At 68.3% G+C, this 264,787-nt stretch overlaps 13 protein-coding genes and 1 long non-coding RNA gene across 37 annotated transcripts; 9 read left to right on the top strand and 5 right to left on the bottom strand.

Annotated features, from left to right (window-relative positions):
• Window positions 1-23,511: 23,511 nt before the first annotated feature.
• On the top strand, window positions 23,512-33,976 carry LOC142819149 (uncharacterized). 5 transcript variants are annotated; one of them, XM_089771852.1, is made up of 8 exons: window positions 23,512-23,667; window positions 25,295-25,470; window positions 26,282-26,365; window positions 30,982-31,070; window positions 31,744-31,929; window positions 32,304-32,441; window positions 32,513-32,710; window positions 33,042-33,253. In XM_089771852.1, exons 1-8 carry the CDS (start codon window positions 23,516-23,518, stop codon window positions 33,111-33,113), a joined length of 1,095 nt encoding a protein of 364 aa, XP_089627978.1. In that variant the 5' UTR covers window positions 23,512-23,515; the 3' UTR covers window positions 33,114-33,253. The 5 variants fall into 5 exon arrangements, with proteins under 5 accessions (XP_089627978.1, XP_089627976.1, XP_089627977.1 ...); XM_075904165.2 differs by having other exon boundaries at window positions 23,513-23,667; window positions 32,518-32,710; window positions 33,042-33,976; XM_089771850.1 differs by lacking the exon at window positions 30,982-31,070 and having other exon boundaries at window positions 33,042-33,976.
• Window positions 33,977-34,788: 812 nt separating this feature from the next.
• On the bottom strand, window positions 34,789-40,750 carry TMEM235 (transmembrane protein 235). The gene is made up of 4 exons (XM_075904170.2): window positions 40,172-40,750; window positions 37,680-37,760; window positions 37,304-37,441; window positions 34,789-35,485 (listed from the first exon to the last, which is right to left on the bottom strand). Exons 1-4 carry the CDS (start codon window positions 40,341-40,343, stop codon window positions 35,253-35,255), a joined length of 624 nt encoding a protein of 207 aa, XP_075760285.1. The 5' UTR covers window positions 40,344-40,750; the 3' UTR covers window positions 34,789-35,252.
• Window positions 40,751-46,484: 5,734 nt separating this feature from the next.
• AFMID (arylformamidase) lies at window positions 46,485-54,265 on the bottom strand. Of its 5 annotated transcripts, XM_075904158.2 has the most exons (11): window positions 54,140-54,265; window positions 52,081-52,171; window positions 51,516-51,620; window positions 51,374-51,422; window positions 51,103-51,188; window positions 50,953-51,025; window positions 48,508-48,605; window positions 47,959-48,037; window positions 47,540-47,672; window positions 47,135-47,239; window positions 46,498-46,890 (listed from the first exon to the last, which is right to left on the bottom strand). In XM_075904158.2, the coding sequence occupies exons 1-11, from the start codon at window positions 54,167-54,169 to the stop codon at window positions 46,861-46,863; spliced, it is 879 nt and encodes a 292-aa protein (XP_075760273.2). In that variant the 5' UTR covers window positions 54,170-54,265; the 3' UTR covers window positions 46,498-46,860. The 5 variants fall into 5 exon arrangements, with proteins under 5 accessions (XP_075760274.2, XP_075760276.2, XP_089627983.1 ...); XM_075904159.2 differs by lacking the exon at window positions 51,516-51,620 and having other exon boundaries at window positions 46,485-46,890; XM_075904161.2 differs by lacking the exon at window positions 47,540-47,672 and having other exon boundaries at window positions 46,487-46,890.
• A 3,237-nt stretch (window positions 54,266-57,502) lies between these two features.
• Window positions 57,503-62,768, top strand: TK1 (thymidine kinase 1). Its single transcript, XM_075904168.2, has 7 exons — window positions 57,503-57,657; window positions 58,953-58,984; window positions 59,343-59,456; window positions 60,161-60,254; window positions 60,798-60,887; window positions 60,966-61,085; window positions 61,172-62,768. Exons 1-7 carry the CDS (start codon window positions 57,598-57,600, stop codon window positions 61,355-61,357), a joined length of 696 nt encoding a protein of 231 aa, XP_075760283.1. The 5' UTR covers window positions 57,503-57,597; the 3' UTR covers window positions 61,358-62,768.
• Window positions 62,769-63,176: 408 nt separating this feature from the next.
• On the bottom strand, window positions 63,177-66,341 carry SYNGR2 (synaptogyrin 2). Its single transcript, XM_075904169.2, has 4 exons — window positions 66,184-66,341; window positions 65,340-65,577; window positions 64,705-64,844; window positions 63,177-64,529 (listed from the first exon to the last, which is right to left on the bottom strand). The coding sequence occupies exons 1-4, from the start codon at window positions 66,283-66,285 to the stop codon at window positions 64,332-64,334; spliced, it is 678 nt and encodes a 225-aa protein (XP_075760284.1). The 5' UTR covers window positions 66,286-66,341; the 3' UTR covers window positions 63,177-64,331.
• An 11,637-nt stretch (window positions 66,342-77,978) lies between these two features.
• Window positions 77,979-130,016, top strand: TMC6 (transmembrane channel like 6). 4 transcript variants are annotated; one of them, XM_075904172.2, is made up of 22 exons: window positions 77,979-78,240; window positions 86,929-87,064; window positions 95,150-95,290; window positions 95,781-95,887; window positions 96,711-96,809; window positions 103,609-103,767; window positions 109,161-109,266; window positions 109,428-109,527; window positions 111,153-111,395; window positions 111,648-111,838; window positions 111,971-112,115; window positions 113,055-113,198; window positions 113,278-113,453; window positions 114,410-114,485; window positions 117,528-117,625; window positions 117,716-117,808; window positions 120,731-120,806; window positions 121,088-121,221; window positions 122,350-122,511; window positions 123,500-123,578; window positions 125,249-125,327; window positions 129,609-130,016. In XM_075904172.2, exons 3-21 carry the CDS (start codon window positions 95,238-95,240, stop codon window positions 125,318-125,320), a joined length of 2,313 nt encoding a protein of 770 aa, XP_075760287.1. In that variant the 5' UTR covers window positions 77,979-78,240; window positions 86,929-87,064; window positions 95,150-95,237; the 3' UTR covers window positions 125,321-125,327; window positions 129,609-130,016. The 4 variants fall into 4 exon arrangements, with proteins under 4 accessions (XP_075760287.1, XP_075760288.1, XP_075760289.1 ...); XM_075904173.2 differs by having other exon boundaries at window positions 95,147-95,290; XM_075904174.2 differs by lacking the exon at window positions 86,929-87,064.
• Window positions 130,017-133,020: 3,004 nt separating this feature from the next.
• On the top strand, window positions 133,021-141,614 carry LOC142819181 (uncharacterized). The gene is made up of 5 exons (XM_089772032.1): window positions 133,021-133,053; window positions 135,874-135,955; window positions 138,722-138,778; window positions 140,330-140,706; window positions 140,961-141,614. The coding sequence occupies exons 1-5, from the start codon at window positions 133,021-133,023 to the stop codon at window positions 141,078-141,080; spliced, it is 669 nt and encodes a 222-aa protein (XP_089628158.1). The 3' UTR covers window positions 141,081-141,614.
• A 4,337-nt stretch (window positions 141,615-145,951) lies between these two features.
• ARL16 (ARF like GTPase 16) lies at window positions 145,952-160,206 on the bottom strand. Of its 8 annotated transcripts, XM_089771996.1 has the most exons (8): window positions 160,008-160,170; window positions 159,185-159,243; window positions 154,425-154,580; window positions 154,194-154,307; window positions 152,299-152,414; window positions 150,863-151,476; window positions 146,894-146,988; window positions 145,952-146,497 (listed from the first exon to the last, which is right to left on the bottom strand). In XM_089771996.1, exons 1-6 carry the CDS (start codon window positions 160,066-160,068, stop codon window positions 151,305-151,307), a joined length of 678 nt encoding a protein of 225 aa, XP_089628122.1. In that variant the 5' UTR covers window positions 160,069-160,170; the 3' UTR covers window positions 145,952-146,497; window positions 146,894-146,988; window positions 150,863-151,304. The 8 variants fall into 8 exon arrangements, with proteins under 8 accessions (XP_089628122.1, XP_089628127.1, XP_089628121.1 ...); XM_089772001.1 differs by lacking the exon at window positions 150,863-151,476 and having other exon boundaries at window positions 160,008-160,206; XM_089771995.1 differs by having other exon boundaries at window positions 145,952-146,988.
• HGS (hepatocyte growth factor-regulated tyrosine kinase substrate) lies at window positions 160,200-177,191 on the top strand. 3 transcript variants are annotated; one of them, XM_075904178.2, is made up of 21 exons: window positions 160,200-160,349; window positions 161,908-161,992; window positions 162,327-162,402; window positions 163,003-163,095; window positions 164,368-164,491; window positions 169,285-169,337; window positions 169,762-169,830; window positions 170,013-170,137; window positions 170,914-170,992; window positions 171,079-171,177; window positions 171,554-171,649; window positions 171,814-171,852; window positions 171,935-172,078; window positions 172,990-173,197; window positions 174,581-174,753; window positions 174,842-174,982; window positions 175,056-175,233; window positions 175,840-175,967; window positions 176,063-176,131; window positions 176,307-176,402; window positions 176,563-177,191. In XM_075904178.2, exons 1-21 carry the CDS (start codon window positions 160,313-160,315, stop codon window positions 176,662-176,664), a joined length of 2,214 nt encoding a protein of 737 aa, XP_075760293.2. In that variant the 5' UTR covers window positions 160,200-160,312; the 3' UTR covers window positions 176,665-177,191. The 3 variants fall into 3 exon arrangements, with proteins under 3 accessions (XP_075760293.2, XP_075760292.2, XP_075760294.2); XM_075904177.2 differs by having other exon boundaries at window positions 172,987-173,197; XM_075904179.2 differs by lacking the exon at window positions 171,079-171,177 and having other exon boundaries at window positions 172,987-173,197.
• A 1,661-nt stretch (window positions 177,192-178,852) lies between these two features.
• MRPL12 (mitochondrial ribosomal protein L12) lies at window positions 178,853-187,591 on the top strand. The gene is made up of 5 exons (XM_075904188.2): window positions 178,853-179,122; window positions 179,611-179,797; window positions 180,272-180,352; window positions 180,722-180,859; window positions 187,264-187,591. Exons 1-5 carry the CDS (start codon window positions 179,022-179,024, stop codon window positions 187,378-187,380), a joined length of 624 nt encoding a protein of 207 aa, XP_075760303.2. The 5' UTR covers window positions 178,853-179,021; the 3' UTR covers window positions 187,381-187,591.
• Window positions 187,592-189,429: 1,838 nt separating this feature from the next.
• On the top strand, window positions 189,430-203,417 carry SLC25A10 (solute carrier family 25 member 10). 2 transcript variants are annotated; one of them, XM_075904190.2, is made up of 11 exons: window positions 189,430-189,599; window positions 193,031-193,150; window positions 195,057-195,171; window positions 195,249-195,297; window positions 196,457-196,498; window positions 199,872-199,915; window positions 200,573-200,643; window positions 200,741-200,833; window positions 201,321-201,398; window positions 201,549-201,605; window positions 202,432-202,647. In XM_075904190.2, the coding sequence occupies exons 1-11, from the start codon at window positions 189,510-189,512 to the stop codon at window positions 202,531-202,533; spliced, it is 861 nt and encodes a 286-aa protein (XP_075760305.1). In that variant the 5' UTR covers window positions 189,430-189,509; the 3' UTR covers window positions 202,534-202,647. The 2 variants fall into 2 exon arrangements, with proteins under 2 accessions (XP_075760305.1, XP_089627991.1); XM_089771865.1 differs by lacking the exons at window positions 189,430-189,599; window positions 193,031-193,150; window positions 195,057-195,171; ... (1 more) ...; window positions 196,457-196,498; window positions 199,872-199,915 and adding exons at window positions 199,927-200,225; window positions 200,266-200,387 and having other exon boundaries at window positions 202,432-203,417.
• Window positions 203,418-213,649: 10,232 nt separating this feature from the next.
• On the top strand, window positions 213,650-239,096 carry GCGR (glucagon receptor). 2 transcript variants are annotated; one of them, XM_075904192.2, is made up of 14 exons: window positions 213,650-213,802; window positions 227,955-228,095; window positions 228,204-228,300; window positions 229,487-229,594; window positions 231,140-231,261; window positions 231,364-231,470; window positions 232,243-232,396; window positions 232,464-232,623; window positions 234,388-234,448; window positions 235,069-235,138; window positions 235,701-235,789; window positions 237,308-237,446; window positions 237,529-237,570; window positions 237,652-239,096. In XM_075904192.2, the coding sequence occupies exons 2-14, from the start codon at window positions 228,042-228,044 to the stop codon at window positions 237,919-237,921; spliced, it is 1,473 nt and encodes a 490-aa protein (XP_075760307.2). In that variant the 5' UTR covers window positions 213,650-213,802; window positions 227,955-228,041; the 3' UTR covers window positions 237,922-239,096. The 2 variants fall into 2 exon arrangements, with proteins under 2 accessions (XP_075760307.2, XP_075760306.2); XM_075904191.2 differs by having other exon boundaries at window positions 237,646-239,096.
• Window positions 239,097-241,644: 2,548 nt separating this feature from the next.
• On the top strand, window positions 241,645-250,447 carry LOC142819154 (uncharacterized). The gene is made up of 3 exons (XR_012896936.2): window positions 241,645-246,382; window positions 247,294-247,471; window positions 247,674-250,447. It is a non-coding gene; the product is annotated as an uncharacterized LOC142819154 (long non-coding RNA).
• A 2,919-nt stretch (window positions 250,448-253,366) lies between these two features.
• MCRIP1 (MAPK regulated corepressor interacting protein 1) lies at window positions 253,367-260,146 on the bottom strand. Of its 2 annotated transcripts, XM_075904194.2 has the most exons (6): window positions 260,012-260,128; window positions 257,240-257,403; window positions 256,701-256,781; window positions 256,081-256,199; window positions 255,288-255,386; window positions 253,367-254,938 (listed from the first exon to the last, which is right to left on the bottom strand). In XM_075904194.2, exons 3-6 carry the CDS (start codon window positions 256,706-256,708, stop codon window positions 254,874-254,876), a joined length of 291 nt encoding a protein of 96 aa, XP_075760309.1. In that variant the 5' UTR covers window positions 256,709-256,781; window positions 257,240-257,403; window positions 260,012-260,128; the 3' UTR covers window positions 253,367-254,873. The 2 variants fall into 2 exon arrangements, with proteins under 2 accessions (XP_075760309.1, XP_075760308.1); XM_075904193.2 differs by lacking the exon at window positions 257,240-257,403 and having other exon boundaries at window positions 260,012-260,146.
• Between the last annotated feature and the right edge of the window lie 4,641 nt (window positions 260,147-264,787).

The raw sequence follows: 264,787 nt of genomic DNA, 5'->3' as shown, positions 1-264,787 counted from the left end.
AGTGGTCAGTCCTGCCCCACTGGCCTGTCCCCGGGCTCGGAGCAGTGGGGAGCGGAGTGGTCAGTCCTGCCCCACTGGCCTGTCCCCGGGCTCGGAGCAGTGGGGAGCGGAGTGGTCAGTCCTGCCCCACTGGCCTGTCCCCGGGGCTCGGAGCAGTGGGGAGCGGAGTGGTCAGTCCTGCCCCACTGGCCTGTCCCCGGGCTCGGAGCAGTGGGGAGCAGAGTGGTCAGTCCTGCCCCACTGGCCTGTCCCCGGGCTCGGAGCAGTGGGGAGAGGAGTGGTCAGTCCTGCCCCACTGGCCTGTCCCCGGGCTCGGAGCAGTGGGGAGCGGAGTGGTCAGTCCTGCCCCACTGGCCTGTCCCCGGGCTCGGAGCAGTGGGGAGCGGAGTGGTCAGTCCTGCCCCACTGGCCTGTCCCCGGGCTCGGAGCAGTGGGGAGCGGAGTGGTCAGTCCTGCCCCACTGGCCTGTCCCCGGGCTCGGAGCAGTGGGGAGAGGAGTGGTCAGTCCTGCCCCACTGGCCTGTCCCCGGGCTCGGAGCAGTGGGGAGCGGAGTGGTCAGTCCTGCCCCACTGGCCTGTCCCCGGCTCGGAGCAGTGGGGAGCGGAGTGGTCAGTCCTGCCCCACTGGCCTGTCCCCGGGCTCGGAGCAGTGGGGAGCGGAGTGGTCAGTCCTGCCCCACTGGCCTGTCCCGGGGCTCGGAGCAGTGGGGAGCGGAGTGGTCAGTCCTGCCCCACTGGCCTGTCCCCGGGCTCGGAGCAGTGGGGAGAGGAGTGGTCAGTCCTGCCCCACTGACCTGTCCCCGGGCTCGGAGCAGTGGGGAGAGGAGTGGTCAGTCCTGCCCCACTGGCCTGTCCCCGGGCTCGGAGCAGTGGGGAGCGGAGTGGTCAGTCCTGCCCCACTGGCCGCTCCCCGGCTCGGAGCAGTGGGGAGCGGAGTGGTCAGTCCTGCCCCACTGGCCTGTCCCCGGGCTCGGAGCAGTGGGGAGCGGAGTGGTCAGTCCTGCCCCACTGGCCTGTCCCCGGGCTCGGAGCAGTGGGGAGCGGAGTGGTCAGTCCTGCCCCACTGGCCTGTCCCCGGGCTCAGAGCAGTGGGGAGCGGAGTGGTCAGTCCTGCCCCACTGGCCTGTCCCCGGGCTCGGAGCAGTGGGGAGCGGAGTGGTCAGTCCTGCCCCACTGGCCTGTCCCCGGGCTCGGAGCAGTGGGGAGCGGAGTGGTCAGTCCTGCCCCACTGGCCGCTCCCCGGGGCGAGCACAGACGGCTCCGATTCCCCCGGGCTGGGCGGCGCCGCTGTAGCCCCAGGCGGCAGGAGCAGCTCGGGCCAGGCCAGGGAGCGGGGCCCCCAGGGCGGGATGCCCCGCACCAGGCCGGCTGCAGCGCTCCCCGGCCAGCCCGGCGCCGAGGGGTTAAGCGCAGGAGCCGCCCCCCCACGCGAGGCAGCGGGGCCGGGCCTGTCGGGAAGCCCGGATTTCTGCAGTGGTTTTACTGGAAAAGTTGTGTTGCAGGAGGTGGGGGGGTTGCCGTGGCAACGCCAGCAGCAGCGAGGTGGCCTCCTTACGGCCCCACGCGCCTGGCCCCCCAGCTGGCGGGACACGGTGCAGTGCGCGAGCCTGGGGCACTCCCCAGCCCCTTAGCCGGGCTCCCTGCACCCCGAAGCAGCCCTCCCCCAGCCAGCGCAGCCTGCGTCCCGCCAGCTCCGGGGCCCCCCACGTCCCGCCTCCCGATAAACGCACCCCCGCCCGTCCCTGTCTCTGCAGGCCCACCCAGCTCCACGTCCTGCCCCTGGCTCCCTCCGGCCCAGCCCCATCGCTCCGGCGAGCCCGAGCCCCCCGAAGAGCAGCGAGCTGGCGCCCACTGCCCCCTGGCATTAGCTTGGGCAATGGGGGGGCCTCCCCACGCTGAAGACTGGGCCACTGGGGGACTCAGCAGAGCCTGTAGCAGAGCCGCCAGGACGGAGGGTCCCTTCCGGGCAAATTTGGGGCTCTTCCTAGACTGGCTGCACACAGCCTGTCCTGTGCCAGTCCCACCTGCCCCTCCCCCGGCATTATCCCAGGGGCGCCAGTTCAGATTTTGGTGGGGGGCACCGTGTGCATGCCGTGATGTGGGGGGTGACAGCATGGGGGGGTGGACTGAGGACAGAGGCGGCAGCAGTGTTACTGAGCATGCTCAGTACAAGCCAAGCACCAAGTGGGGAGAGGAGAACCAACTCCACCCACCCCCGCCCCCGCCCCCGCCCATGCATTATCCCTATCCGGGGCGAGCACGGCCCTAGAAAACTCTGTTGTTTCGGCAGACAACTCAGCAGTGAGCTGGCAGGAGCACTGCATCTAATTCCTATAGAAAGAAAGAATTAAATCAATAGTAGCCACACGCAGCTCTAACACGAACGCGCTCTGACGTCCCGTGGCTAGTCCCTTAAGGGGCACTGGCTCGCCGGCACATCGTGATGTCTGTTCTCACTTTGTTACTAACCCTGTGGAGAGAGACCCCGGCAGGACCCCTGGGCGCTCTCAGCTCTGGAAGGGGAGTGGGGTCTAGTGGGTACTGCAGGGGGCAGACACATTTCAGCTCTATGTAAGATCAGAACGGCCACACTGGGTGAGACCAAAGGTCCTTCTGGCCCAGTGCCCTGCCGTCCAGCAGTGGCCAGCGCCAGCGTCAGAAGGAACAAAGCGAACAGGCAATTGTCACGATCCAATCCCTGTCCGGCATTCCCAGCTTCCGGCAAACAGAGGTAGGGGCCCATCGCTGCCCGGCCTGGCTAGTGGACCCGTCCTCCTTGAGCCTATTTTGCTCTTACTGGGACCCTGTTACTGTTTGGGCCTTTCCACCAGCCCTTGGCAAAAAGTTCCACAGGCTGCCCGTGAAAAATAATTGATTTTGTTTGTTTTAAACCTGCTGCCTAGACATTTAATTGGGTCAGATTCTTGTGCTGTTAGAGAAGGAATGAACACACTGCCTGGTTCTATTTTCCCACACCGCTCATGACTTTCTATGCCTCTCACATATCCCCCCACCCTTTAGCCATTTATTTTCCAAGCTGAAAAGTCCCCATCTTGTTAATGTCTCCTCGGCTGGAAGCTGTTCCTCACCCCTCCTCGTTTCTGTGGCCCTGTTGGTACCTTTCCCAAAGACAATACAACCCTTTTTAGGTGGGGTGACCAGAGCTGCACACACTGTTCAAGATGGGCGCACACACCCCCTGACTTTATGTACAGGCATGTGACAGGGTATTTGCCCTGCACTGGCCCTCTAAGGGCAAAACCCCCAGCCCTGAGTGAGGGCTGAGAGCGAAGCTCTGCTAAGGAGGGCCCAGCTGGGGGCTGGATAAAGAAGGGCTCCTGGAGGGAGGGGGAATTGCCTGCTGCCCTGGACAGAGAGCAGTCGGGACCTGAGGGCCAGGGAGGCAGGAGACTTCCTGGAGGTAGAGCAGGGCTGAAAGGCAGGCAGGGCTGGGGAGGTTCTGGCCAACCAAGCTCCCTGGCTGCACAGCCTGAAGCTACTGGGGCTGCAAGGGGGCAGCCGTGGTGGGCGGGGGCAGCAGGCCCACCCCCTTTGCCAGTGATGAGTGGCCATTACAGATGGCAGTCTGCCCCGGAGGCAGGGGCGAGATGGAGACTGGCAGTGGGTCACTAGGCATAGTGGGGCCAGGGGAACTGGGTGCCCCTTGGGAGGGGAGGATCCTGGAGTGCAAGCAGGATAAACACCCCCCCTCAGAAGGGGGGCTCAGACACTGGAGTGGGCACTGCCGGGGGCCATGTCTGGAAGAGGATGCCATGGCCAAGCAGAAACACGGGGAGGCGCCACCTAGGGAGGCATCCAGCAAGCCAAACGAGCTAATCCCCAGGACTGCCGGCTGGAGGCACCAAGGCAGTGGGTATTTTATCTTATTGGCTGTTCCTTTCCCAATGATTCCCAATACTCTGTGGCTACGTCTAGACTGGCATGATTTTCCGGAAATGCTTTTAACGGACTAAAGCACTTTTTGCAGAAAAGCGTCCGTGCCAATCTAGACGCGCTTTTGCGCAAAAAAGCCCCGATCGCCATTTTCACGATCGGGGCTTTTTTGTGCAAAACAATCTGAGCTGTCTACACTGGCCCTTTTGCGCAAAAAGGGACTTTTGCCCCAATGGGAGCAGCATAGCATTTCTGCAAAAGCACTGATTTCTTACAGTAGGAAGTCAGTGCTTTTGCAGAAATTCAAGCGGCCAGTGTAGACAGCTGGCAAGTTTTTCCAGAAAAGCGGCTGATTTTGCGGAAAAACTTGCCAGCTGTCTACCCTGGCTGCTTGAATTTGCGCAAGAACACTGACGAGCTAATGTAAGATTGTCAGTGTTCTTGCGCAAATACTGTGCTGCTTCCGTTTGGGCAAAAGCCCTCTTGCGCAAACGCTTTTGCGCAAAAGTGTCCGTGCCAATCTAGACGTAGCCCGTTTGTTTCATAACCTCCCTAGCTACCTCTTGCCATGGGTCACCCAGCCTGCTCCAGCCTTTCCCACCCCCAGAGTGCTCTCTCCGGCCAGCCTGGCGCTAGCTCTGCCTCCCTCTGCGAGATTCGGCATGGAAAAGCAACGCTTTGTAGAGCTACCCCCAGAGCGGAAGGATGAATTAGGCAGCACAATTCGTAAATGCCCTTTATTGAGGGCTTTACTTTAACCTCAGTTATTCTCCTATTAGAAGATGTCTGACAATGAAAACCATAATACCAATCCAAGCCTCGGTTTAGAAAACCATCCGAGAAAGAGACATTGTTATTATCAACTGCCTCCCCAGAGCTTAGCCAGCAAACCGATCATTTGCAAACGTCCGGATCGACCCCGCAGACCGAAGTAGAAATACAATCACTGCATCTCCATTCTGGGCCCAATCTGTGCACTTGGCAAGTCTAAATCAGGCAAACGAGTTGAGCCATCCCACTGGCGTGGCAATTGCAGTCGGCGCTTTGCTTGAAACCAACACAACTGAAGACACAGTAGATGAGCTACAGATCAACAGAGCCCAGGATCTTACAGATGATCTCAAAGCCAAAACAGCGCCAAGACTCTGTGGCTCAAGTGGAAAGAACCAAACCCAACGGCCCTGTAGATGAGCAGGTCAAAGTTGTCGTCCTGCTGATCTGAGTTCAAAGTTGTGTCTGACACAAGGCTCTTTCGCGATTCCGTTCTGTCACCTGAGCGATGGACGGCGCGTGCTTAGCCAGCCCGGCCCTGCCAGCCCACTGGGAGCGATGTGCCAAACAGTCTACAGACTTAAAAACACATTGCATGACTGCAGGTCAAGTGGCTGGCTCCTCCGATTGTGCCTCCTGCCACATCTGTTGGTTGGTCAGGGACACAGAAACCTGGAAAATCAAGCTGGGTAACAGGTTTCAATGGCTGGAAGAACACGTTCAAGTCGACATCGGCTCCTAGAAGGAGCAAACAGCATCTGTGTTGCCATGTGGCAGTTCTGCAGGGCAGGGCGATGTAGTTCCTAGCGTCGATGCCCGGTTTGATAAGCGAGCGCCAGGCAACATTAGGAACTGGCAAGAGGTACAAATATTGCATGACAGTCACAATGGAAACTAGTTTAGGTCTCCCCTTTCATGCCGGCATGGAGCGCTGGGGAGCAACAACTGTGTATTTACTTCAGCTTCTGTAAGCTACTTGCCACGAATCATCCATTTGGGCCCAGTCAAGCTGAGGCAGTTGACAAGCTGCTTGCAGGCCAAACCCAGCCCACCAGATGCTTTCGAGTGGACCCCGAGACGTGCTGATGTAATTATCATCATGAGGGTTTATTATTAATTATGGCATCTGGAGTCTGGACCTTGCCCAGGAGAACTGGAAGCTGACGACAAATACCTCTCTACCCCTGGATGTGAGTGACAAGATCCGACTCTGAACGTACATGTTGCTTAGCACCAGGAGACGCGCTGTATAGCTGCAAAGCAGCTGGTTTTATTGTCTGTGCAGATGCTGCTGTGGAGAATCGCCATGGGCGGGTGGAGCAAAGGGCCGTTGCGCTTTGATTTCCTGTTTGGTTTCAAACACTGGTTCCCCTGGCCCAGGCAAGTCCAATACGTAACGTTAGAGGAGGCTAAGGAGGAAGTTCTCAAACGCGGGAAAATGCTCCTGGCTGGTGAGATTCGAGCGCCCGAGCCGTGTTACGGACACAGGAGGGAGCAGGTTGGCGCGTGGAGCCAGGTGCTGCGGGGGATGTATTTACAGCCAGGGAAGCGTGTTAAGTCGGAGAGGCGGCTGGGAATCCGGCTCCAAGCATCCCCCAGCCTAACAGCAGTGCCATGCGGGCGCTCCAGGCGCCAGGGTTGGTTCCCCAGAGTCTCTCTGTGATGAGTTTGGCCCCTCCCTGAGGCCAGGCTGGGGGCGACTCTCCCTGGGGCTGGGGAATGCGAGAGCCTGGGGGGCTGGGATTCTTCCCCCCTGGCTTTGTGTGATGTAGTGGGGGGTAACTTGCTGGGGCTGTGAGCGACCCCCACTGGCTGCAGCGCAGCCCAGCAGGGCAGGGGATGAGTCATTATGCAAAGGGGGCTAAGAACCTGTCTGACCAGCTACCCCCCAGGGAGAGAAACAAAGGAAGGGGGATGCCGCCCCTGGCTGGGGGGCAGGGCTGGAGGAGAGTTGGTTAGTCTCTGTCTGGTATCATGGAGGAAGCAGCCTAGGCAACAGGCTGGGGTTTAGGAGCCCAGACCCCCCCCCCATCTCAAGGGGGGCTGAGGCATCCTAGGCCTGCCCTGTAACCAGATTCCATCTGTGCTGTGCTGTATCCTGGAGAGGCAATAAACTCCCTCTGTTCTACCGGCTGGGGGAGTCTGTTCGTGCCATTACGGGGGTGCAGGAGGCGGGGGACCCCAACGCACCGCCACACTTTGGCTTGGAGGCCATTCCTGTTTAGGGATGTAAACTCGCATTTCATGGGCTAACCGGTTAAACATATGTTCAAGCGTACGGTACCGCCCAGCCCCGCCCTGCCCCGCCCCCCAGCTGCTCAGAACGCCCTTCTGTCTGCGCGGGGACATCCCCTCCCGAGGTCTCTGTGTGTGGCGAGACAACGGCCCGATCTCCTGCGCTAGGAACTTGGCCCTGCCCGGGCTCTGCCCCACGCCCCAGCAAACCCACAGAGCCCGCGGGCTGCCCGGCACTCGCCCCTAGCCACGCAGCCGGCCTATGCAGCCAGCCACGCCAAGAACGGCCCGGGGCCAGGACGCTGTGAGCCCCCACCTCCCCCAGGCACAGTCCCAGGGAGGAGGAGAAGGGCCCTCCACTGACACCCACAGCCCAGCCCCACCCGGGAAGCGTCTCTGCCCTGGGAGGAGGCAGGAGGCGGTGGCTGAGCAGCTCCATGGAGTCACCGGGTCAGGCCGCCCGCTCTGCTGAGAGGAGGGACGCCCATGTCCGCCCAGAGAGCCCCGCCCTTTGGGAAAAGCTGATCTGCGGCCATCAGCCCCCCGAGGCCCTGGCCCCTGCAGCAGTGACACTGGCCTGGTGGCAGCAGAGCGGGCGGGCTGCCAGACCCCAGCACAGCCCTCAGCCCCCCCCGGGAGGCACTCGCCCTGCAGCTGCCCTGAGAGGGCAGAACAGCCAGACGGGGTCAGACCAAAGTCCATGCAGCCCGGCGTCCTGTCTGCCCACAGTGGCCAAGGCCAGGTGCCCCAGAGGGAGTGAGCACAACAAGGAATCGCCGAGCCATCTCCCCTGCCACCCATTCCCAGCCTGACAGAGGCTAGGGCCACTCTCCCTACCTCTCCTGGCCAATAGCCATTGATGGACCTAACCTCCATTAATGTATCTAAGCAGGTTCAAGAAAGAACTAAAGTCCTGATCTTCACCACATCCTGGGGCGAGGAGTTCCACAGGCCAACAGCACGCTGAGTGAAGAAAAACTTCCTTTGGTTTGTTTTAAGCCTGCTTCCTATTAATGTCATGGGGGTGACCCCTAGTTCTTATGTGATGGGAACAAGTCAGTCACTTTTCCTTATTCTCTTTTCCCACGCCAGTCATGATTCTATAGACCTCTGTCCTCTCCCAAGTCTCCTCTCCTCTAAGCTGAAAAGTCCCGGTCTTTTCACCTCTCCTCACTGGGACCCGTTCCAAATCCCGCAGCGTTTGTTGCCCTTCTCTGAACCGTTGCCAATGCCAATGTATCTGTTTGCAGAGGAGGCGGCCCCAGCTGCAGGCAGGATGCGAGCTGCGGGTGTGCCCTGGATTAGAGAACGGCAACAGAGAAACGATACGGGGCGTCCCCAGGCACACTGGCCCAGGTGTGCAGGGCCCTGACTGAGCAGGGGTGGGGGATCTGGGCAGCTGGCAGAGCAGCCCTACCCCCACCTGGAGCCCAGCAAAGCCACCACAGGCTCGGAGCTTGGGGACCCTCTGCTGTTACCTCCAGGCAGGGCCGGGGTCTCCAAGGCTGGGCCCTCCTCCCCCAGCCAGCTTCCCTCCGGGCAGGGACTGCAGCGCCTTAGCAACTCCCCTGCCCCCAGCCGGCCCGCCTGCCCGGCGTGCTCCCTCCGTGCCACAGGCCAGCCCTGCGCCGGGGCAGCTCGTGGCTCTGGCTGCCAGGCCTCCCCCTGCCCTGGCGCTGGGCCTGCCGCAGCAAATGGGGGGGGGGGCTTCCCTCCCATGGGCCGACGGCCTGGCGTCCTGCCCTGGTTTGCGTCCCGGAGGAGAACCGCCAGGGCTTAGCGCCACCCTGCCCCGGGGCTGCTTGGACTGGCTCTGCAGAGCCAAGTGGCCCCTGGCACCAGCCAGGCCTGTGGGACTAGGCGAGCCTGCCATGGCGAGCGAGTCCTGGCCAAAGGCCGTTGCCGGAGCCCTGTCCCCTGCTGCTCCCGCCCTGCCCCCAGCCCAGCCACCCCTCTGCCTTTCCTGGATAAGCCCCTCACCTGCCGCTGCCTGACCGGCCTGGTGCTTCCTGGCAGAGGAAGCTGCCGGGAAGGCGGAGGGAGGGATGGGGAAGTGGGGCGAGGAGAGGGGAGCCCGCAGGCAGAGCTGAACACGTTCCCAAGTCCAGGACCAGTAGCGGGAAGCGGCTGCTCTCAGTGCCGGTAAATGAGATCGCAGAGATTAGAGGCCTTTCTGCCTAATCGCGGGCGGCTGGGACTCGAGGACAAGTTACTGGAACAAAGAGGAAACAGAGGCAGTAAATAAAGAGAAACTGTTAACATATGGCCCCTGGGTGTGAAAAATGTCCATGGGCGAGGAGGGGGGTTTATGGCTCAGGCGCTCACTTTACAGGGCCGCGTGGCCCAGGCTGCAGCTGGGTGAAGGGTGGAGGGGAAGGGCGGGCGCGGTGACAGGCAGGTGTGTGTAGCTGCCCATGGGGGCAGGGGTATGGCTGTGCAGGGGGGCTGGAACAATTTGCACAGGGGGTGCTGAGAGCCATTGAACTGATGATGGAAACCGCTTCAAGCAGGGGTGCAGCCCCCTCCCGCTCCTACCCCCTCGTGCAATGTCTGTACCAGGGCCGGGGGCTCCTGCGCAGGGATCCCCTTGGCGGGAGGAAGGGGGGCCCTGGGGGCCATGCGCCAGGCTCACCCCCCCCCCACACACACACACGCTGCTCCCAGGCATGGACCAGAGCACCAACGGGGGTGGGGGGTGCAGCCCTGCTCGGGCCCTTGGCCCTGCACAGAGTTCGGCAGCACCAGGCTGGGCTCTGAGCCACGGCAGGGACCTCTCTCCAGCACGGACCAGACCCCGCCCCTGTGACCCAGCAGAGAGACCCAGGCCCGTTCTGCTCCCCGCCACTCCTCGACAGTCACAGAGCCCCCCCCGCACAAGCCCCGTTTGGTCTGTGTCCTCCCAGCTGGGCCCTTCACCCCGGAGGGACCAAGGGGGAGGCCCCAGGCTGCATGGCACAGCAGAAGTCCCAGCCTGCCTCCCTGACCCAGCCAGCTGCAGGAATTAGCTGGGATCTTCCCGAGAAAGGGCTCCCCCCAGCCTGGATCTGCAAAGCACGTGCGTGCGCCTCCGCTGCCTACTGCCACCCGCCTCTCAGCACAGCAGCCCCACGAGCTGGGCATGTCCAGGAGCAGGGCAGAAAGGTGGCGCCAGACACGGCCTTGCTGAGCCAGGCAGATGGCACATGATGGCGCTGTCAGGGGCCCGGGGGCCCTGCAGCGCTGAGGAGCAAAGGGGAGGAGATTTTACAGCCAGCCCAGAAAGCGAGTTTACCCACCCAGGCGCCCGTGTAGCGAGGCCGGGACTCCTGCACGCAGGGCTGGGCCAGGGTTCCCGGCAACAAAGGTCGCTGCTTCGGTTTCCTGTTACTGCCATGACGGGAATCGTTAGAATTGAATAAACACACCTGTGTGTGCACAGACACAGCCCTGCACCCGGCCCCCGGCACCAAGCACACCTGTGTGTGCACAGACACAGCCCTGCACCCGGTCCCCGGCACCAAGCACACCTGTGCGTGCACAGACACAGCCCTGCTCCCGGTCCCCCGGCACCAAGCACACCTGTGTGTGCACAGACACAGCCCTGCACCCGGTCCCCGGCACCAAGCACACCTGTGTGCGCACAGACACAGCCCTGCACCCGGCCCCCGGCGCCAAGCACACCTGTGCGCGCACAGACACAGCCCTGCACCCGGTCCCCCGGCACCAAGCACACCTGTGCGTGCACAGACACAGCCCTGCACCCGGTCCCCCGGCACCAAGCACACCTGTGTGTGCACAGACACAGCCCTGCACCCGGTCCCCCGGCACCAAGCACACCTGTGTGTGCACAGACACAGCCCTGCACCCGGTCCCCCGGCACCAAGCACACCTGTGTGTGCACAGACACAGCCCTGCACCCGGTCCCCCGGCGCCAAGCACACCTGTGCGTGCACAGACACAGCCCTGCACCCGGTCCCCCGGCGCCAAGCACACCTGTGCGTGCACAGACACAGCCCTGCACCCGGCCCCCGGCGCCAAGCACACCTGTGCGTGCACAGACACAGCCCTGCACCCGGTCCCCCGGCGCCAAGCACACCTGTGCGCGCACAGACACAGCCCTGCACCCGATCCCCCGGCACCAAGCACACCTGTGTGTGCACAGACACAGCCCTGCACCCGGTCCCCCGGCACCAAGCACACCTGTGTGTGCACAGACACAGCCCTGCACCCGGCCCCCGGCGCCAAGCACACCTGTGCGTGCACAGACACAGCCCTGCACCCGGCCCCCGGCGCCAAGCACACCTGTGTGTGCACAGACACAGCCCTGCACCCGGCCCCCGGCGCCAAGCACACCTGTGTGTGCACAGACACAGCCCTGCACCCGGCCCCCGGCGCCAAGCACACCTGTGTGTGCACAGACACAGCCCTGCACCCGGTCCCCCGGCGCCAAGCACACCTGTGTGTGCACAGACACAGCCCTGCACCCGGCCCCCGGCGCCAAGCACACCTGTGTGTGCACAGACACAGCCCTGCACCCGGTCCCCCGGCGCCAAGCACACCTGTGCGTGCACAGACACAGCCCTGCACCAGGTCTCCCGGCACCAAGCACACCTGTGTGTGCACAGACACAGCCCTGCACCCGGTCCCCCGGCACCAAGCACACCTGTGTGTGCACAGACACAGCCCTGCACCCGGTCTCCCGGCACCAAGCACACCTGTGTGTGCACAGACACAGCACTGCACCCGGCCCCCCAGCACCAAGCACACCTGTGTGCGCACAGACACAGCCCTGCACCCGGTCCCCCGGCACCAAGCACACCTGTGTGTGCACAGACACAGCCCTGCACCCGGCCCCCGGCACCAAGCACACCTGTGTGCGCACAGACACAGCCCTGCACCCGGTCCCCCAGCACCAAGCACACCTGTGTGTGCACAGACACAGCCCTGCACCCGGTCCCCCGGCACCAAGCACACCTGTGCGTGCACAGACACAGCCCTGCACCCGGTCCCCCAGCACCAAGCACACCTGTGCGTGCACAGACACAGCCCTGCACCCGGTCCCCCAGCACCAAGCACACCTGTGTGCGCACAGACACAGCCCTGCACCCGGTCCCCGGTGCCAAGCACACCTGTGTGTGCACAGAAAGCCCTGCACCCGGTCCCCCGGCCCCAAGCACACCTGTGTGTGCACAGACACAGCCCTGCACCCGGTCCCCCGGCACCAAGCACACCTGTGTGTGCACAGACACAGCCCTGCACCCGGTCCCCCGGCGCCAAGCACACCTGTGTGTGCACAGACACAGCCCTGCACCCGGTCCCCGGCGCCAAGCACACCTGTGCGTGCACAGACACAGCCCTGCACCCGGTCCCCCGGCACCAAGCACACCTGTGCGTGCACAGACACAGCCCTGCACCCGGCCCCCGGCGCCAAGCACACCCGTGTGCGCACAGACACAGCCCTGCACCCGGTCCCCCGGCGCCAAGCACACCTGTGCGTGCACAGACACAGCCCTGCACCCGGTCCCCCGGCACCAAGCACACCTGTGCGCGCACAGACACAGCCCTGCACCCGGTCCCCCGGCCCCAAGCACACCTGTGTGTGCACAGACACAGCCCTGCACCCGGTCCCCTGGCGCCAAGCACACCTGTGTGTGCCCAGACACAGCCCTGCACCCGGTCCCCCGGCACCAAGCACACCTGTGTGTGCACAGACACAGCCCTGCACCCGGTCCCCCGGCACCAAGCACACCTGTGTGTGCACAGACACAGCCCTGCACCCGGTCCCCCGGCACCAAGCACACCTGTGTGTGCACAGACACAGCCCTGCACCCGGTCCCCCGGCGCCAAGCACACCTGTGTGTGCACAGACACAGCCCTGCACCCGGTCTCCCGGCACCAAGCACACCTGTGTGTGCACAGACACAGCCCTGCACCCGGTCCCCCGGCACCAAGCACACCTGTGTGCGCACAGACACAGCCCTGCACCCGGTCCCCCGGCGCCAAGCACACCTGTGTGTGCACAGACACAGCCCTGCACCCGGTCCCCCGGCGCCAAGCACACCTGTGTGTGCACAGACACAGCGCTGCACCCGGTCCCCCGGCACCAAGCACACCTGTGCGTGCACAGACACAGCCCTGCACCCGGTCCCCCGGCACCAAGCACACCTGTGTGCGCACAGACACAGCCCTGCACCCGGTCCCCCGGCACCAAGCACACCTGTGTGTGCACAGACACAGCCCTGCACCCGGTCCCCCGGCGCCAAGCACACCTGTGCGTGCACAGACACAGCCCTGCACCCGGCCCCCGGCGCCAAGCACACCTGTGTGTGCACAGACACAGCCCTGCAGCCGGTCCCCCGGCGCCAGGCACACCTGTGTGTGCACAGACACAGCCCTGCACCCGGTCCCCCGGCACCAAGCACACCTGTGCGCGCACAGACACAGCCCTGCACCCGGCCCCCGGCGCCAAGCACACCTGTGCGTGCACAGACACAGCCCTGCACCCGGTCCCCCGGCACCAAGCACACCTGTGTGTGCACAGACACAGCCCTGCACCCGGTCCCCCGGCCCCAAGCACACCTGTGTGCGCACAGACACAGCCCTGCACCCGGTCCCCCGGCGCCAAGCACACCTGTGCGTGCACAGACACAGCCCTGCACCCGGTCCCCCGGCACCAAGCACACCTGTGTGTGCACAGACACAGCCCTGCACCCGGTCCCCCGGCACCAAGCACACCTGTGTGTGCACAGACACAGCCCTGCACCCGGTCCCCCGGCGCCAAGCACACCTGTGCGTGCACAGACACAGCCCTGCACCCGGTCCCCCGGCACCAAGCACACCTGTGCGTGCACAGACACAGCCCTGCACCCGGTCCCCCGGCGCCAAGCACACCTGTGTGCGCACAGACACAGCCCTGCACCCGGTCCCCCGGCGCCAAGCACACCTGTGTGTGCACAGACACAGCCCTGCACCCGGTCCCCCGGTGCCAAGCACACCTGTGTGTGCACAGACACAGCCCTGCACCCGGTCCCCCGGCACCAAGCACACCTGTGTGTGCACAGACACAGCCCTGCACCCGGTCCCCCGGCACCAAGCACACCTGTGTGCGCACAGACACAGCCCTGCACCCGGTCCCCCGGCACCAAGCACACCTGTGTGTGCACAGACACAGCCCTGCACCCGGTCCCCCGGCGCCAAGCACACCTGTGTGTGCACAGACACAGCCCTGCACCCGATCCCCCGGCACCAAGCACACCTGTGTGTGCACAGACACAGCCCTGCACCCGGTCCCCCGGCGCCAAGCACACCTGTGTGCGCACAGACACAGCCCTGCACCCGGTCCCCCGGCGCCAAGCACACCTGTGTGCGCACAGACACAGCCCTGCACCCGGTCCCCCGGCGCCAAGCACACCTGTGTGCGCACAGACACAGCCCTGCACCCGGTCCCCCGGCCCCAAGCACACCTGTGTGCGCACAGACACAGCCCTGCACCCGGTCCCCCGGCACCAAGCACACCTGTGTGTGCACAGACACAGCCCTGCACCCGGTCCCCCGGCACCAAGCACACCTGTGTGTGCACAGACACAGCCCTGCACCCGGTCCCCCGGCACCAAGCACACCTGTGTGTGCACAGACACAGCCCTGCACCCGGTCCCCCGGCGCCAGGCACACCTGTGTGTGCACAGACACAGCCCTGCACCCGGTCCCCCGGCCCCAAGCACACCTGTGTGTGCACAGACACAGCCCTGCACCCGGTCCCCCGGCACCAAGCACACCTGTGCGTGCACAGACACAGCCCTGCACCCGGTCCCCCGGCCCCAAGCACACCTGTGTGTGCACAGACACAGCCCTGCACCCGGTCCCCCGGCACCAAGCACACCTGTGCGTGCACAGACACAGCCCTGCACCCGGCCCCCGGCGCCAAGCACACCTGTGCGTGCACAGACACAGCCCTGCACCCGGTCCCCCGGCACCAAGCACACCTGTGCGTGCACAGACACAGCCCTGCACCCGGTCCCCCGGCGCCAAGCACACCTGTGTGTGCAGACACAGCCCTGCACCCGGTCCCCCGGCGCCAAGCACACCTGTGTGTGCACAGACACAGCCCTGCACCCGGTCCCCCGGCGCCAAGCACACCTGTGTGTGCACAGACACAGCCCTGCACCCGGTCCCCCGGCACCAAGCACACCTGTGTGTGCACAGACACAGCCCTGCACCCGGTCCCCCGGCGCCAAGCACACCTGTGCGTGCACAGACACAGCCCTGCACCCGGTCCTCCGGCGCCAAGCACACCTGTGTGTGCACAGACACAGCCCTGCACCCGGTCCCCCGGCGCCAAGCACACCTGTGTGTGCACAGACACAGCCCTGCACCCGGCCCCCGGCGCCAAGCACACCTGTGTGTGCACAGACACAGCCCTGCACCCGGTCCCCCGGCGCCAAGCACACCTGTGTGTGCACAGACACAGCCCTGCACCCGGTCCCCCGGCACCAAGCACACCTGTGTGCGCACAGACACAGCCCTGCACCCGGTCCCCCGGCCCCAAGCACACCTGTGTGCGCACAGACACAGCCCTGCACCCGGTCCCCCGGCGCCAAGCACACCTGTGTGCGCACAGACACAGCCCTGCACCCGGTCCCCCGGCGCCAAGCACACCTGTGTGCGCACAGACACAGCCCTGCACCCGGTCCCCCGGCACCAAGCACACCTGTGCGTGCACAGACACAGCCCTGCACCCGGTCCCCCGGCACCAAGCACACCTGTGTGTGCACAGACACAGCCCTGCACCCGGTCCCCCGGCACCAAGCACACCTGTGTGCGCACAGACACAGCCCTGCACCCGGTCCCCCGGCCCCAAGCACACCTGTGTGCGCACAGACACAGCCCTGCACCCGGTCCCCCGGCCCCAAGCACACCTGTGTGTGCACAGACACAGCCCTGCACCCGGTCCCCCGGCACCAGGCACACCTGTGTGTGCACAGACACAGCCCTGCACCCGGTCCCCCGGCACCAGGCACACCTGTGTGTGCACAGACACAGCCCTGCACCCGGCCCCCGGCGCCAAGCACACCTGTGCGTGCACAGACACAGCCCTGAACCCGGTCCTCCGGCGCCAAGCACACCTGTGCGTGCACAGACACAGCCCTGAACCCGGTCCTCCGGCGCCAAGCACACCTGTGCGTGCACAGACACAGCCCTGCACCCGGTCCCCCGGCGCCAAGCACACCTGTGCGTGCACAGACACAGCCCTGCACCCGGTCCCCCGGCGCCAAGCACACCTGTGCGTGCACAGACACAGCCCTGCACCCGGCCCCCGGCGCCAAGCACACCTGTGCGTGCACAGACACAGCCCTGCACCCGGTCCCCCGGCGCCAAGCACACCTGTGCGTGCACAGACACAGCCCTGCACCCGGTCCCCCGGCGCCAAGCACACCTGTGTGTGCACAGACACAGCCCTGCACCCGGTCCCCCGGCACCAAGCACACCTGTGCGTGCACAGACACAGCCCTGCACCCGGTCCCCCGGCACCAAGCACACCTGTGCGTGCACAGACACAGCCCTGCACCCGGTCCCCCGGCGCCAAGCACACCTGTGCGTGCACAGACACAGCCCTGCACCCGGTCCCCCGGCACCAAGCACACCTGTGTGTGCACAGACACAGCCCTGCACCCGGCCCCCGGCGCCAAGCACACCTGTGTGTGCACAGACACAGCCCTGCACCCGGTCCCCCGGCACCAAGCACACCTGTGTGTGCACAGACACAGCCCTGCACCCGGTCCCCCGGCACCAAGCACACCTGTGCGTGCACAGACACAGCCCTGCACCCGGTCCCCCGGCCCCAAGCACACCTGTGCGTGCACAGACACAGCCCTGCACCCGGTCCCCCGGCACCAAGCACACCTGTGCGTGCACAGACACAGCCCTGCACCCGGTCCCCCGGCACCAAGCACACCTGTGCGTGCACAGACACAGCCCTGCACCCGGTCCCCGGCGCCAAGCACACCTGTGCGTGCACAGACACAGCCCTGCACCCGGTCCCCCGGCACCAAGCACACCTGTGCGTGCACAGACACAGCCCTGCACCCGGTCCCCCGGCACCAAGCACACCTGTGCGTGCACAGACACAGCCCTGCACCCGGTCCCCCGGCACCAAGCACACCTGTGTGTGCACAGACACAGCCCTGCACCCGGTCCCCCGGCACCAAGCACACCTGTGCGTGCACAGACACAGCCCTGCACCCGGTCCCCCGGCACCAAGCACACCTGTGCGTGCACAGACACAGCCCTGCACCCGGTCCCCCGGCGCCAAGCACACCTGTGCGCGCACAGACACAGCCCTGCACCCGGCCCCCGGCGCCAAGCACACCTGTGCGTGCACAGACACAGCCCTGCACCCGGTCCCCCGGCGCCAAGCACACCTGTGCGTGCACAGACACAGCCCTGCACCCGGTCCCCCGGCGCCAAGCACACCTGTGTGTGCACAGACACAGCCCTGCACCCGGTCCCCCGGCACCAAGCACACCTGTGTGTGCACAGACACAGCCCTGCACCCGGTCCCCCGGCACCAAGCACACCTGTGTGTGCACAGACACAGCCCTGCACCCGGTCCCCCGGCGCCAGGCACACCTGTGCGTGCACAGACACAGCCCTGCACCCGGTCCCCCGGCGCCAAGCACACCTGTGCGCGCACAGACACAGCCCTGCACCCGGCCCCCGGCGCCAAGCACACCTGTGCGTGCACAGACACAGCCCTGCACCCGGTCCCCCGGCGCCAAGCACACCTGTGCGTGCACAGACACAGCCCTGCACCCGGTCCCCCGGCGCCAAGCACACCTGTGTGTGCACAGACACAGCCCTGCACCCGGTCCCCCGGCGCCAAGCACACCTGTGTGTGCACAGACACAGCCCTGCACCCGGTCCCCCGGCGCCAAGCACACCTGTGTGTGCACAGACACAGCCCTGCACCCGGTCCCCCGGCGCCAAGCACACCTGTGTGTGCACAGACACAGCCCTGCACCCGGTCCCCCGGTGCCAAGCACACCTGTGTGTGCACAGACACAGCCCTGCACCCGGTCCCCCGGCGCCAAGCACACCTGTGTGTGCACAGACACAGCCCTGCACCCGGTCCCCCGGCGCCAAGCACACCTGTGTGCGCACAGACACAGCCCTGCACCCGGTCCCCCGGCCCCAAGCACACCTGTGCGTGCACAGACACAGCCCTGCACCCGGTCCCCCGGCCCCAAGCACACCTGTGCGTGCACAGACACAGCCCTGCACCCGGTCCCCCGGCACCAAGCACACCTGTGCGTGCACAGACACAGCCCTGCACCCGGTCCCCCGGCACCAAGCACACCTGTGCGTGCACAGACACAGCCCTGAACCCGGTCCTCCGGCGCCAAGCACACCTGTGCGTGCACAGACACAGCCCTGAACCCGGTCCCCCGGCGCCAGGCACACCTGTGTGTGCACAGACACAGCCCTGCACCCGGTCCCCCGGCGCCAAGCACACCTGTGTGCGCACAGACACAGCCCTGCACCCGGTCCCCCGGCGCCAAGCACACCTGTGTGTGCACAGACACAGCCCTGCACCCGGTCCCCCGGCGCCAAGCACACCTGTGTGCGCACAGACACAGCCCTGCACCCGGTCCCCCGGCGCCAAGCACACCTGTGTGCGCACAGACACAGCCCTGCACCCGGTCCCCCGGCGCCAAGCACACCTGTGCGTGCACAGACACAGCCCTGCACCCGGTCCCCCGGCACCAAGCACACCTGTGTGTGCACAGACACAGCCCTGCACCCGGTCCCCCGGCGCCAAGCACACCTGTGTGTGCACAGACACAGCCCTGCACCCGGTCCCCCGGCGCCAAGCACACCTGTGTGTGCACAGACACAGCCCTGCACCCGGTCCCCCGGCGCCAAGCACACCTGTGTGTGCACAGACACAGCCCTGCACCCGGTCCCCCGGCGCCAAGCACACCTGTGTGTGCACAGACACAGCCCTGCACCCGGTCCCCCGGTGCCAAGCACACCTGTGTGTGCACAGACACAGCCCTGCACCCGGTCCCCCGGCGCCAAGCACACCTGTGTGTGCACAGACACAGCCCTGCACCCGGTCCCCCGGCGCCAAGCACACCTGTGTGCGCACAGACACAGCCCTGCACCCGGTCCCCCGGCCCCAAGCACACCTGTGCGTGCACAGACACAGCCCTGCACCCGGTCCCCCGGCACCAAGCACACCTGTGCGTGCACAGACACAGCCCTGCACCCGGTCCCCCGGCACCAAGCACACCTGTGTGCGCACAGACACAGCCCTGCACCCGGTCCCCCGGCGCCAAGCACACCTGTGCGTGCACAGACACAGCCCTGCACCCGGTCCCCCGGCACCAAGCACACCTGTGCGTGCACAGACACAGCCCTGAACCCGGTCCTCCGGCGCCAAGCACACCTGTGCGTGCACAGACACAGCCCTGAACCCGGTCCCCCGGCGCCAGGCACACCTGTGTGTGCACAGACACAGCCCTGCACCCGGTCCCCCGGCACCAAGCACACCTGTGTGCGCACAGACACAGCCCTGCACCCGGTCCCCCGGCGCCAAGCACACCTGTGTGTGCACAGACACAGCCCTGCACCCGGTCCCCCGGCACCAAGCACACCTGTGTGCGCACAGACACAGCCCTGCACCCGGTCCCCCGGCGCCAAGCACACCTGTGTGCGCACAGACACAGCCCTGCACCCGGTCCCCCGGCGCCAAGCACACCTGTGCGTGCACAGACACAGCCCTGCACCCGGTCCCCCGGCACCAAGCACACCTGTGTGTGCACAGACACAGCCCTGCACCCGGTCCCCCGGCACCAAGCACACCTGTGTGTGCACAGACACAGCCCTGCACCCGGTCCCCCGGCGCCAAGCACACCTGTGTGCGCACAGACACAGCCCTGCACCCGGTCCCCCGGCACCAAGCACACCTGTGTGCGCACAGACACAGCCCTGCACCCGGTCCCCGGCGCCAAGCACACCTGTGTGCGCACAGACACAGCCCTGCACCCGGTCCCCGGCACCAAGCACACCTGTGTGTGCACAGACACAGCCCTGCACCCGGTCCCCGGCACCAAGCACACCTGTGTGTGCACAGACACAGCCCTGCACCCGGTCCCCCGGCACCAAGCACACCTGTGCGTGCACAGACACAGCCCTGCACCCGGTCCCCCGGCACCAAGCACACCTGTGTGCGCACAGACACAGCCCTGCACCCGGTCCCCCGGCGCCAAGCACACCTGTGCGTGCACAGACACAGCCCTGCACCCGGTCCCCCGGCACCAAGCACACCTGTGCGTGCACAGACACAGCCCTGAACCTGGTCCTCCGGCGCCAAGCACACCTGTGCGTGCACAGACACAGCCCTGAACCCGGTCCCCCGGCGCCAGGCACACCTGTGTGTGCACAGACACAGCCCTGCACCCGGTCCCCCGGCACCAAGCACACCTGTGTGCGCACAGACACAGCCCTGCACCCGGTCCCCCGGCGCCAAGCACACCTGTGTGTGCACAGACACAGCCCTGCACCCGGTCCCCCGGCACCAAGCACACCTGTGTGCGCACAGACACAGCCCTGCACCCGGTCCCCCGGCGCCAAGCACACCTGTGTGCGCACAGACACAGCCCTGCACCCGGTCCCCCGGCGCCAAGCACACCTGTGCGTGCACAGACACAGCCCTGCACCCGGTCCCCCGGCACCAAGCACACCTGTGTGTGCACAGACACAGCCCTGCACCCGGTCCCCCGGCGCCAAGCACACCTGTGTGTGCACAGACACAGCCCTGCACCCGGTCCCCCGGCGCCAAGCACACCTGTGTGCGCACAGACACAGCCCTGCACCCGGTCCCCCGGCACCAAGCACACCTGTGTGCGCACAGACACAGCCCTGCACCCGGTCCCCGGCGCCAAGCACACCTGTGTGCGCACAGACACAGCCCTGCACCCGGTCCCCGGCACCAAGCACACCTGTGTGTGCACAGACACAGCCCTGCACCCGGTCCCCGGCACCAAGCACACCTGTGTGTGCACAGACACAGCCCTGCACCCGGTCCCCCGGCACCAAGCACACCTGTGTGTGCACAGACACAGCCCTGCACCCGGTCCCCCGGCGCCAAGCACACCTGTGTGTGCACAGACACAGCCCTGCACCCGGTCCCCCGGCGCCAAGCACACCTGTGTGTGCACAGACACAGCCCTGCACCCGGTCCCCCGGCCCCAAGCACAGCTGTGTGTGCACAGACACAGCCCTGCACCCGGTCCCCCGGCCCCAAGCACACCTGTGTGTGCACAGACACAGCCCTGCACCCGGTCCCCCGGCACCAAGCACACCTGTGCGTGCACAGACACAGCCCTGCACCCGGTCCCCCGGCGCCAAGCACACCTGTGTGTGCACAGACACAGCCCTGCACCCGGTCCCCCGGCCCCAAGCACACCTGTGTGTGCACAGACACAGCCCTGCACCCGGTCCCCCGGCCCCAAGCACACCTGTGTGTGCACAGACACAGCCCTGCACCCGGTCCCCCGGCCCCAAGCACACCTGTGTGTGCACAGACACAGCCCTGCACCCGGTCCCCCGGCACCAAGCACACCTGTGCGTGCACAGACACAGCCCTGCACCCGGCCCCCGGCACCAAGCACACCTGTGCGTGCACAGACACAGCCCTGCACCCGGTCCCCCGGCGCCAAGCACACCTGTGCGTGCACAGACACAGCCCTGCACCCGGTCCCCCGGCGCCAAGCACACCTGTGTGTGCACAGACACAGCCCTGCACCCGGTCCCCCGGCGCCAAGCACACCTGTGTGTGCACGGACACAGCCCTGCACCCGGTCCCCCGGCGCCAAGCACACCTGTGCGCGCACAGACACAGCCCTGCACCCGGTCCCCCGGCACCAAGCACACCTGTGTGCGCACAGACACAGCCCTGCACCCGGTCCCCCGGCACCAAGCACACCTGTGCGCGCACAGACACAGCCCTGCACCCGGTCCCCCGGCACCAAGCACACCTGTGTGTGCACAGACACAGCCCTGCACCCGGTCCCCCGGCGCCAAGCACACCTGTGTGTGCACAGACACAGCCCTGCACCCGGTCCCCCGGCGCCAAGCACACCTGTGTGTGCACAGACACAGCCCTGCACCCGGCCCCCGGCGCCAAGCACACCTGTGTGTGCACAGACACAGCCCTGCACCCGGTCCCCCGGCGCCAAGCACACCTGTGTGTGCACAGACACAGCCCTGCACCCGGTCCCCCGGCACCAAGCACACCTGTGCGTGCACAGACACAGCCCTGCACCCGGTCCCCCGGCGCCAAGCACACCTGTGTGTGCACAGACACAGCCCTGCACCCGGTCCCCCGGCGCCAAGCACACCTGTGTGTGCACAGACACAGCCCTGCACCCGGTCCCCCGGCGCCAAGCACACCTGTGTGTGCACAGACACAGCCCTGCACCCGGTCCCCCGGCGCCAAGCACACCTGTGTGTGCACAGACACAGCCCTGCACCCGGCCCCCGGCGCCAAGCACACCTGTGTGTGCACAGACACAGCCCTGCACCCGGTCCCCCGGCGCCAAGCACACCTGTGTGTGCACAGACACAGCCCTGCACCCGGTCCCCCGGCACCAAGCACACCTGTGTGCGCACAGACACAGCCCTGCACCCGGTCCCCCGGCACCAAGCACACCTGTGCGTGCACAGACACAGCCCTGCACCCGGTCCCCCGGCACCAAGCACACCTGTGTGTGCACAGACACAGCCCTGCACCCGGTCCCCCGGCACCAAGCACACCTGTGCGTGCACAGACACAGCCCTGCACCCGGTCCCCCGGCACCAAGCACACCTGTGCGTGCACAGACACAGCCCTGCACCCGGTCCCCCGGCACCAAGCACACCTGTGTGTGCACAGACACAGCCCTGCACCCGGTCCCCCGGCACCAAGCACACCTGTGCGTGCACAGACACAGCCCTGCACCCGGTCCCCCGGCACCAAGCACACCTGTGCGTGCACAGACACAGCCCTGCACCCGGTCCCCCGGCACCAAGCACACCTGTGTGTGCACAGACACAGCCCTGCTCCTTGGGCCGGGGCAGCCCTGCACCCGGTCCCCCGGCACCAAGCACACCCGCTGGATGGGGCTGGACACACGGTCTGGGGCAGAGACGTTCCCCTCCCCGCTGGGCGTGATGCTGGTAAAAGGCGGGGGTCACAGCTGGGCAGAGCACCGCAAGGGGCATGCAACGCGTCCCCGGGACCAGGAACTGGCAGCGCGCCCACCCGACCCCTGCCATGGGCAAACCTCCCCACCCAGGACAAACATGGCCAAGCAGGGGGCTGTGGCCCGCGAGGGCCGAGCTAGCACCGCTCAGACCCCGGCCTGGCGCCCCACGGCTGCAAGAAACCAGCCCCCTAACAAACCTGGGCCGGCCTGGGACTGGACGAGCCCCACGTGGGCCCGGCCCAGCCCAGCTGTGAACTGGACGGGGGAGGGGGAGGGGGGGGAGAGCGGGAAAAAGTCAACTTTGGGGGCGGGGCACCGCCTGGCCACGCCCTCTGGGGCGGGTTCCATCCCCGGCATGCCTCGCGCGGAACGGCCTGGTGCCGCAATGCATGCTGGGCGCTGTAGTCCCGAGTACGTGGAGGGCGATGCTGCGGCTGGGGCTGGCTCGCGTGGGCCGCTCGCTCTGCCCGCGGCCCCCCGCCCCCCTGCGCCCCGCGGCCCCGCCCCCCTGCACGCGGGCAGGCCCCGGCCCGGCCGACGGGTGCGTGGGGGGGGTGTCCCTGGCCCAGGGGGGGTGTCCCTGGCCCGGGGGGGTGCGGGGGGGTGTCCCTGGCCCAGGGGGTGTCCCTGGCCCGGGGGGGGTGTCCCTGGCCCAGGGGGGGTGTCCCAGGCCCGGAGGGGTGTGGGGGTGTCCCTGGCCCGGGGGGGGGTGTCCCTGGCCCGGGGGGGTGTGGAGGGGTGTCCCTGGCCCGGGGGGGGTGTCCCAGGCCCGGAGGGGTGTGGAGGGGTGTCCCTGGCCCGGGGGGGTGTCCCAGGCCCTGGCCCGGGGGGGGTGTCCCAGGCCCGGGGGAGTGTGTGGGGGTGTCCCTGGCCCAGGGGGGGTGTCCCAGGCCCGGAGGGGTGTGGGGGGTGTCCCTGGCCCGGGGGGGGGTGTCCCTGGCCCGGGGGGGGGTGTCCCTGGCCCGGGGGGGTGCGGGGGGGTGTCCCTGGCCCGGGGGGGGGGGGGTGTCCCTGGCCCGGGAGGGTGCGGGGGGTTTCCCTGGCCCGGGGGGGGTGTCCCTGGCCCGGGAGGGTGCGGGGGGGTGTCCCTGGCCCGGGGGGGGGTGTACTTGGCCCGGGAGGGTGTGTGGGGGTGTCCCTGGCCCAGGGGGGGTGTCCCTGGCCCGGAGGGGTGTGGGGGGGTGTCCCTGGCCCAGGGGGGGTGTCCCTGGCCCAGGGGGGGTGTCCCAGGCCCGGAGGGGTGTGGGGGGTGTCCCTGGCCCAGGGGGGGTGTCCCTGGCCCAGGGGGGGTGTCCCTGGCCCGGGAGGGTGCGGGGGGGTGTCCCTGGCCCGGGGGGGTGTCCCTGGCCCAGGAGGGTGCGGGGGGTGTCCCTGGCCCAGGGGGGGTGTCCCTGGCCCAGGGGGGGTGTCCCAGGCCCGGAGGGGTGTGGAGGGGTGTCCCTGGCCCAGGGGGGGTGTCCCAGGCCCGGGGGGGTGTGGGGGGGTGTCCCTGGCCCAGGGGGGATGTCCCAGGCCCGGAGGGGTGTGGGGGTGTCCCTGGCCCAGGGGGGTTGTCCCTGGCCCGGAGAGGTGCGGGGGGGTGTCCCTGGCCCAGGGGGGGTGTCCCAGGCCCGGAGGGGTGTGTGGGGGTGTCCCTGGCCCAGGGGGGGTGTCCCAGGCCCGGAGGGGTGTGGGGGGTGTCCCTGGCCCGGAGAGGTGCGGGGGGGTGTCCCTGGCCCGGAGCGGTGCGGGGGGGTGTCCCTGGCCCGGAGCGGTGTGGGGGGGTGTCCCAGGCCCGGAGGGGTGTGTGGGGGTGTCCCTGGCCCGGGGGGGTGTCCCAGGCCCGGAGGGGTGTGTGGGGGTGTCCCTGGCCCAGGGGGGGTGTCCCTGGCCCGGAGGGGTGCGGGGGGGTGTCCCTGGCCCGGAGCGGTGTGGAGGGGTGTCCCTGGCCCAGGGGGGGTGTCCCAGGCCCGGAGGGGTGCGGGGGGGTGTCCCTGGCCCGGAGCGGTGTGGAGGGGTGTCCCTGGCCCAGGGGGGGTGTCCCAGGCCCGGAGGGGTGCGTGGGGGTGTCCCAGGCCCAGGGGAGTGCGGGGGGGGTCCCTGGCACGGGGGGAGGCGCCCTGGACGCGGGGAGCACGGGCCCGGCCTAGCCAGACTCACACCGTGCCTTGCTGGCCCTTCTTGCCCAGCTGGCTGTGCTCTCCGCCGGCCCCTCGCCACCGGCACCAAGCAGCCGGGGGGGCGCAGCCCCACGTGGTGGATCTGCGCAGCGACACGGTGACCAGGCCCAGCCCGGAGATGAGACAGGCCATGGCCCAGGCCGAGGTGGGGGATGACGACTACGGGGAGGACCCGACGGTCAATGGTGAGGCCTGGGAGCAGCCTTGTGGTGTGTGAGCCACGGCAGCCCGTGGGACCTGCCCACGCCTGGTCACAGACAGGCCGCGCTGCCCTGGGGCTGGGGCACCCCTCGGAGCCAGAGAGCGCAGGTTGCCCTAGCTCCACGGCACTGCAGCCTTGGCCCTTCTCCCGCAGACACCCCGGCCCAGCCCCGAAGCCGGGGGTGGGCAGGCCGCTCGGCAGGGGCTGGCTGGGAGAACCTGCGGGGCTCGTCCATAGCACAGCAGCGAGGCACGTGGCTACTGACGGCCGCGGGCAGGGAAGTGTGTCTGCTCCAGCCCAGCCCTCCCCGTGCGGGTCACAAGCGGGGCAAGAAAGCGGCAGCGGCTGTGGGGGTCCCAAGCCACACAGGGCGGAGGAGCCGGGGGAGGGCAGGTGTGTAGCCCAAAGGGGCGGGGCATCAGCTTCCAGGAACAGGTCCCGATGGGTCTGTGAACTCGGGCTTCCCTCCCCCACACTCCAGTGGGCGGGGGCTGCCTCTGCAGGGGCTTCCTGGGGCATTTTCAAAGCCTGTTCCGGAGCAGACCAACCCCCTGCCCCACCCTTCTGCAGGATCCCGAGCCTGGAGCGAATCGCCCACAAGTGCACAGGGGCCATGCACTGGGGCTCGGCCCAGCGGGAGGGCTCCAGGGCAGCAGGGACCCTCCCGCTCCGTGCCCTGTTCCCGCCCCCCACCGAGCACAGCGAGGCTGTGAGCTGCCCCACGTAGGGTGGGAGGCTGGCCCTTGTGCTAAGGCCTCTCCCTCACGCGCAGACCTGTGACTCTTCCCACGCAGAGCTGCAGCGCGTGGCCGCCCAGCTCCTAGGAATGGAGGAGGCTTTGTTTGTGCCAACATCGACCATGGCAAACCTCATCTCCGGTGAGCCGGGGGTGGGCAGGCCGCTCGGCAGGGGCTGGCTGGGAGAACCATAGCACAGCAGCGAGGCACGTGGCTACTGACGGCCGCGGGCAGGGAAGTGTGTCTGCTCCAGCCCAGCCTGGCCCAGCAGGGGGCACTGTGGGGTGCAGGAGCAGTGATGGGGGAGTCCCTGGCTACTCCAGCTTGGCCCAGCAGGGGGCGCTGTGGGGAGGCAGGAGTGGTGGTGGGGGAGTCCCTGGCTACAGCAGGGGGTGGTGTGCGGGGGGGGGGGGAGAAGCAGTGATGGGGGAGTCCCTGGCTACAGCAGGGGGTGGTGTGGGGGGGGACAGAAGCAGTGATGGGGGAGTACCTGACTACAGCAGGGGGTGCTGAGCGGGGGGGGGGGGGGGAGAAGCAGTGATGGGGGAGTCCCTGGCTACAGCAGGGGGTGGTGTGGGGGGGGACAGAAGCAGTGATGGGGGAGTCCCTGACTACAGCAGGGGGTGCTGAGCGGGGGGACGGAAGCAGTGATGGGGGAGACCCTGGCTACAGCACGGGGTGGTGTGGGGGGGTGGAAGCAGTGATGGGGGAGTCCCTGGCTACAGCAGGGGGTGGGGGGGGGCGGAAGCTGTGATGGGGAGTCCCTGGCTACAGCAGGGGGTGCTGAGCGGGGGGGGGGCGGAAGCTGTGATGGGGAGTCCCTGGCTACAGCAGGGGGTGCTGAGCGGGGGGGGGGGGCGGAAGCTGTGATGGGGAGTCCCTGGCTACAGCAGGGGGCGCTGAGCGGGGGGGTCGGAAACAGTGATGGGGAGTCCCTGGCTACAGCAGGGGGCGCTGAGCGGGGGGGTCGGAAGCAGCGATGGGGAGTCCCTGGCTACAGCAGGGGGCGCTGAGCGGGGGGGTCGGAAGCAGTGATGGGGAGTCCCTGGCTACAGCAGGGGGCGCTGAGCGGGGGGGTCGGAAGCAGTGATGGGGAGTCCCTGGCTACAGCAGGGGGTGCTGAGCGGGGGGGTCGGAAGCAGCGATGGGGAGTCCCTGGCTACAGCAGGGGGCGCTGAGCGGGGGGGTCGGAAGCAGTGATGGGGAGTCCCTGGCTACAGCAGGGGGTGCTGAGCGGGGGGGGCGGAAGCAGTGATGGGGAGTCCCTGGCTACAGCAGGGGGTGCTGAGCGGGGGGACAGAAGCAGTGATGGGGAGTCCCTGGCTACAGCAGGGGGCGCTGAGCGGGGGGTGGCGAAAGCAGTGATGGGGAGTCCCTGGCTACAGCAGGGGGTGGTGTGTGGGGGGGGGGTGGAAGCAGTGATGGGGAGTCCCTGGCTACAGCAGGGGGCGCTGAGCGGGGGGGGGCGGAAGCAGTGATGGGGAGTCCCTGGCTACAGCAGGGGGCGCTGAGCGGGGGGGGAGGAAGCAGTGATGGGGAGTCCCTGGCTACAGCAGGGGGTGTTGAGCGGGGGGGGAGGAAGCAGTGATGGGGAGTCCCTGGCTACAGCAGGGGGCGCTGAGCGGGGGGGGAGGAAGCAGTGATGGGGAGTCCCTGGCTACAGCAGGGGGCGCTGAGCGGGGGGGGAGGAAGCAGTGATGGGGAGTCCCTGGCTACAGCAGGGGGCGCTGAGCGGGGGGGGGGGGGGCGGAAGCAGTGATGGGGAGTCCCTGGCTACAGCAGGGGGCGCTGAGCGGGGGGGTGGAAGCAGTGATGGGGAGTCCCTGGCTACAGCAGGGGGTGCTGAGCGGGGGGTCGAAAGCAGTGATGGGGAGTCCCTGGCTACAGCAGGGGGTGTTGAGCGGGGGGGGGTGGAAGCAGTGATGGGGAGTCCCTGGCTACAGCAGGGGGTGTTGAGCGGGGGGGGCGGAAGCAGTGATGGGGAGTCCCTGGCTACAGCAGGGGGTGTTGAGCGGGGGGTTGGAAGCAGTGATGGGGAGTCCCTGGCTACAGCAGGGGGCGCTGAGCGGGGGGGTCGGAAGCAGTGATGGGGAGTCCCTGGCTACAGCAGGGGGTGTTGAGCGGGGGGGCGGAAGCAGTGATGGGGAGTCCCTGGCTACAGCAGGGGGTGTTGAGCGGGGGGTTGGAAGCAGTGATGGGGAGTCCCTGGCTACAGCAGGGGGTGCTGAGCGGGGGGGGGAGGAAGCAGTGATGGGGGCGTCTCTGGCTACAGCAGGGGGCGCTGAGCGGGGGGGGTGGAAGCAGTGATGGGGAGTCCCTGGCTACAGCAGGGGGTGCTGAGCGGGGGGGGCGGAAGCAGTGATGGGGAGTCCCTGGCTACAGCAGGGGGTGTTGAGCGGGGGGGCGGAAGCAGTGATGGGGAGTCCCTGGCTACAGCAGGGGGTGTTGAGCGGGGGGTTGGAAGCAGTGATGGGGAGTCCCTGGCTACAGCAGGGGGCGCTGAGCGGGGGGGGGGGGCGGAAGCAGTGATGGGGAGTCCCTGGCTACAGCAGGGGGTGTTGAGCGGGGGGTTGGAAGCAGTGATGGGGAGTCCCTGGCTACAGCAGGGGGTGCTGAGCGGGGGGGGGAGGAAGCAGTGATGGGGAGTCCCTGGCTACAGCAGGGGGTGTTGAGCGGGGGGGCGGAAGCAGTGATGGGGCGTCTCTGGCTACAGCAGGGGGCGCTGAGCGGGGGGGTGGAAGCAGTGATGGGGAGTCCCTGGCTACAGCAGGGGGTGCTGAGCGGGGGGGGCGGAAGCAGTGATGGGGAGTCCCTGGCTACAGCAGGGGGTGTTGAGCGGGGGGGGAGGAAGCAGTGATGGGGAGTCCCTGGCTACAGCAGGGGGTGCTGAGCGGGGGGTTGGAAGCAGTGATGGGGAGTCCCTGGCTACAGCAGGGGGTGTTGAGCGGGGGGGGAGGAAGCAGTGATGGGGAGTCCCTGGCTACAGCAGGGGGTGCTGAGCGGGGGGTCGGAAGCAGTGATGGGGAGTCCCTGGCTACAGCAGGGGGTGTTGAGCGGGGGGGTCGGAAGCAGTGATGGGGAGTCCCTGGCTACAGCAGGGGGCGCTGAGCGGGGGGTGGAAGCAGTGATGGGGAGTCCCTGGCTACAGCAGGGGGCGCTGAGCGGGGGGGGGGCGGAAGCAGTGATGGGGAGTCCCTGGCTACAGCAGGGGGTGTTGAGCGGGGGGTTGGAAGCAGTGATGGGGAGTCCCTGGCTACAGCAGGGGGCGCTGAGCGGGGGGGTCGGAAGCAGTGATGGGGAGTCCCTGGCTACAGCAGGGGGTGTTGAGCGGGGGGGCGGAAGCAGTGATGGGGAGTCCCTGGCTACAGCAGGGGGCGCTGAGCGGGGGGGTCGGAAGCAGTGATGGGGAGTCCCTGGCTACAGCAGGGGGCGCTGAGCGGGGGGGGGGGGCGGAAGCAGTGATGGGGAGTCCCTGGCTACAGCAGGGGGTGTTGAGCGGGGGGGGGTGGAAGCAGTGATGGGGAGTCCCTGGCTACAGCAGGGGGCGCTGAGCGGGGGGGGCGGAAGCAGTGATGGGGAGTCCCTGGCTACAGCAGGGGGTGCTGAGCGGGGGGGGGGGGGCGGAAGCAGTGATGGGGAGTCCCTGGCTACAGCAGGGGGCGCTGAGCGGGGGGGTCGGAAGCAGCGATGGGGAGTCCCTGGCTACAGCAGGGGGCGCTGAGTGGGGGGGGGTGGAAGCAGTGATGGGGAGTCCCTGGCTACAGCAGGGGGCGCTGAGCGGGGGGGTCGGAAGCAGTGATGGGGAGTCCCTGGCTACAGCAGGGGGTGTTGAGCGGGGGGGCGGAAGCAGTGATGGGGAGTCCCTGGCTACAGCAGGGGGCGCTGAGCGGGGGGGGGCGGAAGCAGTGATGGGGGCGTCTCTGGCTACAGCAGGGGGTGCTGAGCGGGGGGGGGCGGAAGCAGTGATGGGGGCGTCTCTGGCTACAGCAGGGGGCGCTGAGCGGGGGGTTGGAAGCAGTGATGGGGAGTCCCTGGCTACAGCAGGGGGCGCTGAGCGGGGGGTTGGAAGCAGTGATGGGGAGTCCCTGGCTACAGCAGGGGGCGCTGAGTGGGGGGGGGCGGAAGCAGTGATGGGGAGTCCCTGGCTACAGCAGGGGGCGCTGAGCGGGGGGGGGCGGAAGCAGTGATGGGGAGTCCCTGGCTACAGCAGGGGGCGCTGAGCGGGGGGGGCGGAAGCAGTGATGGGGGCGTCTCTGGCTACAGCAGGGGGCGCTGAGTGGGGGGGGGCGGAAGCAGTGATGGGGAGTCCCTGGCTACAGCAGGGGGCGCTGAGCGGGGGGGGGCGGAAGCAGTGATGGGGAGTCCCTGGCTACAGCAGGGGGCGCTGAGCGGGGGGGGGCGGAAGCAGTGATGGGGGCGTCTCTGGCTACTCCAGCCCAGCCTAGCCCAGCAGGGGCACTGTGGGGGGAAGAGATCCCAGCTAATACCACCCCAGCCTGTGGGGGGGGGGGGGTGTTCTGGATCAGGGCAACACCAGTGGTTCAGGGGCAGCTGGGCTGTTTCAGGCGGTTCTGTGACGGTGGGGGGGGCAGTTCCTGGCTCTGGGGGCTCAGTCAGGGTCTGGCTTTTGTGGCAGCTGTTCCCAGGAGACAGGCAGGCACATGGCACAGCTTGCGACTCCCCCTCCAGGCTGCTCTGTGTCCAGGGCCTCCCCTTCCCCCGCCTGCCCCGCCTCACTGCCGCCCTCTCTTGTGCAGTGATGTGCCATTGCCAGCGCCGGGGGGCGCAGCTGTTCGTCGGGAGGGAGGCCCATCTGCATGTCTTCGAGCAGGGAGGGGCTGCGCAGGTACGCGGCGCTTGGCTCCCTCCCCGGGGCAGCGTTGGCTGGGCAGGTGGTGATCCCGACTGGGGAGAGTTGCCCGGACCCTGCTGGGGCGGCGGGAAGGGGCCGGGAACGCACCAGCAGCAGCCCCTGCCTCCCCAGCGGGGGGTGGTTCCACACGCTGCCGTGTCTGGCGTGAGCAGGGGCGGAGTGGGGCCACAACCCCAGGAACGAATCCCCGTGTGGCTGCTGCCCCGGACAGGCGGGTGCGCGGCCAGCAGCCCTGCCCTGCGCTGAGCTCGGGAGCTGCCCGTTGCTCTACCGTGGAGGGGCAGGGGTCCCTGGGGGGGGGGGGAGCAGCACGGGCCGGAGTTCTCGGCAGCTCACGGCAGGTTGGTGAATCCTGGTCACTGCTGCCCCCGTGGCCACGCTCAGCACAGCCTTGGGGACAAATTCCCTGGGAGGCTTTGCCCAGGAACTCGGCCCCTGGGCCGCAGGCCTTCCCCAAGGCTCGGGCTGTCTTGGCTTGTGAAAGGGGCTCGGGCGCAGCCCCGCCCTGGGGAGACACTCGGCGGCACCAGGCCATGGCAGAGCCGGCAGGGACCCTGGCTTGTGGATTGGGCAGGGAGCCATGGTCAGAGGTTTGCCCCCAGGCCGGAGCAGGGCTCCCCACAATCACCGTGTGTCCCGGGCGCAGGTAGCCGGGGTCCATTCCCAGGTGCTGCAGGACCTGCCAGATGGCACCTTGGACCTCGACGAGCTGGAGGCTGCAATCCGCGCAGGCCACGGCAGCCGGTACCACCCTCGCTCGGCGCTCGTCTGCCTGGAGAACACCCACAGCTCCGCAGGAGGCCGGGTGCTCCCCCTGGCCTACCTCAGGGAGGTGCGTCTCAGGCCACAGGGACCCGAGGGTGCTGTTCCCAGGGATGCCTGTCCCACTGCCTGCCTGCTGGGCCTGTTCTCGCCTGGCCTCCGCCCCGCCCATCACCGGCCCCCAGGCGCCATCCGGGGCTACTGGTCTGGCAGTTCAAGAGCCAACTGCTGCTCTGCCTGCCAGCTGCCCTCGGTGCCCCACATCACAGGGCTCGCTGGCCGGGGGGGCAGCCCCACAGGCAGGGCCCTGCCTGAGCCCGAGTGGCTGAGTTGGGTGGGACTGGACAGCAGCCTGCCGTGGACCCCGGGGTCCAGCACACCAGCCTCTGGCAGCTCTGGGGCTTCCCCTCCAGCTGCCCCACCCCCCACGTTTCTCCTCCGCAGGTGCACCTGCTGGCCGAGCGCTACGGGCTGCGTGTGCACATGGACGGGGCGCGGCTGCTGAACGCGGCTGTGGCGCAGGCCGTGTCCCCGGCTCAGATCGCCCAGCACTGCGACTCCGTCTCCCTCTGCTTCTCCAAGGTGTGTCCGGAGACGGTTCCTGTGGGGCAGCAGCAGCCCGTGGCGGTGGCTCTGACTCCCTCTCTTGGCAGCGCAGGGGCTGGGTGCGCCGGCCGGGGCGCTGGTCGCCGGGAGCCGCGGGTTCGTGGCGGAGGCATGGCGCGTGCGGAAGCTCCTCGGCGGAGGGATGCGCCAGGCGGGGGTGCTGGCGGCGGCTGCACGTGTGGGCCTGGAGCGCATGGAGGAGACGCTGCAGAGAGACCATGACAACGCCCGCAGCTTTGCCCAAGGTGCCTGCAGGGGCCCTGTGCCCGTGGGGGGCCAGCGCTGCAGGGTCGGGAGGCAGCGGGACCCCGCTGGGCGGCAGCACTGGGGCTGAGCTCAGGGATAAGCCCCGTGTCCTGGCCCCTCCTCGGCCCTCGAGTGCCCAGAGCTCGGCCTGCGGCCTTGGTCTCCCTGGGCAGGGCCCATCCAGCTTGGAGCTCCCGGGGGGTCAGAAGGGAAACTTGGTGCCTTCCCACCTGCAAGGGTAGAGCCTGGCCCCCTGGGAGCCGCGTTCCCAGGAGCCCCCTGTGCCATGGCGCTGGGCAGTCAGCGCCTAAGGGCCCGTGTCCTCCCCAGGCGTCCGGGAGCTCGACTCGCCCATCTGCTGCGTGGAGCCCCGGGCCGTGGAGACCAATATGGTGCTGGTGACGGTGGCTGCGCCCTGGCTGCACCCCGCGGAGCTGTGTGAGCGCCTGCAGGCCGTGAGCGAGGAGGAGGTGGCCGCGACGGGAAGCGCTGTCAGCGTGCGGCTCTTCCCCTGGGCAGCCCGCTCCCTGCGGGCCGTCTGGCACTGCGACGTCTCCGCACGGGACACCCAGCTGGCCGCCGCCAAGCTGCGGTTCGTGGCCGAGCAGTGCAGGCGGGAGCGCAGCGCCGGGCCCTAGGGTCGGCTGGGGGCGGGCGGGAGTGCAGCGCTGGGGCCGGCTGGGGGTGGGCGGGAGCGTGATGCCGGGGGCGGGCGGGAGCGCGGCGCTGGGGCCGGCTGGGGGCGGGCGGGAGCGGCCGGGAGCGCGGTGCTGGTGCCGGCTGGGGGCAGGCGGGAGCGTGATGCTGGGGGCGGGCGGGAGCGTGATGCCGGGGGCGGGCGGGAGTGTGATGCCGGGGCCGGCCGGGGGCGGGCGGGAGCCTCACAGGGGAGCCCGGCCCTTTGTGTGCTGGCTGGCCGAGGCCGGGCAGGCATCTCCCTCACAGCCTCGGGCTCACCTGGGAAGCGTGGGGCCGCCGGGCCCCTGGCAGCGGGTGTCGCACGGCCTGTGCGGTGCGTTACCCTGCCCAGCGGCCCACTTGTGCCAGGCTGCCCGAGCCACCGGCTCACCCGGCCCAGCTGGAGCTCCTCCCTGTGCCTCCAGAGCCCCGGGGACGCAGCGGCCCCCAGAGGCTCAGCGCGTGGCCCCTCTGCCAGGGCTGCCAGGTGTCCGGCCAGTCGGGCACTGGAGCTCTGTGCCCAGGGAACAAGCGGAGCCGGGGGTGCTGCCCGTGCTGTCAATCAGAGGATGTCGCTTGTGATGGAATGTCAAGTGTGTCCGGTATTTTTGTTGAAATCTGGCAACCCCCCCCCCTCTTCCCACAATGCCCCTGGGCAATCCGGGCTGACCCGGCCCCGGGTGCAGCAGGCTGTGGGGTGAGCGCTGCGCTCCAGCTCTGGGATTTCTGGGCTCCCGCCACACCCAGGGGATGGGGGAGCAGCTGCCCGGAGCTGGCTCTGGGGTCTTGCCCAGATGCAGGGCTGGAGGGGCCGCCGCAGCCTTTGCTGGCCCAGCAGGTTTGCACCAGTTTGGTGCTGGAGCCAACAGCCAAGTCCCCTCAGGGTCCTCCAGGCACCGAGTCCCTGCCCCCCTCCTGGCACCTGTGGCCCCGGGGCTGCCCTGGGCTGTGGGCAGAGCCTGTGGGGCGGGGCCGGCCGGCTGAGCGCTCCCCTGGGGGCCGGCATGGAGTCCCTGGCTGAACGCTCCCTTCCCTGTGGGCACTGGGAGAGGCTGCGCGTCCCTACAGCTCAGCGAGGAACCTGGGCTGTTGGCTGGGTCCCTGCGGGGCCCAGCTCGGCTCCCCCCAGTTCTCTCTGCACGCGGGTGAGGCCAGGCAGGGCTCCCTGGGGGCTCTGTCCGTGGGGCTGCCCGGGGCTCGGGGCCAGTGGCTGGGCGGAGGGAAGCGTGAGGGGACCAGACCAGAGGGGGTGCAGGGGCCTGTGAACCCCTCCCCCGAGAGGCCTGGGCTCTGCAACCAGCCCTTCCACCCTCTGGCCGGAGACAAGCGCCCACTTGGGCCCCAGGCCTTTGGCCTTGCTGCTGCCCCGCTGGGGCGGGTGGCTCCAACCACAGACAAGTGCTGGCTGTGGAATCCCTTTATTGCGGGGGGCAGGGGCGCAGAGCAGAGTGGGGCTGGCGGGGGGGGGGCAGGGCAGTGGATGCTCTCGCAGCCCCAGCAGCAGGGGGCTGAGGCAGGCTGGGCCCATGGAGGCTGCAGGCACAAAGGGCTCAGGCCAGGGCTGGTGGCCCCTTGGCCCTGCTTCCTTCCCCCTGCTGGGCTTCCCTGCTCTGCTCCTGCCCCAGCCCCAGCCCCAGTGCCTGGCTGCTGCCCCGGGCTCCTCCTTGTCCCCATCTCCCTGCTGCCTCCGGGTGGGAAGGGGCAGGCGCCCGGCATTTCCGTTGGCTCGGGGCGCCGGCTGCCCAGCCCAGCCCTGCGTAGGAAGCCAGGCTGCCCAGTACCCGGCAGCAGGGGCCGTGGCGCCACGAGAGCCCCCGGGGATGGCGGGTGGCATGCGGGGGGCCCTGCCCACGGCCCTGCGGCTCACGTGGCCACGGCGCGGGCGGCTGGCTGCGGGCCCAGGCGCCGGGCAGCGAGCAGGAGCAGGGAGCCGGCCAGCACCTCTGTGCTGCAGGAGAGCCAGGCCAGCGCCATGGCCCAGCCAAAGCGGATGTGGACGTGCTCCCAGGGCGGCCGGTCGTACGTGCGGACGGTCTCGGCGAAGGCGGCCCCTGAGTAGCGGATGTAGGTGCAGATCCCCGCCAGCGTCAGCAGGCCTGCGGGGCAGAGTGGGCAGGGCTGAGCATGCGGCCGGCGGCTCCGAGTCCTTCGCCAGGCCTGAGCCCCGCTGCCTCCCATGGGGTGGGGACCTACCGGCTGCCCGTGGTTCCCCCCAGCCCCCGGGCCCTGCTGGCAGCACATCCAGAGCAACAGCTGCCAGGCTCAGACCCTCTAGCCCCAGGGCCCATGGCCTCCGCACTGCTGAGAATGGGGCCCGGCCAAGGGGGCTGCAGCCCAGACGCCACCGCCGAGGGTTGGTTGCCTGGTGGTGAGAGATGGAGCAAGCGCCGTGCGGCTGGGGCGCAAAGAGCCAGTGCTGCAGAGAGGCTGGCCAGGCACGGGGCCGGGTGGCTGCTTTCCTCCGGCCCGGGAGGGGGACAAAGCACAGAGCCCCCTTCCCGTGGCACCAGGGAGCCAGTCGCTCGTGGCTCTTCTCTGGCCACGAAGACTCCTCAGTCACCCCCCACCAGGGGAGGGGGAGGGTCCAGCCCCCCGAGGGGCCGTTTCCTAGCAGACTGGCAGCTTTACCGGGGCTCCCTGCCCTGGGCTCGGGTCGGGTCCCCGGAGAGCTCGGGGCAGCCAGGCCCAGGGAGAGCCGCAAACACGCAGGCTGGTGCCCGCCACCGCTCGCTGCGCAGCCCAGGTTGGGCGCCTGGCGCTTCGCTCCCTCCAAGCTAGGCCGCTGGATCCCGTCCTTGGCCACGCGCGGCCGCAAGGGGCAGACTGGCCAGCCGAGAGCAGGCTGCTGGGGAGGGTGAAGAGTCCAGCCCTGCCAAGGGGGCGAGCAGGCTCCCCCGGCCTGTAGTGCCGGCCCCCTTCGGCTGCCCCCACATGTGCCTGTCCCCCTAGCAGGGAAAGGGGGCCCAGCCCCCAACTCCTCCCCCCCGTCAGCAGAGCGCCCCCTGCCCCACCCGCTGTGACTCAGACGCAAGGAGTGGCCGAGGGACAACTCAAGTCACAGGAAGAAATATGGGCTTAATTTACAGGCTGGACGGCGGCCAGAGAGGGGGCAGGGCTGGGCAGCTCCTGGCTCGTCCCCGAGCACAGACAGGAGGGGCTGCAGCTCGTAGACCTTGGGGAAACAGCCAGCCCTGCCCCCACGGGGCCTGCGCTCTCCTGAACTCCCACCGGGCACTGGCCCCGTTTGTGCAGCGCCTAGCGCCAAGGGGGCACGGCCACAACAGCAACATGCCCCCTCCCTCGCCCCACGTGGGCTGGGAACAGCTGGCACCCCTTTCCCTGGGTCAGTGGCAGTCCCTGGTGGCCTGTACTGGGAGGGGTCCGTAGCTCTGGGCTCAGGGAGCCCCGCACTGCACTTCCCTCCCCAGCCCGACACCCTGAGCAGCTGGAAGGAAAGGGCCCCGAGCCACCAGGAAGTCCAGGGCGCTGCCCGCCCCCGTCGGCCTAGCCTGAGCCAGTGACTGGGCCCTGCTGGTGACACCCCATGAATAGCGTGTCCCAGCGGGAGGTGGCCTGGAATCCCGGGGCTGGCTCAGCAGCAGGGCCCCAGGGAGAGCCGGGCCCCGTCCGCCACGTCCGCCCACAGGCACTCACCTCCCAGCAGCAGGGCCCCAGGGAGAGCCGGGCCCCGTACGCCACGTCCGCCCACAGGCACTCACCTCCCAGCAGCAGGGCCCCAGGGAGAGCCGGGCCCCGTACCCCACGTCCGCCCACAGGCACTCACCTCCCAGCAGCAGGGCCCCAGGGAGAGCCGGGCCCCGTACCCCACGTCCGCCCACAGGCACTCACCTCCCAGCAGCAGGGCCCCAGGGAGAGCCGGGCCCCGTACGCCACGTCCACCCACAGGCACTCACCTCCCAGCAGCAGGTAGCAGCCGGTGAGGAGCAGCAGCTGGCAGTTCTGTGCCAAGGAGCTGACCACGCCGCACATCCAGCCAAGCACGAGCAGGATGAGGCTGAGGGGCAGCATGACCACGAAGGCCCGGTGCATGCCTGGCAGGGCACAGCAACATGGCCTCAGGCGGCCGCGGGGACGTGGGCCCGGCCCTGCTCCGCGCCTGCCAGGAAAGATGAGCCTGCAGCAGGCGCTGGCCCCCGGCAGAGCCCCCTCCCCCAGCAATGCAGGGACCCCCCCCAAGTGCAGGGGTCCTGAGCAGAGGGGCACAGGGGGCTCCCCTCCCTGCTACAAGCAAGCCCCAGACTGGTCCCCCCGGGGCCCAGGGAGACTCACAGATGAGGTGCTGCAGGGCCGTGGGCACCTCCTGGCTCTCACTCCCAAACGGGTCGATCAATGGGATGCAGCCGTTCCCCCCTGGGAAGGAGAGGAGAGAACAGCCCAGCTGCCTGGGTGATGCTGAGAGCTGGCTGCTCTGCAGCTCCTTCCACCAGAGCCGCCCCCCCCTTGCTGGTGGCTGTTAACCCTTCCTTGCAGGGGGTGACAAGGTTATTTTACAAGGGCCACCGATTGGCCCCCCATAGGTCTGTGCTGCCTTCAGCGCTGGGCTCCTGGGAGCAGCAGCCGGAACGCTAGCTGGGCACCCAGCGCTGAAGGCAGCACCCGCCACCCGCAGTGCACAAGGAGGGGAGCCAGACCGCCCCACGCGCCCTGACTTGTGCTGCTGCCTGCGGAGCTGGGCACCAGAGAGCCGCTGCTAAGGCCCCAGCTCTGCAGGCAGCAGTGCAGAAAGAGAGGCCACCACGCAGCGTGCTGGTCCACCCTCCCTCTGCTCTGCTGCTGGTAGCTCTGCCTTCCAGCCGGACTCCCAGCACCCGCCAGCTGTGCAGAAAGAGAGGCCACCACGCAGCGTGCTGGTCCACCCTCCCCTCTGCTCTGCTGCTGGTAGCTCTGCCTTCCAGCCGGACTCCCAGCACCCGCCAGCTGTGCAGAAAGAGAGGCCACCACACAGCGTGCTGGTCCACCCTCCCCTCTGCTCTGCTGCTGGTAGTTCTGCCTTCCGGCTGGACTCCCAGCACCCACCAGCTGTGCAGAAAGAGAGGCCCCCACGCAGCGTGCTGGTCCACCCTCCCCTCTGCTCTGCTGCTGGTAGCTCTGCCTTCCAGCCGGACTCCCAGCACCCGCCAGCTGTGCAGAAAGAGAGGCCACCACACAGCGTGCTGGTCCACCCTCCCCTCTGCTCTGCTGCTGGTAGCTCTGCCTTCCAGCCGGACTCCCAGCACCCGCCAGCTGTGCAGAAAGAGAGGCCACCACGCAGCGTGCTGGTCCACCCTCCCCTCTGCTCTGCTGCTGGTAGCTCTGCCTTCCAGCCGGACTCCCAGCACCCGCCAGCTGTGCAGAAGCATGGACACAGCACTGCAAGCCGTCCCGCGCCGCCCTGAGTCCTCTGCGGGTCAGGACACGCCAGCGCCGCCGCTGTAAAACTCCGAAATCATGAACCGGGCAGGGGGTGGAGTCTCCAGCCCCGGAGTTTTGAAGTCCCGGCTGGACAAGCCCTGGCTGGGACGACTGAGTCGGGGTCGGTCCTGCTGTGGGCAGGGGCTGGACTTGAGGATTCCTGAGGTCTCTGCCGGCCCTGGGGTTCTATGAAATTTACCATTTTAAAAACCCCATGACCATGACATTGACCAAAATGGATGGCAACTTCGGTAGGGCCTGTGGAGCTTTCCTGACCCTCTGTCCTGCTTTTCTCTGGGAGCCCAGGGATGCTACGGCCCCAGCAGGGCAGGGTACAGCCCAGGGCAGGGCTGTGTTTGCTGGTGATGTCCTGAAGCAGGACTCTCCCCCTGCAGGTGCCCAGTGCCCTCCCTGTGGAAGGGGGAGGGGGCCCTGTCTGCCCCATGGCCTGGGTTCTGCTCCTGAAGCCACAGGCCTTGGCTGGGGCTGGGCAGAGCTGTGTGCACGGCCAGGAGACGGGGGCCCACCGGCTCCTAAGCAAGGCAAGTGTGGTTCCCCCCGCCAGCCACAGCTCCTGCAGGGGGGCTCAGTGCAAAGCTGGCACCTGCGAGTGGGGGGGGGGGGGTGAGTGTCCGGCTCCCTCCACGCTCCAGTGGCAGGCTGAGAAGCAGAAACTCCTGCTGCCTGGACGCTGCCGAACAGAGCGACTGGGGGCAGGAAACGCAGCACCGCAGGGACCGGCCGATGAACCCCCGTCCCCCCCCAGCCAGCCACCTAACAATCAGCCAGGGCCAGTCCCCCCTCCCCCTCCACAGGCCCATGGGAGCGAAGGGCCTGGGGGGCAGCGGGGCAGGCAGACTGACGAGCCTGGGGGGCAGGGAAAGGCTGCAGGTGCAGCCCCCTTCCAGGCCAACCGGGGACAGGCCCTGCAGGGCTACTGACCAGCAGACTGCGGGGGGGGGGGTGAGCCCCCTCCCCAGGGCCGGCTTCTAACAGCCCCACCCCAGCTAGCAGGGACCTAGCTCACGGGGGCGCTGCTTGGGCACGGCCCCGCCCCACACCCCCTGCCAGGCTGAGAGCCGGGCCTGACACGGGTCCCACCCAGCCCGGCTCAGTGGCGCTCAGCCCCGCCCCCGCCCCCGCCCCCGGACGTACGGACACCGGGGCGAGCCCTGAGCCTGGGGTCGCCGCAGGGAGGGGGCCGGGGCGGGTGCAGCCGAGGGGCCGGTCCAGCCGGCACGTGGCGAGGGGCGCTCGCTGCGCGCAGCGCGGGGTGGCCGGAGCGCACGGGCTGGGCGGGGCACAGGGCACTGCTCCGGGGAAGCTCACGGCCGGGCTGGCGCGGGGAGGGGGTGCCCAAGGGCCGGTACCTTCGCAGACCCGCCAGAGCCCGGAGTGGGAGCTGAGCGACTCCGGGTCCCGCGCCGGCTCCACCCGCACCAGGTACCAATGGTCCGAGCCGATGGCCACGGCCAGGAGCGCGAAGCTGAGCGCGCCGCAGAGCGCAGCGCCCAGGCACAGGGGTCCCGCGCCCCGCCCCATCGGGCCGAGCCCGTCGCTGCTGCCGCCTCTGCCCCGCGCGCTCTGGGGAGCCGGGTCCGTGCGCGCCCCGCCGGTGTCCGGGCGTCTCGGGCCGTGCGCGGCGGGGGGCGGGGCGGGGCGGGGCGGGCAGCCCGAGCCTGGCACTTCGCCCCCCGCCGCCGCTCCGCGCCCGGTGCCCGCCCATGGGAACCCCCGGCTGCCGGCCCCCGAGGTACGGCCTGGGGGGCGCAGCCCGGCCGCGGGGACAGCAGAGGCTCTGACCCGGCTCCCAGCCCCTCGGCGCCGCCAGCGGAACAGCCTTGAAGGGCAGGACGGAGAATCGAGGCCGGGGGCTGGGACAGAATAGACCCAGCCAGCCCCCTCCGGAGCAGGGAGCCTGAGGCAGGAACCCAGTTCCCCAGCCGGACTCCTTGGGATGGGGGTGCCCACAGGGTGCCCGGGGGGAGGTCGGGGCAGGGCTGGGTGCCCGGGGGGGTGCCAGGGGCAGGGCTGGGTGCCCGGGGGGGGGGGCCGGGGGGGGGGGCCAGGGGCAGGGCTGGGTGCCCGGGGGGGGGGGGGTGCCAGGGGCAGGGCTGGGTGCCCGGGGGGGGGTGCCAGGGGCAGGGCTGGGTGCCCGGGAGGGGGGTCAGGGCAGGACTGGGTGCCCGGGAGGGGGGGGTTAGGGGCAGGGCTGGGTGCCCGGGAGGGGTGGGGTCAGGGGCAGGGCTGGGTGCCCGAGAGGGGGGTCAGGGCAGGACTGGGTGCCCAGGAGGGGGGGTCAGGAGCAGGGCTGGGTGCCCGGGGGGCGCCAGGGGCAGGGCTGGGTGCCTGGGGGGGGTCAGGGGCAGGGCTGGGTGCCCAGGAGGGGGGGCGCCAGGGGCAGGGCTGGGTGCCCGGGGGGGGTCAGGGGCAGGGCTGGGTGCCCAGGAGGGGGGGTGCCAGGGGCAGGGCTGGGTGCCCAGGAGGGGGGTGCCAGGGGCAGGGCTGGGTGCCCAGGAGGGGGGGTGCCAGGGGCAGGGCTGGGTGCCCGGGGGGGGGGTCAGGGGCAGGGCTGGGTGCCCAGGAGGGGGGGAGCAGGGGCAGGGCTGGGTGCCCAGGAGGGGGGGGCAGGGCAGGGCTGGGTGCCCGGGGGGGGGCGCCAGTTGCCAGCCCAAGCGTTCAAAGCTCAGGCATAAGCCCCTCGCCCCCAGACCACAAGCGCGGCTCGTTCTCCAGCTCCCGGCTCACAGGACACTTGAGGGCCACGATTTAGAGCTTTTCTGCCCCCCCCCCCCCGCCCCCGAGATGGCAACTTACTGTTCTAAGGGAAGCTGAGACTCAGCCAGGCCCAGGACTCCAGGAGCGGGGGGGGAGGGGTCTCTGGAGCCGATGGCAGCACAGGGGCCTGGCGGGTACGACCCCCTGCAGCCATGTCTCAGCTGCCTAGGGGCACCCGGGGTGCGGCTCCAGGCTAGGGTGGGGATCCCTGGTATCACTTGCTTCGGGGCGCCAGGGTAGTGAATGGTCCTGAGGGGCGAGGAGTCCCCACAAGGGACAAGAGAAGAGGCGCTACGGGGCAGGGCTACGGGGCAGGGCTACGGGGCAGGGGCCGCCACGGCAGCAGGAGACACAGGGCGCTCCCTGGGGCTGCGTCCATAGCCTGGGCTGCGTTCTCTCTGGTTAGGGGCACATTCCTCATCTCCACTGGGGCTGTTACAGGTGCTGCAGCCATTCTAGAGAGACTAGCCCTGGGCTGCTGGGTTCCTGGGGGTGCAGTTGAGGGCTCGGTGCTGAGGGAGCAGTGGTGCAATGAGGCAATAATCCCAGAGAGGAGGGGCTGGCACATTCTGGTGTGGGCGCCGCTAATCCAGGAGAGCGATGGACGTGGCCAGTGCTGGCGTGGGCGCCGCTAATCCAGGGGAGCGATGGACGTGGCCAGTGCTGGCGTGGGCGCCGCTAATCCAGGGGAGCGATGGACGTGGCCAGTGCTGGCGTGGGCGCCGCTAATCCAGGGGAGCGATGGACGTGGCCAGTGCTGGCGTGGGCGCCGCTAATCCAGGGGAGCGATGGACGTGGCCAGTGCTGGCGTGGGCGCCGCTAATCCAGGGGAGCGATGGACGTGGCCAGTGCTGGCGTGGGCGCCGCTAATCCAGGGGAGCGATGGACGTGGCCAGTGCTGGCGTGGGCGCCGCTAATCCAGGGGAGCGATGGACGTGGCCAGTGCTGGCGTGGGCGCCGCTAATCCAGGGGAGCGATGGACGTGGCCAGTGCTGGCGTGGGCGCCGCTAATCCAGGGGAGCGATGGACGTGGCCAGTGCTGACGTGGTGCTGCAGGAAGCACAAAGTGCACTGTGCCCATGGCAGGGGCCTCGCCACACAACCTCCCTGATCCTGCCACGGCCCTTCAGCATCAGGGAATCAACCCCCAGGGCCAAACTGCCGGTGACTGTCAAGAAAGTGGGGGCACCAGAAGCTGTAGGTGGGACATGAACCAAACCAACAGCCGGCTCTGCAGGCACCCGCTGCCCACGCTGCCCGGAGCAGGCTCCAGCGTCCTGGGAACGAGTCCGACGTGCACCAGGCTGCACTTGGCTCCCCAGAGACGAGCCAGGCTGATGGAACGTTTAGCTTCTCAACAGAAGCACCAGGAGCTGGAGCAGGTGTGAACAGCCCCGTGGTCACCTATAGCAGGTGCAATAATCCCCTCTGGCCAGGTCATGGCACGTGGCAGCCACCCCCCACCCACATCCCATGGGGAGACAGTCTGTGATCCCAGCCTGGCCAGGGCCGTATGTAAGGGGATCCCCAGTGGCCACGTTCGTGCAGCCGGAGTCCCTCTTGCTGTGCTGCCCCGGCAGGCTGAGGGCTCTGCTCCGACCGAGCTCTTCTAGCTCAGCTGGCCGAGCGCCGGGCTCGCAGGGGAAGCAGCCCTTGATTTACGCAGTAATAGCGTCTCGCCTCCACGCCTGGATTTATCGCCGGCCGGGCCCCAGAGAGACGCTCGCGCCAAGGCAGCGGCTGTGATTTATCTCCGGCTTTTATTTCATATTCACAGGAGCTGGCGAGGGGCAGTCGTCCGGTGGAGCCAGACAGGCAGGTGGAGCCCCACTGGGCTGTCTGGCCACTGTGCTGAGCCAGGGATCTGCCCGGTGACCAGGGCGATGTGCCTGACGGACACAAGCTGCATCCCCGAGACCATCCCTAGCGGCCCCGCTCGGCGGCCCCGCTTGGCGGCCCCGCTCCGTTCCCACTGGCTGGACGGATCTGATTGGGGCCCAGGGAGGCAGAAAAGGGGCGGCAGTCCCGGCCACTGGGCCCTGCTGGACCGGGGCCCGCAGAGACGGACCGCCCGCCGGACCGGGGCCCGTAGAGACGGACCGCCCGCCGGACCGGGGCCCGTAGAGACGGACCGCCCGCCGGACCGGGGCCCGTAGAGACGGACCGCCCGCCGGACCGGGGCCCGTAGAGACGGACCGCCCGCCGGACCGGAGCCCGTAGAGACGGACCGCCCGCCGGACCGGAGCCCGTAGAGACGGACCGCCCGCCGGACCGGAGCCCGTAGAGACGGACCGCCCGCCGGACCGGAGCCCGTAGAGACGGACCGCCCGCCGGACCGGGGCCCGTAGAGACGGACCGCCCGCCGGACCGGGGCCCGTAGAGACGGACCGCCCGCCGGACCGGAGCCCGTAGAGACGGACCGCCCGCCGGACCGGAGCCCGTAGAGACGGACCGCCCGCCGGACCGGGGCCCGCAGAGACGGACCGCCCGCCGGACCGGAGCCCGTAGAGACGGACCGCCCGCCGGACCGGGGCCCGTAGAGACGGACCGCCCGCCGGACCGGGGCCCGTAGAGACGGACCGCCCGCCGGACCGGGGCCCGTAGAGACGGACCGCCCGCCGGACCGGGGCCCGTAGAGACGGACCGCCCGCCGGACCGGGGCCCGTAGAGACGGACCGTCCGCCGGACCGGGGCCCGTAGAGACGGACCGCCCGCCGGACCGGGGCCCGTAGAGACGGACCGCCCGCCGGACCGGGGCCCGTAGAGACGGACCGCCCGCCGGACCGGAGCCCGTAGAGACGGACCGCCCGCCGGACCGGAGCCCGTAGAGACGGACCGCCCGCCGGACCGGAGCCCGTAGAGACGGACCGCCCGCCGGACCGGAGCCCGTAGAGACGGACCGCCCGCCGGACCGGAGCCCGTAGAGACGGACCGCCCGCCGGACCGGAGCCCGTAGAGACGGACCGCCCGCCGGACCGGGGCCCGTAGAGACGGACCGCCCGCCGGACCGGAGCCCGTAGAGACGGACCGCCCGCCGGACCGGAGCCCGTAGAGACGGACCGCCCGCCGGACCGGAGCCCGCAGAGACGGACCGCCCGCCGGACCGGGGCCCGCAGAGACGGACCGCCCGCCGGACCGGGGCCCGTAGAGACGGACCGCCCGCCGGACCGGAGCCCGTAGAGACGGACCGCCCGCCGGACCGGAGCCCGTAGAGACGGACCGCCCGCCGGACCGGGGCCCGTAGAGACGGACCGCCCGCCGGACCGGGGCCCGTAGAGACGGACCGCCCGCCGGACCGGGGCCCGTAGAGACGGACCGCCCGCCGGACCGGGGCCCGTAGAGACGGACCGCCCGCCGGACCGGAGCCCGTAGAGACGGACCGCCCGCCGGACCGGAGCCCGTAGAGACGGACCGCCCGCCGGACCGGAGCCCGTAGAGACGGACCGCCCGCCGGACCTGAGCCCGTAGAGACGGACCGCCCGCCGGACCAGAGCCCGTAGAGACGGACCGCCCGCCGGACCGGGGCCCGTAGAGACGGACCGCCCGCCGGACCGGAGCCCGTAGAGACGGACCGCCCGCCGGACCGGGGCCCGTAGAGACGGACCGCCCGCCGGACCGGGGCCCGTAGAGACGGACCGCCCGCCGGACCAGAGCCCGTAGAGACGGACCGGAGCCCGTAGAGACGGACCGCCGGCCGGACCGGGGCCCGCAGAGACGGACCGGGGCCCATAGAGACGGACCGCCCGCCGGACCGGAGCCCGTAGAGACGGACCGCCCGCCGGACCGGAGCCCGTAGAGACGGACCGCCCGCCGGACCGGAGCCCGTAGAGACGGACCGCCCGCCGGACCGGAGCCCGTAGAGACGGACCGCCCGCCGGACCGGAGCCCGTAGAGACGGACCGCCCGCCGGACCGGAGTCCGTAGAGACGGACCGCCCGCCGGACCGGGGCCCGTAGAGACGGACCGCCCGCCGGACCGGGGCCCGTAGAGACGGACCGCCCGCCGGACCGGAGCCCGTAGAGACGGACCGCCCGCCGGACCGGGGCCCGTAGAGACGGACCGCCCGCCGGACCGGAGCCCGTAGAGACGGACCGCCCGCCGGACCGGAGCCCGTAGAGACGGACCGCCCGCCGGACCGGGGCCCGCAGAGACGGACCGCCCGCCGGACCGGGGCCCGCAGAGACGGACCGGGGCCCATAGAGACGGACCGCCCGCCGGACCGGAGCCCGTAGAGACGGACCGCCCGCCGGACCGGAGCCCGTAGAGACGGACCGCCCGCCGGACCGGGGCCCGTAGAGACGGACCGCCCGCCGGACCGGAGCCCGTAGAGACGGACCGCCCGCCGGACCGGGGCCCGTAGAGACGGACCGCCCGCCGGACCGGAGCCCGTAGAGACGGACCGCCCGCCGGACCGGAGCCCGTAGAGACGGACCGCCCGCCGGACCGGGGCCCGCAGAGACGGACCGCCCGCCGGACCGGGGCCCGCAGAGACGGACCGGGGCCCATAGAGACGGACCGCCCGCCGGACCGGAGCCCGTAGAGACGGACCGCCCGCCGGACCGGAGCCCGTAGAGACGGACCGCCCGCCGGACCGGAGCCCGTAGAGACGGACCGCCCGCCGGACCGGAGCCCGTAGAGACGGACCGCCCGCCGGACCGGAGCCCGTAGAGACGGACCGCCCGCCGGACCGGGGCCCGTAGAGACGGACCGCCCGCCGGACCGGAGCCCGTAGAGACGGACCGCCCGCCGGACCGGGGCCCGTAGAGACGGACCGCCCGCCGGACCGGAGCCCGTAGAGACGGACCGCCCGCCGGACCGGGGCCCGTAGAGACGGACCGCCCGCCGGACCGGAGCCCGTAGAGACGGACCGCCCGCCGGACCGGAGCCCGTAGAGACGGACCGCCCGCCGGACCGGAGCCCGTAGAGACGGACCGCCCGCCGGACCGGGGCCCGTAGAGACGGACCGCCCGCCGGACCGGAGCCCGCAGAGATGGACCGGAGCCCGTAGAGACGGACGGCCCGCCGGACCGGAGCCCGTAGAGACGGACCGCCCGCCGGACCGGGGCCCGTAGAGACGGACCGCCCGCCGGACCGGAGCCCGCAGAGATGGACCGGAGCCCGCAGAGACGGACCGCCCGCCAGACCGGAGCCCGTAGAGACCGACCGCCCGCCAGACCGGAGCCCGTAGAGACCGACCGCCCGCCAGACCGGAGCCCGTAGAGACGGACCGCCCGCGGGATTGTGGGCTGCAGCTTCCGTCCTGCTCCCAGCATGTCGAAATTCAGGCTCTTGTAATCACGTTCAAAATCACCTGAAACGGTAAGAACCAGGCCTCCTGGGCTGGGCTTTGCTTGCGGCCACGCGGTGCCCACGAGAGGGGAGGCAGGTCGCCCACCTCGCCTGGCCTTTGCCCCTTGGCCAGCTTTGCCTAGTGGCACAGCCAGGTGGCACCTGCTCGAGGAGGCAGCCTCCCCCGCCACGCCGGACCCCACCCCGAGCCAAGCCTGCAAGAGCTCTGCTCGCCAGGGCCCACGGGGAGCCCACCTAGCCCCTACCTGAGTCAGGATGTAGCTCCCCTGGGACAGCTTCTCAATGACGTCAAAGTGATCCGTGTCGGCGATGTCCAGCAAGGAGACTGTCCAGCCAGCTGAGCGCAAGGCCTGGCGGGAAGGGAGAGCAGCGCCCAGGTCAGGAGAGAGGCCGGGTACCTCAGGGACGAGATGGGAGGGAACAGCGGCCCTGCCGCAGCTCCCCACTGGAGCACATGCCACCAGCCGGCCCATCAGCCCACGTCCCCTCCCGCCATCGCCCCCGGGAGCGCTCCGTGCCAGATCCCTGGCTGCGGGGGAGGTGCTCTCGCTAGACGCCTGCACCCCCAGGTCGCTAGGATGAGCCCTCCCTTGGATGGGGCGCCCGGGCCGGGCCGTGGGTCTGGACCGTTGCCCCAGAGGGGGCCGCACCTGGAAGTACTCGCGGGACTGCCGGTGGAACTCTGGCGAGTCGTGCTGGGCCACCGCGACCAGCACCTCGCAGGCCGTCCCGGCAGGCGGCGCCGTCACGCGCAGGATGGGGCTGTGAGTCCAGGCAGCCTCCCTGGGGAGGACACGGAGCCACAGCAGAGCAGTCAGAGCCGGGGGCAGCACGCAGAGCCTGTCACTCCGCCATGCATGCGGGGGCCGGGGGAGCCCATGTCATGTGCACACTGCACCCCACAGGCCTGTACTGAATGGGGGGGACGCACACCAGGGGCAGGGGCAGGAGCCCGTCCCACACGTGCCCAGGTGCGTGTCCATGGACTGCAGGCGCCCTGCAGGGGGGAGAAGGGAGTGGGGCAGGGGGCACAGGGCCAAGGGGCGTGTTCTGGGTCCCACGCGCTCACCGGCTCATCCGGAGCGGGCTGTTCACGTAGGTGTGCGTGATGGGCTCCAGGTCGTACACTCCACTCACCAGAAAAGCTCCTAGAAAATCACCCCCCCACCTGTGTGAGGGCCCCTGGCTCAGAGCAGCCCTGCCCTGCTCCCCGCCCGGTCCCTTGCCACGGGCCCAGCCACGGCTCAGCGCAGGCCAGACACCTCCCCGCACTCAGACCCTTTCCTGTGACCGGTGTCGGCTCCCGGGTGGCTGCAGGCTCACACACCCAGGAAGCTGCTGGGGGCAGGCAGTGACTCTAGTACACGCTGGCGAGACAGAGCCTGGCTCAGCGGGGCCCTGGCTGCTCGGAGCTACGGCCCCACAAGGAACAGTAACGAAGAGCCCGGGCAACGGAGCCTTCGGGACCGGACCCTCTGCACTCTCACGTCTCGGCAGCCTGAGCCACGTGGCTGGAGTGGGAAGGGGAGCGGGAGGCCCTGGCTCAGCGAGCCAAGCAAATACGCCAACCCTGCTTTCTGGGCAGGCAGGCCAGGAGAGCGGGGGAACCAGGGGCTACCTCTTATGTCCGGGGAGACTCCATACTCCCCCCAGTCGGTCGAGAGCACCATGGCCGCCAGGTGCGCCCCGGCTGAGTGACCGCACAGGAAAACTCCGCTGGACGGGAGCAGAGGAGACAAGCGGTGAGCAGGCGGGGAGGGGCCGGGGGCTCCGCACTGGAACTGAGGAATTCTGCCCAGCACGAAGGCGGCAGCACTCCCAGCAGTGGGTCAGTCACGCATGACAGCCCCTCACGCCCGTAGGACCCCGCCGCGCCCGGGCCCATCCCACGCCCACAGGACCCCGCCACGCCCGAGTCCATCCTGCCACGCACAGGATCCATCCCGCCACGTGCGGGTCCATCCCACCTCGCCCGGGTCCATCCCGCGTCCACAGGACCCCGCCACGCCCGAGTCCATCCTGCCACGCCCAGGATCCATCCCGCGCCCACAGGACCCCGCCACGCCCGAGTCCATCCTGCCACGCCCAGGATCCATCCCGCGCCCACAGGACCCCGCCACGCCCGAGTCCATCCTGCCACGCACAGGATCCATCCCGCCACGTGCGGGTCCATCCCACCTCGCCCGGGTCCATCCCGCGTCCACAGGACCCCGCCACGCCCGAGTCCATCCTGCCACGCCCAGGATCCATCCCGCGCCCACAGGACCCCGCCACGCCCGAGTCCATCCTGCCACGCCCAGGATCCATCCCGCGCCCACAGGACCCCGCCACGCCCGAGTCCATCCTGCCACGCCCAGGATCCATCCCGCCACGCGCGGGTCCATCCCACCTCGCCCGGGTCCATCCCGCGTCCACAGGACCCCGCCACGCCCGAGTCCATCCTGCCACGCCCAGGATCCATCCCGCGCCCACAGGACCCCGCCACGCCCGAGTCCATCCTGCCACGCCCAGGATCCATCCCGCGCCCACAGGACCCCGCCACGCCCGAGTCCATCCTGCCACGCCCAGGATCCATCCCGCCACGCGCGGGTCCATCCCACCTCGCCCGGGTCCATCCCGCGTCCACAGGACCCCGCCACGCCCGAGTCCATCCTGCCACGCCCAGGATCCATCCCGCGCCCACAGGACCCCGCCACGCCCGAGTCCATCCTGCCACACCCAGGATCCATCCCGCGCCCACAGGACTCCGCCACGCCCGAGTCCATCCTGCCACGCCCAGGATCCATCCCGCCACGCGCGGGTCCATCCAACCTCGCCCGGGTCCATCCCGCATCCACAGGACCCCGCCACGCCCGAGTCCATCCTGCCATGCCCAGGATCCATCCCGCCACGCCCGGGTCCATCCCGCGCCCACAGGACCCCGCCACGCCCGAGTCCATCCTGCCACACCCAGGATCCATCCCGCCACGCCCGGGTCCATCCCACGTCCACAGGACCCCGCCACGCCCGAGTCCATCCTGCCACGCCCAGGATCCATCCCACCTCGCCCGGGTCCATCCCGCGCCCACAGGACCCCGCCGCGCCCGAGTCCATCCTGCCACACCCAGGATCCATCCCACCGCGCCCGGGTCCATCCCGCGCCCAGATGACTCCGCCTTGCCCGGGTCCATCCCGCACCCAGAGGACCCCGCTGCACCCGGGTCCATCCCGCGCCCAGAGGACCCCGCTGCGCCCCGGTCCATCCCGCGCCCAGAGGACCCCGCTGCGCCCCGGTCCATCCCGCGCCCAGAGGACCCCGCTGCACCCCGGTCCATCCCGCGCCCAGAGGACCCCGCTGCGCCCCGGTCCATCCCGCGCCCAGAGGACCCCGGTCCATCCCACGCCCAGAGGACCCCGCTGCCCCCCGGTCCATCCCGCGCCCAGAGGACCCCGGTCCATCCCGCGCCCAGAGGACCCCGCTGCCCCCCGGTCCATCCCGCGCCCAGAGGACCCCGCTGCACCCCGGTCCATCCCGCGCCCAGGGGACCCCGCTGCACCCCGGTCCATCCCGCGCCCAGAGGACCCCGCTGCGCCCCGGTCCATCCCGCGCCCAGAGGACCCCGGTCCATCCCGCGCCCAGAGGACCCCGCTGCGCCCCGGTCCATCCCGCACCCAGAGGACCCCGGTCCATCCCGCACCCAGAGGACCCCGGTCCATCCCGCACCCAGAGGACCCCGCTGCCCCCCGGTCCATCCCGCACCCAGAGGACCCCGGTCCATCCCGCGCCCAGAGGACCCCGCTGCACCCCGGTCCATCCCGCGCCCAGAGGACCCCGCTGCACCCCGGTCCATCCCGCGCCCAGAGGACCCCGCTGCATCCCGGTCCATCCCGCGCCCAGAGGACCCCGGTCCATCCCGTGCCCAGAGGACCCCGGTCCATCCCGCGCCCAGAGGACCCCGCTGCACCCCGGTCCATCCCGCACCCAGAGGACCCCGCTGCGCCCCGGTCCATCCCGCGGCCCGTGTTGCGAGCTGCTGGCGACGGGGCGGGGCAGGCGAAGGTGGGCTGCAGACGCACTCCCCACCTGATCGCTGGATACTGCTGCACCAGGAAGGCCACACTGCGCCGCACTTGCGCCACCATCGCATCCATGCGGCCTGGGCAGAGAGCAGAGTGAGGGGCCCCAGATCTGAGCGGAGGAGAGGCTGCTCCCACAGCCGGCCCCCCCCCTTACCTTTCGGAGCCACGTCATAGCCGACTGCCGCCACGGCGACGCCCCGTGTCACTAGCGGGGGCGCTGCAAAGCCCGACACCTCCTTACTGGGGAGGGAAACAGCCCTCAGTCACCTCAGCTCCCACCAGGCGGCCGAGCAGCCCCAGGGCCCGCCAGCCACGGGGGGGCTCCCAGGGCAGGGGTGGTCTGCCTGGAGGCCCTGCAGCACCCAGCCCAGGCAGAGCTACCCTCCTAGCCCCATCCACAGCTCCCAGAACGGGACTTGCCTCACCTTAAAAACTGCCAGTAGCCCCCGTGGATGTACAGGAGGAGCGGGAAGGCTGCAAGGAACAACACAGGGTGACCTGGCAGGCCAGGGATACCTGGCTCCCTACACTGCCCCTCCCTTGCTCCCCCCCCCGCCGCCCATTTACCTCCGGAGGGTTCCGTGGGTAAGTACATGTCCAGTTTCTCCCCATCACTGTCCCCGTAAGGGACGTGCAGCCGGGTCTGCAGAGTGTCCTGGGCCCTCCTGGTGCCTGTGAGGGAACGGACAAGCCACGTCCACTGGCCTCTCTGGGGTGCAGCAGGAGAGCAGCCCCCTCGCCCCTGCCTGGCTCCCAGACTCTGTCTCTCGGCCTGTCCCTGGGCAGCTCCCTGGCACCACGTCCCTCCGCGCCCAAGCCCTGCAAACCCCCCCGCTTCCGGGGGACCACAAGGGAGTTAGCAATTTACAGAGAACACCCAGCCCCCCTGTTCGGGTGGCCTGGTGGGTCCTGCCGGGGGGTCGCTGACCGGTAGCTCCTTGGGCTTGGGGCTCTGTTTGGATCTGTGTTTCCCGCGTCAGCAGGCAGCGCGGGGCCACGGCTGGGACCAGATACTCACTAGCATCGGCCAGTGCAGCATCCCCAGCTCTGTGCAGCAATGTCCCATCTGCCTCCATTTCTCACCCCGGGGAGCTAGTCCCTTGGCAGAACGGTCTGCCTGCCAGCCCTTTACCTTCCGCCAGCTCCCTGACGTGGGCCTCTATCACAGCGTCCTTCTCCATGCGGTGGGACCAGCGGCTTGGGGAATACTGCCTGTCCAGCTCCTGCAGGGAACACACCCCAGCCAGCTCGTTTCACCTCTTGCCTCCAAGGGTGTCTGGCTCCACAAAGCTGCCGCGAGGGAGGGACAGGACCAGGCAGAGAAAAGGCCAAGAGCGTGTCCCGGCATTACAGATCTCCAGCCACCAGTGCTGTGTGATGTGAGCCTGTGCACCAGTACTCAGGCTGGAACAGCAGGGGACTGGGTGGGGGAGAGGCGCACGGGTAGACAGCCCAGGGCTGGGACTCAATCAGAAAGGGGCCTCGAGGTGTCTTCACGTCATCCCCAAGCACCGTCTAGAGCCTAGACCATCCCTGGCAGGTGTGTCCAACCTGCTCTGAAATATCCACAAGCCCCCGAGCCACTTACCCCAGTGTTTAACCCCCCTGGCAGGCAGGAAGCGTTTCCTAATGGCCAACCTCAGCCTCCCTTGCTGCAGTTTAAGTCTATTGCTGCTTGTCCTGTCCTCAGAGACCAAGGGGAACAATTTTTCTCCCTCCTCCTTGTAACACCCTTTTAGATACTTGAAAACTGCCGTCACGTCCCCTCTCGGTCTTCTCCTTTCCAAACTAAACAAGCCCAGTTCTTTCAGCCTTCCCTCCTAGCTCATGTTCTCCAGACCTTTCATCATTCTTGCTCTTCTCTGGACCTTCTCCAATTTCTCCACATCTTTCCTGAAATGCGGTGCCCAGAGCTGGACACAATACTCCAGTTGTCGCCTAATCAGGGCAGAGTAGAGCGGAAGAATGACTCCTCGTGTCTTGCTCACAACACTCAGGGGCTGTTTCTAGACTGGCAAGTTTTTCCACAAAATCAGATGATTTTGCGGAAAAACTTGCCAGCTGTCTACACTGGTCGCTTGAATTTCCGCAAGAGCACTGACGCTCTCATGTAAGATCTCATGTAAGATCGTCAGTGTTCTTGCAGAAATACTGTGCTGCTCCCGTTCGGGCAAAAGCCCTCTTGTGCAAATCATTTGTGCAAGAGGGCCAGTGTAAAGAGCACAGGACTGTTTTCCGCAAAAAAGCCCCGATTGCGAAAATGGCGATTGGGGCTTTTTTGCAGAAAACCGCGTCTAGATTGGCCACGGACGCTTTTCCGCAGAAAGTGCATCCTGCCAACCAAGATGTGCTTTTCCGAAAATGCTTTTAACGGAAAACTTTTCCCTTAAAAACATTTTTGGAAAATCCTGCCAGTGTAGACGTAGCCCTGTTGACTCAGCCCAGAATCATGTTTGCTTTTTTTGCAACAGTGTCACACTGTTGACTCATATTTAGCTTGTGGTCCACTCTGACCCCTGGACGCCTTTCAGCAGGGCTCCCTCCTAGATGGTCGCTGCCCATCGTGTGTGTGACACGGATTGTTCCTCCCTAAGTGGAGCACTTTGCATGTGTCCTTATTGAACTTCACCCTGTTCCCCTCAGCCCATTTCTCCAGTTTGTCCAGATCATTTTGAATTCTGACCCATCCTCCAAAGCACTCACAACCCCTCCCAGCCTGGGATCATCTGCAAACTTAATAATCCCGCTCTCTGCCACTTTCTAAATCATTGAGGAAGATACTGAGCAGAACCGGACCCGCCACTGATCCCTGCCGAACTCTTCTTGATCTGCCCTCCAGCATGGCAGGAAGGGTCCTGGAACAGCTGGTTATAAACCCCAGTGGTGTCAGCCCCGAAGAAAATAACCCTGGAATGAATCAGTTTCACAGCATTGCCCAAGAGGCTTTTTCTCCTGCAAGGAGGGGCCCTGTAGACAGCTCCTTGGGACAAGAGCCTCTTCCGCAAAATGGTGGCTAATTAGGTATGCAAATGAGGCTCCGGAGATATTCCACCTTAGTCTCATTTGCATACTTCTGGCGCAGGATCGGCCCGTGTAGACCCAGCCTAAGCGAGGTCCTGAGAGCAGCTGGACGAGGACCCAGCTGCCTCCTTACCCCGCCCCCCCGGAGTACCCGAGCGGGCAGCCCCTACCTCGTCTGTCATGTCTTGCCACCGCCCCATGTCGCTGCCCCCGCCCGCCCGCACCGGCTGCGCTCGGCTCGCTGCGTGGCCAGCGCAAAGCAACCCCCTGCGGCCGCCCGCGCGCGGGGTGGGGCCGGCCCGGCCCGGCCCCATTGGCTACTCTGGGGGGGCGGAGGCGGGGGGGGCACCCTCCAGCAAAGCGCAGGAAGCGCCGCGGGCTCCCCAGCAGCAGGGCGCACAGCTGGGTCCCTCGGCCAGGCAGCGCCCCCAGCCAGGGGAGGGGTCGCATCGTCCCGTCCGCGTCCCCACTACAGCACCGGGTGCAGAAGCTCCCCCCGCCCCCGCCTGACCAGGCCTGACACCCCCCAACAGCTGCCGTGTAGACAAGAGGGGAGACCCCTGCCCCGGAGTGGCTAAGCGCCAAAATAACAAAGAGCGTGGTCACCCCAAGCTCCTGCAATCCCCGCTCCCCCCCCCGCTTCCACTTGGCTTGGATCAGCCCCCCCTGCAATCCCCGCTCCCCCCCCCGCTTCCACTTGGCTTGGATCAGCCCCCCCTGCAATCCCCGCTCCCCCCCCCCCACTTCCACTTGGCTTGGATCAGCCCCCCTGCAATCCCCGCTCCCCCCCCCGCTTCCACTTGGCTTGGATCAGCCCCCCCTGCAATCCCCGCTCCCCCCCCCCGCTTCCACTTGGCTTGGATCAGCCCCCCCTGCAATCCCCGCTCCCCCCCCCCCGCTTCCACTTGGCTTGGATCAGCCCCCCCTGCAATCCCCGCTCCCCCCCCCGCTTCCACTTGGCTTGGATCAGCCCCCCCTGCAATCCCCGCTCCCCCCCCCGCTTCCACTTGGCTTGGATCAGCCCCCCCTGCAATCCCCGCTCCCCCCCCCCCCGCTTCCACTTGGCTTGGATCAGCCCCCCCTGCAATCCCCGCTCCCCCACTTCCACTTGGCTTGGATCAGCCCCCCTGCAATCCCCGCTCCCCCCCCCCGCTTCCACTTGGCTTGGATCAGCCCCCCCTGCAATCCCCGCTCCCCCCCCCCGCTTCCACTTGGCTTGGATCAGCCCCCCTGCAATCCCCGCTCCCCCCCCCGCTTCCACTTGGCTTGGATCAGCCCCCCTGCAATCCCCGCTCCCCCCCCCCCGCTTCCACTTGGCTTGGATCAGCCCCCCTGCAATCCCCGCTCCCCCCCCCCCTCCACTTGGCTTGGATCAACCCCCCCTGCAATCCCCGCTCCCCCCCCCCCGCTTCCACTTGGCTTGGATCAACCCCCCCTGCAATCCCCGCTCCCCCCCCCCGCTTCCACTTGGCTTGGATCAACCCCCCCTGCAATCCCCGCTCCCCCCCCCCCCGCTTCCACTTGGCTTGGATCAACCCCCCCTGCAATCCCCGCTCCCCCCCCCCACTTCCACTTGGCTTGGATCAACCCCCCCTGCAATCCCCGCTCCCCCCCCCCCCCGCTTCCACTTGGCTTGGATCAGCCCCCCTGCAATCCCCGCTCCCCCCCCCCGCTTCCACTTGGCTTGGATCAGCCCCCCCTGCAATCCCCGCTCCCCCCCCCCCGCTTCCACTTGGCTTGGATCAGCCCCCCTTCAATCCCCGCTCCCCCCGCTTCCACTTGGCTTGGATCAACCCCCCCTGCAATCCCCGCTCCCCCCCTCCGCTTCCACTTGGCTTGGATCAGCCCCCCTTCAATCCCCGCTCCCCCCCGCTTCCACTTGGCTTGGATCAGCCCCCCTGCAATCCCCGCTCCCCCCCCCCCCGCTTCCACTTGGCTTGGATCAACCCCCCCTGCAATCCCCGCTCCCCCCCCCCCCCCCCACTTCCACTTGGCTTGGATCAACCCCCCCTGCAATCCCCGCTCCCCCCCCCCGCTTCCACTTGGCTTGGATCAACCCCCCCTGCAATCCCCGCTCCGCCCCCCGCTTCCACTTGGCTTGGATCAACCCCCCCTGCAATCCCCGCTCCCCCCCCCCCCCTTCCACTTGGCTTGGATCAACCCCCCTGCAATCCCCGCTCCCCCCCCCCGCTTCCACTTGGCTTGGATCAACCCCCCCTGCAATCCCCGCTCCCCCCCCCCCCGCTTCCACTTGGCTTGGATCAACCCCCCCTGCAATCCCCGCTCCCCCCCCCCTTCCACTTGGCTTGGATCAGCCCCCCTGCAATCCCCGCTCCCCCCCCCCCGCTTCCACTTGGCTTGGATCAACCCCCCCTGCAATCCCCGCTCCCCCCCCCCCCCCCGCTTCCACTTGGCTTGGATCAATCCCCCCTGCAATCCCCGCTCCCCCCCCCCTTTCATTTGGCTTGGATCAACCCCCCTGCAATCCCCGCTCCCCCCCCCCCCGCTTTCACTTGGCTTAGATCAGCCCCCCCTGCAATCCCCGCTCCCCCCCCCCGCTTCCACTTGGCTTGGATCAGCCCCCTGCAATCCCTGCTCCCCCCCCCGCTTCCATTTGGCTTGGATCAGCCCCCCCTGCAATCCCCGCTCCCCCCCCCCGCTTTCATTTGGCTTGGATCAGCCCCCCTGCAATCCCCGCTCCCCCCCCCCGCTTCCACTTCGCTTGGATCAGCCCCCCCTGCAATCCCCGCTCCCCCCCCCCGCTTCCACTTGGCTTGGATCAGCCCCCCCTGCAATCCCCGCTCCCCCCCCCCCCGCTTCCACTTGGCTTGGATCAGCCCCCTGCAACCCCCGCTCCCCCCCCGCTTCCACTTGGCTTGGATCAACCCCCCCTGCAATCCCCGCTCCCCCCCCCCCCCCGCTTCCACTTGGCTTGGATCAGCCCCCTGCAATCCCCGCTCCCCCCCCCCGCTTCCACTTGGCTTGGATCAGCCCCCCCTGCAATCCCCGCTCCCCCCCCCCCCGCTTCCACTTGGCTTGGATCAGCCCCCCCTGCAATCCCCGCTCCCCTCCCCCCGCTTCCACTTGGCTTGGATCAGCCCCCCCTGCAATCCCCGCTCCCCCCCGCTTCCACTTGGCTTGGATCAGCCCCCCTGCAATCCCCGCTCCCCCCCCCCCGCTTCCACTTGGCTTGGATCAACCCCCCTGCAATCCCCGCTCCCCCCCCCCGCTTCCACTTGGCTTGGATCAACCCCCCTCCAATCCCCGCTCCCCCCCCCCCGCTTCCACTTGGCTTGGATCAACCCCCCCTGCAATCCCCGCTCCCCCCCCGCTTTCATTTGGCTTGGACCAACCCCCCCCCCCTGCAATCCCGCCACGGTCTCGCCCCTCTGCACCCGCCCCGCGGCTGCGCGGCTCGGGGCGGGGCGGGGCGAACGCGCTGCGGGCCGGGGGGCCCTGGGCGATGGGGGGGGCAGTGACCCCGTGACCGCCCCGCCCCGCATCCGCGGACGTTTCCCGCCAGGCCGCTGATTGGTGGCCCGGGGCGCGCGCGGGACTGGCCCGCTGCTGATTGGCCGGCGCCGCTGGAGGAGCCGAGGCGCGCGGGCCCCTGCGCAGCAGCAGCGGGATGAGCCACCTGAGCGCGCCCGGGCCCGGCTCCCCCGCCAAGGCGCGTGGGCAGATCCAGGTGCGGGGGGGCCCGGGGGGGGTTCGGGATGCCGGGTTCGGGGGGGGCGCAGGCCCGGGGGGGGGTTCGGGATGCCGGGTTCGGGGGGGCGCAGGCCCGGGGGGGGGGGTTCGGGATGCCGGGTTCGGGGGGCGCAGGCCCGGGGGGGGGGGTTCAGGGGGGGCGCAGGCCCGGGGGGGGGTTCGGGATGCCGGGGTTCGGGGGGGCGGGCCCGGAGGGGGTTCGGGATGCCGGGGTTCGGGGGGTGCAGGCCCGGGGGGGGTTCGGGATGCTGGGGTTCAGGGGGGTGCAGGCCCGGGGGGGTTCGGGATGCCGGGGTTCGGGGGGGGGCGCAGGCCCGGGGGGGGGGGTTCAGGGGGGGCGCAGGCCCGGGGGGGGGTTCGGGATGCCGGGGTTCGGGGGGGCGGGCCCGGAGGGGGTTCGGGATGCCGGGGTTCGGGGGGGGTGCAGGCCCGGGGGGGGGGTTCGGGATGCTGGGGTTCAGGGGGGTGCAGGCCCGGGGGGGTTCGGGATGCCGGGGTTCGGGGGGGCGCAGGCCCGGGGGGGTTCTGGATGCCGGGGTTCGGGGGGGGCGCAGGCCCCCGCTGCCTCCTGCTGGGATGCCCGGGGGGGGGGGGGTTCGGGATGCCGGGGTTCGGGGGGGGGCGCAGGCCCAGGGGGGGTTCGGGATGCCGGGGTTCGGGGGGGGCGCGGGCCCGGGGGGGTTCGGGATGCCGGGGTTCGGGGGGGCGCAGGCCCGGGGGGGTTCTGGATGCCGGGGTTCGGGGGGGGGGCGCAGGCCCCCGCTGCCTCCTGCTGGGATGCCCGGGGGGGGGGGTTCGGGATGCCGGGGTTCGGGGGGGGGGGGGGCAGGCCCAGGGGGGGTTCGGGATGCCGGGGTTCGGGGGGGCGCAGGCCTGGGGTTGGCGTTCGGATGCTGGGGTTTGGGGGGGCGGGCCCGGGGGGGGTTCGGGATGCCGGGGTTCGGGGGGGGTTCGGGATGCCGGGGTTCGGGGGGGGCGCAGGCCCGGGGGGGGGGGGGGGTTCGGGATGCCGGGGTTCGGGGGGGCGCAGGCCCGGGGGGGTTCGGGATGCCGGGGTTCAGGGGGCAGGCCCGGGGGGGGTTCGGGATGCCGGGGTTCAGGGGGGGCAGGCCCGGGGGGGGTTCGGGATGCCAGGGTTCAGGGGGGGCAGGCCCGGGGGGGGTTCGGGATGCCGGGGTTCGGGGGGGCGCAGGCCCGGGGGTGGCGTTCGGATGCTGGGGTTCGGGGGGGGCTCACTCAGCCCCGGTCTCAGGTCGTTTCCTGTCTCCCCAGGTGATTTTCGGGCCCATGTTCTCCGGGAAGAGGTAGGGGCTGCGGGGTTCTCGCTGGGGGGGTCCCTCGTCGAGTCTCTGGGGGTGGGTCGCGCTGCCCGAGGCTGGGCTGGGGCCCCGGGGCAGGGGCTGGCGCTCAAGCTGCTTTGCTGGGCGTCCGTGCCTAGATCAGCCGCTAGCGGAGCCACAAAGGGCCCTTCGTGCTGCTCACCTGCCTCCCCAGGTCCCTGCTCCCATCACAGGACTGCCAGCTGGCCTCTGTGTCCTTGGTAGGCCTGCCCCCGCTGCGCTGCCTCCTGCTGGGATGCTGCTTTGCATTGGGGGAATCCTTGGCGGTAATAGCCATTCCTGCCCCTGTGCTAGCCTCATGCTGGGGCTGATTGTCTTGTAGCACGGAGCTGCTGCGCCGGGTCCGCAGATTCCAGATTGCACAGTACAAATGCCTTTTGATAAAGTACGCCAAGGACACGCGCTACGGCACCAATGGGGTCTCCACACACGACAGGTGAGCTCATCCCAGTATCGGGGCGGGTAACTATAGAGAACTCTGCTTACAGTTCACCAGGCCTGCCTTCAGTGGTGCTTGTCTAGGCACTTGGCAGCCCTTCGGCCCTCCACATGCTGCTTTCAGGAGGGGTGTTCTTTACAGCTAGCTGACCCGCAGCTGCAGCAAGTGTAAGTGGCACAGGGTTAGGCCCCTCAGAACAGCTTGAACCCCTTGTGACGTAGTGGGGGTACTTGCTGGGCTGTGGTGACCCCTGCTGTCTGGAGCAAGACCCAGCAGGGAAAACCTCACTCTGCAAAGGTAATGCCAAACTTGTTGAACCAGACACCCCCCATGGAGAGGAACAAAGGAAGGTGGATGCTGCCCTGGCTGCGGGGCAGGGCTGGAAGAGGGTTAGTGAGTTGTTGGCTGGAAGCATGGAGGAGACAGCCTAGGGAAAGGGACTGGAGTTTAGGGGCCCAGTCTCCCCCATCTCAAGGGGGCCTGAGGCATCCTAGCCCAGCTCTGTGACCAGATTACATCTGTGCTGTGCTGTATCCTGGAGAGGCAATAAACAACCTCCATTACACCAGCTGGTGCAGTCTGTTTGTGCCATTTCGGGGTGCAGGAGACAGGGGAACCCCATCGCGCCGTCACACCCTTGTTTTTTCATAGCTCCTTCCTATGTAGAACCACTCTTGCCAGCTGCCCATTCCTCTTTGCAGGAATACCATGGAGGCTCTGTCAGCCTGCTGCCTCAAAGATGTGCACCAGGAGGCGCTTGGGTCAGCTGTAATTGGTATTGATGAGGGGCAGTTTGTAAGTTCTCCATATCCCTGTCTGCTATTGTTTCCTGTTCAATAACCTTGGAGGGGTTGATGCTCATAGGATGGGAAATGCAAAGAAAAATCTTAGACGCTACATGTTAAGGGGTCAAATAGTCTTGTGTGGAGCTCTTGTCGTCCCACCATATCTGTGTGACCTAGTGTCATCCCTTACAGCACTTGCTATGGGGCCATGCTTAGTCTGAACCCATGGTGTAGCCAGAAGGGCCCACTTGGGTGGGCCCCGACCCCAGGTTGCTGGGCAATGATGGGGGTGGGGATTAAGCCCTGACTAGAGTGTCTGGCGGGGCAGAGAGGTGAGCCTAGATGCCACGTAAGTGGGCCATGGCCCACTCAGGGTTACTTCCCACTGCACCCCTGGTCTGAATTGGGAAGACTCCCCTTTGCTCAGGTAATGTTGCTTGCTAGCTGGGGCCCTGTCCTGCTGTGGTGGGGGAGCTTCTGAATTCAAGGCTGCCGGCAGCACTTCCTCTGAGCTGTGCTCTGTGTCCTGAAACTCCTTTTTGTGCCGGTCTAGTTCCCAGACATTGTGGAGTTTTGCGAAGCGATGGCCAATGCAGGGAAAACCGTAATCGTTGCTGCCCTTGATGGGACCTTCCAGAGGAAGGTAACTTCTCATAACAGAATAACTGGCTCCTCCTTAGTGCTCTGTTGCTGTACCAAGCTGCCTGTCTTTTTGCTGCAGGCGTTTGGGAGCATCCTCAACCTGGTCCCCTTGGCGGAGAGCGTGGTGAAGCTGAACGCTGTGTGCATGGAGTGTTACCGGGAAGCTTCATACACCAAGAGGCTGGGAGCTGAGAGGGAGGTAAGAATCTAGGCGAAATGATCTGCCCATCGTATGTACGCTCAGGAGGAAGGAGCATCCCCTTCTACCCTTCTCTCTCCTGCCAGGTTGAAGTCATTGGAGGGTCAGACAAGTATCACTCTGTCTGTCGCGTCTGCTACTTCAGGAAGCGACCTCAGCAGGCTGGACTGGACACGAAGGAGAACCTGCCTGTGGGGCCCAAACAGCTGGATGTCAGAGCCTCCCGGAAGGTCCTGGCTTCTTTACAGATGCAGTTTAGCTCCACAAACTGAGCAGGGGCAGCTAGAGACTGCAGCTGTGGCCCTTCCTTAGGGCTCGCTTCCCCTGTGTTCAGCCCAGAGCTGTCTCGGGGCTTCGCTTGTGCACGCTGAGCTACAAAGAACCAGGCAAGCCTCCCTGGAAAAGGGATGAGGGGAGAACAATGACAAACAGGAATCGGGCAAGTCCTTTGCCAAGGAACCTGGGCAAGAAACTGGGGGCAGCCAGACTTGCAATGTTATAGACCCTGTTCCTAACGAGCTTATGGATCTGGATGCCCCGTCTCTAGGTGCCTGTGGGTCCAGAGGACCCAATTGCTTTAGCCTCTTCATTTTACTGCCTTGTACTCCATGTAAGGTGAAGGGCCTTAGTCCTCCTATCAGTGCATGCCAGCCCTTAGCCTCCCTCCTGAGTCCCCATTTTCCCCCACGATACTTATGCAGCTCATGAATTTCCCTTGCCCGTTCCACTTCAGTGACTGCCCAATTTGAGGCCTTTTCTCATTTAAATTTGCTCAGTGACAATGCAGAGTTGGCCTAAATCAAGGCTTTCCTATTCCAAGGGTCCCCTTCTGCCCCCTGTTCCCAGCAGTGAAGGGGGCCTTGGTGTGTTGCGTTTTTAGGGTGAAGTGGAGGTTCTGTTTTTAGTTTGTGCTACAGCTGTGAGGCTCTGCCCCTCCCTGAGCACCCCCCATGAGGGAACAGACTGGATGCCACCGTGACTGGAGGGTGATCAAGCTTTTAAGAGGCTCGCCTGAGGTGAGGTGCAGCTGGGGCTGCTGTTAAAGGGCAGTAGCTGCGTCAGTGGAGCCCAGATCTGTCACTATGCACAGCTGCTCCCTGCACTCTCTCCTTGGGGCAGACAGCTGTCCAAGGCCCTGGGGCCTCACCAGAAGGGCGTGCAGGCGGGGCTCTGAGGAGCATTGCATGTCCCACCCTTGTCGAGTGACCCTGTGACTTGCCCTATGGCGCTGCTGTCCCAAGAACTGGCTGCGTAAGTGAGGGCCTCCCTCCAACATGGACCTGAGCGCGCCTGTCTGCTTCCACTCTTATCTGCATTTCTTCCGGTGTCCTTAGCAAAGCTCTCTCCCCTTTCTCTCTAGGGCTTGGTCTCTCCCACTGCTGCCTCATGCCCATGGCAGCTGGCTGGCTGAAGCCCCTGGCCACTACGTAGCAAGCATTTTGTAGTCCCTGGCCACGAGCACAGACCTTCCCTTCCCTGGAGAAAGCAACTGGCACCACCCTGCCTTGTCACCTGGGCTTACGCTCACCGTGCCCGGCTTGCTGCTTTGGGAGGGACTGAGCCCTGACTCAGGGAGGCTTACCGTGCTCCAGGCTGCACCATTAGCAGAGGGGGCTCATTGCTTAGTGCTGGGTCTAACTGCAGGGGGAACCTTTACAATGAAATGAAATGTAATGAAACTCAGTGTGCCATGCATCAATGCCCATGGGCACGGTGTTCTTGCTGAGGCTGGGGTGGTGCTCCTGGTCCTGGTCCTGTACTGACCCAGGGCCTGTGCTGGAAGTGTCATGTCATACAGCTTAGTTAGGGGAGCTGCCTGCAGGCTCTCCAACTCCACCGCCCTTGCAGCCATGGGGTCAGTGGTGCTGTGCTAAAAATAGGCATGTGCAATGATTACACAGTGCTTGGCTCAGATCAGCTTGCTCTAGGCAGAATGCTGCATTTCCTAACCTACCCTCAAGGCAGGAAGCCCACCCTTTCCTAAGCAGAAATAGTGCAGAGGGCTAAACAGGCGTTCGGCCGCACCGAGGGAGGGAAAGTCCACATCCCGCCTGCCCTCAGAGCGCCCCAGCCCCAGACAGGCAGCAGCCACAAGTGGAAAAAGGCTTTATTCCAGCTCCCCACAGGGAAACAAGTATTGAAACCAGTCAGTTTAGGCTTACGGCTCCCACATTGCTTCCCAGAACAGGGGCACTTGGGAAGTAGCAACCTGAGACTTTACCCACCAGGAAAACTGAGCAGGGAGAGTACACAAGGCAGAACAGCTGTCCTTGTCCCTGCTTTGCTGCTTCAGAGGCAGGAGAAGGGTGACGCCCCAGGCCCCTGCGAGGAGCAGTTGCTGGGGTTGGAGGAGGCAGAGTTGTGCTCTGAACACAGAGGAGCGTCTCCCTCAGCCCAAAGCTACCCAACCTGCTCAGGGAGAGCAGGAGAAAACAGTGCAGCTCAGCACCCCACCCCTGTGCACAGGCCCCCATCAGTGCAGGAAGGCTGCAGCAGGTGCCCTCTGCCTGGGGCATCTCACCCCATGTGGGACCCACAGAGCAGCCCCCGTTGCTGGGGGCGAGGTAAGGCACAGCCCCTAATGAGGCAGCAAAACTCAAAAAGCTCTATATACAGATCAGGGTTTGCAAGAGGGTTAGTCCTGCCCTGCGGCACCAAGCTCACCCAGCAGTGGAGGGGAGGAGCCAGTCGGGAACTGCTGGGCCAGGCACAGACCGGCAGAGCAAGGTAGCAGCTGGGGATCCAGACATCCCGCAGGCAAGGTGGCACTTAGGGAGGCCAACCTGCAAGGGCTGGTGCAGCGGCAGCCAGGACAGGAGTGGGGGTGTAAAGTTCACCCGTGTGTGGAACAAGAGAAAATGAGTGAAAATCCCAGTGTTGGCACAGCTGGGAGGGGGCCAGGCTGCAGCGGCCAGCCCTGTCCAAACAGGAAGAGGTGGCCTGCCTGGATGCAGGCCCCTGCACAGCCCTCAGCCACCTGAGCTGAGGGAAGCCCCACCCCCATGCAGATACCTGCCTCCTGCAGGCACAGCCAGCGGCTCTCCGTGCGGAAGGGGCAAGTCGCACGTCCTGCCTCCTCCCCCTGCGCGCCCCAGGGCTCAGCCAGGGAGCTTCCAGCCTCTCCTTGGGCCTTCTCACACCAACGCCCTGTTAAGCAGCCACCACTCACCTGCCCCCACCCCTAGTCAAGGTACCCCCTGCCCCACAAGAACTGCACTTGTGCAGTGCTCCCTGGTGGCCCAGGGCTCAGTAGGTGGGTGGGGGCTGGTAGCCCTCCGTGGTCTCTCCGGTCTGGGTGAAGGGCGGCTGCTGGTAGTTGTCATGACTGACATCAGGGTACACGGAGTAGGGGGTGGAGGGGGCTGGGCTGGGGTCGACGTAGCTGTTGGTAAAATCCTCCACGCCCATCCTGTACCTCTGGAGAGCAAAGGTGATCAGGAGCCCCTAGAAAGAGAGCAGCTGTCAGCAAAGCCAAGCCCTGCAGGTTCCAGGGCCTGTTCACCCCAGGGATGCAGGGCAGGTCACAGCGACGCTGCCCGATCCAGGCTGATGGGGTGCTCCAGCCTCCTCCCCACGGGACCGAGGCCCGAGCCCTGTGGGCGAGGAAAGCGCCACTCACCCAGGAGAAGATGGAGAAGAAGCTGAAGGCAATGGCCGCTCGGGCCGAGTCGGCCCCCACACTCACATTGTCCAGCTGCGTCACAGACCACTGGCTGGTCAGGAAGCAAAAGCCGATGAACCACAGGAAGGTCCAGAGAGCTTGGGGGGAGGGGGAGAGAGAGCACAATGGATGGGTCCTGCAGCCTTGCCAGGGGGCAAGCCCATCCCCTACCCCACATGGAGGGCTTAAGGTCACCCAGCGCCCATGGGGCGGGCAGGGCCTAAGCAGCCCTGTGGGCTTCCACTCCCCGAGCATCACCCAGCACTTGGCTGGCAGCCTCCTGGGCCCGGTGCGGAGCCCCCTGGCCCCATGCTCTGGCAAGGGGGCAGGAAGGGTCACTGCTGGGCACACGGCTGAGGCACTTTCTGCCAGGCAGAAGCAGAACCGAGCTCAGCTGGGCATGGCGCTGAAAGAACCAGCCAGCCAAGGAGATGGACAAGGGCAGCCACTAGTGCAGAAGCCCTAAGGTGGGGGGCGTTTCTCACTGCTCTGGGCAGTGCTCTGGCTCATGTCACACAAGGATCATCACGGTCCCGTCTCAGGAAGCCTCCGAATCAGCCAGGCCCGGCCCCCGCTGCCCCAGCGGCCCTTACCTGAAAAGCCCAAGTCGGCCAGGACCAGGTACTTGCGGTCCGCAGCGCTGCTGAGCTGAGGGAAGTAGATGTCGATGCAGAAGAAGAAGATGCAGGCCAGGAAGGCCAGGACGCCGATGGCGATGCCGTAGCGGCAGGCGTCCTCGTTGTGGTTGAAGATGCAGTGGAGCTGAGCCGAGTCGTGCGGGTTGATGTAGCCCTCACCGAAGATGCAGGAGAACACGATGAGGGCGAACACCTGGGGGCAGCCTGGCGTCAGCGGAGCCACTCGGAGGACCCCACATGTCCGGCTGCCACGTCAGGTGGGTGTTCGTGCCGTGCAGAGAGGGCTAAGGGGCACTTTGGCCAGGCTGGCCCCAGGGCCACCCACCCACCTCTGGGTGGGGAGGATGCCCAGGAAGCAGGGAAAAGGCTGCACTGGGGCAGTGCACGGGGTGGGCACTGTCATTAGGGGCCGGGCTGCGTCTCCGGATTTGCATATTAACGGGAGCAGGGGACTGAACTGCACCCCTGGGTAAGGGGGGGACACGGCTTGGCACTGCCCCCCGCAGCAGTGCAAGGCGGCACCAGCGGGGGCGCCCCGGTCCAGGCAGCGCTGGCGAGACGCCCGGCAGGCCCCGCGCTCACGTGCCTGGCACCCGCTGGCCGCGCCTGCGGCCGGAGCAGTCAGCTGATGGGCTGCTGCCGCGCCCCGAGGGGGCGGACACGGGCGGCTCCTCCCGCACCCGGCAGCGCCCGAGCTCCGGCTGGAGCGGGGCCAGCGGGCCGACGCGCAGCAGGAAGCCTCGCGCCCCGCCCCAGGGGCCCGCGCCCCGAGAGCCCCCCCGCGCCCCGCGCCGCTCACCGCGCTCAGCAGCCGCGTCAGGACCTGCGGCCGCTGCAGGAAGCGCAGCAGGTCGAAGGTGCCGCCGGCCCTGGCCGCTCCGTAGGCCCCGCCGCTCTCCATGCTGCAGCCGCCCAGCCTGCGCGCCCCGCCCGCTTGAGCCCCGCGCCCCGCCCCGGGGGAGGGGCCCGCGCCTGGGCTGGCTCCGCGTCCGGGGCCGCCCTGCCCGGGCAGATCCCGCCTCCCGCGGCCTGGGGCGCTCAGGGCTTCCCGGGCTCGCCAGCGCCCCCGTGCGTGGCCGAGGGGCTGGACGCGGGGGTCCGCGGGAGCCCAGCGCGGCCGGGCCGGGGCGCCTCTCTGCACCGGGGCTGCAGTGTAGCGCCCGTGGCACGGGCACCCGCGGAACGGGCCGCGTCTCGGCCCTGGGTAGAGCGGGGCGAGGGGCGAGCAGCGCCCCGACGGGGCCTTACAGACAAGGAGCAGGCCCGCGGCTCCCTAGGGACCAAGCGGTCCCAGCACCCTCAGCTTTCCCGGCCACAGCCCGCGGCTCGGTGGGACGTGCCGCCAAGCGCAGGCTGCTGCGGGACTGCGCCTGGATCGCCCCCTGGGCTTCCTGAAAACCCTTGCCGGGCCCCTCCCCGGAGGCCCTGAAGCGAAGGAAGCCGCCGCGGGAGAAGAGGCAGGGCCCGCTGCTGAGCGGTGAGCGGTGACAAGCCAGGAAGCAGGAGACTAGCTCAGGGGCCTCCGACCTTTCCGAGCACGAGGTCGCTTTGAATGGAGGTGAAATCCAAGCTCTGCCCAATATAAATCCCCTTGTCCCGCCTCCGTCCCTCCCCTCCTCTGAGGCCTCAGGCCTCCCTCTCCTGCCCACCCTCCCTCACGCTCATCAGACAGACATTAGCAAACTCGTGGGAAGCAAAACTAAGAGGAAACGCCATTGAAGACAACTGGCAGATTTTCAAAGGGACGTTATTAAAGGCACAAGAGAACACCCTTCCACTGGCAGGAGAGACAGCAAGTCTGGCAAGACACCGCCCTGGCTTAACCAGGAGATCTTGGATGATCTAAAAATCAAAAGGAGTCCTGTAAAAAGTAGAACCTAGGTCAAAGTGCAAAGGATGAATATGGATGTAAACAAAACAAGTCCGTGGGTAAAATGAGAAAGGCGAAGGCACAAAAGGAGCTCAGTCTAGCTAGAGACGTACAGGTTAATGACAAAACGTTCTGCAAATATATTAGAAGCAAGAGGAAGACCAAGGCTGGGATAGGCGCATTGCTCAATGAAGAGAGGAAGACAATAGCAGAAAATGTCGAAGTGGCAGAGGTGGTTAATGACTTCTTTGTTTCGGTTTTCAGCAAGGAGGTTGGTGATGACGGCATGCCTGCAATAGCGAATGCTGGTGGGAAGGAGGTAGATTGAGAGGTAAAAACAGGAAAAGAACAAGTTAAAAATTACTTAGAAGAGTTAGATGCCTTCAAGTCACCAGGGCCTGATGAAATGCACCTAGAATACTCAGGGAGCTGACAGAGGAGGTATCTGAGCCTCTAGCTATCATCTTTGGAAAATCATGGGAGACAGGGGAGATTCCAGAAGACTGGAAAAGGGCAAATCTAGTGCCCATCTATAAAAAGGGAAATAAGAGCAACCCAGGAAAGTACAGACCAGCCAGTTTAACTTCTGTGCCAGGGAAGATAATGGAGCAAGTAATTAAGGCAATCATCTGCAAATATCTGGAAGATAATAAGGTGACAGGGAACAGCCAGCATGGCTTTGTAAAGGACAGATCACTCTGACCAATCGGATAGCTTTCTTTGATAGCGTAACGAGCCTTGTGGATAAGGGGAAAGCGGTGGATGGGGTATACCTAGGCTTTAGAAAGGCGTTTGATCTGGGGTACGTCTAGACTACATGCTCTGGCGCCAGAGGCATGGAGATTAGGCTACCAGACATAGGAAAATGAAGCAGCGATTTAAATAATCGCTGCTTCATATAAATTTACATGGCTGCCGCGCTGAGCCGACACAGCTGATCAGCTGTGTGTCGGCTCAGCGCGGCAGTCATGTAAATTTAAATGAAGCGGCGATTATTTAAATCGCTGCTTCATTTTCCTATGCCTGGTAGCCTAATCTCCATGCCTCTGGCGACAGAGCATGTAGTCTAGACGTACCCTCAGTCTAGCATGGCCCATATCAATAAACCAGGGAAATACAATGTAGATGGGGCTATTACAAGGTGGGTGCATAACTGGCTGGAGAGCCTGTGACGTAGTGGGGGTACCTGGCTGGTTTCTATGCTGCTGGCTCTGGGGTAACCCCCACTGGCTGCCGTGGGGACCACGTCCCAGCAAAACAGGATGAGTCACTATGCAAACCAGTGGCCAGCCACCCCCCATGGAGAGGAACAAAGGAAGGTGGAATGCTGCCCTGGCTGGGGGGCAGGGCTGGAAGTTAGTTAGTTGGTTGCTGGCTGTCTGTGAGCATGGAGGAGACAGCCTAGGGAGAGGAGCTGGAGTTTAGGGGCCCAGTCTCCCCCGTCTCAAGGGGGCCTGAGGCATCCTAGCCCAGCTCTGTGACCAGATTCCATCTGTGCTGTGCTGTATCCTGGAGAGGCAATAAACTTCCTCTATTCCACTGGCTGGTGCAGTCTGTTCGTGCCATTTCGGGGTGCAGGAGACGGGGAACCCCCAACGTGCCGTCACAGAGCCGTTCTCAGAGAGTCGTTGTCAGTGGTTCACAGTCATGCTGGAAGGGCAGAACAAGGGGGGTTTCGCAGGGGTCTGTTTTGGGACCGGTTCTGTTCAGTATCTTCATCAGCAATTTAGATATCGGCATAGAGAGAACACAAAGTTTATGGGTGACACCAAGCTGGGGGGGGTTAAAAAACATAATCACAGACACTAGCACTGGCAGGGACCTCGGGAGGTCATCAAGTCCAGTCCCCTGCTCTCGTGGCAGGACCAAGAACCGTCTTCTAGATCAAGGCTATTCAGCATGTGGCCCTTGGGTGGCATACGGCCCGTGGCCTGTTTGTTTGCAGCCCGCTGTGCAGTTTGGGTTTACGCGGGGCTCAACACGCGGCCCGTGGATAGGAGCCAAAACAAAAGGTGTTCAGTAGAATGGTCTGCTGGCGCGATGCGTTTTAGTAGTTCCATTCCTGGCCTGCCATTGCTCATTGAAAGGTCCGTGCTACGGGTGGAAATCGGGGAAATGTCGCTGTGACGGCGCGTTGGGGTCCCCCGCCTCCTGCACCCCGAAATGGCACGAACAGACTGCACCAGCCGGTGGAATAGAGGAAGTTTATTGCCTCCCCAGGGTACAGCCCAGCACAGATGTCATCTGGTTCCAGGGCAGGCCTAGGATGTCTCAGCCCCCCTTGAGATGGGGGAGGGGGTCTCGGCTTCTAAACCCCCCAGCCTGTTGCTGAGGCTGCTTCCTCCATCCTCCCAGACAGAAAACTAACTAACTCTCCTCCAGCCCTGCCCCCCAGCCAGGGCAGCATCCACCTCCCTTTGTTCCTCTCCATGGGGGGTGGCTGGTCAGACAGGTTGAGAGACCCTTTGCATAATGACATAATCCCCTGTCTTTCTGGGTCGTGGTACCGGCAGCAGCCAGTGGGGTTACCCCAGAGCCAGCAGCATAGAAACCAGCCAGGTACCCCCACTACGTCACAGTTCTCCCCCCTCCGAGAGCGAACTGAGCAGGGTCACTCCGCTCGTGACCTAGGGAAGTTCGGGTCCTCTGCGTGGGAACCCGCCCTGGGGACATGGGTGCTCCCCTTGACTCGGGCCGGCACGTGAATTGGCTTCCCTCTGTCCACTCGCCGCCCCGCTCCAGGGCGACTGGCGCAGGCCTGTCCTCGGGGGTCACACCCACCCTTCCGCTGGCCTTGATCTCTGGCCAGGGTCTCTCGGGCCGGGGCCATGAACCCAGCGAGCCTTCTCTGGACAGCCAGGGCAGCTTCCACACCCGACACTCCATCCAGGGGGGTCTTCCCCTCCCATAACTCTCTCAGCGAGCCCAGAGGGTCCTCTATCTGGGGTAGAGACCCCCTAGCAGCTTTCCTCCTATCTTGGGCCTTCCCACCCCTCTGGCAGGAGTCACAGGACCGGCAGTACCGCTGCACGGCTGCAAACATCCCCGGCCAGTAGACGTGTTGGAGCAGCCTCAGCCGGGTGCTCCGGATCCCCCGGTGGCCCCCAACGGGGACGTCGTGGACCAAATACAGCAGCTTGAGGCAATGCTTTTGGGGGACGACCAGCTACCGCTGGACCCTCCATGCCCCCACCTTCCTGGGGGGAAGCCATTTGTGACGGCGCGTTGGGGGTTCCCTGTCTCCTGCACCCCGAAATGGCACAAACAGACTGCACCAGCCAGTGGAATTGAGGGGGGTTTATTGCTCCTCCAGCACAGCGCAGCACAGATGTAATCTGGTTACAGGAACTGGGGCTAAGAGGCCTCAGTGCCCCCCTTGAGATAGGGGAGTCCCAGCCCCCTCCCCAGCTCCTTATTCCCTGCCTTCCAGCCAGGAACTAACTAACCCTCTTCCAGCCCTGCCCCCCAGTCAGGGCAGCATCCACCTTCCTTTGTTCCTCTCCATGGGGGGTGTCTGGCCACTGGTTCAACAAGTTTGGCATTACCTTGGCCTAGTGAGGTTTTCCCTGCTGGGTCTTGCTCCAGACAGCAGGGGTCACCACAGCCCAGCAAGTACCCCCACTACGTCACACCATTCACGGAACAGAAGTCCACGCTCCCGCAGGAATCTCTCCTGGCCACCTCCCCCAGGGGCTGAGCCGCCCGGAGGCCAGCCTGGTCCCTCAGCCTCTGCAAGGAGGGTTCTGCCTGCACCTCAGCCTGGAATTCAGCTGCTGAGGCAGGGATCAGGACCTGTTCCCCACCTTAGCCTAGGTCCGGAGTCCCAGCCTGGCTGGACCCCATGTCCACTGGGATGGTACCTTGAGGACCCTGTCGGGAGGCCTCCCCTAGATCCAGGTTGCCAGCCCCTCGTTGGCTCTGGCTCCGGGTGGTGACTAGAGCCCGCTGGGATTCATGGGGCCACTCCTCTAGGTCATTCCCCATCAGCACCTCGGTGGGCAAGTGCGGGTGCACCCCCACTTCCTTGAGACCTTCCTTGGCCCCCCATTTCAGATGCACCCTGGCTACAGGCACCTTAAACGGGGACCCATCTATGCCCTTCAGGGTCAGCTGCGTGTGGGGTACTATCTGCTCTGGGGCCACTATATCGGATCGGGCCAGAGTCACCTCCGCCCCCGTGTCCCAGAAGCCCGTCACTGTCATTGTCTTCGGTCCACCCTCTCTGGGGCACCTGGTGCTGGCCACTGTCGGCAGACAGGATACTGGGCTAGATGGACCTTTGGTCTGACCCAGTACGGCCGTTCTTATGTTCTTATGTCACCTTCCTACCATCCACCTCCAGGGGTATGAGACACTCACTCCACAGGGGCCACCCTGCCTCCACCCGGTACATGGAGAAATCCGCCTCCCGAGGGTCAGGCCTCCCAGGGGAGGTGCACTGAGTATCCTTCCCCTCTCTGACCTGAGGGTTGCCTGCCAGCCCCTGCCTCTGGGGCAGCCTGCCCTTCCTCCTGCCCCAGCCAGTTAACCCCGGAAAGTCCCAGGTCATGGGACCTGGTGCACTGAGCCCTCTTGTGGCCTTTTTGCCCACAGCGATGGCAAGTTAGGCTTTGGGCTGTCTCTGTCCAGGCCCTGGCTGGTTCTCTGGGGCACAGACGACCTGTTCCTTGGGCTCGCGTCGTAGTTGACTCCCTCCGTCGCTCAGCCGAGATCCGGTCTCTGCGCGGTTCCCTTTCTCTCCGGGACTCCCGTTCACACCCGGACCGGCTCTCTGTGAACTCATCCGCCAGCCTTCCGGCCTCCTGGGGGTTCTCTGGTCTCCGGTCCTTGAGCCACAGCCTCAGTTTGGGTGGGCACGCTTCATAGAACTGCTCCATCATGACCAGCTTGAGCAGCTCCTCTGCGGTCTGGGCTCCGACTCCAGACACCCACTTGCGGCCGTATTGCGCCAGGCGGGAGGCCAGGTCCACATAGGTCTCCCGTGGCCCTTTCTGTACCCCCCGGAACTTCTTCCTGTACATCTCGGGGGTCAGCCCGAACTTGTGCAGCAGGGCCTCCTTGACTCGGCTGTAATCCCCTGGCTGTAGGTCCTCCAGCTGACTGAGCACTCCGGCCGCCTCCTGGTTCAGTGTGGGGATGAGCTCCTGCAGCCAGTCAGCTGGGGGGACCCGTTGCAGTCCACAGGCCCTCTCAAAGGAGCTGAGGAACCCGTCTATGTTGCCCATGTCCTTCAATTGGGCCACCGTGAGCCTCTCCAAGCGCCTGGCATCCCCGGGACTCTGGGGCCCATCCACTCTTGGCACAGCCGGTGCCCCGCCGGTTCTCCGCTCTGCCATGGCCAGCTCATGCTGTCGCTGCTTCTCTCGGTCCTCTACTTCCAATTCCTTCATCCGCAGCTGGATCTCTAGCCACCACAGCTCTGCTGGGCTGGCTCCTGCCCTAGACGGCCTATGGCTTGCAGGCCTCCCAGGGGAAGCTGTCCCAACTCTCCGGCAGGCTCCAGTGCTCTGCCTCCTCTCAGAGCCTGACACACTCTCAGGGGGGGTCTGGCTGCTTCCCCTGGGGACAGATTCCTGGCCCCGTGGCTGGTCATTCTCTTCCAGCTGGGCAATCACTGGGCCTTGGTTGCTTTCTGCACAGGCAAGCCCCTCTCTCTGCACAGCTTCACTAGCTCTGCCTTCAAGAGTCGGGCGTAGGCCATCTGCCCGCTGGGCCCCTCGGTGCAGACTCACCAGTCTAGTGCTGCAGCGCCCAACGATTCCCAGGGACCGCTTCGCTCTGTGTCCAGCACGCCTGGCTCCAGGGCTCTTGCTTCTACTGCGCCTTGTCGCTCGCCGCTGGAAGCTCCATCCACGGGGTGCAGTGCATCCCACCCCTGACACCAGTGTGACGGCGCGTTGGGGTCCCCCGTCTCCTGCCCCCCCGGAATGGCATGTACAGACTCCACCAGCTGGTGGAACAGAGGGAATTTATTGCCTCTCCAGGATACAGCCCAGCACAGATGTCATCTGGTTACAGGGCAGGCCTAGGATGCCTCAGCCCCCCTTGATATGGGAGGGGGTCTCGGCTTCTAAACCCCCCAGCCTGTTGCTGAGGCTGCTTCCTCCATGCTCCCAGAAAGAAAACTGACACTCTCCTCCAGCCCTGCCCCCCAGCCAGGGCAGCATCCACCTTCCTTTGTTCCTCTCCATGGGGGGTAGCTGGTCAGACAGGTTGAGAGACCCTCTTTGCATAATGACCCATCCCTGTCCTTCTGGGCTGTGGTACCGGCAGCAGCCAGTGGGGTTACCCCAGAGCCAGCATAGAAAGCAGCCCAATACCCCCACTACGTCACAGTCGCATTTTATTAACATCAGCAGAACTGACTTCAATGGGGCCTGCGTATTGTGTCGTCTGGCCTTAATCTTTGTATTCATGCCCGTCAGTGTGAAGGAAGCTGTTTGTATCTATGCAACCACACTTCAGTTGCGGCCTTCGGTATGTCCTGTGAGTATCAGTGTGGTCCCCAGAGCTTCCAAAGTTGAGTAGCCCTGTTCTAGAGCACCCCGATAGATATCTAGAGCACCCCGATAGATATCTAGAGCACCCCGATAGATATCTAGAGCACCCCGATAGATATCTAGCCAACCAAGTTGCAAGTGCTTTGGAGGGCGAGTTCATAATTCAAAATGATCTGGACAAACTGGAGAAATGGGCTGAGGAAAACAGGGTGAAATTCAATACGAGCAAATGCAAAGTGCTCCACTTAGGGAGGAACAAACATTTTTCACACACGCAAAATGGGAAATGACTGTCTAGGAAGGCGCCCTGCAGAAAGGGATCCAGGGGACACAGTGGACCACACGCTAAATATGAGTCAGCAGTGTGACGCTGTTGCAAAACAAGCCAACATGATTGTGGGCTGCATTCACAGCAGTGTGGTGAGCAAGACACAAGAAGTCATTATTTTGCTCTGCTCTGTGCTGATTAGGCCTCAGCTGGAGTATTGTGTCCAGTTCTGGGCACCGCATTTCAGGAACGGTTTGGAGAAACTGGAGAAGGTCCAGAGAAGAGCAACAAAAATTATTAAAAATCTAGAAGACTGGGAAAGAATCAGGTTTGTTTAGTTTGGAAAAGAAAAGACTGAGAGGGGACAGGATAGCGACTTTCAGACACTTAAAAGGGAGTTACAAGGAGCAGGGAGAAAAATTATTCTCCTTGGTTTTTGAGGACAGGACGAGCAGCAAGGGAGGTTTGGGTTGGACATTAGGAAAAACTTCCTGCCTGCCAGGGGGGTTCAACACTTGGGATAAGTTGCCTGGGGGTTGTGGAATCTCCATCTCTGGAGATATGTAGGAGCAGGTTGGACACACACCTGTCAGGGATGATCTAGATCCATGGTCACCAACAGGTCGATCGTGAGGCCTCGACCAACTGGTCGATCGCGAGGCGTCCTGTTCGCCCCGCCCCCATTTCCCTCCCACCCCCGAGAAGCCCCGCTACCTACCTCAAGTGAAAATGGAGGTAGTGTCGGCTTCCCGGGGATGGACAGAGGTCCCGCAGCTTAGCGCCACTGCTGGGGATTCTGGAAGTGCGCTAGCTGCTCTGCCGGGTGCACTGCGGGAGGGAGCATCGGCTCCCTGCACTGCACAGGAGGGGTGAGTCAGCCCCGGGGGAGGCGTGCATGGGGGGGGGTTGGCCCCGGGGCAGGCATGTGCTGGTTTCCCTCTGGGGGGGAATCCTGGGAGGAGGCAGATGCAGGGGACTCTGCCTCCCCAGCCCCCCCACTCCCCAGCTACAGAACTCTGACCTAATTCCCGTTCCCAATCCCCGAACTCTGTCCCCACTGGCACCCAGTCCCCAGCTGCAGAACCGTCCTCTGCCCTCCCAGCACCCTGCTCCCTCACCCTGCCCCCCGCCGCAGAACCCTGCCCTCTGCCCTCCCAGCACCCTGCTCCCTCACCCTGCCCCTGCCGCAGAACCCTGCCCTCTGCCCTCCCAGCACCCTGCTCCCTCACCCTGCCCCCCGCCGCAGAACCCTGCCCTCTGCCCTCCCAGCACCCTGCTCCCTCACCCTGCCCCCGCCGCAGAACCCTGCCCTCTGCCCTCCCAGCACCCTGCTCCCTCACCCTGCCCCCCGCCGCAGAACCCTGCCCTCTGCCCTCCCAGCACCCTGCTCCCTCACCCTGCCCCCCGCCGCAGAACCCTGCCCTCTGCCCTCCCAGCACCCTGCTCCCTCACCCTGCCCCCCGCCGCAGAACCCTGCCCTCTGCCCTCCCAGCACCCTGCTCCCTCACCCTGCCCCCGCTGCAGAACCGTCCTCTGCCCTCCCAGCACCCTGCTCCCTCACCCTGCTCCCCACTGCAGAACCCTGCCCTCTGCCCTCCCAGCACCCTGCTCCCTCACCCTGCCCCCCGCCGCAGAACCCTGCCCTCTGCCCTCCCAGCACCCTGCTCCCTCACCCTGCCCCCCGCCGCAGAACCCTGCCCTCTGCCCTCCCAGCACCCTGCTCCCTCACCCTGCCCCCCGCCGCAGAACCCTGCCCTCTGCCCTCCCAGCACCCTGCCCCCCGCTGCAGAACTCTGCCCTCCCAGCACCCTGCTCCCTCACCCTGCCCCCCGCCGCAGAACCCTGCCCTCTGCCCTCCCAGCACCCTGCCCCCCGCTGCAGAACTCTGCCCTCCCAGCACCCTGTTCCCTCACCCTGCCCCCCGCTGCAGAACCCTGCCCTCCCAGCACCCTGCTCCCTCATCCTACCCCCACTGCAGAACCGTCCTCTGCCCTCCCGGCACCCTGCTCCCTCACCCTGCCCCCGCCGCAGAACCCTTTCCTCTGCCCTCCCAGCACCCTGCTCCCTCACCCTGCCCCCGCCGCAGAACCCTTTCCTCTGCCCTCCCAGCACCCTGCTCCCTCACCCTGCCCCCGCCGCAGAACCCTGCCCTCTGCCCTCCCAGCACCCTGCTCCCTCACCCTGCCCCCGCCGCAGAACCCTGCCCTCGGCCCTCCAAGCACCCTGCTCCCTCACCCTGCCCCCGCCGCAGAACCCTGCCCTCTGCCCTCCAAGCACCCTGCTCCCTCACCCTGCCCTCTGCCCTCCCAGCACCCTGTTCCCTCACCCTGCCCTCTGCCCTCCCAGCACCCTGTTCCCTCACCCTGCCCCCCGCTGCAGAACCGTGTCCTCTGCCCTCCCAGCACCCTGCCCCCCGCTGCAGAACTCTGTCCCCACAAAATGTATAATTAGAAATGCTTCATTTTAGATGTAAATAGCACGAATAAAAACCAGACCATTTATTGCATAGCTATAAACACGTGATTTTAATGTTATACATCGCATCATTTAAAACTAAACTGTTTATCGGAGTGTGTGAGTATGGGCTGGGGATAGCAAGTGATGGACAGGAGGGGAATAGAGGGGGCGGGGCTTCAAGGAAGGGGCGGGGCGGTCGATCTTCGCCGGTTCTGAGATTTAAAAGGTGACCTTGGGTGTAACAAGGTTGGGGGGGGCCACTGGTCTAGGCGGTGCCCGGCCCTGCCGCGAGGGCGGGGGCTGGACTTGACTCCCGAGGTCCCTGCCAGTGTCTGTGATTCTATCCCCTCCAGACCGAACTCGGCCACTTTTCTCCAGCCCAGCCCTGAGCACCGGGAACCCGCTCTGAGCCCAGCCCCGTCTGGGCCTGTCCCTGAGCACACTGGGAAGCCGCTGCCCCAGCCCTGCGCTCGTGTGCGCCAGGCCGGGGAGGGGCGTGTCCAGCCGTGGCCGGAGGGCGCCCGTTTGACAGACGGGGGCTGACGTCCTGCCCAGCCCATGCGCTGGTGGAGGCAGGCGCGGGCCGGCAGAGCACAGCTCCTCCCACGCCCTGCGGGGGGGGCGCTCCCCCATGAGCCATGCTGGCTCTCAGCCCAGCCAACACTGCTGGGGAGGTGGGGCCCCGGGTGCAGGGCCCCAGGGTGCAGGCCCCTTCACCAGCCCCGCAGCCATAGACAGGGCTGACCCACAACATTTTGGCACCTGCGGCGGGGAGCTCAAATGACGCCCCCAGGCCCCCTTCCTCCTGCCTGCCTGTGATGTCTCTTGTGCCCCCCTTCCTCCAGCGCCCCCCATCTCTGTGCATCTGGGGCCGAGAGCACACGTCTGCACCCGCAGCACACGCAGTGTCCCACACTCGGCCCGAGTGGCGTCCCCGCAGTCGGGCTCCGGAGGCGGCCGCCTCAGTTGGCCTCGTGGGAAGGCCAGCCCTGGCCGTAGACTCGTGACAAAGCCAGGCCCGGGCCCGTTCCCTGGGCGCCCACTACCCCAAACACCGCCTCCCAGCCGGGGTGCCTGCCCCAGCCCTGCCCCTCGGGGGATGGCTGCGTGGGCCAGGCCTGCAGGTCACAGAGCAGCGCTTGGTTCCAGCCCCGCAGGGACCCAGCTGGGGCCTTCCCACGGGCCCCTGCCACCCTCGAATCGGTCAGAGGGAGCCGGGCTGCGGCCGCACCTGCCCGGGGGTCTCCCAGGTGTCTCCGGCAAGCGGGTTTGGCCGTGTCAGGCAGCGCCGAGATCATGGAGGAGCCACGAGCGCCGTGGCTGCTCCGCCGCCGAAAGAGGAAGTGACTTACCCCTGCCCTGCCAGCCCCGGCACCATCCCCGCGCCAGCCACAAGCCCCTGCCCCGCTGCACATCCTACACTTGCGTGGGCGGGCCAGGTGCAGAGCTGCAGAAGCGCCCCAGGGCCATGTGACAGGAACCCTGCCCCCCACCCCTCATTTCCTCTGCTGCCTGCAAGGCCAGAGAGCAGGCGATGCCTGGCCCCGGACTGCAGCCCTGCTGAGGCAGAGCCCTGTGCCCTGGGGGCTTGGGCAACCTGCTGCCGGGAGGGGCGAGTGGCCTCAGCTGGGGACAGGAAGCCTCTAGCACCCGGCCCCTGTGTGTGAGAGGCAGGACGTAGCCTGCGCGGGCCCCGGGAACCAGCTGCCTCCGGAGGCCCCAGCTGCTGGGACCGGCTGGGACGGCTACCGAGCTGCTAACGTGAGTTCTCTGGGTGCCTGGGAAGGATGGGGGCAGGCGGGGCACCGGGCCATGCACTGAGCCCTGCCCATGCCCAGGGTGCGTGGGACAAGGAGGGTAGAGCTTCCCTTCCCCGCAGGGATGAGCGCGGCGCCCGCCCGTACCCACAGCGCACACGGAAACCCGCTCTGAGCCCCCCGTACCCACAGCGCACACGGGAACCCGCTCCGAGCCCGCCCGTACCCACAGCGCACACGGGAACCCGCTCCGAGCCCCCCCGTACCCACGGCGCACACGGGAACCCGCTCCGAGGCCCCCCGTACCCACAGCGCACACGGGAACCCGCTCCGAGCCCCCCCGTACCCACAGCGCACACGGGAACCCGCTCCGAGCCCGCCCGTACACACAGCGCACACGGGAACCCGCTCCGAGGCCGCCTGTACCCACAGCGCACACGGGAATCCGCTCTGAGCCCCCCCCGTACCCACAGCGCACACGGGAACCCGCTCCGAGCCCCCCCGTACCCACAGCGCACACGGGAACACGCTCTGAGCCCCCCCGTACTCACAGCGCACACGGGAACCTGCTCCGAGCCCCCCCGTACCCACAGCGCACACGGGAACCCGCTCCAAGCCCGCCCGTACTCACAGCGCACACGGGAACCCGCTCCGAGCCCGCCCGTACCCACAACGCACACGGGAACCCGCTCCGAGCCCCCCCCGTACCCACAGCACACACGGGAACCCGCTCCGAGCCCCCCCGTACCCACAGCGCACACGGGAACCCACTCCGAGCCCCCCCGTACCCACAGCGCACACGGGAACCCGCTCCGAGCCCCCCCGTACCCACAGCGCACACGGGAACCCGCTCCGAGCCCCCCCGTACCCACAGCGCACACGGGAACCCGCTCCGAGCCCCCCCGTACCCACAGCGCACACGGGAACCCGCTCCGAGTCCCCCCGTACTCACAGCGCACACGGGAACCCGCTCCGAGCCCCCCCGTACCCACAGCGCACACGGGAACCCGCTCCAAGCCCGCCTGTACCCACAGCGCACACGGAAACCCGCTCCGAGGCCGCCTGTACCCACAGCGCACACGGGAACCCGCTCCGAGCCCGCCTGTACCCACAGCGCACACGGAAACCCGCTCTGAGCCCCCCCCCGTACCCACAGCGCACACGGAAACCCGCTCCGAGCCCGCCCGTGCCCACGGCGCGCACGGGAACCCGCTCCGAGCCCCCCCGTGCCCACGGCGCACACGGGAATCCGCTCCGAGCCCCCCCGTACCCACAGCGCACACGGAAACCCGCTCCGAGCCCCCCCGTACCCACAGCGCACACGGGAACCCGCTCCGAGCCCGCCCGTACCCACAGCGCACACGGGAACCCGCTCCGAGCCCGCCCGTACCCACAGCGCACACGGAAACCCGCTCCGAGCCCCCCCGTACCCACAGCGCACACGGGAACCCGCTCCGAGCCCGCCCGTACCCACAGCGCACACGGGAACCCGCTCCGAGCCCGCCCGTACCCACAGCGCACACGGGAACCCGCTCCGAGCCCCCCCGTACCCACAGCGCACACGGAAACCTGCTCCGAGCCCCCCCGTACCGACAGCGCACACGGGAACCCGCTCCGAGCCCCCCCGTACCCACAGCGCACACGGGAACCCGCTCGGAGCCCGCCCGTACCCACAGCGCACACGGGAACCCGCTCCGAGCCCCCCCGTACCCACAGCGCACACGGGAATCCGCTCCGAGCCCCCCCGTACCCACAGCGCACACGGGAACCCGCTCCGAGCCCCCCCGTACCCACAGCGCACACGGGAACCCGCTCCGAGCCCCCCCGTACCCACAGCGCACACGGGAACCCGCTCCGAGCCCGCCCGTACCCACAGCGCACACGGGAACCTGCTCCGAGCCCCCCCGTACCCACAGCGCACACGGGAACCCGCTCCGAGCCCCCCCGTACCCACAGCGCACACGGGAACCTGCTCCGAGCCCCCCCGTACCCACAGCGCACACGGGAACCCGCTCCGAGCCCGCCTGTACCCACAGCGCACACGGGAACCCTCTCCGAGCCCGCCCGTACCCACAGCGCACACGGGAACCCGCTCCGAGTCCCCCCGTACTCACAGCGCACACGGGAACCTGCTCCGAGCCCCCCCGTACCCATAGCGCACACGGAAACCCGCTCCGAGCCCGCCCGTACCCACAGCGCACACGGGAACCTGCTCCGAGCCCGCCCGTACCCACAGCGCACACGGGAACCCGCTCCGAGCCCGCCCGTACCCACAGCGCACACGGGAACCCGCTCCGAGCCCTCCCGTACCCACAGCGCACACGGGAACCCGCTCCGAACCCGCCCGTACCCACAGCGCACACGGGAACCCGCTCCGAGCCCCCCCGTACCCACAGCGCACACGGGAATCCGCTCCGAGCCCCCCCGTACCCACAGCGCACACGGGAACCCGCTCCGAGCCCGCCCGTACCCACAGCGCACACGGGAACCCGCTCCGAGCCCGCCCGTACCCACAGCGCACACGGGAACCCGCTCCGAGCCCGCCCGTACCCACAGCGCACACGGGAACCTGCTCCGAGCCCCCCCGTACCCATAGCGCACACGGAAACCCGCTCCGAGTCCCCCCGTACTCACAGCGCACACGGGAACCTGCTCCGAGCCCCCCCGTACCCACAGCGCACACGGGAACCCGCTCCGAGCACCCCCGTACCCACAGCGCACACGGAAACCCGCTCCGAGTCCCCCCGTACTCACAGCGCACACGGGAACCCGCTCCGAGCCCGCCCGTACCCACAGCGCACACGGGAACCCGCTCCGAGGCCGCCTGTACCCACAGCGCACACGGGAATCCGCTCTGAGCCCCCCCCGTACCCACAGCGCACACGGGAACCCGCTCCGAGCCCCCCCGTACCCACAGCGCACACGGGAACCCGCTCCGAGCCCCCCCGTACCCACAGCGCACACGGGAACCCGCTCCGAGTCCCCCCGTACTCACAGCGCACACGGGAACCTGCTCCGAGCCCCCCCGTACCCACAGCGCACACGGGAACCCGCTCCAAGCCCGCCCGTACTCACAGCGCACACGGGAACCCGCTCCGAGCCCGCCCGTACCCACAGCGCACACGGGAACCCGCTCCGAGCCCCCCCCGTACCCACAGCACACACGGGAACCCGCTCCGAGCCCCCCCGTACCCACAGCGCACACGGGAACCCGCTCCGAGCCCCCCCGTACCCACAGCGCACACGGGAACCTGCTCCGAGCCCCCCCGTACCCACAGCGCACACGGGAACCCGCTCCGAGCCCGCCCGTACCCACAGCGCACACGGGAACCCGCTCCGAGGCCGCCTGTACCCACAGCGCACACGGGAATCCGCTCTGAGCCCCCCCCGTACCCACAGCGCACACGGGAACCCGCTCCGAGCCCCCCCGTACCCACAGCGCACACGGGAACACGCTCTGAGCCCCCCCGTACTCACAGCGCACACGGGAACCTGCTCCGAGCCCCCCCGTACCCACAGCGCACACGGGAACCCGCTCCAAGCCCGCCCGTACTCACAGCGCACACGGGAACCCGCTCCGAGCCCGCCCGTACCCACAACGCACACGGGAACCCGCTCCGAGCCCCCCCCGTACCCACAGCACACACGGGAACCCGCTCCGAGCCCCCCCGTACCCACAGCGCACACGGGAACCCACTCCGAGCCCCCCCGTACCCACAGCGCACACGGGAACCCGCTCCGAGCCCCCCCGTACCCACAGCGCACACGGGAACCCGCTCCGAGCCCCCCCGTACCCACAGCGCATACGGGAACCCGCTCCGAGCCCCCCCGTACCCACAGCGCACACGGGAACCCGCTCCGAGTCCCCCCGTACTCACAGCGCACACGGGAACCCGCTCCGAGCCCCCCCGTACCCACAGCGCACACGGGAACCCGCTCCAAGCCCGCCTGTACCCACAGCGCACACGGAAACCCGCTCCGAGGCCGCCTGTACCCACAGCGCACACGGGAACCCGCTCCGAGCCCGCCTGTACCCACAGCGCACACGGAAACCCGCTCTGAGCCCCCCCCCGTACCCACAGCGCACACGGAAACCCGCTCCGAGCCCGCCCGTGCCCACGGCGCGCACGGGAACCCGCTCCGAGCCCCCCCGTGCCCACGGCGCACACGGGAATCCGCTCCGAGCCCCCCCGTACCCACAGCGCACACGGGAACCCGCTCCGAGCCCGCCCGTACCCACAGCGCACACGGGAACCCGCTCCGAGCCCGCCCGTACCCACAGCGCACACGGAAACCCGCTCCGAGCCCCCCCGTACCCACAGCGCACACGGGAACCCGCTCCGAGCCCGCCCGTACCCACAGCGCACACGGGAACCCGCTCCGAGCCCGCCCGTACCCACAGCGCACACGGGAACCCGCTCCGAGCCCCCCCGTACCCACAGCGCACACGGGAACCCGCTCCGAGCCCCCCCGTACCCACAGCGCACACGGAAACCTGCTCCGAGCCCCCCCGTACCGACAGCGCACACGGGAACCCGCTCCGAGCCCCCCCGTACCCACAGCGCACACGGGAACCCGCTCGGAGCCCGCCCGTACCCACAGCGCACACGGGAACCCGCTCCGAGCCCCCCCGTACCCACAGCGCACACGGGAATCCGCTCCGAGCCCCCCCGTACCCACAGCGCACACGGGAACCCGCTCCGAGCCCCCCCCGTACCCACAGCGCACACGGGAACCCGCTCCGAGCCCCCCCGTACCCACAGCGCACACGGGAACCCGCTCCGAGCCCGCCCGTACCCACAGCGCACACGGGAACCTGCTCCGAGCCCCCCCGTACCCACAGCGCACACGGGAACCCGCTCCGAGCCCCCCCGTACCCACAGCGCACACGGGAACCTGCTCCGAGCCCCCCCGTACCCACAGCGCACACGGGAACCCGCTCCGAGCCCGCCTGTACCCACAGCGCACACGGGAACCCTCTCCGAGCCCGCCCGTACCCACAGCGCACACGGGAACCCGCTCCGAGTCCCCCCGTACTCACAGCGCACACGGGAACCTGCTCCGAGCCCCCCCGTACCCATAGCGCACACGGAAACCCGCTCCGAGCCCGCCCGTACCCACAGCGCACACGGGAACCTGCTCCGAGCCCGCCCGTACCCACAGCGCACACGGGAACCCGCTCCGAGCCCGCCCGTACCCACAGCGCACACGGGAACCCGCTCCGAGCCCTCCCGTACCCACAGCGCACACGGGAACCCGCTCCGAGCCCGCCCGTACCCACAGCGCACACGGGAACCCGCTCCGAGCCCCCCCGTACCCACAGCGCACACGGGAATCCGCTCCGAGCCCCCCCGTACCCACAGCGCACACGGGAACCTGCTCCGAGCCCGCCCGTACCCACAGCGCACACGGGAACCCGCTCCGAGCCCGCCCGTACCCACAGCGCACACGGGAACCCGCTCCGAGCCCGCCCGTACCCACAGCGCACACGGGAACCTGCTCCGAGCCCCCCCGTACCCATAGCGCACACGGAAACCCGCTCCGAGTCCCCCCGTACTCACAGCGCACACGGGAACCTGCTCCGAGCCCCCCCGTACCCACAGCGCACACGGGAACCCGCTCCGAGCACCCCCGTACCCACAGCGCACACGGAAACCCGCTCCGAGTCCCCCCGTACTCACAGCGCACACGGGAACCCGCTCCGAGCCCGCCCGTACCCACAGCGCACACGGGAACCCGCTCCGAGGCCGCCTGTACCCACAGCGCACACGGGAATCCGCTCTGAGCCCCCCCCGTACCCACAGCGCACACGGGAACCCGCTCCGAGCCCCCCCGTACCCACAGCGCACACGGGAACCCGCTCCGAGCCCCCCCGTACCCACAGCGCACACGGGAACCCGCTCCGAGTCCCCCCGTACTCACAGCGCACACGGGAACCTGCTCCGAGCCCCCCCGTACCCACAGCGCACACGGGAACCCGCTCCAAGCCCGCCCGTACTCACAGCGCACACGGGAACCCGCTCCGAGCCCGCCCGTACCCACAGCGCACACGGGAACCCGCTCCGAGCCCCCCCCGTACCCACAGCACACACGGGAACCCGCTCCGAGCCCGCCCGTACCCACAGCACACACGGGAACCCGCTCCGAGCCCCCCCGTACCCACAGCGCACACGGGAACCCGCTCCGAGCCCCCCCGTACCCACAGCGCACACGGGAACCCGCTCCGAGCCCCCCCGTACCCACAGCGCACACGGGAACCCGCTCCGAGCCCCCCCGTACCCACAGCGCACACGGGAACCCGCTCCGAGTCCCCCCGTACTCACAGCGCACACGGGAACCCGCTCCGAGCCCCCCCGTACCCACAGCGCACACGGGAACCCGCTCCAAGCCCGCCTGTACCCACAGCGCACACGGAAACCCGCTCCGAGGCCGCCTGTACCCACAGCGCACACGGGAACCCGCTCCGAGCCCGCCTGTACCCACAGCGCACACGGAAACCCGCTCTGAGCCCCCCCCCGTACCCACAGCGCACACGGAAACCCGCTCCGAGCCCGCCCGTGCTCACGGCGCGCACGGGAACCCGCTCCGAGCCCCCCCGTGCCCACGGCGCACACGGGAATCCGCTCCGAGCCCCCCCGTACCCACAGCGCACACGGGAACCCGCTCCGAGCCCCCCCGTACCCACAGCGCACACGGGAACCCGCTCCGAGTCCCCCCGTACTCACAGCGCACACGGGAACCTGCTCCGAGCCCCCCCGTACCCACAGCGCACACGGGAACCCGCTCCAAGCCCGCCCGTACTCACAGCGCACACGGGAACCCGCTCCGAGCCCGCCCGTACCCACAGCGCACACGGGAACCCGCTCCGAGCCCCCCCCGTACCCACAGCACACACGGGAACCCGCTCCGAGCCCGCCCGTACCCACAGCACACACGGGAACCCGCTCCGAGCCCCCCCGTACCCACAGCGCACACGGGAACCCGCTCCGAGCCCCCCCGTACCCACAGCGCACACGGGAACCCGCTCCGAGCCCCCCCGTACCCACAGCGCACACGGGAACCCGCTCCGAGCCCCCCCGTACCCACAGCGCACACGGGAACCCGCTCCGAGTCCCCCCGTACTCACAGCGCACACGGGAACCCGCTCCGAGCCCCCCCGTACCCACAGCGCACACGGGAACCCGCTCCAAGCCCGCCTGTACCCACAGCGCACACGGAAACCCGCTCCGAGGCCGCCTGTACCCACAGCGCACACGGGAACCCGCTCCGAGCCCGCCTGTACCCACAGCGCACACGGAAACCCGCTCTGAGCCCCCCCCCGTACCCACAGCGCACACGGAAACCCGCTCCGAGCCCGCCCGTGCCCACGGCGCGCACGGGAACCCGCTCCGAGCCCCCCCGTGCCCACGGCGCACACGGGAACCCGCTCCGAGCCCCCCCGTGCCCACGGCGCACACGGGAACCCGCTCCGAGCCCCCCCGTACCCACGGCGCACACGGAAACCCGCTCCGAGCCCCCCCGTGCCCACGGCGCACACGGGAACCCGCTCCGAGCCCCCCCGTACCCACGGCGCACACGGGAACCCGCTCCGAGCCCGCCCGTGCCCACGGCGCGCACGGGAACCCGCTCCGAGCCCCCCCGTGCCCACGGCGCGCACGGGAACCCGCTCCGAGCCCCCCCGTGCCCACGGCGCGCACGGGAACCCGCTCCGCGCCCCCCCGTGCCCACGGCGTGCACGGGAACCCGCTCCGAGCCCCCCCGTGCCCACGGCGCGCACGGGAACCCGCTCCGAGCCCCCCCGTGCCCACGGCGCGCATGGGAACCCGCTCCGAGCCCGCCCGTGCCCACGGCGCGCACGGGAACCCGCTCCGAGCCCCCCCGTGCCCACGGCGCGCACGGGAACCCGCTCCGAGCCCGCCCGTGCCCACGGCGCGCACGGGAACCCGCTCCGAGCCCCCCCGTGCCCACGGCGCGCACGGGAACCCGCTCCGAGCCCGCCCGTGCCCACGGCGCGCACGGGAACCCGCTCCGAGCCCGCCCGTGCCCACAGCGCACACGGGAACCCGCTCCGAGCCCCCCCGTGCCCACGGCGCGCATGGGAACCCGCTCCGAGCCCCCCCGTGCCCACGGCGCACACGGGAACCCGCTCCGAGCCCCCCCGTGCCCACGGCGCGCACGGGAACCTGCCCATGCCCACGGCGCACACGGGCACACGAATAGCGCAGAGCTCCCCCAGGCTCCTGGGCAGGGTTGGGTGCTTAGTTCCCTGTGTCTGTGGGGCAGGGGAGGGGGCTGAGCTCGCCGTGCCCGTGGCAGGCCATGGACAGGCGCTGGCGCTGGCTGGGGGGAGGCAGGAGAGACGTCCTAGCCAACCCCCCCCAGAGGCCAGGCCAGCTGATGGCGGGTGCCGCCCAGGGGCAGGGTGGGGGGTGTCCAGGCCTGGGGCTGCCCTGCAGGGAGGGCCGTCGAGGGGAGCCCCAGAGGCCCCCAAACAGCCAGGACCTCGGCTGCTTCCATTTGGAGCCTTCATCCTGATCCCCATTTTGGAGGCTACCCTGGAGCGGGCCTGCCCGGCTCTCCGGAGCCCTGGGCCTGGCCCCACTGAGGCAGGCCTGGCCCGGGACCCACCCAGGGAGCTGCCGAGCCCTTTGCTGTGCCTGGAGCTGAGACCGAGCCCCCCTGTGCCCGCCAGGTGACCCCCGGCAGAAGACTACGACTCCCAGCAGCCTTTGCGGTGCAGGTGCGGGAGGTATGTGAGCTGGCTGCCTGTTCTCCTGGGCTTGGCGCTTCCCCCGTGCAGGATCCCCAGGGCCCCAGCACCTGCCCAGGTAGGTGAGAGGCGCCGGAACAGCCTGTCTGAGCCCAGCCCGGCCTCAGGGGCTGGCCACGGGCTTTGGAGCAGCCAGGGGAGCTGGCCTGAGCCCAGAGCCTGGGGGGGCAGGGCTGCCCCCCAACTGGCACATTTCCCCCGGCAGGCTCAGCTCCTCCGCCCAGCTGTGCCCCCCCGGCCAGAGGGGAGCCCTGAGCTTCGGAGGGGGGATTGACTCAGGGAAGGGGGCACTTGCAAGGAGAGCTCCTGGGGCCGGAGCCCCCAGCCAGCTCTGCCTGGAGCAGTTCCCAGCACCGTGGGGCAGGGCTGTGGGGCATTTTGCCCTGGCGGGGAACCGGGGGGCAGGGCTGCGGCGCCGGGGGGCTTGCTCTCCTGGGCGGGCCCACACAGCCTGGTGGGGAGCCGGGGGCAGGGCTGCGGCGCCGGGGGGCCTGCTCTCCTGGGCGGGCCCACACAGCCTGGTGGGGAGCCGGGGGCAGGGCTGCGGCGCTGGGGGGCCTGCTCTCCTGGGCGGGCCCACACAGCCTGGTGGGGAGCCGGGGGGCAGGGCTGTGGCGCCGGGGGGCCTGCTCTCCTGGGCGGGCCCACACAGCCTGGCGGGGAGCCGGGGGGTAGGGCTGCGGCGCCGGGGGGCCTGCTCTCCTGGGCGGGCCCACACAGCCTGGCGGGGAGCCGGGGGGCAGGGCTGTGGCACCGGGGGGCCTGCTCTCCTGGGCGGGCCCACACAGCCTGGCGGGGAGCCGGGGGCGCTAGGAATGGCCCCGGATCGGGCTGGAGCCGCCCAGCGGGCGCACAGAGGGGGTTCCCTGGCTAGGAATGGCCCCGGATCGGGCTGGAGCCGCCCAGCGGGCGCACAGAGGGGGTTCCCTGGCTAGGAATGGCCCCGGATCGGGCTGGAGCCGCCCAGCGGGCTCACAGAGGGGGTTCCCTGGCTAGGAATGGCCCCGGATCGGGCTGGAGCCGCCCAGCGGGCTCACAGAGGGGGTTCCCTGGCTAGGAATGGCCCCGGAACGGGCTGGAGCCGCCCAGCGGGCGCACAGAGGGGGTTCCCTGGCTAGGAATGGCCCCGGATCGGGCTGGAGCCGCCCAGCGGGCGCACAGAGGGGGTTCCCTGGCTAGGAATGGCCCCGGATCGGGCTGGAGCCGCCCAGCGGGCGCACAGAGGGGGTTCCCTGGCTAGGAATGGCCCCGGATCGGGCTGGAGCCGCCCAGCGGGCTCACAGAGGGGGTTCCCTGGCTAGGAATGGCCCCGGATCGGGCTGGAGCCGCCCAGCGGGCGCACAGAGGGGGTTCCCTGGCTAGGAATGGCCCCGGAACGGGCTGGAGCCGCCCAGCGGGCTCACAGAGGGGGTTCCCTGGCTAGGAATGGCCCCGGATCGGGCTGGAGCCGCCCAGCGGGCTCACAGAGGGGGTTCCCTGGCTAGGAATGGCCCCGGATCGGGCTGGAGCCGCCCAGCGGGCGCACAGAGGGGGTTCCCTGGCTAGGAATGGCCCCGGATTGGGCTGGAGCCGCCCAGCGGGCTCACAGAGGGGGTTCCCTGGCTAGGAATGGCCCCGGATCGGGCTGGAGCCGCCCAGCGGGCGCACAGAGGGGGTTCCCTGGCTAGGAATGGCCCCGGATCGGGCTGGAGCCGCCCAGCGGGCTCACAGAGGGGGTTCCCTGGCTAGGAATGGCCCCGGATCGGGCTGGAGCCGCCCAGCGGGCGCACAGAGGGGGTTCCCTGGCTAGGAATGGCCCCGGATCGGGCTGGAGCCGCCCAGCGGGCGCACAGAGGGGGTTCCCTGGCTAGGAATGGCCCCGGATCGGGCTGGAGCCGCCCAGCGGGCGCACAGAGGGGGTTCCCTGGCTAGGAATGGCCCCGGAACGGGCTGGAGCCGCCCAGCGGGCGCACAGAGGGGGTTCCCTGGCTAGGAATGGCCCCGGAACGGGCTGGAGCCGCCCAGCGGGCGCACAGAGGGGGTTCCCTGGCTAGGAATGGCCCCGGATCGGGCTGGAGCCGCCCAGCGGGCGCACAGAGGGGGTTCCCTGGCTAGGAATGGCCCCGGAACGGGCTGGAGCCGCCCAGCGGGCGCACAGAGGGGGTTCCCTGGCTAGGAATGGCCCCGGATCGGGCTGGAGCCGCCCAGCGGGCGCACAGAGGGGGTTCCCTGGCTAGGAATGGCCCCGGATCGGGCTGGAGCCGCCCAGCGGGCGCACAGAGGGGGTTCCCTGGCTAGGAATGGCCCCGGATCGGGCTGGAGCCGCCCAGCGGGCGCACAGAGGGGGTTCCCTGGCTAGGAATGGCCCCGGAACGGGCTGGAGCCGCCCAGCGGGCGCACAGAGGGGGTTCCCTGGCTAGGAATGGCCCCGGAACGGGCTGGAGCCGCCCAGCGGGCGCACAGAGGGGGTTCCCTGGCTAGGAATGGCCCCGGATCGGGCTGGAGCCGCCCAGCGGGCGCACAGAGGGGGTTCCCTGGCTAGGAATGGCCCCGGATCGGGCTGGAGCCGCCCAGCGGGCGCACAGAGGGGGTTCCCTGGCTAGGAATGGCCCCGGATCGGGCTGGAGCCGCCCAGCGGGCGCACAGAGGGGGTTCCCTGGCTAGGAATGGCCCCGGAACGGGCTGGAGCCGCCCAGCGGGCGCACAGAGGGGGTTCCCTGGCTAGGAATGGCCCCGGATCGGGCTGGAGCCGCCCAGCGGGCTCACAGAGGGGGTTCCCTGGCTAGGAGCGCCCCAGCTTCCCACGCTGGCAGGGGGCTCCTGGAGCCAGAGCGGCGCAGCCGGTCTGTGGGGACCATCGTGTCCCTCGCTCTCCAGCCAGAGCCCGGGGGCCCCGCCAGCCCTGCTCCTGCCCCAGGCCCACGGTGAGCGGGGTCCTAGCCGGGAGGGGCTGTCTGCTGGGGACGCAAGCGGCCCTGGGGGGGAGGGAGCAGGCGAGACCCAGCCCTGCCCCCCACGGCTCGTGGTGCCAGCCCCAGCCTCGGCCAGCCGGGGAGAGCCTCCTTGTGCAAGGCGGAACACGCCGGTGCTGCTTGCACAACTCTCGTGTCTGGGTTGCGCCAGCGCAGTGGGCGGCCGGGCACCTCGCAGACCAGGCCCCCGCTCTGCTTGCTGGGGTAGGGGCGCGTCAGGGCTCTGTGGGGCCAACGGCAGCCCCCGCTCCTGCCGGGGAGCCAGGGGTGGGGTGCCCTGCCCGCCCAGCCCAGGGCAACCCACATGCCCTGCCCCCGTTCCCCGGCAGGAGCACCGGTCGGGGGTGCAGGGTGCCCATTTTTTTAGGCCCCTGCCCGCGGACCCCATTGGCCCCGGCTAATCCCCCAGTAGCTGGGCGCTGGGGCGATGGCTGTGGGAATCACGGAGCACGGGCTGCCCCTACGCCCCGCGTGCAGCGCGAGGCCCCCTGGGCTTGGTCCAATCACTCTGAACGCGCCGGAAACCCAGCCCCAGCCAGCGGCGGCCCACGCTCCCGCCAGGCAGAGCGCCCTGAAGCCTTTGTGACAACGGGGCCCCAGGAGCAGGCGCCGGCGGGCTCCATGGCCAGAGAGATTGACGGCGCCCCCCGGAGACAGGCCCCCGCTGCAGTCTCAGTCCTGCCCCTGGGGTGTTTCCCCCCCTCCTGGGGGCCCAGCAGCGTGTCCAGGGCGTTAGCCCCACACAAGGGCCACCTGGCTCCTTTTCAGACCTGTAGCATCTGCCGTCTCCCGGGGGCCAGAGGCCTCGCCAGCAGCTTGCCCCAGCACGTCTGTGATTCCTGGCCCCCTGGCTCCATTCCTTCTGCTTTCAAGGCCTCCTCCCGCCGGCCCGCCAGGGCCTCTTCGCACTGCAGAGATCTGGTAACCCCAGCTCCCGGTTTCCGATTTACCCTGCGCCGGGAGCTGCCACAGACACGCCCACCGCCCCACACTACTGACCCGGAGCCAGCGGCCGCGGGCCCAGCCCGTCCCATCCGCTGGGGAGCATCCGAGCGGCCAGGCTGGGTCAGACCAGCGATCCATCCAGCCAGGGTCCTGTCTGCACTGGGGCCAGAGCCGGGTGCCCCAGAGGGAGTGACCAGAACCAGGAATCCTCACGTGATCCCTCCCCGTCGCCCATCCCCAGACACACAGAGGCCAGGGACACGGCCCTGCCAACCCTGTCTAACAGCCATTGATGGACCCAACCTCCAGGAATGTATCTAGTTATTGTTTTAACCCTGTTTTAGTCTTGGCCTTCACAACCTCCACTGGCAAGGAGTTCCACAGGTTAACTGTGCACCCTGTGAAGAAAAACTTCCTTTGGTTGGTTTTAAACCTGCTGCCTGTTAATTTCATTTGGTGACCCCTAGATCTTATGTCATGGGAACAAGTAAATAACTTTTCCTTAGTCACTTTCTCCCCAGCAGCCATGTTCTATAGACCTCTGTCCTCTCCTCCTTAGTTTCCTCTTTCCAAGCTGAAAAGTTCCAGTCTCTTTCATCTCTCCTCAGAGCAACCTGCTTTGGCCCCTGGGATTCTGGGACTCAGCAGAGACCAGAGGTGTCCCAGCCAGACGGGGGCTGTTCAGTGCAGAAACCCGCCCAGGCTCCGGCTCGTCTGGCTCATGCCAGTGTGACGTTGGGGCGGGTGCTGGAGTGTGTAGGGAGGGTGTGACGTAGTGGGGGTACTTGCTGGGCTGTGGTGACCCCTGCTGTCTGGAGCAAGACCCAGCAGGGAAAACCTCGCTAGGCAGAGGTAATGCCAAACTTGTTGAACCAGTGGCCAGACACCCCCCATGGAGAGGAACAAAGGAAGGTGGATGCTGCCCTGGCTGGGGGGGCAGGGCTGCAAGGGAATTTAGTTAGTTACTGTGGGAGAGCATGGAGGAGAGCCTAGGAGAAGGGGCTGGAGTTTAGGGGCCCAGTCTCCCCCATCTCAAGGGGGCCTGAGGCATCCTAGCCCAGCTCTGTGACCAGACTACATCTGTGCTGCGCTGTATCCTGGAGAGGCAATAAACTTCCTCTATTCCACCGGCTGGTGCAGTCTGTTTGTGCCATTTCGGGGTGCAGGAGACGGGGAACCCCCAACGCGCCGTCACACTGGTGTCAGAAGTGGGATGCACTGCACCCCGTGGATGGAGCTTCCAGCGGCAAGCGACAAGGCGCAGTAGAAGCAAGAGCCCTGGAGCCAGGCGTGCTGGAGACAGAGCGAAGCGGTTCCTGGGAATCGTGGGGCGCTGCAGCACTAGACTGGTGAGTCTGCACCGAGGGGCCCAGCGGGCAGATGGCCTACGCCCGACTCTTGAAGGCAGAGCTGGTGGGGCTGTGCAGAGAGAGGGGCTTGCCTGTGCAGAAAGCAACCAAGGCCCAGCTGATTGCCCAGCTGGAAGATAATGACCAGCCACAGGGCCAGGATCTTGTCCCCAGGGGAAGCAGCCAGACCCCCCCTGAGAGTGTGTCAGGCTCAGAGAGGGGGAGGAGCGCTGGAACCCAATGGAGAGATGAGACAGCATCTCCCGGGAGGCCTGCAAGCCGTAGCCCATCTAGGGCAGGGGCCAGCCCAGCGGAGCTGCGGCGGCTGGAGATCCAGCTGCGGATCAGGGAATTGGAAGTAGAGGACCGAGAGAAGGACCGCCAGGACCGAGAGAGGGAGCGCCAAGATCGAGAGAAGGAGCGCCAAGATCGAGAGAGGCAGCGGCAGCATGAGCTGGCCATGGCAGAGCAGAGAACCGGCGGGGCACCGGCTGCGCCAAGTGCGGATGGGCCCCAGGGTCCCAGGACTGCCAGACGCTTGGAGAGGCTCGTGGTGGCCCAATTGAAGGACATGGGCGACATAGAAGGGTTCCTCAGTGCCTTTGAGAGGGCCTGTGGACTGCAACGGGTCCCCCCAGCTGACTGGCTGCAGGAGCTCATCCCCGCACTGAACCAGGAGGCGGCCGGAGTGCTCAGTCAGCTGGAGGACCTACAGCCAGGGGATTACAACCGAGTCAAGGAGGCCCTGCTGCACAAGTTCGGGCTGACCCCCGAGATGTACAGGAAGAAGTTCCGGGGGGTACAGAAAGGGCCACGGGAGACCTATGTGGACCTGGCCTCCCGCCTGGCGCAATACTGCCGCAAGTGGGTGTCTGGAGTCGGAGCCCAGACCGCAGAGGAGCTGCTCAAGCTGGTCATGATGGAGCCAGGGACTGACACTGCACCGCCGCACGTGGGCGAGTCAGTGGGGTCCCCTCCGCCCAGCACCGCGACCAGCCAGGCACTGACACTGCACCGCCGCACGTGGGCGAGTCAGTGGGGTCCCCTCCGCCCAGCACCGCGACCAGCCAGGCACTGACACTGCACCGCCGCATGTGGGCGAGTCAGTGGGGTCCCCGCCGCCCAGCACCGCGACCAGCCAGGGACTGACACTGCACCGCCGCACGTGGGCGAGTCAGTGGGGTCCCCTCCGCCCAGCACCGTGACCAGCCAGGCACTGACACTGCACCGCCGCACGTGGGCGAGTCAGTGGGGTCCCCGCCGCCCAGCACCGCGACCAGCCAGGCACTGACACTGCACCGTCGCACGAGGGCGAGTCAGTGGGGTCCCCGCCGCCCAGCACCGTGACCAGCCAGGCACTGACACTGCACCGCCGCACGAGGGCGAGTCAGTGGGGTCCCCGCCGCCCAGCACCGTGACCAGCCAGGCACTGACACTGCACCGCCGCACGAGGGCGAGTCAGTGGGGTCCCCGCCGCCCAGCACCGCGACCAGCCAGGCACTGACACTGCACCGCCGCACGTGGGCGAGTCAGTGGGGGTCACACCTCACAGCGCAGGACCGCGGGGTACAGAGCACTCACTGCAGCGCCATACCTGGCCCAGTGCCAACGCGGAGCCTGAGCCGTGTCCCTGAGACCGGCCGGAGAGCCCTGTCTGGCTGCGGACGGGTTAGGGTCAGGACTCCCCGCCGTGCCCCACAGCCAGGCACAGACTTTCCAGCTCCCCCAGGGTGCAGACTGTGGGGTGGGGCCTTCGGGGTACTGGGCTGGGGAGAGGGAGGCCCCACCCCGGGCATTGTGCTGGCAGGACAAAGGGGCTGCATTGGCCTGCTGCCTGGGCAGGACACAGGCTGCTTGTTCGGCTGCCAGATCAGAACTGGGGGTGGGAGAGGCGAGCAGCTCCCTCCCCTGGCCCTTCGGCTGGGGAACAGCGCCTGATACAGGCGAGGCCCCGTCCTGCGTCACCGCCCGGCGTGCCCCTCGCGCTGGCCCCAACGTGGGGCTCGTCGCTTGTCGCTTGCCGTGGCCCGTGGGTGCTGCTGGCTCCGGCCGGGGGCTCTGGGCGGGGGGATTGCTGCTGGGTGAGGCCAGCACTGGATCCGCCGCGGTGCCCGGGTGGGTCTGGGTGCAGGGAGCCGGGGCGGCGAGGTCTCTGGCAGGCGGCTGAGGCTGCCGTCGCGCAGGGGGTGTGGGCGAGATCTCGTCTCCTCGCTGCTCTCGGCAGTTTCTCTCCAGCCGCCGGGTTTCCGCTGCCCTGGCTGCCGGGGGAAGGAAGCGGGTGTCCCAGGTGAGGGGCTCCGAGCCAGGGCCTGGCCGCTGAGCGGCCGTTGCGGGTGGGTGCTGCGGAGGGGGCGGGGGCTCAGCCCTGTGGTTAGTGACTCTGGGGCCCTCCTGACACGGGCCTGTCCCGAGAACCGGGCTGGAGCCGTGTGCCGGAGGGGGCAGGGAAGGGGAGCCGGGCAGGGGGCCTCAATGACCAGACAGGCGCGGCTGCACCGAGCCCCCAGCGGCCCCCGCCAAGCCTGCCTCAGCACCACGCGCTGCCTGGCACCCGAGGGAGCATCGTGTGGGCAGAGCAGCCGGCTCTCGGCTCTCCTCGCCCGGGGGCGCAGGCTGTCCCTGGGCCTGGCGCACCCAGCCTGCCCGCCACTGAGCCCCCCAGCCCGGGCAGCCCCCGCTGGCTCTGCGCCCCGAGCCGGCTGCTGCGTCATCCCACCTGCCCCTCGTCCCCTCCTCCCTCCCTCTTATCGGAGCCGTGCAGCCTGGGACTCGCCCGGGCAGGCTCTCCGCCGGCAGCAGGCCACGGCAGGCAGGGCAGCGCCAGGCTCTGGGCAGGGAGAACGGGGGGCCCGGCGCCACTAGGTGCCCATCACTGCCAGGGCGTCTCTGTCTCAGCAGCTCCGGGGCCGGGCCGATTGGGACATGCCAGGCGGGCGCTGCTGAGAGCCTGTGTCTGGAGAGCTGCCCTGCCGGGCCGAGAGCCGCCATGGCCCAGCCGTCCTTCACCCTGCAGGTCCCGGAGAACCAGGCCGCTGCCAGGTGAGCTGTGCCCCCGTTTGCCTGTCTGCTGCCTGTCCCGACCTGCGCCGCCCGTGCGCCCATCCCCCTGGCGTCTGGGCTCCGCTCTCGTCCCTCAGGCTCACAGCGCTAGCGCCTGCCGCGCCCCCAGGAACCTGCCCAACCCACCTTTGGCCTTCTGGTCTGTGGCGGGAGGGAGCCCCCAGCCTGAGGCACCCGCTGGCCCTTCCTGGGGAGCATCCTGGGGGAGAGGGGGCCGCAGCAGCCTCCGGGGGGCACGTTTCCCCTGACACACGAGGGGTTGCGGCAGGCCCCGAGCAGACACAGTCCTGAGGCTCTGTCGCCCGCCGCTGCTCGGGGCCCATGTGTCCCAGCTCCAGCCTCCGCCCACTGGCCACCAGGTGCTGCTGGAGCCTGGCATCTTCCGGAGCCTGGGAGCTGCCCGGGCAGTGGGTCGCAGGCCCGTGGGCCCGGTTACCCGCCCCCATCTCAGCACCCGTGTTCTCTGCAGCTTGTGCGATGAGGGTGCCGTGCACGAGGCCTTCCAGCAGCTGCTCCAGGAGCAGAGCATGGCGGAGCCGGCGATGGAGCTGGTGGACCTGACCCTCGGGGGCAGAGGTACCTGTTGGCTGAGTCGGGGGGGTCTAGCTCAGATATGGAGCCTCGTGTGTGCTCCTGAGACGTGTCTGGATTGGTGTTTGTCCGACGCGCCATCTCCCCAGGGGCACCGGGAGCTCACGGTCACAGTGGCGGGGGTGCTGGCGTCCCCCCGACCCTATCCTGACCCCCCAGGCCCGGAGCCGGCAGCGGAGCCCCCAGCTCACAGGGCCAGCGGCCGGGACCCCAGGCCCGGAGCCGGCAGCGGAGCCCCCAGCTCACAGGGCCAGCGGCCGGGACCCCAGGCCCGGAGCCGGCAGCGGAGCCCCCAGCTCACAGGGCCAGCGGCCGGGACCCCAGGCCCGGAGCCGGCAGCGGAGCCCCCAGCTCACAGGGCCAGCGGCCGGGACCCCAGGCCCGGAGCCGGCAGCGGAGCCCCCAGCTCACAGGGCCAGCGGCCGGGACCCCAGGCCCGGAGCCGGCAGCGGAGCCCCCAGCTCACAGGGCCAGTGGCCGGGACCCCAGGCCCGGAGCCGGCAGCGGAGCCCCCAGCTCACAGGGCCAGCGGCCGGGACCCCAGGCCCGGAGGCAGCTGGGACCTGGATTTCTCCACAGCTACCTTGCAGGCTCGGCGCCCTCGCACCAGGCACAGCTGCTAGGGAGACCCCGTTCCTGGGGTGCCTCTGGCCAGTGCCACGGCAGGTGCTCCACAGGGGCCAGCCGCTCATTTGGGCCAGGTCCCGGGGTGCCGGCCTGAGCGGGGTGTCCGGGGAGCTGAGCGGAGGGCTTGGCTGGGGGCGCCCTGGGGCCCTGACAGACGTCGGTGCGTTTCCTTGTCTCCCAGGGAACCAGGCCTGGGAGGAGCTGGAGCCGAGAGGGCGGCACCCGGAGTTCTCTGAAGCCACGTTACGGATCCTGGCCAGCATGCCCAGCCGCACCATCGGTGAGTGGGAGGCCCTGGGAAGCCAGCGCCCTGCCCCCAACCTGAGCCCCCCACCCCCAGCCTGGGCTCCAGCCCTGCCCCCTCCTGTCCTGAGCCCCCCACCCCCCGCCTGGGCTCCAGCCCTGCCCCCCTACTAGCCTGAGCCCCCCGCCCCCAACCTGGGCTCCAGCCCTGCCCCCCTCCTGTCCTGAGCCCCCCACCCCCCGCCTGGGCTCCAGCCCTGCCCCCCTCCTGTCCTGAGCCCCCCACCCCCAGCCTGGGCTCCAGCCCTGCCCCCCTCCTGTCCTGAGCCCCCCACCCCCAGCCTGGGCTCCAGCCCTGCCCCCTCCTGTCCTGAGCCCCCCACCCCCAGCCTGGGCTCCAGCCCTGCCCCCCTCCTGTCCTGAGCCCCCCACCCCCCGCCTGGGCTCCAGCCCTGCCCCCCTCCTGGCCTGAGCCCCCCACCCCCCGCCTGGGCTCCAGCCCTGCCCCCCTACTGGCCTGAGCCCCCCGCCCCCAACCTGGGCTCCAGCCCTGCCCCCCTCCTGTCCTGAGCCCCCCACCCCCCGCCTGGGCTCCAGCCCTGCCCCCCTCCTGTCCTGAGCCCCCCACCCCCCGCCTGGGCTCCAGCCCTGCCCCCTCCTGGCCTGAGCCCCCGCCCCCAGCCTGGGCTCCAGCCCTGCCCCCTCCTGTCCTGAGCCCCCCACCCCCAACCTGGGCTCCAGCCCTGCCCCCTCCTGGCCTGAGCCCCCGCCCCCAGCCTGGGCTCCAGCCCTGCCCCCTCCTGTCCTGAGCCCCCCACCCCCAGCCTGGGCTCCAGCCCTGCCCCCCTCCTGTCCTGAGCCCCCCGCCCCCAACCTGGGCTCCAGCCCTGCCCCCTCCTGTCCTGAGCCCCCGACCCCCAACCTGGGCTCCAGCCCTGCCCCCCTCCTGTCCTGAGCCCCCCACCCCCAACCTGGGCTCCAGCCCTGCCCCCTCCTGTCCTGAGCCCCCGACCCCCAGCCTGGGCTCCAGCCCTGCCCCCTCCTGGCCTGAGCCCCCCGCCCCCAGCCTGGGCTCCAGCCCTGCCCCCTCCTGGCCTGAGCCCCCCACCCCCAGCCTGGGCTCCAGCCCTGCCCCCTCCTGGCCTGAGCCCCCCGCCCCCAACCTGGGCTCCAGCCCTGCCCCCCTACTGGCCTGAGCCCCCCACCCCCAGCCTGGGCTCCAGCCCTGCCCCCTCCTGTCCTGAGCCCCCCGCCCCCAACCTGGGCTCCAGCCCTGCCCCCTCCTGTCCTGAGCCCCCGACCCCCAACCTGGGCTCCAGCCCTGCCCCCTCCTGTCCTGAGCCCCCCACCCCCAGCCTGGGCTCCAGCCCTGCCCCCTCCTGTCCTGAGCCCCCCGCCCCCAACCTGGGCTCCAGCCCTGCCCCCCTCCTGTCCTGAGTCCCCCACCCCCAACCTGGGCTCCAGCCCTGCCCCCTCCTGTCCTGAGCCCCCGCCCCCACCCTGGGCTCCAGCCCTGCCCCCCTCCTGTCCTGAGCCCCCCACCCCCAGCCTGGGCTCCAGCCCTGCCCCCTCCTGTCCTGAGCCCCCCGCCCCCAACCTGGGCTCCAGCCCTGCCCCCCTCCTGTCCTGAGCCCCCCACCCCCAGCCTGGGCTCCAGCCCTGCCCCCTCCTGTCCTGAGCCCCCCACCCCCAGCCTGGGCTCCAGCCCTGCCCCCTCCTGTCCTGAGCCCCCCGCCCCCACCCTGGGCTCCAGCCCTGCCCCCTCCTGTCCTGAGCCCCCCACCCCCAACCTGGGCTCCAGCCCTGCCCCCTCCTGTCCTGAGCCCCCTGCCCCCAGCCTGGGCTCCAGCCCTGCCCCCTCCTGGCCTGAGCCCCCCGCCCCCAGCCTGGGCTCCAGCCCTGCCCCCTCCTGGCCTGAGCCCCCCACCCCCAGCCTGGGCTCCAGCCCTGCCCCCTCCTGGCCTGAGCCCCCCACCCCCAGCCTGGGCTCCAGCCCTGCCCCCTCCTGTCCTGAGCCCCCCACCCCCAGCCTGGGCTCCAGCCCTGCCCCCTCCTGTCCTGAGCCCCCCACCCCCCGCCTGGGCTCCAGTCCTGCCCCCCTCCTGTCCTGAGCCCCCCGCCCCCAACCTGGGCTCCAGCCCTGCCCCCTCCTGTCCTGAGCCCCCGACCCCCAGCCTGGGCTCCAGCCCTGCCCCCTCCTGGCCTGAGCCCCCCGCCCCCAGCCTGGGCTCCAGCCCTGCCCCCTCCTGGCCTGAGCCCCCCACCCCCAGCCTGGGCTCCAGCCCTGCCCCCTCCTGGCCTGAGCCCCCCGCCCCCAACCTGGGCTCCAGCCCTGCCCCCCTACTGGCCTGAGCCCCCCACCCCCAGCCTGGGCTCCAGCCCTGCCCCCTCCTGTCCTGAGCCCCCCGCCCCCAACCTGGGCTCCAGCCCTGCCCCCTCCTGTCCTGAGCCCCCGACCCCCAACCTGGGCTCCAGCCCTGCCCCCCTCCTGTCCTGAGCCCCCCACCCCCAGCCTGGGCTCCAGCCCTGCCCCCTCCTGTCCTGAGCCCCCCGCCCCCACCCTGGGCTCCAGCCCTGCCCCCCTCCTGTCCTGAGCCCCCCACCCCCAGCCTGGGCTCCAGCCCTGCCCCCTCCTGTCCTGAGCCCCCCGCCCCCAACCTGGGCTCCAGCCCTGCCCCCCTCCTGTCCTGAGCCCCCCACCCCCAGCCTGGGCTCCAGCCCTGCCCCCTCCGGTCCTGAGCCCCCCACCCCCAGCCTGGGCTCCAGCCCTGCCCCCTCCTGTCCTGAGCCCCCCGCCCCCACCCTGGGCTCCAGCCCTGCCCCCTCCTGTCCTGAGCCCCCCACCCCCAACCTGGGCTCCAGCCCTGCCCCCTCCTGTCCTGAGCCCCCCGCCCCCAGCCTGGGCTCCAGCCCTGCCCCCTCCTGGCCTGAGCCCCCCGCCCCCAGCCTGGGCTCCAGCCCTGCCCCCTCCTGGCCTGAGCCCCCCACCCCCAGCCTGGGCTCCAGCCCTGCCCCCTCCTGGCCTGAGCCCCCCACCCCCAGCCTGGGCTCCAGCCCTGCCCCCTCCTGTCCTGAGCCCCCCACCCCCAGCCTGGGCTCCAGCCCTGCCCCCTCCTGTCCTGAGCCCCCCACCCCCCGCCTGGGCTCCAGTCCTGCCCCCCTCCTGTCCTGAGCCCCCCGCCCCCAACCTGGGCTCCAGCCCTGCCCCCTCCTGTCCTGAGCCCCCCGCCCCCAGCCTGGGCTCCAGCCCTGCCCCCTCCTGTCCTGAGCCCCCCACCCCCAGCCTGGGCTCCAGCCCTGCCCCCTCCTGGCCTGAGCCCCCCGCCCCCAGCCTGGGCTCCAGCCCTGCCCCCTCCTGTCCTGAGCCCCCCGCCCCCAACCTGGGCTCCAGCCCTGCCCCCTCCTGTCCTGAGCCCCCCGCCCCCAACCTGGGCTCCAGCCCTGCCCCCTCCTGTCCTGAGCCCCCCGCCCCCAGCCTGGGCTCCAGCCCTGCCCCCTCCTGTCCTGAGCCCCCCGCCCCCAGCCTGGGCTCCAGCCCTGCCCCCTCCTGTCCTGAGCCCCCCGCCCCCAACCTGGGCTCCAGCCCTGCCCCCTCCTGTCCTGAGCCCCCCGCCCCCAACCTGGGCTCCAGCCCTGCCCCCTCCTGTCCTGAGCCCCCCGCCCCCAGCCTGGGCTCCAGCCCTGCCCCCTCCTGTCCTGAGCCCCCCGCCCCCAACCTGGGCTCCAGCCCTGCCCCCTCCTGGCCTGAGCCCCCCGCCCCCAGCCTGGGCTCCAGCCCTGCCCCCTCCTGGCCTGAGCCCCCGACCCCCAGCCTGGGCTCCAGCCCTGCCCCCTCCTGGCCTGAGCCCCCCGCCCCCAGCCTGGGCTCCAGCCCTGCCCCCCTCCTGTCCTGAGCCCCCCACCCCCAACCTGGGCTCCAGCCCTGCCCCCTCCTGTCCTGAGCCCCCCGCCCCCAGCCTTGGCTCCAGCCCTGCCCCCCTCCTGTCCTGAGCCCCCCACCCCCAACCTGGGCTCCAGCCCTGCCCCCTCCTGTCCTGAGCCCCCCGCCCCCGGCCTGGGCTCCAGCCCTGCCCCCTCCTGGCCTGAGCCCCCCACCCCCAGCCTGGGCTCCAGCCCTGCCCCCTCCTGTCCTGAGCCCCCCGCCCCCAGCCTGGGCTCCAGCCCTGCCCCCTCCTGTCCTGAGCCCCCCACCCCCAGCCTGGGCTCCAGCCCTGCCCCCTCCTGGCCTGAGCCCCCGACCCCCAGCCTGGGCTCCAGCCCTGCCCCCCTCCTGTCCTGAGCCCCCCACTCCCAACCTGGGCTCCAGCCCTGCCCCCTCCTGGCCTGAGCCCCCGACCCCCAGCCTGGGCTCCAGCCCTGCCCCCCTACTGGCCTGAGCCCCCCGCCCCCAACCTGGGCTCCAGCCCTGCCCCCCTCCTGTCCTGAGCCCCCCACCCCCAGCCTGGGCTCCAGCCCTGCCCCCTCCTGTCCTGAGCCCCCGCCCCCAGCCTGGGCTCCAGCCCTGCCCCCTCCTGTCCTGAGCCCCCCACCCCCAGCCTGGGCTCCAGCCCTGCCCCCTCCTGTCCTGAGCCCCCCACCCCCAACCTGGGCTCCAGCCCTGCCCCCTCCTGTCCTGAGCCCCCCACCCCTGGCCTGGGCTCCAGCCCTGCCCCCCTCCTGGCCTGAGCCCCCCACTCCCAACCTGGGCTCCAGCCCTGCCCCCCTACTGGCCTGAGCCCCCCACCCCCAGCCTGGGCTCCAGCCCTGCCCCCCTACTGGCCTGAGCTCCCCACCCCCAGCCTGGGCTCCAGCCCTGCCCCCTCCTGGCCTGAGCCCCCCACTCCCAACCTGGGCTCCAGCCCTGCCCCCTCCTGGCCTGAGCCCCCCACCCCCAACCTGGGCTCCAGCCCTGCCCCTCCTGGCCTGAGCCCCCCACCCCCAGCCTGGGCTCCAGCCCTGCCCCCTCCTGTCCTGAGCCCCCCACCCCCAGCCTGGGCTCCAGCCCTGCCCCCTCCTGTCCTGAGCCCCCCACCCCCAACCTGGGCTCCAGCCCTGCCCCCTCCTGTCCTGAGCCCCCCGCCCCCAACCTGGGCTCCAGCCCTGCCCCCCTACTGGCCTGAGCCCCCCGCCCCCACCCTGGGCTCCAGCCCTGCCCCCTCCTGGCCTGAGCCCCCCACCCCCAACCTGGGCTCCAGCCCTGCCCCCTCCTGGCCTGAGCCCCCCGCCCCCAACCTGGGCTCCAGCCCTGCCCCCCTACTGGCCTGAGCCCCCCGCCCCCACCCTGGGCTCCAGCCCTGCCCCCTCCTGGCCTGAGCCCCCCGCCCCCAACCTGGGCTCCAGCCCTGCCCCCCTCCTGTCCTGAGCCCCCCGCCCCCAACCTGGGCTCCAGCCCTGCCCCCTCCTGTCCTGAGCCCCCCACCCCCAGCCTGGGCTCCAGCCCTGCCCCCTCCTGTCCTGAGCCCCCCACCCCCAGCCTGGGCTCCAGCCCTGCCCCCTCCTGTCCTGAGCCCCCGACCCCCAGCCTGGGCTCCAGCCCTGCCCCCTCCTGGCCTGAGCCCCCGACCCCCAACCTGGGCTCCAGCCCTGCCCCCTCCTGTCCTGAGCCCCCCACCCCCAGCCTGGGCTCCAGCCCTGCCCCCTCCTGGCCTGAGCCCCCCGACCCCCAACCTGGGCTCCAGCCCTGCCCCCTCCTGTCCTGAGCCCCCCACCCCCAGCCTGGGCTCCAGCCCTGCCCCCTCCTGTCCTGAGCCCCCCACCCCCAGCCTGGGCTCCAGCCCTGCCCCCTCCTGTCCTGAGCCCCCCACCCCCAGCCTGGGCTCCAGCCCTGCCCCCCTCCTGTCCTGAGCCCCCGCCCCCAGCCTGGGCTCCAGCCCTGCCCCCTCCTGTCCTGAGCCCCCCGACCCCCAGCCTGGGCTCCAGCCCTGCCCCCTCCTGTCCTGAGCCCCCGACCCCCAGCCTGGGCTCCAGCCCTGCCCCCTCCTGGCCTGAGCCCCCCGACCCCCAGCCTGGGCTCCAGCCCTGCCCCCTCCTGTCCTGAGCCCCCCACCCCCAACCTGGGCTCCAGCCCTGCCCCCTCCTGTCCTGAGCCCCCCACCCCCAGCCTGGGCTCCAGCCCTGCCCCCTCCTGGCCTGAGCCCCCCACCCCCAACCTGGGCTCCAGCCCTGCCCCCTCCTGGCCTGAGCCCCCCACTCCCAACCTGGGCTCCAGCCCTGCCCCCTCCTGGCCTGAGCCCCCCACCCCCAACCTGGGCTCCAGCCCTGCCCCCCTACTGGCCTGAGCCCCCCACCCCCAGCCTGGGCTCCAGCCCTGCCCCCCTACTGGCCTGAGCTCCCCACCCCCAACCTGGGCTCCAGCCCTGCCCCCTCCTGGCCTGAGCCCCCCACTCCCAACCTGGGCTCCAGCCCTGCCCCCTCCTGGCCTGAGCCCCCCACCCCCAGCCTGGGCTCCAGCCCTGCCCCCTCCTGTCCTGAGCCCCCCACCCCCAGCCTGGGCTCCAGCCCTGCCCCCTCCTGGCCTGAGCCCCCCCAGCCTTGCCTGAGCCCTGCCCCCGCCCCGAGCATGGCCTGGGAAGACCCTTCATGTCTGCATGGCCCAGGTGGAGGCTGGTTGGACCCTTCCCCTACTGGAGCAGCCCAAGGGCAGATCAGTGGTTCTGCCCCCCTGCCCCCGCCCCCACCAACAGTAGCCAACCCCATCTCAACCCCTCCTGTTTGCTGGGGGGCAGGAGAGGGGAGGGGCGGGGCCCAGGGGCGGTCACGGGGGAGGGGCGGGGCCCAGGGGCGGTCACGGGGGAGGGGCGGGGCCCAGGGGCACCCCCACTAGCCCCGGTGACGCGCCGGGCGGGCGTGTGTTGCAGGGTACAGCCAAGGCGCCGTTATCTCCCAGTGCTACAACCGCACGACCAAGCTGCGGCGCCGGAGCACCCGGCCCGCCCTGCACCAGGCCGCCCGCTCCGCCCGGCCCAGCCTGCGGCACTTCGACCTGGAGCTGGACGCCGGCGCCGTCGACCAGGACGGTGAGTCGCTGGTGCTGGCGTGCGAGCCCCTCGGGGGGGCAGGGCAGCCACGCCGAGCTGGGCCGTGGCCTGACGAGTCCTACCCCGTGGCATTCCCACCTCCCCCGGAGGGGCAGCCCAGGCACGTGTGGGGGCCGCGTGTCCCCCCCGCCCTCTCAGGGGCTCGGCGCTTGAGGTGCCCACGACGCTCTCCTGGGACGGGGCACCTGCGAGGGGTGTGCACTGACTGGAGCTGGTTGGGGGGCGCCCGGCTCTCGCGGGCAGTGTTGTGCCATCCGCACGCCCCTCCCGCCCCGGGCCCCGGCTTTCCACGCGTCACGTTTGTGAGAACCTGACACGGCCGGGACCCAGCGCAATCTGGCCCCTGAGCGCGGGCACTGGCACCAAAACGTCGCTTGGGCCGCTGGCCTGGGGCTCCCCGGAGAGCTGCACGGCCTGTCTCCGGCCGGGGACCGTACTGCCCTGCCCTGCCCTGCCCTGCACTGCCCTGCCCTGCACCGTACTGCCCTGCCCTGCCCTGCCCTGCCCGGCCCGGCCCTGCCCTGCACCGTACTGCCCTGCCCTGCCCTGCACCGTACTGCCCTGCCCTGCACTGCCCTGCCCTGCACCGTACTGCCCTGCCCTGCCCTGCCCTGCCCGGCCCGGCCCTGCCCTGCACCGTACTGCCCTGCCCTGCCCTGCCCTGCCCTGCCCTGCCCTGCCCTGCACCGTTCTGCCCTGCCCTGCCCTGCCCTGCACCGTACTGCCCTGCCCTGCCCTGCCCTGCCCTGCCCTGCCCTGCACCGTACTGCCCTGCCCTGCCCTGCCCTGCCCTGCACCGTACTGCCCTGCCCTGCCCTGCCCTGCACCGTACTGCCCTGCACCGTACTGCCCTGCCCTGCCCTGCACCGTACTGCCCTGCCCTGCCCTGCCCTGCCCTGCACCGTACTGCCCTGCCCTGCCCTGCCCTGCCCTGCCCTGCACCGTACTGCCCTGCCCTGCCCTGCCCTGCCCGGCCCGGCCCTGCCCTGCCCTGCCCTTCCCTGCCCGGCCCTGCCTGGCCCGGCCCTGCCCTGCACCGTACTGCCCTGCCCTGCCCTGCCCTGCCCGGCCCGGCCTGGCCCTGCCCTGCACCGTACTGCCCTGCCCTGCCCTGCACCATACTGCCCTGCCCTGCCCTGCCTTGCCCTGCCCTGCCCGGCCCTGCACCGTACTGCCCTGCCCTTCCCTGCCCTGCCCTGCCCGGCCCTGCACCGTACTGCCCTGCCCTGCCCTGCCCTGCCCTGCACCGTACTGCCCTGCCCTGCTGTGACGGCGCGATGGGGTTCCCCGTCTCCTGCACCCCGAAATGGCACAAACAGACTGCACCAGCCGGTGGAATAGAGGAAGTTTATTGCCTCTCCAGGATACAGCACAGCACAGATGTAGTCTGGCCACAGAGCTGGGCTAGGATGCCTCAGGCCCCCTTGAGATGGGGGAGACTGGGCCCCTAAACTCCAGCCCCTTCTCCTAGGCTCTCCTCCATGCTCTCCCACAGTAACTAACTAAATTCCCTTGCAGCCCTGCCCCCCAGTCAGGGCAGCATCCACCTTCCTTTGTTCCTCTCCATGGGGGGTGTCTGGCCACTGGTTCAACCAGTTTGGCCTTACCTCTGCCTAGCGAGGTTTTCCCTGCTGGGTCTTGCTCCAGACAGCAGGGGTCACCACAGCCCAGCCAGGTACCCCCACTACGTCACAGTTCTCCCCCCTCCGAGAGCGAACTGAGCAGGGTCACTCCGCTCGTGACCTAGGGAAGTTCGGGTCCTCTGCGTGGGAACCCGCCCTGGGGACATGGGTGCTCCCCTTGACTCGGGCCGGCCGTGGAAAGGCCCCACATGAGCTGGCTTCCCTCTGTCCACTCGCCGCCCCGCTCCAGGGCGACTGGCGCAGGCCTGTCCTCGGGGGTCACACCCACCCTTCCACTGGCCTTGATCTCTGGCCAGGGTCTCTCGGGCCGGGGCCATGAGCCCAGTGAGCCTTCTCTGGACAGCCAGGGCGGCTTCCGCCCCCGAAGCTCCATCCAGGGAGGTCTTCCCCTCCCATAGCTCTCTCAGCAAGCCCAGAGGGTCTATCTGGGGTAGAGACCCCCAAGCCGCTTTCCTCCTGTCTTGGGCCTTCCCGCCCCTCTGGCAGGAGTCACAGGACCGGCAGTACCGCTGCACGGCTGTAAAGATTCCCGGCCAATAGAAGTGCTGGAGCAGCCTCAGCCGGGTGCTCCGGATCCCCCGGTGGCCCCCAACGGGGACATCGTGGGCCAAATACAGCAGCTTGAGGCGATACTTTCGGGGGACGACCAGCTGCCGCTGGACCCCCCATGCCCTCGCCTTCCTGGGGGGGAGCCACTCACGGAACAGGAGCCCACGCTCCCGCAGGAATCTCTCCTGGCCACCTCTCCCCCGGGGCTGAGCTGCACGGAGGCCAGCCTGGTCCCTCAGCCTCTGCAAGGAGGGGTCTGCCTGCACCTCAGCCTGGAATTCAGCTGCTGAGGCAGGGATCGGGACCTGTCCCCCACCTCTGCCTAGGTCCGGAGTCCCAGCCTGGCTGGACCCCGTGTCCACTGGGATGGGACCCTGAGGACGCTGCCAGGAGTCCTTCCCTGGACCCACGTTGTCAGCCCCCCGCTGGCTCTGGCTCCGGGTAGTGACTAGAGCCCGCTGGGATTCATGGGGCCACTCCTCTAGGTCATTCCCCATCAGCACCTCGGTGGGCAAGTGCGGGTGCACCCCCACTTCCTTGAGGCCCTCCTTGGCCCCCCATTTCAGATGCACCCTGGCTACAGGCACCTTAAACGGGGACCCGTCTATGCCCTTCAGGGTCAGCTGCGCGTGGGGTAGTATCCACTCCGGGGCCACTATGTCACCTCCGCCCCCGTGTCCCAGAAGCCCGTCACCTTCCTACCATCCACCTCCAGGGGTATGAGGCACTCGCTCCGCAGGGGCCGTCCTGCCCCCACCCGGTACACGGAGAAATCCGCCTCCTGAGAATCAGACCTCCCAGGGGAGGTGCACTGAGCATCCTTCCCCTCTCTCTGAGCTGAGGTTTGCCTGCCAGCCCCTGCCTCTGGGGCAGCCTGCCCTTCCCCCTGCCCCAGCCAGTTAACCCTGGAAAGTCCCCGGTCCTGGGACCTGGTGCACTGAGCCCTCTTGTGGCCTTTTTGCCCACAGCGCTGGCAAGTTAGGCTTTGGGCTGTCTCTGTCCAGGCCCTGGCTGGTTCTCTGGGGCGCAGACGACCTGTTCCTTGGTCTCGCCCCGTAGTTGACTCCCTCCGTCGCTCAGCCGAGATCCGGTCTCTGCGCGGTTCCCTTTCTCTCCGGGACTCCCGTTCACACCCGGACCGGCTCTCCGTGAACTCATCCGCCAGTCTCCCGGCCTCCTGGGGGTTCTCTGGTCTCCGGTCCTTGAGCCACAGCCTCAGTTTGGGTGGGCACACTTCATAGAACAGCTCCATCATGACCAGCTTGAGCAGCTCCTCTGCGGTCTGGGCTCCGACTCCAGACACCCACTTGCGGCAGTATTGCGCCAGGCGGGAGGCCAGATCCACATAGGTCTCCTGTGGCCCTTTCTGTACCCCCCGGAACTTCTTCCTGTACATCTCGGGGGTCAGCCCGAACTTGTGCAGCAGGGCCTCCTTGACTCGGTTGTAATCCCCTGGCTGTAGGTCCTCCAGCTGACTGAGCACTCCGGCCGCCTCCTGGCTCAGTGCGGGGATGAGCTCCTGCAGCCAGTCAGCCGGGGGGACCCGTTGCAGTCCACAGGCCCTCTCAAAGGCACTGAGGAACCCGTCTATGTCGCCCACGTACTTCAATTGGGCCACCACGGGCCTCTCCAAGCATCTGGCAGTCCTGGGACCCTGGGGCCCATCCGCACTTGGCGCAGCCGGGGCCCCGCAGGTTCTCCGCTCTGCCATGGCCAGCTCATGCTGCCGCTGCCTCTCTCGATCTTGGCGCTCCCTCTCTCGGTCCTGGCGGTCCCTCTCTCGGTCCTCTACTTCCAATTCCCTGATCCGCAGCTGGATCTCCAGCCGCCGCAGCTCCGCTGGGCTGGCCCCTGCCCTAGATGGGCTACGGCTTGCAGGCCTCCCGGGAGACGCTGTCTCATCTCTCCGTTGGGTTCCAGCGCTCCTCCCCCTCTCTGAGCCTGACACACTCTCAGGGGGGGTCTGGCTGCTTCCCTTGGGGACAAGATCCTGGCCCTGTGGCTGGTCATTATCTTCCAGCTGGGCAATCAGCTGGGCCTTGGCTGCTTTCTGCACAGGCAAGCCCCTCTCTCTGCACAGCCCCACCAGCTCTGCCTTCAAGAGTCGGGCGTAGGCCATCTGCCCCCTGGTCCCCTCGGTGCAGACTCACCAGTCTAGTGCTGCAGCGCCCCACGATTCCCAGGAACCGCTTCGCTCTGTCTCCAGCACGCCTGGCTCCAGGGCTCTTGCTTCTACTGCGCCTTGTCGCTTGCCGCTGGAAGCTCCATCCACGGGGTGCAGTGCATCCCACTTCTGACACCAGTGTGACGGCGCGTTGGGGTCCCCCGTCTCCTGCACCCTGAAATGGCACAAACAGACTGCACCAGCCGGTGGAAAAGAGGAAGTTTATTGCCTCTCCAGGATACAGCACAGCACAGATGTAGTCTGGCCACAGAGCTGGGCTAGGATGCCTCAGGCCCCTTGAGATGGGGGAGACTGGGCCCCTAAACTCCAGCCCCTTCCCCTAGGCTCTCCTCCATGCTCTCCCACAGTAACTAACTAAATTCCCTTGCAGCCCTGCCCCCCAGTCAGGGCAGCATTCCACCTTCCTTTGTTCCTCTCCATGGGGGGTGTCTGGCCACTGGTTCAACAAGTTTGGCCTTACCTCTGCCTAGCGAGGTTTTCCCTGCTGGGTCTTGCTCCAGACAGCAGGGGTCACCACAGCCCAGCAAGTACCCCCACTACGTCACACCTGCCCTGCCCTGCCCTGCCCTGCACCGTACTGCCCTGCCCTGCCCTGCCCTGCCCTGCCCTGCCCTGCACCGTACTGCCCTGCTCTGCCCTGCCCTGCCCTGCCCTGCACCGTACTGCCCTGCCCTGCCCTGCCCTGCCCTGCACCGTACTGCCCTGCCCTGCCCTGCCCTGCCCTGCACCGTACTGCCCTGCCCTGCCCTGCCCTGTCCTGCCCTGCCCTGCACCGTACTGCCCTGCCCTGCCCTGCCCTGCCCTGCCCTGCCCTGCCCTGCCCTGCCCTGCACCGTACTGCCCTGCCCTGCCCTGCCCTGTCCTGCCCTGCCCTGCCCTGCCCTGCACCGTACTGCCCTGCCCTGCCCTGCCCTGCCCTGCCCTGCCCTGCCCTGCCCGGCCCTGCCCCGCCCCGCCCCGGCCCCGGCCCAGCTTTGCCGTGGTTCTCTCCCCAGAGAAACGGAGCCTGCTGGTGAAGGAGCTGCAGGGCCTGACGAGCAGCCAGCAGAGCCACGTGCTGCAGGCCACGCCCGCCAGCCTGGCAGAGAAGCGCAGCCTCAGGTCCGTGCCCGCGGCCGGTCAGCTCGGCCCTCGCAGCGCCTGCGGCCTGGGGCGGCTCCGGGGGCGGGGGGTGACCCCGGTGGGCTGGGGCGGCAGAACGGGCCCCTCCCCAGGGCTCCCCCGGCAGCGCCTGGGCCGGCGTGACGGACCCTGTGTTGCAGGCAGGAGCTGGGGGGCAGGAGCACCCTGAGGAAACTTGGCGGGGGCAGGAGCAGGAGGCCTTTGTCCTGCTGTGGCCGGCTCAGACCCAGCTTCCTCACAGTAAGTCTGGGCTGCTCCCCCCGGCCCCTTTGTGTCTGGAGACCGGGCTCCCCTCAGGGCCAGAGGCCGGGGCTGCAGGAGCCCCTGAACCCCGCCCCCCCAAGCGCCCGGCCCCTGAACCCCGCCCTGCCCCCAGGCCCCTGAACCCCCCCCAAGCGCCCGGCCCCTGAACCCCCCCAAGCGCCCGGCCCCTGAACCCCGCCCTGCCCTCAGGCACCTGAACCCCCCCCAAGCGCCCGGCCCCTGAACCCCGCCCTGCCCCCAGGCACCTGAACCCCCCCCAAGCGCCCGGCCCCTGAACCCCCCCCAAGCGCCCGGCCCCTGAACCCCGCCCTGCCCCCAGGCCCCTGAACCCCCCCCAAGCGCCCGGCCCCTGAACCCCCCCCAAGCGCCCGGCCCCTGAACCCCGCCCTGCCCTCAGGCACCTGAACCCCCCCCAAGCGCCCGGCCCCTGAACCCCGCCCTGCCCCCAGGCACCTGAACCCCCCCCAAGCGCCCGGCCCCTGAACCCCCCCCAAGCGCCCGGCCCCTGAACCCCGCCCTGCCCCCAGGCACCTGAACCCCCCCCCCCAAGCGCCCGGCCCCTGAACCCCGCCCTGCCCCCAGGCACCTGAACCCCACCCCCAAGCGCCCGGCCCCTGAACCCCACCCTGCCCCCAGGCACCTGAACCCCCCCCAAGCGCCCGGCCCCTGAACCCCGCCCCCCAAGCGCCCGGCCCCTGAACCCCCACCCAAGCGCCCGGCCCCTGAACCCCACCCCCCCAAGCGCCCGGCCCCTGAACCCCGCCCTGCCCCGCCAAGCGCCCGGCCCCTGAACCCCACCCACCCCGCCCCCTGAACCCCGCCCCCCAAGCGCCCAGCCCCTGAACCCTGCCCCGACAAGTGCCTGGCCCCTGAACCCCGCCCCCCCCAAGCGCCCGGCCCCTGAACCCCGCCCCCCAAGCGCCCGGCCCCTGAGCCCCGCCCCGACAAGTCCCCCGGCCCCTGAACCCTGCCCGCCCCGGCCCCTGAACCCCGCCCCCCAAGCACCCGGCCCCTGAACCCCGCCCCGACAAGCGCCCGACCCCTGAACCCTGCAAGCCCCGCCCCCCGGCCCCTAAACCCCGCCCCCCCAAGCGCCTGGCCCCTGAACCCCGCCCTGCCACACCCCCCGGCCCCTGAACCCTGCTTCCCCAAGTGCCCAGCCCCTGAACCCCACCACGTGTCCCAGCCCCTAACCCCACCCCGCCTCCCGGCTCCATGACCCCTCCCCTGCCCTGTACCCCTGCCCCTGGGGCCCCTCCCCCGCCTTGCACCCCGGCAGCAGCCGCTGGGTTTTCCCCAGTTGCTTGTGGAGCAGCTCGGATCAGCCCAGCGCTGGACGGGCCCAGGGCAGAGCCGCCAGGTGTCCGGTCCGGTGTCGGAGCTCTGGGTTCTGATCGGGGGTGGCGGTGTCCGGGATTTGTGTTGAAGCCCTCTGGCCCCCACCCAGCGGCCCCGGCCCCGCGGCAGGCAGGCGACGGAGCTGGGGCAGCCGAGTGAGCGAGGCCAGGCCTGGGGGATGGGGCCGTGGGCTCAGGGGAGGTTGGTGGCTCAGGGGGGTGGGCCTGGCCCGTGCCCTGTGCTGCCCGGCTCTGTCCCTGCAGGGGCTCCGGAGTCTCTGGGAGGGGCCCCTCTCCCTCCAGCCCTGGCACCAGTCCCTGAAGCAGATCGGCGGCCGCTTCGGCACCAGCGTCCTGTCCTACTTCCTCTTCCTCAAGACGCTTCTGGCCTTCAACCTCTTCCTGTCCCTGGCCCTCCTGCTCCTCGTGGTGACCCCGCAGGCCGTGTTCCCCCCGAGCGGGCCGGGCAGCCGGCGCTTCTCGGGCCTCGAGCTCCTCACTGGGGCGGTGAGTCTGGGCCGAAAGCCTCCCTCCGCGCGACCCCCGCCCCGCCAGCAGCCTCGTGCCCGGCGCCGGAGCCCAGCCCTTGCCCTGGGCGCCGGGCCAGGCTGGAGCCGAGTTTCTCCCGGCCGCCGGAGCCGCCTGGCCCGGAGCCTGGAGAGGCAGGGCCAAGAATCCAACCGTGGGGTTTGTCCGGCCTGTCCGGTGACGGGGCCTGCCCCTCTGGGCGCCCGGGCCCAACGCTGCCTCTCCCTGCAGGGCTACTTCACTCAGACGCTGATGTACTACGGCTACTACAGCAACGCCACCCTGAACGAGCCCTGCCAGGCCAGCGCCAGCAGCCGTGCGTGCCAGCCTGGCCACGGGCATCTGCCCTACAACCTGCCGCTGGCCTACGTGTTCACCATCGGGGTCTCCTTCTTCGTGACGTGCATCATGCTGGTGTACAGGTACCGGGCTCGCCTCGTCTTCCCCCGGGCCTCCTGCCTGGCTCCTGGGTACCCGCCCCCGCCCGACCTATGGGCGCTGTTGTGTGGCCCCTGCCCATGACTTTCCCTCCCTCTGCAATCGGCTCCTTCCAGCATGTCCCGCTCCTTCGGCGAGAGCTACCGCGTGGACTGCGCCTCCCAGCGCTTCGCCACCAACGTCTTCTGCGCCTGGGACCACCAGGTGAGCCAGGACCACGCCACCCGGCTGCAGAAGGAAAACATCCGGACCCAGCTGAAGGCGAGTGCTGCCCAGGGCCTGGGGCTGGCCCAGGGTGCAGGCAATGGCCTGAGACGGGGCGGATGTGGGTGTGCTCCTGCCTCTGCCACTTTCATCCCATGGGTCCTTGGGCAAGTCCCTTAAGCTCTGCGCCTTAGTCCCCATCGGTTAAACCCCGGGGCCTGGTCTGGCTTGTCCAGGGAGCCAGGAAGCGCCTGGAATTAGGAACGAAGGACTCCTGTTCCTTGGGTACGGGCAGCCCTGGCCCCACGGCCCCCTGGGCGCCTTGGGATCTGTGAGCACCCCCAGTAGTAACCAGCTCAGCTCGGCGCCAGGCTGCAGCCATGTGCCTTGCAGCATTGCCAAAGCCCCCCCGGCGCCGCCCGTGCCCTGCCCCCCCCGGCGCTGCCCGTGCCCTGCCCCCCCCGGCGCTGCCCGTGCCCTGCCCCCCCCGGCGCTGCCCATGCCCTGCCCCCCCGGCGCCGCCCGTGCCCTGCCCCCCCGGCGCCGCCGGTGCCCTGCCCCCCCCGGCGCTGCCCGTGCCCTGCCCCCCCCCCGGCGCTGCCCGTGCCCTGCCCCCCCCGCGCTGCCCGTGCCCTGCCCCCCCCGGCGCTGCCGGTGCCCTGCCCCCCCCGGCACTGCCGTGCCCTGCCGGTGCCCTCCCCCCCCGGCGTTGCCCGTGCCCTGCCCCCCCCAGCGCTGCCCGTGCCCTGCCCCCCTGGCGCTGCCCGTGCCCTGCCCCCCCCAGCACTGCCGGTGCCCTGCGGCTCAGACTCACAGCCCCCCCGCACCTCCCAGCACTGCCCGTGCCCCTCACTCCTGCTCCGCGGTTTGGCGGGTCCTGTCGCTCCAGCCTGCGGCCGGTTCCCAGCGCCAGCGGCACCCGCCTGGCAACAGCAGAACCGCCGCCGGGCGCCCGCGGTGCCGCTCTGTTCAACGGGCATCGCTGGTGTTTTCCAGGAGCTGCTGGCCGAGTGGCAGGCCAAGTCCGGCCCCCGGAGCCTGGGCAGGATGGTGGTTCTCGGCCTGGCCTGGGCGCTGTGCCTGGGCACCGTGCTGGGCTGGGCCATGGCGGTGTACTGGTTCTCCGAATACATGCACCAGGTGAGTGCCGGGCCGGGCCGGGCCAGATGCCCTGGGGCGCAGCCAGACGCTGTCACAGTCTCTCTGGGCCTCGTTCCAGGTGCACCGGAAGAGCCGAGCCAGCGACAGCCCCGGGGCCCAGCAGGAAGCCGCCCTGCTGGCTCTGCCCGTGGCGGTGTCGCTGGTGAACCTGGTGCTGCCCTACCTGTACAGCCTGCTGGCGGCCTGGGAGAAGCAGGAGTCGCCCGCGTTGGAGGTGTACGTGGCCATCTGCAGGTAGGCGGGGCTCCCGCCCAGGGACTTTGCCGTTGTCCGGTGGCACCGGGGGACGCGGCAGCTGGCACCTTACCCTGCCGGGGCACCGCGGAGCAGACAAGCTCCCTGCGCCCCCAGCCCTCCAGCTCCCGCCCAGGGACTTTGCCGTTGTCCGGTGGCACCGGGGGACGCGGCAGCTGGCACCTTACCCTGCCGGGGCACCGCGGACCAGGCGAGCTCCCTGCGCCCCCGGCCCTCCAGCTCCCGCCCAGGGACTTTGCCGTTGTCCGGTGGCACCGGGGGACGCGGCAGCTGGCACCTTACCCTGCCGGGGCACCGCGGACCAGGCGAGCTCCCTGCGCCCCCGGCCCTCCAGCTCCCGCCCAGGGACTTTGCCGTTGTCCGGTGGCACCGGGGGACGCGGCAGCTGGCACCTTACCCTGCCGGGGCACCGCGGAGCAGGCGAGCTCCCTGCGCCCCCGGCCCTCCAGCTCCCGCCCAGGGACTTTGCCGTTGTCCGGTGGCACCGGGGGACGCGGCAGCTGGCACCTTACCCTGCCGGGGCACCGCGGAGCAGGCGAGCTCCCTGCGCCCCCAGCCCTCCAGCTCCCGCCCAGGGACTTTGCCGTTGTCCGGTGGCACCGGGGGACGCGGCAGCTGGCACCTTACCCTGCTGGGGCACCGCGGACCAGGCGAGCTCCCTGCGCCCCCGGCCCTCCAGCTCCCGCCCAGGGACTTTGCCGTTGTCCGGTGGCACCGGGGGACGCGGCAGCTGGCACCTTACCCTGCCGGGGCACCGCGGAGCAGACGAGCTCCCTGCGCCCCTGGCCCTCCAGCTCCCACCCAGGGACTTTGCCGTTGTCCGGTGGCACCGGGGGACACGGCAGCTGGCACCTTACCCTGCCGGGGCACCGCGGAGCAGGCGAGCTCCCTGCGCCCCCGGCCCTCCAGCTCCCGCCCCTCTCCCTCGCCTCCAGGAACCTGATTCTGAAGATGGTCGCCCTAGGCCTGCTGTGCTACCACTGGCTGAGCCGGACGAAGGAGGCGGAGCAGGTCAGTCGGCTTGTGGAGAGCTGGGCCCTGCGGCTCCGGGCCCCTGCGCCCAGCCCACCCGTTCGGCCCATTGCAGAGACGCGGCGACTGCTTGTGTCACCTGCCCCTGGCCGGGGCTGTTGGGACAATCCCCCAGGGCCGGGCGAGCGGGACTCTGAGCGAGACACGAGGCGTCCGCGGCCCCGATTCGGCCCCACCTGGAGTGTCCCGTTCTGGGCACCACGTCTCAGGAAGGGGGTGGGGAACCTGGAGAGGGTCCAGAGAAGAGCAACGAGAATGACGAAGGGTCCAGAGAACACGAGCCAGGAGCAACGTCCCTCTAACTTGTTCCCACCCACGTGGGGAATGCATTTTGCTCTGTGCACCAGGGCGTGTGTGGAAGTGCACCCGGGTCGATACACAAGCTGCCAGCTGGGGCGGCCCTGAATCTCTCCTGGACGGCCGCCCAGGCTCTCAGCTTCCAGGCTCGCTGGCTGAGGGAAGAGTGGAAACCGGGTTTGCTTAGTGTGGGACGGAGGGGACGAGTCCGCAGCTTTCCAGCCCTGGAGGGTGATTACAAGGAGGAGGCAGGAACATTGTTCAGCTCCGAGTCTGTGAGCTTAGAACGGGCTCCAGCTGCAGCGAGGGCGGTTGAGGTGGGACATTAGGAAAAGCTCAGCCCTGGAATAAACGGCCGGGGGCTGTGGAGTCTCTGTCCCTGGAGACCTGTAAGAGCCGCGTGGACGGACCCTGTCCGGGATGCTCGAATGACGTAGCCCTGCCCTGAGGGCGGTCGCCCAGGCCTGTGACTCTGAGGGGGGCTCCAGGGAAGGGCCCAGCTCCCCTCTCCAAGGGTACGTCTAGACTACATGCTCTGGCGCCAGAGGCATGGAGATTAGGCTACCAGGCATAGGAAAATGAAGCGGTGATTTAAATAATCGCCGCTTCATTTAAATTTACATGGCTGCCGCGCTGAGCCGACACACAGCTGATCAGCTGTTTGTCGGCTCAGTGCGATAGTCTGGACGCGCGGGTGTCAACATCAAAGGCATTTGTCGACCACCCGGGTATGCCTCCTGGAATGAGGTTTACCTGGGTGGTCGACAAATACCTTTGATGTCGGCAGGGGAGCATCCAGACTATCGCACTGAGCGTCCTGAGGGGGGCGCTGGGCGCGGGCGGCGCCGAGGGGGGCAGTGTGGGCGGCGCCGAGGGGGGTGCTGGGTGCGGGCGGCGCTGAGGGGGGCAGTGTGGGTGGCGCCGAGGGGGCGCTGGGTGCGGGCGGTGCCGAGGGGGGCGCTGGGCGCTGGCGGTGCCGAGGGGGGCGCTGGGGGCGGGCGGTGCCGAGGGGGGCGCTGGGTGCGGGCGGTGCCGAGGGGGGCAGTGTGGGCGGTGCCGAGGGGGGCGCTGGGCGCTGGCGGTGCCGAGGGGGGTGCTGGGTGCGGGCGGTGCCGAGGGGGGCAGTGTGGGCGGTGCCGAGGGGGGCGCTGGGTGCGGGCGGTGCCGAGGGGGGCAGTGTGGGCGGTGCCGAGGGGGGCGCTGGGTGCGGGCGGTGCCGAGGGGGGCAGTGTGGGCGGTGCCGAGGGGGGCGCTGGGCGCTGGCGGTGCCGAGGGGGGCGCTGGGGGCGGGCGGTGCCGAGGGGGGTGCTGGGGGCGGGCGGTGCCGAGGGGGGCAGTGTGGGCGGTGCCGAGGGGGGCGCTGGGCGCTGGCGGTGCCAAGGGGGCGCTGGGCGCTGGCGGTGCCAAGGGGGGCGCTGGGTGCGGGCGGTGCCGAGGGGGGCGCTGGGTGCGGGCGGTGCCGAGGGGGGCAGTGTGGGCGGTGCCGAGGGGGGCGCTGGGCACGGGCGGTGCCGAGGGGGGTGCTGGGCGTGGCGGGAGGGGGGGCGCTGGGCGCGGGCGGTGCCGAGGGGGCTCTGGGCACGGGCGGTGCCGAGGGGGGCGCTGGACGTGGCGGGAGGGGGGCGCTGGGCGCGGGCGGTGCCGAGGGGGGCAGTGTGGGCGGTGCCGAGGGGGGTGCTGGGCGCGGCGGGAGGGGGGCGCTGGGCGCGGGCGGTGCCGAGGGGGGCGCTGGGCGCGGGCGGGAGGGGGGCGCTGGGCGTGGGCGGTGCCGAGGGGGGAGCTGGGCGCGGCGGGAGGGGGGCGCTGGGCGCGGGCGGTGCCGAGGGGGGCGCTGGGCGCGGCGGGAGGGGGGGCGCTGGGCGCGGGCGGTGCCGAGGGGGGTGCTGGGCGCGGCGGGAGGGGGGCGCTGGGTGCGGGCGGTGCCGAGGGGGGCGCTGGGGGCGGGCGGTGCCGAGGGGGGCGCTGGGCGTGGCGGGAGGGGGGCGCTGGGTGCGGGCGGTGCCAAGGGGGGCGCTGGGGGCGGGCGGTGCCGAGGGGGGCGCTGGGCGCGGCGGGAGGGGGGCGCTGGGTGCGGGCGGTGCCGAGGGGGGTGCTGGGCGCGGCGGGAGGGGGGCGCTGGGCGCGGGCGGTGCCGAGGGGGGCGCTGGGCGCGGGCGGTGCCAAGGGGGGCGCTGGGCGCGGCGGGAGGGGGGCGCTGGGTGCGGGCGGTGCCGAGGGGGGCGCTGGGCACGGGCGGTGCCGAGGGGGGCGCTGGGCGCGGGCAGTGCCGAGGGGGGCAGTGTGAGCGGTGCCGAGGGGGGTGCTGGGTGCGGGCGGTGCCGAGGGGGGCGCTGGGCGCGGGCGGTGCCAAGGGGGCGCTGGGCGTGGCGGGAGGGGGGCGCTGGGCGCGGGCAGTGCCGAGGGGGGCAGTGTGAGCGGTGCCGAGGGGGGTGCTGGGTGCGGGCGGTGCCGAGGGGGGCGCTGGGCGCGGGCAGTGCCGAGGGGGGCAGTGTGAGCGGTGCCGAGGGGGGTGCTGGGTGCGGGCGGTGCCGAGGGGGGTGCTGGGCGCGGCGGGAGGGGGGCGCTGCTGTTCAGGTGCTGCGGGCTGGGTGCTGTCGGTGCCGCAGAGCCAGCCCATCCCCACCTGGCCCAGGGCCGGCCGGGTCCCAGGCAGGGGCTCTCAGCTTGCGGGGGCAGCGGGGCGAGGAGCCGTCTGTGCCCCGCCTGAGTGCGCCCTGTCCCCAGTGCTGGGAGACGTCGGTCGGGCAGGAGCTGTACCGCCTGGTGGTGATGGATTTCCTGTTCACGCTGCTGGACTCCTTGCTGGGGGAGCTGCTCTGGAGGTAAGGGGGCGGCTGTGCAGACGGGAGGGGCCGGGGCCGGGGCCGGGGCGAGCGACCTGCCTCAGCCCCTCGCTCTCTCTCTGGCCCCAGGCTCATCCTGGAGAAGCGGCTGGGCGGGCGGCGGCCGGAGTTCGACATTGCCCGCAACGTGCTGGAGCTGATCTACGGGCAGACCCTGACCTGGTGAGGCAGCTCCCGCGGCTGGTGGCGGGTCTGGTGCTGCGACGTCCTGTCCCCGGGGGCACCGCCCCCAGCCGCCACGCTGCTGCCGGGTGACAAGGCGCTTCTGCCCACGGAAACAGGCCCGCGCCTGCCCTGAGAGCCAGAGCTCAGTGGGCATGACAGGTGCCCGGCTGCCCAGGCAGCCTGAGAATGGAGCCCCGAGCCGCGCCGGCGCCACCGCCCCCTGGCAGGGCACAAAGCCAGACACAGTGAGACACAGTGCACAGGGAGAGGGGAGGGATCAGGCCCAGGGTGCAGGATCGGGCCCAGGGTGCAGGATCGGGCCCAGGGTGCGGGATCGGGCCCAGGGCTGTGCGGTCTGGGTGGGTTGCGCTGGCAGGCGGGATCGGGCCCAGGGTGCAGGATCGGGCCCAGGCTGTGCGGTCTGGGTGGGTTGCGCTGGCAGGCGGGATCGGGCCCAGGGTGCAGGATCAGGCCCAGGCTGTGCGGTCTGGGTGGGTTGCGCTGGCAGGCGGGATCGGGCCCAGGGTGCGGGATCGGGCCCAGGGCTGTGCGGTCTGGGTGGGTTGCGCTGGCAGGCGGGATCAGGCCCAGGGTGCAGGATTGGGCCCAGGGTGCAGGATCGGGCCCAGGCTGTGCGGTCTGGGTGGGTTGCGCTGGCAGGCGGGATCAGGCCCAGGGTGCAGGATCGGGCCCAGGGTGCAGGATCGGGCCCAGGGTTGTGCGGTCTGGGTGGGTTGCGCTGGCAGGCGGGATCAGGCCCAGGGTGCAGGATTGGGCCCAGGGTGCAGGATCGGGCCCAGGCTGTGCGGTCTGGGTGGGTTGCGCTGGCAGGCGGGATCGGGCCCAGGGTGCAGGATCGGGCCCAGGCTGTGCGGTCTGGGTGGGTTGCGCTGGCAGGCGGGATCGGGCCCAGGGTGCAGGATCGGGCCCAGGCTGTGCGGTCTGGGTGGGTTGCGCTGGCAGGCGGGATCAGGCCCAGGGTGCAGGATCGGGCCCAGGCTGTGCGGTCTGGGTGGGTTGCGCTGGCAGGCGGGATCGGGCCCAGGGTGCAGGATCGGGCCCAGGGCTGTGCGGTCTGGGTGGGTTGCGCTGGCAGGCGGGATCGGGCCCAGGGTGCGGGATCGGGCCCAGGGTGCAGGATTGGGCCCAGGGTGCAGGATCGGGCCCAGGGCTGTGCGGTCTGGGTGGGTTGCGCTGGCAGGCGGGATCGGGCCCAGGGTGCAGGATCGGGCCCAGGCTGTGCGGTCTGGGTGGGTTGCGCTGGCAGGCGGGATCAGGCCCAGGGTGCAGGATTGGGCCCAGGCTGTGCGGTCTGGGTGGGTTGCGCTGGCAGGCGGGATCGGGCCCAGGGTGCAGGATCGGGCCCAGGGCTGTGCGGTCTGGGTGGGTTGCGCTGGCAGGCGGGATCGGGCCCAGGGTGCGGGATCGGGCCCAGGGTGCAGGATCGGGCCCAGGGTGCGGGATCGGGCCCAGGGTGCAGGATTGGGCCCAGGGTGCAGGATCGGGCCCAGGGCTGTGCGGTCTGGGTGGGTTGCGCTGGCAGGCGGGATCGGGCCCAGGGTGCAGGATCGGGCCCAGGCTGTGCGGTCTGGGTGGGTTGCGCTGGCAGGCGGGATCGGGCCCAGGGTGCAGGATCGGGCCCAGGCTGTGCGGTCTGGGTGGGTTGCGCTGGCAGGCGGGATTGGGCCCAGGGTGCAGGATCGGGCCCAGGGCTGTGCGGTCTGGGTGGGTTGCGCTGGCAGGCGGGATCGGGCCCAGGGTGCAGGATCGGGCCCAGGCTGTGCGGTCTGGGTGGGTTGCGCTGGCAGGCGGGATCGGGCCCAGGGTGCAGGATCGGGCCCAGGGTGCAGGATCGGGCCCAGGCTGTGCGGTCTGGGTGGGTTGCGCTGGCAGGCGGGATCGGGCCCAGGGTGCAGGATCGGGCCCAGGGTGCAGGATCGGGCCCAGGCTGTGCGGTCTGGGTGGGTTGCGCTGGCAGGCGGGATCAGGCCCAGGGTGCAGGATCGGGCCCAGGCTGTGCGGTCTGGGTGGGTTGCGCTGGCAGGCGGGATCGGGCCCAGGGTGCAGGATCGGGCCCAGGCTGTGCGGTCTGGGTGGGTTGCGCTGGCAGGCGGGATCGGGCCCAGGGTGCAGGATTGGGCCCAGGGTGCAGGATCGGGCCCAGGCTGTGCGGTCTGGGTGGGTTGCGCTGGCAGGCGGGATCGGGCCCAGGGTGCAGGATCGGGCCCAGGCTGTGCGGTCTGGGTGGGTTGCGCTGGCAGGCGGGATCGGGCCCAGGGTGCAGGATCGGGCCCAGGCTGTGCGGTCTGGGTGGGTTGCGCTGGCAGGCGGGATCGGGCCCAGGGTGCAGGATCGGGCCCAGGCTGTGCGGTCTGGGTGGGTTGCGCTGGCAGGCGGGATCGGGCCCAGGGTGCAGGATTGGGCCCAGGGTGCAGGATCGGGCCCAGGCTGTGCGGTCTGGGTGGGTTGCGCTGGCAGGCGGGATCGGGCCCAGGGTGCAGGATCGGGCCCAGGCTGTGCGGTCTGGGTGGGTTGCGCTGGCAGGCGGGATCGGGCCCAGGGTGCAGGATTGGGCCCAGGGTGCAGGATCGGGCCCAGGCTGTGCGGTCTGGGTGGGTTGCGCTGGCAGGCGGGATCGGGCCCAGGGTGCAGGATCGGGCCCAGGGTGCAGGATTGGGCCCAGGGTGCAGGATCGGGCCCAGGCTGTGCGGTCTGGGTGGGTTGCGCTGGCAGGCGGGATTCGATGGCTTAGTGGGTTCTGCTGCCATCGGATGGGCCCATCGCCTGCCCCCTGCCCCGCGCTGCCCAGCAGGGGGGAGCCAGGCAAGATGCTGCCCCATGGCTGGGGCCAAGACTCTGGGGGAGGGGGGCGGGGCCAGGCTCTCCCAAAGTGACTGACTCTTTCCTGCTCCCTTCCAGGCTGGGGGTTCTCTTCTGCCCCCTCCTCCCAGCCGTCCAGCTCCTCAAGCTGCTGCTCCTGTTCTACATCAAGAAGGTAACAGCGGCCTCGCTGCCCGGCCTCCCCGAGGGCCACACCCCTGGGGGTCACTGCCCAGCTCTGCTCAGCTCTTCTACAAAGGGGGCAGAGCTCCCTGGGAAGGCCGGGGACGGGAGGGGAGGGGAGGGGTCCCTGGGGAGGAAAGGAGGGGAGGGGAGGGGTCCCTGGGGAGGGAGGGAGGGGTCCCTGGGGAGGCCAGGCAGTGGGGGGGCCCCAGCGGGCCGTGGGGGGTCGCGGGGCCGGGCAGACATTAGCAGCCGGTTTCATTCTGTCTCCAGAGCAGCCTGATGAGGAACTGCCAGGCCCCCAGCAAGCCCTGGCGCGCCTCTCACATGAGCACCGTCTTCATCACACTCCTCTGCTTCCCGTCCTTCCTGGGGGCCGCCATATTCCTCTCCTACACCATCTGGGCGTGAGTCACGTGTGTCCCGAGAACCCCCCCGCATGGAGCCACCAACCACGGCTCTGACTGCTCCCCCCCAGCACGGAGCCACCAACCACGGCTCTGACTGCTCCCTCCGAGCACGGAGCCACCAGCCACGGCTCTGACTGCTCCCCCCGAGCACGGAGCCACCAGCCACGGCTCTGACTGCTCCCCCCCAGCACGGAGCCACCAGCCACGGCTCTGACTGCTCCCCCCCAGCACGGAGCCACCAGCCACGGCTCTGACTGCTCCCCCCCCGCATGGAGCCACCAGCCACGGCTCTGACTGCTCCCTCCGAGCACGGAGCCACCAGCCACGGCTCTGACTGCTCCCCCCCAGCACGGAGCCACCAGCCACGGCTCTGACTGCTCCCCCCGAGCACAGAGCCACCAGCCACGGCTCTGACAGCTCCCCCCCCGCACGGAGCCACCAGCCACGGCTCTGACTGCTCCCCCCGAGCACGGAGCCACCAGCCACGGCTCTGACTGCTCCCCCCGAGCACGGAGCCACCAGCCACGGCTCTGACAGCTCCCCCCCCGCACGGAGCCACCAGCCACGGCTCTGACTGCCCCCCCCCCGCACGGAGCCACCAGCCACGGCTCTGACAGCTCCCCCCCGCACGGAGCCACCAGCCACGGCTCTGACTGCCCCCCCCCCGCACGGAGCCACCAGCCACGGCTCTGACAGCTCCCTCCCCCCACGGAGCCACCAGCCACGGCTCTGACTGCTCTTCCCTTGCTTTTCCCCAACGAGCCTCCCGTGCTTCAGTCTTTGTGTCCCAGCTGCTGGGCCTGCCTCCACCATGCCAGTCTGGGCTCCGTACAGAGCAAGGCGGCCGGGGCTGGTTCCACTGAGGAGTCACCTGCTTCTGACTCCGGCCTGCAATTTCCAAACACCTGTGCACGGCCGGGGCGGGCAGGGGGGCCGTGGATCCAATCCCTGCCAGAGGAAGCTCTTCCCGGCAGGTGGCTGCAGTTGGAGCCAGCAGGCCCGTGGTTCCCCCCAGCGCCCAGAGGCAGGGGGCCGGGCCGGGCGTGGGTCTCATGGCCAGTGACTTGCAGCCCGAAATAGCCTCTGCCGCAGGGGCCGTTTGACTTTCACCCGCTCTCCGCCCAGGGAGCAGCCATCCCCCACGTGTGGCCCGTTCCGGATGAACGAGACCGTCTATAAGTCGGGGACGCGTTGGATCCGAAACCTGGAGAAATCCAGCCCCAATATCGCCTGGTTGCACCTGGTGCAAAACAACTTCTTCCTCTTCTTTGTGTCCGGAGCCCTGCTGTGAGTATGAAGCCCAGCGGCCGCAGGCAGACACAGCCGGCCCGGCGGCCGCAGGCAGACACGGCCGGCCCGGCGGCCACAGGCAGACACGGCCGGCCCGGCGGGCGCAGGCAGACACAGCCGGCCCGGCGGCCACAGGCAGACACAGCCGGCCCGGCGGCCGCAGGCAGACACACCCGGCCCGGCGGCCACAGGCAGACACAGCCGGCCCGGCGGCCACAGGCAGACACAGCCGGCCCGGCGGCCGCAGGCAGACACACTCGGCCCGGCGGCCACAGGCAGACACAGCCGGCTGGACTCCACATAGCTAAGAACAGCACCTAGGAGGGTGGCCTTGTTCGTGGCCATCACATCCCACCCCCCAGGGCTCCCGCTAAGCCAGGGCAGCGCCCCCAGGAGCAAACCTGCCTCCGCCCGGAGGCCATGACTGGTCCTGCACAGGGTTCCGGGCTGTCCCGAGGGGGTGCGGGACCTGGGCCAGCCCCCCGCCCCTTAGCCTCCTCTCTCAACCCGGGGACTCACGGGGCTGAGAAGCCGAGCCGCAGGCCCAGAGGGGGCATGGGGTGGAGCAGAGACGGCTGCCGGGCCACTCGGGATCCTGTTGCCGCAGTGGGGGGCTGACTCCTGCTGCCGCCGCGCCAGGATCCCCTGGGTCCCATCCTTAGGATGTTGGGGTGGCCGCCGCGGGGCCCCCACAGCGCAGGGCCTGGGGCCCTGCCCCCACCTGTCCTGTGGAGGGGTTTGTAGGGCCCGGTGCACCCAGCCGCTACTGCCCCTCAGCCCTGGGGCCGTTGCTGCATGGCGGGGCCAGCTGGAGCCGCGTCTCCGTGCCGAGGGGGGAAGCACAATCAGACGTCGCCCTGAGCACCTGGCATCCCGCTGGGGGGCCGGAGGGCTGCCCAGGGTGGGGGCGTGTCCTGCCCGTGTGCCTGGGGCAGTGAGCACAGAGCCCTCGCCGGGCTCTCTGAGCGCTGCCCTTGCCCTGCAGAGCGGTGATCTACCTGCACATCCAGGTGGTGAAGGGCCAGCGGCGAATCGTCCGCATGCTGAAGGAGCAGATCGCCAACGTGAGTGCGGGGCCGGGCAGGGGGGATCGGGACCTCCCGCAGGCAGGGATGCAACGGCTGCGTGAGGAGAGGGCCAGGACAGGAGCTGGGCACATCCACGAGGGACGGGTCCCGGGCCCCAGGGCGGCATCGCTCGGTGCTTCCGTTCTCTGGGGCGCCGGGACACAGGCTGAGGGGCCTTGCTCTGAGCCTGCCGGGCTGCATGGGGGATGAGGGGATGTCGGCGCGCCCTGCGGTGGAGCCAGGGGAACGGGGCCACACGTGGCTCTGAGCCGGCCGGGCCGCGCGGGGGATGAGGGGACGTCGGCGCGCCCTGCGGTGGAGCCAGGGGAACGGGGCCACACGTGGCTCTGAGCCGGCCGGGCCGCGCGGGGGATGAGGGGACGTCGGCGCGCCCTGCGGTGGAGCCAGGGGAACGGGGCCACACGTGGCTCTGAGCCGGCCGGGCCGCGCGGGGGATGAGGGGACGTCGGCGCGCCCTGCGGTGGAGCCAGGGGAACGGGGCCACACGTGGCTCTGAGCCGGCCGGGCCGCGCGGGGGATGAGGGGACGTCGGCGCGCCCTGCGGTGGAGCCAGGGGAACGGGGCCACACGTGGCTCTGAGCCGGCCGGGCCGTGCAGGGGACGAGGGGATGTCGGCGCGCCCTGCGGCGGAGCCAGGGGAACGGGGCCACACGTGGCTCTGAGCCGGCCGGGCCGCGTGGTGGATGAGGGGACGTCGGCGCGCCCTGCGGTGGAGCCAGGGGAACGGGGCCACACGTGGCTCTGAGCCGGCCGGGCCGTGCGGGGGACGAGGGGATGTCGGCGCGCCCTGCGGGGGAGCCAGGGGAACGGGGCCGCACGTGGCTCTGAGCCGGCCGGGCCGTGCAGGGGACGAGGGGATGTCGGCGCGCCCTGCGGGGGAGCCAGGGGAACGGGGCCACACGTGGCTCTGAGCCGGCCGGGCCGTGCAGGGGACGAGGGGATGTCGGCGCGCCCTGCGGCGGAGCCAGGGGAACGGCGCCGCACGTAGCTCTGAGCCGGCTGGGCCGTGCAGGGGACGAGGGGATGTCAGCGCGCCCTGCGGCGGAGCCAGGGGAACGGCGCCGCACGTAGCTCTGAGCCGGCTGGGCCGTGCAGGGGACGAGGGGATGTCGGCGCGCCCTGCGGCGGAGCCAGGGGAACGGCGCCGCACGTAGCTCTGAGCCGGCTGGGCCGTGCGGGGGATGAGGGGATGTCGGCGCGCCCTGCGGCGGAGCCAGGGGAACGGCGCCGCACGTGGCTCTGAGCCGGCCGGGCCGCGCGGTGGATGAGGGGACGTCGGCGCGCCCTGCGGCGGAGCCAGGGGAACGGCGCCGCACGTGGCTCTGAGCCGGCCGGGGCTCCTGGGCACCTCGCTTACCCCGCTGACGGGAGGGGCTGGGCGGAGTCCAGCCGACAGCAGGGGCCTGAGGCCCAGGCCTCCCTGCGTTCCTACAGGTGCCTGAAGCTGGCCCCCGACGCCCACAGGTGGGCCCCCGACATTCATGTTGGGGCCCAGTTGCAGGGGGGCCGAGCCCCTGCAGCCGCCCCTCCCCCGCTGGATTTTGGCCGGAACCCCGAGTGCAGGTTTCCTGCCTCCTGCTGCTCCTGGCGGGCGGCTTGCGCCAGGCCGGGCCCTCTCGCGGCGCTCACCTGTCCCTTCGTTGCAGGAGAGGGACGATAAGGCCTTTCTCATCCAGAAGCTTCAGGGCATCTACGGGAGGCGAGAGGCCGGCCCCTGAGCGCCAGGTGAGCGCGGGCTGGGGGGCGGGGGAGGCGTCGGGCTGCGCTCCCAGGAGACAGGAAATCCCCGGGGCCGCCTTTCTGTGCCCCAGCCCAGCTGAACGCCATACAGCTCCGGGCCGGCGGTAGTGAGAGCTGCAAAGCAAAGGGGGCCTGTGGGGCAGGGCCACCCGGGGGGGGATCTGTGGGGCAGGGCCACCGAGGCAGGGGTCCCCCCCACCCTCAGCCCCTTGGGGCAGGGTCCAGCGCCCCCCCCCTCCTCAGCGCCTTGGGGCAGGGTCCAGCGCCCCCCCCCCTCAGCGCCTTGGGGCAGGGTCCCCCCCCCCCCCCCCCCCCCCCCTCAGCGCCTTGGGGCAGGGTCCAGCGCCCCCCCCCCCCTCAGCGCCTTGGGGCAGGGTCCAGCGCCCCCCCCACCCTCAGTCCCTTGGGGCAGGGTCCAGCGCCCCCCCCCCCCTCAGCGCCTTGGGGCAGGGTCCCCCCCCCCCTCAGCGCCTTGGGGCAGGGTCCAGCGCCCCCCCCCTCCTCAGCGCCTTGGGGCAGGGTCCAGCGCCCCCCCCCCTCAGCGCCTTGGGGCAGGGTCCAGCGCCCCCCCACCCTCAGCGCCTTGGGGCAGGGTCCAGCGCCCCCCCCCCACCCTCAGTCCCTTGGGGCAGGGTCCAGCGCCCCCCCCCTCAGCGCCTTGGGGCAGGGTCCAGCGCCCCCCCACCCTCAGCGCCTTGGGGCAGGGTCCAGCGCCCCCCCCCCTCAGCGCCTTGGGGCAGGGTCCAGCGCCCCCCCCCCTCAGCGCCTTGAGTCAGGGTCCAGCGCCCCCCCCCCTCAGCGCCTTGAGTCAGGGTCCAGCGCCCCCCCCCCCCCTCAGCGCCTTGAGTCAGGGTCCAGCGCCCCCCCCATCCTCAGTGCCTTGGGGCAGGGTCCAGCGCCCCCCCCACCCTCAGCGCCTTGGGGCAGGGTCCAGCGCCCCCCCCCCTCAGCGCCTTGGGGCAGGGTCCAGCGCCCCCCCCCCTCAGCGCCTTGGGGCAGGGTCCAGCGCCCCCCCCCCCAGCGCCTTGGGGCAGGGTCCAGCGCCCCCCCCCCTCAGCGCCTTGGGGCAGGGTCCAGCGCCCCCCACCCTCAGCGCCTTGGGGCAGGGTCCAGCGCCCCCCCCCCTCAGCGCCTTGGGGCAGGGTCCAGCGCCCCCTCACCCTCAGCGCCTTGGGGCAGGGTCCAGCGCCCCCTCACCCTCAGCGCCTTGGGGCAGGGTCCATCGCCCCCCCACCCTCAGCGCCTTGGGGCAGGGTCCAGCGCCCCCCCATCCTCAGCGCCTTGGGGCAGGGTCCAGCGCCCCCCCACCCTCAGCGGCTTGGGGCAGGGTCCAGCGCCCCCCCACCCTCAGCGCCTTGGGGCAGGGTCCAGCGCCCCCCACCCTCAGCGCCTTGGGGCAGGGTCCAGCGCCCCCCCACCCTCAGTCCCTTGGGGCAGGGTCCAGCGCCCCCCCCACCCTCAGCCCCTTGGGGCAGGGTCCAGCGCCCCCCCACCCTCAGCGCCTTGGGGCAGGGTCCAGCGCCCCCCCACCCTCAGCGCCTTGGGGCAGGGTCCAGCGCCCCCCCCCCTCAGCGCCTTGGGGCAGGGTCCAGCGCCCCCCCACCCTCAGCGCCTTGGGGCAGGGTCCAGCGCCCCCCCACCCTCAGCGCCTTGGGGCAGGGTCCAGCGCCCCCCCCACCCTCAGCGCCTTGGGGCAGGGTCCAGCGCCCCCCCCCTCAGCGCCTTGGGGCAGGGTCCAGCACCCCCCCATCCTCAGCGCCTTGGGGCAGGGTCCAGCGCCCCCCCCCTCAGCGCCTTGGGGCAGGGTCCAGCGCCCCCCCCACCCTCAGCGCCTTGGGGCAGGGTCCAGCGCCCCCCCCCTCAGCGCCTTGGGGCAGGGTCCAGCGCCCCCCCACCCTCAGCCCCTTGGGGCAGGGTCCAGCGCCCCCCCCACCCTCAGCGCCTTGGGGCAGGGTCCAGCGCCCCCCCCCTCAGCGCCTTGGGGCAGGGTCCAGCGCCCCCCCACCCTCAGCCCCTTGGGGCAGGGTCCAGCGCCCCCCCCCCTCAGCACCTTGGGGCAGGGTCCAGCGCCCCCCCCCCCCTCAGCCCCTTGGGGCAGGGTCCAGCGCCCCCCCCACCCTCAGCCCCTTGGGGCAGGGTCCAGCGCCCCCCCCCCTCAGCACCCAGCTTCGTCTGTTCCCTTCAGGATTTCTAGCCAGACACTGCCCAGCTCCCAGCCCTGCCCCCCGCCAGGTGGCGTCTCACCCCCCCCCTCCGTGTCTCCCCAGGAAGAGCCTTGTTACCGGCCAGGCTGGGCGAGGTGTCTGGGCCCCACACACGTGGGGGAGTCGGTGGGAATCACAGCGCAGCGGGGGGGGCCCGGGTCACAGAGCAGACACCTCCCCCCCCCCAGCTCCTCCTCAGCCATGTGTGCTTGTCTGCGTAAGGGCAGCCCTGCCCCCCCTGTGCCTCGCCCGGGGCCCAGCAGCCAGGCACTGAGGGTTCCCTCCTGCCAGGCTGGGGATACGCCGCTGGCCCCAGGGAAGCCCCAGAGCCCTGGCAGAAGCCCCGAGGGGGGGGGGCCCGGAGCCCTGGCAGAAGCCCCGTGGGGGGGGGGCCCGGAGCCCTGGCAGAAGCCCCGTGGGGGAGGGGCCCGGAGCCCTGGCAGAAGCCCCGTGGGGGAGGGGCCCGGAGCCCTGGCAGAAGCCCCGTGGGGGGGGCCCGGAGCCCTGGCAGAAGCCCCGTGGGGGAGGGGCCCGGAGCCCTGGCAGAAGCCCCGTGGGGGGGGCCCGGAGCCCTGGCAGAAGCCCCGTGGGGAGGGGCCCGGAGCCCTGGCAGAAGCCCCGTGGGGGGGGGGCCCGGAGCCCTGGCAGAAGCCCCGTGGGGGAGGGGCCCGGAGCCCTGGCAGAAGCCCCGTGGGGGAGGGGCCCGGAGCCCTGGCAGAAGCCCCGTGGGGGGGGCCCGGAGCCCTGGCAGAAGCCCCGTGGGGGAGGGGCCCGGAGCCCTGGCAGAAGCCCCGTGGGGGGGGCCCGGAGCCCTGGCAGAAGCCCCGTGGGGAGGGGCCCGGAGCCCTGGCAGAAGCCCCGAGGGGGAGGGGCCCGGAGCCCTGGCAGAAGCCCCGTGGGGGAGGGGCCCGGAGCCCTGGGAGAAGCCCCGTGGGGGGGGGCCCGGAGCCCTGGCAGAAGCCCCGTGGGGGGGGGCCCGGAGCCCTGGCAGAAGCCCCGTGGGGAGGGGCCCGGAGCCCTGGCAGAAGCCCCGAGGGGGAGGGGCCCGGAGCCCTGGCAGAAGCCCCGAGGGGGAGGGGCCCGGAGCCCTGGCAGAAGCCCCGTGGGGGAGGGGCCCGGAGCCCTGGCAGAAGCCCCGTGGGGGGGGGACCCGGAGCCCTGGCAGAAGCCCCGTGGGGGAGGGGCCCGGAGCCCTGGCAGAAGCCCCGTGGGGAGGGGCCCGGAGCCCTGGCAGAAGCCCCGTGGGGGGGGGCCCGGAGCCCTGGCAGAAGCCCCGAGGGGGAGGGGCCCGGAGCCCTGGCAGAAGCCCCGAGGGGGAGGGGCCCGGAGCCCTGGCAGAAGCCCCGTGGGGGAGGGGCCCGGAGCCCTGGCAGAAGCCCCGAGGGGGAGGGGCCCGGAGCCCTGGCAGAAGCCACAAGGTGATGTGGGGAAGCTCCAGGCAGAAGCCAGGCAGTGGGGCAGGGAGGCCCCATGAATGGTCAGGCCGGCCCTGCCGTGGGGCCCAGAGCAACAGCCGCTCGGCGTTTCCTCAGCGCCTCCTCCCCTGAGGCAGCGGCTGGGCCACAGCAGCCTTGGGGGGCGTCTGACTCCGGTCACCTCAGTGCCTGTCTCGAATACCTGCCGTGGGGACGCGCCGCCCCCCAGCCCTGCCAGGCAATCGGCGGTGGTGTCTGGGGGGCAGCGTGCACCAGCCTCCCCGGCTTCGTGCGGCAGGGCAAAGGGTCCCGCTGCCTTCGCCCCGAGGCAGCCCCTCGACTCGCGCCCGCTGCCCGCACTGCCCCGGCTGGGAGAAGCCACGTCCCCTGGGCCTTGTGCCCACCGGGCGGTTCAGGCCCTGCTGTTCCCAGCTGGGACGCCAGAGGGGGCCCGTTGCCCGTGCGATCCGGGCCAGGCAGGTGGCAGGAGCCAGAGGAGGCTGGATTGAGCCTTGGGGTGTCCCTGCGTGTCGGGCAGCCCCCCACCCGGGAGTCGGGCCCTGGCGTGGACCGGCTGCCGTGTTCTCTGGTGCCGTAGGAATCCCGCACAGGGAGCAGTGTGTGTGACCAGGACTCTCTCGCCGCAGCCTCCGGGGATGGATCCTGGCCTTGCCCAGCCCTTCTGAGCTGCCAGGGATCGGCTGGGCTGCCCAGGGCTGCGCCGGGCGATGCAGACGTGGGTGTTCGACAGGCCCTGCCCAGCAGCTGCCTGGGGCGTTCTCCGTGGGCGCGACCCTCCTCTCCTGCCACGTGCGGGCGCTCGCCATCCGCCTCGCCTAGGAAAGCTCTGGGACGTGGCCTGCCGTCGGGGCGTAGACCAGAACTCGGCTGGCTGTGGGGCCCAGCTGCACCGACACCCCCTGGGCCTCTCTCCTGCCACGGACGGTTCCTGCTGCTGAGCCTCCAACTGGTGTCAGCCAGCCCTGCCCGCGGGGCGTTACCTCAGCCACTATTAAACCCGCCTTCCCCGTGGAGCGGGAGGGTGACCCGCACGGCCATGTCTCCGGTTCTCAAGTTCTTCCCGGCCCGGCCCGGCCCGGCTGGGGACTGGGGAGCGTTTTCTGGTGGGGGCTGTGAAAAGGGACTGGCACAGGGCAGCTCATTCTGACGCCTGTTGCTACAGGCGTGGGGGGGTTCTGCCCTCGGGGCCTGAGCCAGGGTCTGAGCTGACCAGGCCATGCCCAGAAAGGCTGCCGCAGGCGCTGGGTGCTCTCAGGCCATGTTTCCAGTTCCCAGCTGCAGGCAGCAACCCCACCCTGGCATCCGGCAGTCGCTAGCTCCCTCCGGCCTGCGCTCCTCGCTGGGGCAGCCTGGCTCCTTGGCTACGGGAGGGGGGCCAGCTGCAGGAGTGGCAGACAGGGCAGACTCCGCGAGCTCCACAGCTCTAACTGAGCACCCGCCTCGGGGCACGCTGCTGGGAACCAGGGTGTTTAGGGTTCTCCAGCCTAACCATGGAGTCACACGGTCCCTGGGGCCCTAGGCCAGCCGGGCTTAGGGATCAGCGCTCCCTTACTCCAAACGTCGCCAGGCCCCAAGGACGGTCCCTCACCCCGGCAAGGGCATTTTCTATCTTGGACCAGTGCTGCCATGAGCTCTCCACGGCTGAGGTACTAGGGCAGGGAGGGGCGGGCTTGCTTACAAGGCTGCAGCAGGGAAAGGCTCCCTCCCAAATGAGTTACGGGATTCGCTTTCAAAAGGAACTCAGGCTGAAACTCTCTGAACTGGGGCTCTCTGGTCCGGCAACATGCATGGTCCAGCACAGCTGCTGCAGGACCAGATGGTGGGGCCACCCAGTTGTGGCAGCAGGGATGGAAGCTGCAGTTGCGGTGGCCTGGTGGTGAAGGGCCTGGAGCCCCGGCACGTGTCTGCCGGTGGGGCCCAGAGCCCCGGCATGTGGCTGCCTGCGTGGCCCGGAGCCACGGCACATGTCTGCCCACAGGGCCTGGAGCCACGGCACGTGTCTGCCTGCGTGACCCAGAGCCATGGCACATGTCTGCCTGGTGGAGCCCGGAGTCTGAGTGTGCAGCTGCCAGGGGGGTCCTGGAGACCCAGAACATGGCTGCCCAGCGGGGTTGGCAAGGCAGTGGGGCCAGCAGGAGGTGGGGGGCTGGGCTGAGGGGAGGGATGACCAGAAATGACTTCCCCTTGTTGTACCAAATAAAAGCAAGCAGGATCTTATGAGGGGGATAAGGCAAAAAGCCACATTTATTGTAAAGATAATAAAAAATAAAGAAAAGATAGAAGCAAACAACGTTGTTTAACTACTTAACCCTTATACATATAAACATTCATTCATCCATTCATCCAGGTTCTGCGTATTTGTTACAGTTACCAGTCTGGAAGTTGCTTGTGACCGAATACGGGCCAGGTATTCTGTAGACAAGTGATGGGAGTGGGGAGCGAAGTCCTGATCAGATGTGCATCTGAAGCTCCTGGTGGGCTGGCAGCAGAACCTTGGACTCTGACTCCATAGTCTTTTAGTCCAGTTCTTATAGGAATTTCTTCCTATGCCAGTCTATGGGAATTGCTGCATCATGCTGATGTCCAGGGTGGCTGCCAGGTGCTGGTCAGTGATCTCATCGGGTGGATCTCCAATACTTGGTTTTCTCCACTTGACACCTTTTGGTTGCACTGGCACCTGACGCCTTCTTCAGCCCTTTGTTGCTGCATTCTCAGGCTGGCACCTCTCAGAACCATTCATTCATCGTCCAAGCACTCTCTCTCTTACGTACATTCCCTAATTAATGTTTCCCAGACAGTATTTGTATAATAATAAAAGTTGTAGTTACAAAAGTTTCTGGGTGGTATTGCTTAAAACATTCTCTGAGTGCTGAGTAAAGTTACAATGTTTTAAAGAGAACAGGCTCAATTGAGTAACAATGCCCTTAGTTAATTACAGGGCTTGGCTCCCAGAGCAGAGTTAGTGGCTTGACAATGCATTGTTACAATGTATCCTGCAATGTCAATTTCAAGCAGCCCCTTGTACAAGCTTGAGCATGCCCTGGGACGGGGGGGGGGGGGGGGGGGGGGGGGGGGGGGGGGGACGGGGGGGGGGAGGGGGGAGAGGGGGGGGACTGTTTCTGGCTACATAGGATTATATTCTTAACAGTTCTAAGTTACATGACCTAATACATTATATTCTAAAGGGGCAATAATAATAAATCTAAACATTTAACAATCTTAACATCATAATAATAAGAAGAAGAATTAATAATAAATCTAAACACTTTAAGTTGTGGGGAACAAATTCTGGGGAGTCACTTCCATTTGGGGGAATCATTTTCAATCCATTCATATGTTATCCCTACATACTGGTCTGGAAAAATCCCTCATCCAGGACCAACCTGGTCCCGAGGGTACTGGACCAGGTAGGTCCAGCCCGTGGATGCTTCTGTACTAAGCATGTGCCGGAAGCCAGCCAAGCACTGGGAATCTTTTGCTTGCGCTTACTAAGTCCTGCCCCGCGAGGCCCAGGCAGTGCAAAGATCCAGCTTCTTCTTAGGACTGTTTATCCCGCCCTGCTGCTTTACAAGTCCAGGCTTGGGCCTCTGATGTCCCCAGTGGTCCCTCTGGTGCGGATGGACCTTCCCTGGGGAGGCAGGTGACACCCTGGGGCAGCCTGGCACCTCACGCTGGTAAATGCTTCTCTGGCGGGGGCTGTACAGCGAGAGATCACACCCGTCTCTGCCCCTTTCAGAGTCTGAGCTCTTAGCCCCTGCCTATGGTGCTAAAGCTGCCTTACCAGTCCGAACCCACCGGGGCCAGCCTGCTTCACGCTCACTTGGGGCCCCAGGGCCAGCATAACAGGACGCCCTGCCTGTGGGCTTCAGCCTCCAGCGCCTCCGGGCAGGGCTCCAGGCCTCCCCTTTCCAGTGACCAGCGGAAGGAAGGTCACATTATGCCTCTCACCTGGCTGGCCTTCCGGCTCCTCCCCAGTGACATCGCCCTGTGGGCACTACGCCAGGCCAGAGCCCACACGAATCAAGTCCCACTCGTGGGATGGGGGCCAGGAGGCTACCCAAGAAGAAGGGGGTAAGTCAGGGCCATGCCCAGGCGACTGGGAGAAGTTTTACCCCACCCTTGGGAATTTCCTGCTGCTGTTTACTTGTCCCCCTGCCTTTGGAAGGGTCAGCCTGATGTGTGAGTAACTCCCGCATGACTTGGCCCAGCCCAGCTCTTTCCCCACAGCCGCGGGGTGTTTTCTTGGAAGTTGTGTTAGGTCTGTGGCATGGGGGAAGGGGCTCTGTGTGCCTCGTCAACACAGCAAACATCCGTTTGGCAAACCCCACGAGCGCTGCCTGCCGTCGGGGGGCCTGGGGCCAAGGGGCTGTTCGAATCAGCGGCGTGAAATGAGTTCACCAGCCGGTGGAGAAAACGCGCCTCGGGGTGTGAACTTCCCCCTTCCCAAGCCCACGTGAACAGGCAGCAGGTGTGAAACAAACCAAGACCAGGACCCAGGGCCCCGTAGTACCTGAGACCTACACCATGTCGATAGTGGCATGCGGCCCAGCTGGCCCGCGGGGAACGCCACGGCTGCCCCGGCCTCACACACAACGCCCCTCGCCCCGGAGAACAGGCCTGGCACTGGCCACGAGCCAGGATGGGCGGGGGGCTGGCCTGAGAACTGCCCTGTTATGGTCACTCTAGGCCAGGCATCTGGCGGTTGCCACTGACAGGGCCCTGGGGCCGGGCCACGGTCTCCCCGGTGGGGCCCGGCTTGTCTTGGCTTCGTGCGCCGGCCGGGCTGACTCCGGGCATGGGGCAGGCAGAACGTGACTTGGGACTCGCTGGCGCAGCGCCCCCAGCTCCCAGGGTGGTTGGGCCCCAAGTTGAAAGGGGCCAGCGCTGTGGGGGACAGTGCTGGGGGGGCAGTGCTGGGGGGCTGGTGCATTGGGGGGGCAGTGCCAGGAGTACTGGGGGGGCAGTGTCGGGGGGGCCAGTGCATTGGGGAGGCAGTGCCAGGGGTGGTGGTATTGGGGGGCTGGTGCATTAGAGGGCAGTGCCGGGGTGGTGGTATTGGGGGGCTGGTGCATTGGGGGGCAGTGCCGGGGGGTGGTACATTGGGGGGCAGTGCCAGGGGGGGTGGTATTGGGGGGCTGGTGCATTGGGGGGGCAGTGCCGGGGGGTGGTATTGGGGGGCTGGTGCATTGGGGGGCAGTGCCGGGGGTGGTATTGGGGGGCTGGTGCATTAGGGGGCAGTGCCGGGGGGTGGTATTGGGGGGCTGGTGCATTAGGGGGCAGTGCCGGGGGGGGTGGTACTGGGGGGCTGGTGCATTGGGGGGCAGTGCCGGGGGGTGGTATTGGGGGGCTGGTGCATTAGGGGGCAGTGCCAGGGGGGGTGGTATTGGGGGGCTGGTGCATTGGGGGGCAGTGCCGGGGGGTGGTACAGGGGGGCTGGTGCATTGGGGGGGCAGTGCCGGGGGGTGGTATTGGGGGGCTGGTGCATTGGGGGGGCAGTGCCGGGGGGGTGGTATTGGGGGGCTGGTGCATTGGGGGGGCAGTGCCGGGGGGGTGGTACTGGGGGGCTGGTGCATTGGGGGGCAGTGCCGGGGGGTGGTATTGGGGGGCTGGTGCATTGGGGGGCAGTGCCGGGGGGTGGGGGGGGTGGTATTGGGGGGCTGGTGGGGGGGCAGTGCCGGGGGGTGGTATTGGGGGGCTGGTGCATTGGGGGGGCAGTGCCGGGGGGGTGGTATTGGGGGGCTGGTGCATTGGGGGGGCAGTGCCAGGGGGGGGTGGTATTGGGGGGCTGGTGCATTGGGGGGGCAGTGCCGGGGGGGTGGTATTGGGGGGCTGGTGCATTGGGGGGCAGTGCCGGGGGGTGGTATTGGGGGGCTGGTGCATTGGGGGGCAGTGCCGGGGGGGTGGTATTGGGGGGCTGGTGCATTGGGGGGGCAGTGCCGGGGGGTGGTATTGGGGGGCTGGTGCATTGGGGGGCAGTGCCGGGGGGTGGTATTGGGGGGCTGGGCTGGGGGGGGTGCCATGGGGGGCTGGGGGGGCAGTGCCGGGGGGGTGGTATTGGGGGGCTGGTGCATTGGGGGGGCAGTGCCGGGGGGGTGGTATTGGGGGGCTGGTGCATTGGGGGGCTGGTGCATTGGGGGGGCAGTGCCGGGGGGGGTGGGGGGGGTGGTATTGGGGGGCTGGTGCATTGGGGGGGCAGTGCCGGGGGGTGGTATTGGGGGGCTGGTGCATTGGGGGGCAGTGCCGGGGGGTGGTATTGGGGGGCTGGTGCATTGGGGGGGCAGTGCCGGGGGGTGGTATTGGGGGGCTGGTGCATTGGGGGGCAGTGCCGGGGGGGGGGGGGGGGTGGTGCATTGGGGGGCAGTGCCGGGGGGTGGTATTGGGGGGCTGGTGCATTGGGGGGGCAGTGCCGGGGGGTGGTATTGGGGGGCTGGTGCATTGGGGGGGCAGTGCCGGGGGGTGGTATTGGGGGGCTGGTGCATTGGGGGGGCAGTGCCGGGGGGTGGTACTGGGGGGCTGGTGCATTGGGGGGGCAGTGCCGGGGGGGTGGTACTGGGGGGCTGGTGCATTGGGGGGCAGTGCCGGGGGGTGGTATTGGGGGGGCCGGGGCATGGGGGGCGGTGCTAGGGGGGTGGTTCTGGGGGGGTTCTGGGGGGGCGTTGCCGGGGGGGGGGGGGGGCTGGTGCCGGGGGGCGGGCTGGGTCCTAGCCGGAGGCGGGGACGTGGCTCAGGCCGGGGTGGGGGGTGGGGTCGGTGCTGCCATGGAAACCCAGCCCCCCCCGTGGGGAAGAGGGCGGGGCCCCATGTCCCGAGCGGGGGGCGGGGCCTCGGGGGCGGGAGGTGCCGCAGGCCGGAAGCGGAAGGAGGGGGCGGGGCTCGTGTCGTCCCTTTTAGCAGAGCCCCGCCCCCGCCCCGCCCCCGACCAGACCAGAGTGTCCGCCCCCGGCGGCTCGAGTCGGGGTCGCTGCGGAGCGCGGTGAGCGGGGGGGTTGGAATGGGGCGGGGCGGGGGGGATCCGGGGGGGCTGGAATGGGGCGGGGCGGGCGGGGTCCGGGGGGGCTGGAATGGGGCGGGGGGGATCCGGGGGGGCTGGAATGGGGCGGGGCGGGCGGGATCCGGGGGGGCTGGAATGGGGCGGGGCGGGCGGGATCCGGGGGGGCTGGAATGGGGCGGGGGGGATCCGGGGGGGCTGGAATGGGGCGGGGCGGGGGGGATCCGGGGGGGTTGGAATGGGGCGGGGCGGGGGGGATCCGGGGGGGTTGGAATGGGGCGGGGCGGGCGGGATCCGGGGGGGCTGGAATGGGGCGGGGCGGGCGGGATCCGGGGGGGCTGGAATGGGGCGGGGCGGGGGGGATCCGGGGGGGTTGGAATGGGGCGGGGCGGGCGGGATCCGGGGGGGCTGGAATGGGGCGGGGCGGGCGGGATCCGGGGGGGCTGGAATGGGGCGGGGCGGGCGGGATCCGGGGGGGCTGGAATGGGGCGGGGCGGGCGGGATCCGGGGGGGGCTGGAATGGGGCGGGGCGGGCGGGATCCGGGGGGGGCTGGAATGGGGCGGGGCGGGCGGGATCCGGGGGGGCTGGAATGGGGCGGGGCGGGCGGGATCCGGGGGGGTTGGAATGGGGCGGGGCGGGCGGGATCCGGGGGGGTTGGAATGGGGCGGGGCGGGCTTGGCAGGGATTGTGGGAAGTCTGGGAGAGTTTGGGGGAGGGTTGGAAGGGAGCTGGGATGAGAAACCCGAAGAGCTGGTGGGGGTCCCAGAGCGTCACCCCAGCCCTGCTGAGGCCTCGTGTGGCTGGGGATGGGCCGTGGGGCGAGCCCTGTGTGGCCCCCTGACGGGCGGTGGGACTAGTGGGGTGCGCTGGGGCCTTAGCGCTGCCATGGTCCTGGGCTGGCTCCCAGCAGGCCCCTCACACGTCTCCTTCGGCCCCGCCAGGTGCCCTGCCAGGAGCTGCTCTTCGGGCGCCCTCTGCTCCAGGCCGTTGGCACCCGCAGGGCTCGGGCGCTGGGAAATCTGAAAAGAGCTGGACCGGCACGAAGGCTTGGCCCCGGGCAGACAAACCATTTTAACCAAGGGTTCACGTGGGTCAGTGCAGTTTTACTAGGGGTGCGCCTTGCTCCAGAGTCAGTCGCTCGCTGGCCGTGCGGCTCCGCTGGGAGACCAGGCCACCGGTGCTTTCGGAGACTCGTGCGATGGAAGCTGTGTGCGAGCCGCCGCTTTTGGAAAGCTAAAGCACAGGGCGTCGGGTGCCGGGTGGCTTCGGCCAATGTGTGATCTCCCGGAGGGCGTTTAGGCTAAGCCAGGCTCATCCGTCACTTACCATCGAGAGCTTGAGCAAGGCGCTAATCCTGATTCGCTAGGCCACTGGAGGACCCTCCCCTCCCTACCGCCATCTTTATCGGAAACGTGCGGGCTGAGCTGTTGCAGTGATCCCCGCGTGCCCAGGAGGGAGGCAGGCAGGCAGACCTGCCAATGAATGAATGCTGGCAAAGGGCTTGCGTGACTTAGGAGATGAGATCCCAGCGAGGCGAGTGAGCCGAACATGGGAATATCCATTTTGAACGTGGGACGTAGGCTCCTAAGTCACTTCAGCCTGGTTGAAAATTCCCCCCTGTACTTTTGTGCTAAATGAGGTTTGCTGACGAGATCACGGTGGCAGGCCCCTCAGAGCCCGATTTCCACACCTCGAAGTCGCTCCCTCGGCTAGGGAGGAGCGTGCCGGGGCCACGTGAGGAAAGGGAAAGAAATGGGTTACCGTCGAGGACCACGGGGAAGCTTCACTTGAGATTTGGCCCCTCCGGGCTGCTCCACGAAGAGACAGGATGCAGGCAGGGTGCTGGAATGGGAGAGAGTCCGCTGTCCCCGTTGCCTCACGCAGCCCCGGTGTAACCGGCTGCCCAGCTACATGGGCTCTGCCCAGTGGGCAAATAGAAACCTAGGCAGCAAGTTGATGGGACTTGCAGAGCTGGGCACAGCCTTAGAGCTTCTTGACCAGACTCTGGTTACTCCTCCCTCTTGTATTCAGAGCCCCTAGGGTACGTCTAGCGACATCCGTCGACGGAGCCATGTAAAAGAGTTTACTCGGCATAGTCAATGAAGCAGGGATTTCAATAATCCCCGCTTCGTTAAAATAAACATGGCCGCCGCGCCGTGCCGACGAACAGCTGATCCGGCCCAGCGCGGCAGTCTATAGACACGGCGCGGTCGACAAGGGAAGCCTTTGTCGACCTCTCTGCTATGCCTGGTGAAACGAGGTTTACCGGAGCGGTCGACAAAGGCTTCCGTTGTCACCACGCTGCGTCTAGACTGCCCTGCTGGGCTGGAGCAGTTGATTGTCGGCACGGCGCGGCGGCCATGTTTATTTTAACGAAGCGGGGATTATTGAAATCCCTGCTTCATTGACTATGCCGAGTAAACTCTTTTACATGGCTCTGTCGACGGAGCCAGAAGTCTAGGTCTACCCCTCGAGCCTCCGCTCTGGCCTGAGCCAAAGCCCAGTGGAGCTGGCAGGAGCTTTTGCTGGGGTGGGTGGATAGAAACAGGCTCTGGGCTCCAAAGGCCAATATGAACTCCCCCTCTCATGCACCCTGGGCTCCCCCATGCGGAGAGGGCTCTCGATGGCAAGAAGCAGTCTGGTGACCCGACTCGGCCCTAGGGTCTCGCTCGGCTTTCAGAGAAGCTGAGCGCTTGTGCTGGAATGTTTCTGGATTGGGACCACTAATAGAGACCCCTCTCTTCCCTTAGGCAAAGGGACTTGGCCCGCAGCCTCGCGGTGGGGTCTCCTCAGGCAGTGCGGCAGGCGTGAGTACCTTTTCCAGCCTGACGCGACAGACCATGCCCACGCTGGGGTCGGTATCCCACACGGCCGTGCTCAGCCCTGCACGCCTTGGGGCACCCTCCAAGTTCTCCCCCAGCCTCCTGGCTGCCAGGGGCGGCACCCCAAGTAGCCGTGGGAGCTCCCTGTGCTGAGGCAAAGCAACACAGCAGTCTCCAGGGTAACGGGGTGTCTTCCGACAGGTCGGGCAGCCGCAGCCTGAGTGGGCTGGCCCCAGGTCGGTGCCTCCAGGAAGCTTTGCCCAGAGCCAGCAGCAGGCTCCGAAGTGGCTTGAAAACAGGATGCAGGTTCTCCGAGTCCCTCGGGTGGTCAAAGTGCTGCTGCCAGTGCGCAGGGAGCTCCTTCCCCGTCCCTGGCCACATTCCCTCCTAAACACAAGAACTGTGGAGGGCCAGGGACCTGGGCGGGGTAGAGCCAGCTCAGAAAGGTAAGATGAGTCTAGGTGACCAGGGCACCCTGTGGGCAGAGAGCTGCTCCAGCCCCGCCCGTCCCCCCTTTATATGACTGGTTGGCTGGTTTAGCTTAGTGTTAAACACTGAATTTTAACCAGTTACCCAATTAAACAGGATTTTACACCCCAGCTGAAATCACCCGTTTTAATTGGCAAGCAGGAGCCTTGATTTCAATCGTCAGTTTGCACTGGGTTGCATTGGAACTTATTTTTTAAAAAGAAAACTGAATTCTTCAGGTTGGTCACAATAAAACATGTTACTTTGCAACTAACCGTAGTGTTCCCATTCGGCTTGGGGTTTCTTTTTGAAAACCTGGACGATGCCTCCTGGCCATACAAACAAGTTAATTGTAGCTGGGCATGTTCTATTTGTATTTACTAAGTTATTTTAATTACACATTTAGGCCTTAATATAGGTTATTTCAGTTTACAGATTAAATTAAATAGGGTTATTTAAAACAAAGAAAATCCCTGGTTTTTTTTATCCATCCTAGAGGGGGCTGGAGGCATGGGGCTGGGCGGGGCTGCATTTGTGGGTGGGTGTAGTTGGGGGGAGGCTGCAGGAGGCAGGGTGTGGGCAGGAGTAGCCAGGAGGAGCAGGGTGCTGGGGAGAGCCATAGGGACCCAGAGGGAGGCAGCCCTCTTCTCCTCCTCACCGCCCCCGCCCATCTGCTCCCCCATGTCCACCCAGGTCTGAGAACACACATGTTTCCTGTGGGCTTGCAAATATCTGCAGGACAGGAGTCCTGGGCTGGGTGAGCTCCATAGGGTGTCCTCTGGGCCTTGGGCCAGCCCACTCTTACCTCTGGGGCTCACGGAGAACAAGGGAACCGCGACAGGCGTGTTTATGAAGGCGGGAGGGAATTATGGCTCCCCGGCCAGAACTCTCCCTCGTCCATATTGCTTTGCCCTGCTCAGGCCACCCACTCGGCCTTAGCGTCTTCTCCAGCGTTTTCAGAAACACGCGCCGGGTAACACGTGTCACGCAGGAGACACATTCTGTGTCGTGCCCAAGAGATCCAGGGGGCTGGGCACCTTGCAGGGCTAACGGCTGCTTTGCTTACAGCTGGATGCCTGCCCCTGGTCTCCGGGTATGTGAAGAGAAACAAGGCCACAATAATTACATTTAAGGAGGATCAAACATTTGCGCTTCGCCTTGGTGGCCTGGAGGAGACGTTCTATGACGGGCAGCCGGCCATGCTGGGATACTGGGAGAAGCTTTACCTGCCCCGTCCTGTGAAGATGGAGGTTCTTGGCAGCGTGGATGACGTGCCGTGTCTGGCCACTGGGCAGCAGCTGCTGATCCTTGTTGCAGGCGATGGCAGAGTCTACGCGTACGAAGAGGAGCGGCTGCACGTAGTTGGCGGGGACTTGGAGGAGTTCCTGACTGTAGGGCTGCAGCGCTTTGGGAAGGAGGTCTATGAGTGTGCAGAGGGCCTGGCGGTAAGTGGTCAGCACAGGCATAGGAGCGGGAAACGTTCCACGCTGGCTCCTGCTCTGGTCTTGCATGAGTCACCCAGCCTTCCTGCCAGGGGCTTACCTGCCCTGGGGGTAGCAGGCCTGCCTCCCCTGCTCCCCCAGGGCTGGGACAGTCACTTGGTTACTGTGTGCAACCAGAAAGGGCTCTGGAGGGCCGAGGGGGCAGGCGTCCGAGATGCTGAAACCTCTCAGCTCTCTAGCAGCTGTTGTTCTTGCAGAGTGAAGAGGAGAAGGCGAAGGACCCCGAGATCCGGGAAATCAGGCAGAGCACCAGAGACTTTGTCAATAGCAAAGCCGATGCATTTCAGAAGCACCTGGATTTCCTCAAGAGTCTGTGACCTCTTCCTGGGGTGAGGTTTGGAGTCTACCTGGGAGATGGCCCAGGAGCAGGGAGGGCAAAATGCTTCCTGTGGGCTGGTTCAGGCTGGCGGGCGCCTCGGCCGGACTCCCTGACTGCCCCACCCCTGCACACTGCTCAGAGCAGCTGAGTGCCAGGGGAGGGGGAGAAGAGGCTTCATGCGCTGTCCCAGCCCCCCTGGAAAACAGGACGGGCAGCGCACAAAGTACCCTCCCCCTCCCCTCCCCGCCTCGCCTCGCCAAGCTTGCGGTGTCCAGAGCCGCACACGGCCCCCGCTGCCAGCGCAGAGGTGGAAGGCAGGAGCCCTGGCTGAGAAACCTGCTGGCCAGGAGCTGCCCAGGTAAGCGCCTCCCATCCGGAGCCTGCCTCTTGCACCCCAGCTTCTTCCTCCTGACCCTCTGCCCCGTGTAACCTGAGCCCCTCCAGACCTTGCACCCCTTCCTGCATCCACCCTCCCAGACACTGTGCCCCAATCCCCTACCCCGTCTCAGCCCTGCACCCATCCTCCCAGACACTGTACCCCAACCCCTACCCCGTCTCAGCCCTGCACCCATCCTCCCAGACACTGTACCCCAACCCCTACCCCGTCTCAGCCCTTCACCCATCCTCCCAGACACTGTACCCCAACCCCTACCCCGTCTCAGCCCTGCACCCATCCTCCCAGACACTGTACCCCAACCCCTACCCCGTCTCAGCCCTGCACCCATCCTCCCAGACACTGTACCCCAACCCCTACCCCGTCTCAGCCCTGCACCCATCCTCCCAGACACTGTACCCCAACCCCTACCCCGTCTCAGCCCTGCACCCATCCTCCCAGACACTGTGCCCCAATCCCCTACCCCGTCTCAGCCCTGCACCCATCCTCCCAGACACTGTACCCCAACCCCTACCCCGTGTCAGCCCTGCACCCATCCTCCCAGACACTGTACCCCAACCCCTACCCCGTCTCAGCCCTGCACCCATCCTCCCAGACACTGTACCCCAACCCCTACCCCGTCTCAGCCCTGCACCCACCCTCCCAGACACTGTGCCCCAATCCCCTACCCCGTCTCAGCCCTGCACCCATCCTCCCAGACACTGTACCCCAACCCCTACCCCGTCTCAGCCCTGCACCCATCCTCCCAGACACTGTGCCCCAATCCCCTACCCTGTCTTAGCCCTGCACCCACCCTCCCAGACACTGTACCCCAACCCCAACCCCGTCTCAGCCCTGCACCCATCCTCCCAGACACTGTACCCCAACCCCGTCTCAGCCCTGCACCCATCCTCCCAGACACTGTACCCCAACCCCGTCTCAGCCCTGCACCCATCCTCCCAGACACTGTACCCCAACCCCTACCCCGTCTCAGCCCTGCACCCATCCTCCCAGACACTGTACCCCAACCCCTACCCCGTCTCAGCCCTGCACCCATCCTCCCAGACACTGTGCCCCAATCCCCTACCCCGTCTCAGCCCTGCACCCACCCTCCCAGACACTGTGCCCCAATCCCCTACCCTGTCTCAGCCCTGCACCCACCCTCCCAGACACTGTACCCCAACCCCAACCCCGTCTCAGCCCTGCACCCATCCTCCCAGACACTGTACCCCAACCCCGTCTCAGCCCTGCACCCATCCTCCCAGACACTGTACCCCAACCCCGTCTCAGCCCTGCACCCATCCTCCCAGACACTGTACCCCAACCCCGTCTCAGCCCTGCACCCATCCTCCCAGACACTGTACCCCAACCCCTACCCCGTCTCAGCCCTGCACCCATCCTCCCAGACACTGTACCCCAACCCCTACCCCGTCTCAGCCCTGCACCCATCCTCCCAGACACTGTGCCCCAATCCCCTACCCTGTCTCAGCCCTGCACCCACCCTCCCAGACACTGTACCCCAACCCCAACCCCGTCTCAGCCCTGCACCCATCCTCCCAGACACTGTACCCCAACCCCGTCTCAGCCCTGCACCCATCCTCCCAGACACTGTACCCCAACCCCGTCTCAGCCCTGCACCCATCCTCCCAGACACTGTACCCCAACCCCGTCTCAGCCCTGCACCCATCCTCCCAGACACTGTACCCCAACCCCTACCCCGTCTCAGCCCTGCACCCATCCTCCCAGACACTGTACCCCAACCCCTACCCCGTCTCAGCCCTGCACCCATCCTCCCAGACACTGTACCCCAACCCCGTCTCAGCCCTGCACCCATCCTCCCAGACACTGTGCTCCAATCCCCTACCCCGTCTCAGCCCTGCACCTACTCCTCCCGCGTGGACAAATCTCAACATTTCCATAGAACCGTGTATCATTCTCGGATAACTTTGTATCAAGAGACACTTTGTAAGTCCTTTTCTATAGATCCATCTTGTCTTTTAGATGTATCTTTGTGAAGCCTTCTTATAGAATCCTTGTCCGAAGAGAAACCTTGTGTCCCGTCTTTTCCATAGAAACTTTGTCTCAAGCTCTTTGTTATAGGTCTTAGGAATAGTTAAGGCAAAGAAAAATGTCTTTTGTTAGGAGTAGAACAGATCTCTCCCCTTTCATTGATTGCCCTGTTGAAATGAACGAGATGTGAATAAAGTATTCAGTAAGTGGCATGTTGCCTTATCCCTCGGAGAAAGCTCCCGGGCGCTGCTTTTAAGCACGACATTTTGGTGGAGAATGCAAAAGGAGGAAGGTGTCACGAGCATTTACAGGGTAATGAAAGAAAATTATTGAAGTATTGGAATTGATCAATCGTTAAGGTGTGCACCTTAGAATCCCTGGGTTAGGAAGAAGGTTTAGAGTCCTTGCTTCCCCCTCACTGGGTGAGGGTGTTAAGAGAAACTGGTAAAGAGAGTTTTTAGGTATCTCTACCCTCAGCCGTAGAGTCCTGAGAATTGGGGAGGTTTAGGATCCCTGCCCCCCAGCCCGGGAATGGGTATAGTAATTGATGTTCGATACCCTCGGCCGTAGAGTCCCGAGACAAGGACGGAGCTTAGTGCCTCCAGTCATAGGTTGGAGGTATTTGCTCATAGCACAGTGTGTTGGGAATATTTAATTAGTAACATTGTGGGAGGCTTTGGATGCTTGGGGATACTTTGTAACATTGTGGCTGGGACTGTTCTTAACCATGTTTAGAAAAAGGGAGTCTGGGGTCTGGCAAGGCGCTGTAGCCCTTAAGAGGGGAAAAATGAATGTTCTAAAAGATTCCTTTTAAACAAAACCTGCATGAATTTGGGCATAGCCCATGGATGGAACACGCTCTTGCTGACATCCACACCATTTAAAACCTGGGGGGGGGGGAATTGGCTAAATACTGAAAAAGAAAAGAAAAAGCAGACGGAGTTTGGCTCCTATGAAACCTGCAGCGAGGTGTTCCTCAAATTAACTGAATATAAGATTGCAAATATGAAACTGCAAAACTTAAGAGCCTCTGCTGCAGAATGGAGAGGTGGAAATGCATGTCCCTCGGTCCCCAGACACAGCTAGAGCCCCCTAAGGATGGGTACTGAGAGTTAAAGCATTTTCAGGAATATGCTTAAGAAAAAGGCCCAGGAGGTGTGGAGCTAGTGAACAAGGCCACTGTCCTTGCTAAACTGGTGATGGGACAAAGCCTGTGTCCATGGAAAAGGGCCATTCAGCAAGAAAAACAGGATCAGGCCCAGACAAGCAGGCCGGCAACAGATAGATTGGAGGCCTTGTGGCAGAACTGAGAAAAGGCAGGAAGTACAGGTCCTGGAAATCTAAATGCTTAAAACAATCCGGACAAGAGTAATATCTAAACAAGGCCAGTTTTCCTTTTGAGAGAGAGAGTTTTAAGAAAACTTCTCTGTGGTTTTCTTTAACTCTACAGAGTATGGAGGGAATTGAGCAGTTGTGCAAATGCTAAAATGATGTAGGAAGAAAAATGGTGGTTTCTTTGCAGCCATTCTGAAGGAGAAGTGGGCCCTCTTCCAAAAGAATGTCTAAATAATCCAGGCAAATTTGACTCAAATCCTTAAATTTAATTGTGGATACTTCAGTCCGATGTCCTAAGAACTTTAAGGGGGTTTCTATTGGAAGTTAACTACCCAATGAATAAAAGGGAATGTAATCTGTGTGTGTGTGTGCGCGCGTGTGCGTGCGCTCAGTAAGGCTGAAACAGCTGCTGCCCAGCCTGGGCCTGCTTTTCTCACTGCTGTGTGCAGCCCAACCCCCCGCCTGGCACGGCCATCTGCGCCAGGCAACCTCCCTGTGCCAAGGGCTTGCGTCAGCCCCCAAAATGCTGCTGCTGCTGCCATGCTGTCGCCCTGTTCCCTCACCCAGCCACTGGCTGGCTCGCCAGCCTGTAACCCTACCCTGCGAGCCCTGGCCGCCTCGTTCTGAGCCCGGCTGGGCAGGCTTTTTGTCTCTGCCAGGGGCACAGGGCATGGCCAGCATGGGAGGGCCTGTTACCCGCACAAATGTCTCTCTCCCTCCCACACTGTAGGGGACACACCTTTACCCCGTTCCTAGGGCTCACGGTGCAACCCTGTGAATTTACACACCCACCCTCAGCCCGTTCCTAGGGCCCAGGGTGCATTTTCCTGCCGGTTTTGCAGGATCTGTAGCCACTGAAAGCCTCTCACAGTAATGTCCTTATCCTGTTTGACGATTCCCAAGCAAGCAGAATACACGTGCTAAGCGCACAGTGTCATGCTCCCCAACCCTGGTACAGGCGACTTCCCCTGGTGGCCAGGCAAGGTCAGTCTCTCTGGTCTTATGCTGTATCTCGGAGTTGAGTTCTTCTTTCCAGGTCTTCCCCCTTCTTCTTGATGTTCCTGGTCTTCTTCCAGCCGTTTCTTCCTTCCTTCTGATCTTTTTTTGTGTGTACACACACACACACCCTTGCTTAGCTAGACTGAAACCAATTATTTTAGTATAATTTTACTAACCAATCATAACAAATTACCTAACCAATCATACCCCACCACCTTCATTGATTTACACCTGGCAAAATTAATTATACAGCAGCCAGAAACAGTTACAAACCAGACAGCGATCATGGAGTCAAACAATGGGTAAGGGTAACGACTGCTCATAGGATGTGGATCCCACAACATTCTCTAGTGATAAGCGGTTTCTTGCCAGACAGAACGCTGCGACTTACGTTTTCTTTACCCATCTGAGATCTGTTCCTTTATCTGGTGACAGTGGGGAGCCAACAGGGCAAAGTCCCCTCCTCACAGCCTGGCGTGACACTTGGTAATGCAATTTAGCTGCAATGTGAGTGTGACTCCAGGCCTTACAGTACTGGCTGCTGCTCTTCAGTCTGGCTGCAGAAGGCGGCTCTGGTTCAGGCCTAGCACAGGCCTTCCACCATGGCTACAGAAAAGCCAGATTGGTACAGGCCGGGCGGGCGCTGACTGGTCTCGGGCTGGGGCGTGACACGGGGGTTTCTGGCAATGGCTGATTTCCTACGATGGAAGCGAAAGAGACTCTGCTGAGCTGCTCTCCCGATCTCTGGCCCTTTGCCACGGAGATGCAGATGTGGAATGAACCCCTCCCCCCACGCCCCAGAACAGGAAGTGTGGAAAGTGCCGTATTCACCCCAGTGCAATGACTCCCAGTGCCCCCGCGTGCCCTCTGCAGCTCAGAGGGACAAACTCAGCAGAGCAATCTATGGGGTGTCTGGGGGGTTCCTGTGAGCGGCGGTGGGGTGGTGGGGGTGCCTAGAGGGCACGTCTCAGCAGGTGCCTGGGGGGTATCTGAGCGGTGGGGACAGTGGGATGTGTTGTCTCTAGAAGAGGGCTGTGGAGCTTGGTCCCAGTCTGAGGAGACGGTGGCTTAGATTGCATGGTGACCTTGGTTACCTGAGACAGGGATGACTCTGGGTTTGGTGGGGTGCAGGAAGCTGCTGGCCCTAGGTCACGAAGAAAGAGCAGCTCTGGTCTGAGGACTTGAAGAACTAGGGAGAGAAATGGAGGTTTAGAACCACTTCTCTGAGTGGCTCAGGCGCAGCTGGCAGGTTTGGTTTAGTAACTGACTTTGATCTGTCTGCTGTTCCGTGCAACCCCCCCGTGACCTCATGACCCCCCAGCCTGATGAGACCCCCCCCCTCCCCTGCTCTAGGGGAGAGATCCCATGGGGACTTGCCAAGGCGTTAATGAAGCGCCAGGCTCCTGCTGACACCCTGCCACAATGGCCCCTTTGCAAATGCAGGTGCTTGCCTGGCTGCAGGAGCTGTTCTCTGCACACTCAGCTGCGCAGGCTTTCAAAGCGGAAGTGAACGAGGGAGCCCCAACCTGTCCCTTCCCAGGCCTGCCACCAAGCCGAGTCCGGCTGAGATCTCTGGGCTGGCTCTTTCTGCCTAGTGGGCGCCTAAAAGCTTCACGTGGGCCTTGTGCATTACACCTGCTGATGGTCCTGCCCGGGCGTTCTCTTGCGCAGAGCTTGACGTCTGCCTGTCACTTTTTGATACAGCAGGTGCAACAGCGAGCAAGTTCTCCCCCCCCCCCCCTCCAGCTGGTTGGCTAGCACAGGTCTGAAGGGGGAAATGTATTGGGATGACACGGTCCATGAGCAAATGCAACTCGCCTGCACACACAGGGCACACGGCCATGCGCGGAGACCCCTGCTGCAGGAGATGCACAGGGCACGCGGGAGGGGGGCGGAGACGGGAGGGGCACGAAGAGGGGGCACGGGGAGAGGGCACCTCAGGACACGGGCCATCTTGAGGCTTGTGGGCAGCGCACAGAGCTGCTGCCGTGCCTGGTCGAGTCCCAGCAGAGGCATATGGAACACAGAGCCCCCTGCCCCTAGCCCACCTGCCCTCCTCACCCGGTCCCACAGCTCCTCCCCTGGGAATGCAGGCATGGGAGAGGCAGGGACAGCTGGGCTGTGTCCTGGAACAGCAGGCTCCTGCCCACACCTGGGACTGCTGAACGGGGGGACTGTAAGATGCTGCTTCCCCCCCCCCCCCCCGCATTCCCCTTCTGTCTCCGCTGCCTTGTGTTCCCGGAGTAAAAACACGAGTTCTCAACAACTGTGTGAGTGTGAGTGTGTGAGAGAGAGAGAAGGGGTGCACCAGCCCCGCACTGGGGAAGCAATTCCTAACCAGGCTCACCTGGCCGAAGTCCTGCAGCCCAGGTAGAAAGGCCTGGAGAGAGGGCGGCTGGGGCCGGCTGCCGAGCAGGAGGGCGGTTTGGCTGGCGGTCCTGGGGGTGACCCACCAGTGGGCCCAGGCCTGGAGACCAGCCAGCGAGGACCTAGAGGACAGGCCCTGGCAGGAGTCCCGTGGAGGCAGGTGGGAAGTAGCCCAGGGTGGGAGCCTACGGAGCTTGGTGCTTTGTGGAAGAATTCCCAGCCAGGCTAGTGGTGGCACCTGCCCTTGCTGTTAGGGCCCTGGGCTGGGACCCAGTGGAGTAGGGCGGACCTGGGTCCCTCTACCCCCCACTCAGTCCCTAACCGGTGGGGCCTGCACCCGTTTCTATTGAACTGCCCCGGCGAGAGAGGTGCTTCTTGACTCCAGCTGCTAGGCCGTACTGCCCTGGCCGTACGGGCGGTTGTTACAGACTTCGGCTAGTGAGGGGCACTGGGTGTGGGACGTGCAACTGCTGACGCCCCCCGGATACGGGCTGCTTGTGTCAAGGGCGCACGTTGCACTGTCACCGTCCTTGCGCTGCGATGGCGCCCGCGTGGCTAAGCAGGGAAGGGGCAGGCTGCTCGCTGGTGCTTTCGGGCATGGGGGAGGGGCGTGCACTACGGGATGCTGCCGACACGGACCCAGAGCCGCCCGCCGCGCTGGCCTCGTTCTCTCAGGCACCGGCGCCTAGCCCAGAATGCACGGGGGTGACAGACTGTGGGCTAGCGCCCCCCGCACGGCTGGGTCCTGTTTCAGAAGGGGGAGCAGCGGCGCGGGGGCTCCTGCGCCTTGGGCCCACAGCCTGCTGTGCCGAGCGTGCAGGGGGGATCGGCTGTAACGCTTCCCCACAAGGCCGGGGCTTGCTGCCTCTTGCTGCCCCCAGCCCCATGGGCCCATAGCGTTGCCAGGTGTACGGGATTGTACCGGACAGTCCGGTATTTGTGCGCTGTCCGGTAAAAAAATCAGAAAATAGCGGACACGTGCAGTGTGTGCGATGTGCAGTGTGTGCGATGTGCAGTGTGTGCAATGTGCAGTGTGCGATGTGCAGTGTGTGCGATGTGCAATGTGCAGTGTGCGATGTGCAGTGTGTGCGATGTGCAATGTGCAGTGTGTGCGATGTGCGATGTGCAGTGCGCAATGTGCAGTGTGTGCGATGTGCAATGTGCAGTGTGTGCGATGTGCAGTGTGCGATGTGCAGTGTGCGGTGTGCGAGTGCGCGATGTGCAGTATGCAGTGTGCGAGGTGCAGTGTGCGCGGTGTGCGATGTGCAGTGTGCGAGTGTGCGATGTGCAGTGTGCGCGATGTGCAGTGTGCGATGTGCAGTGTGCGATGTGCAGTGTGCGGTGTGCGAGTGCGCGATGTGCAGTATGCAGTGTGCGATGTGCAGTGTGCGCGGTGTGCGATGTGCGCGATGTGCAGTATGCAGTGTGCGAGTGCGCGATGTGCAGTGTGCGATGTGCAGTATGCAGTGTGCGATGTGCAGTGTGCGCGATGTGCAGTATGCAGTGTGCGAGTGTGCGATGTGCAGTGTGTGCAATGTGCAGTGTGCGATGTGCAGTATGCAGTGTGCGATGTGCGGTGTGCGAGTGTGCAGTGTGCAATGTCTGGTATTTTCTGATTTTTCCGGCTGCGCACCGGACGGAAGCCTGGCATGGGCGAGGGAGCGGCTGGGAGTCCGGGCTGGGAGGGGGGGCTGTGACTGCTGCCGGGAGCCCTAAGTAGTGATCCAAGTTCTTTGGAGTTTTTTTTTTCTCAACAATTTTGTGCCCCCCCCCCTTTTTTTCCCTGCAACAAAATTTTTTCCCAGTTTTTTTTTAGGGGGGGGGAGGGGGAGGGTGTTCGGTATTTTTCTCTCAGCCATCTGGCAACCCTACTCATGAAATGCAGCCTGCACCCCTGTGGTCTGTCTGAGATTAAGCCACATGCCTTGGCCTTGGCTCAGGGTTTGGGGCTGGCTGACTGGTTTCGGGGGGACTCCCCCGGCTTTGGGTCAGTGGGCTTGTGACTGGGTGTCTGCCCCACACTGGCCCTTTAAGGGCTGAAGCCAGCCCTGGGAGAAGGCGGCGAGTGGAGCTGGCGGCTGAGGCTGGATAAATAGGGGCTCCTGGAGGGAGCACACAGTGGCTGTTGCGCCGCTGGGGAGCGGGGCGGGTAGCTGGCTGCCTGGGAAGCTGGAGGCTACCTGAGACCGAGCAGGGCTGGGGAGCTCTGGCCTGGCCTCCCTCCCAGGCTCAGGGCCTGCAGGTACTAGGCTGTTTCCCTGCAGCCCAGGCCCACGCCCCCTCGCCAATGCTGAGAGGCCATGTCAGGCTGCAGTTTGCCCCAGGGCAGGGACTGGCAGTGGGTCACTGAGGCGAGGTGGGCCATGGGAAATCGGGGGCTTCCAGGGAGGGCAGGGGCACTGCCCTAGGACAGCCTGAGGTGGACTGAGCATTGGGCCAGGAAGGGACGTGGAGCTGAACCAAGAGGCCCCTATCCCAAAGGCTGGGGCAGCGGCCAGCGAAGGGTGCTCCGAGGCAGTGAGAGGCGCCGTGGGGTAAGTGCACACCCGGGAAAGCCCGAATGCACTGTTTGGGGCACTAGACCCATTTTGTGTCCGGCTGGGCCCCTGCATATCCCAGGAAAGACAGGATGTGCCCCCAGGGACTCCCCCAGACGTGCACAACTCCAAGATGCTTTGAACAAACTGCCTCGTAACCTGTCAATCATAACATTGTATCCGCAGGGTGTCTCCCTTCTGTCGGCCTGCGCCATGCTTGTGGGTACAGTCGCACCGATGGAGCAGGGATGCCGGATGGGTTCAACGTGCAGGCGAAGGCCATCAAGGGCGGTTCCCAGGCTGGGACACCTCAGTGCTGGGCTCTCCTATGCACTGTCCTTAAGACGTAGCGGTGGCTGGCCTTAGGAAGACACGGGACCGAACTGGCAGGGCCTGGCAGTAACTTCCCATGCAGAAGGTTCAGAGAAGGGCAACTAAAATGCTGAGGGGTTTGGAACGGGTCCTGTCGTTGCCAGATGTTGGGCAGATTGCTCAGCGCTCTCCTGCTCCTGGACCCTCGCCCCTGCTGGAGGGGGAGCCTCCTGGAGTCAGTCGGCCCCCGTCTCCTGGCAGGACACCCCAAGCTGGACACGCAGCCACGTCAGCTGGGATCCTGGAGGGTGGAGCGAAGCCACCGGAGCACGTCGGGCAGCCCCGTGCCCTCCCGGGCACTGGTCTCCACCACAGTGATGGGCTGTTTAGCACAGGAAATGATCTCTGGAATCCGGAACAGCGACTTCATCTCCACCAGGGACATGTAGCAGGGCAGGTCGCTGGAGCCACGTTTGGGGAGGAGAGAGAGAGATTGTGGGAAGCCACCGATGGCCCAACTTAGGGCAACTGGCATTTGCCCTCCCTGCAAGGGGCTGTCACAGGGAGACCCGCCTCTTTGAGAGCATTAGGGCCAGTCTGCCCCCAAGGAAGGCCGGTCAGCCAAGCTGGGACTTAGCTCGTTGCCCAGGGTGCTGACTAGCCCTCAGTTAGGGGCAGCAGTCGTCTCTACTACTGACTCGAGTAGCCTCCAGCCCTCAGTCAGGAAGGGACTCAGCACGGTGATCATTTGGGGGAGGATGGCGCCTGGCGGGAGGAGACCTCAGGCAGGAAATAAGGGGCATGTCCCCAAATGGATGAGAGCCAGATCCCAGCTGTGCAGAGGACTGGCCGATATCTGCATGCTGCTAGCCAAGGGCCTGGGGAGTTCTGCCCAGCTCTCGCCGGGGAGCGGGCTGAGGTGGCACCCCCGATCTGAGGGGGAAAGCTGGGGAGCTGTGAACAAGGAAGAGCCCATGGAACAGGGATCCCCGGTTCTGGAGCAAGGAGTTGGACCCAGGACCGGAGCAGATGATTCGGTGGATTAAAGGGATAGCTTTCAAGGCAAGCCTGTGTGGCCCTAGTTCCAAAGGCCGGCTGGGAAACTGAGGCAGGGCTCTAGTGCTGCAGCTGGTCCCTAGGGGATGACAGAGGGCCCTCAGTGGAGAGCCCAGAGCCTCCCCCGGCCTCCCCGCCTCACAAGGACTGAGCACCAGCAGTTCCAGAGCCTCCCTGCCCTCCCCCCATGGACACTGGTCACTCGGCCTGGGGAGCCCTGGCCTTACATCTTATTGAACAGGATGAGGACGGCGGCCGAGGCGAGCTGCTCTGCAGAGAGGACTGACAGGAGCTGGACGCAGGAGGCGGCGATCTGGGTGGGGTTGGCAGCATCGATCATGAACTGGGAAGCAGGAGAAGGAAGGATCCAGGTGAGCACTCGATTAACACGCAAGACAGACAGGTGGGAGATGTGGGTCAGCCCAGTGCTGCAGCGGGGCACGGGAGGCCAAGTCGCAGCAGGGAAATGAACCCTAGCAGCTCAACAAACTCAAGGACTCAAAAGCTCAAGGACTCAACAAACACTTGAACTATCTCACCCATTACCAAGATAGTTTCCCCAATTATCACCTCTAATACCATTAACTCACAAACATCCCACTCTCCCTACCTCTAATATCATCAATTCACAGACACTTACCTTCCTTCCTCCCCCCCCCAGCATCTCCCTCCTGTTCTGCAATGTGATTTGTCCTTTTCATATTTGTTCATTTTTTTTAATTGTATCCTTTGATCTATATGGTTGTGACAATTTTCTTCCACTATTGGATCTGAGGAAGTGGGTCTGGCCCATGAAAGCTCATCACCTAATAAACCATCTTGTTAGTCTTCAAAGTGCTACATTGTCCTGCATTTTGCTCTAGCAGCTGTGGTGAGGTCTGGAATGTGGGGGCCTCACTCCATGGCCACGGGAGGGTGAGGAGGCCCCTCGCCATGCCTATACCCACAGGGCCCGTTGCTCAGGAGCAGCACAGCTAGAGATGTGGGAGTCACCCTGCAGTGTAACGGGTGTGAGAGGAGAATCAAGCCCCAAGGTGATGGGAGATATCTCCCACACCGAGGGATGCGATGCAGGAAGAAGCTGGGGCAGGTACAGTGAAAGGCCAGGCCGGAGTCTGGCTCCCAGTGAGGGGTTCCCTCGCCCCACGGCCATGACCACACCTGCGAGGGCTTTGGGGAAGAAGGGCAGCACTTCCGCTCTGGTGGCGGGATTCGACTTCCCAGGAAGGGTCAGTAAATGTCCATTTCACTGGCCACACAAGTGAGTGAAATTATCTCCACTGCTAAGTCACAACGACAGAGGCAAAGTAAGAAAAACGCAGCTCGAACATGAGCCTCATGAAAGAATTTCCTGGCCTGTCCATCTTCTGCACTCGTGAAAAATTAAATCAATAAACAGGGAAAATGCCTGAAAATAAACATTGATGTTACGTGCTGAGATGATTAAATCTAGCTCTGCCAAGCCCAGGCCCTCCCCACCACTGATTTCTCCGCGTGGCCTGAACTAGCGGTGTGAGCAACAGGTCGCTTCCCCCCCTTTGCTGCCTCTGATAGGTGGGGGGGAGGATGCTTCCAAGTGGCAGCGCCACATGGAGCCTGAGATCAACTGGGGATTCCCCTGCTGACCCTGGGCTCCATGCTGCACTTCCGCTTTGAAACACCGTGGGGAACATGGGCCCAGAGGGGGACTGCTCGTGTCCCCCGCTGGCCCTGTGCTCCCGCAGCGCTTTCGCTTTTGAAGTGTAGCAACAGCCCTGGGCAAAGGCGCCCATCGACTAACTGAACAGTGGATGCAAACTGCATCGACTATCCGATTAGCCCACTAATCTAACCGTAACATCCCTCGTCAGAACGTGGGGTCTGCTGACTTGCTGGATCGTCTTGGAAAGTGTCTTCCTTTTCCTCTGTGTCTCTGCCCAGCTGCACCATGGGCTGGACTGCCTCTCCCAAAGGGAGCTGTTGCCTCTACTCCTCCCGGGCAGGCCAACCAGCACCCCACCTGGGATCCCTCCACAGGCAGGGCAGCTCCAGTGCAGCCCGAGCCAACAGACCGGTTGGGTAGATGTTGGTGATGGGCTAGGAAAGGGGGTGCCGAATCCAGATCCAAGGGATGTGCACTCACCAGGACCGAGCTGCAGTCTCCATAGAAACTGGACCAGATCGGGCCCATGCAGCCTCCCAGCTCCCGAATCGTGATCTTCTTCTGGATTGAAAGGTCTGTGAGATTTGTGCCCACCTGCGAGATCAGACGATAACAGCAGCCAGAGTCAGGTGCTAGGGAGGCGTTAGGCTCCATTGTGAGGAGCGCAATCGCCTGTTAGCGCATCACCAAGGTGGAGGTTACAAAAGCAACCTGTGGGGCCTGTTCACACTGCAGCATGGCAGTGCCAGCTTTCGGCCTGGCTACAGCACTGTCCGCACGGGGAAAGCACCGCTGGGGGGTGGCCATCCCGCCAGTGGCACAGCTCTGGCCAATCCTCCACCGCAAGAGGCTGGCACAGATTAGAGGCTGCAATAAAGCAGAGAACAGGGGCAGGTAGGGGGAGACATTTCCAGCAGGCATCAGTCAGCAGTGCTCTGCAGGGCGCCCCCCACACAATTCAGTCAGCAGTGCTCTGCAGGGCGCCCCCACACCATTCAGTCAGCAGTGCTCTGCAGGGCGCCCCCACACCATTCAGTCAGCAGTCCTCTGCAGGGCGCCCCCACACCATTCAGTCAGCAGTGCTCTGCAGGGCGCCCCCCACACCATTCAGTCAGCAGTGCTCTGCAGGGCGCCCCCCACACCATTCAGTCAGCAGTCCTCTGCAGGGCGCCCCCACACCATTCAGTCAGCAGTGCTCTGCAGGGCGCCCCCACACCATTCAGTCAGCAGTGCTCTGCAGGGCGCCCCCACACCATTCAGTCAGCAGTGCTCTGCAGGGCGCCCCCCACGCCATTCAGTCAGCAGTGCTCTGCAGGGCGCCCCCCACGCCATTCAGTCAGCAGTGCTCTGCAGGGCGCCCCCCACGCCATTCAGTCAGCAGTGCTCTGCAGGGCGCCCCCACGCCATTCAGTCAGCAGTGCTCTGCAGGGCGCCCCCACATCATTCAGTCAGCAGTGCTCCGCAGGGCGCCCCCCACACCATTCAGTCAGCAGTGCTCTGCAGGGCGCCCCCACACCATTCAGTCAGCAGTGCTCCGCAGGGCGCCCCCACACCATTCAGTCAGCAGTGCTCTGCAGGGCGCCCCCACACCATTCAGTCAGCAGTGCTCTGCAGGGCGCCCCCCACACCATTCAGTCAGCAGTGCTCTGCAGGGCGCCCCCCACACCATTCAGTCAGCAGTGCTCCGCAGGGCGCCCCCACATCATTCAGTCAGCAGTGCTCCGCAGGGCGCCCCCCACACCATTCAGTCAGCAGTGCTCTGCAGGGCGCCCCCCACACCATTCAGTCAGCAGTGCTCTGCAGGGCGCCCCCCACACCATTCAGTCAGCAGTGCTCTGCAGGGCACCCCCCACACCATTCAGTCAGCAGTGCTCTGCAGGGCGCCCCCACACCATTCAGTCAGCAGTGCTCTGCAGGGCGCCCCCCACACCATTCAGTCAGCAGTGCTCTGCAGGGCGCCCCCACACCATTCAGTCAGCAGTGCTCTGCAGGGCGCCCCCCACACCATTCAGTCAGCAGTGCTCTGCAGGGCGCCCCCACATCATTCAGTCAGCAGTGCTCTGCAGGGCGCCCCCACACCATTCAGTCAGCAGTGCTCTGCAGGGCGCCCCCACACCATTCAGTCAGCAGTGCTCTGCAGGGCGCCCCCCACACCATTCAGTCAGCAGTGCTCTGCAGGGCGCCCCCACACCATTCAGTCAGCAGTGCTCTGCAGGGCGCCCCCCACACCATTCAGTCAGCAGTGCTCTGCAGGGCGCCCCCACACCATTCAGTCAGCAGTGCTCTGCAGGGCGCCCCCACACCATTCAGTCAGCAGTGCTCTGCAGGGCGCCCCCCACATCATTCAGTCAGCAGTGCTCTGCAGGGCGCCCCCACATCATTCAGTCAGCAGTGCTCTGCAGGGCGCCCCCACATCATTCAGTCAGCAGTGCTCTGCAGGGCGCCCCCCACACCATTCAGTCAGCAGTGCTCTGCAGGGCGCCCCCCACACCATTCAGTCAGCAGTGCTCTGCAGGGCGCCCCCACACCATTCAGTCAGCAGTGCTCTGCAGGGCGCCCCCCACACCATTCAGTCAGCAGTGCTCTGCAGGGCGCCCCCCACACCATTCAGTCAGCAGTGCTCTGCAGGGCGCCCCCACACCATTCAGTCAGCAGTGCTCTGCAGGGCGCCCCCCACACCATTCAGTCAGCAGTGCTCTGCAGGGCGCCCCCCACACCATTCAGTCAGCAGTGCTCTGCAGGGCGCCCCCACACCATTCAGTCAGCAGTGCTCTGCAGGGCGCCCCCCACACCATTCAGTCAGCAGTGCTCTGCAGGGCGCCCCCCACACCATTCAGTCAGCAGTGCTCTGCAGGGCGCCCCCACACCATTCAGTCAGCAGTGCTCTGCAGGGCGCCCCCACACCATTCAGTCAGCAGTGCTCTGCAGGGCGCCCCCCACACCATTCAGTCAGCAGTGCTCTGCAGGGCGCCCCCACATCATTCAGTCAGCAGTGCTCTGCAGGGCGCCCCCCACATCATTCAGTCAGCAGTGCTCTGCAGGGCGCCCCCCACACCATTCAGTCAGCAGTGCTCTGCAGGGCGCCCCCACACCATTCAGTCAGCAGTGCTCTGCAGGGCGCCCCCACATCATTCAGTCAGCAGTGCTCTGCAGGGCGCCCCCCACACCATTCAGTCAGCAGTGCTCTGCAGGGCGCCCCCCACACCATTCAGTCAGCAGTGCTCTGCAGGGCGCCCCCACACCATTCAGTCAGCAGTGCTCTGCAGGGCGCCCCCCACATCATTCAGTCAGCAGTGCTCTGCAGGGCGCCCCCCACACCATTCAGTCAGCAGTGCTCTGCAGGGCGCCCCCACACCATTCAGTCAGCAGTGCTCTGCAGGGCGCCCCCACACCATTCAGTCAGCAGTGCTCTGCAGGGCGCCCCCACACCATTCAGTCAGCAGTGCTCTGCAGGGCGCCCCCCACACCATTCAGTCAGCAGTGCTCTGCAGGGCGCCCCCCACACCATTCAGTCAGCAGTGCTCTGCAGGGCGCCCCCCACACCATTCAGTCAGCAGTGCTCTGCAGGGCGCCCCCACACCATTCAGTCAGCAGTGCTCTGCAGGGCGCCCCCCACACCATTCAGTCAGCAGTGCTCTGCAGGGCGCCCCCCACACCATTCAGTCAGCAGTGCTCTGCAGGGCGCCCCCACACCATTCAGTCAGCAGTGCTCTGCAGGGCGCCCCCCACACCATTCAGTCAGCAGTGCTCTGCAGGGCGCCCCCCACACCATTCAGTCAGCAGTGCTCTGCAGGGCGCCCCCACATCATTCAGTCAGCAGTGCTCTGCAGGGCGCCCCCACATCATTCAGTCAGCAGTGCTCTGCAGGGCGCCCCCACACCATTCAGTCAGCAGTCCTCTGCAGGGCGCCCCCACATCATTCAGTCAGCAGTGCTCTGCAGGGCGCCCCCACACCATTCAGTCAGCAGACCTCTGCAGGGCGCCCCCACACCATTCAGTCAGCAGTGCTCTGCAGGGCGCCCCCACACCATTCAGTCAGCAGTGCTCTGCAGGGCGCCCCCCACACCATTCAGTCAGCAGTGCTCTGCAGGGCGCCCCCCAGTCAGCAGTGCTCTGCAGGGCGCCCCCACACCATTCAGTCAGCAGTGCTCTGCAGGGCACCCCCACACCATTCAGTCAGCAGTGCTCTGCAGGGCGCCCCCACACCATTCAGTCAGCAGTGCTCTGCAGGGCGCCCCCACACCATTCAGTCAGCAGTGCTCTGCGGGGCGCCCCCACACCATTCAGTCAGCAGTGCTCTGCGGGGCGCCCCCCACACCATTCAGTCAGCAGTGCTCTGCAGGGCGCCCCCACACCATTCAGTCAGCAGTGCTCTGCAGGGCGCCCCCACACCATTCAGTCAGCAGTCCTCTGCAGGGCGCCCCCCACACCATTCAGGGCTCAAGCTGGCGCCAGAGGGGGGGATTGGGGAAACTTTTGGGTCAGGGACCACTGGTCCACAGGAAAATCAGTCGGGAATCGCACACAAGTGAGAAGCAAAAAGCTCAGGAGAAAACCCTCATTGACCTGGCCCCCAACAGAAAAAAGACATTCACCTTACTACCCTCGAGCTCTACCTGAGCCTGGGGGGACTGGGGCTAGTACATTTTGTGGGGCCCCCAGGCTCTGGGATGGGGCCAAAGTGAGAGGTTCAGTGAATGGGAAGGAGCAGCTGGGGAGTGGGCTGGGCAGAAGGTGGGATACAGGAGTGAGTTTGGAATCTGGGCAGGAGGGGGGTGCAAGAGGAGGGTGAGGGTGCGGGGTTTGGGTAGGAGGGAAGTGCAGGAACAGGCGGGATCTGGGCCAGAAGGGCAGGGGAGAGGGGAACTTACCTGGCACGGTTCCCGAAGCAGGGGGATGGCTCTACAGGCTTCAGGGAAGTGCCCTCTGCAGACACTATCCCCCACCAGCCATGGGAGAGCATTTCTCTATAGCCCGTAGAGCGGTTTCCACCCGTGCCAGGCACAGCCTGCAGTCCGGATCCGGCCCCGGCTTGTCTTAATTGGGCCTGCAGGGCTCAGGACTATCCCAGCAGCTTGCTCTGCTGCAGGGGGTAGGGGGCAAGGCCTGAGCCCTTGGGGAGGAGGTTCCCCATCCCACCTTGATGCTGATGTTTTCTGACTCATGAAGCTCCTGTGCAGGGACCCAGCAGCCTTTTGTGCAGTGCATGACCAGTCGGGGTCGAGCTGGGCCTGCTGGGCCTGGAAACACCTTCCTAACGCAAATGCAAGAGGTTCTCAGCCCCACTGCCTCAGGGACTGACCCCCCAGAGAGCAGCAGCCTGGCCCCACACTGGGTTGAGCTGCCCCCAGCTGAGTGAGGCTGTACAGGACAGCCCTGGTCTGGCCTGCGCAGACAGCCATGGGCACCAGGGGCAGCTGCTGGCACTGACACCTGCCAGGCCCAGGGAGCCCGCCCCAGCCCGGCCATACCGTGGGCAGCGTGGGGGGCGGCTCCCCAAGGTCTCTGGGCCCATCCTTGGAGCAGAGCTGTGCGGGCAGCTGTTAAGGAGCAGGGGGGGGATAACAAGAACAGCCCCAGACACTGCCCGCCCGGGGGTGTGGGAACTAGCCCCCCCTCTTGTGGCAGTTGCCATGGATACAGCGTTGGCCGTTTGGTTCAATGGCTTTCAGCTCTCTCCCCCTGCCCCCAGTAAAATAGGCGAGAACCGACCCGCAGCTCCCCCCCCGCACATGCCAGAGAGTGGGGGCCCCCAATCCCTCTACTGCCTGCTCCCCCCGCTCCAACAACCCCCTCCCCCCTTACTGCCCGCTCCGACCCCCCCACAACCCCCTCCCCCCTTACTGCCCGCTCCGACCCCCCCACAACCCCCTCCCTCCTTACTGCCTGCTCCGACCCCCCCACAACCTCCTCCCCCCCGCTCCAACAACCCCCTCCCCCCTTACTGCCCGCTCCGACCCCCCCACAACCCCCTCCCCCCTTACTGCCCGCTCCGACCCCCCCACAACCCCCTCCCCCCCCCGCTCCAACAACCCCCTCCCCCCTTACTGCCCGCTCCGACCCCCCCACAACCCCCTCCCCCCTTACTGCCCGCTCCGACCCCCCCACAACCCCCTCCCCCTCCCCCCCTGCTCCTCCCCCCCTGCTCCGACCCCCCCAACCTCCTCCCCCCTACTGCCCCTCCCCCCGCTCCAACAACCCCCTCCCCCCTTACTGCCCGCTCCGACCCCCCCACTGCCCCTCCCCCCCCCCGCTCCGACCCCCTCCCCCCACTGCCCCTCCCCCGCAGGATATTCTGCAGCCGCTTCACCAGCAGGGTCTTGCCCACGCCCGAGGCGCCCAGCAGCAGGTACATGGGGCAACTGGGCCCCGGCCCTCGCGCCCGCCCGTTGCCATGGAGACGCGCTGCCTCGCTTCCATTGGTGGGCGCGGCAGAGGCGCTGAGCGCTCACTGGCTCGCTGGCCTGTCGCTCCGCTCTCCCGCTGGCCAACCGTGCCCCGTTCGGAGGAAGCCCGCCCCCGCCGGAAGCCGGAAGCGGAAGCGCAGCCTGTGACGATCCGAGGCCGAGCGGAGACGGGCCGGGAGTTCCGGGGGCGCCATGGGACGAGGCGGCGGCACCTTCGAGCGGCTGCTGGGTACGGGGGGGAGGGGTGACCTTCGACCCCGGGACCTTCCCCCCCCCCCATCCCGGCGTCTGCCCCCGCGAGCGCCGCGGCCTGAGGCGGAGCCCCCCCCCCCCCCCCCCGCGGCGACCCGCTCTCCAGCCGGGCGGGCCCCGCCCCTTCGCGCCGCCCCGCCCGGCCTGGCTGGGCTGCCCCGGGCCCTCGGCCCTGCCTCTGACGGGCGGGGCGGGGCGGGGCTGAAGCGCTGCGGCTCGTTAGCGGGTTGCGGAGACCCCGCGGGCAGCCAGCGGCGGGACTGACCCGAGACACGTGGCTAGAAGCGGCCACGAGCGGCCGTGCGGGGTCAGACCAAGGGTCCGTCCAGCCCGGTGTCCTGCCTGCCACAGGGCCAGCGCCGGGTGCCCCAGAGAGGGTGGACCGAAGACAGTGACCAAGCGATTTGTCTCCTGCCATCCCTCTCCAGCCTCTGACAAACAGAGGCCAAGGACACCATTTTATCCGCTGGCTAATAGCCTTTTATGGACCTAATCTCCATGAAATTATCTAGCGTCTCTTTAAACTCTGTTCTAGTCCTAGCCTTCACTGCCTCCTCTGGCAAGGAGTTCCACAGGTTGACTACACGCTGTGTGATGAAGAACTTTCTTTTATTCGTTTTAAACCTGCTCCCCATTAATTTCATTTGGTGTCCTCATGCGTTATGACAGCCGTATCTAGGAACGGCTCCTTCAGAGACCCCGCTGCAGGGTGGAAGGGTCATAACTTGGTCCTAAACATTTAGGCTGTGTCTACCCTGGCGCGATCTTGCGCCAAAGCGGCTGCTCTTGCGCAAAAACTTGCTCCCTGTCTACACTGGCTGTGTGTTCTTGTGCAAGTAGACTGACGTTCTACTGTATGAAATCAGTGCTTCTTGCACAAGAACTCTGATGCTTCCGCTCAGGAATAAGCCCTTTTGTGCAGCTGTTCTTGCGCAAGAGGCCAGTGTAGACAGGCAACATGAATTTCTTGTGCAAGAAAGCGTCTATAATGGTTAAAATGGCCATCGGCGCTTTCTTGCGCAAGAGAGCGTCTATAATGGCAAGGATGCTCTTGCGCAAAAGCACATGCCAGTGTAGACGCTCTCTTGCACAACTACTTTAACGCAAGAACTCTTGCGCTAACGAGTTTTTGCACAAGATCATACCAGTGTAGGCGTAGCCATACTGCAGACTGACGTGTAACAGGTGTGGGAACTGAGTCCTTTTCTTTTCAGAGAAGCACATTAATGATGGTTGGAGAGCACTGTAAAAACCTTGCGCAGCCACACTGAGTGTTGTGTAAGGACTGCCTTTGTTTTGCAGTATGGGTTTTGAAATCTGAGCCCCCTTGAAAGTGGACTTGGAAGGAACCAAGCAGTTCTTATTAGACGCACAAAAATACCAGGGACTGTAAAGAAGCTGGGCAGTTAGTGGGTGTCTCTGGCCAAATGACTGCTGGGGAGTCACTTCTCATCTGAGTGAGATCTGCTACATGAGATGGTGGAACTGAGGCAGCCGGTTCCAAAGAGACTAATGAATATTTCAATTCCTTGCAGATAAAGCCACCAGTCAGCTTCTGCTGGAGACAGACTGGGAATCCATCATGCAGATCTGTGACATGATTCGTCAGGGAGACACTCAGTAGGTGCCATCCCGCTTCCTGCCCTGCTCACTGCACGTAGGCTAAGAACGTATGCCCAGCAGCCTGGGTCAGCCCCCTGGTCCACCTGGACTCTTACCCTGTGACGTGGCACAGGAGATGGTACAACCCAGCATCTGGAGATCAAGTTTCTGACCTGGGAAACTGCAGCTCATGTCCCACCTTGGACCCTGAGAATAAATGGGCCTTAAACATCCCTGTTCTTTTGCCCATATCAAACCCTTTGCCTTTTCTCATTATTCGAGTGAGGTCAGTGGGCCGCGATGCTGTAGCTAGACTCCTCAGCCCGAAATGCATGTGCTCTCTGTTTTCCAGAGCTAAATATGCAGTCGGTGCGATCAAGAAGAAAGTCAATGACAAGAACCCCCATGTGGCGCTCTATGCACTAGAGGTAAGCTGAAGCCAACCCAGCAAAGTGCAGTCTCCCCAGGGGGATGCTCACACTATTGCTCAGACTGCTCTCTGGGAATGGTGGCTCTGCAGAGCTGTCCCCGAGGACTGCAGCTGACAGATGTGCGGATTCTGTAGCTCGGAGCCCCTCACGCCCCAGCGTGCGAGCTGTTGACCCTGGTTCCTTTTGCCAGCAGCCAAACTGAATTAACCCTCTTAAAAGGACTTAACATCCGGCCCTGCCATTGCTGTGCCAAGCAGGCGGACGCTTTGATTGCAAGTGGGACATTGTGGAATCGTGAATGGCAGGGGGCGAGGGGCGGGGCACATCCCTGCACTACTGCGTACTCTGGGCATGTTCGAGCCCCACGCTAGCGTGACCCCCCTGTTACCAGAGTCCAGCGCCCCAGTTCAAGGGCTGGCTGGGCACTTGGAAGTCGCAGATGTTTCTCTGCCTGTAGTTGGTACCAGTGCGGTGGGTTAGGTGGTGCCCCCGGTGTGTGTGCAGGTTACAGTACCCTGTGGCTCACCTCTCCAACAGCTGGGCCTGAGCTCTGTAGGGGCCATGTGTGTTCATCTGTCTAGGTCTTTTTCCCTGCAGGTCATGGAGTCTGTGGTCAAGAACTGTGGCCAGACAGTCCACGATGAGGTGGCCAATAAACAGACTATGGAGGAGCTGAAGGAGCTATTCAAGGTAGCTCCTGTTTCCCTCTGGCTGGGGTTGGGGGAGGAAGGGGGAGGCGCTAAAATGGTAAATGCAGCATCTTTCTAGGTCCCTGCTAATGCAGAGGGGCCCTTGGGGGTCTGGAAATGGGGCAGCCTGAAGACATGGGAGAAGCAGGATGCGGAGCCCCCCTGTAAAAATCATGTCAGAAGAGACACGCCTGAAGCTCGTGTCTGAGCAACTGGGGCACAGTGCAGGGTCTGTTACTTGGGATTTCTCAAGGGCAGCTCCAGGGAACAGCCCCTGGGGGGGGGGGAGGGAGGGAGGGAAACACCCCAGCAGATACGATGCTGTCTGGGGGCCATTCGATGGGAGACCTCTTGGGCATTGTTTGAGTTAGCCATAGCCAGTGGGGGGAGGGGACCTGGCTCTCTCCCACAAGACAAGCTGAGGTGGAAAGTGCCGAATGCGTTTAGTCCGTGTGGGGCGAGAGGCTGCGGGGCGCCTGTGGCAGGCTGGGCAGGCTGGCGCCCAGGTGCTGGGATGAAGGAGCAGCATGTTCAGGGAGACCAGGCGGGAAGACACTTGCGTCTTGTGCTCCAGGGCGCAGGCTGCCCCCGCTGGAAGCCGTTCTCCTGCCCCGTCTCCAGCGCGCACAGCTGAGTTCAGTGGCGGGGTTTTTCTCCTTCCTCTGTAGCAGCTGCCACTGGCTGCTGTCTGAGGCGGGGGACTGGCCGAGTCTCGTGGGCGCTTTGCTGATCTCTCCTCTCAACGCGGAAGAGGGGGCCCTTCTCTTGCCATCCTCTTCCTAGGCGTGTCTCGTGGGCGCTGGTTCAGCTGGGTCTGGCCTGGCGTAAGCCCGGAGCCTGGCTTCTCTTGATTGCCAGCGGCAGCCACCAAGTTCGGCTGGGGGGGGTGGCTTTCAGACAGCCTTGGTGTCCCAGTGTTCAGTGAGGCTTCCATGCTGGGGGAGGGGCTATACACCTGGGATTACCGAGACCCGTGAACGCGGGGGGCTCTGAGTCAGTCCATTTGACCCCGGGGCAGCCACTCTCCAGGTGCTTTCTGCCTGGCCAGGCACTTAGCGTGTGTGCTGGGTGCTAGTGCAAAGCACTTGTCACGTCACAACCCCACCTCCCTAGCGACTGAGGCCGCGCTAGACACAGGGACTGCTCAGGGGGCCACGGGTAGGCATTGAGCCTCCCAAATGCAGGATCAGCTCCAGTCTCTGCTTCTGCTCGGGGGAGGCGGGGGGAAGGGAGGAACAGAGTCTTCCAGCAGCCTGTGCTTTCCCCTCTGCAGAGACAGGTGGAAGTGAACGTTCGCAATAAGATCCTGTACCTGATCCAGGCCTGGGCTCACGCCTTCCGCAACGAGCCCAAGTACAAGGTGGTGCAGGACACCTACCAGATCATGAAGGTGGAAGGTAAGGCCTGTGTGGGGAAAGGTGGCAGCAGAGGGTGGGCCATGGAGAGCAGGTGGCAGTACCAGCCGGCGTGGAAGTGGAGAAGGCGCAGACGGGTTTACGTTCAGTGCCGTGCCGGCTGGCGTGGGAGCGGAGTGGGCCCAGATGGGTTTACGCACCGTGCTCTCTGGCGTGGCAGTGGAGCGGGCACAGACGGGATTATGTTCAGTGCCGTGCTGTCTGGCGTGGAAGTGGAGCGGGCGCAGACGGGTTTATGTTCAGTGCCGTGCTGTCTGGCGTGGAAGTGGAGCGGGCGCAGATGGGTTTATGTTCAGTGCCGGCCGGCGTGGAAGTGGAGCGGGCGCAGACGGGTTTATGTTCAGTGCCGGCCGGCGTGGAAGTGGAGCGGGCGCCGACGGGTTTATGTTCAGTGCCGTGCCGTCTGGCGTGGAAGTGGAGCGGGCGCCGACGGGTTTATGTTCAGTGCTGTCTGGCGTGGAAGTGGAGCGGGCGCCGACGGGTTTATGTTCAGTGCTGTCTGGCGTGGTAGTGGAGCGGGCGCCGACGAGTTCTTGGTCAGTGCTGTGCCGGGCGGCGTGGAAGTGCAGCGGGCGCAGACGGGTTTATGTTCAGTGCCGTGCCGTCTGGCGTGGAAGTGGAGCGGGCGCAGACGGGTTTATGTTCAGTGCCGTCTGGCGTGGAAGTGGAGCGGGTGCAGACGGGTTTATGTTCGGTGCTGTGCTGTCTGGCGTGGAAGTGGAGCGGGTGCAGACGGGTTTATGTTCAGTGCCGTGCTGTCTGGCGTGGAAGTGGAGCGGGTGCAGACGGGTTTATGTTCAGTGCCGTGCTGTCTGGCGTGGAAGTGGAGCGGGTGCAGACGGGTTTATGTTCAGTGCCGTGCCGTCTGGCGTGGAAGTGGAGCGGGTGCAGACGGGTTTATGTTCAGTGCCGTGCCGTCTGGCGTGGAAGTGGAGCGGGCGCAGACGGGTTTATGTTCAGTGCCGTGCCGTCTGGTGTGGAAGTGGAGCGGGCGCAGACGGGTTTATGTTCAGTGCCGTGCCGTCTGGCGTGGAAGTGGAGCGGGCGCAGACGGGTTTATGTTCAGTGCCGTCTGGCGTGGAAGTGGAGCGGGTGCAGACGGGTTTATGTTCAGTGCCGTGCCGTCTGGCGTGGAAGTGGAGCGGGTGCAGACGGGTTTATGTTCAGTGCCGTGCTGTCTGGCGTGGAAGTGGAGCGGGCGCAGACGGGTTTATGTTCAGTGCCGTCTGGCGTGGAAGTGGAGCGGGCGCAGACGGGTTTATGTTCAGTGCCGTGCCGTCTGGCGTGGAAGTGGAGCGGGCGCAGACGGGTTTATGTTCAGTGCTGTGCTGTCTGGCGTGGAAGTGGAGCGGGCGCAGACGGGTTTATGTTCAGTGCTGTGCTGTCTGGCGTGGAAGTGGAGCGGGTGCAGACGGGTTTATGTTCAGTGCCGTGCCGTCTGGCGTGGAAGTGGAGCGGGCGCAGACGGGTTTATGTTCAGTGCCGTGCCGTCTGGCGTGGAAGTGGAGCGGGCGCAGACGGGTTTATGTTCAGTGCCGTGCCGTCTGGCGTGGAAGTGGAGCGGGCGCAGACGGGTTTATGTTCAGTGCCGTGCCGTCTGGCGTGGAAGTGGAGCGGGTGCAGACGGGTTTATGTTCAGTGCCGTGCCGTCTGGCGTGGAAGTGGAGTGGGCGCAGACGGGTTTATGTTCAGTGCCGTGCTATCTGGCGTGGAAGTGGAGCGGGCGCAGACGGGTTTACGCCCAGTACTGTGCTGTCTGGCGTGGAAGTGGAGCAGGCGCAGACGGGTTTATGTTCAGTTCCGTGCTGTCTGGTGTGGAAGTGGAGCGGGCGCAGACGGGTTTATGTTCAGTGCTGTGCTGTCTGGCGTGGAAGTGGAGCGGGCGCAGACGGGTTTACGCGCAGTACTGTGCTGTCTGGCGTGGAAGTGGAGCGGACGCAGACGGGTTTACGCGCAGTACTGTGCTGTCTGGCGTGGAAGTGGAGCGGGCGCAGACGGGTTTACGCGCAGTACTGTGCTGTCTGGCGTGGAAGTGGAGCGGGCGCAGACGGGTTTATGTTCAGTTCCGTGCTGTCTGGTGTGGAAGTGGAGCGGGCGCAGACGGGTTTACGCGCAGTACTGTGCTGTCTGGCGTGGAAGTGGAGCGGGCGCAGACGGGTTTATGTTCAGTGCCGTGCTGTCTGGCGTGGAAGTGGAGCGGGCGCAGACGGGTTTATGTTCAGTGCCGTGCTGTCTGGCGTGGAAGTGGAGCGGGCGCAGACGGGTTTACGCGCAGTACTGTGCTGTCTGGCGTGGAAGTGGAGCGGGCGCAGACGGGTTTATGTTCAGTGCTGTGCTGTCTGGCGTGGAAGTGGAGCGGGCGCAGACGGGTTTATGTTCAGTACTGTGCTGTCTGGCGTGGAAGTGGAGCGGGCGCAGACGGGTTTATGTTCAGTGCCGTGCTGTCTGGCGTGGAAGTGGAGCGGGCGCAGACGGGTTTATGTTCAGTGCTGTGCTGTCTGGCGTGGAAGTGGAGCGGGCGCAGACGGGTTTATGTTCAGTACTGTGCTGTCTGGCGTGGAAGTGGAGCGGGCGCAGACGGGTTTATGTTCAGTGCTGTGCTGTCTGGCGTGGAAGTGGAGCGGGCGCAGACGGGTTTATGTTCAGTGCTGTGCTGTCTGGCGTGGAAGTGGAGCGGGCGCAGACGGGTTTATGTTCAGTGCCGTGCTGTCTGGCGTGGAAGTGGAGCGGGCGCAGACGGGTTTATGTTCAGTGCCGTGCTGTCTGGCGTGGAAGTGGAGCGGGCGCAGACGGGTTTATGTTCAGTGCCGTGCTGTCTGGCGTGGAAGTGGAGCGGGTGCAGACGGGTTTATGTTCAGTGCCGTGCCGTCTGGCGTGGAAGTGGAGCGGGCGCAGACGGGTTTATGTTCAGTGCCGTGCCGTCTGGCGTGGAAGTGGAGCGGGCGCAGACGGGTTTATGTTCAGTGCCGTGCCGTCTGGCGTGGAAGTGGAGCGGGCGCAGACGGGTTTATGTTCAGTGCCGTGCCGTCTGGCGTGGAAGTGGAGCGGGCGCAGACGGGTTTATGTTCAGTGCTGTGCTGTCTGGCGTGGAAGTGGAGCGGGCGCAGACGGGTTTACGCGCAGTACTGTGCTGTCTGGCGTGGAAGTGGAGCAGGCGCAGACGGGTTTATGTTCAGTTCCGTGCTGTCTGGTGTGGAAGTGGAGCGGGCGCAGACGGGTTTATGTTCAGTGCTGTGCTGTCTGGCGTGGAAGTGGAGCGGGCGCAGACGGGTTTACGCGCAGTACTGTGCTGTCTGGCGTGGAAGTGGAGCGGGCGCAGACGGGTTTACGCGCAGTACTGTGCTGTCTGGCGTGGAAGTGGAGCGGGCGCAGACGGGTTTACGCGCAGTACTGTGCTGTCTGGCGTGGAAGTGGAGCGGGCGCAGACGGGTTTACGCGCAGTACTGTGCTGTCTGGCGTGGAAGTGGAGCGGGCGCAGACGGGTTTATGTTCAGTGCCGTGCTGTCTGGCGTGGAAGTGGAGCGGGCGCAGACGGGTTTACGCGCAGTACTGTGCTGTCTGGCGTGGAAGTGGAGCGGGCGCAGACGGGTTTACGCGCAGTACTGTGCTGTCTGGCGTGGAAGTGGAGCGGGCGCAGACGGGTTTACGCGCAGTACTGTGCTGTCTGGCGTGGAAGTGGAGCGGGCGCAGACGGGTTTACGTTCAGTGCCGTGCTGTCTGGTGTGGAAGTGGAGCGGGCGCAGACGGGTTTATGTTCAGTGCTGTGCTGTCTGGCGTGGAAGTGGAGCGGGCGCAGACGGGTTTACGCGCAGTACTGTGCTGTCTGGCGTGGAAGTGGAGCGGGCGCAGACGGGTTTACGCGCAGTACTGTGCTGTCTGGCGTGGAAGTGGAGCGGGCGCAGACGGGTTTATGTTCAGTGCTGTGCTGTCTGGCATGGAAGTGGAGCGGGCGCAGACGGGTTTATGCGCAGTACTGTGCTGTCTGGCGTGGAAGTGGAGCGGGCGCAGACGGGTTTATGTTCAGTGCCGTGCTGTCTGGCGTGGAAGTGGAGCGGGCACAGACGGGTTTACGCGCAGTACTGTGCTGTCTGGCGTGGAAGTGGAGCGGGCGCAGACGGGTTTACGCGCAGTACTGTGCTGTCTGGCGTGGAAGTGGAGCGGGCGCAGACGGGTTTATGTTCAGTGCCGTGCTGTCTGGCGTGGAAGTGGAGCGGGCACAGACGGGTTTACGCGCAGTGCTGTCCGGCGTGGGAGCCGAGGGGGCACAGACGGGTTTACGCCCATATTTATACCTGCTGGGTGCTGGAGCTGTTGTGGGAATGGCTTGTTCCGGGATGGGCGGCTGAGGCTTGGGTGTGCCTGGGTTTCCCTGAAGCGCTGGGTGCACAGGAGGGCAGCGCCTGTTGTTTGGGCACTTGTGCTCCTTGCTATGCCGGGGTGAGGGGCTGCCAAGCCGCGTGAGACCCAGCCTGGCAGGACGCTGGCTTATCTCACTTGGAGTTCAGGCTCCTGACGCATTTTACCGGAGGGCCCTGCGTGGGCCCACGTTGCCTGGCTGGGCCAAGTGGTCAGTCGGCGTGAGCCCGACCTGGGCGCAGTGGGCTGCCCTGGACTCCCGTCGCCAGGAAAGGGACGTGTGCCCTCCCAGCCCTGGGAGGTCGGTGACGTGATGATGTGGAACGGCTGAGCAGGAGCCCAGCTCTGAGCACTAGGCACCGCTGCCCCCAGTGCGCTGGGCCCACGCTTCACTCGCACGTGTTCTGTGCTTCCTGCAGGTCACGTGTTCCCGGAATTCAAGGAGAGCGACGCCATGTTTGCTGCCGAAAGGGTGAGCTGCCCGGTGGGGAGGGGCTCTGGTGTTATCCAGCCACCTGCCACTGCTGTCTCTGGCCACCCTTCAGTGGGAGGCCAAACCTCAGTCCCAGCTGGCAAAGCGCCCACAGCCTGGGCTCCAGGCATTCCCGCAGGTTCAGCCAGCCCTGGTGGGACGCGGCTCTGGAGCGGAAGGGCAGAATCCCTTCTCCTCACGGGCCTGCTAGTGCGTAGGGCCCAGGGATCTGCAGGAGGGCAGCCTCTCCAGCCGGTTCTTGTCTTGGCACCCCGCTAGGGTGCTGCCTGGGCACAGGGGTTCCCGCCAGGCAGACCGGCAGCGGTGTGGTGGCATGGGCGCCCCTCCTGGGAGCGGCCGAGAGGCCCCGCGGAGCCAGCCCACGGCTGGGCCCGTCCTAACGCAGGCCTCTGCTCCGCCGCAGGCGCCTGACTGGGTGGATGCCGAGGAGTGTCACCGCTGTCGAGTGCAGTTCGGGGTTGTGACCCGCAAGGTGGGTGCTGCTCTCTGCTTCCTGTCCCTGTGGGCCCCGCCGGCGACGAGCTGCAGGAGCCTGGGCTGGGTGGGGGAAGGGCTCTGCCAGCACCTTACGCGATGGGCGGGGGCACCGCCCTGGCCTGGGGACGGTGCCCAGGTGCCAGCTGCCAAGGCTGAGCCTGTCCCCTCGGTTTGCAGCATCACTGCCGGGCCTGTGGGCAGATCTTCTGCGGCAAGTGCTCCTCCAAGTGCTCCACCATCCCCAAGTTCGGCATCGAGAAGGAGGTGCGGGTGTGCGAGCCCTGCTACGAGCTGCTCAACAAGTCAGTACCTGGCCGCAGGGTGCCCTGTGGAGACGGGCAGGTTCCAGGGCTAAGGGGCAGGGCTCGGGGCGCGCACCAGACGCCGAGCCGCCGGCTGGCTGGGGGGCGGGGCTGGGGGCGCGCACCAGATGCCGAGCCGCCGGCTGGCTGGGGGGCGGGGTTGGGGGCGCGCACCAGATGCCGAGCCGCCGGCTGGCTGGGGGGCGGGGTTGGGGGCGCGCACCAGATGCCGAGCCGCCGGCTGGCTGGGGGGCGGGGCTGGGGGCGCGCACCAGACGCCGAGCCGCCGGCTGGCTGGGGGGCGGGGCTGGGGGCGCGCACCAGACGCCGAGCCGCAGGCTGGCTGGGGGGCGGGGCTCGGGGCGCGCACCAGACGCCGAGCCGCCGGCTGGCTGGGGGGCGGGGCTGGGGGCGCGCACCAGACGCCGAGCCGCAGGCTGGCTGGGGGGCGGGGCTGGGGGCGCGCACCAGACGCCGAGCCGCCGGCTGGCTGGGGGGCGGGGCTGGGGGCGCGCACCAGATGCCGAGCCGCAGGCTGGCTGGGGGGCGGGGCTGGGGGCACGCACCAGACGCCGAGCCGCCGGCTGGCTGGGGGGTGGGGCTCGGGGCGCGCACCAGACGCCGAGCCGCCGGCTGGCTGGGGGGTGGGGCTGGAGGGCAGGGCTGGGGGCGCGCACCAGACGCCGAGCCGCCAGCTGGCTGGGGGGCGGGGCTGCCTGGGGGGCGCGGCAGGGCTGCTGCCTGGGCCCCACTCTCTGCTTTCGCCTCTGCTTCAGGAAAGCGGAGGGCAAAGCGGCTGCCCCCACCGAGCTGCCCCCCGAGTACCTGACCAGCCCCCTGTCTCAGCAGTCCCAGGTAAGCGGCTGGCTGCAGCTTGGGGTTGCTCCCGCCGGGCCGTTCCCTTCCCTGCTCGCTGTGCCACTGAGCCCCTCTGTCTGCAGCTGCCCCCCAAGCGGGACGAGACGGCCCTGCAGGAGGAGGAGGAGCTCCAGCTGGCCATCGCCCTCTCGCAGTCGGAGGCGGAGGAGAAGGAGAGGATGGTTCGTAGCCCGTGGGAGGGAGGGCGCTGCCCGGGGCCTTTCCCAGCCTCCGGCAGGCTCCCCGGAGGCCTGGCAGCAGCCGGTCCCCAGCCTGGGGCCGAACACGGCCCTCCCCTGGTGGGGGCGCTGCAGGCCGAGCAGTCTCACCTGTAGGGCAAGCTCCAGGGCCTGGCACAGCAGGGAACAGAGACGGGCAGGGGCTAGCAGGGGCCTGGCACCGGCTGCAGGGATCGGGCCCACCCCTGCAGTCGCCGGAGCAGAGGGAAGCGGCGCGACCAGCCCTGCCTGCTCCGTGGGCTCCCAGTGTGGCTGGGGGGGGGCAGGCTGGGGGGTGCCAGGACAGTACTCAGGGCAGCTCTGATTCCTCCCTGTGCAGAGACAGAAGACAAGCTACTCCGGGTACCCGAAGGCCGAGCCTGCGCCCGTCACCTCGTCCGCACCCCCGGCCAGCAGCCTCTACTCCTCGCCCGTGGTGAGCGCCTGGCTGCCCCGGCGGAGGGGGTGGGGGGGGGACACGCTGACTACCTGCTGCGGCCTGGCGCTGGGTGCGGGGCGTGAGCTGGTCGGGCAGGGGCTCTGGCATAGGGGGAGGAGTGTAGGTGTCTCGGCCTGACGTCTCCCCCCATCTCCCCCCAGAACTCCTCTGCACCGCTGGCCGAGGACATCGATCCTGAGGTAAGGCCCCTGTGCCCGGGGGGGCTGGCTCCAGGCAGGCTCTGGTGCTTACCCCTGCCCCTCCCCCCTGCTTTCCTGGCAGCTGGCTCGGTACCTGAACCGCAACTACTGGGAGAAGAAGCAGGAGGAGGTTCGCAAGAGCCCCACCCCCTCCGCCCCACTGTCCCTCTCCGAGCCAGCGGCCCAGCCAGGGGACGGGCATCCCCCCCCGCTCGGCGTGGTGGAGGTAAGGGGGGGGCCCTCTACTGTCCAGTGTGGGCTCTTGATCCCTGTGTCCGGGGGGGCTCGGGCTGACGGGGCAGCGCGGCCCCCTCATTCTGGGGGGTCGGGGGCTGACGGCGTGGCCTGTTGCTTCGGGGGTGGGGGTGTTCCAGCTGACGACGTGGCCTATCACTGGAGAGGGGGGCGGCCTGTCGCTCCGGGGGAGGCGGGTTGGCTGATAGCGTGGCCTATTGCTCTGGGAGGCAGTTCTGGCCTGTCACTCGGGGCAGGAGGGTGTGGGGCTGACGGCGCGGCCTGTCGCTCGGGGGGGGCGGGAGGGTGGCGGGCTGATGGCGCGGCCTGTCGCTCGGGGACAGGCTGACTGCGCGGGGGGGCTGACTGCCGCGGGGGGGGCTGAGGCTGGCGTGGGGGGGGGCTGACGGCGCGGCCTGTCGCTCGGGGGCAGGCTGCAGGCTGCGCGGGGGGGGCTGACGGCGCGGCCTGTCGCTCGGGGGCAAGCTGACTGCGCGGGGGGGCTGACTGCCGCGGGGGGGGGCTGACGGCGTGGGGCTGACGGCGCGGCCTGTCGCTCGGGGGGGGCAGGCTGACTGGGGGGGGGCTGTGGGGGGGGGCTGACGGCGCGGCCTGTCGCTCGGGGGGCAGGCTGACGGCTGGGGGGGGGGGGCGCGGGGGGGGGGGCTGACAGCGTGGGGCTGACGGCGCGGGGGGGGGCTGAGCGGCGGGGCTGACGGCGCGGGGGGGGGCTGACGTGGGGGGGGGCTGACGTGGGGGGGGGGGGGGGCTGGCGGCGGGGCTGACGGCGCGGCCCGTCGCTCGGGGGGGGCTGACGGGGCTGACGGCGCGGGGGGGGCTGGCGGCGCGGCCCGTCGCTCGGGGGGGGCTGACGGGGCTGACGGCGCGGCCCGTCTCCAGCAGTACCAGAACGGGGAGGCGGAGGAGAGCCACGAGCAGTTCCTCAGGGCTCTGCAAAACGCCGTCAGCACCTTTGTCAACCGGATGAAGAGCAACCACATGCGCGGCCGCAGCATCACCAACGACTCGGCCGTGCTCTCCCTCTTCCAGTCCATCAACAACCTGCATCCCCGGCTGCTGGACCTGCTCAACCAGCTGGACGAGCGCAGGCGTAGGTGGCCCCCGCCCAGGCTACGCTGGGGGGCAGCTCGGCGGGACCGAGGGGCGGGCACAGAGGAGCAGCCTGGGGGCGCAGCTCGCTGGTGCAGGGGGAGAGTTCTCTGGGGGGGTGGGCACAGAAGAGCGGCTCCCGGTTGGGGGCAGCCTGCTGGGGCGGGGGCCTCTCTGGGGGGGTGGGCACAGGAGCGGCTCCCCTCTGAGGCCTGGTTGGGGGCAGCCCACTGGGGCAGGGGTCTCTCTGGGGGGGGTGGGCACAGAGGAGCGGCTCCCGGTTGGGGGCAGCCCGCTGGGGCGGGGGTCTCTCTGGGGGGGGTGGGCACAGAGGAGCGGCTCCCGGTTGGGGGCAGCCCGCTGGGGCGGGGGTCTCTCTGGGGGGGCGGGCACAGAGGAACGGCTCCTGGTTGGAGGCAGCCCACTGGGGCGGGGGTCTCTCTGGGGGGGCGGGCACAGAGGAACGGCTCCCGGTTGGGGGCAGCCCGCTGGGGCGGGGGTCTCTCTGGGGGGGGTGGGCACAGAGGAGCGGCTCCCGGTTGGGGGCAGCCCGCTGGGGCGGGGGCCTCTCTGGGGGGGCGGGCACAGAGGAACGGCTCCTGGTTGGGGGCAGCCCGCTGGGGCGGAGGTCTCTCTGGGGGGGCGGGCACAGAGGAACGGCTCCTGGTTGGAGGCAGCCCACTGGGGCGGGGGTCTCTCTGGGGGGGTGGGCACAGAGGAGCGGCTCCCGGTTGGGGGCAGCCCGCTGGGGCGGGGGTCTCTCTGGGGGTGGGCACAGAGGAGCGGCTCCCGGTTGGGGGCAGCCCGCTGGGGCGGGGGTCTCTCTGGGGGGGCGGGCTCCTGGCTGGGGGCAGCCCGCTGGGGCGGGGGCCTCTCTGGGGGGGGGGCGGGCTCCTGGCTGGGGGCAGCCCGCTGGGGCGGGGGTCTCTCTGGGGGGGCGGGCTCCTGGCTGGGGGCAGCCCGCTGGGGCGGGGGCCTCTCTGGGGGGGCGGGCACAGAGGAACGGCTCCCGGTTGGGGGCAGCCCGCTGGGGCGGGGGTCTCTCTGGGGGGGCGGGCACAGAGGAACGGCTCCCGGTTGGGGGCAGCCCGCTGGGGCGGGGGTCTCTCTGGGGGGGCGGGCTCCTGGCTGGGGGCAGCCCGCTGGGGCGGGGGCCTCTCTGGGGGGGCGGGCTCCCGGTTGGGGGCAGCCCGCTGGGGCGGGGGTCTCTCTGGGGGGGCGGGCTCCTGGCTGGGGGCAGCCCGCTGGGGCGGGGGCCTCTCTGGGGGGGCGGGCTCCTGGCTGGGGCCCCGCTCTGCCAGGTGAGCTTAGCCTGGAGCCGCCTGCGGGCTGCCTGCAACGGGCCCCTTGCCCTGCAGCAGCCCCACGCGGTGCCCTCCCCCAGTGCACTACGAGGGCCTGCAGGACAAGCTGGCACAGATCCGCGACGCCCGCGGGGCCCTGAGCGCCCTGCGGGAGGAGCACCGGGAGAAGCTGCGCCGGGCGGCCGAGGAGGCGGAGCGCCAGCGCCAGATCCAGCTGGCCCAGAAGCTGGAGATCATGAGGCAGAAGAAGCAGGTGAGGCAGGGCACCCTCCAGGGCCTGGGGCCGGTGGGCTTGGGGGGCCGCGGCAGGGCCAGCCCGTGACCCTGCGGGTGCCCGGCAGGAGTACCTGGAGATGCAGCGGCAGTTGGCCATCCAGCGGCTGCAGGAGCAGGAGAAGGAGCGGCAGATGCGCCTGGAGCAGCAGAAGCAGACGATCCAGATGAGAGCCCAGATGCCAGCTTTCTCCCTGCCCTATGCCCAGGTAGTGCAGCTGTGCCCAGAGCCCTGCCCTGCGCGCTCTCCCCAGGGCCCCCCTCACCCTCTCCTCTCCGCAGCTCCAGGCCATGCCAGCAGCCGGAGGAGTGATCTACCCGCCGGCCGGGCCCACCAGCTTCCCGGGCACCTTCAGCCCGGCCGGCTCCGTGGAGGGCTCTCCCATGCACGGCGTGTACATGAACCAGCCCGCGCCAGGCAGCGCCGGCCCCTACGCACCCATGCCCGTCGCCGGGGCAGGTAAGAGCCGGGGCCAGGCAGCACCGGCCCCTACACACCCATGCCCATCACCGGGGCAGGTAAGAGCCGGGGCCAGGCAGCGCCGGCCCCTACGCACCCATGCCCGTCGCCGGGGCAGGTAAGAGCCGGGGCCAGGCAGCGCCGGCCCCTACGCACCCATGCCCATCACCAGGGCAGGTAAGAGCCAGGGCCAGGCAGCACCGGCCCCTACACACCCATGCCCATCACCGGGGCAGGTAAGAGCCGGGGCCAGGCAGCGCCGGCCCCTACACACCCATGCCCATCACCAGGGCAGTTAAGAGCCGGGGCCAGGCAGCACCGGCCCCTACACACCCATGCCCATCACCGGGGCAGGTAAGAGCCGGGGCCAGGCAGCGCCGGCCCCTACGCACCCATGCCCGTTGCCGGGGCAGGTAAGAGCCGGGGCCAGGCAGCGCCGGCCCCTACGCACCCATGCCCATCACCAGGGCAGGTAAGAGCCGGGGCCAGGCAGCACCGGCCCCTACACACCCATGCCCATCACCGGGGCAGGTAAGAGCCGGGGCCAGGCTGTGCTGGCGGGGCTGGCTGCTGCACCAGGCACCTCACTGTCCCTCTCTGCTGCAGACCCTGGCATGGTGGGTGCCTACATGTACCCGGCAGGAGGCGGGCAGGCAGCGCCCCAAGGACAGGCGGCTCCCACCACTACCCCAGCCTACTCCTCCTACCAGCCCACCCCGACCCAGGGCTACCAGGCAAGTCCCCCACGCCCTGCTGGGGCTGCCCCAGCGAACCCTGCGAGACGGGGCGCCAGTGGGGAGACCCCCCCTTACCTGTGCTCTTCCCGCAGGGCACCCCCTCACAGGCCCCCCAGCCCGGCACCATGGGCTACATGGGCTACCAGCCCTACAACATGCAGGTGAGTGTCCCCTGGCTGCTGGGGGGCTGCTCGCCGGCCAGGGGGTGGGAGGCGGTGGGGAGAGGGCCATGGGGCTGGCTCCTCCATATCCCCTGGACCCTTGGCCCTTCACGGCTGCAGTTCTGAGCCCAGAGCCCTGGCGGCCAGTCTGATCGCTCTCCCCTATGGTCCCCAGGGCCTGCTGTCGACCCTCCCTGGGCAGGAGCCAGCCCTGAGCAGCCTGCCCCCGCAGCAGCCCTACCTCTCGGGACAGCAGCCCATGTACCAGCAGGTGAGCGCAGGGCCCTGAGGGCCCCCATCGCCGGGAGCCTGGCTCTGGCCCTGCCTCCAGCACACGGGGCGCTGAGCCCTCCACCCCCAACTGTGCACTCAGGGCCAGGCCAGGCAGGACCACACGAGGCCCGTCTCCTGACGCGGGGTTTCTGTTCCAGATGCCGCCCCCAGCAGGGCCCCCCCAGCAGCAGCCGCCGCAGCAGGTCCCAGCGCCGCAGAGCCAGGGCAGCAGCGAGGCCCAGCTCATTTCCTTCGACTGAGCGCAGCCGGGGAGCCCCACATAACACTACTGCCCGCAGGAATCACTCCCCTTGTCGCCCCCACCCTCCGGACCGCCCGCCCGCAGGGAGGGACCTTGGCATGCGCCCTCCTGGCCTGCCATGGGCGCCCTCGGCTCCTGGGCTTCCCCAAGCCCCTCCCCCGGGGAGCCAGAGCACTAATGAGGCAGGCCAGGCTGCCCTACCCTGCTCGGCTGCAGGCAAGAGACGCACCAGCTGCCGCCGCTCTGCCCACATGGGGGTAGATCTGCCCCTCTGCACAGCCCAGCCTCTGCCCTCTCTGCACAGGGCCGGCCTCTCCTCTGCTCTAGTAGGAGCCTGGTCCCTTACGCCCCCAGCTGGCACCCCCATCCTCTGCCCCTCCAGAGCAGCCTGGCCTGTGCGTACCCCTGAGAGCCCAGCCCCCCCCCTTTGGGGAGCCAGGACCTGCGCTGCTTTTGGACACTCATCTCATCCCGCGTGGTGGAGTAGGCAGAACGGAACCGGTGACAATAAAACGTATTTAACGAGCTGGCGCTCTGGCCTGGTGTGGGCTCGGCCCCGGGCGGGCTACTTGCAAGCACAGGGCCCACGGTGAGGGGCTGCTGCACCGAGCACCAGGGAGCCTGGCTGGCTTGGCTTTGGGGGGTAGGCAGGGCCCTTTCTCCTACACCACACAGGCTGCAGAGCTGACAGGCGCCTCAGCCTCTCTGCCGGGGCTTGGATGCGCCTCCCCGCCTCTGGGCTCAGCTGCCCACCGCTGGAGACTGCTAATGTAGAAGTGGTTTATGGGGTGTCCCCATCCCAGGGGCTCCAGGCTGCTATGCCTCAGTTGCCTGCAGCTAGCTGGGCCTATGCTGGCCTTGGGTGTTGGGCCTGGCCAGCCGGCAGGAGGGGCAGGTCAGGCTCCTAAATGGCTGCAGAGCATTGAGCTTGGGCTCAAGCGGCTGGCCCATGCTGCAGCCCCTTGCTGTGAGGCACGAGCACTCAGCACATGCCCACGCCCGCTGTAGGGTTCCTGAGGCTTAGCCCCATGCCAGGCTGAGCTTCACCGTGCGCTCGAGGCACAGGCCGGGGGCAGGGTGGCAGCTGCTGTGGCTCTCGGCAGCCCCAGGCACCATTCCTGGCAGCTAAACTCACCCGGAGGCTGGCAAGGCAAGAGCAGCAGTGCAGGGTGGCTGCCCTGGGCGTGCTAAGGGCTGGGCTGGGCTCCAGCCAGTGCGGGCCTTCTTGTCAAAACATCCCAGCTGGTGCCTGGCCATGGGAGCCCCTCCTGCCCCAGGAGCCCTCTGCCCTCCCAGCTGCAGGAGACCTTGCACCTGGGCCCAAGCTGTGGGGCACCCAGCCCAGAGCTCAGTGCCCCTGGGTTGCAGGCAGACTTGGCCCCTTTCATGGCAGTGCTAGCTCCAGCAGGCTTGGACAAAGGGCTGGCTGGGGCCTCACTCCACCAGCTGGCATCAGTCAGGCCTCTGGGGGCAGGGGAGAACCCTGAGCTGCCAGAGACCCTGCTGGGTCCTGCCCCCCCTCCCCAGTGGGTCCCAGAGGAGCCTGGGGGTTCAGAATCCTGGACAGTCTCCTGCTGCTGGGGGGATGCAGGGAGGTCGCTGGTTGAGTCTTCTGCATCCTCACCCCATAACTCAGGCAAACTCCTCTCAGCTTCTGCAGCTGCCCCACACTCGGCCTAGTCAGGTCAGCCAGGCAGGCACTGGAGGGAGCCCGGTATCCCAGCAGGGCCGGAGCACCACTCCGGGGGAGGTAGGCCTGCCAGGGCGGGGAGGCCTTGGGCAAGGAAGTGCAGCCCTGGCCCTGGCCCTGGCCCAAGCCTGCCTGGGGTCCAGTGGCCTCCTGTTCTGCGGCCTGGGGGCTCGGCTGCAGGGGGAGCTGCTGGTGCTCTGGGGGGGGGGGGGGCAGGCTGGGATCCCTGGAGCTGCTGCCAGGGCGGCCCTGTGCTGGGGGGGGCACGAGGCGCGGCCCCTCCCCCTCCTGCCAAAGCCCCTTGCGGGGCAGTGAGCTGCGAGAGGCGGGGGGGGCCCTGCAGCCCCCCCCCGGCCGGGCCCGCGGGCCTTTCCCACCCACGTGCGGAACCCGGGGAGGTAGGAACGTGCCCCGAGGCGCGTGCTAGCGAGGCCCCGCCCCCTCCGCAGGCCCCGCCCCGCGAAGCAGCCCTTGTTCCGGGAGTGGGGCATGCTGGGTAGCGGCCGTCGCTGGTCGGGGGCCTCCAGCGCCTAGAGCGTCGCTGCTCCCGCGCGGACCCGCCGGGCCATAGAGACGCGCGGCGGAGGCCAGAGCGCCCCGCCCACCATAGAGAGCGGGGCCAGCGCGCCGCCGCCGCGTCCTCTGCCCGCCCCCGAGCCGGGCGCATGCATCCCCTTCCCGCCGCCATCGCCGCCGCCGCCGCCGCCATGCTGCCCGCCCGCCCCCTGGCCCGGCCCTGCCTGCGGGCGCTGCGCCTGCTGCTCCGGTACCGCCCGGCGGGGGGCGCGGGCCGGGGGCGGGGGCGGGGCTGAGCCGGGGGGGCTGAGCCCGGGGGCGGGGCTGAGCCTGGGGGGGGGAGCCCGGGGGCGGGGCTGAGCTTGGGGGGGGAGCCCGGGGGGCGGGGCTGAGCCGGGGGCGGGGGGGAAGCCCGGGGGGGATCCCGGGGGCGGGGCTGAGCCGGGGGGCGGGGCTGAGCCTGGGGGGGGATCCCGGGGGCGGGGCTGAGCCTGGGGGGGGGGGAGCCCGGGGGCGGGGCTGAGCCTGGGGGGGAGCCCGGGGGCGGGGCTGAGCTGGGGGCGGGGCTGAGCCTGGGGTGGGGAGCCCGGGGGCGGGGCTGAGCCTGGGGGGGGGAGCCCGGGGGCGGGGCTGAGCCTGGGGGGGGAGCCCGGGGGCGGGGCTGAGCCTGGGGGGGGGGGGAAATCCCGGCGTGTGTCGGAGGGAGCCGAGGCCTGACGGGGTGTCTCCCTGCGGCAGGCAGCAGCTGCCCGGAGCCAGCGCCGTGCGGAGGCTGAGGACCGGCAGCCCCCACGGGGCGGAGGCGCTGGCCAGCGCCCCCCTGGATGGCGCCCCCAAGGAATATTCCCCTAAGGTCCAGCAGCTGGTGCAGGACATCGCCAGCCTGACGCTCCTGGAAATCTCAGACCTCAACGAGCTGCTGAAGGTGGGCGAGGCTTGGCCGGGGGCGCGGCCGGGGGGCACCATTTAAAGATTTGGCCTCCAGCTTATGTTGCCTGTTCCCTCCCTCCCCTGCCAGGCTCCCATTTTGCCCCCACCAGCTGCTCCCTGGAGCTCCCAGCTGTTTGCTGCTGCCTCTCGGAGGGACTGTCGCTTGCATCAGGCCAGCTCCAGGAGCTGCTGCACAAGGAAGAGGCCTGGCCCATAAACCTTGGCAGAAATGGGGGGGCATGACCCTCTGTGACCCCCCCCACTTATCACCTCTCCCACTCTGCATAGCTGGGCAGGGTTGTACTAAGTTGGGGTATGCTCCCCCCCCCAGCAGGGAGGAAGGCAGGATCCTGGGGTGGGTAATTCCCAGGGCACAGATTGGGGCTGTTCCTCCATCCCTTTTCTCCCTGGGAGCACCGGGCAGGCTTGAAGTGCTGTTGGTTACACTGCACCGTGTCCTCCTCTGCAGAAGACACTGAAGATCCAGGACATGGGGCTGATGCCGATGGGTGGAATGATGCCCCCAACTGCAATGCAGTCAGCTGCTCAGGTAACTCCCAGGTGCTCCGCACTGTCCCTGACAACGGCGGGGAAGGAAGCTGCTAGCTAGGCAAGGCGGGCTTTGCTTGCAGCTCGTGTCTTGGCAATAGTAGTTCTAGTGTGTCTGAGAGCATGGGCTGGTTCCTAGCTGACCAGAAGCTCTGCTAGGCGTCTCCCTACCGCCGTGGTGCTGGACCAGGCCCTGGCGTGCTGGTAGAAGTGTCGGTCGTGGCGCACCTCTGCGCGCTGCGGGGCCCCTCTGCAGGCTCGCAGGGAGGCGAGTGACTAGCTCCCCAGCTGGTCAGAAGGGACTGCCCGTCAGGCCCTGGGCATGGCAGGGCGGAGGGACCCTGGCCTCCTAGGTTTGTGTTGGTTCCAGGTAGAAGAGGAGGAGGAGGTCGTCAAGAAGCCGGAGAAGATTCATTTCACGGTCAAGCTGACTGAGGCGAAGGCGGTGGAGAAAGTCAAGCTGATCAAGGAAGTGAAGAACTGCATGCAGGGGCTGAACCTCGTGCAGGTGAGGGACGGTGGGTGCTTCTGGTCACTCGTGGAGCAGCCCCTCCCGGCAGCCGTGCTGCGAGCACCGAGCCTCTTCCCCGGGGGCTTTGGACACCGGCACGTGAGCCGCCCCCAGAAGAGCAGCGTGGGCTCCTGGGGGCTGAGCCACACTGCGTCCCTGGGCTCCACATGCCGGGGGAAGTGCCTGCTCCCACTTGCCTCACCTGTCCCTTCTTGCCCAGGCTGGGCCGGGTGCGTGATGCACATTCTCACCACCGGGTGGCAGCAAACCCACCGTGTGAGAGGCTGAATCCCACACGGACCCCCCTGCATTAGGATCACCCCTCGCTGTACCCTCGGCCCCGGTGCATTGGGATCTCCCCACGCTGTACCCACGGCGCAGGGCGGACACGCGGGGCCCGGTGCATTGGGATCACCCCACGCTGTACCCACGGCGCAGGGCGGACACGCGGGGCCCCGGTGCATTGGGATCTCCCCTCGCTGTACCACGGCGCAGGGCGGACACGCGGGGGCCCGGTGCATTGGGATCTCCCCACGCTGTACCCACGGCGCAGGGCGGACACGCGGGGCCCGGTGCATTGGGATCACCCCTCGCTGTACCCACGGCGCAGGGCGGACACGCGGGGCCCGGTGCATTGGGATCTCCCCTCGCTGTACCCACGGCGCAGGGCGGACACGCGGGGCCCGGTGCATTGGGATCTCCCCTCGCTGTACCACGGCGCAGGGCGGACACGCGGGGCCCGGTGCATTGGGATCTCCCCTCGCTGTACCACGGCGCAGGGCGGACACGCGGGGGCCCGGTGCATTGGGATCTCCCCACGCTGTACCCACAGCGCAGGGCGGACACGCGGGGCCCGGTGCATTGGGATCACCCCACGCTGTACCCACGGCGCAGGGCGGACACGCGGGGCCCGGTGCATTGGGATCACCCCTCGCTGTACCCACGGCGCAGGGCGGACACGCGGGGCCCGGTGCATTGGGATCACCCCACGCTGTACCCACGGCGCAGGGCGGACACGCGGGGCCCGGTGCATTGGGATCTCCCCTCGCTGTACCACGGCGCAGGGCGGACACGCGGGGCCCGGTGCATTGGGATCTCCCCTCGCTGTACCCACGGCGCAGGGCGGACACGCGGGGCCCGGTGCATTGGGATCTCCCCTCGCTGTACCACGGCGCAGGGCGGACACGCGGGGCCCGGTGCATTGGGATCACCCCTCGCTGTACCCACGGCGCAGGGCGGACACGCGGGGCCCGGTGCATTGGGATCACCCCTCGCTGTACCCACGGCGCAGGGCGGACACGCGGGCCCCGGTGCATTGGGATCACCCCTCGCTGTACCCACGGCGCAGGGCGGACACGCGGGGCCCGGTGCATTGGGATCTCCCCTCGCTGTACCAGGCGCAGGGCGGACACGCGGGGCCCGGTGCATTGGGATCACCCCTCGCTGTACCCACGGCGCAGGGCGGACACGCGGGGCCCGGTGCATTGGGATCTCCCCTCGCTGTACCCACGGCGCAGGGCGGACACGCGGGGCCCGGTGCATTGGGATCACCCCACGCTGTACCCACGGCGCAGGGCGGACACGCGGGGCCCCGGTGCATTGGGATCTCCCCTCGCTGTACCAGGCGCAGGGCGGACACGCGGGGCCCGGTGCATTGGGATCACCCCTCGCTGTACCCACGGCGCAGGGCGGACACGCGGGGCCCGGTGCATTGGGATCACCCCTCGCTGTACCCACGGCGCAGGGCGGACACGCGGGGCCCGGTGCATTGGGATCACCCCTCGCTGTACCCACGGCGCAGGGCGGACACGCGGGGCCCGGTGCATTGGGATCACCCCACGCTGTACCCACGGCGCAGGGCGGACACGCGGGGCCCGGTGCATTGGGATCTCCCCTCGCTGTACCCATGGCACAGGGCGGACACGCGGGGCCCGGTGCATTGGGATCACCCCTCGCTGTACCCACGGCGCAGGGCGGACACGCGGGGCCCGGTGCATTGGGATCACCCCTCGCTGTACCACGGCGCAGGGCGGACACGCGGGGCCCGGTGCATTGGGATCACCCCTCGCTGTACCCACGGCGCAGGGCGGACACGCGGGGCCCGGTGCATTGGGATCTCCCCACGCTGTACCCACGGCGCAGGGCGGACACGCGGGGCCCGGTGCATTGGGATCACCCCTCGCTGTACCCACGGCGCAGGGCGGACACGCGGGGCCCGGTGCATTGGGATCACCCCACGCTGTACCCACGGCGCAGGGCGGACACGCGGGGCCCGGTGCATTGGGATCACCCCTCGCTGTACCCACGGCGCAGGGCGGACACGCGGGGCCCGGTGCATTGGGATCTCCCCTCGCTGTACCCACGGCGCAGGGCGGACACGCGGGGCCCGGTGCATTGGGATCACCCCTCGCTGTACCAGGCGCAGGGCGGACACGCGGGGCCCGGTGCATTGGGATCACCCCACGCTGTACCCACGGCGCAGGGCGGACACGCGGGGCCTGGTGCATTGGGATCACCCCTCGCTGTACCACGGCGCAGGGCGGACACGCGGGGCCCGGTGCATTGGGATCACCCCTCGCTGTACCCACGGCGCAGGGCGGACACGCGGGGCCCGGTGCATTGGGATCTCCCCTCGCTGTACCACGGCGCAGGGCGGACACGCGGGGCCCGGTGCATTGGGATCACCCCTCGCTGTACCCACGGCGCAGGGCGGACACGCGGGGCCCGGTGCATTGGGATCTCCCCTCGCTGTACCACGGCGCAGGGCGGACACGCGGGGCCCCGGTGCATTGGGATCACCCCTCGCTGTACCCACGGCGCAGGGCGGACACGCGGGGCCCGGTGCATTGGGATCACCCCTCGCTGTACCACGGCGCAGGGCGGACACGGGGGGCCCGGTGCATTGGGATCACCCCTCGCTGTACCACGGCGCAGGGCGGACACGCGGGGCCCGGTGCATTGGGATCACCCCTCGCTGTACCACGGCGCAGGGCGGACACGCGGGGCCCGGTGCATTGGGATCACCCCTCGCTGTACCACGGCGCAGGGCGGACACGCGGGGCCCGGTGCATTGGGATCACCCCTCGCTGTACCACGGCGCAGGGCGGACACGGGGGGCCCGGTGCATTGGGATCACCCCTCGCTGTACCACGGCGCAGGGCGGACACGGGGGGGCCCGGTGCATTGGGATCACCCCACGCTGTACCCACGGCGCAGGGCGGACACGGGGGGGCCCGGTGCATTGGGATCACCCCACGCTGTACCCACGGCGCAGGGCGGACACGGGGGGGCCCGGTGCATTGGGATCACCCCTCGCTGTACCCACGGCGCAGGGCGGACACGCGGGGCCCGGTGCATTGGGATCTCCCCTCGCTGTACCCATGGCGCAGGGCGGACACGCGGGGCCCGGTGCATTGGGATCACCCCTCGCTGTACCCACGGCGCAGGGCGGACACGCGGGGCCCGGTGCATTGGGATCACCCCTCGCTGTACCCACGGCGCAGGGCGGACACGCGGGGCCCGGTGCATTGGGATCACCCCTCGCTGTACCCACGGCGCAGGGCGGACACGCGGGGCCCGGTGCATTGGGATCTCCCCACGCTGTACCCACGGCGCAGGGCGGACACGCGGGGGCCCGGTGCATTGGGATCACCCCACGCTGTACCCACGGCGCAGGGCGGACACGCGGGGGCCCGGTGCATTGGGATCTCCCCTCGCTGTACCCATGGCACAGGGCGGACACGCGGGGCCCGGTGCATTGGGATCACCCCTCGCTGTACCCACGGCGCAGGGCGGACACGCGGGGCCCGGTGCATTGGGATCACCCCTCGCTGTACCACGGCGCAGGGCGGACACGCGGGGCCCGGTGCATTGGGATCACCCCACGCTGTACCCACGGCGCAGGGCGGACACGCGGGGCCCGGTGCATTGGGATCACCCCTCGCTGTACCCACGGCGCAGGGCGGACACGCGGGGCCCGGTGCATTGGGATCACCCCTCGCTGTACCCACGGCGCAGGGCGGACACGCGGGGCCCGGTGCATTGGGATCTCCCCTCGCTGTACCAGGCGCAGGGCGGACACGCGGGGCCCGGTGCATTGGGATCACCCCTCGCTGTACCACGGCGCAGGGCGGACACGCGGGGCCCGGTGCATTGGGATCACCCCTCGCTGTACCCACGGCGCAGGGCGGACACGCGGGGCCCGGTGCATTGGGATCACCCCACGCTGTACCCACGGCGCAGGGCGGACACGCGGGGCCCGGTGCATTGGGATCACCCCTCGCTGTACCAGGCGCAGGGCGGACACGCGGGGCCCGGTGCATTGGGATCTCCCCTCGCTGTACCCACGGCGCAGGGCGGACACGCGGGGCCCGGTGCATTGGGATCACCCCTCGCTGTACCCACGGCGCAGGGCGGACACGCGGGGCCCGGTGCATTGGGATCTCCCCTCGCTGTACCAGGCGCAGGGCGGACACGCGGGGCCCGGTGCATTGGGATCACCCCTCGCTGTACCACGGCGCAGGGCGGACACGCGGGGGCCCGGTGCATTGGGATCACCCCTCGCTGTACCCACGGCGCAGGGCGGACACGCGGGGCCCGGTGCATTGGGATCTCCCCTCGCTGTACCCACGGCGCAGGGCGGACACGCGGGGCCCGGTGCATTGGGATCACCCCTCGCTGTACCCACGGCGCAGGGCGGACACGCGGGGCCCGGTGCATTGGGATCACCCCACGCTGTACCCACGGCGCAGGGCGGACACGCGGGGCCCGGTGCATTGGGATCTCCCCTCGCTGTACCCACGGCGCAGGGCGGACACGCGGGGCCCGGTGCATTGGGATCACCCCTCGCTGTACCCACGGCGCAGGGCGGACACGCGGGGCCCGGTGCATTGGGATCTCCCCTCGCTGTACCCACGGCGCAGGGCGGACACGCGGGGCCCGGTGCATTGGGATCTCCCCTCGCTGTACCCACGGCGCAGGGCGGCTGTGCAGGGCCCTCTCCACTCGCTGTGGGGTTTTGCTCCCTTAGGAGCAGGGCTGGTTTCTGTGCTGCATGCCACGTGGGTAGCCCTGGTCTAGTTTCAGACAGACCCAGGTGGCAACAATGATCAGGACGTAGAAAGACCAGAAATCCATCCCCAATATCCTGTTGTGATGGGGGAGCGCTGGGTGCAGAACAGTCCCAGCTATTCCAACATTGCCCCTTCTAATCCAGGCCTGGTAAGAAGCAGGCAACTCGCTACTCGTGTGGTGGAGAGAATTTGAAGGGGAGTCAGAGTGGCCAGTCCTGGAGCTACCCCCGCTGCAGGCAGCCTGGCTCTTACCGCGTTTAAACTGCCCCCCACTGCAGCGCTGCGGGTCCTGGACCCGGTGTGAGCCAGGCTGCCTGCCCGCCCGGCTCTTGCTACATTTAAACTGACGGGGTAGGTCCCCCGCGGCCGCGCCGCACGCGACCCGTCGCCAGCAGTAGCCAATCAGCATTTGCTCATCGGTTAATCGACTAAGGGACTGCTCTGTGGCATCCCGAGGCCTGTGTCTGTCTGACTGCGCGGGGACGTCTCCGCGGCCGCGTCTGTCCCGGGCTGTCCCCGACTGAGGCAAGATTCACCCACACGTGCCAGTGAGGACGGTGCTGTGCTGGGAGATGCCCTCCGGCCAGTGTAGTGGGGCTGGGTTGCCGGAGCCAGGGAGAGAGGCGGAGCGGCTACGTGGCCTTACAGCTGTAGCACAGACCTGGCCTGAGCCTGCTGTCTTCCAGCCTTTTCCCTTTCCTCTTCCCCTGCCTGCTGGCTGCTATCCAGCTGGGCCGGGGCAGTTTGGCCTTGTGGGTGGACTTTGGCCCTTCTGGCTACGCCTGTTCCGTAGGCTCAGCGGGGAACAAGCCAGATTCATTGAACCAGTGTGTCCATTGACCCGTCTAGTGTGGGCTCTCAGGTGACCGGGCCACGGCTCTTTCCTGCCTGTAGAAATACCCCAGCCCCCTGCTCCCTGCCTCCCCCAACCAAGAGCCCCAAGGTGCTTCCCACAACGGAAGTTGGTCCAGTGGAGATGGAGCCTCGTGGAGGGCTGGGCTGCAGTGTCCAGGCAGGAGGGTTTGGGGCAGAGCTCCACGTGCAACTGGTGCCTGCCAAGCTGCCTTGGTGCGAGGCTCCGCGGCGTGGTGTGTCTGTTGGCCAGGAGGAATCGGCAGTGGCTCGGGCGGTCTGGGACTGGAGCGGAAGAGCTGTCTGGTCGCACGCTGCGCTCGGTCCAGCCGGCCGAGATCCAAGGGCTGGTGCAGTCGGAGGGGATGTCTGTAGCAGACGGACCATCGGGGGTCATGCCGGGTGCAGGACACAGGTGCTGATACGGGGCCCTGGCCTGTGGGTTACTGAACGCTGGTTTCTCTTGCTCTCTGGCAGGCGAAGAAACTGGTCGAGTCGCTTCCACAAGAAATCAAGGCCAACGTGTCCAAAGAGGAGGCGGAGAAGATCAAGGCCGCGCTGGAAGCCGCAGGAGGGACAGTGGTTCTGGAGTGATGGCCCAGTGTCAGTGCTCAGGGACTAGTGTGCCTCCCGCCCGGGCCCACAGGGGCATCTGCCAGTGACTCGCAGGCGCCAGGGGCTGCGCTCGGCCCTGCTTTGCTGCAGTGGGCGCTGCTCTGCGAGGCTGGCCCCGCCGGAGGGGGGCTGCCGTGTGTACCAACACCACAGTGGACTCAATCTATTAAAGTGGGGGGTTTGTAAACCAGTGCTGTGTAAAAGCCCTGTCCTTCCTGAAACGGCTCCGCCAGGCCTGCGTGCCAGCCAGCAGCCCTCTGGTCTGCCCAGCTGCAGGGGGCTGTTGGGTGGGGGTGAGCAGGGTGCCCGGGTTTGACCCCTCTGCCGCTGGCAGGGGGCCTGGCTAATTGACAGGTGAGTGGCTGTGGCCGAGGGGCGGGTGCTTCTCTTGCAGCCTGACCTGATTGGGGCGTTGCTCTTCCCTGGGGGGAGGGGTGGGGGTGGGGCAGGTAGGACCTGCCAGCCCAGACAGGCCCTGCTTACGCTTGGCACAGAGCCACGCCGCTCGGGTGCCACCACAGCAAAACCAGCTGGGGGGGGAGCAGCTGCTGCCAAGTTGCTGTGTGCATGGGGGGGTGGTTCCTGCTGCTGAGGCTCTGGGGGGGGCGGTTCCTGCTGCTGAGGCTCTGGGGGGGGGGGCGGCTCCTGCGGCTGAGGCTCTGGGGGGGGGGGCGGCTCCTGCGGCTGAGGCTCTGTGGGGGGGGGCGGTTCCTGCGGCTGAGGCTCTGTGGGGGGGGGGCGGCTCCTGCGGCTGAGGCTCTGTGGGGGGGGGGCGGCTCCTGCTGCTGAGGCTCGGGGGGGGGCGGCTCCTGCTGCTGAGGCTCTGTGGGGGGGGGCGGCTCCTGCTGCTGAGGCTCTGTGGGGGGGGGGCGGCTCCTGCGGCTGAGGCTCTGTGGGGGGGGGCGGCTCCTGCGGCTGAGGCTCTGTGGGGGGGGGGGGCGGCTCCTGCTGCTGAGGCTCGGGGGGGGGGGCGGCTCCTGCTGCTGAGGCTCTGGGGGGAGGGGGCGGCTCCTGCGGCTGAGGCTCTGGGGGGGGGGCGGTTCCTGCTGCTGAGGCTCTGGGGGGGGGGCGGCTCCTGCGGCTGAGGCTCGGGGGGGGGGGCGGCTCCTGCGGCTGAGGCTCGGGGGGGGGCGGCTCCTGCGGCTGAGGCTCTGGGGGGGCGGCTCCTGCGGCTGAGGCTCGGGGGGGGGGGCGGCTCCTGCGGCTGAGGCTCTGGGGGGGGGGGCGGCTCCTGCGGCTGAGGCTCTGGGGGGGGGGGCGGCTCCTGCTGCTGAGGCTCGGGGGGGGGGGGCTCCTGCTGCCGTGGCTCTGGGGGGGGGGGCGGTTCCTGCTGCCGAGGCTCTGGGGGGAGGGGGCGGTTCCTGCTGCCGAGGCTCTGGGGGGAGGGGGCGGTTCCTGCTGCCGAGGCTCTGGGGGGAGGGGGCGGTTCCTCCTGCCGAGGTGCTGCAGGCTCAGGCCGGGCACGGGGTAGCTGTGGCCAAGCTGCTGTTCTCCACAGGGGCCCTGGCCGCTTGTGCAATGGAGCGGCGGGGGCTGGGCCGCCGGCTGGGGAAGGGGGGACCCGGAGCCTCGCGGACAGGCCCCTGGCCCCAGCGCTGCCCCCTCTGCCCCGCTACCTTCCCGGGCTGGAGGGGCGGCCCCCCCGCAGGAGGCCGGGCTGGGCAGCGGGGCGAGGCTCGAGCGGAGCTTTCCCCGGCTGCTGCCCCGCCCCTGCCAGAGCGTGGGGGCGGGACCCGGGGGGGGGCCGGGCCGAGCCCCCCGGAGACGAGCCGCTGACCCGGCGCTGCTGGGGGCGGGGCCGCCCTGGAACCTCGGCCCCCCCCTCCGGCGGGCGGGTCGCAAACGGGAAAGTCCTTTAAGGATCTTGTGGGCGGGGCCTGGCTCTGGACCCCGGGAGGGGGCGGGGCCTGGGGCGAAGGGGGGACCCGCCCCTAGCGCTGTGACCTGGCTGCACAGCGCCGGCCTGAGCTGCCCCCGCCCAACTCGGCCCCAGCCGTCGCCCTTCGAAGCTTGCTCCGGCATTGCCCTTTTAAGGCCGAGGGGGCGGGGCGAGCGGCGCTGGGGGAGAGGAGCCGAGCGGAGCGCGCGGAGCCGAGCGGAGCTGCCCGATGGCGGAGAAGCGCGTGTCCCGCTGGTACTTCGGGGGTCTGGCCTCGTGCGGCGCCGCCTGCTGCACCCACCCGCTGGACCTGCTCAAGGTGCGGCCCGGCCCGGGCCCCCACCTGCTCCGGCCTCGCCCCGCTGCCCCCGGGGCCCCCACCTGCCCCCCGGCCCCCCACCTGCTCCGGCCTCGCCCCGCTGCCCCCGGGGCCCCCACCTGCCCCCGGAGCCCCCACCTGCCCCGGCCTCGCCCCGCTGCCCCCGGGGCCCCCACCTGCCCCCGGGGCCCCCACCTGCCCCCGGCCTCGCCCCGCTGCCCCCGGGGCCCCCACCTGCCCCCGGAGCCCCCACCTGCCCCGGCCTCGCCCCGCTGCCCCCCGGCTCCCCACCTGCCCCCGGGGCCCCCACCTGCCCCCGGCCTCGCCCCGCTGCCCCCGGGGCCCCCACCTGCCCCCCGGCCCCCCACCTGCCCCGGCCTCGCCCCGCTGCCCCCCGGCCCCCCACCTGCCCCCGGAGCCCCCACCTGCTCCGGCCTCGCCCCGCTGCCCCCGGGGCCCCCACCTGCCCCCCGGCCCCCCACCTGCCCCGGCCTCGCCCCGCTGCCCCCACCTGCCCCCCGGCCCCCACCTGCCCCGGCCTCGCCCCGCTGCCCCCCGGCCCCCCACCTGCCCCTGGCCTCGCCCCCCGGGCCCCGCTGTCCCTGCCCCTTCGCACCCCCTCTGTCCCCTGGGCCGTGCTAACCCTGGGCCGCCCCCTGCAGTCCTCAGATCCCCGCTGTCCCCCTTTTCCTGGGCTGGCCCCCGCAGACCCTGAACCCCCAGTGCAACAACCCACGGTCCCCCGGACCACCCCCAGTGCTCTGCTCCCCGCGCACTGCCAGGCCCCGACCCCCCGCTGTGTGTCCCTGAGCACCGCCTCCGGCCACTCCAGCCCCTGGCCCCAGGGGGGCTGAGCCATGGAGCCAAGCGAAGTCTGCACATGCAAAGCACTGAGCCAAGGGTGCGACACCCCCTCGTGCCAGCCTGTGATCCCCCCGGGTCTGTGCCCCCGAGCCCGCCGGTCTGTGTGGTGCGTTTCAGGGAAGGGCCCCCTTGTTGGGAGTCGGCCCCAGGGCACCCCTCTTCCCACCTGCCCTGGATCTGCCCCCCACAATCCTGCTGCCTTGTCGCTTCTCTCCCTCCTCCCCCCGCAGCCAGGCCCAGGCCTTGGGGCTGCTTGGAGAGCGGCTCCCTGGCACGTTCCTTTGGGGCACCCCCGGGCCCTGGCGGGTTTGCGGGAGCACGTGCCCCGCCCCGGCCGGGAGAAGCAATGACCTGTGAGCCCAGGGCCCTGTTCCCAGCAGCCCTGGCACCGGCACCGTAGGGCGGGGGTGGAGGCAGCCTGGCATCAGATGGGTGGCCCCCAGTCGTGCTTCCCGCTGCCCGCCCAGGCTCCGAGCTGATGCCCCCTGGAGGCCGGGGCGCTGTGGTGCCTGGAGTGAATTCCAGGGCAGGCGGGCCGAGCTCTGCTCCTGGGCTGGGTGCAGGGGGGCTCGGCCGGAGGCCGCCCAGGCGAGCTGGGCACTGGCCTGGGGCTCAGGAATCCTTTGCCTGCCTGTGCCCTGGGGCCATCCCTAGGAGCTGCAGGCCGGGAGGCCCAGATACACAGTGATGGGGGCTGGGCGGGCCGGGGGTAGAGGCCCCCGGGCAGCAGCGGAGCTCGTCTGAATTCCAGGGCCTCCGTGGGCTCTAGCCCCCCCCCCCCCCTCACGGGGCTGCGGCCGCCTGCCACGGCTGGGTGACACGGGCCATTACGGCCGCTGGGTGTGCCCGAGCGCAGAGCCCCCCGCTGCTGCAGCCCCGCGCGCCTTGGGCTCCCCGGCCCCAGGTCTCTGCTGCTCCAGCACAGAGGTGGGAACGTTCCGACCCCCTGCACCGCCGGGCCAAGCCTCCGCAGGGACGCAGCCTGGAGCAGGGAAGGGAGCCCGGGGAGGCCTGAGGGTGCCCCAGCTCCCAGGTTGAACTTGGGCCGGGCCGTGCTCAGTGCTGCCCCCTGCATTGGGCCGGAGCCTTCGCACCCAGCAGGCAGCAGCATGTGGAGGCTGCCCAGTAAGCAAACCCCACAGCCACGGCCACCACCCCGGCTACGACCGGCCTCCCCCAGCCACGGCCACCACCCCAAGCCAGGGCCGATCCTCCAGCCACAGCCACCACCCCGGCTACGACCGGCCCCCCCAGCCACGGCCACGCCCCCCAGCCAGGGCCGATCCTCCAGCCACAGCCACCACCCCTAGCTACGACCGGCCCCCCCCAGCCACGGCCACCACCCCAAGCCAGGGCCGATCCTCCAGCCACAGCCACCACCCCTAGCTACGACCGGCCCCCCCCCAGCCACGGCGACGCCCCCCAGCCAGGGCCGATCCTCCAACCACAGCTACCACCCCTAGCTACGACCAGCCCCCCCAGCCACGGCCCAGCCACGGCCACCACTCCCTAGCCACGGTCGGCCCCTCAGCCACAGCCACCACCCCAGCTACGACCGGCCCCCCCCAGCCACGGCCACGCCCCCCAGCCAGGGCCGATCCTCCAGCCACAGCTACCACCCCGGCTACGACCAGCCCCCCCCAGCCACGGCCACGCCCCCCAGCCAGAGCCTATCCTCCAGCCACAGCTACCACCCCAGCTACGACCAGCCCCCCCAGCCACGGCCACGCCCCCCAGCCAGGGTCGGCCCCTCAGCCACAGCCACCACCCTGGCTACGACTGGCCCCCCCAGCCACGGCCACGCCCCCCAGGCAGGGCCGATCCTCCAGCCACAGCTACCACCCCTAGCTACGACCGGCTCCCCCAGCCACGGCCCAGCCACGGCCACGCCCCCCAGTCAGGGTCGGCCCCTCAGCCACAGCTACCACCCCAGCTACGACCGGCCCCCTAGCCATGGCCCAGCCACGGCCACCACTCCCTAGCCACGGTTGGCCCCCCCAGCCATGGCCAGCCACTGCTGGCCCCCCGCAGCCACAGATGGCCACACTGGCCCCCCGCAGCCATGCCAGCAGAGGCTCAGCCAGCCAGCCCCTCCCTGCTGCTGCCGTTTGCCCTGGGCCTGGCTGCCACTCCCCAGGACCTTGGACCCGCCTGCGCGTCCTGCTGCTGGCTCGGCCCCGGCTGGGCGCTGGGGGGCGCGTGGGCCGGGACAGAGGGCAGGGCCGAGGCGAGCAGGGTGCGGCTCGGGGGCCGGATTGGGCCCACCAAGCCTTGCAGTCTGGCTCCCCCACAGGGACCCTCGGGCATGGAGCAGCCCCGTGCCCCTCCCCCGCGCCCGGGCAGGGCCTGCGCTTGGCAGCCCCCCCCACCCACGCCCTGGCCCCCGGGCATCACCCAAAGCATCTGCACCTCCCCTCCCTCAGGCCAGACCCCTCCAGCTCCCGCGCCCCCTCCCCTCGCCGACGGGCAAGGGGGCCTGGCCCTTCCCGGCGGGGTCCCCCCAGCCCTGGCGCTGCAGGGCGCCCGTCCCCCTGGGGAGCCGGGCCTGACCCTGCCCTCCCCCCCAGGTGCACCTGCAGACGCAGCAGGAGGTGAAGCTGCGCATGGTGGGGATGGGGCTGCGCGTGATCCGCACCGACGGCGTCCTGGCGCTTTACAACGGCCTCAGCGCCTCGCTCTGCCGCCAGGTCAGCGCGGGGCCCCTGCCGGGCCCTGCCCCCCGAAACCCTCCCCGCCCCCTTACCCGGCCCTGCCCCCCAAAACCCTCCCCGCCCCCTTACCCGGCCCTGCCCCCCGAAACCCTCCCCGCCCCCTTACCCGGCCCTGCCCCCCGAAACCCTCCCCGCCCCCTTACCCGGCCCTGCCCCCCAAAACCCTCCCCGCCCCCTTGCCCGGCCCTGCCCCCCGAAACCCTCCCCGCCCCCATACCTGGCCCTGCCCCCCGAAACCCTCCCCGCCCCCTTACCCGGCCCTGCCCCCCGAAACCCTCCCCGCCCCCTTACCCGGCCCTGCCCCCCGAAACCCTCCCCGCCCCCTTACCCGGCCCTGCTCCCCGAAACCCTCCCCGCCCCCTTACCCGGCCCTGCCCCCCGAAACCCTCCCCGCCCCCTTACCCGGCCCTGCCCCCCGAAACCCTCCCCGCCCCCTTACCCGGCCCTGCCCCCCGAAACCCTCCCTGCCCCCTTACCCGGCCCTGCCCCCCAAAACCCTCCCCGCCCCCTTACCCGGCCCTGCCCCCCAAAACCCTCCCCGCCCCCTTACCTGGCCCTGCCCCCCGAAACCCTCCCCGCCCCCTTGCCCGGCCCTGCCCCCCGAAACCCTCCCTGCCCCCTTACCCGGCCCTGCCCCCCGAAACCCTCCCCGCCCCCTTACCCGGCCCTGCCCCCCGAAACCCTCCCTGCCCCCTTACCCGGCCCTGCCCCCCCGAAACCCTCCCCGCCCCCTTACCCGGCCCTGCTCCCCGAAACCCTCCCCGCCCCCTTACCCGGCCCTGCCCCCCAAAACCCTCCCCGCCCCCTTAACCGGCCCTGCCCCCCGAAACCCTCCCCGCCCCCTTACCCGGCCCTGCCCCCCGAAACCCTCCCCGCCCCCTTGCCCTGCCCCCCAAAACCCTCCCCGCCCCCTTACCCGGCCCTGCCCCCCAAAACCCTCCCCGCCCCCTTACCCGGCCCTGCCCCCCAAATGCCCTCCCCGCCCCCTTACCCGGCCCTGCTCCCCGAAACCCTCCCCACCCCCTTACCCGGCCCTGCCCCCCGAAACCCTCCCCGCCCCCTTACCCGGCCCTGCCCCCCGAAACCCTCCCCGCCCCCTTGCCCTGCCCCCCGAAACCCTCCCTGCCCCCTTACCCGGCCCTGCCCCCCGAAACCCGCCCTGCCCCCTTACCCGGCCCTGCCCCCCGAAACCCTCCCCGCCCCCTTACCCGGCCCTGCCCCCCCCATGCCCTCCCCGCCCCCTTACCCGGCCCTGCCCCCCAAAACCCTCCCCGCCCCCTTACCCGGCCCTGCCCCCCGAAACCCTCCCCGCCCACTTACCCGGCCCTGCCCCCCGAAACCCTCCCTGCCCCCTTACCCAGCTCTGCTCCCCGAAACCCTCCCTGCCCCCTTACCCGGCCCTGCCCCCCGAAGCCCTCCCCGCCCCCTTACCCGGCCCTGCCCCCCCGAGCACCCTCCCCGCCCCCTTACCCGGCCCTGCCCCCCGAGCACCCTCCCCGCCCCCTTACCCGGCCCTGCCCCCCCCAGCGCACTCCCCGCCCCCTTACTCTGGCCAAAGCCCCCCCCCGAGCACCCTCCCCACCCCCTTTCATTGGCCGTGCACTCCCCATGGAGTACGCTCCCTGTCTCCTTACCCCAACCATGCCCCCCCGTAGAGCGTGCTCCCCACCCCCTTTTCCCAGCCATGCCCCTCCTGGCGTGGGAGTCGCCCCCGCTGCACCCCCGTATCCAGCCCCTAAACTTCCTGCTTCCTCCCTCCCATTACCCAGGCTCCCGGTCTCGCCCCATTTCCCAGCCCCACACCTTCCCGGGCTGCCCCAGCTGCTGGGCAGGGCCTTGGGGGCCGGGGAGCAGCCCTGGGCCTGTCTGACTCTCTCCCCAGATGACCTACTCGCTGACCCGCTTCGCCATCTACGAGAGCGTGCGGGACCGCCTGAGCCGGGGCGCCCAGGGGCCCCCGCCCTTCTACCAGAAGGTGCTGCTGGGAGCTGTGGGAGGTGAGCAGGGGCCGGGGGGCCGGGCCGGGGGTGCTGGCCAGGCCGAGCCCCGTGACCCCGGATCGTCTCCGTTGCAGGGTTCACTGGCGGGTTTGTGGGGACCCCGGCGGACCTGGTGAACGTCAGGTCAGTGCCGCCTCGGGCGCGGGGCTGGGGGACCCTTGCCAGGGACTCCGTGGGCTGCGCTGTGCCTGGCCCGGGGATCCGGCGCCTGCCGGTCAGGGCTGTGTCCTCGGCGGGGGCTCGGCGCAGGGCCCGGGGGGTGGGGGCTCGGCGTGGGGGGGGCTCAGCACGAGGCCCGGGGGGGGCGGGGGCTCAGCGGGGGGGGACTCGGCGTGGGAGGGGGGCTTGGCGCAGGGCCCGGGGGGTGGGGGCTCGGCGTGGGGGGGGCTCAGCGCGAGGCCCAGGGGAGCGGGGGCTCAGCGCGGGGTGGGGCGGGGACTCGGCGCGGGGGGGCGGGGGTTCGGCGCGGCGCCCGGGGAGGGCGGGGGTTCGGCGCGGGGGGGGCGGGGGTTCGGCGCGGCGCCCGGGGAGGGCGGGGGTTCGGCGCTGGGGGGGGCGGGGGTTCGGCGCGGCGCCCGGGGAGGGCGGGGGTTCGGCGCGGGGGGGGCGGGGGTTCGGCGCGGCGCCCGGGGAGGGCGGGGGTTCGGCGCGGCGCCCGGGGAGGGCGGGGACTCGGCGCGGGGGGGCGGGGGTTCGGCGCGGCGCCCGGGGAGGGCGGGGGTTCGGCGCTGGGGGGGCGGGGGTTCGGCGCGGCGCCCGGGGAGGGCGGGGGTTCGGCGCGGGGGGGGCGGGGGTTCGGCGCGGCGCCCGGGGAGGGCGGGGGTTCGGCGCGGGGGGGGGGGGCGGGGACTCGGCGCGGGGGGGCGGGGGTTCGGCGCGGCGCCCGGGGAGGGCGGGGGTTCGGCGCTGGGGGGGCAGGGGTTCGGCGCGGGGGGGGCGGGGGTTCGGCGCGGCGCCCGGGGAGGGCGGGGGTTCGGCGCTGGGGGGGCAGGGGTTCGGCGCGGGGGGGGCGGGGGTTCGGCGCGGCGCCCGGGGAGGGCGGGGGTTCGGCGCGGGGGGGGCGGGGACTCGGCGCGGGGGGGCGGGGGTTCGGCGCGGCGCCCGGGGAGGGCGGGGGTTCGGCGCGGCGCCCGGGGAGGGCGGGGGTTCGGCGCGGGGGGGGCGGGGGTTCGGCGCGGCGCCCGGGGAGGGCGGGGGTTCGGCGCTGGGGGGGCAGGGGTTCGGCGCGGGGGGGGCGGGGGTTCGGCCGGGGCCCCCCTCACCCACCCTGCTCTGTTCCTAGGATGCAGAACGACATGAAGCAGCCGGTGCATTTGAGGCGGAAGTGAGTGGCCCTGCAGTGAGCGGGGGGCCTGCTGGCTTGGGCCCCTCCCCTCCCCCGTGTGCGGCAGGGGGAGGGGGCGCGGGATCCTGTCCATAGCCCTTCCCCCGCCCATCTGTGGCTTGCAGCTGCAGTGCGGCAGAATGGCCACAGGGGGGCAGCATTGCTCCAAGCCCCACCCTTGCTGGGGGGGGCACTCAGTGGGGGTCAATGAGGTAGGGGGGTTGGGGTGGGGGGCTAAAGGAGGGGGGTCAAGGCAGTGGGCGGGGGGGGGTCAGCGCGGTAGGCGGGGGGGCCAGTGCAGTGGGGGGGTCAGTACAGTGGGCGGGGGGGTTCAGTAAGGTAGGCGGGGGGTCAGTGCAGTGGGGGGGGTCAGTACAGTGGCCGGGGGGGTCAGTGAGGTAGGCAGGGGGGGTCAGTACAGTGGGCGGGGGGGTCAGTGAGGTAGGCAGGGGGGCCAGTGCAGTGGGGGGGTCAGTACAGTGGGCGGGGGGGTCAGTGAGGTAGGCAGGGGGGCCAGTGCAGTGGGGGGGTCAGTACAGTGGGCGGGGGGGTCAGTGAGGTAGGCGGGGGGTCAGTGCAGTGGGGGGGTCAGTACAGCGGGCGGGGGGGTCAGTGCAGTGGGGGGGTCAGTGAGGTAGGCGGGGGGGTCAGTGCAGTGGGGGGTCAGTACAGTGGGCGGGGGGGTCAGTGCGATAGGCGGGGGGTCAGTACAGTGGGCGGGGGGGTCAGTGAGGTAGGCAGGGGGGTCAGTGAGGTAGGCGGGGGGTCAGTGCAGTGGGGGGGTCAGTACAGCGGGCGGGGGGGGTCAGTGCAGTGGGGGGGTCAGTGAGGTAGGCGGGGGGGTCAGTGCAGTGGGGGGTCAGTGAGGTAGGCGGGGGGTCAGTGCAGTGGGGGGGTCAGTACAGTGGGCGGGGGGGTCAGTGCGATAGGCGGGGGGGTCAGTGAGGTAGGCAGGGGGGTCAGTACAGTGGGCGGGGGGGTCAGTGAGGTAGGCAGGGGGGTCAGTGAGGTAGGCGGGGGGTCAGTGCAGTGGGGGGGTCAGTACAGTGGGCGGGGGGGTCAGTGAGGTAGGCGGGGGGTCAGTGCAGTGGGGGGGTCAGTACAGCGGGCGGGGGGGGGTCAGTGCAGTGGGGGGGTCAGTGAGGTAGGCTGGGGGGTCAGTGAGGTAGGCGGGGGGTCAGTGCAGTGGGGGGGTCAGTACAGTGGGCGGGGGGGTCAGTGCGATAGGCGGGGGGGTCAGTGAGGTAGGCGGGGGGGTCAGTACAGTGGGCGGGGGGGTCAGTGAGGTAGGCAGGGGGGCCAGTGCAGTGGGGGGGTCAGTACAGTGGGCGGGGGGGTCAGTGAGGTAGGCAGGGGGGCCAGTGCAGTGGGGGGGGTCAGTACAGTGGCCGGGGGGGTCAGTGAGGTAGGCAGGGGGGGTCAGTACAGTGGGCGGGGGGGTCAGTGAGGTAGGCAGGGGGGTCAGTACAGTGGGCGGGGGGGTCAGTGAGGTAGGCGGGGGGTCAGTGCAGTGGGGGGGTCAGTACAGCGGGCGGGGGGGGTCAGTGCAGTGGGGGGGTCAGTGAGGTAGGCGGGGGGGTCAGTGCAGTGGGGGGTCAGTGAGGTAGGCGGGGGGTCAGTGCAGTGGGGGGGTCAGTACAGTGGGCGGGGGGGTCAGTGCAATAGGCGGGGGGGTCAGTGAGGTAGGCGGGGGGGTCAGTACAGTGGGCGGGGGGGTCAGTGAGGTAGGCAGGGGGGTCAGTGAGGTAGGCGGGGGGTCAGTGCAGTGGGGGGGTCAGTACAGCGGGCGGGGGGGTCAGTGCAGTGGGGGGGTCAGTGAGGTAGGCGGGGGGGTCAGTGCAGTGGGGGGTCAGTGAGGTAGGCGGGGGGTCAGTGCAGTGGGGGGGTCAGTACAGTGGGCGGGGGGGTCAGTGAGGTAGGCAGGGGGGTCAGTGAGGTAGGCGGGGGGTCAGTGCAGTGGGGGGGTCAGTACAGCGGGCGGGGGGGTCAGTGCAGTGGGGGGGGTCAGTGAGGTAGGCGGGGGGGTCAGTGCAGTGGGGGGTCAGTGAGGTAGGCGGGGGGTCAGTGCAGTGGGGGGGTCAGTACAGTGGGCGGGGGGGTCAGTGCGATAGGCGGGGGGGTCAGTGAGGTAGGCAGGGGGGTCAGTACAGTGGGCGGGGGGGTCAGTGAGGTAGGCAGGGGGGTCAGTACAGTGGGCGGGGGGGTCAGTGCGATAGGCGGGGGGGTCAGTGAGGTAGGCAGGGGGGTCAGTACAGTGGGCGGGGGGGTCAGTGAGGTAGGCAGGGGGGTCAGTACAGTTGGCGGGGGGGTCAGTGAGGTAGGCGGGGGGGTCAGTACAGTGGGCGGGGGGGTCAGTGAGGTAGGCAGGGGGGTCAGTACAGTTGGCGGGGGGGTCAGTGAGGTAGGCAGGGGGGTCAGTACAGTGGGCGGGGGGGTCAGTGAGGTAGGCAGGGGGGTCAGTACAGTGGGCGGGGGGGTCAGTGAGGTAGGCAGGGGGGTCAGTACAGTGGGCGGGGGGGTCAGTGAGGTAGGCAGGGGGGTCAGTACAGTGGGCGGGGGGGTCAGTGAGGTAGGCGGGGGGGTCAGTGAGGTAGGCAGGGGGGTCAGTGCAGTGGGGGCGGTCAGTGAGGTAGGCAGGGGGGTCAGTACAGTGGGCGGGGGGGTCAGTGAGATAGGCAGGGGGGTCAGTGAGGTAGGCGGGGGGTCAGTGCAGTGGGGGGGTCAGTACAGCGGGCGGGGGGGTCAGTGCAGTGGGGGGGTCAGTGAGGTAGGCAGGGGGGTCAGTACAGTGGGCGGGGGGGTCAGTGAGGTAGGCAGGGGGGTCAGTACAGTGGGCGGGGGGGTCAGTGAGGTAGGCAGGGGGGTCAGTGCAGTGGGGGGGGTCAGTGAGGTAGGCAGGGGGGTCAGTACAGTGGGCGGGGGGTCAGTGAGGTAGGCAGGGGGGTCAGTACAGTGGGCGGGGGGGTCAGTGAGGTAGGCGGGGGGGTCAGTGCAGTGGGGGGGGTCAGTGAGGTAGGCAGGGGGGTCAGTGCAGTGGGGGGGTCAGTACAGTGGGCGGGGGGGTCAGTGGGATAGGCGGGGGGGTCAGTGAGGTAGGCAGGGGGGTCAGTACAGTGGGCGGGGGGGTCAGTGAGGTAGGCAGGGGGGTCAGTACAGTGGGCGGGGGGGTCAGTGAGGTAGGCGGGGGGGTCAGTGCAGTGGGGGGGGTCAGTGAGGTAGGCAGGGGGGTCAGTACAGTGGGCGGGGGGGTCAGTGAGGTAGACGGGGGGGTCAGTGCAGTGGGGGGGGTCAGTGCAGCGTTAACTTCCAGCAGCGCAGGGCACACGGGCTGATTGGGGGGCTCCGGCTTTTCCTCTTTCCCTTGTCTCTCCAGCTACTCCCACGCCCTGGACGGCCTGTACCGCGTGCTCCGCGAGGGTAGGGCATCCGCTGTCGCCTGAGCGGGGCAGGACGCGCCCCCGGGGTGGCTCAGAGCTCCCTTTGCCCAGGGGCCAGGGGCGGGGTCGTTCCAGGGGGGTGGCTACAGGCCATGGGCCGGGCGGGGCAGGGTTCAAGGGGCAGGCTGGGGCTTGGGGAGTCGTTCGTCCAGATGCTGCCACTGAAGGGCCTCAGGGTCCGAGTGCGGGTTAGGCCCGTGGGGCAGTGCAGCCAGGGTCAGACCAGACGCCACGGTGAGAGGCCCCAAGAGGGAAACGCCCGCAGGTGGCCTGAAAGCAAGGAGGAAGAGGCAGCCAGCCAGACGAGCAGGCAGCCAGCCAGACGAGCAGGCAGCCAGACAGCCAGACGAGCAGGCAGCCAGACAGACGAGCAGGCAGCCAGACAGACGAGCAGGCAGCCAGACAGACGAGCAGTGCCAGGCCAGGCCAGGCCGAAAGGAGCCAGTGCTAGGGTGAGTGAGTCGTCTTTCCTCGGGGTGAGAGGCAGGGCAGGGAGTTACCCGGGGAGGGGGGGGGACTGGAGTCGCAGGCAGCTGCTGCGGGGGCGGGGCAAGGGGGCTGCTGGAAAGGGTGGGGCCCGGCTGGCCGGGTGCAGTCCCAGGCTCGCACTAAACCCCTCCCCCCCCCCGGCGCGCAGAGGGCCCGAGGAAGCTGTTCTCAGGGGCTACGATGGCGTCCAGCCGAGGCGCCCTGGTCACCGTCGGACAGGTAGGGACCGTCCCCCGCCACGTGCCCCCGTGCACTGGGGCAGCTGCGACCGGCTCCCCCAGGCCCGGCAGCCCCACTAACTGCCCCCTTCCTGCAGCTCTCCTGCTACGACCAGGCCAAGCAGCTGGTCCTCACCACCGGGCTCCTCTCCGACAACATCGTCACCCACTTCCTGGCCAGCTTCATCGCAGTGAGTGGGGCAGGGGCTGGCCGTGGCCTCCCCACAGCTCAGCCCCAGAGATGTGGGGCAGTGCCCCCTAAGCCAGGCGCTCGGGCAGCTGCTCAGCAGAGCGCCCACAGCTGGGCTGGGGTTTCGAGCGGTGGTGCACATCCACACACAGCTCTGTGCGCAGGAAGATTTATTCTGCACGTGGATGGAAAAGTGTTGGGGGTGGGGAGGCCCCTGGTCAGCAGAGGCCCCAGCATGTCAGGCTGCGCCCCTCGGCACATCGGGGACCCCAGGCCGCGCAGGGCCCCGTATTCCGGGAGCAAAGGAGCTGCTCCGCGGCTGGCAGCAGTAGTCGTCTCTCGTCCTCAGGCGGAGCAAGGGGGCCTGCTCTTCCAGCGGGGGGTGCGGAGGCAGCCCCTGGGCCTGCTCACCTGCCCCCTGCTGGCCCGAACGGGGAGGGGCAGGGCTGGGGCACCAGGGCTGGACCCATCTTCGTCCCGTCCCCCAGGGTGGATGCGCCACGTTCCTCTGCCAGCCCATGGACGTGCTCAAGACCCGCCTCATGAATTCCCAGGGAGAGTACCGGGTGAGTAGCCCTGGGCCCAGCCCGGCCCCCCACCCCACTGCCCCCCGACTGGGTCCCTGGCTCCTCGCACCCCACACGCCTGTCTGCAGGGCAGCTGCGAGCCGGAGCCTCCGAGGCGGGTTCCCCTGGCTGACTGGCCCCTTCTTCCAGGGCGTTGTCCACTGCGCCGTGGAGACCGCCAAGCTCGGCCCACTGGCCTTCTACAAGGTACGGGCTGAGGCTGGGGTGAAGCCGTGGGGGGATGGGGGGGGAGCCGTGTGGGGGTGGGGGAGGAGCCATGTGGAGACAGGAGGGGCGGGGGGAGGAGCCGGGAGGGGGCGGGGGAGGAGCCATGTGGGGACAGGAGGGGCGGGGGGAGGAGCCGGGAGGGGCGGGGGAGGAGCCATGTGGAGACAGGAGGGGCGGGGGGAGGAGCTGGGAGGGGGCGAGGGAGGAGCCATGTGGGGACAGGAGGGGCGGGGGGAGGAGCCGGGAGGGGGCGGGGGAGGAGCCATGTGGGGACAGGAGGGGCGGGGGAGGAGCCGGGAGGGGGCGGGGGAGGAGCCATGTGGAGACAGGAGGGGCGGGGGGAGGAGCTGGGAGGGGGCGGGGGAGGAGCCATGTGGAGACAGGAGGGGTGGGGGGAGGAGCCGGGAGGGGGCGGGGGAGGAGCCATGTGGGGACAGGAGGGGCGGGGGGAGGAGCCGGGAGGGGGCGGGGGAGGAGCCATGTGGAGACAGGAGGGGCGGGGGGAGGAGCTGGGAGGGGGCGAGGAAGGAGCCTTGTGGGGGCAGGGGAGGGGTGGGGGGAGGAGCCATGTGGGGGCAGGGGAGGAGCCAGGAGGGGGCGGGAGGGGCGGGGGAGGATCACAGGGGGGGGGGAGGGAATGAGCTGAGGGGCGTGCTACTTGCTCTAACCCGTGTCCCCGTGGCCAGGGCCGTCCCAGGGCCCGGTTACCAGCCCCGCAGCGGGGCCCTGGGACCGGGCGGGCAGGCGAGGGGCTGTGGGGGCTGGGCCTGGGGGCAGAGCCTGACCCTCCCCTCTGCGCTTCCAGGGCTTCGTTCCTGCCGCCATCCGCCTGGTGCCTCACACCGTCCTCACCTTCCTCTTCCTGGAGCAGCTGCGCAAATACTTTGGGATCAAAGTGCTGGCCTGAGGGGCCGCCCCGCCCCCCACGCCCGGCTCCTCGGGGCCCTCCCGCCCCCCAGAGCCCCTCCCGCCCTGCCCCGGCGCCGGGGGCCTCGCTCCCTGCCCCTTCCATTGCCGGGGGCCCAGGGCTCCCTGCTTGTTTACAGCAGAGTCTGGCAGCCGGGGGCCTTGGGGAGGGGCCAGGCCCCCACGTATCTCTGCCCCTGCCGGGCCGATGAGCCCCCCCATCCCTGGGCCCACGGACGCTCTGCCCGGAGCCCCCCGGCCTCGTGCTTTAAAGAGCCGTTTGCTCAGCCAAATCCTCCCCGGACCCAGGCGCTGTCGGGCTCCTCAGGGATCTGTGCTCGTACCAATGATGGGAAAGGCCCCTCTCCTGCCCCCCTCCGGGCCTGGGCCGCCCGCCAGGAACCCCTGGGAAAGGCTCGTTCGTGGATGGAAAGCAGCTGTGGGGCCAGACCCACGGCCGGCGGGCTGGACCCACGGCTGGCTGGCTGGCTCTGCGTGGCGCCCAGGGAGGGCTCTAGCTGTGTCCACGCCCCGTGGCCGCACGTTCCGGTGGAGCCGCCCCCAGGCCAGGCCAAAGGCAGCTCCGCGGGGGTGTCCGAACCGGGCCCCATCCCCCCCCCGAGAAGGGGGCTGTTTCTCTCAGGCTTGCGCCCCGCGAACCGCCTCTTCTCCTTGCTGCTGCTGCTGAGGCAGGGCCCAGGCAACGAGCCATGGCCGGGGTCCTGCCCGGCGGGTGACCCGTGGGATCAAAGAACCTCGCCAATAAACCACTGGAACCACGGCCGGCCGTGCGGCTGCTTTCCTGGGGCGGGGGACGTGGGCCCTGGCCCCTGTGGGGTGCGAGGAGGGAGAGCCACACTGGGCTCTTAGGCGCTCCCCCACCTCCTGTCCCAGCCAGCAGTGTCCCTGGAGAGCGGGACCCAAGGACTCTGCGTGTCCAGCCCGTGGCACGTCGACCTTCCGTGGCAGCTGGTTCCCGTTGTAGGGGCCCCACTAGCTCCTGGGTCCCTGCAGTTACCTGGCTTGTCCCAAGCAAGCCGGGCTCAGCTGGGGGTGCTGTGGGGCAAGGGGGGGCTGCTGGCAGGGGGAGCTGCTGGCAGAGGGGGGACGCTGTGGGGCAAGGGGGAGCTGTGGGGAGAGGGGGGATGCTGTGGGGCAGAGGGAGCTGTGGGGAGAGGGGGTGGTGCTGGCAGAGGGAGCTGTGGGTCAGAGAGCTGTGGGGAGAGGGGGTGCTGCTGGCAGGGGGGCTGTGGGGCAGGGGGAGAGGGGGGGCTGCTGGCAGGGGGGCTGTGGAGCAGAGGGAGTGTGGGGAGAGGGGGGGCTGCTGGCAGGGGGGCTGTGGGGCAGAGGGAGTGTGGGGAGAGGGGGGCTGTGGGGCAGAGGGGCTGTGGGGAGAGGGGGGCTGTGGGGAGGGGGGCTGTGGGGCAGAGGGGCTGTGGGGAGAGGGGGGCTGCTGGCAGGGGGGCTGTGGGGCAGAGGGGCTGTGGGGAGGGGGGCTGCTGGCAGGGGGGCTGTGGGGCAGAGGGAGTGTGGGGAGAGGGGGGCTGTGGGGAGGGGGGCTGCTGGCAGGGGGGCTGTGGGGCAGAGGGGCTGTGGGGAGAGGGGGGGCTGCTGGCAGGGGGGCTGTGGGGCAGAGGGAGTGTGGGGAGAGGGCGGGCTGTGGGGAGGCGGGCTGTGGGGAGGGGGGCTGCTGGCACCCGAGCGGCGAGGAAGCGCAGGGCCGAGGCTGGGCCACGGGCACCCGCTGGCTTCACACGTTTCACTTCACGGACGCCGCAGCCCAGACGTGACACTAATTGGGCTCCAGCAGGTGGAAGGCAGCCAGCCCAGCATGGGGAAGCTCGTCACCCTAACGAGGCCTAATGACTGTCTGGCTCTCGCTGTACTTGGCCCTGCCCCCAGAGGGGGCTCAGGTAGGGCAGGGGAGCCGCACCAGAGATCCTGCCCGATTGCAGCCAGCTCGGGGTGCAGGGGGGCTGGGACTGGCCTCTGCTCCCTCCTGTGGGCTCCGTGGCAGAGGCCAGAGCCCCAGAGCTTCTCCCCTCCCCAGAGCCAGCTGTGTCTGTCCCACATGTGGGGGGTGCAGATTCCCCAGGCCTGGGGGCTGGCCCCACTGTCGATCTGCTCCCAGCTTTGCCAGCCCTGGCCTCTCCGCCAGCCTCATGGGCTCCACTGGCCCCGCCCGCGTGGATTCGCTGCCCCAGGGGGCGCTGGCAGCCGTCGGAGGGGCACAAAGCAGGCGGAAGGGGGGCGGCAGCAGCCCCCACATGGCTGTGCTGCCCGAGCTGTACGGGAACAGCAGGGCTCCAGCGGGGGGAGCCGAGGCTGCACCCAAAGGGCAGGGCACTGCTGTGAGGCTGTTCGCAGCACGTGGGCGGGCCAGGGCCGGGCATGGCTCCATGCCAGCAGCATGGCGATTCAGAGCCCCCGGGCGTCTACTGATCCTGTGGTGGCCCTGAGGGTTTGTGCCCAGCAGCCCGGCAGCGGGGCCCTGTCACCTGCCAGGTCCCGCTCAGCCTGGGGCCAGGGTTCTGGGCTGCGCCTGTTGGCCAGCGCAGCATAAACACGGGCCGCAGGGTCAGTGCGGCTCTGTGCTGCATGGGGCAGGGCACGCAGGAGCCAGGCCAGACACCGGGCAGGGGGAGCCCGGCTGGCAGCGTTGGGCGTGTAAACCAGCACGTGCGGGTCCAGTCTCTCCCAGCAGGGGGTGCTGTTGGGAGCAGGCTGTGGGGGAGCGTTGGGCGTGTAAACCAGCACGCGCAGGTCCAGTCTCTCCCAGCAGGGGGTGCTGTTGGGAGCAGGCTGTGGGGGAGCGTTGGGCGTGTAAACCAGCACGCGCAGGTCCAGTCTCTCCCAGCAGGGGGTGCTGTTGGGAGCAGGCTGTGGGGGAGCGTTGGGCGTGTAAGCCAGCACGCGCAGGTCCAGTCTCTCCCAGCAGGGGGTGTTGTTGGGAGCAGGCTGTGGGGGAGCGTTGGGCGTGTAAGCCAGCACGCGCGGGTCCAGTCTCTCCCAGCAGGGGGTGCTGTTGGGAGCAGGCTGTGGGGGAGCGTTGGGCGTGTAAGCCAGCACGCGCAGGTCCAGTCTCTCCCAGCAGGGGGTGCTGTTGGGAGCAGGCTGTGGGGGAGCGTTGGGCGTGTAAACCAGCACGCGCAGGTCCAGTCTCTCCCAGCAGGGGGTGCTGTTGGGAGCAGGCTGTGGGGGAGCGTTGGGCGTGTAAGCCAGCACGCGCGGGTCCAGTCTCTCCCAGCAGGGGGTGCTGTTGGGAGCAGGCTGTGGGGGAGCGTGGGGCGTGTAAACCAGCACGCGCGGGTCCAGTCTCTCCCAGCAGGGGGTGCTGTTGGGAGCAGGCTGTGGGGGAGCGTTGGGCGTGTAAGCCAGCACGCGCAGGTCCAGTCTCTCCCAGCAGGGGGTGCTGTTGGGAGCAGGCTGTGGGGGAGCGTTGGGCGTGTAAGCCAGCACGCGCAGGTCCAGTCTCTCCCAGCAGGGGGTGCTGTTGGGAGCAGGCTCTGGGGGAGCGTTGGGCGTGTAAACCAGCACGCGCGGGTCCAGTCTCTCCCAGCAGGGGGTGCTGTTGGGAGCAGGCTGTGGGGGAGCGTTGGACGTGTAAACCAGCACGCGCGGGTCCAGTCTCTCCCAGCAGGGGGTGCTGTTGGGAGCAGGCTGTGGGGGAGCGTTGGGCGTGTAAACCAGCACGCGCGGGTCCAGTCTCTCCCAGCAGGGGGTGCTGTTGGGAGCAGGCTGTGGGGGAGCGTTGGGCGTGTAAACCAGCACGCGCAGGTCCAGTCTCTCCCAGCAGGGGGTGTTGTTGGGAGCAGGCTGTGGGGGAGCGTTGGGCGTGTAAACCAGCACGCGCTGGTCTAGTCTCTCCCAGCAGGGGGTCCTGTGGTGAGCAGGCTGTGGGGGACCGTTGGGCGTGTAAACCAGCACGTGCAGGTCCAGTCTCTCCCAGCAGGGGGTGCTGTTGGGAGCAGGCTGTGGGGGAGCGTTGGGCGTGTAAACCAGCACGTGCAGGTCCAGTCTCTCCCAGCAGGGGGTGCTGTTGGGAGCAGGCTGTGGGGGAGCGTTGGGCGTGTAAGCCAGCACGCGCAGGTCCAGTCTCTCCCAGCAGGGGGTGCTGTTGGGAGCAGGCTGTGGGGGAGCGTTGGGCGTGAAAACCAGCACGCGCAGGTCCAGTCTCTCCCAGCAGGGGGTGCTGTTGGGAGCAGGCTGTGGGGGAGCGTTGGGCGTGTAAACCAGCACGCGCAGGTCCAGTCTCTCCCAGCAGGGGGTGCTGTTGGGAGCAGGCTGTGGGGGAGCGTTGGGCGTGTAAGCCAGCACGCGCAGGTCCAGTCTCTCCCAGCAGGGGGTGTTGTTGGGAGCAGGCTGTGGGGGAGCGTTGGGCGTGTAAACCAGCACGCGCGGGTCCAGTCTCTCCCAGCAGGGGGTGCTGTTGGGAGCAGGCTGTGGGGGAGCGTTGGGCGTGTAAACCAGCACGCGCGGGTCCAGTCTCTCCCAGCAGGGGGTGCTGTTGGGAGCAGGCTGTGGGGGAGCGTTGGACGTGTAAACCAGCACGCGCGGGTCCAGTCTCTCCCAGCAGGGGGTACTGTTGGGAGCAGGCTGTGGGGGAGCGTTGGGCGTGTAAGCCAGCACGCGCAGGTCCAGTCTCTCCCAGCAGGGGGTGCTGTTGGGAGCAGGCTGTGGGGGAGCGTTGGGCGTGTAAACCAGCACGCGCAGGTCCAGTCTCTCCCAGCAGGGGGTGTTGTTGGGAGCAGGCTGTGGGGGAGCGTTGGGCGTGTAAACCAGCACGCGCAGGTCCAGTCTCTCCCAGCAGGGGGTGCTGTTGGGAGCAGGCTGTGGGGGAGCGTTGGGCGTGTAAGCCAGCACGCGCGGGTCCAGTCTCTCCCAGCAGGGGGTACTGTTGGGAGCAGGCTGTGGGGGAGCGTTGGGCGTGTAAACCAGCACGCGCAGGTCCAGTCTCTCCCAGCAGGGGGTGCTGTTGGGAGCAGGCTGTGGGGGAGCGTTGGGCGTGTAAACCAGCACGCGCGGGTCCAGTCTCTCCCAGCAGGGGGTGCTGTTGGGAGCAGGCTGTGGGGGAGCGTTGGGCGTGTAAACCAGCACGCGCAGGTCTAGTCTCTCCCAGCAGGGGGTGCTGTTGGGAGCAGGCTGTGGGGGAGCGTTGGACGTGTAAACCAGCACGCGCAGGTCCAGTCTCTCCCAGCAGGGGGTACTGTTGGGAGCAGGCTGTGGGGGAGCGTTGGGCGTGTAAACCAGCACGTGCGGGTCCAGTCTCTCCCAGCAGGGGGTGCTGTTGGGAGCAGGCTGTGGGGGAGCTCCCAGCAGTCGGGACCCAGGGCAGGAAAGTAAAATCCCACGAAGCCCAGGGCGGCTGGCTGGGCCAGAGCAAAGGCCCATCAGCCCCGTGTCCTGGCTGCCGGGCCGGTGACAACAGGGAACCACTGAGCCACCCCAACCCTGGGCCCAGCCCCGGCAGACAGGCCCAGGACCCTTCCCCGCTGACAGCCTGGGCAGCAGAGCCGGGAAAGCAGCCGGAGCCAGCAAAGGGACGCTGAGGCCAACACAGGGCCGTGTTCCCGCAGGGCTTCTGCCCCCGTGGGCCACGCCGCTGCCAGCCCTGCCCGGCCTCCGCACCCGCCGCGTGGGGATCCGGCCTCCAGCAAGTGGACTGGGCAGGGGAGCCGGAGCACCCACAGCTGTTGCCAGCAGCCCCCTTCAGCGGGATTTTATCACAGGACCAGACACCTCAGCCAAGACCCATTCTGTCCCTCCCAGCAGGGGGAGCACCACAGCTGCCTCTGCTCCACCAGAGTCTTTGGGAGACGCGTTAGCGCCCGCTGCCTGGCCGGGCCGCAGGTCATAAGAACGGCCGTACTGGGTCAGACCAAAGGTCCATCTAGCCCAGTATCCTGTCTGCCGACAGGGGCCAGCACCAGGTGCCCCAGAGAGGGTGGACCGAAGACAATGATCAAGCGATTTGTCTCCTGCCATCCCTCTCCAGCCTCTGACAAACAGAGGCCAAGGACACCATTTTATCCCCTGGCTAATAGCCTTTTATGGACCTAACCTCCATGAATTTATCCAGCTTCTCTTTAAACTCTGTTATAGTCCTAGCCTTCACAGCCTCCTCTGGCAAGGAGTTCCACAGATTGACAACACGCTGTGTGAAGAAGAACTTTCTTTTATTCGTTTTAAATCTGCTACCCATTAATTTCATTTGGTGTCCTCTAGTTCTTCTATTTAGGGAACTAATAAATAACTTTTCTTTATCGGCCCTCTCCACACCACTCATGATTTTATATACCTCTATCACATCCCCCCTCAGTCTCCTCTTTTCTAAACTGAAAAGTCCCAGTCTCTTTAACCTTTCCTCATATGGGACCTGTTCCAAACCCCTAATCATTTTAGTTGCCCTTTTCTGAACCCTTTCCAAGGCCAAAATATCTTTTTTGAGGTGAGGAGACCACATCTGTACACAGTATTCCAGATGTGGGCGTACCATAGTTTTATACAGGGGCAGTAAGATATTCTGGGTCTTATTTTCTATCCCTTTCCTAATAATTCCTAGCATCCTATTTGCCTTTTTGACCGCCGCTGCACACTGCGTGGATGTTTTCAGAGAACTGTCCACAATAACTCCAAGATCTCTTTCCTGATTTGTCGTAGCCAAATTAGCCCCCATCATACTGTACGTATAGTTGGGGTTATTTTCCCCGATGTGCATTACTTTACACTTATCCACGTTACATTTCATTTGCCATTTTGTTGCCCAATCACTCAGTTTGGTGAGATCTTCTTGGAGTCCCTCACAGTCTGCTTCTGTCTTGACTGTCCTAAACAGTTTTGTATCATCTGCAAACTTTACTACCTCACTGCTTACCCCTTTCTCCAGATCATTTATGAATAAGTTGAACAGGGTTGGTCCCAGGACTGACCCTTGGGGTATACACTAGTTACCCCTCTCCAATCTGAAAATTTACCATTTATTCCTACCCTTTGTTTCCTGTCTTTTAACCAGTTCTCAATCCAAGAAAGTACCTTCCCTCTTATCCCATGGCCTTGTAATTTACACAAGAGCCTTTGGTGAGGGACCTTGTCAAAGGCTTTCTGAAAATCCAAGTATACTACATCTACTGGATCCCCCTTGTCCGCATGTTTGTTAACCCCTTCAAAGAACTCTAACAGATTAGTAAGACAGGATTTCCCTTTACAGAAACCATGTTGACTTTTGTCCAACAAATTATGTTCTTCTACATGATTCACAATTTTATTCTTTACTATTGTTTCGACTAATTTGCCCGGTACTGAAGTTAGACTTACCGGTCTGTAATTGCCAGGATCGCCTCTAGAGCCCTTTTAAAATATTGGTGTCACGTTGGCTACCTTCCAGTCATTAGGTACGGAAGCCGATTTAAAGGATAGGTTACAAACCACAGATAATAGCTCAGCAATTTCCCGTTTGAGTTCTTTTAGAACCCTTGGATGAATGCCATCCGGTCCCGGAGACTTGTTAACATTAAGTTTTTCTATTTGTTCCAAAACCTCCTCTAATGACACTTCAATCTGGGACAGTTCCTCAGATTCATCACCCACAAAGGACGGTGCAGATTCAGGAATCTCCCCAACATCCTCAGCCGTGAAGACTGAAGCAAAGAAATCATTTAGTTTCTCCACAATGGCTTTATCGTCCTTGATTGCTCCTTTTATAGCTCGATCATCTAGGGGACCCACAGACTTTTTAGCAGTTCTAATGTACTTAAAAACATTTTGTTATTTCTTTTTGAGTTTTTGGCTAGCTGTTCCTCAAAATCTTTTTTTGCTTTTCTTATTACATTTTTACACTTGATTTGACAGTGTTTATGTTCCTTTCTATTTATCTCACTAGGATTGGACTTCCACTTCTTAAAAGATACCTTTTTGTCCCTCACTGCTTCTTTTACATGGTGGTTAAGCCACTGTCACTCTTTTTTAGGTCTCTTGCTATGTTTTTTAATTTGGGGTATACATTTAAGTTGGGCCTTTATTATGGTGTCTTTAAAAAGTTTCCATGCAGCTTTCAGGGATTTGGAAAGGTCGGCCATGCGGTTCCTGCCGCCTTTGCCTCTCATTTCCCGCCGCCTTCACCACCTGGGCCCTGCTGCCTTCGTGCCTGGGCCTTGCGGTTCCCGCCACCTTCACCACCTGGGCCTTGTGGTTCCCGCCACCTTCACCACCTGGGCCTTGCAGTTCCCACCACCTTCACCACCTGGGCCTTGCGGTTCCTGCCGCTTTCACCCCCTGGGCCTCGCGGTTCCTGCCACCTTCACCACCTGGGCCCTGCTGCCTTCGTGCCTGGGCCTCGTGGTTCCCGCCTTTTTCACCTCTGGGCCTCGCGGTTCCTGCTGGGCCCGGGCCCAGGGCTCTGGGCTGGTTCTGCTGCCTGTGCAGGGCTGGGTTACCCAATAGGCAGACCAAGCGCGTGCTCAGGGCACCAGAAGAGGGTTTTCGGTGTCGTGTTGTTTTTATGATGAATGACGTATGGGGGGCACCAGAATCTTTTCCGTGCTTAGGGCTTCTCAGAGTCTGAATCCGGCCCCGTGCTCGGGCACTGGCAGAGCCGGGGCTGCAGCAGCCGAAAGGGGCCAGCACCAGGCCCTAGCAAGGGTTGCGAAGTCTCTCCCGGAGCCCAGCTCCTGCCCCCTGGGCACAGAGAGCCTGGAGCCAGCGTGGGGACTGGGCGCGTCGCTTTCATGAGCTGGAGCCCTGGGCCGGGAAGGGCCTGAGGGTCCATTTAGACCTGGAGCGACTGCTCATGGGTGCGACTGACCCCAGTGCGAACACAGCTCTCCGGCCAGGCAGGGTGGAGTCCAGCTCAGCCCTTCCCTTGGCACCGCCACTGTGACCCTGGGGTGGCCACACAGCCCGGCTCAGTGTCAGGGTCCCAGCAGGGCCATGGAGATCACAGGTGCTGGGACTAACCCAGCCCTGAGCCTCGCAGGGCCTACTCTCCGTGCCCTGCCGCCTCCTTCCCGCCCCGCTGCTTGGCCTGGCCATTCGAGGCTGGGCTGTGGGGCAGCCTCTTCCCTGTCCAGGCAGGTTCCCAGCTGACCCCCCACACGGTCCCTGCTCACCTTCAGGGGACGGCCCCACTTTCGGAAGAGATTTTTCACCCACACCCCGTCTCCACCCTCAGCCCCTCCTGTGCTGAAGGGCCATGGGCCAGGCATGCTGGGGTGGGGGGCTGCCCCATGCCAGGGGTCCTCCCAGCTCGCAGGGAAGGGGGCAGGCACAGGAGTGCTCGGCTGTGGGTGGGGGCTGGAGACTGTGTCAGATGCCAGGCCAGGCTCGGCCCTGGCAGACTGGAGAGGTCCTGGGGAGACACTCGCCTGCCTCTCTGAGGCTGCTGCTCGGACGGCAGCGGGTTCCAGCAGCTCCCTCTGAGCAGCACCAGAAACTGCCAAGCTGCGCAGGTGGCCGGCTGCAGCCCCTGCCAGTTGTGAGCCCGGGCTGGCGAGCGGGGGCCGGAGAACGGGGGGAGTGGAGGGAGCGGGGACTGGAGAACGGGGGGAGTGGAGGGAGCGGGGGCCGGAGAACGGGGGGAGTGGAGGGAGCGGGGACTGGAGAACGGGGGGAGTGGAGGGAGCGGGGACTGGAGAGTGGGGGGAGTGGAGGGAGTGGAGGGAGCGGGGACTGGAGAGTGGGGGGAGTGGAGGGAGCGGGGACTGGAGAGCGGGGGGAGTGGAGGGAGTGGAGGGAGCGGGGACTGGAGAGTGGGGGGAGTGGAGGGAGCGGGGACTGGAGAGCGGGGGGAGTGGAGGGAGTGGAGGGAGCGGGGGCCGGAGAACGGGGGGAGTGGAGGCCGGGGGGTGCGGGGCTGTGACGGCGCGTTGGGGGTTCCCCGTCTCCTGCACCCCGAAATGGCACAAACAGACTGCACCAGCCAGTGGAATTGAGGGTGGTTTATTGCTCCTCCAGCACAGCGCAGCACAGATGTAATCTGGTCACAGGAACTGGGGCTAAGAGGCCTCAGTGCCCCCCTTGAGATGGGGGAGTCCCAGCCCCCTCCCCAGCTCCTTCTCCCCTGCTTTCCAGACAGGAACTAACTAACCCTCTTCCAGCCCTGCCCCCCAGTCAGGGCAGCATCCACCTCCCTTTGTTCCTCTCCATGGGGGGTGTCTGGCCACTGGTTTGCATAGTGACTCATCCTGTTTTGCTGGGTCGTGGTACCCACGGCAGCCAGTGGGGGTTACCCCAGAGCCAGCAGCATAGAAACCAGCCAGGTACCCCCACTACGTCACAGGGGCCAAGGTGCGGCCACTGAGCCGGGGAGGGAGGACGCTGCCATCGGCTCAGGCTCTCTCCACAGGGAGGTTTCAGATGTTCAGCCGGGCTCCTCCATCTCTCGGCTCAGCCCCTCCGCCCCCAAGAGGCCTGGGACAGGCAACCCGCAGCCAGGCCCTGCACTAGCACCACCGCGGGGCATGGCCCCAAGCCTCCCGCAACCCCGGCACAGCCCCAGGCCCCGGGCCCCCGCACGGCAACCCCGGCACAGCCCCAGGCCCCGGGCCCCCGGCACGGCAACCCCGGCACAGCCCCAGGCCCCGGGCCCCAGGCCCCCGCACGGCAACCCCGGCACAGCCCCAGGCCCCGGGCCCCCGGCACGGCAACCCCGGCACAGCCCCAGGCCCCGGGCCCCAGGCCCCCGCACGGCAACCCCGGCACAGCCCCAGGCCCCGGGCCCCCGCACGGCAACCCCGGCACAGCAACCCCGGCACAGCCCCAGGCCCCGGGCCCCCGGCACGGCAACCCCGGCACAGCCCCAGGCCCCGGGCCCCAGGCCCCCGCACGGCATCTCTGCTGGAGCACGAGCCACTGGCTGGCGCTGACGTCGGGCGAGTGGGGCCCTTGGGTGCTGTGGCTGGGCCGATGCTGGGACAGGGCCCTCAGCAGGGGCTGGCACCCAACTCTCCATCCCCAAGGGCGGCCCCAGGTTCTGGGCCTGGCCCGGGCTGTGCCCCAGCACCCCCCTGCCAGCCCCTCTGCCTAGGGTGGGGTAAGTCTGGCCCCGGGGCCTCTGCCGCTCTGCGGGGATCGCCGGCACCTGCTGGCCGCGCCTGCCGGGGAGGGGAGCGGAGCGGAGGCGGCTCCCTCCCTCCCTCCCCCCGCCCGCCCCGCCCCCTGAGTCGCTGCTTCGGCAAAAGTTTGCGGCGGAGGCGCAGGGCGAGGATCGCTGCTCGGCTGCAGCCGGGCCCCGGAGCCTCTCCTGGAAGATGCACCCGGGAGCCGCGCCCCACGAGGTACCGCCCGGCCTGCGGCTGGAGCCCTCGGGGGTCGGGGCTGGGCCCAGGGGAGCGGGAGGGGGCAGGACGGGCGGGAGACGCTGGGGAGGGGGCGCTGCGCTGTCCTGTCCTGTCCCCGGAGGCTCACGGGGGGCTGCGCTGCGCTGTCCTGTCCTGTCCCCGGGGGCGCACGGGGCGGGGGGGGGGCGGTGCGCTGTCCCCGGGGGCGCACGGGGCGGGGGGGGCGATGCGCTGTCCCCGGGGGCGCACGGGGCGGCGGGGGGCGGTGCGCTGTCCCCGGGGGCGCACGGGGCGGGGGGGGGGCGCACGGGGCTGGGGGGGCGATGCGCTGTCCCCGGGGCGCACGGGGCGGGGGGGGGGCGCACGGGGCTGGGGGGGGGCGCTGTCCTGTCCCCGGGGGCGCACGGGGCTGGGGGGGGGCGCTGTCCTGTCCCCGGGGGCGCACGGGGCTGGGGGGGGGGCGCTGTCCTGTCCCCGGGGGCGCACGGGGCGGGGGGGGCGGTGCGCTGTCCCCGGGGGCGCACGGGGCTGGGGGGGGGGGCGCTGTCCTGTCCCCGGGGGCGCACGGGGCTGGGGGGGGGCGCTGTCCTGTCCCCGGGGGCGCACGGGGCTGGGGGGGGGCGCTGTCCTGTCCCCGGGGGCGCACGGGGCGGGGGGGGCGGTGCGCTGTCCCCGGGGGCGCACGGGGCTGGGGGGGGCGCTGTCCTGTCCCCGGGGGCGCACGGGGCTGGGGGGGGGGGGGGGGGGGGGGGGGGGGGGGGGGCGCTGTCCTGTCCCCGGGGGCGCACGGGGCTGGGGGGGGCGCTGTCCTGTCCCCGGGGGCGCACGGGGCGGGGGGGGGAGCTGCTCTGTCCCCAGGGGTGTTTGGCTCCCTGGCTGTTCCCCGTGTCATTCCCGCTCTGGGTTCCTGGATGTGCCGCTCTCTGGTTCTCGGGGCGATTTGTCTCAGCCGGCACCGCCCGCGCTCCGATCCCCGGGGGAAGGGGAAGAGGAAGGGAAAGGGTGAGGGGCAGCCCTGGCTCTAGTGCCCGTCCCCGCGGTATCCAGGCTGCCCCGCCCGCCCGTCGGGCGAGGGGCAGGGGCGAGGCATAGCCCGACAAGGGGTGTCACCCTGAACTACTCGGGGGCCACCCAGCCGCGGCCTGGCCAGTTCCAGAGAGGGGGAGCTCAGGTGCTGGGAGGCCACTGGAGGGATAAGTTGGTGGCCAGGCAGGAGAGCTCCCAGCTCCGGCTCTGTGGGTCAGAGAGGTAGAATTCCTCCTTCCCCGCTTTCCTGTGGGCATAAGAGCCTAGGCTGGGCAGCAGCACCGGTCCATTCAGCTCAGCCATGTTCACTCTGAACCCTACTGATGGGGTGGACAGAGACCTGTTAGTGTTTCATTGCTGATCCCTGTGACAAACACCCAGGCGCACTGGGCTGCCCTGCCAGGGCTGTGTAGGGCCCCGTCCCACGAGTCCTGGCTGCCCCCAGGGCCTTGCCGAGTTCAGCAGCTGGGTCTCACTGCCTCCGTCCCCTGGCCCTGCCCTGCCCTGCACCACATCCCACCCGACACCCCCTGCCTCACGCTGGACTCACTTCCAAGCCGCGAGTCACTGAACCCCAGCAAAGCTTGAGTCTAATTAGCGCTAATGGCAGCCCCCTGCCTGCGCTCAGGAAACAGCCCAGCAGGGCCAGAGGGGAGGCAAGGTCTGAATTGTTTGTGCCCAGAGCTGGGCCTGGCCCCAAGGAAGCTGCCTCCGACCTCTGGCTGTCCAGGTAACTCGGGCTCCGGGCTCCAAGCCGTGGCCAGAACATCCCCGTGGGGAGATGGGGCGGGGCCACTCACTGGGTTAATAACCAGTGAGTTGAGAGCGGTTTTCAAATATCTAAAAGGGCGTCACAAGGAGGAAGGAGAAAATTTGTTCCTCTTGGTTTCTGAGGACAGGACAAGGAGTAATGGGCTTAAAGTGCAGCAGGGGAGGTTTAGATTGAACATTAGGAAAAAATTCCTAACTGTCAGGGTGGTCAAATATTGGAATAAATTGCCAAGGGAGGTGGTGGAATCTCCCTCTCTGGAGATATTTAAGAACAGGTTAGATAGACATCTGTCAGGGATGGTGTAGACGGAGCTTGGTCCTGCCTTGAGGGCGGAGGGCTGGACTCTCGAGGTCCCTTCCAGTCCTGGGATTCTATGATTCTATAACCAGGCCAGAGGAGCCGCAGACCTAGCGCCATCAGCAGCCGGGGGCAAGTCCTGGAGCAGAACGGAGCCACAGGCAGGGCCCCACCAGGCTCAGCCCAGAAGCTGGTTCCTCTCGCCGCAGCCTGTGCCTGGCGGGGGCGGGAGGCGAACCCAGGCTGTGCCACATGCTGGAGAAATGCTGCAGGGCCTGGGCAGGGGCGTCGGGGGGGGGGCACTTTCCTGAGCGCTGGGAGGGCAGAGGGCAGGGAGCAGGTTTTCCCAGGTGGAAGGCAGCTGTTTCGGTGGGTCCTCGTCCCGTGAAGGGGCCGCTTTGGTATTATGGGATGGTGTGAATGGCAGCGTCTCCCGGCGCAGCCCTCTGGGAGCTCTGCGTTTCCTCCCCCTTCTGTGCAAACCCGGCACCCCAGGTACTGTGCTGTCTGAGGGGCACCCACCAGAACGGGTCCCAGTGCCACCAGCTCCCCTTGGCTGGCAGAGAGCCAGTGGCCCTTCACTCATCTCCTTCTCCAGCCGGCCTGAGCCCTCTGTCCCCATTCCAGCCCTGCTTCCGGTCGCTCCGACGGGTTCCCACAGGGATGTCCGATTGTTCCCACAACCTGTCCCTCAGATGGGTTCCCACGGGGATGTCACTCAGACTGTTCCCGCGGGGATGTCAGACTGTTCCCGCTGCCTGTCACTCAGATGGGTTCCCACGGGGATGTCACTCAGACTGTTCCCGCGGGGATGTCAGACTGTTCCCGCTGCCTGTCACTCAGATGGGTTCCCACGGGGATGTCACTCAAACTGTTCCCACGGAGATGTCAGACTGTTCCCGCTGCCTGTCACTCAGACTGTTCCCATGGGGGTATCAGACTGTTCCCGCAGGGATGTCAGACTGTTCCCGCTGCCTGTCACTCAGACTGTTCCCGCGGGGATGTCAGACTGTTCCCGCGGGGATGTCAGACTGTTCCCGCTGCCTGTCACTCAGACTGTTCCCATGGGGGTATCAGACTGTTCCCGCAGGGATGTCAGACTGTTTCCGCTGCCTGTCACTCAGACTGTCCCTGCAGGGATGTCAGACTGTTCCTGCTGCTTGTCACTCAGACTATTCCCACTGCCTGTCACTCCGATGGGTTCCCATGGGGATGTCCGACTGTTCCCACTGACTGCCCAGGCGATGAGCAGTGCACTGAGCAGCTGAACCATCCATCGCCATAGGCCCCTGGGCTGTCCCCTGCATGCTACTGCCTGGGTACTTGGTTCCATCAGGGCTGAGCCCCTCCCTTTTGTGACTAGCCAGGGCAATTGTGTGCCTGGCACACGGCCCATGGCAGTGGCTGCCGCGTGTCCTGCCCTGCCTTTCCCTCGCACTGGGCCCAGCCCGGGGCTGCTGCCTGGGCGCAGGGAAGGGGCTTTTCCAACGACTTTGCCTTGGATGTGCCGTGCAATGGGAACAGTCTGTGCAGGGGCCCGCCCACGTGAGGAGAACAGCCAATCAGGTGCGCTCGGCGCTTGTGTACAACTCTGGGGGCCAGTTAGTGTGGCCGGGCCTGGTGTCAAGCGGCTGCAGCCAGGGGAGGGTCACGCTGCCGTCCCTGCCAGCGTGGGGAAAGTGCCCACATGGCTCTTGCAGGGGATCTGACCTGGGGGTCACCCCGAGTGGGGGTGTGACACGGGGGGGCGTCTGGATTGGAACCCAGTGTCCCTGCCTGGCTGGGCTGTGCGATATTCCCGGTGACCCACCCACGTGTGTATGGCCCAGAAAGCAAGGCTGTTCCCAGGGAGGGAGGCGGGGACTGTCCCCGGCTGGGGGTAGGTCTGGGAGCTGGGTCAGTCTGGCTGGGCTAGAACGAGGGAGGATGTTTTGGACCAAGGACGGGGGGTTCAGGGTCCGGGCGCCCTTCCCCCCAACAGGACTCCGGCTCTGCCCTGGCTCCTGTGCTGGGCCGTGTCTCTGAGAGGCAGTAAAAGCTTGCACTGTACTGGCCGGCGGAGAGCCCCCTCTGGCTGCGGCTGGGGTGCAGGGCCGGAGCAGCCCCGGGTGCCCTTTGCCACTGTTCCTAGCAGGCTGTGTCAACAGAGTGTTTGCCGAGGGTTTGTGTAAACAGGTCGCTGGGGACGTGCCCTTGCTGGCCAGGCAGCCGCATGTGCCGTGAGGAGGGTTCACCTTTGCTCTCCCAGTCCTGGCATGTCACTTCCGGAGCCAGGGGCTTCAGGGCAGAGCTGGACCGGGGGGGGGGCTTGCAGACCACTGCCCCGGGTAGGCTTCGTTCGGCCCCGTTTCTGCAGCCAAGCCTGGGGCTGTGCCCAGCTGGGGCCGGCTGTCCCATGCACGTGCCCCGCTGCTCTCCCCAGCTGCAGCCGCAGCCCTTGCCGCTCGCTCTGAGCGCCTGCAGCCTGCCCCAGCCCCCCGACGAGCTCCCGCTACCCCGCTCCACTTCCTAGGCTGGGCTCTGCCTCCAGGGAACCGTGCGCTGAGCAGGGAGGAGACACAACACGGCTCAGAAACAAGCCGCACACGTCGCCAGCAGTGCCGGGGAGGGCAGGCAGAGCCCTGCGCCAGGGAGAGCAGCCCCCGGCCAGAGGGGTCCCACAGGCCACGAGCCAGCCTCCCCCTCCTGCTCCTGTGCCCCCTGCTCGGAGGGCTCAGCCGCCCTGCCGTGTCTGTGTCTGCGGAGCCCTGGGCTGTGATGAAGCAGAATGAAAAGCCGGGGGCATGGGGAGATGGGTCCTGAGGGGGCTGCGTGCAGGCCCCCGACCCTACATACGCCAGTGGCTGGGATCCCTGGCCTGGGGGTCCCAGTCCCTTGCTCCGGCGGAGCTGGGTGCCTGGGCCGCAGGGAAGGGGCACGGCTCCTGTGCTCCGTCTGACCGGCCCAGCCTGCACGTTGGGCTCTGCAGCTCCTCCTGGCGACGCCCCGGTAAGGGGGGAGATGGGACTCCAAGGTCCCCTCGGCGCCGGCCCTCCCGCCAGGGGTGCGCGCTGACCACGCCCGGCCGCTCGCCTGCGTCAGCCCCGGTGGCTCTGGAGCCCGCTGCTCCCCCAGCCAGCGGGACGGGCCAGCTCCCCCCATGCCTCCCACCGTAGCCACAGCCCAGAGCCCTGCCGGAGGAGGGCACCGCCCCCCAGCAGGCCCGCTGGTTTGGCTCCTAGCAGGGGCACCAAGCAGCCAGGGCTCGCCTGGGAGGCTGTCAGGTGCTGGGGCTTTCGTCGCCCCTCTCAGCGCTGCCCTGCCCTCCGGAGCCTTTTGCTTGCTGTGGATGGCAGGGTGCCCCTCCCCCAACCTGTGCCCCAGCTCCACAGAGCGGGGGGCAGGGATGAAGAGAGATTGCTGGCTTCCTTGGGGGTGGGGCAGGGCCAGGGCGGGTAAGCGGTGCCCAGCTGGAGCCTGTATTCCAGACCTGAACCCTGCCCCGAGCCCCCCTGCACCCAACCTGCCTCCCAGAGCCTGCCCTGAACCCCCTCCTGCCCCTCACACCCCTGCCCAGGCTCAGCCCGAGCCGCCCACACTCCAAACCCCTTAGCCCAAGATCAGAGTCCGCATCCCCCACACCCCAGCCTGATGAAAGCGAGGGAGGGTGGATTGAGCAGGGGCGGGGCCTCGGGGAAGGAGGCGGGGCCTGGGGATTTACATTTGTGCTAGACCCTGCCTCGCACTTCCATTGAGAACGTGAGCTGGTGCTTTGCTTTGGGCTCCGTGGCGCCCTGTGATGTAAGCGCTGACGTCACTGAGGGCTTGTGACATCAGAGCTCCTTGTGCGACTAGAACTGCATTTTAATCAATAGCAAAGCTCTATGCAAATAAGCTGCTGTCCAATGGTGACATCAGAGGCCCCTCAGCCAACCGGATGGCTCCTTGGGAAATGTGGATTTATACCCATTTTATAAAGGGGAAACCCAAGGGTGGAATCTTTGAGGGCTGGGGGTCAGGGCAGCGCAAAGCTGGGCATGAGGGGGGCTGTGGGTCGGGGCAGCGCCGAGCTGGGCGTGGGGGGAGCCTGGGGTTCTGGGTCGGGGCAGTGCAGAGCCTGGGGTGGGGGGCGGGCGAGGGTGTGGGTTGGGGCAGTGCAGAACCGGGGGTGGGGGGGCCAGGGGTGTGGGTCGGGGCAGCGCAGAGCCGGGGGTGGGGGAGAGGCCGGGGGTGTGGGTCGAGGCAGCGCAGAGCCGGGCGTGGGGGAGAGGCCGGGGGTGTGGGTCGAGGCAGCGCAGAGCTGGGCGTGGGGGAGAGGCCAGGGGTGTGGGTCGGGGCAGCGCAGAGCCGGGGGTGGGGGAGAGGCCGGGGGTGTGGGTCGAGGCAGCGCAGAGCTGGGCGTGGGGGAGAGGCCAGGGGTGTGGGTCGGGGCAGGGCAGAGCCGGGATTGGGGGGGCCAGGGATGTGGGTCGGGGCAGAGCAGAGCCGGGATGGGGGGGGGCCAGGTATGTGGGTCGGGGCAGCGCAGAGCCGGGATTGGGGGAGCCAGGGATGTGGGTCGGGGCAGAGCAGAGCCGGGATGGGGGGGGGCCAGGTATGTGGGTCGGGGCAGCGCAGAGCCGGGATTGGGGGGGCCAGGGATGTGGGTCGGAGCAGCGCAGAGCTGGGCGTGGGGGAGGGGCCAGGGATGTGGGTCGGGGCAGGGCAGAGCTGAGCGTGGGGGAGGGGCCAGGGATGTGGGTCGGGGCAGCGCAGAGCTGGGCGTGGGGGAGGGGCCAGGGATGTGGGTCGGGGCAGCGCAGAGCTGGCCATGGGGGAGGGGCCGGGGATGTGGGTCGGGGCAGAGCAGAGCCGGGCGTGGGGGAGGGGCCAGGGATGTGGGTCGGGGCAGAGCAGAGCCGGGCATGGGGCTGGGTGTGGGGGGCCAGAGCTGTGGGGCGGGGCCGCGCTGAGTGCCCAGGGCAGGAGGGGCCATGCTGGGCGGGCTGAGGGGCACTGGATGCCCAGGGGTTTCCCAGGGGAGACTGGCCACTGGCACCCCACGCGGGGGTGGGGCTGGGCCGCGGCTCCGCCCAGGGCCCGCGGGGGACGGGGAGCAGGCCACCTGTTGGCGTTGCCTGGCCGAGAGCCCCGGGGACACGGCTCAGGGCGGGGACCCCCCGGCAGAGGCCTGACCCTGGCCTGCGATGCTGTTTGCCCTTTGCAGCCGGGCTCCCGGGGCCGCTGATGAGCCGGAGCCGGAGCCATTCCAGCCGAGTGCTCCCTCCCCCGCCCCCCGCCCCCCGTCCCCGTCTCTCAGTGCGTGGGCCCAGGGCCGGGCGCAGGGCTGCGGGCCCCTCGCTGCCCCAGGGCTCCCGGTGTGAGGCCCAGGAGCTGGGTTTGCTGGGCCGGGCTGTGGGGCCCCGGGCGTGGAGGGCGGGAAGGGCAGCTGGGGGGCCAGGTGCTGCCGGGTCTCTGCGTTGCCAGGCGGGTACTTGGCTTTGCACTCCTCCGTCCCGGGAGGGGGCCTGGCTCCCGTCAGCCTCCAGCTCCATCCCTCATCTCGTCCGCTCCACCGCGCCGTGGGGAGGGAGCTGGGCCGGGCTCTGCGGGCGCGGGACAGGGGCAGGGGCCGGCTGTGCTGGCGTCCCCGGGCCCCACACCCCTTCCGCAGCCACGGCTGACTTGGCCGGCGGGTAGCACAGGGTGACATGGACACCCCTGGACATCCAGCGCCCCTCAGCCCGCCCAGCATGGCCCCTCCTGCCCTGGGCACTCGGCGCGGCCCCGCCGTGTTGCAGGAGCTGTCAGTGCTGCCCGTCTTGCGGCTGGGGAGCCAAAGCGCCAGCCCGGGCCAGCGAGGTCCCTAACTCCCACTCAGTCCCTGCCCCCGGCTGCCCCACCCCTGCTTTGTCCTGCTGCCAGGCCCCAGGTGTGATCTGGGCCTCAGGCGCGAGACTGGACAGAACTCCCGTGAGTCGTGCCCGGCCTGCCCCTCCTTGTGCGGCAGTGCCAGGGAAACTGAGGCACGCACATACGCAGAGTGACTCCAGGGCAGCGACTCGCCCACAGCCCAGCAACGCGACCAGCCGGGGTGAAGGCCCGGGGCAGAGGGGACGCGTGCGGGGGCTGCAGCCTGGTCGCACCCAATGAGTCCCTGGCAGCAGAGAGCAGGGCCCTGCGTGGGGGCCGGCCGGGAGGGTTGTCAGCAAGCCGTGCCCCTGCCAGGGGCCCTCAGTGCGGCCGGAGCCCGCCCCTGCATCCAGCCCCCCGCCGCCCCCGCAGCTCCCAGGCCTGCCGCAGGCACCTCTCAGGCTCCCGAACAGCAGCTGCTCCCGCCGCGGCTGCCCAGGCCCCAGGGAGGGTGGCAGAGGGGAGAGTCCCTGGCCTGGGGGGGCGTGGCGGGGGGGTGCCGAGTCCCTGGCTGCGCTGCCAGGCCCCAGGGAGGGTGGCAGAGGGGAGAGTCCCTGGCCTGGGGGGGGCGTGTCGGGGGGGTGTCGAGTCCCTGGCTGCGCTGCCAGGCCCCAGGGAGGGTGGCAGAGGGGAGAGTCCCTGGCCTGGGGGGGCGTGTCGGGGGGGTGCCGAGTCCCTGGCTGCGGTGCCAGGCCCCAGGGAGGGTGGCAGAGGGGAGAGTCCCTGGCCTGGGGGGGCGTGTCGGGGGGGTGCCGAGTCCCTGGCTGCGCTGCCAGGCCCCAGGGAGGGTGGCAGAGGGGAGAGTCCCTGGCCTGGGGGGGGCGTGTCGGGGGGCTGTCGAGTCCCTGGCTGCGCTGCCAGGCCCCAGGGACGGTGGCAGAGGGGAGAGTCCCTGGCCTGGGGGGGCGTGTCGGGGGGGTGCCGAGTCCCTGGCTGCGGTGCCAGGCCCCAGGGAGGGTGGCAGAGGGGAGAGTCCCTGGCCTGGGGGGGCGTGTCGGGGGGGTGCCGAGTCCCTGGCTGCGGTGCCAGGCCCCAGGGAGGGTGGCAGAGGGGAGAGTCCCTGGCCTGGGGGGGCGTGTCGGGGGGGTGTCGAGTCCCTGGCTGCGGTGCCAGGCTGCAGGGAGGGTGGCAGAGGGGAGAGTCCCTGGCCTGGGGGGGGCGTGTCGGGGGGGTGCCGAGTCCCTGGCTGCGCTGCCAGGCCCCAGGGACGGTGGCAGAGGGGAGAGTCCCTGGCCTGGGGGGGCGTGTCGGGGGGGTGCCGAGTCCCTGGCTGCGGTGCCAGGCTGCAGGGAGGGTGGCAGAGGGGAGAGTCCCTGGCCTGGGGGGGCGTGTCGGGGGGGTGCCGAGTCCCTGGCTGCGCTGCCAGGCCCCAGGGAGGGTGGCAGAGGGGAGAGTCCCTGGCCTGGGGGGGCGTGTCGGGGGGGTGCCGAGTCCCTGGCTGCGGTGCCCCAGGCGCAGGGAGGCAGCAGGGCCCGAGGCGCGGGGGCAGGACTGCAGGTAGCTGCTTGTTTCTGTGATGGGCAGGGGCCGGGGCCGGGGCCTGGCTGCTAACCCGTGGACTCCCCGTTCCGCGTGGTTCGGCACGTGGCCAGCGCCCTGAAGCCGGCGGAGGCCATGCCACACCCAGCACCTGGGCATGCGGCAGGCTCTGGCGGGCAGAGAGGCCCTGGGCGGCCCGACTAGCGCAGCCCCCGGCCCGCTCGCTCAGGGTGGCGTGAGGGGCCCCCCAGAGCTCGGCCGAGCTGCAGGCCGTGGAGAGCTCCGGCCCTGGGGCTGGGCCCGGCTGGCCTGCCCGGCAATGCCAGGCCGTGCCCGTGGCCCGACGAGAACGGCCCATTTGTCAGGGCAGAGATCCGGCTCAGGGCCCTTTAGCCAGCTTAGGGCAGGCTGGGGGGATTAAGGTCTCATGAATGGGGCTTTGTTCCCAGCAGGGGCCAGGCCGGTTCTGCCCACTGGGAGCAAGATAACGCTCGGGGGTAGGAGCTGGGCCCACGCTGATGCGGGGGGGGGGGTACCCACCCACCTGGGGATCCACCCTGAGCCAGGGCACCCCAGCCTGTCAATCATGAATGGCTGCCAGGGGGGCCTTTCTATGGGATTCGTGGCCAGGCAGGGAGCACTGGCGCCAGGGGCCGTTCTGTGGGATCCGTGGCCAGGCAGGGAGCACTGGCGCTGGGGGGGCTGTTCTCTGGGTTCCATGGCCAGGCAGGGAGCAGTGGGCCAGGGGCTGTTCTGTGGGATCCGTGGCCAGGCAGGGAGCACTGGCACTGGGGGGGGCCGTTCTGTGGGATCCGTGGCCAGGCAGGGAGCAGTGTTGCCAGGGGCCGTTCTCTGGGTTCCGTGGTCAGGCAGGGAGCAGTGGCACCAGGGGCCGTTCTCTGGGATCCGTGGCCAGACAGGGAGCAGTGGCACCGGGGGGCTGTTCTGTGGGATCCGTGGCCAGGCAGGGAGCAGTAGCGCCAGGGGCTGTTCTGTGGGATCCATGGCCAGGCAAGGAGCACTGGCGCTGGGGGGGGGCGTTCTGTGGGATCCGTGGCCAGGCAGGGAGCAGTGGCACCGGGGGGGCTGTTCTGTGGGATCCGTGGTCAGGCAGGGAGCACTGGCACCGGGGGGGTTGTTCTGTGGGATCCGTGGTCAGGCAGGGAGCAGTGGCGCCAGGGGCCGTTCTGTGGGATCAGTGGCCAGGCAGGGAGCACTGGCACCGGGGGAGCTGTTCTCTGGGATCCGTGGCCAGGCAGGGAGCACTGGCACCGGGGGGGCCGTTCTGTGGGATCCGTGGCCAGGCAGGGAGCAGTGGCACCGGGGGGGCCGTTCTGTGGGATCCGTGGCCAGGCAGGGAGCAGTGGCGCCGGGGGGGCCGTTCTGTGGGATCCGTGGCCAGGCAGGGAGCAGTGGCGCCGGGGGGGGCCGTTCTCTGGGATCCGTGGCCAGGCAGGGAGCACTGGCACCGGGGGGCTGTTCTGTGGGATCCGTGGCCAGGCAGGGAGCAGTGGCGCCGGGGGGGCCGTTCTGTGGGATCCGTGGCCAGGCAGGGAGCAGTGGCGCCGGGGGGGCCGTTCTCTGGGATCCGTGGCCAGGCAGGGAGGAGTGGCGCCGGGGGGGTTGTTCTGTGGGATCCGTGGCCAGGCAGGGAGCAGTGGCGCCGGGGGGGTTGTTCTGTGGGATCCGTGGCCAGGCAGGGAGCAGTGGCGCCGGGGGGGCCGTTCTGTGGGATCCGTGGTCAGGCAGGGAGCACTGGCGCCGGGAGGGAGCAGTGGCGCCGGGGGGGCCGTTCTGTGGGATCCGTGGCCAGGCAGGGAGCAGTGGCGCCGGGGGGGCCGTTCTGTGGGATCCGTGGCCAGGCAGGGAGCAGTGGCGCCGGGGGGGCCGTTCTGTGGGATCCGTGGCCAGGCAGGGAGCAGTGGCGCCGGGGGGGCCGTTCTGTGGGATCCGTGGCCAGGCAGGGAGCAGTGGTGCCGGGGGGGCCGTTCTGTGGGATCCGTGGCCAGGCAGGGAGCAGTGGTGCCGGGGGGGCCGTTCTGTGGGATCCGTGGCCAGGCAGGGAGCAGTGGCGCCGGGGGGCTCCTTGCTCACTCCCTGCTTGGTGACGGACCCGGGGGCCGTGTGGAGCGTTGCAGGCTGCACCCTGCGTATCGACAGCGTGGGCCGGGGCAAAGCTGCTCCTTGGGGAGACACGCTCCCAGCCAGTGGCCCCGCCCATCCCCACCCTAGCTCCGCCCTGGCCCTGCCCCCTCCCCACTGTCTCCCTCTTGTCTCTGCCCCCCCGCCCCAGCCGAATCCCTGCACCCAACCGTCTGCAGAACAGGGCGTGTTTCCACCGCCTGCCCGCTGGCGACGCCGGCCGGACCTGGCCAGGCACCATGGGAATGAAGAGCGTCAGTTGGGGGGGTCAGGGATCCCTCTGCGTACGCCCCGGAGCGGGGGCAGGGCCGTCGAGCGGTGCCGCTCTCCCCCGGGTGCACTGCCGATTGCCCATTTGAGTGAGGTGGCAGGTCCGGCCGCGGGAAACGCCGAGGGAGGGGCCTTACTGTGGGGGCCGCGGGCGGGCGCCTCTTTTCCAAAGGGCGGGGGAGTTGGTTTCATAACAAGCCCTGGAGCTTGCTACAAAAATCCCTCCCCCCCCCCCCGGCCGATGTTCCCCCTCGCCGGGACCCCTCTGAGCCCCTTGTCTGGCGTCTGGCCGGACCCTCCGTGTGCTCTGAGCAGGGGGCACCAGGCCCCGGTTCCGGGCTGGTCTCTGCCACAACAAACTCCCATCCCCTGTGCCATTAACCAGTAACATCCGGGCACTGAGGCCCCGTGTGCAGCCCCCAAAGGGAGATATCGGGCACCTGAGCGGTCACGTCGCCTCCCGAGCTCTTATCGGCCCTCGACCCGCCGCCAGCCCGGGGGCAGCCGTGCGCTCTGGCCCCCCGCTCCGCGCTGCCGTGTCTGCACCGGAGGGAGCAGCGTGGGGCCGGGCGGAGTCGGCCTAGAGCCCGGCTCCCCTCGCAGACCGGCTGCCCGGCGGATACGGAGACCGGAGCGCAGGGCGGTGGCAGCCCCTGGCCGGGGGGTCTGAGCACCCGGACCCGCGGGAGCCGGAACTGAGCAGACTGCGGCCCGCCTGGCTCCTGCTGCGCTTTCCATGCAGAGCCGCAGCGGGGCAGGTCCTGGACCCAGCACGAGCCAGGACTGAGCCTGGCATCCCCCCCTTCCTGCTCCCAGCCTGCCTGGCAGGCCCCCCTTCCTGCACCCAGCCTGCCTGGCAGCCCCCCCTTCCTGCACCCAGCCTGCCTGGCAGCCCCCCCCCCTGCACCCAGCCTGCCTGGCAGCCCCCCCTGCTCCCAGCCTGCCTGGCAGCCCCCCCTTCCTGCACCCAGCCTGCCTGGCAGCCCCCCCCCCCTGCACCCAGCCTGCCTGGCAGCCCCCCCCCCCTGCACCCAGCCTGCCTGGCAGCCCCCCCTTCCTGCACCCAGCCTGCCTGGCAGCCCCCCCCCCCCTGCACCCAGCCTGCCTGGCAGCCCCCCCCCTGCACCCAGCCTGCCTGGCAGCCCCCCCTTCCTGCACCCAGCCTGCCTGGCAGCCCCCCCCCTTCCTGCACCCAGCCTGCCTGGCAGCCCCCCCCCTTCCTGCACCCAGCCTGCCTGGCAGCCCCCCCCCCCCCCTGCACCCAGCCTGCCTGGCAGCCCCCCCTTCCTGCACCCAGCCTGCCTGGCAGCCCCCCCTTCCTGCACCCAGCCTGCCTGGCAGCCCCCCCCCCCCCCTGCACCCAGCCTGCCTGGCAGCCCCCCCTTCCTGCACCCAGCCTGCCTGGCAGCCCCCCCCCTTCCTGCACCCAGCCTGCCTGGCAGCCCCCCCCCTTCCTGCACCCAGCCTGCCTGGCAGCCCCCCCCCCCTGCACCCAGCCTGCCTGGCAGCCCCCCCTTCCTGCACCCAGCCTGCCTGGCAGCCCCCCCCCTTCCTGCACCCAGCCTGCCTGGCAGCCCCCCCCCCCCTGCACCCAGCCTGCCTGGCAGCCCCCCCTTCCTGCACCCAGCCTGCCTGGCAGCCCCCCCCCTTCCTGCACCCAGCCTGCCTGGCAGCCCCCCCCCTTCCTGCACCCAGCCTGCCTGGCAGCCCCCTCCTGCCTCCACCCAGCCTGCCTGGCAGCCCCCCCCCTTCCTGCACCCAGCCTGCCTGGCAGCCCCCCCCTTCCTGCACCCAGCCTGCCTGGCAGCCCCCCCCCTTCCTGCACCCAGCCTGCCTGGCAGCCCCCCCCTTCCTGCACCCAGCCTGCCTGGCAGCCCCCCCCCTTCCTGCACCCAGCCTGCCTGGCAGCCCCCCCCCTTCCTGCACCCAGCCTGCCTGGCAGCCCCCCCCTTCCTGCACCCAGCCTGCCTGGCAGCCCCCCCTTCCTGCACCCAGCCTGCCTGGCAGCCCCCCCCCTTCCTGCACCCAGCCTGCCTGGCAGCCCCCCCTTCCTGCACCCAGCCTGCCTGGCTGCCCCCCCCCTTCCTGCACCCAGGAACCTGCCGGGGTTGCCTGATGGTTTCACCAAAACTCCCGGCAACGCTGGACAGCGCGTCCCAGTCGCCAGCCCCTCGGTTTAGACCCTCCCGGACCCTTCGATTTGCTCCGTGTGTCCCGGACACAGCGCGCCAACACTGGACCGTCCGGTTCGAACCCGCCGGCCCCCCCAGCTCTCTCTGCTTCCCCCGCCAGGGTGCCCTGTGAGCCGGGGCAGGGAGCACAGCCGCCCCCAGGCAGGTGCTGCAGCCGGGCCCATGTGGTTTTGCAGCCCCAGGAGGGATGTTCCAGCCGCGCCTCCTCAGCCTCCTGCTGCCGCTGGTCTTCTGCTGCCAGGTGAGGGCTTGGCCGGCCCGGCCCCACGTCCCAGGGCTGCAGGGCCCCCCGGCTCCAGCGTGGCCCCTCCCGGCCCTGGGATCTGACAGGCCCCCGCTCTGCCCCCAGGGACCCTCCGCCCAGATCATGGATATCCTGTTCGAGAGCTGGACGGCCTACAGCGAGGAGTGTCACCGCAACATGAGCCTGCAGCCCCCCCCCACAGGTGAGAGCACGGCCCCACGGCCCCAGGGGAGACCCCCAGCCCCACGGCCCGCCGGCCCCAGGGGAGACCCCCAGCCCCACGGCCCGCCGGTCCCAGGGGAGACCCCCCAGCCCCACGGCCCGCCGGCCCCAGGGGAGACCCCACGGCCCACTGGCCCCAAGGGAGAGCCCCCAGCCCCACGGCCCGCCGGCCCCAGGGGAGAGCCCACGGCCCGCCGGCCCCAGGGGAGACCCCACGGCCCACTGGCCCCAAGGGAGACCCCCCAGCCCCACGGCCCGCCGGCCCCAGGGGAGAGCCCACGGCCCGCCGGCCCCAGGGGAGAGCCCCCAGCCCCACGGCCCCAGAGGAGACCCCCAGCCCCACATCCCGCCAGCCCCAAGGGAGGGCCCCCAGCTCCACGGCCTGCCAGCCCCAGAGGAGACCCCTAGCCCCACAGCCCACCGGCCCCAGGGGAGACCCTCAGCCCCACGGTCCGCCAGCCCCAGGGGAGGGCCCCCATGCCCTGCCTGCCCGGCCCCAGCCTTGCTGTGGCTCCCAGGGCAGCTGGCGGGGGCTCTTGCAGGGCAGGGCCAGGGCTTGGGGACGCCGGCCCAGGTTTCCTGCCCACAGGCCTCAGGCGCGCGCAGGGCAGGCGCCAAGGAGGGGCAATGCCAGGGGCTCAGGGCAGTTTTAAAGGCTTTCCTGGGGGGGAAGGGGCAAATCCAGGTCTTGCAGGGCACAAGGGGGTGATTCTGGTTACTGGCCGGGGGGGCAGGGGGTGATTCCAGGGACTCAGGGGGCAGGGGGTGATTCTGAGGACTCACTGGGGGGGCAGGGGGTGATTCCGGGGGGCAGGGGTGATTCTGGGGATTGGCGGGGGGCAGAGGGGGTGATTCCGGGGATTGGCGGGGGGCGCAGGGGGTGATTCCGGGGACTGGTGGGAGGCAGGGGGTGATTCCAGGGGGCAGGAGGTGATTCCGGGGACTGGCGGGGGGTGCAGGGGGTGATTCCGGGGACTCAGGGGGCAGGGAGTGATTCTGGGTATTTGGGGCGCAGGGGGTGATTCCGGGGACTGGGGGGGCCTTCAGGGTCAGTTTTGTAACAGCAGGGAAAGGCTCAACCCAGCTGCTCTCTCCCCCGAGCCGGGGACGCCCCAGGCGGGAGCTGGCCGAGCACCGTGACCCTCAGCCCTCTCTTCTCCCTGCAGAGCTGGTCTGCAACCGAACCTTTGACAAGTTCTCCTGCTGGCCCGACACGCCGCCCAACACCACGGCCAGCGCCGCCTGCCCCTGGTTCCTGCCCTGGCACAGGAAAGGTGCCTGCGCCCCTCCCTGGGGGGCTCTGACCAGCTGGCGGGGGGAGGGGGACCTGCTGGTCATTGGCAGCAGGGAGGGTCCTGGCAGGGATGGGGCCAAGGCCTGGGGGTGTCTCACCACGAGCAGCAGGAGGGCAGGAGAGCATGTGGGACAGGCATGTGCTGCTGGGGGGGTGCTGACAGGCAGCGCATGGGGAGGCAGGCAGAGCCGGGGGGGCAGGTGGAGCCGGGGGGGGGGCAGGCAGCGCCTGGAGGGCTGGCAGGCGGAGCACAGGGGGACAGGCGGAGCCAGGGGTGCTGGCAGGTGGAGCCGGGAGGGGGGGCAGGCAGTGCCTGGAGGACTGGCAGGAGGAGCACAGGGGGACAGGCGGAGCCGGGGGAGACAGGCAGAGCCAGGGGTGCTGGCAGGCGGAACCAGGCAGAGCCGAAGGTGCTGGCGGAGCACGGGGGGACAGGCGGAGCCGGGGAGGGAACAGGCAGAGCCAGGGGGACAGGCGGAGCTGGGGAGGGGACAGGCGGAGCCAGGGATACTGGCGGAGCACGGGGGACAGGCGGAGCCGGGGAGGGAACAGGCGGAGCCAGGGGGACAGGCGGAGCCGGGGATGCTGGCGGAGCATGGGGGACAGGCGGAGCCGGGGAGGGAACAGGCGGAGCACGGGGGACAGGCGGAGCCGGGGAGGGAACAGGCGGAGCCAGGGGGACAGGCGGAGCCGGGGAGGGAACAGGCGGAGCCAGGGGGACAGGCGGAGCCGGGGACGCTGGCGGAGCACGGGGGTGGGGGACAGGCGGAGCAGGGGATGCTGGCGGAGCACGGGGGACAGGCGGAGCCAGGGAGGGAACAGGCGGAGTCAGGGGGACAGGCGGAGCCGGGGATGCTGGCGGAGCACGGGGGACAGGCGGAGCCGGGGAGGGAACAGGCGGAGCACAGGGGACAGGCAGAGCCGGGGAGGGAACAGGCGGAGCCAGGGGGACAGGCGGAGCCGGGGAGGGAACAGGCGGAGCATGGGGGACAGGCAGAGCCAGGGGGGACAGGCAGAGCCAGGGGTGCTGGCAGGCGGAACCAGGCAGAGCTGAAGGTGCTGGTGGAGCACGGGGGGACAGGTGGAGCTGGGGAGGGGACAGGCGGAGCCAGGGGGACAGGCGGAGCCGGGGATGCTGGCGGAGCACGGGGGGGACAGGCGGAGCTGGGGAGGGGACAGGCGGAGCCGGGGATACTGGCGGGGCACGGGGGACAGGCGGAGCCGGGAGGGAACAGGCGGAGCACGGGGGACAGGCGGAGCCGGGGATGCTGGCGGAGCACAGGGGACAGGCGGAGCCGGGGAGGGAACAGGCGGAGCACGGGGGACAGGCGGAGCCGGGGAGGGAACAGGCGGAGCCAGGGAGGGAACAGGCGGAGCACGGGGGACAGGCGGAGCCGGGGAGGGAACAGGCGGAGCCAAGGGGACAGGCGGAGCCGGGGAGGGAACAGGCGGAGCACGGGGGACAGGCGGAGCCGGGGAGGGAACAGGCGGAGCCAGGAGTCTCTAACCACGTCCCCCCCCGCAGTGAAGCACAGACGTGTCCTGAAGAAGTGTGGGCCGGACGGGCAGTGGGTGAAGCGCCCCAACGGGCAGCCCTGGCGGGACAGCACGCAATGCGAGATGGACGCAGAGGCACTGGCAGCCCAGGTCAGTGGCGGAACCGGGGGACGTGGCCTGTCACCGCCAGCCCACGGACGGAGGGACAGGCGGACAGACGGGCTCAGCTGCTCTCTCCCTCTCTCTCTCCAGGCCAAATTTGCCAAAACCTACGACAGCTTTAAGATCATGTACACGGTCGGCTACTCCCTGTCCCTGTGCGCCCTGCTCCTGGCCCTGGCCATCCTGCTGGGCTTCAGGTAGCAGGCTGGGGCTGGCAGCTGCGGGGGGGGGGGGGAGGAGCAGGGGGACAGGAGGTGACTGAGGGGATGAGGGGGTGGTGGCAGTAGGGGAGGTGGCTGGGGGGGTTAGCGGGGACAGCCGCGGGGGGAGGGGCAGTGGCGTCAGGGGGGTGGCAGTAAGGGAGGCAGCCACAGGGGAGGGGGTAAGCCGGGGCAGCCACGGGGGAGGGGCAGTGGTGGCAGGGGGGTGGCAGTAGGGGAGGCGGCCGCGGGGGAGGGGTACACGGGGGCGGGGCGGGGGAGGGGTAGCGGGGCGCTGCGGGGGAGGGGTAGCGGGGCGGCCGGGGGAGGGGGGTAGGGGGGCGGCCGCGGGAGAGGGGTAAGCGGGGCGGCCGCGGGGGAGGGGTAAGCGGCCGGGGGGAGGGGTAGGGGGGTGGGGGCCGCGGGGGAGCGGTAAGCGGGGGGCTGCGGGGGAGGGGTAAGCGGCCACGGGGGAGGGGTAAGCGGGGGCGGCCGCGGGGGAGGGGTAGCGGGGCGGCCGCGGGGGAGGGGTGGGGGCGGCCGCGGGGGAGGGGTAGCGGGGCGGCCGCGGGGGAGGGGGGAAGGGGGGGGGCGGCCGCGGGGGAGGGGTAGCGGGGCGGCCGCGGGGGAGGGGGGGCCAGGGGGGGGGGGGCGGCCGCGGGGGAGGGGTAGCGGGGCGGCCGCGGGGGAGGGGTGGGGGCGGCCGCGGGGGAGGGGTGGGGGGGGCCGCGGGGGGACGGGCCAGCACTGACGGGCTCCCCGCCGACAGCAAGCTGCACTGCACGAGGAACCGGATCCACATGAACCTCTTTGCCTCCTTCGCGCTCAAGGCGGGCTCCGTGCTGGCCATCGACGCCCTGCTCCAGACCCGCTACGGCGAGAAGGTCGACGGCTACAACGTGGGCACCTGGCTCAGTGACGAGGTGAGACCCCCGGGCCCGGCCCCGCCAGGAGCTCGGGTCCGGCCCCCACTGACTCCCGTCCCCCCAGGCCGCCACCGGCTGCCGCGTGGCCACCGTGGTCATGCAGTACGGCATCGTGGCCAACGCCTGCTGGCTGCTGGTGGAGGGGATCTACCTGCACAACCTGCTGGTGCTGGCCGTCTTCTCCGAGCGCAGCTACTTCGCCCTCTACCTCTGCATCGGCTGGGGTGAGTGCGGGGGGAGAGCTGGGGCGGGGGTGGGGTGAGGTGGGCGCGGTGTCTGTGGACGGGGTGGGGGTGGGGTGAGGTGGGCGCGGTGTCTGTGGACGGGGTGGGGTGAGGTGGGCGCGGCGTCTGAGGACGGGGTGGGGGTGGGGTGAGGTGGGCGCGGCGTCTGTGGACGGGGTGGGGGTGGGGTGAGGTGGGCGCGGCGTCTGTGGACGGGGTGGGGGTGGGGTGAGGTGGGCGCGGCGTCTGTGGACGGGGTGGGGGTGGGGTGAGGTGGGCGCGGCGTCTGTGGACGGGGTGGGGGTGGGGTGAGGTGGGCGCGGCGTCTGTGGACGGGGTGGGGGTGGGGTGAGGTGGGCGCGGCGTCTGTGGACGGGGTGGGGGTGGGGTGAGGTGGGCGCGGCGTCTGTGGACGGGGTGGGGGTGGGGTGAGGTGGGCGCGGCGTCTGTGGACGGGGTGGGGGTGGGGTGAGGTGGGCGCGGCGTCTGTGGACGGGGTGGGGGCGGGGTGAGGTGGGCGCGGCGTCTGAGGACGGGGTGGGGGCGGGGTGAGGTGGGCGCGGCGTCTGTGGACGGGGTGGGGGTGGGGTGAGGTGGGCGCGGTGTCTGTGGACGGGGTGGGGGCGGGGTGAGGTGGGCGCGGCGTCTGAGGACGGGGTGGGGGTGGGGTGAGGTGGGCGCGGTGTCTGTGGACGGGGTGGGGGTGGGGTGAGGTGGGCGCGGCGTCTGTGGACGGGGTGGGGGTGGGGTGAGGTGGGCGCGGCGTCTGTGGACGGGGTGGGGGTGGGGTGAGGTGGGCGCGGTGTCTGTGGACGGGGTGGGGGTGGGGTGAGGTGGGCGCGGCGTCTGTGGACGGGGTGGGGGCGGGGTGAGGTGGGCGCGGCGTCTGAGGACGGGGTGGGGGTGGGGTGAGGTGGGCGCGGCGTCTGAGGACGGGGTGGGGGTGGGGTGAGGTGGGCGCGGTGTCTGTGGACGGGGTGGGGGTGGGGTGAGGTGGGCGCGGCGTCTGTGGACGGGGTGGGGGTGGGGTGAGGTGGGCGCGGCGTCTGTGGACGGGGTGGGGGCGGGGTGAGGTGGGCGCGGCGTCTGAGGACGGGGTGGGGGTGGGGTGAGGTGGGGTGGGGGCGGGGTGAGGTGGGCGCGGCGTCTGAGGACGGGGTGGGGGTGGGGTGAGGTGGGTGCGGCGTCTGAGGACGGGGTGGGGGCGGGGTGAGGTGGGCGCGGCGTCTGAGGACGGGGTGGGGGTGGGGTGAGGTGGGCGCGGCGTCTGAGGACGGGGTGGGGGTGGGGTGAGGTGGGCGCGGCGTCTGTGGACGGGGTGGGGGTGGGGTGAGGTGGGCGCGGCGTCTGTGGACGGGGTGGGGGCGGGGTGAGGTGGGCGCGGCGTCTGAGGACGGGGTGGGGGTGGGGTGAGGTGGGCGTGGCGTCTGAGGACGGGGTGAGGTGGGCGCGGCGTCTGAGGACGGGGTGGGGGTGGGGTGAGGTGGGTGCGGCGTCTGAGGACGGGGTGGGGGCGGGGGGGTGGGCGCGGGGGGCGGGGTGGGGGTGGGGTGAGGTGGGCGCGGCGTCTGTGGACGGGGTGGGGGTGGGGTGAGGTGGGCGCGGCGTCTGTGGACGGGGTGGGGGTGGGGTGAGGTGGGTGCGGCGTCTGAGGACGGGGTGGGCATCAGGGTGGCGTTGTGGGCACAGTGGCTGCTTTCCACCCCAGGATGTGCGGTCGGGGGGCCGGGGTCTCACCTGCTTCTGTCTCTTCTTTGTCCCCAGGGGCCCCCATCCTGTTCCTCATCCCCTGGGTGGTTGTCAAGTTTGTATATGAAAACATTCAGTAAGTCGAGGCCCGCAGAGAGGTGCAAAGTGCGGGCAGTGAGCTGTGGGGGGCACGCTAGGTACACGTGCGAAGGGTGGGCACGCCAAGCGTCAGTACAAGACAAGGGCCTGTGCTGGCTGCATGTGTGAGGTGCGGCTGTGCACGGGGTGTGCGTATGTGCAAGCTGTGGGGACGAGTTGGGGTACATGGATGATGTGGGTGGGCTGATGTGCAAGGTGTGGACGTGCGAGGTGTGGGCTGCGCGTGCAAGGTGTGGGAACGAGTTGGGGTACATGGATGATGTGGGTGGGCTGATGTGCGAGGTGTGGGCTGCGCGTGCAAGCTGTGGGAACGAGTTGGGGTACATGGATGATGTGGGTGGGCTGCATGTGTAAAGTGTGGGTGCGCACAGGCTGTGCGTGTGAGGTGTGGGCACAAGTTGGGGTACGTGGAAGATGCGGGTGGGCTGATGTGCGAGCTGCATACGTGCGAAGTGCAGGCGTGCTCAGGCCTGGGCCTTGTGCTGCCGGGGGTCCATGAAATCCCTGCCAGGGCCCGGTGGCCTCACGCGAGGGCTGGGCTGGGCTTGAGGTCGGGGCACGCGGGACAGAGACCAACGCCCCTTCCCGGCTTCCCAGGTGCTGGAGCACCAACCACAACATGGGCTTCTGGTGGATCGTCCGCGTGCCCGTGTTCCTGGCCATCCTGGTGAGTCCCGCCCCCTTGTCCCCCCCGCTCCCGCGCCGCTGGCTCCTCCCCGCCCCCGCTCCGCGCCGCCGGCTCCTCCCCGCCGGCTCCCCCCCTGCCCCCGCTCCGTGCCGCCGGCTCCCCCCCTGCCCCCGCTCCGCGCCGCCGGCTCCCTCCCGCCCCCGCTCCGCGCTGCCGGCTCCCCCCCTGCCCCCGCTCCTCCCCGCCGGCTCCCCCCCTGCCCCCGCTCCGTGCCGCCGGCTCCCCCCCTGCCCCCGCTCCGTGCCGCCGGCTCCCCCCCTGCCCCCGCTCCGTGCCGCCGGCTCCCCCCCTGCCCCCGCTCCGCGCCGCCGGCTCCCCCCCCGCCCCCCGCTCCGTGCCGCCGGCTCCCCCCCTGTCCCCGCTCCGCGCCGCCGGCTCCCTCCCGCCCCGTCTCCATGCCGCCGGCTCTTCTCCCCCTGCTCGTCCGCCCCCTTTGCGGGCTGACCCCCAGTCCCCTCTTTGTGCTGCGGGTTCCCTGGCTGGGGTGGGGACTCTGCAGGGCCTGGCCCCCATGGCCCCTCACTCGATTTCTCTCTTTCAGATCAATTTCTTCATCTTCATCCGCATCATCCAGATCCTGGTGTCCAAGCTCCGCGCCCACCAGATGCGCTACACGGACTACAAGTTCCGGTGCGAGGCAGGGGCCGCCCCCTAGGCCTGCCCCTCCCTGCCCCAGCCCCCCTAGGCCTGCCCCAGCCCCCCTAGGCCTGCCCCTCCCTGCCCCAGCCCCCCTAGGCCTGCCCCTCCCTGCCCCAACCCCCCTAGGCCTGCCCCTCCCTGCCCGAGCCCCCCTAGGCCTGCCGCAACCCCCCTAGGCCTGCCCCTCCCTGCCCGAGCCCCCCTAGGCCTGCTCCAACCCCCCTAGGCCTGCCCCTCCCTGCCCGAGCCCCCCTAGGCCTGCCCCAACCCCCCTAGGCCTGCCCCTCCCTGCCCCAGCCCCCCTAGGCCTGCCCCTCCCTGCCCCAGCCCCCCTAAGCCTGCCCCAGCCCCCCTAGGCCTGCCCCTCCCTGCCCCAGCCCCCCTAGGCCTGCCCCAGCCCCCCTAGGCCTGCCCCTCCCTGCCCCAGCCCCCCCTAGGCCTGCCCCTCCCTGCCCCAACCCCCCTAGGCCTGCCCCTCCTTGCCCCAGCCCCCCAGGCCTGCCCCTCCCTGCCCGAGCCCCCCTAGGCCTGCCGCAACCCCCCTAGGCCTGCCCCTCCCTGCCCGAGCCCCCCTAGGCCTGCTCCAACCCCCCTAGGCCTGCCCCTCCCTGCCCGAGCCCCCCTAGGCCTGCCCCTCCCTGCCCGAGCCCCCCTAGGCCTGCCCCAGCCCCCCCTAGGCCTGCCCCTCCCTGCCCGAGCCCCCCTAGGCCTGCCGCAACCCCCCTAGGCCTGCCCCTCCCTGCCCGAGCCCCCCTAGGCCTGCCCCAACCCCCCTAGGCCTGCCCCTCCCTGCCCGAGCCCCCCTAGGCCTGCCCCAACCCCCCTAGGCCTGCCCCTCCCTGCCCCAGCCCCCCTAGGCCTGCCCCAGCCCCCCTAGGCCTGCCCCTCCCTGCCCCAGCCCCCCTAGGCCTGCCCCTCCTTGCCCCAGCCCCCCTAGGCCTGCCCCAGCCCCCCCTAGGCCTGCCCCTCCCTGCCCGAGCCCCCCTAGGCCTGCCGCAACCCCCCTAGGCCTGCCCCTCCCTGCCCGAGCCCCCCTAGGCCTGCTCCAACCCCCCTAGGCCTGCCCCTCCCTGCCCGAGCCCCCCTAGGCCTGCCCCTCCCTGCCCGAGCCCCCCTAGGCCTGCCCCAACCCCCCTAGGCCTGCCCCTCCCTGCCCGAGCCCCCCTAGGCCTGCCGCAACCCCCCTAGGCCTGCCCCTCCCTGCCCGAGCCCCCCTAGGCCTGCCCCAACCCCCCTAGGCCTGCCCCTCCCTGCCCGAGCCCCCCTAGGCCTGCCCCAACCCCCCTAGGCCTGCCCCTCCCTGCCCCAGCTCCAGCGCTCACACCTTGGAGAGGCTGTTGCCCTGCACGCCCCATACACACCGGGCGTGGGGCTCAGAGTGAGCCCACTGCCCTGGGGCCCGGGCTGCCTGCCCCGCTGTGGCGGAGGGGCTCTGTGCCCTGGGTGCCCCCTCAGCCGGGGTGCAGGACCGAGGGGCGGCTGGCTCTGACCGGTCGGTCTCCCCGGCAGGCTGGCCAGGTCCACGCTGACGCTGATCCCGCTGCTGGGCATCCACGAGGTGGTGTTCGCCTTCGTCACGGACGAGCAGGCCCAGGGCACCCTGCGCTACGTCAAGCTCTTCTTCGACCTCCTCCTGAGCTCCTTCCAGGTGAGCCCCGGCCCGGGAGCCCCGCGCCCCCTCCCGCCCCTCGGGCCTGGCCCTGCTCACGCGTCTCTCCTTGCTGCCCTAGGGGATGCTGGTGGCCGTCCTCTACTGCTTTGTCAACAAGGAGGTGAGTGTGCCGGGGCTCTGCGGGCCGGGGGCCGGGCGCGGGGCCCAGTGGCTCACCGCCCGGGGCTGTCGGCAGGTGCAGGCGGAGCTGCTGAAGAAGTGGCAGCGCTGGAAGCTGGGGAAGGACCTGCAGGAGGAGTACAGGCACACGTCCAGCCAGACCCCCAACGCCCGCCCGGGGAGCAGCAGCACCTGGGAGAAGCACAGGCTGGTGGGCGGCGGGATCAACGGGCTGGGGCGGAGCCAGCCCACGGCGCTCACCAGCACCCACTACCTGGAGAGGACAGGCTGCAGCGCCGGCGAGAGGCACCAGTGCTGCGCCCTGCCCGAGACGGCCGCCAGCCACGTCTGAGCCGCCCGCCACGCTGGGCTCCGGCCCTAGGCTCGGCCGGACGTGCTGGGCGAGTCTCCCTGGGCCCAGCGGCAGAGCGGGGCGCACCCACGTGCGAGGAGGACGGGCCGTGCCCTGCTGCCCGTGCCCATCCCGTGATGGGCTGGGGCGCTGGGGACAGTGCCGGGGGTCGGGGGCTGGTGCACGTCTCTCGGCGGTAGCTTGTAACTAGGCGGGGTCCAGGCAGCGCACCAGTAAACCCTACGGCGCCTGGGAGCAAGGGGCCGAGGGAGGGCCAGGCCGGGCGGTTGGGGGCAGGGCCCGAAGAGGGGTGCTTGTGAAAGGAGGGGGGGGAGCTCGTGCACAGAGGCAAGGGAGGAGGCAGCAGCCATAGGCTCTCAGGAGGGCCCTGCACGGGGCCTTTCTCTGCCCGATGCCTGGGGGGGGAAGCTGCAGGCAGCCAAGCAGAGAGGCCTCTGCCCTTCCACCCACCCGCCATGCCAGCAGGGACCACGGCCCACCCAGCTCCACCCCCCTGCCCCCATGGACCCTCCTGCTGCCTGAGCCCAGCAAACTGGCCCCGCCCCCACTTCCTGGGGTGCCAGACACGATGGAGTCGCGGTGAGCGCACGGCTGCAATGGGCGACGTGGGGGGGGACAAGCCCCCCGCACCCTGCCCGCAGTGCGGATCCAGCCTCTGCCAATGCCCCCGCCCTGCCCGGTCACTGGGGCCCAGGGCTGCTGGAGCTGCCGGGATTAGCCCCAGCTGGGCCGGGAGCGGGCAGACGGCACCAGGCTGCCGGGGGGTGGAGCAGGGCCCCTGGTACAGGCTAGTTCCCAGAAGCCCTGCCTGGGCGGAGGGGGGGCGGGCTGCTGGGACGGGGCAAGGCTCAAGGCCCGGGCGGTGAGGGGCTGCATGCAGGGCGCCAGGGCTCTGGGGCCAGCGGGGCTGTGACACGGAGCCTGGCTTGTGGAGATGTAAACAGCCCGTCTGCTGTTTACGGTCACACAGGGCCTGGCTCCCACGTGCTCAGCCAAAGCTCCCCCGCCAGGCCTGGCGCTGGCTCAGCAGTGGCAGTGGGGCCAGGAGGGCGCGTTGTGCTGGGCCGGGGCGGCCGGCGTGCCAGGGGCACCTTCCCGAGCCTGCGGGGCCTGATGGGAGAGCGAGAGTCATTAAAGTCGTTTACATCAATAACTCCCCATGCGCTTTTGGCTCCCTCTCTGCACAGATGAGAGCCACTTTGCGGCAGGAAACGCTCCTTCCGTGATTTCCCCGAGCCCCAGCTGGGAGCGTGCGCCTGGCCCCGCACCCCCCAGGCTGTTAGCGGTAACCCTGTGCAGGCCCCTCCTTGCGGGCCCCACGCTGCTCCCCGCGCCCACCGCGCCACGGCCTGGCCTGTACCCCCGCCGGCCCCACGCCCGCCGCGCCACGGCCTGTACCCCCGCCGGCCCCACGCCCGCCGCGCCACGGCCTGTACCCCCGCCGGCCCCCCGCCCGCCGCGCCACGGCCTGGCCTGTACCCCTGCCGGCCCCACGCCCGCCGCGCCACGGCCTGGCCTGTACCCCACCGGCCCCACGCCCGCCGCGCCACGGCCTGGCCTGTACCCCTGCCGGCCCCACGCCCGCTGCGCCACGGCCTGGCCTGTACCCCGCCGGCCCCACGCCCGCCGCGCCACGGCCTGGCCTGTACCCCGCCGGCCCCACGCCCGCCGCGCCACGGCCTGTACCCCCGCCGGCCCCACGCCCGCCGCGCCACGGCCTGGCCTGTACCCCTGCCAGCCCCCCGCCCGCCGCGCCACGGCCTGTACCCCCGCCGGCCCCACGCCCGCCGCGCCACGGCCTGGCCTGTACCCCCGCCGGCCCCACGCCCGCCGCGCCACGACCTGGCCTGTACCCCGCCGGCCCCATGCCCGCCGCGCCACGGCCTGGCCTGTACCCCCGCCGGCCCCCCGCCCGCCGCGCCACGGCCTGGCCTGTACCCCGCCGGCCCCACGCCCGCCGCGCCACGGCCTGGCCTGTACCCCTGCCAGCCCCCCGCCCGCCGCGCCACGGCCTGGCCTGTACCCCTGCCAGCCCCCCGCCCGCCGCGCCACGGCCTGTACCCCCGCCGGCCCCACGCCCGCCGCGCCACGGCCTGGCCTGTACCCCCGCCGGCCCCACGCCCGCCGCGCCACGGCCTGGCCTGTACCCCGCCGGCCCCATGCCCGCCGCGCCACGGCCTGGCCTGTACCCCCGCCGGCCCCACGCCCATCGCGCCACGGCCTGGCCTGTACCCCTGCCAGCCCCCCGCCCGCCGCGCCACGGCCTGGCCTGTACCCCCGCCGGCCCCCCGCCCGCCGCGCCACGGCCTGGCCTGTACCCCGCCGGCCCCACGCCCGCCGCGCCACGGCCTGTACCCCCGCCGGCCCCACGCCCGCCGCGCCACGGCCTGGCCTGTACCCCTGCCAGCCCCCCGCCCGCCGCGCCACGGCCTGTACCCCCGCCGGCCCCACGCCCGCCGCGCCACGGCCTGGCCTGTACCCCCGCCGGCCCCACGCCCGCCGCGCCACGACCTGGCCTGTACCCCGCCGGCCCCATGCCCGCCGCGCCACGGCCTGGCCTGTACCCCCGCCGGCCCCCCGCCCGCCGCGCCACGGCCTGGCCTGTACCCCGCCGGCCCCACGCCCGCCGCGCCACGGCCTGGCCTGTACCCCTGCCAGCCCCCCGCCCGCCGCGCCACGGCCTGGCCTGTACCCCTGCCAGCCCCCCGCCCGCCGCGCCACGGCCTGTACCCCCGCCGGCCCCACGCCCGCCGCGCCACGGCCTGGCCTGTACCCCCGCCGGCCCCACGCCCGCCGCGCCACGGCCTGGCCTGTACCCCGCCGGCCCCATGCCCGCCGCGCCACGGCCTGGCCTGTACCCCCGCCGGCCCCACGCCCATCGCGCCACGGCCTGGCCTGTACCCCTGCCAGCCCCCCGCCCGCCGCGCCACGGCCTGGCCTGTACCCCCGCCGGCCCCCCGCCCGCCGCGCCACGGCCTGGCCTGTACCCCGCCGGCCCCACGCCCGCCGCGCCACGGCCTGGCCTGTACCCCTGCCAGCCCCCCGCCCGCCGCGCCACGGCCTGGCCTGTACCCCTGCCAGCCCCCCGCCCGCCGCGCCACGGCCTGGCCTGTACCCCCGCCGGCCCCCCGCCCGCCGCGCCACGGCCTGGCCTGTACCCCCGCCGGCCCCACGCCCGCCGCGCCACAGCCTGGCCTGTACCCCCGCCCGCCCGCCGCGCCACGGCCTGGCCTGTACCCCCGCCGGCCCCACGCCCGCCGCGCCACGGCCTGGCCTGTACCCCTGCCGGCCCCACGTCCGCCGCGCCACGGCCTGGCCTGTACCCCTGCCGGCCCCACGCCCGCCGCGCCACGGCCTGGCCTGTACCCCTGCCGGCCCCACGCCCGCCGCGCCACGGCCTGGCCTGTACCCCTGCCGGCCCCACGCGCCATGGCCTGGCCTGTACCCCTGCCGGCCCCACGCCCATCGCGCCACGGCCTGGCCTGTACCCCTGCCGGCCCACCGCGCCATGGCCTGGCCTGTACCCCTGCCGGCCCCACGCCCATCGCGCCACGGCCTGGCCTGTACCCCGCCGGCCCCACGCCCGCCGCGCCACGGTCTGGCGTGTACCCCTGCCGGCCCCACGCCCATCGCGCCACGGCCTGGCCTGTACCCCTGCCGGCCCACCGCGCCATGGCCTGGCCTGTACCCCTGCCGGCCCCACACCCATCGCGCCATGGCCTGGCCTGTACCCCGCCAGCCCCACGCCCACCGCGCCACGGCCTGGCCTGTACCCCTGCCGCCCACCGCGCCACGGCCTGGCCTGTACCCCTGCCAGCCCCCCGCCCGCCGCGCCACGGCCTGGCCTGTATCCCTGCGGATGCCGCTTTGCTGCCAGCTGCGCTAGTACCACCGGCAGCAGGGAGGGCTGGGACCAGAAGCCAGGCATCCTGACACCGTCTGCATGCACACACAGGGCAGGGCCTGTTCTCGGGCCAGCAGCTTGCTGGGGTGATCCCACGCCCAAGGGATTGTGCCTGCCCCAAAGCCTCCCCTTTCGAGGGTGCTCACGGGGTGCGGGATGCCAGGGGGAGCCAGCACGTGTATGCACGCCTCTGGCTGTGTCCCAGGGTCTACGTCGGTGGGCCTGGGTGGAGCAGCCTCCGCCAAGCCAAGCGCCAGCGGCTGGTGCTCTTGTCCCTGGCCAAAGCCACCGAGGGCTGGCTAGCTCCTGCAAGGGCCAGCAGCTGCACTTCATGCTTCACCCTGGGGACCGAGGAGCTGAAACTGCTGCAGGAGCCGCTCCCCTCTGGCTTATGCTCATGCCTTGATGTTTGCCCAGCCCTGGCCCTGTGCCCGGCCTGGTGCCCACAGGGGCCGGCGGGCAGCTTGGCATCATGGGCAGCGGGGGGCTGCCCCCTGCGTGGCAGCCTGACGTGCCAGGCCAAGGATGGGGAGGGCCCAGGAGCCTGGCCCCGTGTGGCAGCTGGAATAGCCCAGGGAGGGCCAGCCAGGTCCAACCCCCTCTGGGGGCAGGCTGTGAGCCCTGTGGACCTACCTCCCACCCCATGGGTTGAGTCAGGGGGTCAGGGCTCTGGGGGGGCGGGGGGCTTTCTCCTAGCCCAGGCACAGCTGGGGGTGGCAGCAGGGCCGGGGCCCAACTGAGCGTGTCCCAGCCCACAGGACCCATGGAGAGCGCGGGGCAGGCGCGGCCTGAATGGAGGCTCCTGGTGCAGAGCCACAGAGCCCCATAGCTGCTGTACTGGGGCGGGAGGGGGCTCGCAGGCCAGGTCGGCCGCTAGCAGCACCAGCCTGTGCCAGCCCCGGGCCTCAGGAGGCACCGCCGTGGCGCAGACCCCTCGCTGTAGGGCTCCTGCCCCAGCCGAGGAGGGGCACAGCCAAACGCCGGCAGGGCAGGGCCAGGCTCCAGCATTGCCCAGGCCACAGCACAGCTAACCCCCGAGGCAGTGAGGGGAACGGCCAGCCTTGAGCTTGGGGGCAGCAGCTCCCCACGTGCATGACCGTGCCTGCCGGTCCCGGGGCTGAGGAGTGTGTGGGGCGGCGGGGCCCCGGGCCCATGTGTGGCGCTCGGCTCGCTTGGGGAGTGGCTGGGCTGAACACCTGGGCACTTGCCGGTTTACCTGCCCGTCCCAGGCCTGAGGAGTGTGAGGGGCGGCGGGGCCCCGGGCCCATGTGTGGCGCTCGGCTCGCTTGGGGAGTGGCTGGGCTGAACACCTGGGCACTTGCCGGTTTACCTGCCCGTCCCAGGCCTGAGGAGTGTGTGGGGCGGCGGGGCCCCGGGCCCATGTGTGGCGCTCGGCTCGCTTGGGGAGTGGCTGGGCTGAACACCTGGGCACTTGCCGGTTTACCTGCCCGTCCCGGGGCTGAGGAGTGTGAGGGGCGGCGAGGGCCCGGGCCCATGTGTGGCGCTCGGCTCGCTTGGGGAGTGGCTGGGCTGAACACCTGGGCACTTGCCGGTTTACCTGCCCGTCCCGGGGCTGAGGAGTGTGTGGGGCGGCGGGGCCCCGGGCCCATGTGTGGCGCTCGGCTCGCTTGGGGAGTGGCTGGGCTGAACACCTGGGCACTTGCCGGTTTACCTGCCCGTCCCGGGGCTGAGGAGTGTGAGGGGCGGCGAGGGCCCGGGCCCATGTGTGGCGCTCGGCTCGCTTGGGGAGTGGCTGGGCTGAACACCTGGGCACTTGCCGGTTTACCTGCCCGTCCCGGGGCTGAGGAGTGTGTGGGGCGGCGGGGCCCCGGGCCCATGTGTGGCGCTCGGCTCGCTTGGGGAGTGGCTGGGCTGAACACCTGGCCACTTGCCGGTTTACCTGCCCGTCCCGGGGCTGAGGAGTGTGTGGGGTGGCGAGGGCCCGGGCCCATGTGTGGCGCTCGGCTCGCTTGGGGAGTGGCTGGGCTGAACACCTGGCCACTTGCCGGTTTACCTGCCCGTCCCAGGCCTGAGGAGTGTGAGGGGCGGCGAGGGCCCGGGCCCATGTGTGGCGCTCGGCTCGCTTGGGGAGTGGCTGGGCTGAACACCTGGGCACTTGCCGGTTTACCTGCCCGTCCCGGGGCTGAGGAGTGTGAGGGGCGGCGAGGCCCCGGGCCCATGTGTGGCGCTCGGCTCGCTTGGGGAGTGGCTGGGCTGAACACCTGGCCACTTGCCGGTTTACCTGCCCGTCCTGGGCCTGAGGAGTGTGAGGGGCGGCGAGGGCCCGGGCCCATGTGTGGCGCTCGGCTCGCTTGGGGAGTGGCTGGGCTGAACACCTGGCCACTTGCCGGTTTACCTGCCCGTCCTGGGCCTGAGGAGTGTGTGGGGCGGCGGGGCCCCGGGCCCATGTGTGGCGCTCGGCTCGCTTGGGGAGTGGCTGGGCTGAACACCTGGCCACTTGCCGGTTTACCTGCCCGTCCCGGGGCTGAGGAGTGTGTGGGGCGGCGGGGCCCCGGGCCCATGTGTGGCGCTCGGCTCGCTTGGGGAGTGGCTGGGCTGAGCACGTGGGCACCTGCCCGGCCCCAGGCTGCCCAGGCAAGCAGGGGCCATGGCAGCCGCAGAGCAGCGCCTGCTCCAGCCGGGTTCAAGGGCTGAGTGGGCCCAGGAGCCCTGCAGAGGGCAAGGAGGGGAACCTCAGTCCAGCCCCCCACTGCGGGTTGGGGGGCACCGCCAGGCAGTTAGACTCTGGGGGGAGCAGGAAGTTTTCCCAAGGTCCCAGTTCTTGGTCAATGTGCAGGCGCCAGCGCCAGGCTGGGCCACCCCACGCGAGAGGCTGGGGCCGTTCGGACGTGCCCCCCGGGCTGCTTAGTGACTGTCTGTGCGGTGGTGCCCAGCCTGCCTGCAAGGGGGCTCCGAATGGGAGCAGCCGGAGCCGTGGGCGGCAGGGCAGCGGGTCCCTGGGGTCCTGCCCCCGGTCGCCCCAGGACCCAGGCAGCCAAGCTGGGCTCCGCTCTCCGGCCCTGCGCTAGCCTGGGCTGGGGCCTGCAGGGCCGCTTGACGTGCTAACGCGGCTAATTGAAGCAAATTGCTGGCGCAGGCGGCGCTTTCCGAGAAGGTAAATACAAGAGCGTGTGGCACCCCGGGTTGCCATGGAGACGCACAGCCCCCGCCAGCACCCTGCGCACCTTGCGCCTGCAGGCCCAGCCCCACGCGCCAGCCTGGGGTCCCAGCGCGGGGGGGACTGCCCTGCCCCGGGCGGGGGAAGGGGCGCAGGCGGGGGCAGGGCCCTGGGCAGCGTGAGGGTCAGGCTGCAAGCCCAGCAGGCAGGACCATGCGCCACCTCCCCAGGTGCAGCGTCCCGCCCCGGCAGAGGGGCTCCCTGCCCCCACAAGGAGCCAGCCTGGCCCCCACAGCCACCGCAGCTGCACCGCAGCTCGCTCAGCCAGAGGCACCGGGAGGCAGTGAACGCACAGCCCCACCCCAGCGCAGGCCGGAGCCCCACAGATGCTGCCAGGGCCTCGGGCCGCCACGCAATGGCCCAGCTGGAGCAGCATCAGCCACCCTGGCTCCGCGGGGCTCTGCTGTTTGCAAGCATCACAGCGACAGGCTCCGCGCACAGCTGAGCTGCCCGTAACCGCCCGAGCGTAGCCTGGCTCGTGGGCCCTGCGCCAGCTGGGCAAGGCAGCTTTAGCCAGGGCCGTGGGGTCCGGCAGCAAAGGAGTCCCAAAGGCCCTGCTTACATGGGCAGGAGGGTGGGGGCAGCAGTCCCATGCCGCCTCCAGAGCCGCTCCCAGCAAAGGACGCGGAGCCCCTGAGCTCTGGCGAGTCTGTCCGCACGCTGTCCAGGGACGGGGCGCCCCAGCTGGACCCTCTGAGCACCCCTGCCCAGCGCCATGGGGCATGAGGTCGGCCAGGCTGCAGCTGGGCTGTGTAGGGCTGTTTCCAAGGCACGGGGGGCTCAGCCTGGAGCCTGCGGATCAGGGCACCGACCCCTGAGGGGCAGCACCAGGCTTGACAGCACCTGTGTCCTCTGAAAAGCCTGGGCCTGCAGACCCTGACCCACACCCACAGACCCCTAAGCCTGGCACACAGACCCCGGCCTGCAGACCCCACACAGGCCTACAGACCCCGGGCCAGGCACACAGACCCGGGCAGCAGACCCCACACAGGCCCACAGCCCCCAGGCCCGGCCCACCTACCCAGACCAGGCCTGCTGACCCCACGCCAGGCACACAGACCCCCCCCCACAGGCTACTGAGAACAAAGACCCAGTGATGAACCCTCCTGCGCCCATGGGTTCCCATGACAACAGCCATCACATGGAACCGCTTAACACCAGGCTGCAAAGCTCCAGGGACAGGGGCAGTGTGCTGGCAGGGGTCAGAGCGGGGCAGAGGGCCTGGCTGGCAGCCCCAGGGAAAAGGGGAGGAAGGGGGAGCCCCTGATCCCAGCACAGTCTGTCCCAGCAACCTCCAGGGCCTAGCCTGTGACACAGACAAGGCTCCGTGGGCCAGGATGCCAGGACCAACGCGCCAGGTCTGGACCACAGCAGGGTACCATGGCGCCTGGTGGTCTCAGCCCAGTACGGCCGTGGAGCTGGACGGGTGGGCTGCCCCCAGCTCAGGCTGTGTTTGCGACTGTGCGCACAGCAGGCCACCCCAGCACAGCCTGGCACGTGGATGCCTGTCAGCAACAGGGCCCAAACTGAGTGCGAAATGGCCAGGCTGCAGAAATGTGGCCTGGCAGGTGGGCACAGGCCTGGCACTTGGTGCCCAGGGTTCTCAGCCGTCTGGGCCATTTACGAGGGGCAAGAGGAGGGTTTTAAACCCTGGATTTCATGTTTGAGGTCTGCTTAAAGCCCAGGCCCTGGCGCCAGAGGCAGCTGTTAAATGCAACAGAGTTTGAGCGGCCTGCAGCTTTGCCGTTGGGGACGGGAGCTAGTTATTCAAAGAGGGAGGTGGGTGATTAAGAATAACGCCAGGCTGGGCGTTCCAGTCACCGAAGGCTCATTAGCGCATCATGAAAACGTTGCTGGGCGCGCCACTTCCGAGCTGGGGAAAAGAGCAGTAATGTGTGGTGCGCCGCTGGGATCTGCCGTTGGCCCACTGCTGTAAAACTTAGAAATGGTCCTGGAAACAAGGATAAACAGTGAGTGGCAAAATGTGCAGCTATTACAAAATGACTCCACGTAGGTAAGGCCAAAGCTGCCCGCAGCGAGTTACAAAGGGCGCTCACAAAACAAGGGCAGCTGGAATTCAGTGTTGATAAATGCAAAGTAATACACATGGGAAAATACAATCCCAACTAGCCATCCAAAACTGGAGGGGTCTGAAATCGCTGTTACTGCGCCAGAACGAGAGTGTGGGATCAGTGCGCTGGGTCCCGGAAAACAGCTGCGCAATGTGCAGTGGCCATCTAAAAACTAACAGACTCTTGGCCCTCTTTAGGAAAGGCCTAGCGACAATGGAAACTAGCCTAGTGCCTCTCCATAAAGCCAGGAGCTGCCCACAGCGTGAATACTGCCTGCACATCCACCTACCCGAGCTGCAAAAGAGCGCTTGGCTTTGGAAAAGCTACTGAACAGCCAACAGAAATGAGGAGGGGGAGGAACAGCGTCCGTCTAAGGTGGGCTTAACATGACTGGGACGTTTCACTTTGGAAAAGAAATGCCCAAAAGGGAGGGGTGAGCAGTCTAGACAGCTCATGCATGGGGTGGACAAATAGACGCGGGTTACGTTACAGAAGGAATGAATAACAGTGCCTAAGAAGCTGCCCCAATAAATGTGACGGCCTTAAACAATAGAAAACAAACATGATTTCTTCACAGGCCACCCCTGGACCTCTGCCAGGGCGGGTGGACAAGCCCGAAGTAGCACAGGGGTCCAGGAAGAACAAAACAAGTGCAAGGCAGCCCGGTCCGTCAATGGTGAAGCGTCAGGCTGGGCAGCGATGGCGTCCCTGCCCGTTTGCCAGAAGCGGGGCATGACCAACAGGATGGAGCATCGCCGCCTCCATTCACGCGCTCTCAGGCACCTGGCATTGGCCTCTGTCGGCCGACAGGACACGGGGCTAGAGGGCCCTTTGAGCCAGGCTGGCTGCTCTGATGGGCTGCTCTAAAACCCAGCTGTATCTGCCCCTGCTGTGAGCCACTGGCCCCCACTGTCCTCCCAGAGCGGCGTGCGCCCAGGAGGCCCGACTCTCCCCCGCAGCGCGAGCCGCGAAGAGCACGGGGCAGGCGCCGCTGCGGCGCTTGAGTGACTTGCCGTGCGCTGGCAGCATGCGCATACGGTAGTGTGAGAGCTGAGTGGGGCTAATGGCGCTTTCTTTTAGCTAGGCATGGGAGTCAGGGCACCTGGCAGCTACCTGCTACGGATCTGCCACAACCCGAGTTCCCCAGCGCTTTGGTAGCCCCTAGAAAGGGGTGATGTGGGGGGAGGAGGGGGATGGGGTCGACCCCCCCAGATTTGCTGCTTGACTTGTACTGAGCATGCTCAGTACAGTAACACTGCTGAAACTGCTGGCTGCAGTCTGCCTCCCCACACATCACGGCCTGCACAGAGCCCTCCCCCCCAAGTCTGAAATAGTGCCCCTGGTTTCAGCTCTGGCTGGATGAATGTGAGCCTATATGGTGCTAGGGCTCCTACCCCACTGGGGTGCATGGGGAGGAGAGCTCTGCCCCACTGTGAGTCCTCAGAAGAACCCTTCTCCTCCCCGGATCCTGACAGGCCACTAGGGCTGCGGGGGGAGGAACCTTGTCACAGAGTCATGTCATGTCACTGTGCCTGGTGCCTGGCCGTGCGCCCCTCTGTTCCAAAGGAGCTTTGCCATACGCCCTGCTGAGGCCACAGGGCCGGCTGGCTGCCCCCCCGCTGCAGCAGTGACACTGAACTCTCTCACGGTGCGGGGGGGGGGGGAGGGACTCAGCTTACACGGCTTTCCTTGAACCATGGCCAGGTGCAGAGCCCATCAGCTGGCGGGCCGGGGCAGTGAACGGCTGAGCATGGAGCTCCCTGGCCTGGAGTTGGTATCGGGACCCCTGCTTCCCAGCCAGAGGAGAGCGCGAGAGCCAAGCACAGTGGGCCACACAGCTCTGGGGGGTGACAGGGCAAGGACATCGGCTGCTCCAGGCCACCCCCTGCCCTGGGCTCCCCGCGCTGAGTGCTGTCTCTGGGGCACATGCCCATCAGCAGGGTATGCAGCCCCCAGCACAGCCCCCCCAGCCTGCTGAGTAAGTGCTCCACGCAGGGCCTGCCACGCATGGCAGTGACAACAGCGCCACCGTCTGGCCAGGGCTGGGAACAGTCCCTCCAAGCACTGCGGGGCTTTGGTGGGTGGGCAGGCTGGAGACAGGACATCCCTGGTGCCACAGCCCCCCTGCACTGACCACCAGGCCATGCTGCCTCGCAGCAACCCAACTGGAGACAAGTACCAAGCCCCAACTGCTGGTGGTTTGCAGCCATGAACAGACCACCTCTTCCCGTGATCCAGGGACCCGTGGCCCGCTCCAGGACAGAGGGACGTCCCTGTCCGACTAGCCGTGCCCCATACCCGCCAGCTGGGTGAGAGGCAGCCTCCCTCCTGGGGCGCATCAGCTGCTCAGAGCCTGCATCCCCTCCTCTCATTCCCCGTGGCTCCTTGGCTCTAGCCCATCTCAGTCGCCAGCTGCTCGCACCCTCCCGTAGGGTGGGGACGTGGAGCACACTGCCTGGTGCCCGAATTCATGAGCTGCTTGGGAGATGGCTGGGCCCAGAGTCCCCGGCATCCAAACAGCACAGGCTGTGACTCTGCTAAGGGGCTACTCTCGGGAGTAAGGGGAAGGTCCCAGAACTGGGGCCTCTCCCTTTCCGGCAAACCAAGGAGAGGGGGCAGGCTCCGAGGCTGTGGCTGTTTGCAGGAGGGTGATGGGGATGGGAGCAGAACAGATTCAGGGTCTAAGTGTCACGGGATGCACTTGGCTGGGGAGAATTGCGGTTGGCTTTTGGCACCTGGCCCCGTTGAGCCTATTCAAAGATCCCCTCATGAGCTCAGCGAGCTGGTGCTCAAAGACGCGCTTCCCCTTCTTGGTCAGGCCTTCTGCCTGGAACAGCACCCTGGAGAGGAGGGAGCCGGAGCCTTCCCACGACACACCCATTCCTCTTCAGGATCACACCCGCGTCCCTGCCTGGGCCCTCATGTTCAGCAGAAGACTGGACGAGAGCCAATCCTGGTTAAGTGTTTCATTGTGGACATCTTCGGGGTCATGTTAACAGCTTGGACTCTGGGCCCATTGATTCCCTCTGCCTTATTACTCCGCCGCCCAGCTCCAAGGTGCTCTGTGTGACTGGCACAGGGCTGCAGGCCGGACTGAGTGCAGGAAAGGGCTCTGTGATGACACTAAATACTGAACTATAAGCAGGAGCTGCAGCTGACATCTTGGGCTGACAGCAGCATTAAAGCTGGCCCCCCTTTGCAGTGGCTTTCACCCCTGCCTCTGGGCTGGCTGAGCTGCCAAGAGTCTACAGTGGCTGGGTCTGCACCCCTCCCACCAAACCTGGGTCCTCTCCTTTAGAACTGCAACCTCAAGCAGGCAGCAAAGAGACATTAAACATCAAACCAGGGAAATCTAGGAGTCACTGGAAAAGCGTGTGTGTGTGTGTGTGCGCGCAAGAGCGATAGGTGTGCATGGCTCACCTCGGCTGAGCTGGGTACAGCTCATATGGAGGGGCATGCACACAACCGGAGGGCTAGCTGAGTAAATGGGTGTGGAACCTGCAGAAGGACATGGGAGCGGGACATGTTTGCAGTGGGACGAGGGAGCATACATGAGTCTACACAAGGACGGGGGCGCACGGGCGGCTGCAGCTGCGGGACGAGGGGAGGCGCAGGCGGCTGCAGCTGCGGGACGAGGGGGCGCACAGGCGGCTGCAGCTGTGGGACGAGGGGGGCGCACAGGCGGCTGCAGCTGCGGGACGAGGGGGCGCACAGGCAGCTGCAGCTGCGGGACGAGGGGGCGCACAGGCAGCTGCAGCTGCGGGACGAGGGGGCGCACAGGCGGCTGCAGCTGCGGGACGAGGGGGCGCACAGGCGGCTGCAGCTGCGGGACGAGGGGAGGCGCAGGCGGCTGCAGCTGCGGGACGAGGGGGCGCAGGCGGCTGCAGCTGCGGGACGAGGGGGCGCAGGCGGCTGCAGCTGCGGGACGAGGGGGCGCACAGGCGGCTGCAGCTGCGGGACGAGGGGGCGCACAGGCGGCTGCAGCTGCGGGACGAGGGGGCGCACAGGCGGCTGCAACTGCGGGACGAGAGGGGGCGCAGGCAGCTGCAGCTGCGGGACGAGGGGGCGCACAGGCGGCTGCAGCTGTGGCACGAGGGGGCGCACAGGCGGCTGCAGCTGCGGGACAAGGGGGGGCGCAGGCGGCTGCAGCTGTGGGATGAGGGGGCGCACAGGCGGCTGCAGCTGCGGGACAAGCGGGGGCGCAGGCGGCTGCAGCTGCGGGACGAGGGGGCGCACAGGCGGCTGCAGCTGCGGGACGAGGGGGCGCACAGGCGGCTGCAGCTGCGGGACAAGGGGGGGCGCAGGCGGCTGCAGCTGCGGGACGAGGGGGCGCACAGGCGGCTGCAGCTGCGGGACAAGGGGGGGCGCAGGCGGCTGCAGCTGTGGGATGAGGGGGCGCACAGGCGGCTGCAGCTGCGGGACAAGCGGGGGCGCAGGCGGCTGCAGCTGCGGGACGAGGGGGCGCACAGGCGGCTGCAGCTGCGGGACGAGGGGGCGCACAGGCGGCTGCAGCTACGGAACGAGGGGGGGCACAGGCGGCTGCAGCTGCGGGACGAGGGGGCGCACAGGCGGCTGCAGCTGCGGGACGAGGGGGGGCACAGGCGGCTGCAGCTGCGGGACGAGGGGGGGCGCAGGCAGCTGCGGGACGAGGGGGGGCGCAGGCAGCTGCGGGACGAGGGGGGGCGCAGGCAGCTGCGGGACGAGGGGGCGCACAGGCGGCTGCAGCTGCGGGACGAGGGGGCGCAGGCAGCTGCAGCTGCGGGACGAGGGGGGGCACAGGCAGCTGCAGCACGAGGGGGGGCGCAGGCGACTGCAGCTGTGGGACGAGGGGGCGCACAGGCGGCTGCAGCTGCGGGACGAGGGGGCGCACAGGCGACTGCAGCTGTGGGACGAGGGGGCGCGCAGGCGGCTGCAGCTGCAGGATGAGGAGGGGCGCAGGCGACTGCAGCTGCGGGACGAGGGGGCACACAGGCGGCTGCAGCTGCAGGACGAGGGGGCGCACAGGCGGCTGCAGCTGCGGGACGAGGGGGGGCGCAGGCAGCTGCGGGACGAGGGAGCACATGGGCGGCTGCAGCTGTGGGACGAGGGAGCACATGGGCGGCTGCAGCTGTGGGACGAGGGAGCACATGGGCGGCTGCAGCTATGGGACAAGGGGGGGCGCAGGCAGCTGCAGCTGTGGGACGAGGGAGCACACGGGCGGCTGCAGCTGCGGGACGAGGGAGCACACGGGCGGCTGCAGCTGCGGGACGAGGGAGCACACGGGCGGCTGCAGCTGCGGGACGAGGGAGCACACGGGCGGCTGCAGCTGCGGGACGAGGGAGCACACGGGCGGCTGCAGCTGCGGGACGAGGGAGCGCACGGGCGGCTGCAGCTGCGGGACGAGGGAGCGCACGGGCGGCTGCAGCTGCGGGACGAGGGAGCACACGGGCGGCTGCAGCTGCGGGACGAGGGAGCACACGGGCGGCTGCAGCTGCGGGACGAGGGAGCACACGGGCGGCTGCAGCTGCGGGACGAGGGAGCACACGGGCGGCTGCAGCTGCGGGACGAGGGAGCACACGGGCGGCTGCAGCTGCGGGACGAGGGAGCACACGGGCAGCTGCAGCTGCGGGACGAGGGAGCACACGGGCGGCTGCAGCTGCGGGACGAGGGAGCACACGGGCGGCTGCAGCTGCGGGACGAGGGAGCACACGGGCGGCTGCAGCTGCGGGACGAGGGAGCACACGGGCGGCTGCAGCTGCGGGACGAGGGAGCACACGGGCGGCTGCAGCTGCGGGACGAGGGAGCACACGGGCGGCTGCAGCTGCGGGACGAGGGAGCACACGGGCGGCTGCAGCTGCGGGACGAGGGAGCGCACGGGCGGCTGCAGCTGCGGGACGAGGGAGCACACGGGCGGCTGCAGCATGGCTGGGAGGTATCTGAGCTCACCTGGCTCCCTAGCCGCGCCTCCGGGGGAGTTCAGCATGTCTCCACAGAGACCGCCAGTAACACAAGGCCGATCCCGCCACTCCCTGGGCAGGGTGGCCGCGGCCGTTTCCCAGCGCTCCATAGGGTTGCCAGGTGTCCGGTTTTCGCCCAGTAATTGCCTCTTCTGTCCAGCACAGCGACTTTTTTTTGTTGCGCTCAACCAATTTGTTCCCCTGCCATGTTGGGGATTTTTTGTGAAGGTATCGGGCAACCCCTGCTCTCCAGGGATTGGCCAGCAAAGCAGTGGCTGGAGAGCGGGGGCCTAGGCAGGAAACAAGCCCCGTATCCAGTAGGGCAGAGACAGGCTCCAAAGGACTAACCAGTTTTATTTACAACACTCCTCAAGTGACAGACAGAGCAAGAACAACGTGGGGCATCGACTTGACAACAAAGGGAAGGGAACAGTGGCCATGAATCTGGCCTGCAGCGCTCGCAGTGCCCGGCTGCCTGTGCTGGGCAGAGCACTTGGCAGCTCCTGCGGCTGCTCCAGCAGCACTCCCGGGCCAGAGGCTGGTCTCTGGGGCCCAAGGCTCCCGCTGCGCTAGTGGCAGCTGCTCAGTGGTGGGCTGTGCTTCACAGGGTGCAGTGATGGCAGAGTCGCTCTGCGCAGGGCCATGCTGAGACCCCCCAGCCCTGTCAGATGTCAGGGTCCCAAGGGGGCCCCCTCCCAAAGTCCGGGCCGAGCTCACAGGTGGGGGGAGGACGTTCAGCTTGACCCAGCAGCCCTGCCTACAGCATGTCTTCCGGAAGTGAGCTGGGCTCCACAGCAGGCTGTGTACCTGCCTTCCCCCAGCTCCACCCAGGGCACAAGCCTGGCCAGGAAGGAGTTACTGCGGACAAGGCCCAGGCAGCTGCAGGGCAGGAAGGGCGCAGAGCTGGGGAACCCCTGTAGTACTGCAAATCCATCCAGCGATGTCAGCCAGGCAACTCCCCTCAGCCACAGCCAAGCCCCCCTCAGCAAGTGCCACCCCCTTCCTGCCGGGCAAGAGCTGCCAGGCACCGGGCAGAGAGCAGAGAACGGTCCGTGCTTCCAGCTCCAAGGGCCAAGGCTGCACCCTTCTAGCTTCAGTGGGCAAGGCCTGGCTGGGAGCCGCTCTATCCCCAGAGCCATCGGACCTGCCTCACCCAGGCCGGGGAAGAGCCAGTCAGTTCTTTGGAGTCCCACAGCCCCTGAAGCTGTTAGCAACCAAGTGCCAAGGGCTCAGACTACCTCCTCCTATTTGACGAGGGGAGAGGCGAGGTGAAGGGTCACCTGCCCCGCGGCCAGTCTGTGGGGAAGGCCTGCCGACCTGCTGGCCTGGAGACACAGCAGCAAGGGGCACTAAGCTGGGACCCACACGGCATGCTGCTCCTCCAGCCTCTGACCATGCCCACCTGCTCCACAACCTCTCCACAGCCAACCTGCTCCTTGATGCCAGGGGAAGGGATGAACGCCAGGTAGCCTCCACTGGCCCAAACGCAGCCACTCAGCTCTGCCCGCCGAGCACCAGAGCCCAGGGGACCACACCACCCACTCGGCAGCCATCAGAGCAGCCAAGGGCACAGCTGGGAGGAGGAAGCTGACTTTGTGGTCTCAACACACGGAAGAGGAAGGCAGCCCGCCGTGAAGCTACAGGGAAGGGGCAGGAGTCCAGTACAACATGCTCTAGGCATCCGCAGTGGAGTTCCAACTTGGGCAGCTTCAGAGCCAGCCCCAAAGCTGCCCAGCCCTTCCACAGGCAGAGCACAGACCAGAGAAAATCAACACAAAAATCTTCAAATTAAGTTTGCTTGAGGACCTCAGGACATCAGCCAATCGGCAGCAGAACCTGCCTTAGGATTTCTTAGCATCTTGTGTGTTTCTCCTCTTCAGATCGCTCAAGTCAACAGGTTTAAATGCTGGGGGGAGGAAGGGGGGGAGAGTTCAGTACGGGGGCTGGGCTCAGCACTGCCAGCCTCTTGAGCCCTCCCCACCAGGAGGCTCAGGACTACCAGCATCGCGCCCCATGGGCTCAGCAGCCCCCTGGCCCAACACACTGCAGGAGTCCAGTGTCACTATGAAATGCGGTTGGCCCCACTGGCTTGGCGGCTCCCATTCACCCTCCTGCGGCTGTATGTTCAATTCGGATACATTACTGGTGTCCCCAGGGCTCCCTTCTCTCTCAGCAGCCACTGCTCTCTCCACTCACTTCAGCATGGTGGACACTGGTTCCCTTTGATGGGCCAAAGGTCCCACGGACAAACTCACCCTTTAGGCTGGGGTTTGGCATCTTCTCCACATACTCCTCCACTAGGCCCCTCTCGCTGCCCTTCTGGCTGTGAAGGTCTCGCTCCACACACTGCCAGGCTGGGGAAGGAGCAGAGCGAGAGGGAGAGGAAAGGCCTGTGCCACCGCAGGACACGCCAGCTGCTCTTGCCCACTCGTCTCATCCCTCAGGAACCCCCCTCCTCTGCACAGCCCAGGGCACGTCAGAGAGTTTAAGGCCGGAAGGAACCATTAGAGTCTCTAGTCTGAGTTCCTGCACGCCGCAGGCCACTGAACACACCCAACAGCGGGACTGATCCATTACTCGATGGCAATGGCAACATCTACTATATACCCAAGAGAGTGTGTGCGCCTGTCTGGGCATCCCTCTGCGAGTCCGTTTGTCCAAGAACGCCTCCTGAACGGTGAGAGCTAGGAGCACCACAGTCGGTGGGCAGCGTCCTCTTCTCCTCTCACTGGAAGGAATGTTAAATCATGCTCCCTCTCCCCCCAGGGGCTGGGAACTCACGGGCCCTGAGCTACCACCACAGAAAACTGCTCCGGAACAAAGCTCCAAACCACCTCAGCTCAGGGAAGGAGCAGTGGCTGAGCGCTCCTTGCCTACTGCTCTGAGGATGAAGCCCTTTGTGGGGTGCCAACGCTGAAAAGCAAGTGGTCCCAGAGAGGAAGAGAGCCTGGGACACAAAAGTTAAACAAGGAGAAAACGTGGCCTGAAGGACCTGCAGACACCAGATCACTCCACCCCTGCCCAGGAAAATTTCCCCCACTCTCCCACCTTCGTAAATGAAGCGCACATTCTCCTCGTGAGCCGGGGTGAAAATCTCGCTGCTGTTGCTCGGGGAACGAGGGCTGCTGTTCCTCTTGCCATTGTACACAACCCTGGAGACGGGGGAGCTGAAACCAAAGCACAAATCCGGATGAGGAGAAACACAAAGCTCTGAAATGAAGCCCAGAGAGGGAGTGCAGGAAATCCTACAGCAAAGGCCCTGGAAAAAGCACCCATGCAAGCTGGCCCTTCCCCAGCCCTGAAACCAGCAGCACAGCCCTTAGCTCAGGTAAAGTACATAAGAACGGCCGGACTGGGTCAGACCAAAGGTCCATCTAGCCCAGTAGCCTGTCTGCCGACAGTGGCCAGCACCAGGTGCCCCAGAGGGGGTGGACCGAAGACAATGATCAAGTGATTTGTCTCCTGCCATCCCTCTCCAGCCTCTGACAAACCGAGGCCAGGGACACCATTTCTATCCGCTGGCTAATAGCCGTTTTTTCTAGCCCCCGGCTAACAGTAAAGCTAGTACTGTTCATGCTGTGCCCAGCCCCAGGGTATCCCCCTTAAAAGGGAGTCCATGCCTCTCCCCTCCCCCACTCATCTACAGGGCCTGTGGAAAAGTGTCTCACCTGGTCATGGCTGCTTCCTTGCTCAGCCCCCTCTAGGCCTGCCTTCGGCAGCGCAGCCCCTTGGCAGACAGGAGATGGAAGCTGGAACAGAAAGTGAAAGGGGGCTGAGCGTGGGTGGAAGCCACTGTGTCTGCAGCCCCGCTAGCCATGCAGGCACCCCAAGCTGGGGCTCCATGTGCTCCCAAGCACAGCAGCAAGGCCTTGCGAGAGTCAGAGTGGCTGCATTCCCACCCCAGCAGCTGCGGCGCCCCTCCAGAAAGGAAGGAGAAGGATTTCGGATGGGAGCTCGTGCTACTTTAACCCATCAGTGCTCAGGGTGTGGGGCTAATGCCACCAGTGCGCTGATGTCGTACAACCCCCTCATGTGGGCACAGTTATACTGGTGCAAACGAGGGTACAGCCAGGGTCGCTATCCCCACCCACCAAAGGGAACAAGCCATGCCCAGACAAGGTAGCCCTGCCCCAGTATACCTATACTGGGAGAAGGCTTCACCCTTGGCTGACAGTGTATGTGCCACAGGCCTTGAGAGGCAGCAAACCTGGGGTCACCCTGAGAGGGGGAGCCTCGTCCAAGGTGATGCTGGAGTCTGCCAAGGAGGGGACCGAACAAAGGGCAGGTTGGGACGAAGCCCCGGATCAGCTTCCTGGCTCCCAAACCCGCTGGGCTGCTGGTCAACGGCCGCTGCTCAGGACCGTTCCATCCCTGCAGGCCATTGCATAGGAAATGGGGGGGAGGGCGGCAAAACCTGTGCTGCTGTGGGGCGGGGTGGTGCCTGCTGGGGAGCTGCACCCAGAGGTGCCCACAGACCAGGTCAGGCAGGCACGACTCTGGCACGCGCAGCCCGCTCCCGGTCACTGTGTGAGGGGACGGCTGAGAGGAGTAACCCCCCCAGCGGGGCAGTACCAGGGCCCAAGGGCAGTGCCAGGGCTTCTGGGGGGGCGGGTCAGGACGGTACCAGGGCGGCTGAGGGGGGGGCGGGTCAGGACGGTACCAGGGCGGCTGGGGAGGGGGGGACGGGTCAGGATGGTACCTGGGCTGCTGAGGGGGGGGCGGGTCAGGACGGTACCAGGGCGGCTGGGGGGGGGAGGGTCAGGACGGTACCAGGACGGCTGCTGGGGGGGGGGGCGGGTCAGGACGGTACCAGGGTGGCTGGGGGGGGGGGGAGGGTCAGGACGGTACCAGGGCGGCTGGGGGGGGGGGGGAGGGTCAGGACGGTACCAGGGCGGCTGCTGGGGGGCGGGTCAGGACGGTACCAGGGCGGCTGAGGGAGGGGGGGTCAGGACGGTACCTGGGCTGCTGGGGGGGGGGGCGGGTCAGGACGGTACCAGGGCGGCTGCTGGGGGGCGGGTCAGGACGGTACCTGGGCTGCTGGGGGGGAGGGGGCGGGTCAGGACGGTACCAGGGCGGCTGGGGGGGGGGAGGGTCAGGACGGTACCAGGGCGGCTGAGGGGGGGGGGCGGGTCAGGACGGTACCAGGGCGGCTGAGGGGGGGGGAGGGTCAGGACGGTACCAGGGCGGCTGCTGGGGGGGCGGGTCAGGACGGTACCGGGGCGGCTGGGGAGGGGGAGGGTCAGGACGGTACCAGGGCTGCTGAGGGGGGGGGCGGGTCAGGACGGGACCTGGGCTGCTGAGGGGGGGGGGGCGGGTCAGGACGGTACCAGGGCGGCTGAGGGGGGGGGAGGGTCAGGACGGTACCAGGGCGGCTGAAGGGGGGGGGAGGGTCAGGACAGGACCAGGGCGGCTGAGGGGGGGGAGGGTCAGGACGGGACCAGGGCGGCTGCTGGGGGGGAGGGTCAGGACGGTACCTGGGCTGCTGGGGGGGAGGGGGCGGGTCAGGACGGTACCAGGGCGGCTGAGGGGGGGGGGCGGGTCAGGACGGTACCAGGGCGGCTGAGGGGGGGGGAGGGTCAGGACGGTACCAGGGCGGCTGAGGGGGGGGGAGGGTCAGGACGGTACCAGGGTGGCTGCTGGGGGGGCGGGTCAGGACGGTACCGGGGCGGCTGGGGAGGGGGAGGGTCAGGACGGTACCAGGGCGGCTGAAGGGGGGGGGAGGGTCAGGACGGGACCAGGGCGGCTGAGGGGGGGGAGGGTCAGGACGGGACCAGGGCGGCTGCTGGGGGGAGGGTCAGGACGGTACCTGGGCTGCTGGGGGGGAGGGGGCGGGTCAGGACGGTACCAGGGCGGCTGAGGGGGGGGGGGCGGGTCAGGACGGTACCAGGGCGGCTGAGGGGGGGGGGCGGGTCAGGACGGTACCAGGGCGGCTGAGGGGGGGGGAGGGTCAGGACGGTACCAGGGCGGCTGCTGGGGGGGCGGGTCAGGACGGTACCGGGGCGGCTGGGGAGGGGGGGAGGGTCAGGACGGTACCAGGGCTGCTGAGGGGGGGGCGGGTCAGGACGGGACCTGGGCTGCTGAGGGGGGGGGGGCGGGTCAGGACGGTACCAGGGCGGCTGAGGGGGGGGGGAGGGTCAGGACGGTACCAGGGCGGCTGAGGGGGGGGGGCGGGTCAGGACGGTACCAGGGCGGCTGAGGGGGGGGCTAGGGTCAGGACGGTACCAGGGCGGCTGCTGGGGGGGCGGGTCAGGACGGTACCGGGGCGGGGGGCTGGGGAGGGGGAGGGTCAGGACGGTACCAGGGCTGCTGAGGGGGGGGGGCGGGTCAGGACGGGACCTGGGCTGCTGAGGGGGGGGGGGCGGGTCAGGACGGTACCAGGGCGGCTGAGGGGGGGGGGAGGGTCAGGACGGTACCAGGGCGGCTGAGGGGGGGGGGGCGGGTCAGGACGGGACCAGGGCGGCTGAGGGGGGGGGGGCGGGTCAGGACGGGACCAGGGCGGCTGAAGGGGGGGGGAGGGTCAGGACGGGACCAGGGCGGCTGAGGGGGGGGAGGGTCAGGACGGGACCAGGGCGGCTGCTGGGGGGAGGGTCAGGACGGTACCTGGGCTGCTGGGGGGGAGGGGGCGGGTCAGGACGGTACCAGGGCGGCTGAGGGGGGGGGCGGGTCAGGACGGTACCAGCGCTGCTGGGGGGGGGGGGCGGGTCAGGACGGGACCAGGGCGGCTGGGGGGGGGCTGCTGCTGTTCCTGGGGCTCCGGCCCCATCGTGGGGGGGGCAGAGCTGTATCCCAGCGCCGGGCCCGTTGCCATGGCGACGCCGGGGCAGGGCCTGGCGGGGACCGAGCGGCCCGCAGGGAGGGGCGGGGCCGCGGGGGGCAACCGTCGGGGGGGGCTGCGGCCCGCGGGGGGGGGCGGGGCCGTTGCCATGGCGACGCGGCACCAGGCCGCCCAGGCCCGGTCGGGGGTCCCGGCGACGCTCACCTGGGCCCGGCCGCTCCCGGCGCCGCTCGCCGCTGCCAGGCCGGGACGGAAGTGAGCGCATCGGCCGGGCCGCGCAGGCGCGTGGGGGTCACGGGGCCCCGGCAGAGCCCGCTCCCCGGAGCGCGCCGAGCCCGGGTCGAGGGAGGGGGGGGGAGGGGCTGTGGGGCCGCTTCGCGCGGCGGGCCCGGCCCCCCCCCCCCCCGGGTGTCGCTGCAGCCCGAGCCGCGCGGGCTCCCCTCACCCGCGGAGCTGCCCCGGGCCCGGCGGCTGTTTCTGCCGAGCCCCTGGGCGGCACCGTCCGGCCCTGGGGACGCGAATCGATCAACTCGCTGTTTAGCCGCCTCTGCCGGCCTCGCCTGGGCTGCTCCTCGGGCGCCTAGAAACAGCGGGACCCGCCCTGCGTCTGCACCGAGCGCTGGTGCCAGCTCGCTGGCTGCTCCCCGAGCCCCGCCGCCCGCCTGCCCCCTCCGGCCCAGCTCCCTGTCTGCCCGCAGGGCCAGGGCCAGGTGCCCCGGGGGGTGAACCGAACAGGGGATGATCAAGCGACCTCTCTCCTGCATCCATCTCCCCCTCTGACACAGGGCTGGGGGCACCACCCCTCACCCAGCCTGGCTAACAGCCATTATGGACCTAACCTCCTGAATGTATCTAGTTCTCTTTTTAATCCTGTTCTAGTCCTGCCTTCACAGCCTCCTCAGGCGAGGAGTTCCACAGATTGACTATGCGCTGTGTGAAGAAGAACTTCCTTTTATTTACTTTAAACCTGCTGCTCATTAGTTTCATTTGGTGGCCCCTAGTTCTTATATTATGGGAACAAGTCAATAGCTTTTCCTTATTCACTTTCTCCACACCACTCATGATTTTATAGATCTCTCTCATATCCCCCCTTCGTCTCCTCTTTTCCAAGCTGAAAAGTCCCAGTCTCTTTAATCTCTCCTCATATGGGACCCGTTCCAAACCCCTCATCATTTTAGTTGCCCTTCTCTGATTCTTTCTAATGCCAGTATATATTTTTGAGATGAGGAGATCACATCTGTACGCAGTATTCAAGATGTGGGTGCACCATGGATTTATATGAGGGTAATAAGATATTCTCCATCTTATTCTCTCTCCCTTTTTTAACGATTCCTAACATCCTGTTTGGTTTTTTGACTGCCACTGCACACTGCGTGGACATCTTCAGAGAACTATCCACGATGACTCTAAGATCTCTTTCCTGATTCATTGTAGCTAAATTAGCCCCCATCATATTATATGTATAGTTGGGGTTATTTTTTCCAATGTGCATTACACTTTACATTTATCCACATTAAATTTCATTTGCCATTTTGTTGCTCAGTCACTTAGTTTGGTGAGATCTTTCTGAAGTTCTTCACAGTCTGCTTTGGTCTTAACTACCCTGAGCAGTTTAGTGTCGTCTGCAAACTTTGCCACCTCACTGTTTACCCCTTTCTCCAGATATAAGTTGAATAGGATTGGTCCTAGGACTGACCCTTGGGGGATACCACTAGTTACCCCTCTCCATTCTGAAAATGTACCATTTATTCCTACCCTTTGTTTCCTGTCTTTTAACCAGTTCTCAGTCCATGAAAGGTTCTTCCCTCTTATCCCATGACAACTTAATTTATGTATGGCCCTTTGGTGAGGGACCTTGTCAAAGGCTTTCTGGAAATCTAAGTATACAATATCTACTGGCTCCCTCTTGTCCACGTTTGTTGACCCCTCCAAAGAACTCTAATAGATTAGTAAGACATGATTTCCCTTTATAGAAACCATGTTGACTTTTGCCCAACAAATTATGTTCTTCTATGTGTCTGACCATTTTATTCTTTGCTATTGTTTCAACTAATTTGCCTGGTACTGACGTTAGACTTACTTGTCTGTAATTGCCGGGATCACCTCTAGAGCCCTTTTCAAATATTGGCGTTACATTAGCTATCTTCCAGTCATTGGGTACAGAAGCTGATTTAAAGGACAGGTTACAAACCCTAGTTAATAGTTATGCAATTTCACATTTGAGGTCTTGGGTGAATGCCATCTGGTCCTGGTGACTTGTTACTGTTAAGTTTATCAATTAGTTCCAAAACCTCCTCTAATGACACTTCAATCTGGGACAAGTCCTCAGATTTGTCACCTACAAAGGACAGGTCAGGTTTGGGAATCTCCCTAACGTCCTCAGCCATGAAGACTGAAGCAAAGAATTCATTTCGTTTGTCCACAATGACTTTATCGTCTTTAAGTGCTCCTTTTGTATCTCGACCGTCCAGGGGCCCCAGTGGTTGTTTAGCCGGCTTCCTCTTCTGATGTACTTAAAACATTTTATTACCTTTGGAGCTTTTGGCTGGCTGTTCTTAAAACTCCTTTTTGGCTTTTCTTATTACATTTTTACACTTAATTTGGCAGTGTTTATGCGCCTTTCTATTTACCTAACTAGGATTTGACTCCACTTTTTAAAAGATGATGTCTTTTTATCTCTCACTGCTTCTTTTACATGGTTGTTAAGCATCAGTGGCTCTTTTTTAGTTTTTTTACTGGTTTTTAATTTGGGGTATACATTTAAGTTGGGCCTCTATTATGGTGGCTTTGAAAAGAGTCCATGCAGCTTGCAGGGATTTTACTTTAATCACTGTACCTTTTAATTTCTGTTTAACTAACCTCCTCATTTTTGCATAGTTCCCCTTTTTTAAATGAAATGCCATAGTGTTGGGCTGTTGAGGTGTCCTTCCCACCACAGGAATGTTAAATGTTATTATATGATGGTCACTATTTCCAAGCGGTCCTGTTTTAGTTACCTCTTGGACCAGATCCTGCGCGCCACTCAGGACTAAATCAAGAATTGCCTCTCCCCTTGTAGGTTCCTGTACCAGCTGCTCCAAGAAGCAGTCATTTAAGGTATCAAGAAATTTTGTCTCTGCATTTCGTCCTGAGGTGACATGTACTCAGTCAATATGGGGATAGTTGAAATCCCCCACTATTATTGAGTTCCTTAGCCTCTCTAATCTCCCTTAGCATTTCATACTCACTATTACTGTCCTGGTCAGGTGGTCGATAATAAATCCCTACTGTTATATTCTTAGTAGAGCAGGGAATTACTATCCATAGCGATTCTATGGAATATGCTCCTGATGTGCTTAAAACAGTTGGGCTGTGTCTACACTGGCATGAATTTCCGGAAATGCTTAAAACGGAATACTATTCCGTTTTCAGTTTTTCAGGAAAAGGAGCATCTACGTTGGCAGGCTGCTTTTCCGGAAAAGCCCTTTTTCTGGAAAAGCGTCTGTGGCCAATGTAGATACGCTTTTCCGGAAAAGAGCCCCGATCACCATTTTCGCGATCGGGGCTTTTTTCCGGAAAAGACTACTGGGCTGTCTACACTGGCCCTTTTCCGGAACAGTGTTCCGGAATAAGGACTTATGCCCGAGCGGGAGCAGAATAGTTTTTCCGGAAAAGCGGCTGATTTTGTACAGTAGAGCGTCGTTGCTTTTCTGGAAATTCAAGGGCCAGTGTAGACAGCTCGCAGCTTATTCCGGAAAAGCAGCTGATTTTCTGGAATAAGTGGCCCAGTGTAGACACAGCCTTGTTGTGGTTAGGTTGTGTCCTTTGCTAGTTGCTCTTCAGATTCTTTCTGGGGCTGACCAATTACACTTGACTTATCAGCTTTTATGCTCCTTTCTATTTTTCTCAGGATTTGACAATCAGTTTTTCAAGAATTATTTTTTAAAAATCGAACTGCCTCCTGTTCTCTGTTTAGCCATGCTGGCATTGTGTTTGTCTTCTTACTTGCTTTTGTTGGGGGTAGATATTTTCTTTGAGCCTCTCAAGGTGTTCTCAAAAAGCCCTTTTCTATACAAGCATTTCACCCTTGTGACTGTTGCTGTTAGCTTACATGTAAGCAGTCCCGGCGTCTTTGTCTAGGTAAATGCTACCGTGGTGCATTTCTCTGACCGTTTGCTGAGTCCCCGGGATGTTTCATGTAATTACATTAGGGCAGTTCAGCTGTATTCTCTTGGACCAGAGCCTATGCATATAGGATTAAATCAAGAATGACCTTGCCCCTTGGGGGTTGTAGCACACACTGCCCCACAAGCAGTCATCTATGGGGTCTAGCAATGTGACTGGTGCACCCTTTCCTGTGGTGGCACATGCCAAGTCAGGGTGAGGCTCTTTGAAGTCCCCCACTATTATTGAGTGTTCTTCCTTTGTAGCTTCCCTAATGGCCCTGAGCATTTCACAAGCACCGTCTGTCTCTAGCAGCAGTAGCTTGCTCCTGTGGCAGTGCAGCCAGGCCTTTCTAGCCCCAGCTTAATTCATTCCAGGTGGTTGCAGCATGTGGCCCTTTGCTTTCTTCCAGAGACACCACTCCCGCACCAGTGCACCCTGCTGTTCGTACGCTGGCATTGCTGGGTCCCCTTTACCTCACTCCCGCGTATCCTCAGTGCGCACCAGGCAGCTTGAGAGCAGACGTCTCACGTTGTATATAAGCACTTGTCATCATGTGTTGCATGTAACTAGGACTCCGTTCCATACATGTGACTGGCTTCACCAGCCCCACCTCCACTTTGGTAGAGTGCCCTTCTTTAATAGTCACACTAAGGGAGGTCTCTTCCTGCACCTGCCAGCTTTCCTCCAGCCCTTCACATTCCCTTGCCAGGCCTGGTTCAGGCTTCTCCTGTCCGTAAAGGTTCCCCAGTTCAAACACCGGCTCTCCAGGTCTGCCTGTGGTACTACACTTTCAGAGAATGCCACCGTGGAGTCCTAGACTAAGTTTGCTCTGTA

The sequence above is a fragment of the Pelodiscus sinensis genome, chromosome 20 (genome assembly GCF_052426305.1).
Source record: "Pelodiscus sinensis isolate ZL-2025 chromosome 20, ASM5242630v1, whole genome shotgun sequence".
NCBI lineage: Eukaryota > Metazoa > Chordata > Testudines > Trionychidae > Pelodiscus > Pelodiscus sinensis.
The sequence above is the reverse complement of the archived record's forward strand: the minus strand, read 5'-3'. Positions and strand labels throughout refer to the sequence as shown.

What these genes read in the sequence shown, in the direction of transcription:
- LOC142819149 (XM_075904165.2), top strand. Translation starts at nt 23,516, where the DNA reads ATGCTGGGCGCTGTAGTCCCGAGTACGTGGAGGGCGATGCTGCGGCTG. An exon ending in CATGGCAAACCTCATCTCCG is followed by an intron (nt 26,366 to 30,981) that starts GTGAGCCGGGGG and finishes TCTCTTGTGCAG; the next exon opens with TGATGTGCCATTGCCAGCGC. An exon ending in CCCTGGCCTACCTCAGGGAG is followed by an intron (nt 31,930 to 32,303) that starts GTGCGTCTCAGG and finishes TCTCCTCCGCAG; the next exon opens with GTGCACCTGCTGGCCGAGCG.
- TMEM235 (XM_075904170.2), bottom strand. Translation starts at nt 40,343, where the DNA reads ATGGGGCGGGGCGCGGGACCCCTGTGCCTGGGCGCTGCGCTCTGCGGC. An exon ending in GCTCTGGCGGGTCTGCGAAG is followed by an intron (nt 37,761 to 40,171) that starts GTACCGGCCCTT and finishes TCTCCTTCCCAG; the next exon opens with GGGGGAACGGCTGCATCCCA. An exon ending in GGCCCTGCAGCACCTCATCT is followed by an intron (nt 37,442 to 37,679) that starts GTGAGTCTCCCT and finishes GTGCCCTGCCAG; the next exon opens with GCATGCACCGGGCCTTCGTG.
- AFMID (XM_075904158.2), bottom strand. Translation starts at nt 54,169, where the DNA reads ATGGGGCGGTGGCAAGACATGACAGACGAG. An exon ending in AGTCTCCCCGGACATAAGAG is followed by an intron (nt 48,038 to 48,507) that starts GTAGCCCCTGGT and finishes GTGATTTTCTAG; the next exon opens with GAGCTTTTCTGGTGAGTGGA. An exon ending in AGCCCGCTCCGGATGAGCCG is followed by an intron (nt 47,673 to 47,958) that starts GTGAGCGCGTGG and finishes TGTCCTCCCCAG; the next exon opens with GGAGGCTGCCTGGACTCACA.
- TK1 (XM_075904168.2), top strand. Translation starts at nt 57,598, where the DNA reads ATGAGCCACCTGAGCGCGCCCGGGCCCGGCTCCCCCGCCAAGGCGCGT. An exon ending in GGGGTCTCCACACACGACAG is followed by an intron (nt 59,457 to 60,160) that starts GTGAGCTCATCC and finishes TCCTCTTTGCAG; the next exon opens with GAATACCATGGAGGCTCTGT. An exon ending in GTATTGATGAGGGGCAGTTT is followed by an intron (nt 60,255 to 60,797) that starts GTAAGTTCTCCA and finishes GTGCCGGTCTAG; the next exon opens with TTCCCAGACATTGTGGAGTT.
- SYNGR2 (XM_075904169.2), bottom strand. Translation starts at nt 66,285, where the DNA reads ATGGAGAGCGGCGGGGCCTACGGAGCGGCCAGGGCCGGCGGCACCTTC. An exon ending in TGACGCGGCTGCTGAGCGCG is followed by an intron (nt 65,578 to 66,183) that starts GTGAGCGGCGCG and finishes GGCTGCCCCCAG; the next exon opens with GTGTTCGCCCTCATCGTGTT. An exon ending in TCTTCTCCATCTTCTCCTGG is followed by an intron (nt 64,530 to 64,704) that starts GTGAGTGGCGCT and finishes CTCTCTTTCTAG; the next exon opens with GGGCTCCTGATCACCTTTGC.
- TMC6 (XM_075904174.2), top strand. Translation starts at nt 95,238, where the DNA reads ATGGCCCAGCCGTCCTTCACCCTGCAGGTCCCGGAGAACCAGGCCGCT. An exon ending in GTGTACGTGGCCATCTGCAG is followed by an intron (nt 113,454 to 114,409) that starts GTAGGCGGGGCT and finishes CCTCGCCTCCAG; the next exon opens with GAACCTGATTCTGAAGATGG. An exon ending in GGACGAAGGAGGCGGAGCAG is followed by an intron (nt 114,486 to 117,527) that starts GTCAGTCGGCTT and finishes CCCTGTCCCCAG; the next exon opens with TGCTGGGAGACGTCGGTCGG.
- LOC142819181 (XM_089772032.1), top strand. Translation starts at nt 133,021, where the DNA reads ATGGGGGCCAGGAGGCTACCCAAGAAGAAGGGG. An exon ending in CCTCAGGCAGTGCGGCAGGC is followed by an intron (nt 138,779 to 140,329) that starts GTGAGTACCTTT and finishes CTTTGCTTACAG; the next exon opens with CTGGATGCCTGCCCCTGGTC. An exon ending in AGTGTGCAGAGGGCCTGGCG is followed by an intron (nt 140,707 to 140,960) that starts GTAAGTGGTCAG and finishes TTGTTCTTGCAG; the next exon opens with AGTGAAGAGGAGAAGGCGAA.
- ARL16 (XM_089771995.1), bottom strand. Translation starts at nt 160,068, where the DNA reads ATGTACCTGCTGCTGGGCGCCTCGGGCGTGGGCAAGACCCTGCTGGTG. An exon ending in GAGACTGCAGCTCGGTCCTG is followed by an intron (nt 152,415 to 154,193) that starts GTGAGTGCACAT and finishes CCTGCTTCCCAG; the next exon opens with TTCATGATCGATGCTGCCAA. An exon ending in CTCATCCTGTTCAATAAGAT is followed by an intron (nt 151,477 to 152,298) that starts GTAAGGCCAGGG and finishes ACGTGGCTCCAG; the next exon opens with CGACCTGCCCTGCTACATGT.
- HGS (XM_075904177.2), top strand. Translation starts at nt 160,313, where the DNA reads ATGGGACGAGGCGGCGGCACCTTCGAGCGGCTGCTGG. An exon ending in CCGAGGACATCGATCCTGAG is followed by an intron (nt 171,853 to 171,934) that starts GTAAGGCCCCTG and finishes CTTTCCTGGCAG; the next exon opens with CTGGCTCGGTACCTGAACCG. An exon ending in AGCAGCCCATGTACCAGCAG is followed by an intron (nt 176,403 to 176,562) that starts GTGAGCGCAGGG and finishes TTTCTGTTCCAG; the next exon opens with ATGCCGCCCCCAGCAGGGCC.
- MRPL12 (XM_075904188.2), top strand. Translation starts at nt 179,022, where the DNA reads ATGCATCCCCTTCCCGCCGCCATCGCCGCCGCCGCCGCCGCCATGCTG. An exon ending in GCGCTGCGCCTGCTGCTCCG is followed by an intron (nt 179,123 to 179,610) that starts GTACCGCCCGGC and finishes TCCCTGCGGCAG; the next exon opens with GCAGCAGCTGCCCGGAGCCA. An exon ending in AGGGGCTGAACCTCGTGCAG is followed by an intron (nt 180,860 to 187,263) that starts GTGAGGGACGGT and finishes GCTCTCTGGCAG; the next exon opens with GCGAAGAAACTGGTCGAGTC.
- SLC25A10 (XM_089771865.1), top strand. Translation starts at nt 200,028, where the DNA reads ATGGGCCGGGCGGGGCAGGGTTCAAGGGGCAGGCTGGGGCTTGGGGAG. An exon ending in CTGAAAGCAAGGAGGAAGAG is followed by an intron (nt 200,226 to 200,265) that starts GCAGCCAGCCAG and finishes CCAGACGAGCAG; the next exon opens with GCAGCCAGACAGCCAGACGA. An exon ending in GCCCACTGGCCTTCTACAAG is followed by an intron (nt 201,606 to 202,431) that starts GTACGGGCTGAG and finishes CTGCGCTTCCAG; the next exon opens with GGCTTCGTTCCTGCCGCCAT.
- GCGR (XM_075904191.2), top strand. Translation starts at nt 228,042, where the DNA reads ATGTTCCAGCCGCGCCTCCTCAGCCTCCTGCTGCCGCTGGTCTTCTGC. An exon ending in TACACGGACTACAAGTTCCG is followed by an intron (nt 235,790 to 237,307) that starts GTGCGAGGCAGG and finishes TCTCCCCGGCAG; the next exon opens with GCTGGCCAGGTCCACGCTGA. An exon ending in ACTGCTTTGTCAACAAGGAG is followed by an intron (nt 237,571 to 237,645) that starts GTGAGTGTGCCG and finishes GGCTGTCGGCAG; the next exon opens with GTGCAGGCGGAGCTGCTGAA.
- MCRIP1 (XM_075904193.2), bottom strand. An exon ending in TGTGCGCTTCATTTACGAAG is followed by an intron (nt 255,387 to 256,080) that starts GTGGGAGAGTGG and finishes CTCCTTCCCCAG; the next exon opens with CCTGGCAGTGTGTGGAGCGA. An exon ending in GCCAAACCCCAGCCTAAAGG is followed by an intron (nt 254,939 to 255,287) that starts GTGAGTTTGTCC and finishes TCCTCCCCCCAG; the next exon opens with CATTTAAACCTGTTGACTTG.